Source organism: Oncorhynchus nerka, linkage group LG23, assembly GCF_034236695.1.
Source record: "Oncorhynchus nerka isolate Pitt River linkage group LG23, Oner_Uvic_2.0, whole genome shotgun sequence".
Taxonomy (NCBI): domain Eukaryota; kingdom Metazoa; phylum Chordata; class Actinopteri; order Salmoniformes; family Salmonidae; genus Oncorhynchus; species Oncorhynchus nerka.
In genome coordinates, this window is record NC_088418.1 from 22,818,875 (window position 1) to 23,104,050 (window position 285,176).

At 43.0% G+C, this 285,176-nt stretch overlaps 10 protein-coding genes, 1 non-coding gene and 3 pseudogenes across 17 annotated transcripts; 10 read left to right on the forward strand and 4 right to left on the reverse strand.

Moving 5' to 3' along the window:
- Positions 1-23,730: 23,730 nt before the first annotated feature.
- LOC115106502 (very long chain fatty acid elongase 6-like) lies at positions 23,731-40,439 on the forward strand. Its single transcript, XM_029629300.2, has 4 exons — positions 23,731-24,068; positions 29,779-29,910; positions 36,421-36,572; positions 37,389-40,439. Exons 1-4 carry the CDS (start codon positions 23,977-23,979, stop codon positions 37,823-37,825), a joined length of 813 nt encoding a protein of 270 aa, XP_029485160.1. The 5' UTR covers positions 23,731-23,976; the 3' UTR covers positions 37,826-40,439.
- Positions 40,440-45,431: 4,992 nt separating this feature from the next.
- On the forward strand, positions 45,432-79,320 carry LOC115106505 (transmembrane protein 150A-like). Its single transcript, XM_029629303.2, has 8 exons — positions 45,432-45,640; positions 45,761-45,990; positions 50,364-50,411; positions 61,250-61,336; positions 66,384-66,451; positions 69,241-69,368; positions 77,046-77,223; positions 77,505-79,320. Exons 2-8 carry the CDS (start codon positions 45,926-45,928, stop codon positions 77,750-77,752), a joined length of 822 nt encoding a protein of 273 aa, XP_029485163.1. The 5' UTR covers positions 45,432-45,640; positions 45,761-45,925; the 3' UTR covers positions 77,753-79,320.
- On the reverse strand, positions 79,074-96,562 carry LOC115106504 (S-adenosylmethionine synthase-like). Its single transcript, XM_029629302.2, has 9 exons — positions 96,288-96,562; positions 87,173-87,250; positions 85,839-85,961; positions 85,521-85,633; positions 85,288-85,431; positions 81,990-82,208; positions 81,253-81,435; positions 80,996-81,129; positions 79,074-80,520 (listed from the first exon to the last, which is right to left on the reverse strand). Exons 1-9 carry the CDS (start codon positions 96,373-96,375, stop codon positions 80,418-80,420), a joined length of 1,185 nt encoding a protein of 394 aa, XP_029485162.1. The 5' UTR covers positions 96,376-96,562; the 3' UTR covers positions 79,074-80,417.
- Positions 96,563-98,471: 1,909 nt separating this feature from the next.
- Positions 98,472-111,292, forward strand: dydc2 (DPY30 domain containing 2). 3 transcript variants are annotated; one of them, XM_029628735.2, is made up of 10 exons: positions 98,472-98,507; positions 98,672-98,717; positions 98,814-98,964; positions 99,297-99,428; positions 100,547-100,651; positions 101,002-101,169; positions 101,490-101,633; positions 102,101-102,244; positions 110,694-110,870; positions 111,032-111,292. In XM_029628735.2, exons 3-10 carry the CDS (start codon positions 98,818-98,820, stop codon positions 111,059-111,061), a joined length of 1,047 nt encoding a protein of 348 aa, XP_029484595.2. In that variant the 5' UTR covers positions 98,472-98,507; positions 98,672-98,717; positions 98,814-98,817; the 3' UTR covers positions 111,062-111,292. The 3 variants fall into 3 exon arrangements, with proteins under 3 accessions (XP_029484595.2, XP_029484596.2, XP_029484597.2); XM_029628736.2 differs by lacking the exon at positions 101,002-101,169; XM_029628737.2 differs by lacking the exons at positions 101,002-101,169; positions 101,490-101,633.
- Positions 111,293-111,663: 371 nt separating this feature from the next.
- LOC135563947 (peroxiredoxin-like 2A) lies at positions 111,664-114,532 on the forward strand (annotated as a pseudogene).
- A 5,155-nt stretch (positions 114,533-119,687) lies between these two features.
- LOC115106507 (peroxiredoxin-like 2A) lies at positions 119,688-122,564 on the forward strand (annotated as a pseudogene).
- Positions 122,565-122,901: 337 nt separating this feature from the next.
- LOC115106506 (peroxiredoxin-like 2A) lies at positions 122,902-130,179 on the forward strand (annotated as a pseudogene).
- An 84-nt stretch (positions 130,180-130,263) lies between these two features.
- LOC115106508 (PDZ domain-containing protein 7) lies at positions 130,264-143,316 on the forward strand. The gene is given in 17 exon segments (XM_029629306.2): positions 130,264-131,580; positions 131,730-131,967; positions 132,310-132,447; positions 137,011-137,185; positions 137,918-138,100; positions 138,284-138,431; positions 139,218-139,278; positions 139,450-139,863; positions 140,014-140,178; positions 140,381-140,502; positions 140,605-140,696; positions 140,878-140,969; positions 141,069-141,140; positions 141,330-141,938; positions 142,178-142,278; positions 142,814-142,865; positions 142,868-143,316. Coding segments are annotated over 16 exon segments (2,673 nt in total). The 5' UTR covers positions 130,264-131,580; positions 131,730-131,807; the 3' UTR covers positions 142,957-143,316.
- Positions 143,317-143,978: 662 nt separating this feature from the next.
- On the reverse strand, positions 143,979-189,411 carry LOC115106509 (leucine zipper putative tumor suppressor 2 homolog). Of its 3 annotated transcripts, XM_029629308.2 has the most exons (6): positions 189,051-189,410; positions 167,375-167,495; positions 153,707-154,297; positions 152,937-153,542; positions 152,348-152,617; positions 143,979-146,372 (listed from the first exon to the last, which is right to left on the reverse strand). In XM_029629308.2, the coding sequence occupies exons 3-6, from the start codon at positions 154,262-154,264 to the stop codon at positions 145,620-145,622; spliced, it is 2,187 nt and encodes a 728-aa protein (XP_029485168.2). In that variant the 5' UTR covers positions 154,265-154,297; positions 167,375-167,495; positions 189,051-189,410; the 3' UTR covers positions 143,979-145,619. The 3 variants fall into 3 exon arrangements, with proteins under 3 accessions (XP_029485168.2, XP_029485169.2, XP_029485170.2); XM_029629309.2 differs by lacking the exon at positions 167,375-167,495 and having other exon boundaries at positions 189,051-189,411; XM_029629310.2 differs by lacking the exons at positions 167,375-167,495; positions 189,051-189,410 and adding an exon at positions 161,379-161,579.
- Positions 189,412-213,302: 23,891 nt separating this feature from the next.
- twnk (twinkle mtDNA helicase) lies at positions 213,303-219,588 on the reverse strand. Its single transcript, XM_029629311.2, has 5 exons — positions 219,532-219,588; positions 215,938-217,328; positions 215,453-215,693; positions 215,110-215,359; positions 213,303-214,784 (listed from the first exon to the last, which is right to left on the reverse strand). The coding sequence occupies exons 2-5, from the start codon at positions 217,301-217,303 to the stop codon at positions 214,401-214,403; spliced, it is 2,241 nt and encodes a 746-aa protein (XP_029485171.1). The 5' UTR covers positions 217,304-217,328; positions 219,532-219,588; the 3' UTR covers positions 213,303-214,400.
- A 194-nt stretch (positions 219,589-219,782) lies between these two features.
- On the forward strand, positions 219,783-221,247 carry mrpl43 (mitochondrial ribosomal protein L43). Its single transcript, XM_029629312.2, has 3 exons — positions 219,783-220,053; positions 220,211-220,317; positions 220,680-221,247. Exons 1-3 carry the CDS (start codon positions 219,923-219,925, stop codon positions 220,895-220,897), a joined length of 456 nt encoding a protein of 151 aa, XP_029485172.1. The 5' UTR covers positions 219,783-219,922; the 3' UTR covers positions 220,898-221,247.
- A 159-nt stretch (positions 221,248-221,406) lies between these two features.
- On the reverse strand, positions 221,407-258,425 carry sema4gb (sema domain, immunoglobulin domain (Ig), transmembrane domain (TM) and short cytoplasmic domain, (semaphorin) 4Gb). Its single transcript, XM_029629313.2, is given in 17 exon segments — positions 221,407-224,948; positions 228,790-230,155; positions 230,158-230,889; positions 231,374-231,435; positions 231,877-232,031; positions 232,139-232,254; positions 232,410-232,632; positions 233,006-233,144; positions 234,519-234,694; positions 236,807-236,961; positions 238,429-238,542; positions 238,683-238,776; positions 238,941-239,039; positions 239,448-239,510; positions 239,966-240,114; positions 251,931-252,204; positions 258,258-258,425. Coding segments are annotated over 15 exon segments (2,697 nt in total). The 5' UTR covers positions 252,061-252,204; positions 258,258-258,425; the 3' UTR covers positions 221,407-224,948; positions 228,790-229,865.
- Positions 258,426-261,621: 3,196 nt separating this feature from the next.
- On the forward strand, positions 261,622-273,156 carry mfsd13a (major facilitator superfamily domain containing 13A). Of its 3 annotated transcripts, XM_029629318.2 has the most exons (10): positions 261,622-261,727; positions 261,815-261,889; positions 262,244-262,348; positions 267,590-267,844; positions 268,009-268,088; positions 268,331-268,780; positions 269,165-269,382; positions 270,624-270,795; positions 271,257-271,450; positions 271,635-273,156. In XM_029629318.2, exons 4-10 carry the CDS (start codon positions 267,686-267,688, stop codon positions 271,883-271,885), a joined length of 1,524 nt encoding a protein of 507 aa, XP_029485178.1. In that variant the 5' UTR covers positions 261,622-261,727; positions 261,815-261,889; positions 262,244-262,348; positions 267,590-267,685; the 3' UTR covers positions 271,886-273,156. The 3 variants fall into 3 exon arrangements, with proteins under 3 accessions (XP_029485178.1, XP_029485175.1, XP_029485180.1); XM_029629315.2 differs by lacking the exons at positions 261,622-261,727; positions 261,815-261,889; positions 262,244-262,348 and adding an exon at positions 265,265-265,635; XM_029629320.2 differs by lacking the exons at positions 261,622-261,727; positions 261,815-261,889; positions 262,244-262,348 and adding an exon at positions 265,646-265,956.
- A 2,759-nt stretch (positions 273,157-275,915) lies between these two features.
- LOC115107221 (U5 spliceosomal RNA) lies at positions 275,916-276,030 on the forward strand. The gene has a single exon (XR_003860161.2). It is a non-coding gene; the product is annotated as a U5 spliceosomal RNA (small nuclear RNA).
- The last annotated feature ends 9,146 nt before the right edge of the window (positions 276,031-285,176 follow it).

Below are 285,176 nucleotides of genomic sequence, written 5' to 3' on the forward strand. Positions count from 1 at the left end.
TGCAGGAACCTAACTGCTCAACTGAAACGTTTGGGTTTTCATTTGAAAGGACTGCAGGTGCAGGCCTGCTTAAATGAAACATGTAAAGATCTCCTCCATTTGAAGATAAGGTTTGTCTCTTGTACGATCGAAATGTATATTGTTGTATGATGACACCATCTCTCTTTGCGTATTTGTGCAAATCTTTCAAAAAAACGGAGAAATGACACAATTCAATGGATATCAATCAACAGGGGTAATAATATGTAGGCTATAAGACTATGTTGAAGGCTAGCTGTATTGGGTGCAGATGACTGAACTGCTCACTTTTTGTGTCTGTGTCTGCAGGTATACAGACGAGGAGGCACACAAAGGTATGTCAATTGGTAAGTATGTTATGCAGATCACATGCACCATCCTCCTCCCTTGCCTCTTCCACAGGCCTCAACATTATGGACATGGTATGTGTATGAAAACCATTATCCAAACAGGTTTTTCTACTCACATTTACCACAACAAAAAAACCCGAAGGTATGAATACAGCCGTGTGCATGTTCTGTTAATCATCTGTATGATACATTTTTGGGGGATTCACAGACTTCACCTCTGATGAATATAGCAGGAAACGTGTTCGATTACCATGCACTGCAAAATCATTCTGGCTATGGATACGGAGAACATTAACGTCAACACGCCAGAGGATCTACCCATTAGACTTGGGGCTCTGCTGTGAGTTTACCTCCTATTTAGATTTTTTAAATTTTTGCTTTGCCACTAAAATCAGAATAAACACTGACAACTAAAAATATTGTGTCATTGTTTTAATTGTTATGAGTATCATTATTATTAATAATAATAATAGGGGGGGTAGTTAAAAAAATTTACCCCCTAAAGGTTCTTCAAAGGGTTCTTCGAGGATCCACTAAAAGGGGTTCCCCCATAGTTTAAATTTGAAGAACCCCTACAGGATACTCCAGGAACCTTTTCTTTTTAGAGGGTGTCTTACTTTGCTTTAAAGTAGCCAAAAGTCCAAATCCCACCTTAGAAATGTGGATGCTAATATTTTATAAAGATTTCCTCATATGTGTTCTGCTTTTGTATTGATTTTCTTTCACCTTTATTTGATTGTTTAGCATCCAAAGGCATCCTAGTCATATTAGCACCCTTGATAGTTGTTGCATCTTTAGATCTCCCCTCTTCCAAACGTTTTAATGGGTATTTGCATCTCTGTTCTTCAAACCGCTCACATGTGCAGTGCACAGTTTAGAATTGTGTTTTCCCGCAAATGACATTTTGGAACATTCACAAGTAGGCCTGCCGCCGTGTACACATTGTTGTGACAAAAATGTAAAGAAATAATCGCTTATCAACATTTTTTAACTAAACATTCTGATCTGTTCCATCAGCCTTATTAATTGATACGACGTATACCGGCGTATACCCTCCACTACACCACTGCTGATGCTCCTGTCTGCTTGTATGCTGGAGTTCACAGTGTGGTCTGGTTAGAGATAAACAGATGGATGGACGGATGGATGGACGGGCAGGTAGGCACTCATTAGGCAGACAGGACTGGACAAACAGACAGACATAACAACAACAACAGACAGACAGACTCACAGACAGACAGACAGACAGACAGACAGACAGACAGACAGACAGACAGACAGACAGACAGACAGACAGACAGACAGACAGACTCACAGACAGACAGACAGACAGACAGACTCACAGACAGACAGACAGACAGACAGACAGACAGACAGACAGACAGACAGACAGACAGACAGACAGACTCACAGACAGACAGACAGACAGACAGACAGACAGACAGACAGACATAACAACAACAACAGACAGACAGACTCACAGACAGACAGACAGACAGACAGACAGACAGACAGACAGACTCACAGACAGACAGACAGACAGACAGACAGACAGACAGACAGACAGACAGACAGACAGACAGACAGACAGACAGACAGACAGACAGACAGACAGACAGACAGACAGACAGACAGACAGACAGACAGACAGACAGACAGACAGAAAGGACTGTCTAGGCAGGTTGTCTGTCTGACAGGACGAGCCGCCAGTAGCAAACGCTGTCGAGCTTGATAACACGAGACAGCCCTGATAAGCAATAGAGGGGCGAAGAGGAGAAGCCGTAACGTTCCTCTCCTCTAACAGCCTTGGACAACCCAAAAACATGTCCTTCCCTTCTGTCAACACAGCCACCCCCTCAGAACACACCTTTAGTGTGATGACATCGGGACTGCCAGGGAAAGCCTTTGCCCGCAGTCAAGTGGAAATGATTACCAGTCACAATAGGGCAGTGCTGCAGGGCAGCTGGCCACCTCTCTACCTATGACCTGCCAGCTCATTTACTCCAATGTACCCCGGGCCTGTCATCACATTGGTAGCTCTACTCCTGTGTCACTGTCTGCAGCCATGTGTTCCCCTGGACACTGTTGGTATTTGGCGGCAAAAAGTGTCTTGTCCTCTCAGAAGACAGGAAAAGGAACTTGAGAACATAAACCTAAGCTTTCTATTCATGAATAAGTAGCTTGCAGGATTTGAAGACATGCACCTCTGCCTGATTCATGACACTCTAAATGTCAGACGTTTGGCGTCCAGGATTCTCATCTTGGCAACAGATTGGTGTCGCCTGTCCTGGCAACAGACAACCGCAAAAGGATAAACATGATGACATTAGTTGCACAATCACACGGCGTCACTCAAAGCAGGGCGTCCTCATAACAGACATCAGAATTCATAGGGTCCTGTCAACTATCACAACAGCCCGAGCCATCTCTGCAGACTGCACCAAAACACACCACTGAAGCCAGCTTTTACCGTTGAGCAGTGTCAGCACTCCAGAAGGCAAATGCACACGGAGGGGGTTTAAATACACCGGAGCTTAAGCTGCCTTGCTATAGCCCACTGTAAAAAGAAAGTGTTTCAAACAAATAATGTTAAGGCCAATCAAACTGTAGGATTATCTTGATTGCTGTGGCATGGGGTTAGTTCCTCTCTATCAATCTTTCAAAAATGTTTTGGAGAAGTATACCATTTGGCTTATCTTGTGTAAGATCAAGAATCGATTGTGTTGATGATGATCAAAGCTGGACAGACTGTGGCTAAAAGGGATGCTTAAGAAGTCAAATACTTTTGGGCATCAATGCCTCAATTGGCATTAGAAGTATGAGCCAACTAGGTGACGAATCTGTTGATGTGCCTTTGAGCAAGGCACTTAGCCTTAATTGCTCCTGTAAGTTGCTCTGGATAAGAGTGTCTGCTAAATGACTAAAATGTAATGCACGCCGCCGACATGTCGGGTGACATACATTTGGCTGTCACACAGGACTCTCCAAAGGACAGTCCTGCGCGACTATCAAAGAACAGACTACAAAATCAATTCCTGGCAATGAAATAGCTCTTTAAAAAACATCTCACACATGCCAAGTATGCAAGCTAAAACCGTTTGACTCTCTCAGGCCAATACACAGCTCTAACAAAGCAGCAGAGGAAGCACTTCGGTTCTAACAACAACAGAGTGGCTCTTTAACAGGTTTAAGTTTCATTAATCACACAGGGAATACGGGCTACTGCAAAGCCCTCCATCTGCAGCAAAGCCAAGATGGCTCCACAGATTGTGCTAATTCAGTCCCTCATGATAGGTAAAAGCAGCAGGAATGTGAAATGCTAACGCTTGCCATAATCGCAGTCTCCAAATGGTAACCGCCCTCTTTAGTGCCAGCAGCACCACCCCCATACATTGTGCTATAGCTTGTTCAGTTTAACCATATTGTCCATGGTTTTGATTGTATTCTGATTGTATTTATATGCATTTTGTATGTATTCTGTAAATGTCAAGACTCTCTGAAGATTAGCCTGATGATAGGCTGAAAGCAATCAAAATAAACAGCAACAACAATATTGGCCTGCTCAATAACTCTTACATCCACCTGTTTAAAATTAGCAGCATGGTCTGGAGCCTCTTTGTGGAATGAATATGACTCCACAGTCTATGAGCTCCTTAGCCATTCGATTATTTCAAACGGAAAACACAATAACACAAAGTGATGGAAAAGACAAAGGGATAAGGGTTAGTGCGAATGAGTGAGAAACAGTGGGTGTTTCTCAATATGCATACTACCGTGCTGCACACTCTCATGCTCCAAGTACATTATCCGAGGACGGTCTCTTGAGTACATTCTTGTAAGGACTAGCGCTTGGAGAACGCATAAAATATTACATTTGAGAAGCACTCGCACTCCCCCTACTGTATTACCTCACGCTGTATCTCCCCATTCACTGAACCTTCTTCCAGCCAGGACAATGGCAACAATAGAGACGAAACAAGAAATAGACAAAGCAAACGTTTTACTTCATAATTATCAGCTAGATACATGAATCGTTGTAATCTATCTAGCAGAACAGCCAGCTAGCAGAACAGGCAAAAACTATCTAAGCAAGGTACAGTAGATGTCAATTCTTCATGGGTAGCTAGCTAACAATCATTTGTGGCTATCAGGCTAGCTAACAGTAGTAGCTAGCCAGTTAGCTCTATTTTGAATCGTTTTTTATATGTGGTTGCATCCTATTTCTTTGCATACTTTCCGTTGAAGCTTGCATCTATGCATGCTTCAAAATATGTACTAACGGAGTGCGCATTCGAGAAGTGCCCTCCGTGCTCCGTTTCGCATACTTTGATTTGGACTCATACGCCGACCCCTCCCGTGCTCCAAATTGTGTGCTCAGAGCACAGTAGTATGCATTTTGTGTGTGGGAAGAAAACAAATTGAAGACGTGGGAGGAAGACGAAATCATCTCTCAGGCTTGATCAGTCACCAATGGTCTGTTTTCTCAGCCTGTCTGACAACATGAGATAGAGAGGTCAGCAGACAATCACATCTGCTGTTACACCGAGAATCGATTGGGTTAGTGCTGCCATCCATTTCATCCCAGCTCTAGAACACATGTTATCAGGGCATGATGTTGGATACAATCTGTGGTGGATAATTCTTCACAGCTATTATGTTCCTGCATTGTTCGCAAATCAACCCCCCAGTACACAAATAGACAAATCATTTTAAGATAGACAGTGCAACCGCCCAATTTAGTTTTCAACCTGGGCCTTACCCTACAGAGATCTTTTTCAATTTGTGTTCAATATGTCATCAATAAACCACCAGATTGAAATTGATTTTATCCTGTCAGATACTAGTTTGTCTACATTTATCCTGTCAGACACTAGTTTTTCTACATAACAGTGTTAATGTATTCACCGCATTTAACCCTGGAAAGTTGAATACGGCAGAATACAAATAGTGTAGTTATTCCCTCCGCAAGGCAATCGAACAAGTGAAATGTCAGTATAGAGACAAAGTGGAGTCGCAATTCAACAGCTCAGACACGAGACGTATGTGGCAGTGTCTACAGACAATCACGGACTCCATAAAGAAAACCAGCCACGTCACGGACACCGACATCTTGCTTCCAGACAAACTAAACATCTTCTTTGCCCGCTTTAAGGATAATACAGTGCTACTGATGCGGCCCGCTACAAAGGACTGTGGGATCTCCTTCTCCATGGCCGACGTGAGTAAGACATTTAAATGAATTAACTCTCGCAAGGCTGCCGGCCCAGACGGCATCCCTAGCCGCATCCTCAGAGCATGCACAGACCAGCTGGCTGGTGTGTTTACGGACATATTCAATCTCTCCCTATCCCAGTCTGCTGTCCCCACATCCTTCAATATTGCCACCATTGTTCCTGTACCCAAGAAGTCAAAGGTAACTGAACTTAATGACTATCGCCCCGTATCTTCAACACTGGGGCCCCACAAAGGTGTGTACTCAGCCCCCTCCTGTACTCCCTGTTCACCCATGACTGCCCGCCTCCAACTCAATCATCAAGTTTGCAGATGACACAACAGTAGTTGGCTTGATTACCAACAATGACGAGACATTATATAGGCAGGAGGTGAGGGCACTCGGAGTGTGGTGTCAGGAAAACAACCTCTCACGCAACGTCAAAAAAACAAAGAAGATGATGGTGGACTTCAGGAAACAGCAGAGGGAACAACCCCCTATCCACATCGACGGGACAGCAGTGGAGAAGGTGGCAAGTTTTAAGTCCCTCGGCGTACACATCACGGACAAACTGAAATGGTCCACCCGAACAGACAGTGTGGTGAAGAAGGTGCAACAGCGCCCCTTCAACCTCAGGAGGCTGAAGAAATTTGGCTTGTCACCCAAAACCCTACAGATGCACAATTGAGAGCATCCTGTCGGGCTGCATCACCGCCTGGTACGGCAACTGCACCGCCCATAACCGCAGGGATCTCCAGAGGGTGGTGTGGTCTGCACAATGGATCACTGGGGGCAAACTACCTGCCCTCCAGTACACCAACAGCACCCGATGTCACAGAAAGGCTAAAAAGATAATCAAGGACAACAACCACCTGAGCCACTGCCTGTTCACTCTGCTACCATCCAGAAGGCAAGGTCAGTACAGGTGCATCAAAGCTGGGACCGAGAGACTGAAAAAAAGCTTCTATCTCAAGGCCACCAGACTGTTAAACAGCCATCACTAACACAGGGAGGCTGCTGCCTACATACAGACTTGAAATCATTGGCCACTTTAATAAATGAATCACTAGTCACTTTAATAATGTTTACATATTTTGCATTACTCATCTCATATGTATATACTGTATTTTATCCCATCTATTGCATCTTGCCTATGCCGCTAGGTCATTGCTCATCCATATATTTATATATTCTTATTCCCTTCCTTTACTTAGATTTGTGTGTATTAGGTAGTTGTTGTGGAATTATTAGATTACTTGTAAGATATTACTGCACTGTCGGAACTAGAAGCACAAGCATTTCGCTACCCTCGCAATAACATCTGCTGACCATGTGTATGTGACCAATAAAATTTGATTGGATTTGATTTGATTCAATGAGGTATAACCATTCAACTTAAGTTTTTGCCGCAGGTTTGCAGGGATAATATGAAAGGCTTCTTGTACATCTGAAATCTATGGATACTGGTTAACTGCTGAGCAATTTATTCTGTGGGGAAATGCAATGGCAAGCAGAACTGCAAAGTTAATGAAGAAGATGTGTGTGTGTGTGTGTGTGTGTGTGTGTGTGTGTGTGTGTGTGTGTGTGTGTGTGTGTGTGTGTTTGGGTGTACACGCTACTGTGTCTATAGGTGGGTCGCTCCACGAAATAAGTGCCTTTTTTCGGTGCTGTTTTTTAAGTAGAATTTGTGAACAAATATTGGATTGTAAAAGCCTGTATTATTAAATGAAGTGCCCATTAATATAGACCATATGGACATTTCAATACATCTGATCTGTAATATGAATAAGGACTTGCTAAAGTGCCAAAATTCATTTGACATGTCCTTCTGTTCATCCTCTGTGACTTCTAGGAATATTTAAACCCACTTAACCCTGCTTTCCCTCCAGTTTTCGCCATCATTGTAAAGCTGTAGCTATTTTTTGTTGCTATTGACAAAGCCATTTCTGAAGATTATTATTTATTTCATGTTATTAGTGCTTCATTTTATCGTCAAAAAAAACCCTATAGCTAATGTTTAGGTCGACCCTGTTCCGTGAACTGAACTCTCGTTTTAATATGGTGAAACTATTCCTTAATTAAAAACAAATGTAAAGAGACACTGAACAACTTATAGTCAAATCATAGTGTAAAAGCAGGTGAGCTGGTTCTACTCATTTTGGACATTTTATGGTGGAAAACTGAGTTGGTAGAACATAACATGTCAACTCGGTTAACCATATATGGACAGGCTAGAAATGTTTTAACAATTTCAATGTTTTAGTGGAGCTTGCATTCAATTGTCCCTCCCTGCTGACACAACAAGCGTCCATTCCCCCTGTCACAAGGGGATTTATAGGTGATGAAGTCGTCAACCCTGTTATGGTCAACCCTGTTACATTATTAGGCACTTAATAGGCACTTAGTAACCTCCTAAAATGGGAAAATGTGTTTTTTTAGTTGATTATGACAGAATGTTAAAATAAGCTGAAAGAAAATAAATGTTTCTACCAAGTTACACTACTCAAAAGGCACCTTATTGTTGGAACAACCAAGGTATGTAGGAGGTAAGGAGGACAATAACATTGGGAATACAGTGATACAGTTGCATTGTGACAGAGCAAGAGCAAGAGCAAGAGCAAGAGCAAGAGCAAGAGCAAGAGCAAGAGCAAGAGCAAGAGCAAGAGCAAGAGCAAGAGCAAGAGAGAGGAGCCTGGTGGAAGAACCCAGGGAAAGTTGCAACCTGGTCTCAGAGTATTTCGTATCATTCTGTATGTAAATCCAAGACACTCCATTCTGTATGATATGTTATGTTTCGTATGGTATGTAGTAATTTGTGGATGTCCATCATCCATTGCGTATGATATGTTATGAATACAATTTGAATGATATGTTACGAATTGCAATTCGTACAAATGTTGCAAATTGCAAATTCGTACAATATGTTATGAATTTGCTAAACTTATGATATGTTATGAATTCCAATTTCTTTTTGCTAACGTTAGCTAGGTGCATAACGCAGAAAGTAGGGGTGCTGAGGGCGCTGCAGCCTGAAAAATCTGAATTTAAAAAATATTGTAAAACAATATATATTAAATATATTTTGTTATTTTTTTCAGAAAACTAGTGCACTGGGCCTTTACTTGGATATCAAACCGGTATAGACATCTGTAGCATCTCAGCTTTGGCAAAAACATAGTTGTATAATTAATAACAGTATCTTGCAGGATTCAATAGTTGGAATTGTAAGAAAAGAACAAAACCCTGTCCTCAAACATTTACATCAAAATGTGCAACGTTATGGGCAAAGACACAAAACATCCACATCAAATAACATGGAAAACAGCCACAGTATTAATTTGACATCCTTACAAACCACTTAATGTAAATGTACATTACCGTATTGTACATAGGTTGTTCATCTAGGTTTGTACCTGTAGACTTTCCATCGCCATTAAAAAAAGCAACGCACAATACAGTAATTGAGCACATTGATACATCAAGTGGTACTTGCAATGGTACTTGCAATGCTAGGGTTGTGGGTTTGATTCCCACAGGAGGCCAGTACAAAAATGTATGCACACAATACTGTACGTTTCTCTAGATAAGTTGCATTTGCAAAATATTTAAAGAAACTGAAAAACATATATCAAGCAAGTATTTGTATATTCCACAGGTATTATCAGATTAACTATTTTGTACAGGTAATTATCAGACTCAAGTTACAAATGCTGGTAAACACTCAAATACATTTAGTTTAAATTCTTTCACAAAAGTAGTGCACTGGGCCTTTACTAGTCCTGTATTAGTGGACCAATATAGATGCTTTCAGCACAGGCAATTCTTTCTTCCGCAAAATCGCAGGACCCCCACCCCCAAACTACTTCCCAGTGCTATGGCTACGTGGCTAGGTGGCTAGCGTTAGCTAGGCTAGGGGTTAGGTTAGGGGTTAGGGTTAAGGTTAGAGTTAAGGTTACGAGTTAGGTTTAAAGGGTTAAGGCTAGTTGAAGGGTTAGCTAAAAGGGTTACGGTTAAGGGTTAGGGGAAGGGTTAGCTAACAGGCTGAGTAGTTATAAAGTTACTAAAGTTGTCTGTGACGTTCGCATTATACGCCCACCCATCCAGTCCTTTTGTTTTTGCCTAAAGTAACCTTCTGTCTTATGTAACCCTACCAAACATAACATATCATACTAATTTAAGTGTCCTGGATTGACATTTATTTATACACTATGTCATGTCTAGTCTATGAGATCAGGCTGGGCGAAAGCGCTTCATAAAGTGCAACAAATGAAGACAGATACTTTCAGCTGGCTGTAGTAGTAGGAGAGAGGCATTTGACAGTGGTCCTGGAATGGTCATGTAGCCTTCTCCCCTAAGGCAGCTGCAGTAGTGAGCAGTCTCTGCAGTATAATTCATCATCATCAGCATACATCATCATACATTATGTGAAATATTGTGTATCTACTAGGCCTCTCTACATGCTAAGTTATAGCAAGACCTCATCTGATGTAGAACTAACTCAACATTCCATGTAGACTAGTAATGTTATGTATGTTGACAATAGCAATTTGACAATCACAGAAACTCACGGCCATTCACTGTGGCAATTTCTGAAAATGCAGTCAAATGTTACAGAGGTATTTCTCACTAAATTAAACAATTATGTGTATCTACACAGATTTAATACAAAATATTTCATGTCAATATTTTCTGCTTCAAAATACTCTATTATATTGAGTAGATATTATAAACTCTCAATTAGCCTGGCCTGCCTGATACAGACATCCTGATGGTAAAAGTATTCATTTACATTCTCCTCACGTAGCTCACAATCAATATGCCACAGTCGTCAATCACACATAACTTTTCCACTTAAGACCAAAACTTAATACCAATGTGTATGACTAAAATATGCAATGCGATAAAAAAAAAAAAGAATGGTGAAAGATAGATACAGTTAAATTACAGCAACGTCGACGACACTTCACGACCTTTTTTAGAGGTTGCACATTTTACAGGTACACCACGAAAACATGGTTCAATGAATGTCCCGAGCGTCAAGTTATTCTTTTAATTGATATTAGTCATTGATATGTTTGAGTAGAAGGCTACTTTTCCCATTTGATATTTCACATATTATCTATAACAATGACTTGCACAGGAACGTGACGTCCTGTTGATTAATTACATGCGAAGGTGTAAAACGTGACACTTGCTGGACACTTACCGGGACATTTGGAAGGCTAAACGTTGCAGAAGGACAGCATATCGGTGAGTCCGTCTGACGGCATGTTACTATAGCATAGCCCACGGATGGGCGATGGGTAGCCTATTACACCGGCGTACTGCAGGCAACACGCTGTTATTGGCATGCAGACGCTGTTATCCGCATACAGACGAGCTCATCTTCGAACTGATCGTCGAGCTTCCCAAGTCGAGTCCCATCAGGTATGGGGTCGTCAGGTTGAAATAGACGTTACCTGAAATAGATACGCAAAGGCGATGGTATGTGGTTCTGAAATGGACAGCTCCTTCAGGGTTTTTTTAATGGGAAGGAAAGATGTTGGTAGAGCAGGATTCCCCAACTGGTGGCCCGCATGCCGAATTTGACCAGTGGGTAAAAAATTTGGGGGAAATAACCCAGCTAGCACATTTGGTTCCTTATACGTTTTTGTTGTCCCATTGGTTCTGGGAATGAAGCCATGAGTTTCCTGAAAGGTAAAATTCAATGTTTTTTAAACGTTCTGAAAATGAAAGTGAAAATTCCTGCCTCTTCTGGGAAAATTATTTTATAGGTTGCAGGGAGGTTCTATTGTTCTGTTTTACTATGGTTCCCAAAAAGTTTTCCAGGGAGGTTTTTATTAAAGATGCACTATGTTTGTTTGCAAAAAATTCTCATTGTTTGCCTAATTTCAGTTTGTGATAAAACAAGAAAGTATAGTGGAGAGAATCATTATACCATCTAAACCACTGTGAAAAATATTTTCCATAACCAAACACACCACCAGGATGGAGCTACCATGCCATGTTTTTTTAACTGATACAAAGCTGCTCATTTGAGTCTATTCCAACAGATTCCATTTCAAAGGAAACAAACACTGTTAAGATCAGGTGTGGCCAATTAGTACACACTTGAACACACTTAACAAGATAGAGGATAGAGAAAGTTTTGTTGATGCTAAGAATGGAATGTACAGTTGAAGTCGGAAGTTTACATACACCTTTGCTAAATACATTTAAACTCAGTTTTTCACAATCCCTGATATTTATTCAGAGTAAAAATTCCCTGTCTTAGGTCAGTTAGGATCACCACTTTATTTTAAGAATGTGAAATGTCAGAATAATAGTAGAGAGAATAATTGTTTTCAGCTTTTATTTCTTTCATCACATTCCCAGTGGGTCAGAAGTTTACATACACTCGATTAGTATTTGGTAGCAGTGCCTTGAAATTGTTTAACATGGGTCAAACGTTTTGGGTAGCCTTCCACAAGCTTCCCACAATAAGTTGGGTGAATTTTGTCCAATTCCTCGTGACAGAGCTGGTGTAACTGAGTCAGGTTTGTAGGCCTCCTTGCTTGCACATGTTTTTTCAGTTCTGCCCACAGATTGTCTATAGGATTGAGGTCAGGGCTTTGTGATGGCCACTCCAATACCTTGACTTTGTTGTCCTTAAGCCATTTTGCCACAACTTTGGAAGTATGCTTGGGGTCATTGTTCATTTGAAAGACCCATTTGCAACCAAGCTTTAATAAACTTCCTGACTGATGTCTTGAGATGTTGCTTCAATATATCCACATAATTTTCCTACCTCATGATGCCATCTATTTTGTGCACCAGTCCCTCCTGCAGCAAGGCACCCCCCACAACATGATGCTGTCACCCCCATGCTTCACGGTTGGGATGGTGTTCTTCAGCTTGCAAGCGTCCCCCTTTTTCCTCCAAACATAACAATGGTCATTATGGCCAAACAATTATATTTTTGTTTCATCAGACCAGAGGAAATTTCTCCAAAAAGTACGATCTTTGTCTCCATGTGCAAACCATGGTCTGGCTTTTTTTATAGCGGTTTTGGAGCATTGGCTTGTTCCTTGCTGAGCGGCCTTTCAGGTTATGTTGATATAGGACTCGTTTTACTGTGGATATAGATACTTTTGTACCTGTTTCCTCCAGCATCTTCACAACGTCCTTTGCTGTTCTTCTGGGATTGATTTGCACTTTTCGCACCAAAGTACGTTCATCTCTAGGAGATAGAACGCGTCTCCTTCCTGAGCGGTATGACGGCTGCGTGGTCCCATGGTATTTATACTTGCGTACTATTGTTTGTACAGATGAACGTGGTACCTTCAGGTGTTTGGAAATTTCTCCCATGGATGAACCAGACTCTTTGAGGTCCACAATTTTTTGTCTGAGGTCTTGGCTGATTTCTTTTGATTTTCCCATGATGTCAAGCAAAGGCACTGATTTTGAAGGTAGGCTTTGAAATACATCCACAGGTACACCTCCAATTGACTCAAATGGTGTCAATTAGCCTATCAGAAGCTTCAAAAGCCATGACATAATTTTTTGAATTTTCCAAGCTATTTAAAGGCACAGTCAACTTAGTGTATGTAAACTTCTGACCCACTGGAATTGTGATACAGTGAATTATAAGTGAAATAATCTGTCTGTAAACAATTGTTGGAAAAATTACTTGTGTCATGCACAAAGTAGATGTCCTAACTGACTTGCCAAAACTATAGTTTGTTAACAAGAAATTTGTGGAGTGGTTGAAAAACGAGTTTTAATGACTCCAACCTAAGTGTATGTAACCATGTTTGAACTTTTACGTAATGAAATACCAAGAATATAATGTTATTTTGTCAAGTTCCTTAAATGTGGTGAGAATGTTCCAAAGCCAAGCAACTATCCCGCACCATTCTCAGAACGTTGTGGGAAGGTTGTGTGCAAAATATATGTGTGATCGTATACAAATGTAAGCAAGGTTTGAAATGATGATGTTTTAGTCAAGTATTTTATCTGTTTGGGCTTCTTGCGGTCAATTTGCAGGCTATAATTAAGTTCCGTCCCCCTGACCAGCCCCTCAAGAAAAAATTGTCCCTCTGTTGAATCTAGTCGACGATCCCAGCAGTAGAGCGTCTACTGCAACATTCAGTAGGATCATCTATCCTTCCAGACTAGATCACGCTCACACCATATCACACCCTCCCTACCAGCTCGAGCCTATGCTCAGTCACTGCAGCCAAGACTGTTATTAGTTTGCAGGTATGAGAAATTATTCAGGTGATGTGCAGAGGGGATCAGTGAACAGTAGACTCGCTAGACTACAGAATGATGTCATTTGATGGCAATGCTGTTGGCAAAGATTTGTCTGACACTGAGAGACTGGGGATATTCTGGGACTCACAGGCTCTATCCAAACCACCGATAAGGGGATGTCACATAGATGTACAGATGTAGGATCTTAATTTGATTACTCTTTTATTGCTGATAATTGTTTTCCTGCACAGGTAATGCAAAATTGTAGTGTATTCGAGGTTTAACAAGGCTTCTATAGTTTGTAATTTCCACTTAAAAATGACAGACTTGATTTTCCCTAACAAAAAATGTATAAACCCCTACAATTTTCTTTACATTAAATATAATCCACACAATAATTCACATTTCATGTTGCTGCATTATTTTTTTCCCTGCTGTAGGAAACTGGTTCAAATTAAGATCCTACATATGTATGACATGATTTTGCTTATGGGTACAATAGGTGTAACTCATATTTCTATTGATTTACACAACATACTCCTGGATGAAAACCTGAGATAAGCAAAATATGTATTTGAATTTCATATTGACTTTCTATGGAAAGTTCCTGATGAGAGTGTGGCAGCAAAGGTCTGCTCCATGTAGAAGTCAAAAGAGCAACCCACTTTCAAAATGCACCTCCCTTTGGCCTCCACCACAACAACAATATCTGGTATATTTGGTATACAAGTAAACAAATCATCAATATCAAATCAGCCTCAGACAACTAAATGTTGGTGAATATGCACTGATGGTGGTACTGCCTGTCTCACCTCTCGCACACACACACACACACACACACACACACACACACACACACACACACAAACCTCGATATAGGTATTTTTTGAAATTATGGACGTGACAGGCAACTGCAAAGAAAGGAATGCTGCTTCACTGATTTCCCTGGTAATGAGTGACCGACCCATCTTTGCAAGGCGATGCAGGTAAGAAATTGGTTTAAAAAAAAACACAAAAAAACGCTGTACTTACAGTAATGCATTCTACTGAAAAATATAATAATTGACACCAAGTTGAAACTGGTGTGTTAGTGCTGGGATAGAAGAAAATGTGCACTGCGCTGGTGGATCATCATGTCCCCAGGTAACTGAGCAGTAACTCCCACGGTCTCGGTCAGTGTGTGGCACTGCTTACCGCCACCCGTTGGCTTCAGTGGATGATGTAATAAGTAAACCAAAGGGCAGGGAGGTTGGTTGAGAGCAGAGAGACTCATGCCAGCAGCCCTGGCGCCATGCCTGGTAAAAAGCACACCATGAGGCCTTGTTCTAACTTTCACATCCTGTTCTTCACTTTGTCCTCAAACGAACAATATTCGTTCTATTCCATAAGAACTCCTCTGTGGAATGTGCATCTAGGTTATTTCTAAAATAGTTTTGAATTAATTTGGGATGACATCTGTCTGCTGTTGTTGTTGTACTGTTAGTGTAAGTGATTTAACAAGGCTTTATCCCAAGTGCATTTATTATGCCTTGTTTTATGTGTTTAATTCTTGAGTTATAACATACTGTATCTGCAGACACATTATCCCACACTATGACACCCTAACACAGTGGTACCCAACCAGGGGTACTAGGACCCCTGGGGGTACTTGGCCTATCCACGTGGGGTACATGAGAAGAGTCATGAGACCATAGTCCTACTGGTAAAATGCACATGAGGGGGTACTTCAGGGGTACTCCGGGCAGAGATAAATTCAGTTGGTGGTACAATAACTGAAAAAGGTTGGGAACCACTGCCCTAGCACGTCTTAGTTTTGTCCAGTAGATGGCATCATTCTCCTACCAGTAGGTTATTAGCCAGTCTTGTGGGACACACATATCACAGTCATAGTAAGTACATTTTTCTTCAATAAAGTAGCTATCAGAATAGTCAGAGGGTGAACAAAGTCAAGTAACGAGTATTAGTTCACAAAAGAGGGGTAGCCATGGGGGAGGGGGGTGCTGTGGGATTATTTAAGATACTCTTTGAAGAGGTAGGGTCTCAGATGTTTTCGGGAGATGGGCTAGGACTCTGCTGTCCTAGCTTCAGGGGGAAGCTCGTTCCACAATTGGGGTGCCAAGACAGAGAAGAGCTTGGACTTGGCTGATTGGGAGCTGCCCTCCCATAGGTGTTGGGGTGTTGGGTTTGAGCATAGCCTGAAGGTAGGGAGGGGCAGTTCCTCTTGCTGTTCCGCTGTAGTGGATGCAAGCTTAGACTGGAAATAATTATTCAGTAATCCCTATCAGTGGTGGACTGGAACTGGGACTGGGGAGCAAGGCGCAGCCAATCAGAATGAGTTTTCCCCCCACAAAAGGCTTCATTTGAAACAGAAATACTCCTCAGTTTCATCATCTGTCTGGGTGGCTGGTCTCAGACGATCCCGCAGATGAAGAAGCCGGAAGTGGTGGTCCTGGGCTGGTGTGGTTACATGTGGTCTGGTTGGACATACTGCCAAATTCTCAAAAATTATGTTGGAGGCAGTTTATTGTAGAGAAATTAACATTACATTATCTGGCAACAGAGACATGGTCTACCTCATATTTTCTAACCAGCTGGAGATACAACTCACAACTCACCACTATAACTGGGCCTCTGCTCTAGCCATTATGTACACCTCCCTGTTATGCTGTCTATCTGTCTCAGCATCTTCTCTGCTGTCACTCTGTGCTTCTTGTTGTCTGTCTGTCTGTGTCTGTCTGTCTGTCTGTCTGTCTGTCTGTCTGTCTGCCTGCCTGCCTGCCTGCCTGCCTGCCTGCCTGTCTGTCTGTCTGTCTGTCTGTCTGTCTGTCTGTCTGTCTGTCTGCCTGCCTGCCTGCTTAAGCCTTATAAAAGTCAAGCTAACGACGTAAGGCCGGTTCATATTTGGTCTAAAGACATGTCTGTAGACAATTAGAATGTGACAAGTGTCGCTAGTCAAAACAACATTTAATTTATTCTCCGGTGGAATGTTTTTAGAATGTGGTTGCAACTGTCGGTTACCTTGTCGCACAGACATGAAAAAAGTTGAAAGTCTCTGCGACTGTTGCAAGGTTTGTTGTCATGGTTATCGGACTGCCACAGCAACCAGACCAAATCCTTCTGTGACAAGATGATGTCGGAGTTGTAAAATTCTCTGATAGAAGGATCTACTTTTATTTTGCCGCACTGTGGCGGTAAGCTATTTCCGGTAAGCTATTTCCGGTAAGCTATTTCCGGTAAGCTTGCATTACAGTTTTTCTCAGTCGCTTTGGTGCATTTTTCACATCATCCGTAACATGTGCAAAATAATAAGTGCATTTCTCAGAACTATTTGTACAAACTGCAATATACAATAGATATGTTTCTAAAGTTAGTCAGTCACTAAAAATCCTTAGTACATCTCTCAACAGTAAATATTCATGCCAATGATCATGTCAGTGTCATCAGAATGATAAGTCATTGAGTCATTGTTCACGAACAAGGTCGTCAAAATGTTTAGGCATGTTGTCAATGTAACTGTGTACTTTGACAGTATTACCTGATGTAAACTTAAGCTACAGTTTGGATGACAGTTACTGTATTGAAAATGCACAAGGCTGCACTTCTATGGCATATATCAATTTCAACAGTACTATTTACATATTACTGTATGTGGGTTATTGATTGAAAGAGACTGGACAACCCAAGGGGCACAAAGGAAAAAAAACTAAATTAGAAAGAAACACAGGAAACCACCCCTAAGGCATAACTTTGCCCGCAGCACTGTTGTGCTGTCTCTACACATCCAGACGTTCCTGTCTGTCGGCCCACATATTCTCATCCACATCACACCGGATATTCTCCCTTCCAATTCAACGTGGAAAGAATTTTTTGGAATGCCTTATCCCATCCTCTGCAGGCGTCTACTGTGATGTCCTCACATGCTGCATCCATTGCAGCCAGCAGGGTCATCTGTGTGTGTGGCTGACGATCGTATACCTTCCACCTCCATGTTGAAAATAACTACTCAATTGGATTAAGGAATGGTGAAGAAGGTGGGAGGAAATCTATGAGCATCCTCGGGTGGGTCACAAACCATTGCCTTATGATGTTTGATCGATGGAAACTCACATTATCACAAATGACCATATACTTTGGCAAATCCTCTCTAAGCAGACCCCTCTCATCATCGGGGATGAGAGCCCTGTAGAGAGTCTCTAAAAAGTTGAGTAGATGCTGGGTGTTGTATGGCCCTATAAGGTGGATATGGGTTAGGACACCATGCTCCGAAATAGCAGCACGCATGGTGATATTTCCTCCCCGTTGGCCTGGCAAATCCACAGTAGCTCTGTGACCGATGATATTCCGACCCCGCCTTCTGCATTTGGTCAGGTTGAAGCCAGCCTCATCCACGTATACAAAGTTGTGAGAGGGTTCACTTGATTCCAACTCCATTATACGCTATATCCCAGAACACACAGTTGAATTTGTTTTGGTAAGGAAGAGTGACATAAAATGTACATATATTGCATGTTCCTTCCACAGCAATGGAAATGTGTGCAGTTTATGCTTACTGTACTATGTATCACTATAAAATTTTGCTGTAAAGTAGTTACATAGATATATGTTTTACCTGTACATACTGGTACCGTAGCTCCTTAACTCTGTCCTCATTCCTTTGGAATGGTACACGGTACAGCTATTTCATACTCATCTGGTTTCTATGCAGCACCCTGTCGATGGTTGAGATGCTAACCGTATGGATGTTTTCAAAGACATCGTTGTCTTCTATAATGGTCCTTTGTATTTCCCTGAGTCTCATGGCATTGTTTGCTCGAACCATGGTCCAAATAGCCTCCTCCTGTTGAGGTGTGAAAAGACGTCCTCTGCCACCGGTTTGAGGTAATCTTGCAGTCCTATGTGGGGAAATGCAGTGATGCATCGCACACTTTCACATAGACAAAAACTATGCAAACACACATTCTAATGTAAAACATACAGGTGGGTGCATGTAAGGTGCAGTATTTATCTGTATAGAGTATATTTCTGTATGCTGTGAAATACAAGTGGACTACTGTAATATGAAGCATTGTAGGAAGTATACAGTATACTGCTTATATACAGTAACAGTGCACTGTACATTGGTGGACATACCTGTTCTCTCTTCGAAACGTTTGAACTATTGAGGACACGGTTGATCTCCCAATATTCGGCTGCACCCTTCGACCCGTCTCAGCCATTGTAAGGCCATGACTGACAACATGGTCTACAATAGTGGCCCTTATGTCATCAGATATGCGCCTATGTCCTCTTCTGCCTCTTCCTCTGTTTTGCCTTCCACCACGCATCCTTGCTCGTCTTCTTCCTCCTCTTGGGTGTTGACCCTGTTCGTTTCCTGGTCCATCCATTATTGGAAAATTGCAACTCTGTTTTGTGGTCTGTCTATATATGCTTGCCAATTGATTCTTCATGAGATGCAACTTTGAGCAATTTAGACAACTGGTTGATTGTTGGTTGAACTAACACTTTACATTCCTTCATGAGTGAGGGTCAATTTCACCTGCACGATTCATCAATTCATGTTTTTGTACAAAAGGTCTAATAGAAATGTGTAAAACTATGCTTGACAGTTTATGACAAATAGTTCAACAATTTTGCATGTAATGGCTTATGCAAGGAACTAATGCCTAGATGTTTTGAGGGGTAAGACTATTCAACAGAGAACCATCTACTATATTTTGATCAACATGACATGAGCAATTGATAATGTGGAAAAAAGCTGACACTTGTACATTATCAATTGCAATTTGTTCAAATGGAATAAGAAATTGCTTTAATGATGTGCACAAGGGACTAGATGATTTGGAATTTGTACAAGTAGTATCATGAATTGCACTTTTGATCTAAGAAATGCACCAAAGCGACTGAGAAAAACTGTAACTTGTAAATAATGTTGTTGTGGATTTATTTTCCTGTAATAATTCATAAAAAGTAACTAAAGTTAAGATGTTGTCAGCTATACTCATTATTTGAACTGGCTAGCCAGCTAGCTAGCTCGCTAACAAGGTAGCAACAAACCAAAAGATTGTTTCGAAAATTGCTTTTAGTTGCCTAGCTTGCTAGGTTGACATTTGCTAAATTCATTTTTAAACAGATCGGTTTATTGGTGTTAAAATAGAAAAGAAGGCTATTTGGAGCTGATGCCACGCAGAGGATGTCGTTTTGTGTACCTTTTCCTAACGACGACGACAAGTTTGATGTCAGGCGACAATAGAATGTTCATGATGTCTCTACGACAATCGACTGTAAAACCAGCCTTTATGCTATATTGCAAATAAGTGTGTGTCGTGTGTGTTTCCCTGAATCAACACCTACCCTAAGTGCTAATTACTACAGGATTACAGGATTCCAGACTAACATTTTTCCCTGGTGTCACTGGTGCCTCTAACTTTTACTGTTGGGGGCACTAGTCCATGATTTGGTGATTTGGTTGGACCCAATTCATGAGTAATCATCTTATAAAGTAATTCATAGTGATTTATTAAGAAGTGTAGTAATAACTCTGCTGAGGTATTAAAGAAATTGTCACGCCCTGGCCTTAGTTATCTTTGTTTTCTTTATTATTTTGGTTAGGCCAGGGTGTGATATGGGTGATTTATGTGTTTTGTCTGATCTAGGGGTTTTTGTAGATTTATGGGGTTGTGTTCAGTTTAGGTGTCTAGTTAAGTCTATGGTTGTCTAGATTGGTTCTCAATCAGAGGCAGGTGTTTATTGTTGTCTCTGATTGGGAACCATATTTAGGCAGCCATATTCTTTGGGTATTTTGTGGGTGATTGTTTCCTGTCTTTGTGTTTACTGCACCAGATAGGGCTGTTTTGGTTTTCACGTTGATTGTTTTGTAGTTTTGTAGTTTGTTCATAGTTGAGTTTTCTTATTAAAGAACCATGAACTATAAAATAAAAAAAACGTGACAGAAATAAGTTGTTTCATCTAACACGTCCAAGCAGGAATGCATGACTCAAGATATTTTGGATGTTCAACCTAATCCAGTGCTTGACATGAATTTTGGGTTGACAATTAAACTATAGTTGCTATATTATATAGTCTAAATAGGACTCCAGAATTTTCAATAGACATGAATTGCATACATCTTTATATGCACTAACTAATATCATAACCAAATTAATTTGGTGTTCAACACCGAAAAAAATGGAAACTCAAAACCCATTAACTAGATCGCTAACTCTAAATATAATACCCACTGCTAGTAGCCATGTATTCCACCTACAATAAATGTAATGTCCTAAAAAAAACTGCAGTTGTAGACTACTATCTATGAGACCTATAAACCTATGCCCTCGCAATGGCCGGTTCGCATATCGCTCATGTGCCGCTCCATATCCATATCAAATAGTTGGTTGTAAAATAATTGCTATTAAGCTGAATATGGAAGGTTGAGAAATAAACATTTTACCAACAGAAAGCTGAGATCCTCCTCTCTTCAACAAGGACAAGGGGACGAAGCTTCCAAAACTGTGTTTTTCTTCCAAAGCTGTGCAATTGCATTTTGAAATGTTATATGTTCAGAATGCATTTCTGCTCTCTCATCACAGCAGCAGCCCCTTCAAAATAGGATATTTTGAGTGAGGTGACAATGTAGAATGTGCTCTTTCTACTTTTATAGGCAACCTTTCAGTTTTTTACGATCTATGATCGTGGCTGTCTAACTGATGAAGGCAGCAAAGGCTGCTCAGAGGAGGACGGCTCATAATAATGGCTGGAACGGCGCGGATGGAATGGCATCAAGCACATAGAAACCATGTGTTTGATGTACTTGATACCATTCCACTCATTCTCTCCAGCTATTACCACGAGCCCGTTCTCCCCAAGTAACTTCGGGCTAGGCCCCTTTTTTCTCAATTTCCGCCTGAATGACGTGCCCAAAGTAAACTGCCTGTTGCTCAGGCCCTGAAGCCAGGATATGCATATAATTGGTACCATTGGAAAGAAAACACTTAGAGTTTTGTATAAATGTTAAAATAATGTAGGAGAATATAACACAATCGATATGGTAGGAGAAAATCCAAAGAAAAACCAACTGGAATAAAAAAGAAATTGAGAGACCATTAGAATGGCAAGTATAAGGTCATAATGAAAATTAGCCCTGGATGCAATTCCTATGGCTTCCACAGGGTGTCAGCAGTCTATGTTCAAGGTTTCAGGCTTGAAAAACGAATAAGAAAAATCAGTTTTAGTCCAGGGACACAGTCTTGGAAATTCGTGTTTGCACGCGCCATGAAGACAGGATGCACCTGCTAAAATCGATTTTCAGATTCCTTTCTCTGCATGTTGAACGAGTGGATTACTCAAATCGATGGCGCCAACTAAACCAACTTTTTGGGATATAAAGAAGGATTTTATCTAACAAATGACACTACATGTTACATCTGAGACGCTTTGGATGACAAATCAGAGGAAGATTTTCAAAAAGTAAGTGAATATTTAATCGCTATTTGAGAATTTATGAAACCTGTGCCGGTGTACAAATATTTTGATGTGGGGGCACCGTCAAACAATCGCATGTCATGTTTTTTTCTGTAATAGCTACTGTAAATCGGACAGAGCAGTTAGTTTAACAAGAATTTAAGCTTTCATCCGATATTAGACACTTATATGTACCTACATGTCTAATATCCATAATTGTTATGATTATTTATTTGAAATGCGCGCCCTCCAGCTTCCCCCGGAAGTTGTCCCGCTAGCAGGACGCCTAGCCCTAAAAGTTTTAAGGTGCCACAATCCTCCTGTGGAGTCGGAGCAGGTCTCTTTGCTAATGCCGCGTTTGACTTTGAATGTGAGTTTGAAAACCGGGATGGTCCATCTTTGTAGCAGGGACAGTCATTGCCCACTGATCAGCCAAAGGCTCTTTATACGTAGATTAGTATATTTTTTAAAAATGACCGGGCCAAAATATTTTTGGGTGTGTCAATTTCAACCAGCCCACTCCCCCCAAAAATATTTCCGGCCCATCTGGCATTTGCCAGAATTGCCAGATGGCCAATCTGCCCCTGATCCCTATGCTGATTTTATTTTTCTTACTCATATTTAAAAATGACTCAGCACCCTTTTACTCAAATCAGGGAGTACATACAGATTGGAATATGTGGGACATAGTTTGACTACACAAACCTTGCAGGTGCTGCTGATAAGACACCATTGTATTCAATGGTTTATTTGTCTTTGATTAGGTGTGAACAGAATTGTACATGCACTTTTGAAATGCAACAGAATTTCAACTTGGTGCATAGGTGCAAACTATCAACAGATGGCATGGCAAACGTCCCCACATTTGAATGTGTATTTCTGTTATATTATGCAGTGATAAAATGACAGGCCTGGGCATATTGATTTTGTAATAATTATTCAGTAATCCCTATGCACCATTTTACTCAAATCAAGGACTAAATGCAAATTGGGATATGCAGGACATAGTATGATTACACAAACCCTGCAGGTGCTGCTGATAAGTCACCATTGTAATTAATGCATTGGTCTCTGTGGGCAATTAGTAGGCAGTGTAATTTCTATACGACTACCTTTGACAGTAGTTGCCAAGTGTATGCAGTTCTTGACAGTTCATTCAATGTTTATTAATAGTGCATAACTGATAATATAACTATTCCCTGTCTGCCTGGCCAACGCATCCCTAGAGGGGACTCAATATGTTTGGCATAGGGTAGCCTACTTTCAGACAGGTATGTCGTTGTGTGTGAATCAGTCAAACTGAATGAAACATGTGAACAATTTGCCTATGTTTCAATCATGAGGCAAATCCTAGTTATTGATTGACCATCCAGTCGAGAGCACCATGAGAGCACGACTAGACGTCTGATTCAAGCTCCGCCTTCTCTCCTTCCATCACTTTCCGTTTCAGTCCGTGAGACAGAGGCGACGTGCCATACACATAGACATTATAACAAGGCCATACAGTCACTGGGACGTGCTCGCGCTCGGCCACCGTGCGTGAGTGACAGTCGGGAAGTACATCTGAAACTGAGAGAATTCAGTTGCAATCTGTTGGTTTGTTAAATTAATTGTGGGCTTTTTAAGCAGTTTGATAAATGTTAAAAGGGTGAAAACATAGACGAGTAGTTTTAACGGGAAGAAACTGACATTGTTACGAAAATGAACGAGACAGAGAACATCCCACTTGCAGAATACGATTTCGAAAGAAAATTCGATGAAAAGGGGGCTCTCGAATGGATGCAAGAAAACTGGTAAGTAGACTGACTACCAATTCAACCAAACACATCTGGATAAAGAGTAGCCTAGCCTACGTGGTCTAAAGCCGGCGAATTCTCCCCCCGTCGCCGCCAATGTTGTCTGAGCTCTCATCCACACACAATGTCATTATTTAGCCTACACGCCATGCAGGCACATTTTTCTATTGCCCACATTCGCCAATTTGATTCCTAACTGTCGCTTACTTTTTCCATTCATAGGCTACGGAAGAGTGCATACAATGTGTTGTGTGGGTTTTGATTATGCTACAAAGTAACGTTTAGTCAATAATGTATACATAAGGCTACTACAGATATAAGTATCTTTGAGGATACTGTACAGGGGGAGACTGGGACAAGAATTCGACCCTGGCATTTTACTAGACCACATCACTGGGTGTACCACCAACCATGCACACACAACCCATCAGGACAAATACACTCTACTACACTCTGACCCTACAAACCCTACTTAGACACATGTAGTAATGCTAACACATAACATTGGCGGTGCAGTACAGCGTTGAGTAATTTCCAGATTTGTTTGTGGTCAATAGAGATGAATTACATACATCTTTATGTGCACTAACTAATATCATTGGCTAATTCATTTGGGGTTCAACACCTGAGGAAATGGAAACTCAAAACACATGAACTAGATTAATATGATACCAACTGCTAATAGCCATGTATTCATCCATTAGAAATCACATTGATACCTACAGAAAGCTGAAGCCCTCCTCTCTTTGACAGGGACAAGGGGACGAAGCATCCGAAGCTGTGTTTTCCCCCACAATTGCGTTTTGAAATGTTATACGATCAGAACACATTTTTCTCTCTAGCGCACAGGAAAGAGGATAGTGGCTAGCTCATTACAGCAGCAGGCCCCAGTGAAACAGGCACAGGGGCAGGGCAGACACTTTCATTACAGGAATCATGAGGATAATTGTTTGACCAAATCATGGTTTTAGCCACCCCAAAAAAGGAAGCTGGAAATTGTAGAATGTGCTCTTTCTACTTTATAGGCACTGTTTCCATTTGTTGTTTTACAATCCATGAGCTTGGCTATCTAACTGATGCGTTGGAACAGTTCTCTTTGCTGGTGTCACATTTGACTTTGAATATGAGTTTGAGTGAACTCAGCTCAGCCTGTCAGAAAAACGGGCTGGCCCATCTGGTTATGGGTGCAGGCCGTTGCCCACTGATCAGCCAAAGGCTCATTATAGATGAATATAATAGAGAAATTGCTCAATCTTTTAAAAATAACATGGGCTGCAGGCCATGCCCCAAAAAAGTATAATATATGTACACTACCGTTCAAATGTTTGGGGTCACTTCAGAAGATAGTTCTTTGTTTCTGGCCATTTTGAGCCTGTAATTGAACCCACAAATGCTGATGCCGATACTCAAATGTTTGGGACGTCAAATGAGTGAAGAGGTGTGGAGTCAGAAGATAAAACAACACGTTCTTTGTTTCTGGCCATTTTGAGCCTGTAATTGAACCCACAAATGCTGATGCTCCAGATACTCAACTAGTCTAAAGAAGGCCAGTTTGATTACTTCTTTAATTAGAACAACAGTTTTCAGCTGTGCTAACATAATTGCAAAAGGCTTTTCTAATGATCAATTAGCCTTTTAAAATGATAAACTTGGATTAGCTAACACAATTCGCCATTGGAACACAGGAGTGATGGTTGCTGATAATGGGCCTATGTAGATTTCCATGACAAATCTGTCATTTCCAGCTACAATAGTCATTTACAACATTAACAATGTCTACACTGTATTTCTGATCAGTTATTTTAATGGACCAAAAATGTGCTTTTCTTTCAAAAACAAGGACATTTCTAAGTGACCTCAGACTTTTGAACGGTAGTGTATATATTTTTTGTGTGTGTGTGTCAATTTCGACCAGCCCACCCAACGAGAAAATGGTCCAGCCCACCTGGCATTTGCCAGAATTGCCAGATGGCCCTGCTACTGTAAATTGATATACTTATTATTGTTCTCCCGCCCATTTTCAGATGTCATTGAGGATGCGACCGTCTGAACTTACCTTCAGTTTTCATGTGTGGTTTGGGTGTGTTGATAACCGGCTATGTTTTATGAACGTTAAAACAACCTTCGATCCATCGCATGATGCGGAAGCCATCCCTTTCAACGCTTACAGTACATTGGACGCTTTCCTCTGCCCAGGTGTTGCTGATGCATGCCTAACCTAACGTAGCAGGCGGAAAATAAGCTAGACCCCCCCCCCCTACATACTGGTCTTGATGAGAAGAAGGTTCTCTTCTGCACTGTTCAACCAATCCAGTAAATGTGGAGGAGGAGTTAAGATGGGAGTGTCGCCTTGTTAACGTCCAAAAGCAGAAGTCTCTTTACTAGCTGTCTTTTCATTTCCCCTGAAAAACATAACAACCAGTTGTCGGGGACTCGGCATGGCTAACACATGCCAGATCTTACAACGCCTGGATAGGTATCAGATAACCACGTCATATGTTATCGCAATCTGGTGCCCGAAAGCACAGTCGATGACATGGCACGTAACCATTGGTTGATGAATGCAATGTCTGAGCAGGGGAACACGACCAATGGGCGAGTTCCACGGCGAAAGGCAAGGTGACGCAACAACCTATGGTTCTGGCCACGTCATCGACTGTGTCATCAACTGAGAAATTGCTATAACATATCATGTGGTCAGCTGGTACTTTCGAGTAACTATCTGGGCGTTGTTAGATCTGTCAGGCGTCAGCAAAGTCTAAGCATAGGAACGCGGCCATCGTTACTACAATATGACGGGAAACTCAATGTATAGCCTGTCATACTGCTGTTCACTTCAGTTTGTGTAACATGTACATGCAGTCACATGCAATGAATGATTACTAAATATCAAATGTGATGATTACTGTTAAATACATAGGTGTAAATACATTATAGGATATCAATAGGCCTACATTTTGTAACTGTTTTAATATCATATTTATGTTTAATATAACCCAAAGGCATGTCACTTCTCCCCATCAAATTAGTATAGGTCTCTTTGTGTCCAATGAAAATGTGTGTGGAAAAAGGGAGTCATTTTTGTCTGTGGTTAACATATCACTAAGGAAACTTAGAGACCTAGTAAGACCGCATTCTTGCACAGACTTACTCTGGCTCCTTGTTTGCATTTTCTGACTGAGAGACAGTGTTGTGTTTCAGTTTCAGTCGCAAGCAAGCTGTCAAATGTGTATTGTAAAAATCCAGGGGTGTATTCAAGAAACGTTTTGCTGCTGCAAAACTCTAAAACAGAACGAAATGAGGAAGTACCTATCTGAATTTGTCCAATAGGAACTCTTGTTTTGCTCTGTCTGCTTCCGTTTCATTCTTAAACGGTAAACCGTTTCCCGTAGTGAATACGCCCCTGTAAATGTGCAGTGCTGGCCAAGTAAATTCACCCTGTTTCACCCTGCCCATGCATTCCTCAGATCGAGCTGATGTGTGTAGGCTACAGCAAAGCATCAAATGGGGAGGAGCCGGAGAAGCTTAAAACCACAACTAGTGCAGCACAGGGAAACCAATGCTGTGATTGCATGTGACATCCAGGCCTACGACTGTAATTAATGGGCTAGACTTCTGCTTTCTGGGAACATTTGCTCCCACATGACCCCTCCCTTTCTCTCTTTCGAGGAGTAAAAGATGGTGGCCCACACACATTGTATTTGTCCTGAGTCCTTCACCTCAAAAGGATACAATGACTGCTTCTTGTCGCTTCATTATCTCTCTCTCCCTCGGTATTGGCCATCACACATTCCCTCGCTGTAATGCATAGACACAGTGGTGTTATTGCTCTTAATGCTTCCCTATAGAATCCTTCATCAGTCTAATGACAGTCTCATCCTCCCTTTGGGACAGACAGAGAATGACCACTGAAGCCCTACTGTATTTAGCGATGTATATAGCCCTACTAAACTGGGTGAAACAACAACATCTTCCCAGTCTAATATGCTCTGTCAATCTGGATTGGTCATCTGGTCTGTCCTCAAAGTAAACCCCCTCTGCAGTACACACATCATCGCTTTTTAGTATTCAGCCCTTTTCGACCTCAATTTAACTTTTTGGTAAAAACAATTGTCCAGTCAGTGATCTGTCTAGTATTACTGCAACCCACTCCCAGCTGTTTTCACATAGCCTCACAGTTGATTTTAGACCAGAGTGATGTTTACTCAATCTAATTGCCTCATTACCCACGGGCTTCAGTAGTAGAAGTTCTGGTCAGTATGTCAACATCTCAGCTCGGTTAGTCCTCGGCTCCATGACTACGAATGGGGATGGGGACTGTAAAATAGAGCCTTAGCATGGATGGACAGAAGTTGGAGTGGTCTACAGGCCATGTCACTGCCATGTGCCCAGTGGACCAGCCCAATCCTGATCTCTGTTGATCTCTGTAATCTTTTTGAATAGTATGAATTTAAATACAGTTGAAGTCGGAAGTTTACATACACTTAGGTTGGAGTCATTAAAAGTTGATTTTCAACCACTCCACACATTTCTTGAGGACATCTACTTTGTGCATGACACAAGTAATTTTTCCAACCATTGTTTGCAGAGAGATTATTTCACTTATAATTCACTGTATCACATGTCCAGTGGGTCAGAAGTTTACATACACTAAGTTGACTGGGCCTTTAAACAGCTTGGAAAATTCCAGAAAATGATGTCATGGCTATAGAAGCTTCTGATAGGCTAATTGACATAATTTGAGTCAATTGGAGGTGTACCTGTGGATGTTTTTCAAGGCCTACCTTCAAACTCAGTGTCTCTTTGCTTGACATCATAGGAAAATCAAAAGAAATCAGCCAAGACCTCAGAATTTGTTTTTGTTTATCATTGGGAGCAATTCCCAAACGCCTGAAGGTACCACGTTCATCTGTACAAACAAAAGTATGCAAGTATCAACACCATGGGACCACGCAGCTGTTCAGGAAGGAGACGCGTTCTGTCTCCTAGAGATTAACGTACTTTGATGCGAAAAGTGCAAATTAATCCCAGAACAACAGCAAAGGGCCTTGTGAAGATGCTGGAGGAAACAGGTAAAAATGTATCTATATCCACAGTAAAACGAGTCCCATATTGACATAACCTAACCCGGGAGGCAAAGTTAAACCATTTAAAGGCAATGCTACCAAATACTAATTGAGTGTATGTAAACTTCTGACCCACTGGGAATGTAATGAAAGAAATAAAAGCTGAAATAAATCATTCTCTCTACTATTATTCTGACATTTCACATTCTTAAAATAAAGTGGTGATCCCAACTGACCTAAAACAGGGAATTTTTACTCGGATTGAATGTCAGGAATTGTGAAACACCTTAGCCAAATACATTTAAACTCAGTTTATGTAAATTTCAGACTTCAACTGTCGATGATTGAGTTTAACTTAGCTCGCCTCGTGTCTTGCTGTGTACATTCAGCGTACTGCCACCAGGCAAAAGGAACTAGAAATGTCACCTGCAGTGCCAATCCCCAAAGTCTGCTAAAGACTGACTCATCCATTCACAATGATCATTGATCACATACATGCATTGTTGGCGTTTAAACTAGATTAATGCTTGTTTGCATTTCCACCCTGCTCTCATCTAAATCATGACCTAGGACACTGGTAGTTACAGTAATCACTTGTGAACTGGTTCGGTGACATGTTTTTAATATTTTCTCCTTAATAGGAGCAAGTCCTTTATGTTCTGTGGGCTGTATGCTGCGATCATCTTCGGGGGCCAACACTTCATGAGAGAGAGGCCCAAGCTAAACCTGCGTCGACCCCTCGTCCTCTGGTCACTCAGTCTGGCCATCTTCAGGTGAGTGACACACTGACCACTGTGTTTCAGTATATCACTTTATGTGTTTTTTTAGGCATCATCAAACCAATCAATCAACCAATCATTGTGATTAAAGCTCTTTCTGAACGTTGGTGGTGGTTAGCCTCGTTATCCTCCCTCATCCTTGCTAACCTCAGCAAGGGAAATGTTGTCCACAAAAATGTTTGTATATATACTCCATTTTTCAGGACCCTGTCTTTCAAAGATAATTAGTAAAAATCCAAATATCTTCACAGATCTTCATTGTAAAGGGTTTAAACACTGTTTCCCATGCTTGTTCAATGAACCATAAACAATTAAGGAACATGCACCTGTGGAACGGTCGTTAAAACACTAACAGATTACAGGCGGTAGGCAATTAAGGTCACAGTTATGAAAATTTAGGACACTAAAGAGGCCTTTCTACTGACTCTGAAAAACCCCAAAAGAAAGATTCCCAGGGTGCCTGCTCATCTGCGTGAACGTGCCTTAGGCATGCTGCAAGGAGGCATGAGGACTGCAGATGTGGCCAGGGCAATAAATTGCAATGTCCGTACTGTGAGACACCTAAGACAGCGCTACAGGGAGACAGGACGGACAGCGGATCATCCTCGCAATGGCAGACCACGAGTAACAACACCTGCACAGGATCGGTACATCCGAACATCACACCTGCGGGACAGGTACAGGATGGAAAACAACTGCCCGAGTTACACCAGGAACGCACAATCCCTCCATCAGTGCTCAGACTGTCCACAATAGGCTGAGAGAGGCAGGATTGAGGGCTTGTAGGCTTGTTGTAGGCAGGTCCTCACCAGACATCACAGGCAACAACGTCGCCTATGGGCACAAACCCACCGTCGCTGGACCAGACAGGACTGGCAAAAATACTTTTTTTCGTACAGCTTTGACAGTGCTACTGTATCTTTTTTGACACGCAAAGACCTAAACTACATTCCATAGTATCTATGTCGTGAAACTAATAGCAGTGACGCCCAACAGTGTAACTCCGGTAGGGCAAAATCTGAAAAATAGCGAACTTGGTAGTGTGTACCGGTGCTCGACCAGTCGGTGAAAGCCGCCATCGCCCACGACAGAGGACGGTTGATTGTCAAGGGCAATGAATTCCATTATGTTGGCTTTAATGGATTTCGCCTTTGAGTTGTCTTGCTGAAATTTCCTTACTCTTTCAAATGACTGCTCAACTTGTTGACTACTCGATCCACACAGCAGACATTGTGGGCTAGGTTAGGAATGCTGTGTTGCACGTGTAGTGCAACATTTAACGTGGCGTTACTGTAGCTTTGACATTGGTTTTTAACATCGGCGTTAAACTAAACATCGGGCCGATACCGATGTTGGCATTTTTAGCTAATATCGTCCGATTTCGATATGTTCACCGATATATTGTGCATCCCTACTTACAAGCCCTTAACCAACAATGCTTCAACAAGTTAAGTAAAAGTTAAGAAAAAAAATGAAAATAAAATAGTTAAACAGCAGCAGTAAAATAACAATAGCGAGGCTACATACAGGGGGTACCGAGTCAATGTGTTCAGAGTCAATGTGGAGGCTATATACATGGGGTATGAGTCAATGTGGAGGCTATATACAGGGGGCACCGGTGGAGCATATACAGGGGGTACCGGTTCAGAGTCAATGTGCGAGGGCACCGGTTAGTCAAGGTAATATAGGTAATATGTACATGTAGGTACAGTTAAAGTAACTATGCATAGTCACTTCACCCCTACCTACAAATGACATCAACTACCCTGTACCCCCGCACACTGACTTGGTACCGGTGCCCCCTGTATATAGCCTCGTTATTGTTATTCTTATTGTGTTACTTTTAATTATTACTTTTTATATTAGTCTACTTGGGAAATATTTTTTAAACTCTTCTTTTAACTGCACTGTTGGTTAACCTCCTGAAGCTAGGGGGCACTATTTTTACGTTTGGAAAAATAACGTTCCCAAAGTAAACGGCCTATTTCTCACGACCAGATGCTAGAATATGCATATAATTGACAGATTAGGATAGAAAACACTCTAAAGTTTCTAAAACTGTCAAAATGTTGTCTGTGAGTTAAGGAGTCAGGGCTGTTTTGGTGTGTCACCGTTTTGGTGTGCCACAGAGGTGCATCATCATCATCATCCGTGCCCTCTGCTGAGCCAGCTGTTAATCCTAATCACAGAGCCGTGGGTTTAACCTGCCCACTCAATCCCACTGCTGCTGGCTGGACAGGATAACGTGTCCTCGGCATATGAAACACTTCATATATTCATTACTGCACCACCACTGCAACGTTCTACCACATGGGGTTTTTAAAAGTAGGCCACTGGCCTGTAATAGATAGGTAGCTACCAATGATGATGTTGGTATTAGGTAGTTACCATTGATAATGTATTGATAGGTAGTTACCGATGATGTTGGTGGTAGTTACCATAGATAATGTATTGATAGGTAGTTACCAATGATGATGATGGTGTTAGGTAGTTACCATAGGTAATGTATAGATAGGTAGTTACCAATGATGATGTTGGTATTAGGTAGTTACCATTGATACTGTATTGATAGATAGTTACCGATGATGTTGGTGGTAGTTACCATAGATAATGTATTGATAGGTAGTTACCAATGATGATGATGGTGTTAGGTAGTTACCATAGATAATGTATAGATAGGTAGTTACCAATGATGATGTTGGTATTAGGTAGTTACCATTGATACTGTATTGATAGATAGTTACCAATGATGATGTTGGTGTTAGTTACCATAGATAATGTATAGATAGGTAGTTACCATAGATAAGATAGTTATAGGTAATTAATTACCACGTCTGACACCAACTGACACCGACAGGTACCAACACACTCTTGAACAGCTTCTATCCCCAAGCAATACCGAGTTTACCTTGTATCTTTATTGACCTTTTATTTCAGTATTTACACTGTCTCTATGCACACTCACAGGGCCCTACACCCTCACAGGGCCCTACACCCTCACAGGGCCCTACACACTCACAGGGCCCTACACACTCACAGGGCCCTACACCCTCACAGGGCCCCACTCACTCACAGGGCCCTACACCCTCACAGGGCCCCACTCACTCACAGGGCCCTACACCCTCACAGGGCCCTACACACTCACAGGGCCCTACACACTCACAGGGCCCTACACACTCACAGGGCCCTACACACTCACAGGGCCCTACACACTCACAGGGCCCTACACACTCACAGGGCCCTACACCCTCACAGGGCCCTACACACTCACAGGGCCCCACTCACTCACAGGGCCCTACACCCTCACAGGGCCCCACTCACCCCTACACCCTCACAGGGCCCTACACACTCACAGGGCCCTACACCCTCACAGGGCCCTACACCCTCACAGGGCCCTACACCCTCACAGGGCCCTACACCCTCACAGGGCCCTACACCCTCACAGGGCCCCACACACTCACAGGGCCCCACACACTCACAGGGCCCCACACACTCACAGGGCCCCACACACTCACAGGGCCCCACACACTCACACACACTGTCACTCCAACACACACACAAACACTCACGTCATCATTTTCTCACTCACACATAATATGCACATACATTTATACTGACTCTACACATCCGCACACACCCTCTCACACACCCTCTCACATGCAAGCTGCTGCTACTCTGTTTATCTTATATCCTGTTGCCTAGTCACCTTACCCCTATACATATCTACCTCCATCACTGCAGTATCCTTGCACAGTACTGTAAATATGGTATTGGAACTGACTTTTTAAATATTTCCTGTATATTGTCTGCTTACCTACTTACTTTATTGTGTATTTCTTATTCTGGGGACATCCAGCTGGAGATGTGACCCACTGATATGTCTTATCTCGTTTGTCTTGGTTTCAGATTTCGAGCGCCATGGCAACCGCAACAGTGACCGTTCGTATAGTTGAGAGCTATATCACTTTGCATCATGGCACCGCAAAGCTGACAGTATAAAATATAGTTGAGTGATGTATTTTTCATTACGTTATGACAACCACAAAGCTGACAGTTCAGGTGTATCGTATAGCAGCAAGATAGAAATATGAGCTGAATTCGTGTATAAAAATACTTACTTATAGTCAACTCTGATCGACCATGGGCATTATACTTGTGTTGAAGTTTTTTCCTATACCAATTACTTGAATACAACTGTGAATTCCCTATAGTTAGACTGAGCAAATCAAATACACTTTTATTTTATCCCATGCGCCGAATACAACAGGTATACAACGAATACAACCTTACCGTGAAATGCTAGCCCTTAACCAACAATGCAGTTCAAGAAATAGTGTTAAGAAAGTATTTACTAAATATACTAAAGTAAAAAATTTAACAAAAAGTAACACAATAAAGTAACAATACCGAGGCTATATACAGGGGGTATCGGTACCTAGTCAATGTGTGGGGGATACATGTTAGTTGAGGTAGTTTGTACATGTAAGTAAAGTGACTATGCACAGATAATAAATAGCGAGTAGCAGCAGTGTTAAATCTAAGGGGGGGAGGGGGGGAGTCCATGTAAATAGTCTGTGTAGCCATTTGATTCATTGTTCAGCAGTCTGATGGCTTGGGGGTAGAAGCTGTTAATAAGGAGCCTTTTGGACCTAGACTTGGCGCTCCGGTACCGCTTGCTGTGCGGTAGCAGAGAGAACAGTCTATGATTTGGGTGACTGGAGACTTTAACCATTTTTAAGGCCTTCATCTGACACCGCTTAGTAAATACAGTTGAAGTCGGACGTTTATATACACTTAGGTTGGAGTCATTAAAACTCGTTTTTCAACCACTCCACAAATTTCTTGTTATAGTTTTGGCAAGTCGGTTCGGACATCTACTTTGTGCAATGACACAAGTAATTTTTCCAACAATTGTTTACAGACAGATTATTTCACTTATGATTCACTGTATACAATTCCAGTGGGTCAGAAGTTTACATACACTAAATTGTCTGTGCCTTTAAACAGCTTGTAAAATTCCAGAAAATTAAGTCATGGCTTTAGAAGCTTCTGATAGGATAATTTACATCATTTGAGTCAACTGGAGGTGTACCTGTGGATGTATTTCAAGGCCTACCTTCAAACTCAGTGCCTCTTTGCTTGACATCATGGGAAAATCAAAAGAAAACAAAAGAAGTCTGGTTCATCATTGGGAGCAATTTCTAAATGCCTGAAGGTACCACGTTCATCTGTACAAACAATAGTACGCAAGTATAAACACCATGGGACCACGCATCCATCATACCGCTCAGGAAGGAGACGGGTTCTGTCTCCAAGAGATGAACGTACTTTGGTGCAAAAAGTGCAAATCAATCCCAGAAGAACAGCAAAGGACCTTGTGAAGATGCTGGAGGAAACAGGTACAAAAGTATCAATATCCACAGTAAAACGAGTCCTATATCGACATAACCTGAAAGGCCGCTCAGCAAGGAAGAAGCCACTGCTCCAAAACCGTCATAAAAAAAGCCAGACTACGGTTTGCAACTGCACATGGGGACAAAGATCGTACTTTTTGGAGAAATGTCCTCTGGTCTGATGAAACAAAAATAGAACTGTTTGGCCATAATGACCATTGTTATATTTGGAGGAAAAGGGGGAGGCTTGCAAGCTGAAGTACACCATCCCAACCGTGAAGCATGGTGGTGGCAGCATCATGTTGTGGGGGTGCTTTGCTGCAGGAGGGACTGGTGCACTTCACAAAATAGATGGCATCATGAGGAAGGGAAATTATGTGGATATATTGAAGCAACATCTCATGACATCAGTCAGGAAGTTAAACCTTGGTCGCAAATGGGTCTTCCAAATTGACAATGACCCCAAGCATACTTCCAAAGTTGTGGCAAAATGGCTTTAAGGACAACAAAGCCAAGGTATTGGAGTGGCCATCACAAAGCCCTGACCTCAATCCTATAGAAAATTTGTGGGCAGAACTGAAAAAGCGTGTGCGAGCAAGGAGGCCTACAAACCTGACTCAGTTACACCAGCTTTGTCAGGAGCAATGGGCCAAAATTCACCCAACTTATTGTGGGACGCTTGTGGAAGGCTCCCCGAAATGTTTGACCCAAGTTAAACAATTTAAAGACAATGCTACCGAATACTAATTTAGTGTATGTAAACTTCTGACCCACTGGGAATGTGATGAAAGAAATAAAAGCTGAAATAAATAATTCTCTCTACTGTTATTCTGACATTTCACATTCTTAAAATAAAGTGGTGATCCTAACTGACCTAAGACAGGGAATTGTTACTTGGGTTAAATGTTAGGAATTGTAAAAAAACTTGAGTTTAAATGTAATTGGCTAAGGTGTATGTAAACTTCCAACTTCAACTGTAGGTCCTGGATGGCAGGAAGCTTGGCCCCAGTGATGTACTGGGCCTTACGCACTACCCTCTGTAGTGCCATATAGTCAGTTGTGATGGACTTGACACTATCTCTTTAGTAAATCTATGTGCTTCATTCCACAGTATCATCGGAGCGGTCAGAACCGGTTGGTACATGTTCCATGTCCTCAACAAAAGTGGTTTTAAGCAGTCGGTGTGTGACACCAGCTTCTACAGCGCCCCTGTCAGCAAGTTCTGGGCCTACGCCTTCGTCCTGAGCAAGGCCCCTGAGCTGGGTAAGGAATGTCCCAAATAGGGTCCCGTTCTGAATGCTTCAGATAGATATATGTCATGTGGAACAGACATACTTTGTCATGCAGTGTAGAATAATCAGCTCGCCTCGAGCTGATCTATACAAGACAATTCTATATACTCATTGTGACCCTGGCCCACGAATGGGAGAGATGGAGGGGGTTGTAATTGGTCAATTATGTCAGAGGGCAAATCAGAGAGAAGGAGGCTGGTGCAGGACAAAAAAACTAACTTGAAACAATTTGTCTATTTATGTGATTCCGGAAGCACTTGGAAGTTTCTAGTGCACTTACATTGATCAGCGGCCTATTACCTCAAGGGCTATGTGGCTGCAAGGTGATGCCATTTCCCCTCCCAGAGCAGTAATCTAGTCACTTATGCCTATCTGTCAGTCAGACAGGGGATGCAAAAGCGCTGGTAAATGGACAGAGATGCTGACTGACAGGAAGGACAGGCTCGCGTTCTAGAATGGGACCGATGTTCAGTATATTAAGCCTGTATAGTTTGGACTGTACAGGGTGTGCGGTTTGAGTGTATTGGTGTGTGTCAGGATGTTGTTGTATGCTTCCTAATATTGTGTGTGTGTGTGTGTGTGTGCAGGTGCAGTGCTTTACTGTACTTTTTGAGGACCACAAACAGTCATCCCATCTTTCCAGGTCATTTTTGGAAGTGAGGTCCAAATATCCATTCCTCACAATGTTTGTCTTCTACTGTGTGTGGTCACTAGTGCTTGAGAGAGAGTGAAAGTGATCAAACATCAGAGTATAACTAAGTGATTCCTCCCTCCCTCCCTCCCTCAGGTGACACGGTGTTCATCGTGCTCCGTAAGCAGCGCCTCATCTTCCTCCATTGGTACCACCACATCACAGTGCTGGTCTACTCCTGGTACTCCTACAAGGACCAGGTGGCAGGCGGCGGCTGGTTCATGACCATGAACTACCTGGTCCACTCCCTCATGTACACCTACTACGCTGCCCGGGCTGCGGGCTACCGGGTGCCGCGACCCTGCGCCATGGTCATCACGGCCACCCAGATCATGCAGATGATGATGGGGCTTGCTGTCTTAGGCTTGGTCTACCACTGGATGCACGAAGTGCGCTGTCCCTCCTACATGCCCAACATCGCCTGGGGCTCGCTCATGTACCTCAGCTACCTGGTCCTGTTCGCCTCGTTCTTCTACAAGTCCTACCTCAAGGGCGCCACTTTCAAGGTTGGCAAGGGATCCAAGGCCGAGTAGGGGCCGGATTCGTCAGAGGCAAGTTGCACACTGGGCAAGTCATATTAGAGTGTGTGCCTAATTGAGAAGAATATCGACGTTGTGCCATGATGTGAGTCACAACTGGTTTTAATGGTTGCTGGGTCCACGGCAATTGTGACAAGCCATTTTTTTCCCCCCACCCACGACTTTGTATAGCTGTAGCTTATCTAACGAACTAGAACCATGGATTACATGACAATAGAACGGTCGTTGAGAGTGGACCGGGGAACCAGTGCATGGTCAACACAGTTTAATATACTATGATCGATGGATGAAAGAAAGGGAGTAGACAGATAGAGAGAGAGAGAGGTCAGTTTGTGTTTGACTAATGTACTACTCGCTTCATTTTGATTTCTTGGCTTCGTTAATCAATCTCTTTGACTAGCTGCTTCAGTCAGAGTCCAGTGAAAAACAACCATATGTGGCCTGAGGCGTCTCCAAGGGCAGTTTACAACCGCGTTTGCAGTCTGCACGGTCATTGAATTTGACAGTCACAGGTGTTCATTCATATAGAAAGAAAGAGTCCTTTTGAAATCTGGTGCTTTTTAGACCAGCACTGAGAATTCTCTCACTAACTTATAGGAAGTATATTGAAGTGATGATAAAAAGGCATGAATGAAGGATAATTTTTCTGTTTTAGTTGTAGGGAATTTTCTGGGAATGGGTGGGAGGAGATGAGCGCACTGAAGGGATTGACACTCAGAACAATGTGTCCATTGTAAATAATATATCTTAAGAATGTATTTATTTTCTTAAAATATCAAGTCTCTGGTGGTACTTAAAGTGTACCAGGAAATAGTGTGACTCACTAAGTTCTGCCTGTCTTAAATTGTGCAGTTTGAGTTTTGCACTTTTGTATTTTAAACAGTTTTCTTTACATCACAACAATGCACTATATTGATTTTTTTTAGTCTTTCTACAGCTGTTCATTAAAGAAAGGGAAGTCCCCTGGCACCACATTGCTTCTTAAAGGGAAAGGTCATGTAGGTTATCATAATGTCTGTGTGATAAGAGTTGCATTGTCATGTAAGAACTATTTGAGTCTAAGAGGTCAACTTTTTTGATTTTCACATTTGATAGATATTCCTTTACTACATGGTAGAAGAAAATATCCATATTCTTATATACCAGTATGAAAACCAAGGATAGCAGGATAGGTTATAACGTTACACAAAAAGACACATTCCTTTTTCTTTCCTCCTATTTTAAATATGACCACCGGTGTAGATTGGATAGGGGCTCAGGTCAAGACAGCGAAATAGTTTTAGTTGTTGTCTAGAAATCTAGTAGATGCAGAAAGTAGTGTCTTGTAAGCACACCTAACCACTCGTGAGTTTTTAACCCTTGGCAGCTTGTGTGTGTCTTCCTTTATGTTTATTATAGAGCTGTACTGTATTATCTCCCTCCTACCCATAATCCTAGAGCCATACTGGTGTGAGCACATGTTCTTTAATGTATGTTTGTATCACACTGAGAGTAGTTACCATGGCTTAATGTACAGGGACTCTTTTGAAGGGTAATGGTAACTACTAACACTTGCCTAACACTTGCCTTCACAAGCCCTGCTTATAACCCCCATAACCCAAGCTGTGACTTCAAGTGTCATAGATCTCATACTCTATCTGTGGGTTTATTAGCTTCCAACACAAAGTGAGACAGTCTAGCCTTTACACAACTGGTAGTCGCCAAATGTCTTAAAGGGGAATTTCAAAATTGTTCAACTTCATATCTATAATTCCCAGCACTACTCCAACATCATGCATCATCTGGTGTGCATCGTGTGATTTTTAACTAAGTAGTAGGCAATGCCTACTCATCATTGGTTGAAATCATACCAGATGATGCCATTGGAAAAACGTACCTACCTTCATCTTTTTGACTACAAAACATAGAAACATACCATTTTCACGTATGTTGATGTTGGGATAGTGCTGAATGTGAAGTTGACATTTTTTTTCAATCATTTCCTTGAAATAGTGCTTCTAATCCTATTATAATGTTGTGTTTATGAAGGAGTTACTTTGCCCTTATGTAATACGCATCATATGACTCTGCTGTAACACCTGATGCTGGAACAGGGACATACTGTACTACCATTATTATAGACTAGTCCAATGAGCTTAGCAGTGTTTAGAAGTGTGAGTATTTTTTTAAGGCCGTACTAAATCTGCAAAGTACATTTCTTTCACTTGGCTGTTGTTGTGTCAATAATGCTGATATTATGATCATGATGTGACATTATAAATGTTGTCCACCCTCCACCTTGAAGCCGACGGTTGCATTTTAGTTGTAAAATATCACAACGATAATACACAGGGTATAAACTCAGTTTCTAATACATTGATTCGTGTGCCAAATGATGCTTCTGCGGATTTCTACTCTGTTAGGTAAATGTGGGCAGGGTTATTGTTTGTGTATTGTCTTTGCTGATGCAGAGTGTAAGAAAACATGCTTATGCATCCCTGTGAGTATGCTGTCTAGTACGTAACTGATATGAAAGGGCAAAAAACAACTGTCTTAAGGGCTTTTAATGTTTAAATGTGCAGATTTTAAATGTCAAAACAATAAATTCATGTCTGTTTTGAAAGACTTATTACTTGTTTCATTCTTGCTGAAATCTGAAATACATCTGTGCGTCTTTGTTAGATGCATATGCACATGTACAGTCAGATCCAAAAGGATTGGCACCTTTGAGAAAGATGAGCAAAAAAAGACGGTATAAAATGAATTCTACAAATACTGAGCTACAGGTAAAAGGAAACGCTTGAGTAAATGAGGGATATAAAGTATATTGAAAGCAGGTGCTTCCACACAGGTGTGGTTCCTGAGTTAATTAAACAATTAACATCCCATCATGCTTAGGGTCATGTATAAAAATTCACAGTTGCCCATTATTTTGGCTACCATGGCTAGAAGAATAGATCTCAGTGACTTTGAAAGAGGGGTCACAAAGGAGCATAGGGGGTTTAAAGTGTGTGTGTTTGTGTGTCTCAGTCATCAGATTTCAACCCAATTGAACACTTATGGGAGATTCTGGGATGGCAACAGACTGCGTTTTCCACCACCATCAACAAAACACCAAATGATGGAATTTCTTGTGGAAGAATGGTGTCGCATCCATCCAATAGCGTTCCAGACACTTCTATGCCAAGGTGTATTGAAGTAGTTCTTGCTCATGGTGTTACACGCCCTGGCCATAGAGAGGTTTTTATTCTCTATTTTGGTTAGGCCAGGGTGTGACTAGGGTGGGCATTCTAGTTTCTTTATTTCTATGTTTTCTATTTCTTTGTTTTTGGCCGAGTGTGGTTCCCAATCAGAGGCATCTGTCTATCGTTGTCTCTGATTGGGAATCATACTTAGGCAGCCGTTTTCCTACCTGTGTTTTGTGGGTAGTTGTTTTCTGTTTCGTGTCATTATCTGACAGAACTGGTCTCTTTCGGGTTTTTTCACCTTGTTATTTTGTTCAAGTGGTTTTTTGGTAACTAAATAATCATGAACACTTTCCACGCTGTGCTTTTTTTTAACCTTTATTTTACTAGGCAAGTCAGTTAAGAACAAATTCTTATTTTCAATGACAGCCTAGGAACAGTGGGTTAACTGCCTGTTCAGGGGCAGAACGACAGATTTGTACCTTGTCAGCTCGGGGATTTGAACTTGTAACCTTCCGATTACTAGTCCAATGCTCTAACCACTAGGCTACCCTGCCGCCCCTTTGGTCCACTCCTTCCGACGACATGGTGACCTAACGTCCTATTAAGACACTACAGTATGTTGGATGTTTCCTTTATTTGACAGTTACCTGTATATTGTATTCTCAAAAACATTATTTTATACTAAAAAATAGATATTGTTTAACAGGTCATCTTTTTTTTCTCTCAAAAATATGTTAAATTGACTGCACCCCTGTTTTCAATACTTTTCAACACCTCACCTTGTGAGGATAACGGCACTGAGCCTTTTTCTCAAATGTTTTATGAGATTGGAGAACACATGGGGAGGGATCTTAGACCATTTTTCCAGATCCTTGATATCCTTTGTCTGCACTTCTGGACTGCCCTCTTCAATTCAAACCACAGGTTTTCAAGTCCGGATACAGATGGCCATTGCAAAATGTTGATTTGGTGGTCAATTAACCATTTCTTTGTGGATTTTAATAGGGTTATTGTCTTGTTGGAAGATACACTTGCGGCCAAGGTTTTGGGCTAACATGTAAAGGTACTGGGTAAAGTTCATGATGCAGTTGACCTTAACAAGGGCCCCAGGACCAGTGGAAGCAAAGTAGCCCCATAACATCAAAGATCCACCAGCATATTTTACAGTAGGTATGGGGTTATTTTCTCTAATGCTCATGATAGCCTATTGGGAGTGAACAAGATGGTAGCCAAGCTGGCAGAGCTGCTGATATCTGCTGCTACCAAAACAGAAAATGCAAATGAAGTTGTTCCAAATCCCTGACACAGAGGGAACATCACTCAGATACAATTCCTGAGCGAGACCGGTCCAGTGGTTTCTTACTGAGGAGTTCTCACAATGGCTTACCTAACAACATTTCGTGTGACACCCCAAAACGCTACACAAAGCACAAAACTGCAAAGGCTGCTCCTCTCAAAAAACGTCAGGGAAGCTTACTACTACCAGATCTTCTGTGTGCCTATGTTTACTGTGACATGTCCTACAGCACTTTGTCTGTTACTTTCTGGCTTCTTCCATGTAATCCAAAAGGTCTAATTCCTCATCACCCTTGGATTTGAGTTTCTTTACAGGAAGATGGGATTCATGATGTGATTAAAGTCCAGCTGAGTAGTTACTGCCCTCCTGTGGAAACAATGGGATTAGTCTTCCATTATAATAGTCTGGTCTATGCCATGGAGGGGGTCAAAAGGGGACTTTGGGATGAATCGGAGGATACTATATGAAAGGGAGGAGATACATTACGTGGATACATCATGCGATTATGAGATTCTGTATATGACTTTCAGTACAAACAATAGCAGCTTTCCATTCTAGTCATTACATTTCAGTCCACAGAAGCTTCTGGAGGATTTAAACTGTGTAGAATCCTTACCATACAATAAGTTTAGCAAGTAGGGTAATAGGCCTATAGCTGCACAGAGTCAGAGTGACATACTCTATTGTAGGCCTACACTCTAGATCAACATTCATCATGTATTTATTGAATTAATTAAGTTTATTTTCATAATCATTTAGGCCTACATTACCAAGCAGTGCACAAAAAAGTATTCAATCAAAATGAGTCTATATGAATTTAATTGGCATTGACTTCCTGTCTGTGGCAGCACTGCGCATACACCCTTTTTGTGGGTCTCCTTAGATAACAAAAGACAGGTGTCAACCACAGACAGGTGTGCGCGCAAAGTGAGAATGCAACATTGGTATCCCAATAATAATGTATATAATTATTCTATTTTTAAAATTTTACTATACTGAACAAAAATGTAAACACAACATGTAGTGGTCCCATGTTTCACGAGCTGAAATAAAAGATCCCAGAAATGTTCCATACACACAAAAAATGTATTACTCTCCAATTTTGTGCACAAATTTGTTTACATCCCAGTTAGTGAGCATTTCTCCTTTGCCAAGATAATCCATCCGCTTTACAGGTGTGGCATCTCAAGAAGGTGATTTAACAGCATGATCATTACACAGGTGCACCTTGTGCTGGGGACAATAAAATGCCACTAAAATGTGCAGTTTTGTCACATAACACAATGCCACAGATGTCTCAAGTTTTGAGGGAGCATGCAGTTGGCATGCTGACTGCAGGAACGTCCACCCGAGCTGTTGCCAGAGAATTTAATGTTCATTACTCTACCAAAAGCCACCTCCAACGTTGTTTTAGAGAATTTGGCAGCATGTCCAACCAGCCTCACAACCGCAGACCACGTGTAACCACACCAGCCCAGGACCTCCACATCCGGCTTCTTCACCTGCGGGATCGTCTGAGACCAGCCACTCAGACAGCTGATGAAACTGAGGAGTGTTTCTGTCTGTAATAAAGCCCTTTTGTGGGGAAAAACTCATTCTGGCTGCACCCCTGCCCAGTCTTTTGAAATTCATAGATTAGGGCACAATGAATTTATTCAATTGACTGATTTCCTTATATGAACTGTAGGTCAGTAAAAGTTTATACTGTTACATGTTGAGTTGATATTTTTGTTCAGTATGCATTGGCATCCATGTTTGATTTAGGTAGAGGGTAGCATCTGAAAACGGGATTTAGGCCTAATACATTCTTCTTGTGCACTGCTTGGAACTGTCCACCGATTATGGATAGCCCCCTAGGGCTTAGGGCCTTGGCTACCTTCTGACATGGGAACGTGTGCTAAAGAGGTAGGCCCAGCCAGTCATTTTAGCGTAATACGTCGACGAGATCTAATGTTTGGGTAAGGGATAGCTTCAGGACGGCATCTAAGGGATTCTGTTGGGACATTAATTTGGCCTGGTACAAATCATTCCAATGTCCCAACAGAATCCCGTAGTTGTGGTGGCCCTGAAGTTAGGCAATGGGCACATGGACTAAAAATGGCATAAAACATGTCTTAGGCCTACACACTTAGAAAAGAGGGTTCCAAATGGGTTCTTCAGTTGTCGTCCCCCCCCCCCCCCAAGAGTGTATACACAAAACTGTCTGTAAGATGTCTAACCTTCTTCTGACTCTTCAGTCATCTCTCTTTCATGGCTAGACTACTCTGAATTTTGTGTTCTGTTGTCTTCTGTTCTTTCATTTCTTTAATTAAAAAAGTGTTTAAATGCAGCGCGGTGCCCACGCGGCCATATTCAATCAAGCGTGTTAGTTAACCACCGTGCACGTGAGTTACCGCCGCTGCCGCGTGAGCCCCCACAGTCACACTGTATTTTATTTACCCGAGAAACACCACTGCACCAAACTCATTCAAGAAAAATGAATAGAAAAGAAAACAATATAAACCGCTATTCTCGGGTGGCAGGTCTGTTGTAGTGCTCTGCGGACTAAGTAAATGCCTTGAATGCAGTTGTGGCAACGATTCTCAGAACTAGTGGCGATCCAAGAACTTCACCTCATCTCACAACAGCAACGAGTCATCTGTAGATGTGCTTATAAACAAAGCCACATATCAGTGACTTATGAAGAGCATGTACAGAGCTTTTAATGAATGATGAACGGACATTTTGCATCTTTACGACAAGCAAGTAGGTAGAGTACCACTCTCTGACGTCCGAGAATGATGATTGTCTCACACACACCATACTCTTGTTTATTTATCTTATCGCACTTTTTTGATAGGTTTGAGTAACTGCATCTGTTTTTACAATGGCATATGTGGAGATTGCATGTGAGAGAGACACTTTATTGTAGTATTGTAGTGAGGCAGTATTTGGAAAAACAAGAGTACAGCACATTTAGAAATAGAGAAGAAAATAACAAAATATGTCGCAGATCACTGATAAGCTACTGGGATGTATTGTCTTGTCATTTTATTCTTTTTTTTTCCTTCAAAAAGCTCTCCTTCGTGGGAGGAGTTAGGTGCAACAGCTGGCTCTCTTTACATACTTTTTCGCAGCAGAGACAGACACATCTCCCGAAGCAAAAAAAAAAAGGCGGACGAATGAACAGCAGCATTAAATCTGATCTCGTCTCTCTTTAACACAGGAATTGTATATGATTTGCTTCGAAACACGTTAAGCAAACGACCCAGAGAAGAAATCTACACTTCTGGAAAATGTTCTGGGACATATCTTTTTCCGGATTTGGGAGAACTAGCTACAGATCTTGAACGATTTCCTAGAAAGGTGCAAAGCTATGATGGAAACTCCGTCTGCCCTTGCCCTCCTACTGTACGCTACCTTTATCCATACGTCTATGTTATTACGTTATAATGCAATAACCATAATACACGTGTTTCATTACAGATTCTTAATCAGTCCTGATGTTTGCTATGGAAGGCATGCCTGTTATGGACTGCCTGAAGGACTTCAATCACTGAAGTTGAAGAGGGAGAGAGAAGTGGATTTATCCCATTTTTTTCCTCGGGAGGTACAGGTACCTAGTGGACCACATAGACCAAAGTGATCAACATGTCTATCTGGGTGATCATACCCATCAGCCTTCCTGTCCTCACCATCACTGGGATATGGGTTGTGTAAGTATAACCTAACTAAGAAGTACAAGTAAAAGTCTTCTGTTTTTTTCTTCTTCGGATCTCAACAAGACAAGTATTGTATTGTGTATTCTTGAGGAACCCCAGTCAGATTTCCCTATTGTGTTGTGAGTATATAGAGAGGGTAGGGTATGCTGTCCCAAGGTCTTCCACAATGTGCATAACTGCAGATTGTACCAAATTGTCACCTCTGATACAGTTACAATTCTACAAGCCTGAAACCTTAGTGATCTTCGGTCAAGTTGTCTGTAAAGACAAAGAAAAAACATGGAACTACACCTGAGACTGTTTGAAAGACTGTGTCGAAAAAGTATGAACTTCGTTGAGTTCGAGAAGCCTTAAGTTAAATTAAGTTCAGCTGAAAAATAAGGTGATGGAAAGCCAACATTTCTCTCTATGGCCATGGATTACTTACTGACTGATATGAATCAAACATCTAAATTCAAGCAAATCCTGTTGGGCCTCCCCATCCCTCTATTCACCTAGTGTCTTAATTGCACTCCTGCCACAAAAGTGTTAATTACCCTTTACATTGAAACAACTGGCAATAAAGGCAGCCTGTATGGATGAAATGAGCTAGAAGACCTGTTATTATGGGTTGATGTACCCTTTGGCATCTGTCTGTGGGTTGGATTGAGGTGGTCAGATGGTATCTTGTTCCCTTGGCTGTAATTTTAGAGATGGTTATTGCGAAATATTCATTGGGGATTTATCAGGCCTCTTGAGAATCTATTCCCCCTGCATATTACAAATGTAGTTTGTGAGAAAAGGCAATGAAAAAGCCAAGAAGACGGCCAAAAAAGAGTGAGAGGGACAGCTGAGTTGGAGATTGAGTGGAAGAGTAAGTAAGGAAAGGGATAATAGGTTAAAGAAAGGGAGGGTAAATCAATAAAAAGGCTGTGTACCGTCCCACGTGTTAGCGCCAGCTGTGTGTGACTGGTGTTCAGGCGGAGGGGATGCCTGGGCTTGCTGTGATCACTGCTACAGTGGAATGCACCGCCAGAGGGCCAGAGCAGTAGAGACCCATACCTCTTATTTAACCTTTATTTTACCAGGTTAGTCTCATTGAGACTAGACATCTCTTTTACAAGAGAGACCTCCTGAACATAATATTAGTTCCAGGAAAGTCTCAGAATAGTCATGAGTCAAGCACACCAAGGGCGGACTGGCCATCTGGCATTTTGGGCAAATGCCAGATTGGCTGGTCCATTTTTATCCCAGTGGGCCTATGTAACTCTGATTTTTTGCGTGCAAAATGATCATTGTTTGGCTAATAATGGAGGCCTCAAGGGGAAAAAAATTGCCTGTGTGGGGGACTCAACAAAAAAAAATGGGCCAGTGTGTCAGAAATGCCACGACTGATTTCTGGTCCCAGTCCGCTCCTGAAGTCGAGAGAGGCTCTAATCTAGAGCCTCTCTCTCGAGGCCACATCTCACTTTATGTATCGCATTATTGAGCGGAGCTGAAAGGCTTGATGTTATACAATAGTTTGGTATCACAAAGATAGTAGAACTCTACCTGTAAGACACTTCACCAGACCCGCTCTTCAACTAAACTGGAACTGATCCACTGCAGGACTGAGCTTTTCCTCTGCTATGGTTGGCCTGCTGAACATTTGACGATGAACATGTATTTATGTTTGTATTGCCATTTTAATTTTTAATTTTATGTAAGTTGAACTCATAATTCAGCACGTTGCTGTCATTTGTACAATGTTCGGTTAAAAAAAAACAGCACACATAAAAACATTCTCTCTCTCAGAAGAGATTTGTGCTGTGTAGCCTCACACACAGGAGTTGTCGCACCTTAGTTGTCTGCTCAGAGAGCTTCTGAGATAGATAGGATACATTATGTTTGTCTGCTACCTTATCTGGCAAAGCCACCATGCTTGGGAAGATCATGTGTTTGGACATCTCCTCTCACCTGCCCGTCTTAAGATAAGAAGTTGTTATCCTCGAAAAGTGCTGAGTGACTGGTTACACTTGATGGAATCCCCCCCCCAAAACACACAGACACAAACATCTACACCACAGGCAATAGATACAATAGTTTTGAACAAATAAATATAACATCTTTACAGAATGTCCTAGTTATTTTTTCCCAGGGACCCAGTGGAGTATCAGGTTATACTTGTGAGGTGTGTGGCTTGGCCAGCACTCTCTAGTGCTCCTTGAAATGAAAGAGTGTTTTTGTTGAGGTCATTAAACTCTGGGAATTTCACAGAAGCGCTAGATAACACAACTCTCTAGCTAACTGTTGACTTCAGGTCCTTGCAAATGAGAGAGCGACTCTACAGTAAACCCCTGGACGAGGCCAAGGTCCACAGGCACACCAAATAGAATGGACATTGCAACCCAGCCAAGTCAAGAATGTCACTTCTCAGATCTAGGATCAGATAACCCAAGCCCAAATCGAGGACAAATAATATCTGACCCTGTACCAGCAGTTAGGTGCAACTTCTATCAACTCAGAATTGGGGACTGTGTTGGACACTCTTCAAAAAAAAAAAAGGTTCCGGTTATTCGTCTGTCACCATTAGATAACCCTTTTTGGTTCCAGGTAGTAACTTTTTGGGGATTCAGATTGAGTCCTTTTGGGTTCCATGGAGATCCCTCCGTGGAAAGGGTTCCTCATGGAACCCAAAAGGGTTATTCTACCTGGACCCAAAAGGGTTCTTTCTACCTGGAACTTTTTAGTTTCTAGATACTGTAGGACCTTTTTTTTCTTCTAAAATTACAGCATAAAGGCTTCCTTGTATTCCAAAGGGTGCAGAGAGATCTTAGGTATGCAGGCTGCAATGAGTTTCCATGAGAGATGAGGCACACCCCTTTTTTCATACACATTTTAGGTCGGTTACTGTTTATGTCCACCCTCAACCCTCTCTCTCTCTCTCTCTCTCTCTCTCTCCGGTGTGACAAAACATAGTACATTCTACTGTACCTTATGGAACCCCTCTATCGTGGGCGCTCAATTTTTCTTCACAACCACTTTCAAAAGTTTCCCTGTCTCTCCTGTCTGAGACTGCGATAGTAACCCTGCTTGGCAACCCCTGGCCAGGCTGTTTCTGGACCTGATGTTTCATAGACACTTAACACCTGCCTGCCTGTGGGTTTATGGGTCTACTATTGCCGTACGTAACCCAGAGACCTACACTATAGTATGTTTAGCTTGGGCACAGCATGAGTCCTTTGTCAAAAAGGGTCGTGTATTTACTGTAGGAGAGATGTCTTCAGAGAAGGTCTTATAAAGATTTCATCTGAGTAACTAAGTTAAGCACAACAGAAGTATGCTATTCAATGTGATGTGATGTGTGATCATTAGGGTCCCAAGTTTTCCTAACCAATTATATAGAGAGTTATTACTGGTTAGGCCACATGGCCTCAGCCAATGAGTTGCATTAATTTTAGGTGTGCCCCCTCACGTCTGACAGGATATATGTCAGGATTTCTGCTTTTCTCCAGAAGGTCAACCCCCCTATATTTGTTTGCTCACCTAAGTGAAGGAGGTATCGATAGGCATGACCTAAGCATTGCCGCATTATCATCCCCCGCAATCAATAGATATTGAATAGAGGTTCTCAAACGGTATGGTGAAACCTTTAAACGTCTCTTCATGCTGCTGTGTCGGCATGTTTTTCTTGGGGGGGGTGATCCTCTTTGTGATCTCATCAGAACCCAGTGCCCCATCAGTGTCAGCCTATTATGCAACTCTGTTTTGCGTACATTATGATAGTGAGTGTCCAAGAGAACACCGCGTGATCTGATCCTGATATGTAGTGGTTGAAACCCAATGTTCTCTCTTCAGTAGCCTATTGTCCACCGTCAGATAAGAGACTGCTGCCCCGAGGGATGAACTCTCTGGAGGCGTGGTCGTGTTGTGTTTGGAGCCGGTTAGCGGTTGACAGATAACCTTCAGAGAAAGAGGAATGCATAGTGCAGACCCAGTTTGCTACAGTCAAAGGATGTCCACAAGACATGTACAATTAGACCACTTGGCCATGGAGGTGGCTTGTGCACTAATTCATGCTGTACCCAGCAAACTGGGTCTGGAAACTCGAAACTATGACCCTAATTAATATGTTAATTCCTATGTTATTAAGTGACAAAGGCATCGGAACCACCAACTGATGAGTCTGCAGAACCGTTGTGGGGTTCATAGCATTGGGATGTAGCTATTGCAAGAAACGAAGATTAACATCTAGTTTTGTATTAAGGCTAGTGTAATACACTCCTACATTTTTTTTGTGTGTGTTTTTTTTATTCTATTTTACTAGTTCTGAGCACTCTAACTTGTACCTTGTCGTTCTATTGACTATGTAACACTTGGATAAAAACGTGTCTCTATTTTATTTTCAGATATGCCATGGCCCTCTACAACCAGCATGTCTGCCCCGTGGATAACTGGTACTGTACTTTATGATCAACTCTCTGATGATAATGTTGACTCACCCATAATCAGTGTCATTATCTATAGCAGAAAGGGGAAAGGGGGATACCTTGTAAGTTATACAACTGAATTCGTTCAACTAAAATGCATGAGCTCACCACATGTCATTATCCACAACAAAGAGAACTGATACTCTTCCAGTTGATGTCGTTTTTTTGGGGCTCGGAGATCGAGAAGGATCCCAGTAGGCACACCACGTCATTACAACATGGATAGTTAGGTAATATTTGGTTGAGACGTTGATCAATGAGATTAAAACCTATTCACCCACTCAAAGAAAAAAAGTCTGTGGAATTTCCATCCAACCATTTAAAAGCACAGCACAGTTCAAATGGGAATACATTGTCAGATATTGTGTTTATTTGGTTGAATTGGTTGAATTTGTGAACCCGTTAATAGGCTATTTATTGTATTTCAAAAGTTCTATTGAATTGTGTTTGGTTGTCAACGCAAACAAAGGTCAACATTTGAAGGAGGTGTATCTTCTGCTTGGATAGTTCCACTGTGCCACTGACTTAGTCTGGTTTTTATTCCAGTTTGTCTACAAATGAAAAATTGATATGTTGGATTCACGTCTCCATTTCAACCAAACATCTAAGTTAAAGAATAGTACTAAATCAAACTTTAAATGCACTTTCAATCAAGTTTGATTTGATTTAGTCCTATTCTTTAACTTGTATTATTTTTGGTTGAGATGGAGATGTGAATCCAACATATTGATTATTAATTTGTAGACAAACTGGAATTAAAACCAGACTCAGTGGCACAGATGGAATTATCCAAGCAGAAGATCCTGCTTCAAATGTCAAATCAAATGTTATTTGTCACATACACGGGGTTAGCAGATGTTAATGCGAGTGTAGCGAAATGCTTGTGCTTCTAGTTCCGACAATGCCGTAATAACGAATGAGTAATCTAACCTAACAATTCCACAACTACTACTTTATACACATACGTGTAAAGGGATAAAGAATATGTACATAAAGATATATGAATGAGTGATGGTACCGAACGGCATAGGCAAGATGTAGTAGATGGTATCGAGTACAGTATATACATATGAGATGAGTAATGTAGGGTATGTAAACAGTGGCATAGTTTAAAGTGGCTAGTGAAACATGTATTACATAAAGATGCAGTAGATGATATAGAGTACAGTATATACATATACATATGAGATGAGTAATGTAGGGTATGTAAACATTATATTAAGTAGCATTGTTTAAAGTGGCTAGTGATATATTTTTTACATCAATTTCCATCCATTCCATTATTAAAGTGGCTGGAGTTGAGTCAGTATGTTGGCAGCAGCCACTCAATGTTAGTGGTGGCTGTTTAACAGTCTGATGGCCTTGAGATAAAAGCTGTTTTTCAGTCTCTCTGTCTCTGCTTTGATGCACCTGTACTGACCTCGCCTTCTGGATGATAGCGGGGTGAACAGGCAGTGGCTCGGGTGGTTGATGTCCTTGATGATCTTTATGGCCTTCCTGTGACATCGGGTGGTGTAGGTGTCCTGGATGGCAGGTAGTTTGCCCCCGGTGATGCGTTGTGCAGACCTCACTACCCTCTGGAGAGCCTTACGGTTGTGGGCGGAGCAGTTGCCGTACCAGGCGGTGTTACAGCCCGACAGGATGCTCTCGATTGTGCATCTGTAGAAGTTTGTGAGTGTTTTTGGTGACAAGCCGAATTTCTTCAGCCTCCTGAGGTTGAAGAGGCGCTGCCGCGCCTTCTTCACAACGCTGTCTGTGTGGGTGGACCAATTCAGTTTGTCCGTGATGTGTACGCCGAGGAACTTAAAACTTACTACCCTCTCCACTACTGTCCCATCGATGTGGATAGGGGGGTGCTCCCTCTGCTGTTTCCTGAAGTCCACAATCATCTCCTTTGTTTTGTTGACGTTGGTTATTTTCCTGACACCACACTCCGAGGGCCCTCACCTCCTCCCTTTAGGCCGTCTCGTCGTTGTTGGTAATCAAGCCTACTACTGTGGTGTTGTCCGCAAACTTGATGATTGAGTTAGAGGCATGCATGGCCACGTAGTCGTGGGTGAACAGGGAGTACAGGAGAGGGCTCAGAACGCACCCTTGTGGGGCCCCAGTGTTGAGGATCAGTGGGGTGAAGATGTTGTTACCTACCCTCACCACCTGGGGGCGGCTCGTCAGGAAGTCCAGTACCCAGTTGCACAGGGCGGGGTCGAAACCCAGGGTCTCGAGCTTAATGACGAGTTTGGAGAGTACTATGGTGTTAAATGCTGAGCTGTAGTCGATGAACAGCATTCTCACATAGGTATTCATCTTGTCCAGATGGATTAGGGCAGTGTGGTTGCGATTGCGCCGTCTGTGGACTTATTGGGGCGGTAAGCAAATTGGTGTGGGTCTAGGGTGTCAGGTAGGGTGGAGGTGATATGGTCCTTGACTAGTCTCTCCAAAGCACTTCATGATGACGGAAGTGAGTGCTACGGGGCGGTAGTCATTTAGCTCAGTTACCTTTGCTTTCTTGGGAACAGGAACAATGGTGGCCCTCTTGAAGCATGTGGGAACAGCAGACTGGGATAAGGATTGATGTTTATCCACGTAGATATACGTTGATATTTGGTTGCATTGACAACCAAAAAGAATTCAATATCACTAAATATCATTACATTTAAAATCAACTAGAGCTTTAAACTCTAGGCCTACATGTTGTCTATTTCCTGGGTTGAATTGAAATGATAGTTGTTGTTGACTTTGTAAATGCTATATCGGCGTAAATAGCATAATTTATGATATGAGTGATAAAGTATGGTCACATTTAATTTGTTCTGTTTAACCTACCCTTTGAAATCAACAGTGAATCTATTTACTTTATAAGTGGAGACCTCTCAACAATCCTTCTCACAATAGCACCATGTTAATAGTAAGTGACAAATATCATACAGTAGCTAAGCAGGGCTGGGCTTGGCTTAAACATTGGATGGGAGACCTAAAGGTAGCTGTAGATAGATCCATTTTCCAAACGTTGAAGATCAGACGTTGTTTTAGGTTTGTCTATGTTGAAGTTTGGTTACCATTATGACATAATCCTGTGGTTGAAATGTCACCCTCAAAAGACTCGCATAATAACAGTTGATTACTTTTTTCAAATTCAATGTATTTTCCATATAGATTCCATGTTGCAATACGTTGACAATTTACATTGAAACAACGTTGATTCAATCAGTTTGTGCCTAGTAGGATAACGGTTGCCCAAACTTTAACTGTTGTGTCGTCACTGATTTGGTTTGTTATTGAAAATTGATTTATTTGTAAAGGTGATAACCCCAGAAAAGGTATTGCTGTTATCCTCGTAGGCTTGTAGGGTATGATGTTACGGCATAGTTTGTATCTACGTGGATAAACATCACACTAGGTACATGGTGTGTTTAGCAGGTCCTAAACACACCATGAATCAAATCAAAATCAAATTGTATTTGTCACATGCGCCGAATACAACGGGTGTAGACTTTACCATGAAATCCTTACGACCCCTTCCCAACAACGCAGAGTTAAAAAGGAATAATGAAATAAAACTAAAAATAGTAACATTAGAGGAATAAAATACACAAGAATGGCGTTATATACAGGAAGTACCAGTACAAGATCAATGAGCAGGGGGACGAGATATTTGAGGTAGATACAGTTGAAGTCGGAAGTTTACATTCACCTTAGACAAATACATTTAAACTCAGTTTTTCACAATTCCTGACATTTAATCCTAGTAAAAATTCCCTGTCTTAGGTCAGTTAGGATCACCACTTTCTTTTAAGAATGTGAAATGTCAGGATAATAGTAGAGAGAATGATTTATTTCAGCTTTTATTTCTTTCATCACATTCCCAGTGGGTCAGAAGTTTACATATACTCAATTATTATTTGGTAGCATTGCCTTCTTGCCTCCTTTTTTATGGCGGTTTTGGAGCAGTGGCTTCTTCCTCGCTGAGCGGCCTTTCAGGTTATGTTGATATATAACTCGTTTTACTGTGGATATAGATACTTTTGTACCTGTTTTCTCCAGCATCTTCACAAGGTCCTTTGCTGTTGTTCTGGGATTGATTTGCACTTTTCGCACCAAAGTACGTTCATCTCTAGGAGACAGAACGCATCTCCTTTCTGAGCGGTATGACAGCTGAGTGGTCCCATGGTGTTTATACTTGTACAGATGAACGTGGTACCTTCAGACATTTGGAAATTGCTCCCAAGGATGAATCACACCAGTGTAGGTCTACATTTTTTTTTCTGAGGTCTTGGCTGATTTCTTTTGATTTTCCCATGAAGTCAAGCAAAGAGGCAATGAGTTTGAAGGTAGGCCTTGAAATACATTCATGAGTACACCTCCTATTGGCTCAAATTATGTCAATCGCCTATCAGAAGCTTCAATGACATAATTTTCTGGAATTTTTCAAGCTGTTTAAAGGCACAGTCAACTTAGCTTATGTAAACTTCTGACCCACTAGCATTTTAATACAGTGAATTATAATTGAAATAATCTGTCTGTAAACAACTGTTGGAAAAATTACATGTGTCATGAACGTAGCAGATGTCCAAACCGACTTGCCAAAACTATAGTTTGTTAATAAGACATTTGAGGAGTGGTTCGAAAAACGAGTTTTAAGGACTCCAACATAAGTGTATGTAAACTTCTGACTTCAACTGTACGTGAAGGCAGGGTAAAGTGACTAGGCACCTAGATAGATAATAATAGGAGTAAAATAAAAACAGAGTAGGAGCAGCATATGATGAGTGTGTGTGTAGGTCTGTTTGTGTTTTGTCGGTATGCGTGTGTGTTTTACGTGTGCATATGTAGTGAATGTGTGTGGGTTTGTGTGGGAGTGTCAGTGTAATGTGTGTGAGTGAGTGTGTATGTAGTGTGTATATAATCTTGTGAGTGTGCATAGAATCACTGCAAGATAAGGTCAGTGCAGATAGTTTGGTTAACCTTTTAATGAACTATTTAGCAGTCTTATGGCTTGGGGGTAGAAGCTGTCTCGTCTTGGTCTGAAAACCGATGCGCCGGTATTGTTTTCTGGACAGTAGCAGAGTGAACAGTTTATGACTGGGGTGGCAGGAGTCTTTCGCAATTTTTCGGGCCTTCCTCTGACACCACCTGATCTAGAGTTCCTGGATTGCAGGGAGTGATTTACTGGGCTGTCCTCACCACCCTCTGTAGCGGTGATGCAATGCTGTATGTCAAGATGCTCTTGATGGTGCAGCTGTAGAACTTTTGAGGATCTGAGGGCCCATGACAAATCTTTTCAGCCTCTTAGGGGGGGAAGAAGCGCTGTCGTGTCCTCTTCACGACTGTGCATGTGTGTGGACAAGATATAATTGTACTGGAGGGGATGGCCGCCATTTTATGGGCTCCTGACCAATTGTGCTATTTTGTGTGTGTTTTTGTCCTGTTTTTAACTTTTTTTGTAGATAATGTTTCCGCCATCTTTTCCTATGATGAAAAAGAGCGTCTGGACATCAGAACAGCGATAACTCACCTCAAACTGGACGAGGATTTTTTATTTAATGCGTTGGACACGAAGGATATACTGCTCTTCCCGGACCAGGCCCAAATCCCCATCATTCGTATGAAGAGGAGACGCCATTACAGAGGTCGAAGAGCTGGATGCCTGGCGAGACTGCGTAGGCGAGTGGTTAATCTGCCTTTACCATCTGTTCTACAGGCGAACGCTGGAGAATAAACTGGATGAGCCCCGTTCAAGACTATCCTATCAAAGGGATATTCAAAATTGTAATATCCTATGTTTCACCGAGTCGTGGCTGAACAAGGACATGGACAATATACAGTTAGCTGGGTTTTCCGTGCCTTCGGCAAGACAGAACAGCAGCCTCTGGTAAGATCGTAGGCGGTGGTGTGCGTCTCTTTGTCAACAACAACTGGTGCACGATCTTTAATATTAAGGTTTTGCTCGCCTGAGTTAGTGTACCTCCTGATAAACTGTAGACCATACTATTTACCAAGAGAGTTTTCATCTATATTCTTTGTAGAGGTCTATTTACCACCACAAACCGATGCTGGCACTAAGGCCGCACTCAATGAGCTGTATACGGTCATAAGCAAACAAGAAGGTGCTAATCCAGAAACGATCACCTTTACTCCCCACAGAGACATGTACAAAGCTCTCTCTTGCCCTCCATTTGGCAAATCTGACAATACCTATCCTCTATTCTATTCTGTCCTCCTGATTCCTGTTTAGAAGCGAAAACTCAAACAGGAAGTACCAATGACGCCCTCAATACGGAAGTGGTCCGATGAAGCAGATGCTAAGCTACTGGACTCTTTCGCTAGCACAGACTATATGTTCCGGGATTCCTCCAATGACATTGAGGAGTACACCCCATCAGTCACTGGCTTCATAAATAAGTGCATCGACGACAACGCCCCCACAGTGAACGTAAGTACATATCCCAACCAGAAGCCATGGATTACAGGCAGCCTACCAAACAAGCAAAGCATCAATACAGGACTAAGATCAAATCCTACTACACCGGCTCAGACGCTCGTCGGATGTGGCAGGGCTTGCAAACTATCGAGCTACCCAGTGACGCAAGCCTACCATATGAGCTAAATGTCTTCTATGAACACTACAGCTCCATCAATGCGGATGGGGGTGTGCTCTACCCTCTTTCTCCTGTAGTCTATGATGAGCTCCTTAGTCTTACTGACATTGAGGGAGAGGTTGTTGTCCTGGCACCACACTGCTAAGTCTATGACCTCCTCCCTGTAGGCTGTCTCGTCGCCGTCGGTGATCAGGCCTACCCCCGTTGTGTCATCAGAAAACTTGATGGTGTTCAAGTCGTGCATGGCCAAGTAGTTGTGGAGAACAGGGAGTACAGGAGGGAACTAGGCACACACCCCCGAGGGGCCCCCTTATTGTGGGTCAGCGTGGCGGAGGTGTTGTTGCCTACCCTCATCACCTGGGCTCGGTCATCAGGAAGTCCAGGATTCACTTGCAGTGGGAGATGTTCTGTTCTAGGGTCCCCAGCTTGGTGATGAGCTTGGAGTGGACTATAGTGTTGAACGCTGAGCTGTAGTCTATGAACAGCATTCTCACATAGTTATTTATCCTCTTGTCCAGGTGGGAGAAGGCAGTGTGAAGTGCACTTGAGTTTTCATCAGCTGTGGATCTGTTGACGCGGTATAAAAATTGGAGTGGGTCCAAGGTGTCTGGGATGATGGTGTTTATATGTGGCATGACCAGCCTTTCAAAGCACTTCATAATTACAGGTGTGAGTGCTTCAGGGCAATAGTATTTTAGGCAGGTTAGCTTGGAGTTCTTGAGAACAGGGACAATGGTGGTGAACTTGAAACATGTTGGGATTACAGACTGGGACAAGGATATACATTTGAGTCTAGACACATGCCACTTGATCTGTGCCTGCTTTGAGAATGCACCCTGGTATTCCATCTTGCCCGGCGGCCTTGCGAGTGTGAACCTGTTTAAACATTTTACTCATATCGGCCATGGAGAAAGAGAACACACAGTCGTCTGGACCAGCATGGGCTTTCACGCAAGACCCCGTATTTTATTCCTCGACGCGAGCTTAAGAGGCATTTAGCTTGTTGAGGAGTTCTTCATCACTGGGAATCTCACGTCTGGGTTTCCCTTTGTAATCTGTTGACGTCTGCTAGCCCTGCCTCATACGATAACCGTTGAAGCAGGTTTAATAGGATTCCACCTTCCTCCTATATTGTCATTTTGCTTGTTTGATGTCTCGTTGGAGGTCATAGCGGGCTTTCTTGTATGCACCATATCCGTGTCTCGTTCCTTGTAAGCTGAGCATGGATATTGCCAAGCATGGATATTGCCTGTAATCCATGGTTTTTGATTTGTATATGTTCGATGAAGCCTGTGACTGATGTGGTAAACTCCTCAATGTTATTGGACGAATCCCGGAACATATTCCAGTCTGTACTAGCAAAACAATCTTGTAGCCTTGCGTCTGCTTCATCGGAAGCAGGAGTATAGAGTCGTGGTCAGATTAGCCGAAGGGAGAACGAGGGAGGGCCTGTGTTTCTGTGTGTAGAATTAAGTAAACTAGTGGCGCAGGAGATGTGATGATAAAGTGAGGTAGAATGTTTTTAAGTCTCCCCATGCGGACACAGGGGACCATTATGTTATTTCGGCCAAAAGTACCACACACAGTTGTACAGTTGTAGACTTCCACTCAAGACAATCAGAAGCAATTTCAGTAATTCTATCATCTTTATCAAAACCCCAAAATTCCTGCAAACTGATTTTGAACGGTTATGAACCAGCTCTTGCAAAAGGGCAAGAGAAACCGTACCTTCTCAACAAGTCTGCTTGTTCAACATTAATTCGGGAGAAATTTGATAATTTATGGCTGGCTCGTTTCACAAGAGGGAATAGTCCATCTTTTCTCAGCCTACATCAACAAGGCCCCTCTCTAGACTTCCTGAGCCCGACTGCCTTATTCAAACATAGTGAGGCATGAGAGAAACGGCGTGAGGGAGAAATGGAGAGAGGAGGGAGATGGAGACAAATTTGGAGAACATAGAGAGAAATAATATGGGAGAGGGGAGAAACGAGAGCATGTGGAGAGAGAGAGAGGAGTAATGGGTTAATTATGGGAAAGCAGGGATGGGAAGCAACGTTTTGGGGAAAGGCAATAGCATGCAAATTCTTTTAGGAGTGGGAGAATGACTTCTGTGGTATGTGTGAAGTAAACAGGGATTAAACATGCCAGGGTGCTACATTAATTCCAAGCTATTCCCACAAGCAGCAAGCAAAAACAAACAACTATTCCAAACCCATACCTGCACTATACCTGGACATACCACTATACCTGGACATTTGACTGTAAGGAGCATTCTACTGACACTCCTTAATCAGGGAATTCCAATCAAAGTTCATTGGTCGCGTACACAGTTTAGTGGATGTTATAGCGGGTGCGGTGAAATGCTTAAGTAGCGAGTTCTTAACAATCCAATAAGATGCCAAACAAGTACACAAATAATCACTTTAAAATGTTTTTGATGGGCCTCTCGGGTGGCGCAGTGGTTAAGGGCGCTGTACCGCAGCGCCAGCTGTGCCATCAGAGACTCTGGGTTCACGCCCAGACTCTGTCGTAACCGGCCGCAACCGGGAGGTCCGTGGGGCGACGCACAATTGGCCTAGCGTCGTCCGGGTTAGGGAGGGTTTGGCCGGTAGGGATATCCTTGTCTCATCGCGCACCACAACTCCTGTGGCGGGCCGGGTGCAGTGCGCGCTAACCAAGGTTTCCAGGTGCACGGTGTTTCCTCCGACACATTGGTGTGGCTGGCTTCCGGGTTGGATGCGCGCTGTGTTAAGAAGCCGTGCGGCTTGGTTGGGTTGTGTATCAGAGGACGCATGACTTTCAACCTTTGTCTCTCCCGAGCCCATACGGGAGTTGTAGCGAAGAGACAAGATAGTAGCTACTAAAACAATTGGATACCACGAAATTGGGGAGAAAAAGGGGTCAAATTTAAAATAATTTAAATTTGTATAAATATTCTAGAAATCATACAAGATAAAGTGTACTCTGATCAGTAGACAGACACATGTAATACAACAGTACCTGCGTCAATGTTCTTCAAAGCACCCATCAACAAATACAGTCATCCATCAAGTGGGAGGCTGCCAGGCAGGCTCCCATCCCATGTCATGCCTCAGCCGGGTTGTCAGGCTCCCATGCCTCAGCCGGCTCATCACGCTCACATCCCAAGTCATGCCTCAGACGGCTCATCAGGCTCCCACGCCTCAGCCGGCTCGTCAGGCTCCCACACCTCAGCGGGATCGTCAGGCTCCCATGCCTCAACCGACTCGTCAGACTCCCATGTCTCAGCTGGCCCGTCAGGCTTGCCCAGGTGGGACGGGGACGGGGGTACTGTCACACCTGCTCCCGCTCGCTCAAGGGCGCCAGACTCACCATCATTACGTGCACCAGCGCATCTTTGGATTCACCTGGACTCCATTACTTTATTGATTGCCCTTCCTATATCTGTCTGTTCCTTGGTTTGATCCCTGTGTCAGCATTATTGTCGTTATGTTTCCCCTGTTCAGACGCTGTCCTTGTTTGTTGCTTGTCAGTTATTTATTAAATGTTCACTCCCTGTACTTGCTTCTCGTCTCCCAGTGTCTGTCCTCACAATAGTGTTATGCGAGATGTGTTTACTTTAGTAGTGGTGGGTGTTCGGTGGGGACGCATTCTGATCCAGACTTTGCATGTGTCGAAGCATAACTAATGAGTGACTTTATGCTCTCATCTCACCTCACAAAGGTCACACAGTCCATTCAGGATAGCCACCTGTCTTAGGCGGATTATGCAATAGTTCCATCTGCAAATATGCCTTAATAAGGAATACAATTCCCTCAGAAAAGTTATCCACTGGGCACAGATGTCAGTTCAACGTCTAGTTTTGATTTACATTTGGTTGAGTTGTCAACTAACATGAATTTAACGTGAAATCAACAAAAAAAGTTGGGCGAAAAAAAGTCTAAATTCCCTTACGTTGATTACTTTTTGCAAATCCAATTAGTTTTCCTTGTTGATGCAACTTCATCAAATTGTATTATTTTGTTGAAATGACATGGAAACAACGTTGATTCACCTAGTTTTTGCCCAGTGGGTAAAGTATGTTCCATTTGATAGCAAAAGTGTAAAGTATTCCACTGGATGTCATAAGGTGAAAGCACCAATTTGTAAGTCGCTCTGGATAAGAGCGTCTGCTAAATGACTTAAATGTAAATGTAAATGTAAAGGTCTATGTTTTTTTCTTTCATCCAGGCTGTATAATCAGTCGTGTGAGGAGAAGCTGTCTCTACAGAGGGGTCCTGAGCTGTGCTGTACCCTGGACAATGTCCCACTCATCAGGTCAGTACCGTATTACACTGTCTGTACTAGAGGTCGACCGATTATGATTTTTCAATACCGATACCAATTATTGGAGGCCCAAAAGGGCCGATACCGATTAATCAGCCGATTATTATTATTATTATTTTTTAAAGTTTGTAATAATGACAATTACAACAATACTGAATTAACACTTATTTTAACTTAATATAAAACATCAATAAAATCAATTTAGCCTCAAATAAATAATGAAACATGTTAAATTTGGTTTAAATAATGCAAAAACAAAGTGTTGGAGAAGAAAGTAATATGTGCCATGTAAAAATGTGTGCCATGTAAAAAAGCTAACGTTTAAGTTCCTTGCTCAGAACATGAGAACATATGAAAGTTGGTGGTTCCTTTTAACATGAGACTTCAATATTCCAAGGTAAGAGGTTTTAGGTTCTAGTTAATATAGTATTTATAGGACTATTTCTCTCTATACCATTTGTATTTCATATATCTTTGACTATTGGATGTTCTTATAGGCACTATAGTATTGCCAGTGTAACAGTATAGCTACCGTCCCCCTCCTCGCCCCTACCTGAGCTCGAACCAGGAACACATCGACAACAGCCACACCCGAAGCATCGTTACCCATCGCTCCACAAAAGCCACGGCACTTGCAGCTCAAGGGGAATAACTACTCTAAATCTAAAAGCGAGTGACGTTTGAAACAGTATTAGCGCACCCAGCTAACTAGCTGGCCATTTCACATTGGTTACACCAGCCATTAGGCTGATAGGCTTGAAGTCATAAACAGCGCTGTGCTTGCGAAGAGCTCCTGGCAAAACGCACCAAAGTCCTGTTTGAATGAATGATTACGGGCCTGCTGCTGCTCAGTCAGACTGCTCTATCAAATCAGACTTAATTATAGCATAATAACACACAGAAATACGAGCCTTTGGTCATTAATATGATCGAATCCGGAAACTATCATTTTGAAAACAAAGCGTTTATTATTTCAGTGAAATACGGAACCGTTCGGTATTTTGTCTGGGTGGCATCCCTAAGTCTAAATATTCTTGTTACATTGCACAACCTTCAATGTATGTCATAATTATGTAAAATTCTGGCAAATTAGTTCGCAATGAGCCAGGCAGCCCAAACTGTTGCATATACCCTGACTCTGCGTGCAATGAACGCAAGAGAAATGACACAATTTCACCTGGTTAATATTGCCTGCTAAACTGGATTAGTAGTTATAACTAGTGATTATGATTGATTGTTTTTTATAAGATAAGTTTAATGCTAGCTAGCAATTTACCTTGGCTTCTACTGCATCCGCGTAACAGGCAGCCTACTCTTGGAGTGCAATGGTTAGACCGTTGGACTAGTTAACTGTGCGATTGCAAGACTGGAACCCTGAGCTGACAAGGTGAAAATCTGTCATTCTGCCCCTGAACAAGGCAGTTAACCCACAGTTCCTAGGCAGTCATTGAAAATAAGAATGTGTTCTTAACTGACTTGCCTAGTTAAATAAAAGGTATAAAAAAATATTTTAAAATAATCGGAAATCGGCGCACAAAAATACCGATTTCCGATTGTTATGAAAACTTGAAATCGGCCCTAATTAATCGGCCATTCCGATTAATCGGTTGACCTCTAGTCTGTACCATGCTGTACTGTTTCATTCCTATTTACCTCCGCACACTAACAGAAGCCTACACTGCATATGTACACAGTACCAGTAAACAACTATGCTACACTATATACAATTTGCCCTGTGAGTTGAGCTGCATGATGTTGTTTGGTTGAGGTCGAGGTCATCCATTGTGTTAAACGAATGATCAATGCATCTGCCATTTACCATTACAGAAAGCAAGCGCATGGTGTACATAAAGTGAATGTACATAACAGGCAGCAAGGAGAGCAAGGTCTTCATGGCCTGTTGCTGCTGTCATTAAATATCCCCTATTGTCTTTTTCATCTTTATGTTTTCCTTCTTATGTAGCCTGGGTTTCACTAGTCTGGCTAACACCTAACTCTCAAAGTCCTCCTGTTGTCAGAGTCTGGGATGGCTATTTGATGTTGTCGGCACAAAGTGTCAATGACGAAGGGGGCTGTGCTTTTACTGGTTTGCTCTCTGTGTCTTCCTCAATCAAACACGCACAGCAAAACACAGACCTCGAGCACCCGCCCCCCTTCCATCACAACTGTTAGATTTTAAAATTCAAACAACGAGAGGTCTAAAATATTTGAGGTCTAAAATATTTGAGAGAGCCAATCAAACCCGCCGCACAATTTCTGAGCGAATATCGCATTAAAAAACGGCCTCCTTTCCAGACTAGTGTGTTCACAGCTCTCCCTGCGCCGTGAGTCACGTGGGTCGCGTCTGCCAGGCTAAGTTTTCACCCCCGTCATCTACAGAATAACAGGAATATGTCTACACAACACACAGCTTGTCCTTGGCTGTGTGGTTTGTGCGTGCGTGTTTGTTAAATGTGTGTGTGCGTGCGTGCGTGAGAGAGATAGCGAGATATGCACACACTTACTGGCCTGGCACTGGCAGGAAGTGAAACATTTTGTTTAGTGGATCCTCTGTGAGCCTTTGAAACGTCACAATGGTGACAAGACAAATGTCAACAAGAAGTGTTATGCTTGATGTTTACTAGTCACTTTGTATGTGTGATCTTTTATGAAGGCTTTAGTCTGTGGGTGGGTGACTGGGTTTCTGTGCACTGGTCACGGGTTTTGTACTGTGAAATGTTTTGACCTGTGTGTGGGAAAGTGAGATATTGTTTTTCCCATGTTCGGATTCTCTCAATGATCTACACATGCTCCTTGATCCATGCATGTTTTCCTCAATAACCTCTCATCTGCACGGATCTGAAAACACAGGATAGGTGAATGCAATGCGGTGGACACCTACGGGGACTTTTACATATACAGTTGAAGTCTGACGTTTACATACACTTAGGTTGGAGTCAATAAAACTTGTTTTTCAACCACTCTACAAATGGATTTTTAACAAACTATAGTTTTGGCAAGTCGGTTAGGACATCTACTTTGTGCATGACACAAGTCATTTTTCCAACAATTGTTTACAGACAGATTATTTCACTTATAATTCACTGTATCACAATTCCAGTGGGTCAGAAGTTGACTGTGCCTTTAAACAGCTCGGAAAATTCCAGAAAATGATGTCATGACTTTAGAAGCTTCTGATAGGCTAATTGACATAATTTGAGTCAATTGGAGATGTACCTGTGGATGTATTTCAAGATCTACCTTCAAACTCAGTGCCTCTTTGCTTGACATCATGAGAAAATCAAAAGAAATCAGCCAAGGCCCCAGAAAAGAATTGTAGACCTCCATAAGTCTGGTTCATCCTTGGGAGCAATTTCCAAACTCCTGAAGGTACCACGTTCATCTGTACAAACAATAGTACGCAAGTATAAACACCATGAGACCATGCAGCCGTCATACTGCTCAGGAAGGAGACGCGTTCTGTCTCCTAGAGAAGAACGTACTTTGTTTGCGAAAAGTGCAACTCAATCCCAGAACAACAGCAAAGGACCTTGTGAAGATGCTGGAGGAAACAGATACAAAAGTATCTATATCCACAGTAAAACGAGTCCTATATCGACATAACCTGAAAGGCTGCTCAGCGAGGAAGAAACCACTGCTCCAAAACCGCCATAAAAAAGCCAGACTACGGTTTGAAACTGCACATGGGGACAAAGATCGTACTTTTTGGAGAAGTGTCCTCTGGTCTGGTGAAACAAAAATAGAACTGCTTGGCCATAATGACCATATGGAGGAAAAAGAGGGAGGCTTGCAAGCCGAAGAACACCATCCCAACCGTGAAGCACGGGGGTGGCAGCATCATGTTGTGGAGGTGCTTTGCTGCAGGAGGGACTGGTGCACTTCACAAAATAGATGGCATCATGAGGTAGGAAAATGATGTGGATATATTGAAGCAACATCTCAAGACATCAGTCAGGAAGTTAAAGCTTGGTCGCAAATGGGTCTTCCAAATGGACAATGACCCCAAGCATACTTCCAAAGTTGTGGCAAAATGGCTTTAAGGACAACAAAGTCAAGGTATTGGAGTGGCCATCACAAAGCCCTGACCTCAATCCTCGAGAAAATTTGTGGGCAGAACTGAAAAAGCGTGTTAGTTACACCAGCTCTGTCAGGAGCAATGGGCCAAAATTCACCCAATTTATTATGGGAAGCTTGTGGAAGGTTACCCGAAACGTTTGACCCAAGCTAAACAATTTAAAGGCAATGCTACCAAATACTAATTGAGTGTATGTAAACTTCTGACCCACTGGGAATGTGATGAAAGGAATAAAAGCTGGAATAAATCATTCTTTCTACTATTATTCTGACATTTCACATTTTTAAAATAAAGTGGTGATCCTAACTGGCCTAAGACAGGGAATTTTTACTCTGATTAAATGTCAGGAATTGTGAAACTGAGTTTAAATGTATTTGGCTAAGTTGTATGTAAACTTCCGACTTCAACTGTAAGTGCAGACTACGGAAAGAAGAGAAGGAACGAGTTTGAGAGTTTGATTTGATTCTTTAGGATCCTTATTAGCCGAAGCCAATGGAGACAGCTAGTCTTACAGGGGTCCAACACATAACGAAAAAGACATTACAGACTAAAGACTTTAAAATGTACATACATTTAAAAACATTAACATGTTTGTGTGTGTGTGTGTGTGTCTATCAGTTACACATACGTGTCAGTACATACACACCACAAGTAGGTCACATGTGGGAGAGGCGTTGTGTATGTTTTTTTGGAAACCAGATTTGCTGTTCACTTGCGGCTTTATTGCATGGAAGGGTGCCACAGAAGGAGGGAGGAATCAGTTGTAGTACTGAGGGTACTGAAATGCAGCCAATATTTCCAGCTGTGTGGTCGAGCTTGGCTTCCAAAGAATCTGCTCACCATGTTACCCATCTACATGAGGTTGGTCTGTTGCTTTTGCCAAGGGAAACATGGCCGGGTCTATTTCAGTACCGCAGAGTTCAGACACTAACTGATCCCTCCCTCCCTCTGTTTTCATTGCAGTAAGTGTGGCACCCTTCCCCCTGAGAGTTGCTTCTTCAGCCTCATCTGCAGTACCGGATCCTTCATGGGTATGTACCAGTGAAACTCATGTTTCTTTTGAATAGGAAGGGTGATGCATCATAGGTCCATTATCAGCATGCGGTGTCGTCATCTTAATGCAACTCTTGTGTCAGATTTCAAAAAATCTTTACAGCGGAAGCACACCATGGAATAATCTGAGTACAACGCTCAGCGACCTAAACAAACCATACGGATACACGCCATGTTGTGGAGTAAACAGAAGTCAGAAATAGCATTATAAATATTCACTTACCTTTGATGATCTTCATAGGAATGCACTCCCAGGAATCCCAGTTCCACAATAAATGTTTGTTTGTTCGCACGTTTAGTTCACAAATCCAAATTCACAAGGCGCAGGCACTTAGTTCAGACGACAGTTCCATTACAGTTCGTAGAAACATGTCAAACGATGTATAGAATCAATCTTTAGGATGTTTTTATCACAAATCTGCAATAATATTCCAACCGGACAATTCCTTTGTCTTTAGAAATGAAAAGGAACAGAGCTCATGCTCACGGCCGCGCGCGAGACTTAGCTCATGGCATTCTGCCAGACACCTGACTCAAACAGCTTTTATTCGCTCCCCCTTCACAGTAGAAGCCTGAAACAAGGTTCTAAAGACTGTTGACATCTAGTGGAAGCCTTAGGAAGTGCAATCGGACCAAATTTGACACTATATATTGGATAGGCAAAGGCTTGAAAACATACACACCTCAGATTTCCCACTTCCTGGTTGGATTTTTCAGGTTTTTGCCTGCCATATGAGTTCTGTTATACTCACAGACATCATTCAAATAGTTTTAGAAACATCAGAGTGTTTTCTATCCAAATCTACTAATGATATGCATATCTGAGCTTCTGGGCATGAGTAGCAGGCAGTTTACTCTGGGCACCTTATTCATCCAAGCTGCTCAATACTGCCCCCCAGGCATAAGAAGTTAATGCACTGACGGCACTGAGACCAGATAAAATGATTTGGTGGCAAAATGGCGGCAAATTGTTCGAGTTTGGATTACGATGCAGATCGATGACTACTCTGTTAGCTATCCACTCACTCATAGTCATACCCAGTACACTGTACATAACTGTCAGGGATGTCTGTAGTTCTGTCATCCTCTTTCACTGTAAAAGTAAAATAGTTTGTCTCACTGGGCATCCCTAAATGTAGTTGTTAAAGCTAGATAGTTTGTGTTTATGTATTGATATGTAGGCTACGTGTGCCTTTTTAAAATGTAGTTCTGATGTAGTTCTTGATGTAGTTCTGTCCTTGAGCTGTTCTTGTCTATTAATGTTCTGTATTCATGTTTTGTGTGGACTCCAGGAAGAGTAGCTGCTGCTTTTTCAACAGCTAATGGGGATCCTAATAGAATATCAAAAATACCAAAAGCTCCAGGTCGATGTTTTTCCAGCTGTGGCTGTGAATCTAACAAGGTCTCTGTTCCACAAACAGAAGTCTATGCCCCCCATGCCCCCCGCCCCTTTTACTCCACCCCCTGAAAGGAGAACTTTCTGTGTGTGTCCCCCACTCCGACACCACATGAACTAACCGCAGCAGCCCGATCATGGGCAATTACAGCAGTGCTGTTTCTCTGCCACAACCTCTTGAAACCAGCTATTTTGGTTGTTTTGTTTGTGCTTCAAAGCCAATCATGGACGCAGTGTATTGGCTTTTTTGGAATATTCATCCTTAGAAACCTTAACTGTCAAGGAATGTTCCCTATAAGGACTGCATTGGAGACCTAAAAAACTATGATTAGCTTATTATACCCTGTTCAAATGGTCTCTTTTCAGATTGATTTATGTGCCAAAATGTTTGCCAAAGGGCATACAGTATGAACATGGATATATCACATATCTGGATCCATTACAGTGCATGTACAGTATTTGCAATTGTATAATTTGTACTGTCCTTACCAGTTTGAAGTTAGAACAAAGTTAGAATGGACAGGTTTTGAAGTGATTATTACATAACAGTCTTATCAAACAGTGCATTTTAATACCCCCCACGGTTCAGTTTGTTTGAACAGGGCTCTCTTATGTCGGGGAGCGGTTAGAGGCACTGCTTGGGGGCTTGAATGCAGCACAAAGTGCTAGCGATCACGTACTCAAACACGTGAACAAAGCACACCACCAGAAGCCACAAAGGGATGGCGCGTTTTTGTTTGAGCACACACACTGCGAGAGCGTTTACTTAACTCTGGCGCTCGGTGTGGAATTGCGATGAGAAGAATGGTAACGTCTGAAACCCCGGCCACAAAGTAGATCCCTCACTGTGTCCTAACTAGTGAATTTGCCAAAGAATCACTAGCAAACAGGGATTTTTTATTGCATTATCTGCTGTATTATCACTGTATTGACAACACGCACGTCTAAACACTCGCTTGGTGGTGAGATGGACACCAGATGTGAACCCATTTCCATCCAATGGATTTTTGGGAGAACAGTTTGCTGCTCTTGGAAGTGCTGCACGGCTGCAGCGAAGCCTTCACTGGCCAGTTTGGTACAGAGCCATTAGGAATCTGCACACAACTTGGTTTCCAGTTCTTAACAACTCGGGCAGAGACGGCACTTCTTGGCATAGTGTTATGCACGTTCTATCTGCTTTTCCATCTTGCAACTCAATATCCAAGAGTGGACTACTCCCTACTCTGCAAGAGGTACATGTAGAGTGTTGTTTCTTGTTGATTCCATGCTCTGGCAGATTTGATAGTGAGCCGTCACCAGATGAGTGGTTCTGTCTGCTTGATAGATAGGTGAAAATAAAAATGTTTGTTTTGTTTCTCCTCCCTCCCTCAGTGATTTTGATAGGGCTGCTGCGGTATGCCCACGTCATAGAGAAGCACCAGAACTGTGTCCTTAACACTGCCGGCCTTTCCACTGGCTGGATCTGTGCTGCAGGACTCATTATGGTGGGCAACTTCCAGGTAAGAACAGAACTGACGTCACTCCCACAGTGGAGCATCTCTGTCACTAAATGGCTCTTGTGAAGTGTTTGATGAAGGTGGAATGTGCTCAACTCTTAGAGGCCTGTGTTCAGGTTTGACCACTATATAGGCTGTGTAGGCTACTGGTGTGGTCGATAGTAACAAGATGCAACTCCACATTTCTTAACTAAGGCAGCACGTCCATTGTTTGTATGATTGCATAAGATTTCACTACTGTATTACATAAATTTAAAATAACTGATCACTATCTTAGCCTGTGGGATTTTCACTACATCCGGGCATTGTAATTCACAATGACTTTATTGAAGCCGTGCTAGTTGTTTGATGTTCCCAGTAAGTCCTCAAAAACAGGGAAATTGTCCTCTGTGGGTGCTCTGTTGTCTGTAGAAAACATTCACTTTGACAGCTAGTTAATCGAACTGCAGGTTGATGAGCTGCAATTGAAAGACCACTGAGAGATCACTGTTTTGTAGGTGGGTGCCATGGCAAACCAAGGTCTCCTTGGCCTCTTTCTAACATAGGGAAACAACCTTCTCTTCAACATCACATGCTGATTCTGTCAAATATCCGTAGACGTCTGTTTTCTTTGAACCAAGGCCCATCTTTCTGGTGCGAAGCGCACCACTAAACCATTCCCCTTCAAGTTGTGATTTACTGGGAGGGTTTGGCCGGTAGGGAAATCCTTGTCTCATCGCGCACCAGCGACTCCTGTGGCGGGCCAGGCGCAGTGCGCGCTAACCAATGTTGCCAGGTGCACTGTGTTTCCTCCGACACATGGGTTGTGTTAAGAAGCAGTGCGGCTTGGTTGGGTTGTGTATCGGAGGACGCATGACTTTCAACCTTCGTCTCTCCCGAGCCCATACGGGAGTTGTAGCGATGAGACAAGATAGTAGCTACTAAAACAATTGGATACCACGAAATTGGGGAGAAAAAAGGGGTAAAATTCACACACACAAAAAATTTAAAAGTTGTGATTTACTGATTGTAGAATGACAGAAGGGAGGAGAAAATGAATGTTCCGCCTACCAAGTATCTTCCAAATATTTAAAGACAGTGCCTTCAGAAAGTATTCAGACCCCTTGATTTTTTCCACATTCTTTTTGCCCACTTAACCCAGAAGCCACCCGCACAAATGTGTCGGAGGAAACACCATACCCCTTGCGCCCGTGTCAGCGTGCACTGCACCCAGCCCGCCACAGGGGTCACTAGTACGCGATGGAACAAGGACATCCCTGCCAGCTAAACCCTCCCCTAACCCAGACGACGCTGGGCCAATTTTACGCCACCCCATGGGTCTCCCGGTCGCAGCTCGCAGCCCACAGAGCCTGGACTCAAACCCAGAAACTCTAGTGGCATAAAAAAAAAGAATAAGGCTGAAACATAACACACTGTGGAAAAAGTTGACCTCCCAAGTTGGGAACCACCAAGACTCTTCCTAGAGCTGGCCGCCCAGCCAAACTGAGCAATCGGGGGAGAAGGGCCTTGGTCAGGGAGGTGACCAAGAACCCGATGGTCTCTCCGACAGAGCTCTATAGAGTTCCTCTGTGGAGATGGGAGAACCTTCCAGAAGGACAGCCATCTCTGCAGCACTCCACCAATAAGGCTTTTATGGTAGAATGTCCAGACGGAAGCCACTCCTCAGTAAAGGGCACATGACAGCCCACTTGGAGTTTGCCAAAAGGCACACAAAGGACTCTCAGACCATGAGAAACAATATTCTCTGGTATGTTGAAACCAAGATTGGCCAAATGCCAAGGTTCAAGTCTGGAGGAAACCTGGCAACATCCCTACGTTGAAGCATGGTGGTGGCAGCATCATGCTGCGGGGATGTTTTTCAGCGGCAGGAACTGGGAGACTAGTCAGGATTGAGGGAAAGATGAACGGAGCAAAGTACAGAGAGATCCTTGATAAAACCTGCTCCAGAGCGCTCAAGACCTCAGACTGGGGTGAAGGTTACCCTTCCAACAGGACAACGACCCTAAGCACACAGCCAAGACAATGCAGGAGTTGTTTCGGGACAAGTCTCTGAATGTCCTTGAGTGGCCCAGCCAGAGCCTGGTCATGAACCCGATCAAACATCTCTAGAGAAACCTGAAAATAGCTATGCAGCGCCACTCCCCATCCAACCTGACAGAGCTTGAGAGGATCTGCAGAGAATAATGGGAGAAACTCCCCAATACAGGTGTGCCAAGCTTGTAGCGTCAAACCCAAGAAGACTCAATGCTATTATCGCTGCCTAAGGTGCTTCAACAAAGTACTGAGTAAAGGGTCTGAATACTTATGTAAATGTTCATATTTCTGTTTTTACATTTTTATAAATTAGCAAACTTTTCTAGAATCCCGGTTTTGCTTTGTTATTATGGGTTATTGTGTGTAGATTGAAGGAATATTTTTTTAATCAATTTTAGAATAAGGCTGTGACGTAACAAAATGTGGAAAAAGTCAAGGGGTCTCAATACTTTCCGAAGGCACTGTATGCACTAGATGACTGAGAGGGGCACGGTTTTGAAGCCACTGCACCTCATTCTTGGTACTCCACTATTGTAAAAAAATATGATATTCTATTACAGACACCATAATGCATACTTTTAATTTATATTATGTGAGCTAAGTTTTAATGTTACTGTCCCCGCTAAAACAAAAAAATACTTAAACTTATCATTTTGTTATTGAAATAATGTGGAATTCCATTCATTTCTATTCATGGTTTGCACCTCCATCACTCTGCCACTTCGTTGCCCTCCTAAGGACGCTGCAGCCGTATTGATGCTTTATTTTACTTTACTATTTATATTTTTGACAACTTTTACTTTTACTTCACTACATTCCTAAAGAAAATGATGTGCTTTTTACCCCATACATTTTCCCTGACACCCAAAAGTACTCGTTACATTTTGTATGCTTAGCAGGACAGAAAATGGTCAAATTCACACACTTATCAAGAGAGCATCCCTACTGCCTCTGATCTGGCAGACTCCCTAAACACAAATGCTATGTTTTTAAACGATGTCTGAGTGTTGAATTGTGACCCTGGCTATCCATAAATAAATAAAACCAGAACATTGTGTCGTCTGGTTTGCTTAATATAAGGAATTTTTAATTGTTCATACTTTTACTTTTACTTTTGATAGTTGTATATTTAAAACCAAATACGTTTAGACTTTTATTCAAGTAGTATTTTACTGGGTGACTCACTTTTACTTGAGTCATTTTCTACTAACGTATTTACTTTTACTCAAGTATGAGAATGTAGTACTTTTTCCACCACTGATCCCTAATGCCTGCAGCTCTAGCTCTGTGCACTCTGGGTACTCCACAGCCTGGGGCAGCTCTAGCTCTGTGCACTCTGGGTACTCCACAGCCTGGCTGTGGGTGCGGTCTCGTTCAGTAACACATTGTGTTCTTTCAACGCATCTGATCTCAATCTCCCCCACAGGCAATCATCTCTTTGTAGGCCTTCCAAACACATCCCTCCTGATCATTTCTAGGCAGGCCTCTAGAAAGGCCTTTCGTAAGGTCTTGCAAACAGGAGGTTTTGGCAAGCTGCTGTGTTCCTACACTCAGTAAGCTTCTGAAGGTCAATCTCAGGACTTGGGCTCTTGTGACGGGAGGGAGCTGTCCCTATTCTGCCTAGTGCCCTGAGGAAAAGGACCATCCCTTGGAAAAAGAGGCCCATCCCACGTGGCTAGGGCAACCGAACATGGGAGCATATATTGCAGTGAACATAGTCTTCTGGAGTGTTCTTGCTCCTCAAACTACTGGCCAATAGCCAGACAGTGTACACTACTGTACCTTCTTTTAAGCCACAATGTCTGCCTTTTGTGGCCATGAAGTAATAAAGACATTCTAAATGCAGATTTAGATAGGAGAGTTTATTTTCATCACAATCACACTCTGTTCCCAGAGTTCTGAGGTTTTGTACATGTGCTGAATGCGATGGATAGAAGAGTGACTGGTCGACAGTGTTCGGGATTTCCTTATTTGAGCTGTTCTTGCCATAATATGGACTTGGTCTTTTACCAAATAGGGCTATCTTCTGTATATCAACCCTACCTTGTCACAACAACTGATTGGCTCAAATGCATTAAGTAGGAAAGAAATTCCATGAAATAACTTTTAACAAGGCACACCTATTAGTTTAAATGCATTCCAGGTGACTACCTCATGAAGCTGGTTGAGAGAATGCCAAGTGTGCAAAACTGTCATCAAGGTAAAGGGTGGCTACTTTGAAGAATTGAAAATCAAAAATATTTTTAGATTGGTTTAACTTTTTGGGGGTTACTACATAATTCCATATGTGTTATTTCATAGTTGTGATGTCTTCACTATTATTCTACAATGTAGAAAAGTCTAAATAAATAATATTGAGATAAAAACAGCTACATTGGACCTTTAAGTGACAGTATTTTTGTGTGGGCATGTGCAGACAGGTCAGCAATGACAGCTCTCAAAAAAACTTGTTTGTGAAATCAACACCTTTTCACCACACTTGGGGTGTATTCAGCTGGTCAGTCTTTGTCATGAAAAGAGCGGGTGTTCTTAATATGTTGTATATTCAGTGTCATTTATATGCCACTACGACTCCAGTTTGGACAATTGCTGTCCCAATTGTTGCACAATTATCTCAGACACATGTGTCTGTGTGTGTGTGTGTATCGGGTATGTGATGGTGTAACAGGGAAATCCACGTGTGTTTACAAGCCATAGGGGGCCAGGTAGGGACGAGGGGTCATAGGCCAGCCTTCCGGCAGTGCCTAAAATGTGCTGTGTCTATATATTTGTCTTCACACTTCTGTGTCCCACCAGCCCTGGTTGTGTGTGTATTCCTCCTTTTCTTGCTGGGTCCTGATTGGCCTGTAGACTCTCCTCCCCGGCCATGAGGGAGGAGCCCTTCGCTTATATAATGAACAGTGTGTGCGTGTGTAAATTACAGTCCTCACCATATGCATTTGGATAGTAAAGCTAACATTTTTATTTTGTCTCTCTACTTCAGCATTTTGGATTTTAGATAACATGATTAATATGAGTCGAAAATAAAGAATGTCATCTTTTATTTGAGGGTATTTCATTACATATCTGTTTAACCATTTAGAAATGAAAGCACTTTATGTATCTAGTCCCCCCATTTGAAGAAATCATAAGTATTTTGACAAATTCACTTATAGCGTATTGAAGTAGTCAAACATTTAGTATTTGGTCTAGTATTTGGTGTCTTGCGACTCTTCAAACTTGTTTGCCTTTTGTTTTGGCTGTGTTTTGGGTATTGCTCAATAGTAACTGTATGGTGAAAGATGTTGGGTGTCATTTTGGAGTCACTTTGTAAGTGAGGATAGAAGGCATTCATTTGGATGCTGCCATGATTCGGGAAAAATCGTGAATGAATCATGAATAATGACGAGTGAGCAAGTTACAGAGGCACAAAGATGAGAGGATAATCTGTTGTTGTAGCCTCTGTCATTTTCATACTCATGATTATTCATAATCCGTTCAGGAATTTTCTTAATCGTGGCAGCGTCACAATGAATTTAGAAGTGTTCAGAAACATCATCTCTGCTCATTGAAAAAGAAAATCACTCCAGACACCATTCATTTACGTTTCAGGAAGACATACAGACAACAGATATATATGAAAATACCCTCAAATAAAATATGACATTCTGTACTATCATTTGATCTCAAATCCAAAATTCTAGAGTATAGAGACAACATTTTTATTTTAGCTCCGCTATCCCAATAAGTATGGTGAGGACTGTATGTACATGTACATGTGTACTATTTGGTGACAGTGTGTACCCATGAGGGTTAACGTTTTTGAACACCACTGTTTGTCACAGTGCCAACAGGGCTAAAGCCATAGTGGATGTGAGGAACTACTTCAGCACTTTTGACATATCGTCCGGTGTTTGTGGGTGGGATACACATACGCGGGGAGTTTATGTATATAGATGGCGCTGTTATAAGTAGTCTTACTTAAAAACCCTCATATCCGTTACCTTGTTTGACCTAGAGACTTGAACTTTTGCATGTAGGTGCTTTTCCTCAAGTTGAACAAATTTGCCTCAAGGACTCATAAGGTCCGTCAGGATAGATTTTCTTCCATCTTGTAGCCCATGGTACATCTCTTAACTTAGGTTGATAAAAGCTAAGGGATTGATTAAGAGATGGCTGAGTTATTGATAAATTAGGATTTCAGATTTTACGTGTCTTTCGTAAATCTTTCGTAAATCCACTCCACAAGGCCTAACAACATCAAACGTTTTAGGGTCATCAAAGCTATTGCCACGATGGACCATGTTAAGTTTGACATTGATATCTTAAAAATTAAGGAAACTATTAACAATTCACTTTTTGACTATGTAACGCTAATGCTTAAAATAATCATAAAAAATCTGTCATGGACTAAAAGTCAGATTCACTGCAAATTTGGTCTTTGGACTAATCACAATTGCCACTAAATATTTTGAGAAAATAACATTGACGCATTCAAAAACTGCCACATTATATCAGCAGATGCATATTAGCACATGGCAGAGTTATTGACAAATCAAAAAACAGATTTTTTTGTGTCCATTTAAATCACTGTAAATCCGCTCCATATTGACCTATCAACTTGAAACTTGTCATCGCAATCATGGACGTCACTACGATGAACCTGAATTGGGTATTGATATCTAAAAAACTGTTAACAACTCATCCTTTGTATATGTAACGCTAATGCTCAAAATCATCCGCAATCATCTTCCTTGTGAGGGACTATGCGAAAGGAGTCTGAAAACCTTTATTTGGTGTTGTGTGTTACACATTGAAACCAGTAGAGGGGCCCCTGATCAATGGTTTTATTGCAGTGTCATCCGATGCAGATAAAGTGTTACAGTGAGAAAGAAAGCATCTTCTCCTCATGAGGATTCACTCCATGTGTTCTATTTAGACACATTACAATTAGACTTGAATGCTTTTGAGATTGTTGCTCCATTCAATATATAGTAGCTCAATAGATGAAGTAATGACTTTAAGAATGATTACCCACTGCATCCAACTTACAGCATTTGTGTCATCCTTGTGGTATTGAGAGAGAAACATGGTTTCCCTAATGGCATATAAAGGAAGATAGTTCCGACATGATAGAGTGCTCGCTTTCCTATCCAACTGATCTGGTGTCCTTTCTGTCATCCTGTGAACCCCTGTTCATTGCTGCTCGCATGCTGTCTTTTTGTATGGTTATACTGAAGCTCCTCTGGTTTAGAGTGTCATTCTGATCCATCCCATTGTTCTCTTTTCCTGGAAACGAGTCCTTTTGTGTCAGATAGAGTAATACCCTGTTGACAGTGACTATACTCTCCGCATAGGAGAACCCTTTGAATAACCCTTTTTGGTTCCAGGTAGAACCCTTGGGATTCCAGGTAGAACCCTTTTGGGGTTTCATGTAGAATCCGTCCCACAGCCATAAGGATTCTCCCTGGAACCAAAAAGGGATTCTCCAATGGGGACAGTCGAAAGAACTGTTTTGGAACCCTCTTTTCTAAGAGTGTGGTGTTGTTGGGTCATGCTCACCCATGCGTGTGTGCGTGCATGCGCTTCTGTGTCCGTACGTGCGTTTGAAGTACACGTACGTCCGTCTCTGTGTGGTAAATAAACATTGATGTAATTGTGTTCCAGGTGGATTATGCCAAAGTGCTTCACTACGTGGGTGCAGGGGTGGCTTTTCCCACCAGTATCCTGTTTGTGTGTCTGCAGTCAGCCCTGACCTACCGGCTGGCGAACACCCAGAGAGAATATAACGTGGGCCACCTTCGACTGGGGATGAGCTTGCTAGCCTTCATCGCCCTGGTCTTCAGTATCCTTTACACTGGTCGTCACTGTAAGAGAGAGAGAGTCAGAGAGACATGAAGGAAGTACGTATGTGTTACATGGCCCCCTGCTGGATAAAGGCATATTTTGCATACATGCTGTTGATATAAGTATGTATGTGTGTGTGTGTGTGTGTGTGTGTGTGTGTGTGTGTGTGTGTGTGTGTGTGTGTGTGTGCACGCAAAGTGTGTTTCCACATGCTATCTCTCAGTAGTCCCTCTGTCTAGATAGGTGCTGTTGTTCTCCTTAACCCTCTGTCCCTTCCAGGCGGTGTCTTCTTTGTCCAGGAGAGCTTTGCCCTGCAACACGCCTCCGCCATCTTTGAGTGGCTCTTCTGCATCATCATCATGCTCTTCTTTGGGACCTTTGCCTTTGAGTTTGGGGACATGTCCGGCGATACCCTTATGGTGCTGGCCAGAGGGGGTGTCCAGGGCTTTTCCAGCAGTGACCACAAGGCCGAGGAGGCAGGAGGGCCCAACCACCACTACCAACCAGATGGCATAGCAATGCTGTAGGCCTATCAAAGGCAGGCTTCTGTGCCCACTGACCAATCACAAACAGGGTTGGAGTGGGAAGAGTGGATCACTGACCAATCATAGACCACCAAAGGGCATGAGGACGACGCACCCTCCAAATGGACTTGCTCGGTATTGCACATAGCTAAAGCACCCAAAGCTTTTCTAACCATTGACCAAAGACTAATATCATGTTATTGCCATATTTGCACTGCGTTGCAGTAGACAGTACAGGGTGGATTGCAAACATATGTTACAAGTGCCTTTTGGAAGGAACACAGGCAGGTGCACACACACACACACCTTCCCTGTCTTTTCCTTTCATCATTACGTAATCACTCTTGATTACGAGAACTTGTTCGCTTGCCGTGTATCAGATCCAATGTCTTGATTGAGTGCCTGAAAAATCTTTAATGACTAAGCAGAATATGGCTGGGTCAGTACCTGTGTTATTATGTTTGGCCATTCAGACACTGAACTCTGCATCGCATTGTTTCTACTCAGGAAAATCTGTTACATCACCAGCTGTTCAGTGCCTTTTAACAGGAACTTAAAGGGAAGTTAAAGTCAAACAAAAGAGGAATTGTTGTTTTCTGTGCTCAGAGATATTTGTTTTATATCAGAGGTTTGATTGTTCTATTGTCTGAAATATAAGCAAATAGGGTAAAGGGAGGTTCTGTTCGGGTGCAGTGACCCTTGTTGTTTCATTTTGTGAGGGACTATGTATGCGAAAGGAGTCTGAAAACCTTTATTTGGTGTTGTGTGTTACGCATTGAAACCAGTAGAGGGCCCCCCGATCCATGGTTTTGTTGCAGTGTCATCCGATGCAGAGAAAGTGTTACAGTGAGAAAGAAAGCAAACCAGAGAAGTGAATCACTTTGAACGTGTATCCTTGTACCAAATTGATGACAAGAAGAAGAAATGTTAATACAAACATGTTATTTTATGTATGCTGTTCAATTCTTCAGGTATTAATGCAAATATAGACACATTTTTTACTTGATCTAAATCTGTCTATTTATCGTCTAGAACCTGTCTTCCATCTAGTCATTGTTTCATGCCAATCGGATCAATTGCTGTTCAAGCAGGCAGAGATACAAAAAGTATCACACCGGCTATGACAATTAGCGTTTTGAAAGTTCCATATCTTGAAAACTTGATTTCTGACATGCAAGGCATTTTGGGACTGTGTCAACAGTGGACTAATGAAACAAATACCAAGAGATAGTTTGAGTGGATTATTACTTTAAGGTGAGCATTATTAATGCACCAGCAAAGAATAAAACCCTTTTCTGAGAATGAACTCTTATAGAGACTGATGAAAAGACGTATACATTTCATGTTTTATTGTTCAAAACCCTATTTACATTTTCCTGTTATCTATTGACAAACTGTATATGAAGGATTTGAGTCCATCTGGTTTCCGAGCAGTTACAGTAATGCAAGAGAGATGGTTATGTAGATGACGAGGCAAGCGGGACAAGGTAACAGCACTGGCACAACATTCTCAGTAGTTTTTTTCTACATTGAACCAAAATGTGGCGGCATACCATTTTACTCTAAAACCTTCACGCTCAGAAAAAGCTAGCCCTGCCTCTGGTAATATCTCTACAATAAAAGCGTTCTAACATAAAAGCATGTAGAAGTCGTGTATCTTTCAAAGAGATTTTGTGTATTTGTGCCTTGATTTGAACGAAGTTTCACAAAGCACTCAACTATACTCTTGAACCTCTAATTGATCAACTTTACTTGAAAACCCTTCCCTGAATTTTGTTAGAAAAAGTTTGGATAAAAGGAATTAAGAATGAACACCACTTCACATGTCAATCACAGCATGTCAAATAGAGTGTAGTTAACAGATGTTCTTTGATGGTATCAATTAGTATTAAAAGACCCAGTGCAGTCAAAATAGTTTTCTGTGTTTTGTATCATATTGTTGAAAATACAGTTGAAAATACAATACTCTCTGCCAATAACAGTAATTTTTCAGGATGCATATCCTTTCCCATTAGGCCCCTCCAATTAGGTCCCTCACTCAGACCACTGTTTTTTGCACACAAAAAAAGCTATTTGACCATTTTAATTTGAACTACTATAGTAAGGTGTTTAATTGTTACCCACATTCTTTTTGATATTGAGATAATAATAAAAAACAGCTGCATTGGGCCTTAAAGTAACTGCCACGTAAAGTATGGATATTCTACCTGTAGATTTGGTCATTTGCTTAATAACAACAGGCGGTTTTAGCGGTTACAACAGGACAAGTGGAGTTAACCCAATTTCTTTTTTATCCAGCTTAATGTTTTAGGCATTACTGAAAACAAACAAAAATGAAAACTGCACCAAAAAGGTGGTTGTGTTTGTGAGACAAGCCACATGTATGGGGGTGTGTAGTATATGTTAAAAACACTTTGAAAATGCCATACAGCCATCTCACATATCTGATGACCATTGAGGTCATAGCCACCGCCCCTTATCTTGTGACCGAGATGTTTGGGTTTTCAGTTTTCAGCCAAAGAGAGAGCGAGAGAGAGTACACTCCCCCTTACTCCAACCTTGCCCACCCTCCCCTGTACCCCTAACAGCTGCCAGCATGGCTGTCGCGTACTGGTCAACATAGACAGCTGCCCATGTCACCGTTGCCCGTTGCCTACCGCACCACACACTAGAAGTTGAGGTTCTTGGCCACCTCCCAGGGAAACTCCTTCCTGCCAAAGTGGCCGTAGCAGGCCGTCTTCTGATAGATGGGCCTTTTCAGGTCCAGGTCTCTGTGGACAAATATCCAGCAAGGCATTCCAGTCAAATCCTATTGCTGCCACTTAGTGTTGACGACAGGGAATATTTACATACACACGAGCACACAAGACTAGAACAATAAGATTTTCTTAGCATGTGACCTGATCAGGAAAAACTCTGGAACCTATTTGCTGCTTATAACTAAGGCCCAGAATTTCTCATGGCCTGGTTGCGTGATCAGGAAAAACTCTGGAACCTATTTGCTGCTTATAACTAAGGCCCAGAATTTCTCATGGCCTGGTTGCGTGATCAGGAAAAACTCTGGAACCTATTTGCTGCTTATAACTAAGGCCCAGAATTTCTCATGGCCTGGTTGCGTGATCAGGAAAAACTCTGGAACCTATTTGCTGCTTATAACTAAGGCCCAGAATTTCTCATGGCCTGGTTGCGTGATCAGGAAAAACTTTCTGTATGACTGAGGGGAAATTGACAAGAATATTGTCCCACCTGACAATGACCCCAGGCCGGAGGTCAAAGTTCTTGTTGACAATATGCAGCAGCTCCTTCTCACTCTTCTGGGAGGACCCATAGGTGAACAGGGAAATAGACAATGGTGCTGCCACTCCAATGGCATAGGACACCTGGATCACAAACACGCACAGGATATCAACTCCTCAGTTCCAATAGAAATAACTGGCATTGTTTACTTCGGTTCGGTTGACAGTGTCCAAAGGTTTAGAGAAGTATACGGTTGAATCTCTCACCTGCACCAGCACCCTCCTGCACAGATTGGACTTGACCAGGGACTTGGCGACCCAGCGTGCGGCGTAGGCGGCAGACCGGTCCACCTTGGTGTAGTCCTTACCAGAGAAGGCCCCGCCACCGTGGGCACCCCAGCCACCATATGTGTCCACAATGATCTTTCTACCGGTTACCCCAGCATCACCCTTTCATAAACAGAGATGTGTGAATGTTTGAAAGCGGACAAAGACTACAGGTTGTATCCTTCACGCATATGAAATGATGAACTTGTCATCAATAAAATAAAATGATTCATTCAGATACTTTGCGTGTTGACAGGCTGTGGATTCTACACGGATCACCACCCAGACACTACAAAGACCCAACCATCCTTTGTAACTGAGCTGCTGGAGAGGAAGGAACTCTTACTGATAACTTGAAGTGAACTGGAAGTAGATAAAGTAAGGTCAAGAAGATCTCCTCAGTGGAGGGAGGAACAGCCACCTTGGCTTAAAGAGGTGAGGGGGCGGCAGGTAGCCTAGTGGTTGAGAGCGTTGGGCCAGTAACCGGACGGTCGCTGGCTCGAATCCCCGAGCTGACTAGGTGAAAAATCTGCCGATATGCCCTTGAGCAAGGCATTTAACCCTAAATTGGATAAGAGCATCTGCTAAATAACTAAAATGTAAAAAAACCTATGTGGCCTCTAATAGCTCAACCGGGATTGTTAGAACCTAACAAATGGGACCATGATAATGGTTACCTGGGGCCCGCCAATCACAAAGCGTCCGCTGGGCTGCAGGTGATAGATGGTGTTGTCGTCCAGGTACCTGGCCGGCACAACGGCCTTGATGACCTTCTCCTTCAGTATCTCCTTCTGCTCTTCCAGGCTCACGTAGTCGTCGTGCTGCACTGAGATGACCACTGTGTGAACTCTACGAGGGATCACCGCCCCGTTCTCCTGGGTGTAGTGAACTGTCACCTAGAGAGAAGGGGCGTGAGGGGAGAGTTTTCCAGCACTAACACACCTTTAAAATAATATCTAATCAAATGACTAATCTTCATTCTGAGCCATACTTACTTATATCAGGTGTTACTGTTGGGCTGGAACAAAAGCCTGAGAACTGCGATAAAATCATTGTGTTGGGGGATTTTAATATTCATGTTGACAAAGAATCTGACTACAAGGCCATTGAATTTATTAATATTTTGAGCTCTATGGACTTTATCCAACTTGGTGCTGGGCCCACCCATAACCACCCCCATACTCTGGACCTGGTTATTACCAAGGGGCTTTCTACTGACATATCTTCTATTGTTGATGTTACTTTATCTGATAACCACTGTATTTTTTACAACCTTGTTGCCCATAGCACAGGGTATTACTGAATGCATTATTAAGAAACATTATTTTACCTCTGAAGTTGCCACAGATTTTATTGAGTGTATGAACAATACTCCTCCACCTATTCTGCCTTCCTCTTGTGATAACTTTAATAGCAAATTAAGGGCAACCATTGATGCCATAGTTCCAGTTAAGTTGAAAAAGGACACATCCAAACGCAGCCCCTCGGATGAGTGAGGAAACTAATCAATTAAAGAGAAATTACAGGAAGGCAGAGCGCAAGTGGAGAAATTCAAAGTTGCATGTCCATTATGATACTCTGAGAGAGCAACTTGGCACATACAGTACCAGTCAAAGGTTTGGACACACCTATTCATTCAAGGGTTTTTCTTTATTTTTACTATTTTCTACATCGTAGAATAATAGTGAAGACATCAAAACTATAAAATAACACATATGGAATCATTTAGCAATCAGAAAAGTGTTAAACAAATCTAAATCTATTTTATTTTTGAGATTCTTCAAAGTAGCCACCCTTTGCCTTGATGACAGTGTTGCACACTCTTGGCATTCTCTCAACCAGCTTCATGAGGTAGTCACCTGGAATGCATTTCAATTAACAGGTGTCCCTTGTTAAAAGTTAATTTGTGGAATTTATTTCCTTCTTAAAAGCATTTGAGCCAATCAATTGTGTTGTGATCAAGTAGGGGTGGTATACAGAAGATAGCCCTATTTGGTAAAATACCAAGTCCGTATTATGGCAAGAACAGCTCAAGTAAGCAAAGAGAAACAACAGACCATCATTACTTTAAGACATGAAGGTCAGTAAATACAGAAAATTTCAAGAACTTTGAAAACGCTTTGATGAAACTGCCTCTCACAAGGACCGCCACAGGAAAGGAAGACCCAGAGTTACCTCTGCTGCAGAGGATAACTTCATTAGAGTTACCAGCCTCAGAAATTGCAGCCCAAATAAATGCTTCACAGAGTTCAAGTAACAGACACATCTCAACATCAACTGTTCAGAGGAGACTGCGTGAATCAGGGCTTCATGGTCAAATTTACCAAGAAGGAGAGTGATGGAGTGCTGCATCAGATGACCTGGCCTCCACAATCACCCGACCTCAACCCAATTGAGATGGTTTGGGATGAGTTGGACCACAGAGTGAAGGAAAAGCATCCAACAAGTGCTCAGCATATGTGGGAACTCCTTCAAGACTGTTGGAAAAGCATTCCAGCTGAAGCTGGTTGAGAAAATGCCAAGAGTGTGCAACTGTTGTTCTACGAAGCAAGTGACAAATAAAATTAGATTTGATAGATCTCCTGCGCCAAGATGAAATGTGCCACATTCACTTTCGTCGCCACTGAACCCCTGGAACTCCAAATAGCACCTTGAGAGAGTTCTCAGATTTGAAAAAAAAAACACTTTAGTGCTGGAGCTTTTCCCAAGGGCCCCTGTGGGACAGATGGACAACGGTCTCCCCTAAAGACCAATGAGAGTTGTCCATGGGAAGATGGGGGAGGAGAGTAAAACAGACCACGGAAGAGTCCAGGCCTCGGAATCCATGTTCTCAATGTCATCATGGTCACGGTATAAACCAATATCTATGACTGGGTTCAGTGTAAACACAAGAATAGCTTCCAGTCCATTTGACAATCACCTTGACTTGTGAGGATGTGCACATGATTGTGTGTGTGTGTGTGTGTGTGTGTGTGTGTGTGTGTGTGTGTGTGTGTGTGTGTGTGTGTGTGTGTGTGTGTGTGTGTGTGTGTGTGTTTATTAAAGACTGGATATTGGAAAGCAAGGGACAGTGGGTCTCCAAAAAAGGTGAGCTCCTGTTGCTTTGAGAGGGTTCATGTTCAATGGCCATTTATGAAAACACCTAACTGATGTATAATGGAATGATAACAAGGATCGGCTCCAGGCTCGTCAGTCAGAACATAACCAGGGATGGTCAAAAATGACAAAATACCGGAAAGATCAATGTATCATAATAAACTACAAAATACTTGTATTTTGAAATGTATTTAATTAAAATACATGTATTTGTATGTTAAAATACACAAATACATTTGCAATTAAATGGCCAGAACAGCAACAACTTTCTCAGTAATGTCTACTGAAACCTTTGACTTGCTATGACTGTGAAATGTTGTTGTTTATCTGCCTTAGTTGAATGCACTCACCGTAAGTTACTTTGTACAGTATAATAGTGTCTGCTAAATAACCAAAATGTATATGTGAAAATGAACATATCAAAATGAACTGCAAAGCAATGTCATATCTGGGGGATACTATTTATCCTGGCCTTATAATGTCATTCTCCTTAAACCTGGGGGTTTTTCTGTATCCCTTTAGAGCAGAGCTCATTCAAGTAATACACAGCATGCTTTGCAATTGTCCATTTTTACACACACATTTATATTTAGTTAATTTTGCAGATGGTCTTATCACACCATAGTGCTATCAAACTTCTGATACCAATCATGGGTGAAAGGGGGGCCACAAAATGGTGAACCTCTGAAAAAACTGTATAGAAAAGTATTTTGTAAATACAAATTACAGCTCTCGAAAGTATCTTGTTACAAAATACATTGGAGTGTAGTTCAGCCCATGGTAATACATTTGGCAACATACTCAAAAGTTATTGAGATGCATATTTCAAATACATGGATCCGAAATACTGCCCATCTTTGAGCTTAACCATCATCATACCTGTGTCTTGGAGTCAGGGCGGAGCCAGGGGACAGTGCCGTTCCGCCTCAATTCAGCCATCTTGGCATTGAGTTTGTGGGCGAGGACGATGGTGAGAGGCATGCACTCCTCGGTCTCATCAGTGGCATAGCCAAACATCAGACCCTGCAAACCAAGCCCAGGCAGTTTAGAATGACATCACCTCACACACCTAACACCTCAGACCCCAATTGTTGAAGGATCTGTTTAATCACCTGGTCTCCTGCTCCAATGTCACTCTCCATCCGGTCAATGTGAACTCCCTGGGCGATGTCAGGGGACTGCTGCTCCAGAGCCACCAGCACGTTACAGGTCTTATAGTCAAAACCTGAGGGGAGTGAAACATGACATGCAATAACTGCCATGTGGGCCGGATTTAACTAACTTAATCTGGCCCTGCATGGGTGGTGGGGGGGGGGGTATGTTGTGCACACCTGGGCTATGACAACTCATGATGAAAAGAAAAGGGTAGTGGGAGAGCAATGTCATATATACTAGGGTAGAGGAAATTATTTATCCAAGTCCAATATTACCTTTATCTGAGTTGTCATAGCCGATTTGCCTGATGGTATCCCTCACAATCGTCTGGTAGTCCACGTTGGCCCGAGATGTAATCTCCCCGCAGAGTAGCACCATGCCGGTCTTACACACAGTCTCTGTTCACAACACACAATGGTTAGAATGTTGACCATATGCCTGATGATCATACAACGAGTGTACAAAACATTAGGACACCTTTTTGCACCCCCTTTTTGTCCTCAGAACAGCCTCAGCATGGACTCTACAAGGTGTAGACGTTGACTCCAATGCTTCCCACAGTTGTGTCAAGTTGGCTGGATGTCCTTTGGGTGGTGGACCATTCATGATACCACAGGAGGACTGGATTGTGGTAATGGCTGGAGCAGAATGAGTGGAAGGGTTTAAATACATCAAACACATGGTTTCCATGTGTTTGATGCCATTCCATTAGCTCTGTTCCAGCCATTATTAAGGGCCGTCCTCCCCTCAGCAGCCGCCACTGCTTGATGCACACGAGAAGCCGTTGAGCCTGAAAAGCCCAGCAGCGTTGCAATTCTTGACAGAAACCGGTACGCCTGACACCTACTACCATACCCATAAACCTTGTCTTGCCCATTCACCCTCTGAATGGCACACATACACAATCCATGTCTCTACTGTCTTAAGGCTTAAAAATCCTTCTTTAACCTGTCTCCTCCCCATCATCTACACGGATTGAAGTGGATTTAACAGGTGACATCAATAAGGGATTATAGCTTTCACTTGGATTCACCTGGTCAGTCTATGTCATGTTCATAATGTTTTGTACACTCAGTGTACATTTTACTGAAAAGAGTATAACATTTTGAGATAGACGGTCCGTCGTTTCAGTAAATAATCCATGCTCAGGCCAAAGACTGAAGAACTTCAACAGCATCTGGGTCTGTATGAATCAAGCGTCTCAAAATAGAAGCGCTCATATTCATTGTGAACTTTTAGCCAAAGGTGATCCTAGATCAGCACTCCTCCTACTCTGAGACGCTCAATATAGGTGTAGGATCGTAATTTGAGCAGGTTTGCTACAGCAGGAAAATAATCCTGCACCAACAGGAAATGTGATTTATTGTGTGGATTATAATGATAATTTTTGTAGAGGGTTGATACATTTTTTAATTCTGAAAAGTGGGAATTATAAACTTCAGAAGCCTTTTTAAACCTCAAATACACTGCATGTGTTAAATGTTCTGCATTGCAGGAAAGGTTCTCCTGCAAAAAGGTGATCAAGTTCTACATCGGTACGTCCCTGATCAAAGGCTGAGAAGTTTGACCTCTGCTGCTATATAGAGGTGAGATGTTCTCCTCAACTCACCACAGGCCACCTTGGCATCTGGATCCTGCTTCAGGTGAGCATCCAGCACAGCGTCACTGATCTGGTCACATATCTTATCTGGGAAAATAATGTTGTAACGTCATTAATTTGTCAATGTCAACAATGTAGCCTTGACTCTGCTTGCATAATTGTTTGGTAATGCAACGGGATGTAGATTATTAATAAATCCGGGAGTGTATTTGGGGGATTAGCCTGATAGGAAGTCAAACCTGGGTAACTGTGGCTGTCAGTCCAACACCTTAACCGCTACACCAAGAGGTCCAAAACTCTTGATCAGGTTGCTACTGTAGGTGTTGTACAGAAAGTATTCATACCCCTTGATTTACAGTGCATTCGGAAAGTATTCAGACCCATTCCCTTTATCCACATTTTGTTACGTTACAAACTTATTCTAAAATTGATTTTTTTTAAAGAACACACAATACCCCGTAATACACACAATACCCCGCAATGACAAAGCAAGAAAATGTTGTTGTTTTTTGTTGCAAATGTATTAAAAATTCAAAACAGAAATACCTTATTTACATAAGAACTCAGACCCTTTGCTATGAGAGTCAAAATTGAACTCAGGTGCATCCTGTTTCCATTGATCATCCTTGATGTTTCTACAACTTGATTGGAGTCCACCTGTGGTAAATTAAATTGATGGGACATGATTTGGAAAGGCAAACACCTGTCTATATAAGGTCCCACAGTTGACAGTGCATGTCAGAGCAAAAACCAATCCATGAGGTCGAAGGAATTGTCCATCTCTGCAACACTCCAATCAGGCCTTCGTGGTAGAGTGGCCAGACAGAAGCCACTCCTCAGTAAAAGGCACATGACAGCCCGTTTGGTTTGCCAGAAGGCACATAAAGGACTCTCAGACCATGAGAAACAAGATTCTCTGGTCTGATGAAACCAAGATTGAACTCTTTGGCCTGAATGCCAAGCATCACGTCTGGAGGAAACCTGGCACCATCCCTACGGTGAAGAATTGTGGTGGCAGCATCATGCTGTGGGGATGTTTTTCAGCGGCAGGGACTTGGAGACTAGTCAGGATCGAGGGAAAGATAAACAGGACCCCATTAACATCGACGGGGATGTAGTGGAGCGGGTCGAGAGTGTCAAGTTCCTTAGTGTCCACATCACCAACAAACTATTATAGTCCAAACACACAAAGACAGTCGTGAAGAGGGCACAACAAAACCTATTCCCCCTCAGGAGACTGAAAAGATTTGGCATGGGCACACAGATCCTCAAAATGTTCTACAGATGCACTATCGAGAGCATCCTGACCAGTTGCATCACCGCCTGGCATGGCAACTGCTCGGCAGCTGACCGTAAGGCGCTACAGAGGGTAGTGCGTACGGCCCAGTACATCACTGGGGCCAAGCTTCGTGCCATCCAGGATCTATATAAAAGTCGGTGTCAGAGGAAAGCCCATAAAATTGTCAAAGAGTCATAGACCCAAGTCATAGACTGTTTTCTCTGCTACCGCACGGCAAGCGGTACCAGAGCACCATGTCTAGGACCAAAAGGCTCCTTAACAGCTTCTACCCCCAAGCCATAAGACTGCTGAACAATTAATCTAATGGCCACTGGACTATTTACATTGACCCCCCTTTGTACACTGCTGCTACTCGCTGTTTATTATCTATGCATAGTAACTTCACCCCTACCTACATGTACAAATGACCTCAACTAACCTTTGCCCCCGCACACATGGATTAAACAAGCGCACAGTCAATAACACAATAGAAAAAAAGAAAGTCTATATACAGTGTGTGCAAATGGCGTGAGGAGGTAAGGCAATGAATAGGCCATAGTAGCGAAGTAATTACAATTCAGCAAATTAACACTGGAGTGATAGATGAGCAGATGGTGATGTGCAAGTAGAAATACTGGTGTGCAAAACAGCAGAAAAGTAAATAAAAAAATATGGGGATGAGGTAGGAAGATTGGGTGTGTAACGGCAGATTTCCTCTTCGTCTGAAGAGGAGTAAGGATCGGACCAAGATGCAGCGTAGTAAGTGTTCATGACGATTTATTAAAAACGAACTGAACACTGAAATACAAAACAATAAACGATGTGATGAAAAACGAAAACCGAAACAGTACCGTGTGGCGACAAACACTCTCACGGAAACAAACACCCACAAACCAACAGTGAAACCCAGGCTACCTAAGTATGATTCTCAATCAGAGACAACTAACGACACCTGCCTCTGATTGAGAACCATACTAAGCCGAAACAGAAACCAAACATAGAAAAACAAACATAGACTGCCCACCCCAACTCGTGCCCTGACCTTACTAAATAAAGACAAAACAAAGAAAATAAAGGTCAGAACGTGACAGGGTGGTTATTTAAAGATGTACAGCTGCAGCGATCGGTTAGCTGCTCAGATAGCTAATGTTTAAAGTTAGTGAGGAAAATATAAGTCTCCAGCTTCAGCAATATTTGCAATTCGTTACAGTCATTGGCAGCAGAGAACTGGAAGGAAAGGCGGCCAAAGGAGGTATTGGCTTTGGGGATGACCAGTGAGATATACCAGCTGGAGCGCGTACTACGGGCGGGTGTTGTTATCGTGACCAGTGAGCTGAGATAAGGCGGAGCTTTACCTAGCATAGACTTATAGATGACCTGGAGCCAGTGGGTCTGGCGACGAATATGTAGCGAGGACCAGCCGTTTAGAGCATACAGGTCGCAGTGGTGGGTGGTATAAGGGGCTTTGGTGACAAAACAGATGGCACTGTGATAGACTGCATCCAGTTTGTTGAGTAGAGTGTTGGAAGCTATTTTGTAAATGACATCGCTGAAGTCGAGGATCAGTAGGAGAGTCAGTTTTACGAAGGTATTTTTGGAGGCGTGAGTGAAGGAGGCTTTGTTGCGAAACAGGAAGCCAATTTTAGATTTAATTTTGGATTGGAGATGTTTAATATGAGTCTGGAAGGAGAGTCTAGCCAGACACCTAGGTATTTGTAGTTGTCCACATATTCTAATTCAGTACCATATAGAGTAGTGATGCTAGTCGGGTGGGCGGGTGCGAGCAGCGAATGGTTCAAAAGCATGCATTTAGTTTTACTAGCATTTAAGAGCAGTTGGAGGCCATGGAAGGAGTGTTGTATGGCATTGAAGCTTGTTTGGAGGTTAGTTAACACAGTGTCCAAAGAAGGTCCAGATGTATACAGAATTGTGACATCTGCATAGAGGTGGATCAGGGAATCACCCACAGCTAGAGCGACATCGTTGATATATACAAAGAAAAGAGTCGGCCCGAGAATTGAACCATGCGGTACCCCCATAGAGACTGCAGAGGTCCGGACAACAGGCCCTCCGATTTGACACACTGAACTCTGTCTGAGAAGTAGTTGGTGAACCAGGCGAGGCGGTCATTTGAGAAACCAAAGCTGCTGAGTCTGCCGATAAGAATACTGTGATTGACAGAGTCTAAAGCCTTGGCCAGGTCGATGAAGACAGCTGCACAGTACTGTCTTTTATCGATGGCGGTTATGATATCGTTTAGTACCTTGAGCGTGGCTGAGATGCACCCGTGACCAGCTCGAAAACCGGATTGCACAGCGGAGAAGGTATGGTAGGGTTCGAAATGGTCAGTGATCTGTTTATTAACTTGGCTTTCGAAGACTTTAGAAAGGCAGGGCAGGATGGATATAGGTCTATTACAGTTTGGGTCTAGAGTGTCACCCCCTTTGAAGACGGAGATGACCGCGGCAGCTTTCCAATCTTTAGGGATCTCGGACGATAGGAAAGAGAGGTTGAACAGACTGGTAATAGGGGTTGCAACAATGGCGGCGGATAATTTTAGAAAGAGAGGGTCCAGATTGTCTAGCCCAGCTGATTTGTACGGGTCCAGGTTTTGCAGCTCTTTCAGAACATCTGCTATCTGGATTTGGTTGAAGGCGAAGCTGGGGAGGCTTAGACAAGTAGCTGAGGGGGTTGCGGAGCTGTTGGCCAGTGTTGGGGTAGCCAGGAGGAAATTATGGCCAGCCGTAAAGAAATGCTTGTTGAAATTCTCGATTATCGTGGATTTATCAGTGGTTACAGTGTTACCTAGCCTCAGTGCAGTGGGCAGCTGGGAGGAGGTGATCTTATTCTTCATGGACTTTACAGTGTCCCAAAACGTTTTGGAGTTAGAGTTACAGGATGCTAATTTCTGTTTGAAAAGGCTAGCCTTTGCTTTCCTGACTGACTGTGTGTATTGGTTCCTGACTTCCTGAAAAGTTGCATATCGCGGGGATTATTCGATGCTAGTGCAGTCCGCCATATGATGTTTTTGTGCTGGTCGAGGGCAGTCAGGTCTGGAGTGAACCAAGGGCTATATCTGTTCTTAGATCCACATTTTTTGAAAGGGGCATGCTTATTTTAGATGGTGAGGAAAGCACTTTTAAAGAACGACCAGGCATCATCTACTGACGGGATGAGGTCAATATCCTTCCAGGATACCCGGGCCAGGTCGATTAGAAAAGCCTGCTCGCAGAAGTGTTTTAGGGAGCGTTTGACAGTGAGGAGGAGTGGTCGTTTGACAGCGGACCCATAGCGGATGCAGGCAATGAGGCAGTGATCGCTGAGATCCTGATTGAGGTGTATTTGGAGGGCAAGTTGGTCTGAATAATATCTATGAGGGTGCCCATGTTTACAGATTTAGGGTTGTACCTGGTGGGTTCCTTGATAATTTGTGTAAGATTGAGGGCATCTAGCTTAGATTGTAGGACTGCCGGGGTGTTAAGCATATCCCAGTTTAGGTCACCTAACAGAGCGAACTCTGAAGATAGATGGGGGCAATCAATTTACATATGGTGTCCAGGGCACAGCTGGGAGCTGAGGGGGGGTCTATAACAGGCGGCAACAGTGAGAGCCTTATTTCTGGAGAGATTCATTTTTAAAATTAGAAGCTCGAACTGTTTGGGCATAGACCTGGAAAGTATGACAGAACTTTGCAGGCTATCTCTGGAGTAGATTGCAACTCCTCCCCCTTTGGCAGTTCTATCTTGATGGAAAATGTTGTAGTTCGGTATGGAAATCTCAGAATTCTCAGGTTTCCTAAGCCAGGATTCAGACACGGCTAGGACATCAGGGTTGGAGGAGTGTGCTAAAGCTGTGAGTAAAACAAACTTAGTGAGGAGGCTTCTGATGTTAACATGCATGAAACCAAGGTTTTTCGGTTACAGAAGTCAAGAAATGAGAGTGCCTGGGGACACGCAGGGCCTGGGTTAACCTCCACATCATCCGAGGAACAGAGGAGGAGTAGGACGGTACGGCTAAAGGCTATCAAAACCGGTCGTCTTGTGCGTTGGGGACAGAGAATAAAAGGAGCAGATTTCTGGGCGTGGTAAAACAGATTCAGGGCATAATGTACAGACAGGGGCATGGTGGGGTGCGGGTACAGTGGAGGTAAACCCAGGCACCAAGTGATGATAAGAGAGGTTGCATCTCTGGACGGGCTAGTTATGCTGGGTGAGGTCACCGCATGTGTGGGAGGTGGGACAAAGAAGGTATCTAAGGCATGTTGAGTGGGACAAGTAGCTCCGCAGTAAACTAAAACAATGATAACTATCCTAAACAACAGTGTACAAGGAATATTGACATTTGAGAGAGACATAAAGCAAGGCATAAAGCAATCACAAGTGTTGATTGGCAGAGCTAGCTAAGACAACAACGGGTAAGACAACAACAGCTAATCAGCTAAGACAACAACAGGTAAAATGTCGATGAATGGGCAGAGAGGATCGGTTAACTACACACAGGGCCTGAGTTCAAGGCTGGGGCCGACAGATAAACAAAAATAAACTAAATGGTGTACCGTGATTAATGAACAGTCCAGCAGGCATCAGCTATGTAGCCAAGTGATCATAGGGTGCAGTAGATGAAACAGGGAAGCCGTGGGGTAGTCGTTACTACGCTAGCACGCAGGAGACACAGCGTTTAAAGTTAGCAGGCCGGGGTAAGTAGAAGCGTCTGCTCCGACGTCCGGGAAAGGCAGGTTGAGTTACGTTGGCGGACCAGACGTGGTGGTACGGCGGGGCGCCGTGTCGACAAAGGGTCTTGGCCAGATGGCGAAAGAGGTATTGTAGTTGTACTTCATGTAAAGTAGATATTTCTGAATTTCATTTTCAATACATTTGCAAAAATGTCTAAAAACATGAAAGACTTGAAGATTGCTGTTAACCGTCACTCCCCATCTAATTTAAGAGAGCTTGAGAATATCTGCTAGGAAGAATGGGAAAAAATCCCCAAATCCAGATGTGCAAAGCTGATACAGACATACCCAAGATTATTCAAAGCTGTAATCACCACCGAAGGTGCATCTACAAAGTATTGACTCAGGGGTGTGAATACTTATGCTACTTGACCAAGCAAAAAGGCAGTACCTGCTCATTGCATGGAACTGAGAAAAATGGCTTTTATTTACCTTGGTCTCACAGTAACTTTATGCAGTTACTTCTAACATGACCCCCATTTTCTCCAAAACACAATACAATAGAGGTAGGATACGTGTCTACATGATTAAGCATGTAGCAAAAATGACATTAACTCATTTTCGAACAAATGAGCAGTTAGTGTCTTTTTGCTTGGTTGGGAGTATGTAAATGTAATATTTCTCTATTCGATTTTCAATAGATTTGCAAAAAAAAAATCTAAAAACATATTTTCACTTTGTCATTATGGGGTGTAGATGGGTAAGAAAAAAATCTTTAATAAATGTTGAATTCAGGCTGTAACACAACAGAATGTGGAATAAGTCAATGGGCATGAATACTTTCTGAAGACACTGTAACTGACCATAATGAGCCTCCTGAAGTTGATGAGGTAGTTTCCTGGCTTGACCTTTTGCTGCACATGGCAGAAGCCAAGTCAAGACCTAGATTATATTTCACCCTTCCGTCAGAGTACTACTCTTGGTTGGCTCATATTAGGTGCTCCAACCCTCGGAATAGCTTTAGTTCTGTTAATGCATACCTCTGTAGCGTGCTTTCCTCCCCGCCGGCAGTCAATATACACCACCATATATGTGCATATATCAACTTATTGTGTAAACTTCACAAGGAGGTTGAGTATTCAAACTATTTCATATTCACAATCATTTGTGTTCTATTCTTTGATTGATGTTGATATGCATTCATTTAAAGAGATATGAGATATTCAGTCTTCACCCATTATGTTTCTGGTTTTCTCCCATTTACACTGAACAAAAATATAAACGCAACAAGTAGTGTTAGCCCCATGATTCCTGAGCTGAAATAAAAAAATCCCAGAAATCATCCATACGCACAAAAAGCTTATTTCTCTCAAATATTGTGCACAAATTTGCACCTTTGTCCTGGGGACAATAAAAGGCCTCTCTAAAATGTGCAGTTTTGTCACACAACAAAATGCCACAGATGTCTTAAGTTTTGAGGGAGAGTGCAATTGGCATGCTGACTGCAGGAATGTCCACCAGAGCTGTTGCCAAATAATTTAATGTTCATTTCTCTACCAAAAGCCGCCTCCAACATCATTTTAGAGAATCTGTTAGTGCCTCCAACCGGCCTCACAACCGCAGGCCACGTGTATAGCATCGTGTGAGCGAGCAGTTTGCTGACGTTGTGAACAGTGTCCCATGGTGGCGGTGAGGTTATGGAATGGGCAGGCATAAACTAGGGACAATGAACACAATTGCATTTTAATGATGGCAATCTTAATGCACAGAGATACCGTGACGAGATCCAGAGGGGCATTGTCGTGCCAATGCTCTGCCGCCATCACCTCATGTTTCAGCATGATAATGCACAGCCCCATGTTGAAAGGATCTGTACACAATGCCTGGAAGCTGAAAATATCCCAATGCTTCCATGGCCTGCACACTCACCACTTGAGCATGTTTGGGATGCTCTGGATTGACGTGAATGGTAGCGTGTTCCAGTTCCCGCCAATATCCAGCAACTTCGCACAGCCATTGAAAAGGAGTGGGATAACATTCCACAGGCCACATTCAACAGCCTGTTCAACTCTACTTGAATGCAATGTCGCCCTGCATGAGGCAAATGGTGGTCACAGCAGATAGTGACTTGTTTTCTGATCCACGCGCCTACCTTTTTTTTTGAAAGGTATCTGTGACCAACAGAAATATCAAAACATGCATATCAAAACATGTATTAACCATGTGATGAGTGGAGTGTTTTTAACGTGAGACAACATGAGAGCATACCATAATTAGTGAGGGAAAGTGTGATACAGTAATTGATATGTGAGCAGATCAAGTTGTCTCTGAACACATTGTGACATTAAATGCAGAGAAGGTACTTGGCTATCATGAGGCAGGTGTTAGGGAATATGTTGCCTAAGTTGCATGCCACTGCTCCGGGTGTATGTGTAATTATGTGTGGAGCACAGGAGGTTGGTGGTTTCTATGTGTTTGATGCCATTCCATTCCATCCGTTCTAGCCATTATTATGAGCCATCCTTCCCTCAGCAGCCTCCTCTAGTTTGGAGTATACATCATACTATATTGAAGGGAGCAAGAAAGAGAGAGAGGGTGCTTTGGCAAGTATGTATCAATATTTATATTCATAATTACACATTCAGAGTAGCGGTTAGTATTGTAAGTACTGTCAGGAATATAGTAGGCCTACTGTATGTCAACAGAAGTGAAAGTATAATATACCACCGTCCCCTTCCATTTGCTTGACCCGTCCTACTGGAGTAACTGGGGAGTAACAGCAACACATGCATCCATAAATTGTCAATGGTATGTCTCTACAGCACCTCTGTAGCATGCTCCCTGTTTGATTGAATTGTGCAGGCATCCAATTCTACTGACAACTTCTGTACTTTCTCAATATGTTTTCTCTCAGTTTACATGGGGCAAACTCTTAGTGAATCCGCTCCTTTGTGTCTCCTCCTTCCGCTTCTTCCTGCATGGCATAAGCAACCATTCAAATACAAGTACAACTAATTCATAAAACCCATTGGTGTCACCGGTGGGATCTCGAAGAAGAAAACAAACGTTCTATTGATGCAGTGCATGACATTCTATGGTTCTGTTTCTGTTTCATGGGGACCATGCAAAGGCATAGTGGTGTTAGGGTGTCCAGACTAGAGCTGTCTACTCACCTGGGTGTCCTTCTCCCACAGACTCAGAGGTAAACATGAATGACCCATAGTGCTCAGAGTCATACAATCCGTCCACTGGCCCGTTCATTGTGATCTGAGCAGCTCAACGATGCAGAGGAAGTTAGAGTAGGCTAAAAAGCCTAAATAGAGAGATAACTATAGTAAATGACGGGTTGAGCAGAGAGGCTGCTGTACCAGCTACTGCGTCCTTCTACGCAAGAGGCTAAGAGAGAAAGAGGGAGGAGAGGGGGAATGTGGGAGACTTTACTGGAGCCACAACTTTCCTCTATATAAGGCAAGGACAACATACACACTCATGCACACACACTCATACACTCTCCGTGAAAGGGGGTGGGGGTCATGTGAACCGGCGGGTTAGACCATTCAGAAGAGGGAAAGAGGGAGAGAGGGATTACAATTTCCAGGATAAACTTGTTTTTAACTCCTCGTGTGCTGAGCAGCGGACCCTTCCATTCAACCACTGTCTTACTTGAGGTTTATTCAATGAATGCCCTGTTCATAGAAAGTCACCACATGGAGTGGTGTATTATATTACTGTGAAAAATGTATATTAATTTTATGGAGTGGCTTCTCCTGTCTTTCCCCCCCTATTCTCTCTCTTTTTGTCACAAGGGGCCCCTCACTTTCCTGGCGGGATCACTGTGCCTGTGTACACAGAGTCAGACCCGGTAGAGTTATAAGCCCAGCCCTGGCAGTAGCTGCTGGAATCCATGCTTCTAATGAAGACATGCCTGATTGAAACTAGGCACTATACAGCATGATGCAATGCATTCAGTTGAGCATTAAATGATGAACCATCAAATTATTTACATTTATTTTTTTAGAATGGACAAGAAGTGTTAAGGATAAAGCATTGCTTGTTTCTTAAAAAATTAAACATATGTTTGAGTTTCATGTTTGAGTTGATTTTCTTGTCAACCCATCTGCTACAAGACACCCCTGACCCTGGCCCCATACTGTAATGACAACAGAGTGGGGTCAGAGTTCAGACAGAGGTCAAACCAAAGAATAAATACTCTCGCTCTAGGTGTACATAATTAGATTGTCTGACAAGTTATCCAACAGCCCAATTAAAGTGGGATTTGATTTTACACTACACCGTGGACCTAAATGCTATAGGCCAATATGAATATTTGCACCTCCAAGAGCTTCCAAAGTGTGAAAAGTAAGAAATACTTGAACATGAGCTTCTCAAATATGAACTGTCCCATGATATCCATCCTGTATGGAGTACACGAGAAATATAGTAATGGATGCAACAGTCTAAATGAAGTGGTATTGTAATATTAATAAAGTGTCCAATAGCCTACAATTTCCCATTACTAATGCTAACCTTTCCAATTCAAATGTCCTCATCCAGACGTGGTCTTTGGTATGTGGTGGTGCTTGGGGATCTGGGTCAGGTGTTAGTGAGATGATTGCTGGTGTGACCGCTAAGCAGCGGCAGCGTGCATAGGGCTGAGATCCCCTTTCCTCCTCAGCTATTATGGGGAATGTGGCAGCTGCCTGCAGGGTGTGTTGGTTGGATCCCGCTGTACCTCACCGATGTGTGTGACCCTGACTATCTCTGATTTCATGAACCCTAAACCCGAAAATATGTCACAACCAAAACGAGAGCATTGGATTACTGATAAACATCACAAACCGTATCTCTGCTGTGTGCAGTGAAAAAGAGTGTGTGTGTGTGTTTCAAACTTAATGCAGATGAGCAACTGAAACCTCGTAGCAACCCAAATCACTGACTCCCAGATCTTATTAAATTACTAATAATTATATGGATTCCCTGTCCTAACGTAATGTACAGCTGTATGGTCATAGATGAATAGGTAAATACTGTAGCATGCACCCTAACTACATATAGAACAAAAGGTATAAGATACCTAGCAAACCTTTTTCAATTAGTAATGGAATTATTTAGCTCACACAGGCCTATAAAACCATTACTGAAGTGTAAATGGGTTGAAATACAGGCTTAATATGTGGTATACCTTGTAATTGGTGACATTATGTCATTTCAATGAAATTATAGTCTTTATATTTTTTTTTATTAAATAAAATGCACGTGGTACATCTTTGCATGCTCTACTTCTTACTAAAAAGCGGAACCTTCTCAACAAACTTGGAGGAAATATGTATGAAGTAGCACCGTTACCATGGAAATAAAATACATATCCGGACGCTCTAAAACGAAAAAGACAGGTGGGTCTGGTTTCAAAACAATTCTATTTGGAGTCAGTTTATCCTATTATAAAATAGTAACATTAAAGTAACAATGCTCTTTTGTGTCGACACATTTTGTTTACAAAGTATTTACAGTCAAATAGGAACGTTTTACACTGAAAACCTTGTTTTATTGTTCATAGGTTCGATAGCTAGCGTAACGACGCAACAATAACGCCTGAGCTAAAGGTAAACAATTAAGTAGAACGTATTTTGTACCCCTGTTGTCTTAGCTGACATTTGTAGCTACTGTGTTCATACATTATGGCATTTTCTTGCATACAGGAAAATGGACTCAGAATACTTGAAAAGGGGTATGGGAAAATGTCTCATAGAAGGATTAGCCGAGGTGGCCGAGCTTCGCCCCATGGACCCGATCGAATTTCTTGCACAGTGGATTTACAAGTATAAAGAAAACATGGACAATGAGGAGAGAGTGAGTAATGATGTTCAGACTATTGCAGCCTATATCCAAATGTTGTCTAGTCAATCTCATTCAGACGTGCTCTTTGGTATGTGTTGGTGCATTAGTTTATTTAGTAAATATTTTTCTTAACTCTTATTTTTCTTGAAACTGCATTGTTGGTTACCTGTTGTATTCGGCACATGTGACAAATAAAGTTGGATTTTATTAACTATGTCAACGCATACTTTTCTGAGCCTACACTGTTATTCAATGTTGCTAGATAACAGGACTATAAAAACACTTGAGTATACAATCATTAAGCTAGCATTGTGATATTATTGGAATATCTCTGATCATTGCAGAAAAAGGCCCTCCAGCAGCAACTGGAGCAGGAGCTGCAGAAAGCCACAGATGAGGCAGTGCACATGAGGCAGATGAAGGAGGAAGAATATAAAATCACAGGGGAAGTCCCAGAAGATCCCAAAGAAACAAAAGTATGTGTGTGTGTGTGTGTGTGTGTGTGTGCACAGCCGGCCCGTTCATTAGGCAGGATTAGACGGCAGATTGACGAGGGCGGCATTTTCTGAGCTAAACTGACCAAGACGCACCTCCACATAAAACCATAAAACCTCACATAATTCTGCCCAAAGACAATGACAATTTCTCGAAACCAGTGGCATATGGGCTTTTTAGGTGAGTGCTGATGCTGCCCTGACAAGCAGCGCCCACAGGCTGGAGGTAAAATGTATGACAATGTAATGAGCATGACACTTTTTACATCATGCAGGTTTCTCCGATCAAATAGCCTAACCTAAATGACGATAAATCAAATAAAAAATGTGCTGTCATGTTAACAAACAACATATCCTAAAAACAGGACAGGTCAAAGTTAAATGGACAATATGTCATGGACAATCACAACTGTTGTCCAGGAGTTTCACCCCATTGTCATGATCAGTGGTTTCAAGTTTGTATCTGTACATTTTTGAAAAGCTGGTCATAGGGAAAAATAAATACTTCTGCATTTCCCACTGTGTAAACACATTGCAAATAGGCTCACGATAACTCCTGATAGAGTTGGATAGCTAATATTCAGAGATTAAATATCATTAGTCACAGGAACCAGGACTACTATTTGGTGCGGTCTGAACCAGCCTTGATTTGGCTCAAACATAGTTTATAAATGACTTATTTTCAACTCTCATTCAGAATTTTTTTTTTGCCTGATTTCAACATCTGGAAAATACATATTTTCAACGTCTGTAAAATAAGTATTTTCAACTTTCATTTAGAACCAAAAATGAACCAGATTTCAATGTCTGGAAAATACGTATTTTTCAACATTCAGAAAATATGCCTTTTCAACATCCTGGGAAATATGTATTTTAAACATACGGAAAATACATTTTCACCTGTTATTCAGAACCTATTCAGAACCTAAATTGAACCTATCTTCAACGTCTGGAAAATCCGTATTTTAGTCGTCTTTTCAATGTAATTTTGCTTACTGTCTCGTCTAGGGTGGCAGCACGGCGTGGACCAGCCCTGTGTGTGTGTTTGTGTGTATGATTTAAAGCCCATGAGGGTTGAAATTGTGTTGTTATCTTTTCAGGAAGTTGAGGAAATACCTGCGACGCCTCCGCCAGCTCCAGTTTCAGAAAGGCCCAAGAAATTAAACCCTCCAACGCTTGCTGCAGTGGAGGAGGGCGATGATGGGGTATGGTTTTTGTAGAATTTTAAGACTTCCTCAGTTCCTCAGATATAACGTTTTCATGTGTTGTTTTCAAAACCATTTTTGATAGATTGTATGTTTTTGTGTATGCTTAATATCAGGGAATCTGTGATGTCTTATAAATGTTGGTCGTCTTAAATTAGATTTAACGTAATAAGCCCAGTGTAATCTCAAAATGGTAAGAAAACAAACCAAATTAGTAATATCTGTTTAGAATGTCCATGTTTTGACTAGATGTTCACAAGAGAGCTTCAACTGCATTTTGAAATATAGATTAGGAACAGAGAGTTGAGAATTTTATCGTCCAGGGTTTAATCTCATCAACACATCATCAGATATTTCAAGAGGACCCTACAAGGTCTGGTCAGAGTCAGACCACCGGGGTCATATCACCAGGTGTCATGGAGAATGAGCCGTTGAAATCAGAAGTATCCACCACCTCCAACTCTGAAAATGAGCAGGTCACTGAAGAAGTTCAAGACAAAGATAACACCAAACAGGAGGTGACATCCGTCCCAGAGCTCAAGAATACTCTGCTAAAATCTGTGTGCCTTTGGTGGCTGCTATACTATCCTCTCTAGGTCACCATTTCTTTCGCACCTCTGTATCATCTGAGGGCTTTTCCGGTTCTGTCCATTGGCTGATGATGACTGCTTCAGCACATTCTTTGCATGGCTTGCCCTCTCCCTGAGGTAAAAAAAATTGATTCAGAAAGGCTAGACGTGCAGGCTAGAGCTGAGAGCAGGAGGACTAGAAATCTACAGATGTGGATGAATGGCTGCAATGATTCTAATATTGTTTTGTCTCACAAACTGGTCACCAGGTGACTGATCAACCTGAAAAAAGTGAACCTGATGAATGTACACAAATAGAGGTAGAGTCAACCTCAGCACCAGAGAATGATGAGGGGGGACAAACAGAGGATCCACAAGACAAACACAAACCTCTTCATCAAGACCAAAATAAGGTGATGGCTCATACCAAACACAGACTGAAACGAGGGACATGAGAAATAACAAACTAGAAAAAGAGATAGAAAAGAACATGGATAAATGTGTGTCAGACAAGAGAGGGAGGAATGTCTAGACAAGACAGAAGGAATACATTGGACAAGTGCACAGTAAAGATCATAGATTACTGAAAAGAAGACAAGTCATTGTGTCTTGGGAGACAGTCAATGTTGTTTTCAGGACTGAAAGAGACAGTCAATGTTGATTTCAGGACTGAATGAATGAAAAGATGGTAGGAGCAAGAATAAAAGAATCAGGAAAGCTGAATAATCAACCCGAAAAAATATCTTCCTTTTGAGATGCAGTGAGGACATTTTTAGCCAGACAGTCACACTATTATCGAACAACACCAGAAGACGAGAGATAATAAGTACATTCAGTGAACTGAACCCAGTCATTTTTCTTCCAAAAACATTCTCAACAGGTGACTGATGAACCTGATAAACCTGAAACTAGTGAACCTGCTGATTCTACACAAGTAGAGCCAACCTCAGGACCAGAGAATGATGATGTCAAACCAGATGAGACTATGTCTGAGGAGGGACAGGAACATAAGGACCAAGAGAAGGTGATGGCTTCATGTGACACACCCAAGACAGATTAAAATGGTTGATTATGTATTTGTGTTTTTAGAGATATGCTGAGGATGTCTACCATCTGTTTTTACCCAAAGACGTAGCAATTGACAAAATAATATTCATTCAGGGAAGGAAAGACAAAATAAAGGGATGACAAACCAGGAGAAGAGAGAGGAAAGATCACGGTGAAATGAGTGCCAGAGAAGAAAATAAAATACAGTACCAGTCAAAAGTTTGGACACACCTACTCATTCAAGGGCTTTTCTTTACTTTTACTATTTTTTACATTGTAGAATAGTAGTGAAGACATCAGAACTATGAAATAACACATATTGAATCATGTAGTAACCAAAAAAGTGTTTAACAAATCAAAATATATTTTATATTTGAGATTCTTCAAAGTAGCCACCCTTTGCCTTGATGACAGCTTGGCATTCTCCCAACCAGCTTCACCTGGAATACTTTTCCAACAGTCTTGAAGGAGTTCCAACATATGCTGAGCACTTGTCGGCTGCTTTTCCTTCACTCTGCGGCCTCAACTCCTCACAAACCATCTCAATTGGGTTGAGGTCGGTTGACTGTGGAGGCCAGGTGGAGGCCAGGTGGAGGCCAGCTCAACTGATGCAGGACTAGATCACGCTCCTTATTCGTCAAATAGCCCTTACACAGCCTGGAGGTGTGTTGGGTCATTATACTATTGAAAAAATAAATGATAGTCCAACTAAGTGCAAACCAGATGGGATGGCGTATTGCTGCAAAACGCTGTGATGGCATGCTGGTTAAGTGTGCTTTGAATTCTAAATAAATCACTGACAGTGTCACCAGCAAAGCAGCCCCACACATCACACTTCCCCCTCCATGCCTCACGGTTGGAACCACACATGATCAGAACATCCGTTCACCTACTCTGCGTCTCACAAAGACACGTCGGTTGGAACCAAAAATCTCAAATTTGGTACTCGTCAGACCAAAGGACAGATTTCCACCAGTCTAATGTCCATTGCTTGTGCTTCTTGGCCCAAGCCTCTTTTTATTGGTGTCCTTTAGTAGTGGTTTCTTTGCAGCATTTCGACCATGAAGGCCTGTTTCACTCAGTCTCCTCTGAACAGTTGATGTTGAGATGTGTCTGTTACTTGAACCCTGTGAAGCATTTATTTGGCCTGCAATTTCTGAGTCTGGAAACTCTAATGAACTTATCCTCTGCAGCAGAGAGGCTGCATTCCAAACACTTAAAAGACCCATCATATTCCCTTAGCCCTCAAATTATGTGGACACTTCTGATGACGTATCATGACGTGTGACGAGTATACACTTGCAGGGCGAGGGAGGAAGGAATGATTTTTAAATGGACCACCCTTGCCCGGAAATTTGTCAATCGCTCATCCCGCTTTGATTGTGCTTTCAGCCAGCTTGTGGTTGCTTTTATGCGATTCAGTCAATTATGATTGCATGTATACTTATATTAACTATATCATTATTAATATATACCTACTGTATGATAGCTAGCAAATTAATTTCCAAAAGCTAACCAGACGTGTTTGTGCATTAGTAGCACAATCATTTATTTATTTACTCGATACTGACGTTGAGGTTTTAAGTTTTGGCAGACTTTTCTTAGTGGATGTACAAACATCGCAAATTGAATTATGGGGCGTTTCAGGCACCGAAGTGAACATAATTGTACTCTCGCAAACTCCATTAAAAATGAGGGCTGAGGGGCTCACATAGCAAATTTCCCTTGCTTGGCTAATCATTTGGACCGACGACAAATATGTCTGCAGGGATTCCCCCAAGGGCATAAGGCGAGGGTAAGTGGACGAGGATGTGTCTTTTATGAGTTTGAAACGCAGCCTGGGTCTTTCTTTCCTGTGGTGGTCCTCATGAGAGCCAGTTTCATCATAGCGCTTGATGGTTTTTGCGACTGCACTTGAAGAAACATTCAAAGTTCTTGAAATGTTCCGTATTGACTGACCTTCATGTCTTCAAGTAATGATGGACTGTCGTTCCTCTTTGCTTATTTGAGCTGTTCTTGCTGTAATATCGACTTAGTCTTTTACCAGCAGCAGAAGGCAGACGTTTTACGTGCCCCCAATCGATTGTGTTTTTTTGTTTGTTTATCTGCGTTGTTTGTAACTTATTTCGTTACTATTTTTGTACATAATGTTGCCCCTACTGTCTCTTATGACCGAAAATAACTTCTAGACATCAGGACTGCGATTACTCACCATGGACTAGCAGAATCCTTTTTCTTCTTTCACGACACCGGTGAGCCCGAGGCGGAGGATATACGGCTCCCTCTGGAACAGGCTCCGACCCCAGTGATCTGCATGAAGAGGAGGTAGAGAAAGAGAGGCTGGAGAACGGGCTGTCAGAGGCGATCGAATAAACCCCCACTCCCCTAAATTCTGCTAGCAAACATGCAATCTTTGGACAATAAAATGGATGGGTTATTGGGAAGATTAAACTACCAACGGGACATTAAAAACTGTAACATTTTATGCTTCACCGAGTCGTGGCTGAGTGACGACAATATCAACATACAGCTGGCTGGTTATACGATGTACTAGATAGAACAGCGGCGTCTGGTAAGACAAGGGGCTGCGGTCTATCTATTTTTGTAAACAACAGCTGGTGCACGATATTTAAGGAAGTCTCGAGCTATTGCTCGCCTGCGCAACCAGGGCTGGAAAAACCTTGGATCACTGCTATTCTAACTTCCGCGACGCATATAAGGCCCTGCCCCGCCCTCCTTTCGGAAAAGCTGACCACGACTCCATTTTGTTGATCCCTGCCTACAGACAGAAACTAAAACAAGAAGCTCCCGCGCTGAGGTCTGTTCAACGCTGGTCCGACCAATCTGATTCCACACTCCAAGACTGCTTCCATCACGTGGACTGGGATATGTTTCGTATTGCGTCAGACAACAACATTGACGAATACGCTGATTCGGTGAGCGAGTTCATTAGAACGTGCGTTGAAGATGCCGTTCCCATAGCAACGATTAAAACATTCCCAAACCAGAAACCGTGGATTGATGGCAGCATTCGCGTGAAACTGAAAGCCCGAACCACTGCTTTTAATCAGGGCAAGGTGACCGGAAACATGACCAAATACAAGCAGTGTAACTATTCCGTCCGCAAGGCAATCAAACAAGCTAAGCGTCAGTATAGAGACAAAGTAGAATCTCAATTCAACAGCTCAGACACAAGAGGTATGTGGCAGGGTCTACAGTCAATCACGGATTACAAAAAGAAAACCAGCCCAGTCACGGACCAGGATGTCTTGCTCCCAGGCAGACTAAATAACTTTTTTGCCCGCTTTGAGGACAATACAGTGCCACTGACAACGGCCCGCAACTAAAACATGTGGACTCTCCTTCACTGCAGCCGACGTGAGGAAAACATTTAAACGTGTCAACCCTCGCAAGGCTGCAGGCCCAGACGGCATCCCCAGCCGTGCCCTCAGAGCATGTGCAGACCAGCTGGCTGGTGTGTTTACGGACATATTCAATCAATCCCTATCCCAGTCTGTTGTTCCCACATGCTTCAAGAGGGCCACCATTGTTCCTGTTCCCAAGAAAGCTAAGGTAACTGAGCTAAACGACTACCGCCCCGTAGCACTCACTTCCGTCATCATGAAGTGCTTTGAGAGACTAGTCAAGGACCATATCACCTCCACCCTACCTGACACCCTAGACCCACTCCAATTTGCTTACCGCCCAAACAGGTCCACAGACGATGCAATCTCAACCACACTGCACACTGCCCTAACCCATCTGGACAAGAGGAATACCTATGTGAGAATGCTGTTCATCGACTACAGCTCGGCATTTAACACCATTAGTGCCCTCCAAGCTCGTCATCAAGCTCGAGACCCTGGGCCTCGACCCCGCCCTGTGCAACTGGGTACTGGACTTCCTGACGGGCCGCCCCCAGGTGGTGAGGGTAGGCAACAACATTTCCACCCCGCTGATCCTCAACACTGGGGCCCCACAGAGGTGCGTTCTGAGCCCTCTCCTGTACTCCTTGTTCACCCACGACTGCGTGGCCACACACGCCTCCAACTCAATCATCAAGTTTGCGGACGACACAACAGTGGTAGGCTTGATTACCAACAACGATGAGACGGCCTACAGGGAGGAGGTGAGGGCCCTCGGAGTGTGGTGTCAGGAAAATAACCTCACACTCAACGTCAACAAAACTAAGGAGATGATTGTGGACTTCAGGAAACAGCAGAGGGAACACCCCCCTATCCACATTGATGGAACAGTAGTGGAGAGGGTAGTAAGTTTTAAGTTCCTCGGCGTACACATCACAGACAAACTGAATTGGTCCACCCACACAGACAGCATCGTGAAGAAGGCGCAGCAGCGCCTCTTCAACCTCAGGAGGCTGAAGAAATTCAGCTTGTCACCAAAAGCACTCACAAACTTCTACAGATGCACAATCGAGAGCATCCTGTCGGGCTGTATCACCGCCTGGTACGGCAACTGCTCCGCCCACAACCGTAAGGCTCTCCAGAGGGTAGTGAGGTCTGCACAACGCATCACCGGAGGCAAACTACCTGCCCTCCAGGACACCTACACCACCCGATGTCACAGGAAGGCCATAAAGATCATCAAGGACAACAACCACCCGAGCCACTGCCTGTTCACCCCGCTATCATCCAGAAGGCGAGGTCAGTACAGGTGCATCAAAGCTGGGACCGAGAGACTGAAAAACAGCTTCTATCTCAAGGCCATCAGACTGTTAAACAGCCACCACTAACATTGAGTGGCTGCTGCCAACACACTGACTCAACTCCAGCCACTTTAATAATGGGAATTGATGGGAAATTATATAAAATATATCACTAGCCACTTTAAACAATGCTACCTAATATAATGTTTACATACCCTACATTATTCATCTCATATGTATATATATGTATATACTGTACTCTATATCATCTATATCATCTACTGCATCTTTATGTAATACATGTATCACTAGCCACTTTAACTATGCCACTTTGTTTACATACTCATCTCATATGTATATACTGCACTCAATACCATCTACTGTATCTTGCCTGTATCTTGCCTATGCCGCTCTGTACCATCACTCACTCATGTATCTTTATGTACATATTCTTTATCCCCTTACACTTGTGTCTATAAGGTAGTAGTTTTGGAATTGTTAGCTAGATTACTTGTTGGTTATTACTGCATTGTCGGAACTAGAAGCACAAGCATTTCGCTACACTCGCATTAACATCTGCTAACCATGTGTATGTGACAAATAACATTTGATTTGATTTGATTTCTGAGGTAGAGTTTCTCATGATAAGCTGCAGACCTCACTACCTACCGAGAGAGTTTTCATCTATATTCTTTGTAGCTGTTTACATACCACCACAGTCAGAGGCTGGCACTAAGCATTGAATGAGCTGTATTCCGCCATAAGCAAACAAGAAAACGCTCACCCAGAGGCGGCGCTCCTAATAGCCGGGGATTTTAATGCAGGGAAACTTAAATCAGTTTTACCAAATTTCTATCAGCATGTTAAATGTGCAACCAGAGGGAAAAGAACTCTGGACCATCTATACTCCACACACAGAGATACATACAAAGCTCTCCCTTGCCCTCCATTTGGCAAGTCTGACCATAATTCCATCCTCCTGATTCCTGCTTTCAAGCAAAAATTAAAGCAGGAAGCACCAGTGACTAGATCAATAAAAAAGTGGTCAGATGACGCAGATGCTAAGCTACAGGACTGTTTTGCTAGCACAGACTGGAATATGTTCCGGCATACCTCTGATGGAATTGAGGAGTACACCAAGTGCATTGATGACGTCGTCCCCACAGTGACCGTACGTACATACCCCAACCAGAAGCCATGGATTACAGGCAGCATCCGCACTGAGCTAAAGGCTACAGCTGCCGCTTTCAAGGAGCGGGACTCTAACCCGGAGGCTTATAAGAAATCCTGCTATGCCCTCCGACGAACCATCAAACAGGCAAAACATCAATACAGGACTAAGATCGAGTCGTACTACACCGGCACTGACGCTTGGCGGATGTGGCAGGGCCCCCAAACCATTACAGACTACAAAGGGAAGCACAGCCTAGAGCTGCCCAGTGACACAAGCCTGCCGGATGAGCTAAACTACTTCTATGCTCGCTTCGAGACAAATCACACTGAAACATGCATGAGAGCCCCAGCTGTACCGGAAGACCGTGTGATCACGCTCTCCCCAGCCAATGTGAGTAAGACCTTTAGACAGGTCAACAGTCACAAGGCTGCAGGGCCAGACGGATTACCAGGACGTGTACTGCGAGCATGCGCTGACCAACTAGCAAGTGTCTTCACTGCCATTTTCAACCTCTCCCTGTCCGAGTCTGTAATACCAAGATGTTTTAAGCAGACCACCATAGTGCCTGTGCCCAAAAACACTAAGGTAACCTGCCTAAATGACTACCGACCTGTAGCACTCACGTCTGTAGCCATGAAGTGCTTTGAAAAGCTGGTTATGGCTCACATCAACACCATCATCCCAGGAACCCTAGACCCACTCCAATTTGCATTCCGCCCTAACAGATCCACAGATGATGCTGTCTCTATTGCACTCAACACTGCCCTTTCCCACCTGGACAAAAGGAACACCTATGCGAGAATGCTATTCATTGACTACAGCTCAGCGTTCAACACCATAGTGCCCTCAAAGCTCATCAATAAGCTAAGGACCCTGGGACTAAACACCTCCCTCTGCAACTGGATCCTGGACTTCCTGACAGGCCGCCCCAGGTAGTAAGGGTAGGTAACAACACATCCGCCACGCTGATCCTCAACACAGGGGGCCCCTCAGGAGTGCGTGCTCAGCCCCCTCCTGTACTCCCTGTTCACTCATGACTGCATGCCCAGGCACGACTCCAACACCATCATTACATTTGCAGATGACACCGCAGTTGGCCTGATCACCGACAACAACGAGACAGCCTATAGGGATGAGGTCAGAGACGTGGCTGTGTGGTGCCAGGACAACAACCTCTCCCTCAATATGATCAAGACAAAGGAGATGATTGTGGACTATAGGACAAACAGGACCGAGCACACCTCCATTCTCATCGACGGGGCTGCAGTGGAGCAGGTTGAGAGCTTCAAGTTCCTTGGTGTCCACATCACCAACAAACTAACATGGTCCAAGCACACCATGACAGTAGTGACGCGGGCACGACAAATCTATTCCCCCTCAGGAGACTGAAAAGATTTGGCATGGGTCCTCAGATCATCAAAAGGTTCTACAGCTGCACCATCGAGAGCATCTGGTTGCATCACTGCCTGGTATGGAAACTGCTCGGCCTCCGACCGCAAGGCACTACAGAGGGTAGTGTGAACGGCCCAGTACATCACTGGGGCCAAGCTTCCTGCCATCCAGGACCTCTATACCAGACGGTGTCAGAGGAAAGCCCTCTAAATTGTCAAAGACTCCAGCAACCCTAGTCATAGACTGTTCTCTCTGCTACCGCACGGCAAGTGGTACCGGAGCGCCAAGTCTAGGTTCAAGAGGCTTCTAAACAGCTTCTACCCCTAAGCCATAAGACTCCAGAACATCTAGTCAAATGGCTACCCAGACTATTTGCATTTCCCCCCCCTCTCCACACCACTGCCACTCTCTGTTGTCATCTATGCATAGTCACTTTAATTAACTACCTACATGTACATACTACCTCAACTAACCGGCACCCCTGTTTAATTCTTGCTTTTCTCTTATTCTTATCCGTATTTTTTGAAACGGCACTGTTAGTTAGTGGCTCGTAAGTAAGCATTTCACTGTAAGATCTACACCTGTTGTATTCGGCGCATGTGACTAATAAGATTTGATTTGATTTGAAATAGTGCTGTATTCTGTATACCACCCCTACCTTGTCACAACACAATTGATTGGCTCAAACTCATTAAGAAGGAAAGAAATTCCACAAATGAACTTTTAACAAGGCACACCTGTTAATTGAAATGCATTCTAGGTGACTACCTCATGAAGCTGGTTGAGAGAATGCCTATTGTGCAAGCTGTCATCAAGGCAAAGGGTGGCTACTTATTAAATATATTTTGATTTGTTAAACACTTTTCTGGTTACTACATGTTTCCATATGTGTTATTTCATAGTTTTGATGTCTTCACTATTATTCCACAAATGTAGAAAATACTAAAAAATAAAGAAAAACCCTTGAATGAGTAGGTGTGTCTAAACTTTTGACTGGTACTGTATGCCTAGACAAGACAGAATGAGGAGTCAAGTCTGAAGGAGGAAGGTGTTGTGAGGTGTTCAGTCAACCAAGAATTAACAGACAGGGATCAGAATATCGGAGGAGAAGGCGATATTGCATGTGATGTCAGAGGCAGGCTTAAAACATGTTTTTATTACTCAACCAGTTTCCCTCTGACAAACTCAACATAGGAGACCGATAACCCTGTCCCAAGTGACACTATTGATCGCACACAAGAAGGGGCAGCCTCAGAGAGTGATGATGTCAGACCCGATGTGACGCAATCTGAGGAGGGAGTGGAGGAGGGAGCGGAGATGTCACAGGGGGCACTTGAACATACAACTCCTGATGACCAAGCCAAGGAGAAGGTTAACATGGAGAAGGCTTTTGTTTCGAAAGACATTTACACTGTTCAACTACAATGATAGCATGCATAACATATAAGAAGACATTCTCAAGAGTGAATGACTAAGGAAAACAGGTATAAACAGTGTATCAGTTCCATCTAAACCCGGTTCTTTTTTTTCAGGAGGAAGATGAGGAAGAGGAGGACAACTAAGATGTGGAATGATCATTTTCCTACATTATCTGGACCAAGACGTTAGTTCAAATGCAATGATAGCCTAAAGATCTATATGTTATAACATTCTACATCTTATAAATCAGTAGAGAAGCTCGACTGACGCCTAATGAAATGCATGATGTCCCCAAGAGGGAGATAAATATGTCAATTTAACAAAATGTCTATTCAGTTTGCTTTTAATAAATTTGTGTAAAGTTGTGCTTCCAATTGTATTTATTATGAATGCCATTTAATGCCATTTAAGCAGTCAAATGTTTAATTGATGTGGTGATTCTTTTTCTGGTTCTTGTAGTTAGAAAAACTATGGCAGTAGGCAGGACACTAGATATGATCAGTTTATCATGTGCTCTTTGAACGCTACAGATGGATGTGCCACATGGTTGATGGTGATAGCGCCATTCTGAGGCTGCGTTTAAACAGGCAGCCCAATTCTGAAAATGTTCCATTGGTATTTTGACCAATCACATCAGATCTTTTCACGTCAGTTATTTTCAGAGCTGATCTGATTGGGCAAAAGACCAATAAGTGACAAAATATCAGAATTGGGCTGCCTGTCAAATCGCATCTTTAACGCAGTGTAATTGGCCATGCCTGTGCGGCATCAATCCAATCACTTTGCTGGCGAGACAGCGACTGAATAGCTCACATGACATTTATCTATGTACTTTCGAAATAACTTGTGAAATATCAAAACAACGATTGGGCTGGATTTAATTATTCGGGGATTTAAACCCAGCCTGCAACGTGTGAGTCAGAAGGGGCCAATCTATGCCAAGGGTTGACCGCGTGCCTCCATTGTTGAGCGTGTTTATGGGCCAAGAGTGGTTTCGTGTTGAATTTCCGTCCTTATTTCGATACAAAGACTGATTTTGCGATGGATGTTGTGGTCCAGTCATTGGGCGCAGTTGTTACCTTAATCGCTACTGGTTTGCGCTCTTTCAGCGACTTGTTTTTGACGCAGCCATCGAGAGCCACCCTCAAACATTTAGAGGAGACTGACCTCAAACCATTGACAGGAGGTATGTTTCTAAAATACTTTCTAAATGTATTGTGTTATCTGACGTATTGGTGTACAATGGATGGTCACAGAATGTATTGGTGACAATTGCAATTTTCCCCATAGGCCTATCTGAACTGAAATAGCCTTGCCTGAACCCGATTTTATTTTATCAAATCGGTCAGAAAATAGCATTTTGAATCATGCCAGTTTCCCCTCATGACCTCGACGAGCCACAATATTTAATAAACTTATTTTAACATATACTTTACGGATTGTCAGTGAATTTGGTCCTTTTGGCGGTTGATTTAACGTATCCACAGGAAATTATAATTGTCTCCCATTCCTACCGCCAAAAGGACTAACTGCACGGACAACCGGTAATGTATGTTCAAATATAATTTTATTCAACATTCGGTCTTGTAGAGTTCTAGAGGTAACTGTCCTGATCTAAATGTTAAGTTTTGCCCCACAACGTCGGGTTTCCATGCAACCCGTGACATGAATGTGCGTAATTGTTAACCTTGCAACTTCTTTCTCACTTAGCGCGTAAGCCATTGAAGGCCAAATGTTTATGGGAGAAGTCTGGAGCGGTTATCATGGCAGTAAGGCGGCCTGGATGATTTTTGTGCAGAGAGGTATAGTTTAAGTTACTGTTTACCTCTGCGTTTGTAAACACTTTATTACAGAATTTATTTGATTTTAACAGTAACACTGAGGTGTAAATCCTTATTTGCGTATTTTATTTCCCGGGGTGTGTTCTGAGTGAATTTGAGGTACAAGTACCATGTTTGCTAGTGACAGACATGATTGTTGCATTTGGCTTTCATCAAACCGATTTGATTAGTTTAGAATTGTTTAATATCTTAAGTATAAGATGGATCAGTCAATGTGTATGCAGACACACAGCTATAAAAAAACAATTGTAAAACATCTACTTGCAACAGAGCATGCTGGGATATGAGACACTCGTATTAACGTCAACAGTCCTAAGGACACAATGTGGTGATTCCACTGACTCAAATAATACTTAATTTGATTTGTCACATACACCAGATGGCTGCAGTGAAATGTGGTGGTTTACAGGGTTATCCATAGTAGTATGGTGGCCCCTAGAGAAAATTAGTGTTAAGTGCTTTGCTCAAGGACTCGTTGTCAGCTGGGTATCTGACCCAGCGACCTTTCGGTTACTGGCCCAAAGCTCTAACCACTGGCTACCTGTCGCCTGCAGGTATTCACCGCAGGTGGTGACAATTTAAATCACCCCACTAGAATCAACACTCTGCCATGACTCAAATCTTTTGACCTCAACACTGGGACTTTGACGTCATTAAATTTGCTGCATATTATCAATATAGGCTACTTCATGCTGATTTCTTCTGCCGGGCTGTGGTCTGATCTAGGCCCTGTGTCTGTCATTTGACAATTGGCTAATGTGGTGCAATCCTCCAGGAGGCCGCTGAGCTGTCCTTTCTGAAGCCCCAGCTGGACGAGCTTGGGGTCTCTCTGTATGCCGTAGTGAAGGAGAACATCGGCACAGAGATCCAGAACTTCAGACCCTACTTCAATGGGGAGATCTTCATTGATGAAAAGGTGCATAAGGCTGAATTTCACGGTCTAATTTACAGGAAATGAATCCTCTTGTCCAATCAGTGCCATTGTGGGTCATATCTCAACTAGTTATGTATGTACCACATCTAATCTGACATGATTATTGCACTATGAATAGAGCAATTTGTTGCAACTCCAAAGCCTTCTGTTTTTGTCACAGAGATGTTTCTATGGGCCCCGCGAGCGTAAGATGGGTCTGTTGGCGTTTCTCCGTCTGGGTGTGTGGATGAATGGTCTGCGAGCCTTCAAGAACGGCTTCTTAGGAAATGTGTTTGGAGAAGGCTTTGTGCTGGGTGGGGTGTTCGTCATTGGAGCAGGCCAGCAGGTAGGTCTTCTCAGGAAATATTCATTTCGCCATCTCACTGATGCATGGGTAGTAAAATAAGTGTTTTGAGGGAAATGCTGGCAAAATGGAGCCACGAAGTTAATATCCTTTTCATCTGCAGGGTGTACTGCTGGAGCACAGGGAGATGGAGTTCGGGGATAAGGTCAACATTCTGGATGTCCTGAAAGCTGCCAGAAAAGTACAAACTGAATTTGTCTTTGGAGAAGTAATGTGATAGAAACTGAAACAAATTCCACCCAATTTAGGAGGTAGATGCAGTCTTGTTTGTAGTTGCCGTGTTCTCTCTGGGATCTGCAGGGGCTTGTCCTGCTGATGTGTAGGTGCTGTGTTGGGCTGTCGGCGTGTGTTTATGATGGTATGTGTCTAAACTCTGTTGAGGGACCAGACTTGATGCTTTACACGCAAGTCTCCCCATTTGGTCGACACACAGCAGACGGGCTACCTGAGGACCTGAAAGAACTCTGTTTGACAATAAAGATCTTGTTATGCATCAGTACCTCTCTGATCTCTTTTCTCTGGCTAGGTTAATGATTGACTTGACACACGTTTTCACATGTCTGTTTCAGAAATGTCTCTAATTTAATCATATTGACTGCTCATGTAGTAAATCTTATTGTTAATGTGACACATGTTTTGGTTATATTGGCAACTACAATTAGTTAGGTTTCCAGTGTTTAATGATGTGCATTTGTCTTGACTGTTTTAATAAGACTTGGGCTAGCTCTAGGCACCTTAAAGTCAGTCACTGTATTTTTAGTGTGTGTAAGGGCTGACGGCCGCCCCAGGTAGTAAGGGTAGGTAACAACACATCCGCCACGCTGATCCTCAACACAGGGGGCCCCTCAGGGGTGCGTGCTCAGCCCCCTCCTGTACTCCCTGTTCACTCATGACTGCATGCCCAGGCACGACTCCAACACCATCATTACATTTGCAGATGACACCGCAGTTGGCCTGATCACCGACAACAACGATACAGCCTATAGGGATGAGGTCAGAGACGTGGCTGTGTGGTGCCAGGACAACAACCTCTCCCTCAATATGATCAAGACAAAGGAGATGATTGTGGACTATAGGACAAACAGGACCGAGCACACCTCCATTCTCATCGACGGGGCTGCAGTGGAGCAGGTTGAGAGCTTCAAGTTCCTTGGTGTCCACATCACCAACAAACTATCATGGTCCAAGCACACCATGACAGTGACGCGGGCACGACAAATCTATTCCTCCCTCAGGAGACTGAAAAGATTTGGCATGGGTCCTCAGATCATCATAAGGTTCTACAGCTGCACCATCGAGAGCATCTGGTTGCATCACTGCCTGGTATGGCAACTGCTCGGCCTCCGACCGCAAGCACTACAGAGGGTAGTGCGAACGGCCCAGTACATCACTGGGGCCAAGCTTCCTGCCATCCAGGACCTCTATACCAGACGGTGTCAGAGGAAAGCCCTCTAAATTGTCAAAGACTCCAGCAACCCTAGTCATAGACTTCCACGGCAAGCGGTACCGGAGCGCCAAGTCTAGGTTCAAGAGGCTTCTAAACAGCTTCTACCCCTAAGCCATAAGACTCCTGAACATCTAGTCCAGTGGTTCGATCGAACCCCAGGGGTTCGGCGGAGGTCAAGACACACATCCGACTCATGTGATTCGTGATGACACGCCCCGCTTGGCCATCATTGGCTGCAGGTGATCACGCTACATCGCTTGGCCTATCTGTGCTGCAGGGAATTTGGTGTGCTCAGTAGTCGACTTGTGACTGCCGTGATGGTACGTCTTGTGATTTCTTTCTTAATATTTTAATCCCTTCATGCTTACTATGTCGAGCAAAAAAAGAAAGTGGTCGGACGAATATGTACAATATGGATTCACATGTATAACGGAACGTGATGGGAGTCAGCGTCCTAACTGCGTGATTTGCAATGCCAAGTTGAGCAATTCTAGTCTACCACAGGCAAAACTAAGAGAACACTTCCTTAAGCTGCATGGAGATGGAAAATACAAGAACACAACGCTCGCTGAATTCAAGGTGAAGGGAGCCAGATTAGATGAAAAGGCTACTCTGCCTGTTCTCGGCTTTGTACCCATCAACAAACCGATCCTCACAGCATCGTACGAAGTTGCTTACCTGATCGCAAAGCAGGGCAAACCATTGGTGAAACACTCATAAAACCAGCTGTGTTGAAGATGGCGAATATCATGCTGGGAAAAGAGGCTGAAATTCCTCTTTCAAATGGACACCATCAGCGACAGAATAGGAGACATGAGCAAAGACATCTTGGCTCAAGTAGTTGCAGATCTGATTTCAAGCCCGGCAAAATTCAGCCTTCAACTCGACGAGACCACAGACGTTTCCAATCTAAGCCAGCTTGCTGTATTCGTGCGCTATGTGAAAGACGACGTGATAAAGGAAGATTTTTTTTATTTTGTAAGCCTCTTACAACAACAACTAAGGCAGCCGATGTGAAGAAACTTGTGGATGACTTCTTCAAAGACAACAATCTTTCGTGGGATATGGTTTCTGCAGTTTGTTCGGACAGCGCTCCAGTCATGCTGGGAAGAAAGTCTGGTTTTGGTGCGCTAGTGAAAGCCTATGCACCACACATCCTTGTTACTCATTGTACTCTGCACAGGCATGCGTTGGCAACAAAAACCTTGCCTCCAAACATGGCAGAAGTATTAAAAATTGTAGTGGAATGCGTGAACTATGTGCGAACTAGTGCTCTGAGGCACTTCAGTGAGCTGTGTAAAGAAATGGGCTCTGAATTCGAGATACTTCTGTACCATTCTAACGTTCTGTGGTTATCCCGGGGGACAGGTGCTGAATCGTGTTTTTGCCGTGCGTGTGGAATTAGCCCTGTTTTTGCAAGAGCACCAACATTGTCATGCAGATTGCTTCAACAATTCTGAGTTCATTCTCATTTTAGCGTACATGGCTGATATCTTCGCAGCTCTCAATCATCTCAATCAAAAGATTCAGGGCGGTGGAGTCAACATCATCGAAGCGGAGGAAAACCTGAAGGCTTTTCAAAAAAAGCTACCGTTATGGAAACGACGAACAGAGAACGATAACTTCGCAAACTTCCCCCTGCTGGACGACTGTATGTAAGATCGAAGATGTATCTGGAATCGGAGACATTTCTGTACCCGCGGAACTGAAGCAAGCAATTGCCACGCACTTAGATGAGCTTGCAAAGTCTCTCGACGGATACTTCCCTACAAGAGAGTCATATCCAGCATGGGTGAGACAGCCGTTCACATTTAGTGTTGAGACAACAGATGTCAATGATGAATACCTCGATGAAATCATTGAAATTCAGCAGAGCCAGGTTCAACAGGAACTCTTCAGAACAACAATGCGTTCAATGTTTTGGTGTCAACAAATGGTAACGTACCCTGTTATTGCTAAGAAAGCTCTGGAGATTTTCATATCGTTTGTTACAACATATCTTTGCGAGCAATCATTTTCGAGGATGCTGGACATAAAAACTAAGAAAAGGAACAGACTTTGTTGCGAAAATGACATGAGAGTGGCACTTGCCAAGGTGAAGCCGCGCATTTCTGAACTGGTCTCTGAAAGGCAACAGCAGAAGTCACAGTGATTTGCAGTAAATATTAATTATTTTTTTGTTTTTGTGTGAAAATCATGTTTTGATGATTTTGTTCTTTGAACACAGTGATGTTGATGCACGGTTCATTTTGTGCACCAGTAAAACATATACCTATGTTTTGAATTTGAAAAAAATCTTTATTTTATTTTTCCAATTAAGAAGGGTTCGGTGAATGCGCATATGAAACTGGTGGGGTTCAGTACCTCCAACAAGGTTAAGAACCACTGATCTAGTCAAATGGCTACCCAGACTATTTGCATTTCCCCCCCTCTCCACACCACTGCCACTCTCTGTTGTCATCTATGCATAGTCACTTTAATTAACTACCTACATGTACATACTACCTCAACTAACCGGCACCCCGGTTTAATTGTTGCTTTTCTCTTATTCTTATCCGTATTTTTTGAAACGGCACTGTTAGTTAGTGGCTCGTAAGTAAGCATTTCACTGTAAGATCTACACCTGTTGTGTTTGGCGCATGTGACTAATAAAATTTGATCTGATTTGAAATAGTGCTATCTTCTGTGTACCACCCCTACCTTGTCACAACACAATTGATTGGCTCAAACTCATTAAGAAGGAAAGAAATTCCACAAATGAACTTTTAACAAGGCACACCTGTTAATTGAAATGCATTCTAGGTGACTACCTCATGAAGCTGGTTGAGAGAATGCCTATTGTGCAAAGCTGTCATCAAGGCAAAGGGTGGCTACTTATAAAATATATTTTGATTTGTTAAACACTTTTCTGGTTACTACATGATTCCATATGTGTTATTTCATAGTTTTGATGTCTTCACTATTATTCCACAAATGTAGAAAATAGTAAAAAATAAAGAAAAACCCTTGAATGAGTAGGTGTGTCTAAACTTTTGACTGGTACTGTATGCCTAGACAAGACAGAATGAGGAGTCAAGTCTGAAGGAGGAAGGTGTTGTGAGGTGTTCAGTCAACCAAGAATTAACAGACAGGGATCAGAATATCGGAGGAGAAGGCGATATTGCATGTGATGTCAGAGGCAGTCTTAAAACATGTTTTATTACTCAACCAGTTTCCCTCTGACAAACTCAACATAGGAGACCGATAACCCTGTCCCAAGTGACACTATTGATCGCACACAAGAAGGGGCAGCCTCAGAGAGTGATGATGTCAGACCCGATGTGACGCAATCTGAGGAGGGAGTGGAGGAGGGAGCGGAGATGTCACAGGGGGCACTTGAACATACAACTCCTGATGACCAAGCCAAGGAGAAGGTTAACATGGAGAAGGCTTTTGTTTCGAAAGACATTTACACTGTTCAACTACAATGATAGCATGCATAACATATAAGAAGACATTCTCAAGAGTGAATGACTAAGGAAAACAGGTATAAACAGTGTATCAGTTCCATCTAAACCCGGTTCTTTTTTTTTCAGGAGGAAGATGAGGAAGAGGACAACTAAGATGTGGAATGATCATTTTCCTACATTATCTGGACCAAGACGTTAGTTCAAATGCAATGATAGCCTAAAGATCTATATGTTATAACATTCTACATCTTATAAATCAGTAGAGAAGCTCGACTGACGCCTAATGAAATGCATGATGTCCCCAAGAGGGAGATATATATGTAAATTTAACAAATGTCTATTCAGTTTGCTTTGAATAAATTTGTGTAAAGTTGTGCTTCCAATTGTATTTATTATGAATGCCATTGAATTTTTTTAAGCAGTCAAATGTTTAATTGATGTGGTGATTCTTTTTCTGCTTCTTGTCGTTAGAAACATGGCAGTAGGCAGGACACTAGATATGATCAGTTTATCATGTGCTCTTTGAACGCTACAGATGGATGTGCCACATGGTTGATGGTGATAGCGCCATTCTGAGGCTGCATTTAAACAGGCAGCCCAATTCTGAAAATGTTCCACTAATTGGTATTTTGACCAATCACATCAGATCTTTTCACGTCAGTTATTTTCAGAGCTGATCTGATTGGGCAAAAGACCAATAAGTGACAAAATATCAGAATAAGGCTGCCTGTCAAATCGCATCTTTAACGCAGTGTAATTGGTCATGCCTGTGCGGCATCAATCCAATCACTTTGCTGGCGAGACAGCGACTGAATAGCTCACATGACATTTATCTATGTACTTTCGAAATAACTTGTGAAATATCAAAACAACGATTGGGCTGGATTTAATTATTCGGGGATTTAAACCCAGCCTGCAACGTGTGAGTCAGAAGGGGCCAATCTATGCCAAGGGTTGACCGCGTGCCTCCATTGTTGAGCGTGTTTATGGGCCAAGAGTGGTTTCGTGTTGAATTTCCGTCCTTATTTCGATACAAAGACTGATTTTGCGATGGATGTTGTGGTCCAGTCATTGGGCGCAGTTGTTACCTTAATCGCTACTGGTTTGCGCTCTTTCAGCGACTTGTTTTTGACGCAGCCATCGAGAGCCACCCTCAAACATTTAGAGGAGACTGACCTCAAACCATTGACAGGAGGTATGTTTCTAAAATACTTTCTAAATGTATTGTGTTATCTGACGTATTGGTGTACAATGGATGGTCACAGAATGTATTGGTGACAATTGCAATTTTCCCCATAGGCCTATCTGAACTGAAATAGCCTTGCCTGAACCCGATTTTATTTTATCAAATCGGTCAGAAAATAGCATTTTGAATCATGCCAGTTTCCCCTCATGACCTCGACGAGCCACAATATTTAATAAACTTATTTTAACATATACTTTACGGATTGTCAGTGAATTTGGTCCTTTTGGCGGTTGATTTAACGTATCCACAGGAAATTATAATTGTCTCCCATTCCTACCGCCAAAAGGACTAACTGCACGGACAACCGGTAATGTATGTTCAAATATAATTTTATTCAACATTCGGTCTTGTAGAGTTCTAGAGGTAACTGTCCTGATCTAAATGTTAAGTTTTGCCCCACAACGTCGGGTTTCCATGCAACCCGTGACATGAATGTGCGTAATTGTTAACCTTGCAACTTCTTTCTCACTTAGCGCGTAAGCCATTGAAGGCCAAATGTTTATGGGAGAAGTCTGGAGCGGTTATCATGGCAGTAAGGCGGCCTGGATGATTTTTGTGCAGAGAGGTATAGTTTAAGTTACTGTTTACCTCTGCGTTTGTAAACACTTTATTACAGAATTTATTTGATTTTAACAGTAACACTGAGGTGTAAATCCTTATTTGCGTATTTTATTTCCCGGGGTGTGTTCTGAGTGAATTTGAGGTACAAGTACCATGTTTGCTAGTGACTGACATGATTGTTGCATTTGGCTTTCATCAAACCGATTTGATTAGTTTAGAATTGTTTAATATCTTAAGTATAAGATGGATCAGTCAATGTGTATGCAGACACACAGCTATAAAAAAACAATTGTAAAACATCTACCTGCAACAGAGCATGCTGGGATATGAGACACTCGTATTAACGTCAACAGTCCTAAGGACACAATGTGGTGATTCCACTGACTCAAATAATACTTAATTTGATTTGTCACATACACCAGATGGCTGCAGTGAAATGTGGTGGTTTACAGGGTTATCCATAGTAGTATGGTGGCCCCTAGAGAAAATTAGTGTTAAGTGCTTTGCTCAAGGGCTCTATCAGCTTGGGTATCTGACCCAGCGACCTTTCGGTTACTGGCCCAAAGCTCTAACCACTGGCTACCTGTCGCCTGCAGGTATTCACCGCAGGTGGTATCAATTTAAATCACCCCACTAGAATCAACACTCTGCCATAACTCAAATCTTTTGACCTCAACACTGGGACTTCAACGTCATTAAATTTGCTGCATATTATCAATATAGGCTACTTCATGCTGATTTCTTCTGCCGGGCTGTGGTCTGATCTAGGCCCTGTGTCTGTCATTTGACAATTGGCTTATGTGGTGTAATCCTCCAGGAGGCCGCTGAGCTGTCCTCTCTGAAGCCCCAGCTGGACGAGCTTGGGGTCTCTCTGTATGCCGTAGTGAAGGAGAACATCGGCACAGAGATCCAGAACTTCAGACCCTACTTCAATGGGGAGATCTTCATTGATGAAAAGGTGCATAAGGCTGAATTTCACGGTCTAATTTACAGGAAATGAATCCTCTTGTCCAATCAGTGCCATTGTGGGTCATATCTCAACTAGTTATGTATGTACCACATCTAATCTGACATGATTATTGCACTATGAATAGAGCAATTTGTTGCAACTCCAAAGCCTTCTGTTTTTGTCACAGAGATGTTTCTATGGGCCCCGCGAGCGTAAGATGGGTCTGTTGGCGTTTCTCCGTCTGGGCGTGTGGATGAATGGTCTGCGAGCCTTCAAGAACGGTTTCTTAGGAAATGTGTTTGGAGAAGGCTTTGTGCTGGGTGGGGTGTTCGTCATTGGAGCAGGCCAGCAGGTAGGTCTTCTCAGGAAATATACATTTTGCCATCTCACTGATGCATGGGTAGTAAAATAAGTGTTTTGAGGGAAATGCTGGCTAAATGAATCAAATGGCGCCACCGAAGGTAATATCTATTCCGTCTGCAGGGTGTACTGCTGGAGCACAGGGAGATGGAGTTCGGGGATAAGGTCAACATTCTGGATGTCCTGAAAGCTGCCAGAGAAGTACAAACTGAATTTGTCTTTGGAGAAGTAATGTGATAGAAACTGAAACAAATTCCACCCAATTTAGGAGGTAGATGCAGTCTTGTTTGTAGTTGCCGTGTTCTCTCTGGGATCTGCAGGGGCTTGTCCTGCTGATGTGTAGGTGCTGTGTTGGGCTGTCGGCGTGTGTTTATGATGGTCTGTGTCTAAACTCTGTTGAGGGACCAGACTTGATGCTTTACACGCAAGTCTCTCCATTTGGTCGACACACAGCAGACGGGCTACCTGAGGACCTGAAAGAACTCTGTTTGACAATAAAGATCGTGTTATGCATCAGTACCTCTCTGATCTCTTTTCTCTGGCTAGGTTAATGATTGACTTGACACTTTCACATGTCTGTTTCAGAAATGTCTCTAATTTAATCATATTGACTGCTCATGTAGTAATCTTATTGTTAATGTGACACATGTTTTGGTTATATTGGCAACTACAATTAGTTAGGTTTCCAGTGTTTAATGATGTGCATTTTCTTGACTGTTTTAATAAGACTTAGGCTAGCTCTAGGCACCTTAAAGTCAGTCACTGTATTTTTATAGTGTGTAAGGGCTGTGATTGGCTGAATTCGCAATCATTCAAATGACCTTCTGGCAGCCTCCTGTTTAAGTGGCGAGTATAGGGTGTGTGACATCCGGACTTCACTGTTGGACAGACTACAAACTGAAACAGAGGGAGCAACACTGCATGTCCTGTCTATTGTTCTATGTCCTGGGAAATCTACAGCAACAAGTTGGTATTCTTGTTTCTTAGGCCTTAAATATGATACTTATTAATGCATGTGTACTTATTTTCAGAACTAGAGGTAAACTCGTTGACTCAGTGACTCTCTACAGGGATTTTGTACAATGTAAATGTATGAAGAATGGTGGATTCACTCCTTGCGCTTCAGCTTTTAAGTCTGCCACTTGTACATCAGCTGCCACATTGTCTCAATGCTTAGTGACTGTAGGGTTAATTACTAGTGGTAAACGCAAGTATTTGTTTGTCCAACATTGACTGTCTTGGATACAGCAGTACAGCTACATTTTACGTCTTGGGTAATCGGCTCATTTTCTTTAACATACTGTGAACGCCCAATGTGTGCTTGTCAGTGATACTATGGCTGTCACCTCCCCCTTCCCAAAAGGACCTTGCTCTGTTTTGCAACTGCCCAAATAACTAAGCAGAAATGTTTCAGAATTGATTCATCAGGTTTTGATATATTGGATAATAGCCCTGTCCTGAATCAGGTGGTTTTCTGTGTATGCATGACATGTTGCAATGTCACAAGATGTGATCTACAGCTTTACAAAATGTAGCTGTGTCCAATCGAGGGGATTGTGATGCAGTGTAAATGTCTGAAGGCCTGTATCTGTGACCTTTTTTTCTGAGAGACTGCTTTCATGAGATAATACAAATGGCGCCTTATCAGAAGAACTGAGTCATGGTTGGGACACTGTGCCCTTGAATCAACCAGGGCAAAGGCAACACCATGGCTCCTCAGTTAGGAAATGTACTGTTACAGAAATGGGAGGGGGGTCATCTGGAATTCTACCAGAGCAAATCAGGTTCTCATTGGCTTCAAGTACACCAATACCTTTAACATGAAACAGCTTTTCACTTCCACACTTGCGCTGTTGAGAACTGTATCTACTGAAGATAGTGTTGGTCTGTTTTGAGACTAAACTGCCCCCCCCCGAAGTATGAACTTGTACACATCCATTCATAGATCTCAGGAATGGGCTGATAAATATCACCCCGCCCCAACCGATTCCTTTTAAATCCATGAGGATTTAGAAAGTGTATACTACTGACCATGCTTGTATGCACACCGATATCCTGTTATTTGGGATATTCAAGTATTCTGTTTTTGCATAAATCTCATTTACAATTACCCGAAAAGGGGATCACGGTTGACAAACCCTGATAAGATGCCTGGGATATGCTGCGCTTAGACGTCAAAGTGAGTAATTTCCAACTTTTGGTAGGCCATTTGTCTATTATAGTTAGATGCATGCAGCTTTTCTGTCATAGCCCAACTTGTTGCCCCAGAAGACCAAATACAGTAGTGCTCACCAGAATGTCTTTACATTGATAGAATGAATGCGTTAATCTCCCCTGAACAAAAATATAAACACTATGTGAAGTGGTGGTTTCATGAGCTGAAATACAAAAATCCCAAACATTTTCCATATGCACAAAAGCTTATTTTAAGAAAATGTTGCACACATTTGTTTATGTCCCTGTTAGTGAGTATTTTCTCCTTTGCCAACATATGCCACACCAGTCAAGTGGATGGAAGCTGATCAAGAAGCTGATTAAACAGCATGATCATTACACAGGTGCCCCTTGTGCTGGGGACAATAAAAGGCCACTCTAAAATGTGTGGTTTTGTCACAACACAATGCTACAGATGTCTCAAGTTTTGAGGGTGTGTGCAAATGGCATACTGACTGCAGGAATGTCCACCAGAGCTGTTGCCAAAGAATTTAATGTTAATTTCTCTACCATAATGTAATTTTAAAGAATTTGTCAGTATGGCGTCATGTGGGCGAGCAGTTTGCTGATGTGAACAGAGTGCCCCATGGTGGCAGTGGGGTTAAGGTATGGGCAGGCATAAAAACAGTGGAGATTGGTCCTGTGCCAAATGTCATCAGTGCTTTTATTGTGAAGTGAAAATGTCTAGGGGCAACAATGGATCAGCTGTGAAGTGGTAGGCCACACAAGCTCACAGAAGTTTCAAACTGCCTCTGGAAGCAACATCCGCACAAGAACTGTTTGGTGGGAGTGTCATGAAATGGCCGAGCAGCCGCACGCACACAAGCCTAAGATCACCATGCGCAATGCCAAGCGTCAGCTGGAGTGGTGTAAAGCTCTCTGCAGCCCAACGGACAAATCTAGGTTTGGTGGGTACCAGGAGAAAGTTATCTGCCCCAATGCATAGTGGCAACTGTACATTTAGGTGGAGGGGGAATAATGGTCTGAGGTTGTTGATGGTTTGGGCTAGGCCCCTTAGTTCCAGTGAAGGGAAATCTTAACTCATACAGCGACATTCTAGATTATTCTGTTTTTCCAACAGTTTCAGGAAGGCCCTTTCCTATTTCAGCATGACATTTCCCCTGTGTGGAAGAACTTGACTGGCCTGCCCTGACCTCAAACCCCTTGGGATAAATTGGAACACCGACTGTGAGCCAGGCCTAATCACCAAACATCTGTGCTCGACTTCACTAATGCTCTTGTGGCTGAATGGAAGCAAGTCCCAGCAGCAATGTTCCAACAGCGAGTGGAAAGCCTTCCCAAAAGAGTGGAGGCTGTTATAGCAGCAAAGGCGGGACCAACTCCATATTAATGCCCATGACTTTGGAATAAGCTGTTCGACGTGTCCACATTTTTTTTTTATACCTTTATTTAACTAGGGCAAGTCAGTTAAGAACAAATTCTTATTTTCAATGACGGCCTAGGAACAGTGGGTTAACTGCCTGTTCAGGGACAGAACGACAGATTTGTGTCTTGTCAGCTCAGTGGTTTGAACTTGCAACCTTCCGGTTACTAGTCCAACGCTCTAACCACTAGGCTACCCTGCTAGGCTACCACATACTTTTGATCATGTAGTGTAAGACTTAAGTTTGTATTGAGTGCATATTTTATGTGTATATAGTCTAAATCGCCTGTCTGCTTGCGTAAGTGTCAACGATAACACATTACACCCACATTTGCATTTTATCAAGAGACTCTGGAATAAATTAATATTTTTCCACTGCTGTTCCTTGAGCCAAATTAACAGCCGTATCATTTTACTGCGAGAAATGCATAATTCTGCAGGAGTTTATACTATAGCACACTATGTGTGAGTGGTTATAGGCCTACAGTCGAGGCGGCAGGGTAGCCTAGTGGTTAGAGCGTTGGACTATTAACCGGAAGGTTGCAAGTTCAAACCCCTGTGCTGACAAGGTACAAATCTGTCATTCTGCCCCTGAACAGGAAGTTCAGGCAGGGCTTTGGTGTGTTGAAGGCCCAGTGCAGTCAAAAACAATATTTTTCTCTGTTTTGGCTTTCCATTGTGACCTCACCGTGAAGTAAATAAGTTAATAGATCAATAAGAAAGAGTTAACCTCTCTGCCAACAACAGCAAATGTTCTGTTTTCCCCTCCTCACTTAAGACCACTTCCAGACAGTCCTAGTAAGATTCTTGCTTGAGAAATTTCTCTTTGCTAAGAATCTTTTTTTGTTTCTTTTTGACCATTTGAATTGAAAACAATCACAGTAAGCTACTTTAATTGTTACCCAGAAATGATTTTGATGTTAAGATAAAAACGTTTGCATTGGACCTTTTCAATCAGTTTTGTCTGTCCCTGCAGTGCTGTCTTTCCTCCTGGAGGGGGAGCCCCTGTCCCTCAGTGTTTGGTCTGTGGGCCTCGGCGTGCTGGTTGTCTGGCTGGCTGGCCTTATCTTGGCCAACACTGACCTGTTCCTGACCAAGTCAGCCCCGTCCACTCTGGAGCACTTGGAGAACATGGAGCTCAAATCAACACCCGCAGCCGGTGAGACCAAAACAAAAGCTTTACTGGTTAACTTTCATCAGCTGATTTAGCTTTCAAAGGAAAAGCACTTCTAGAATAATCTCCCAGCAGTGGAGTGGTCTTTGATTCAGTGCCAGTGTTAATTTAAATATGTAACGTATAGACCTGAAAGCTTCTTACTATTGTGTGCAATATTGTTGGTTGTGTCTCGGCAGATAAGACTGTTAAAGCCAGGAGTCTGTGGGAAAAGACTGGTGCGGTACTCATGGCTGTGAGGCGCCCCGGATGATCTTTATGCAGAGAGGTACAGTATATTTGTAGGGGTATGAGTGTGTATGCATGCTGTATATATGTGGCTGTGTATACTCATGGAATTGTGCACAAATATACTCATTCTCCAGGAGGCCGCTGAGCTGTCCTCTCTGAAGCCCCAGCTGGAGGAGCTTGGGGTCTCTCTGTATGCCGTAGTGAAGGAGGACATCGGCACAGAGATCCAGAACTTCAGACCCTACTTCAATGGGGAGATTTTTGTGGATGAGAAGGTCAGTTATATTTGCTGAACTTTTCTCCAATCAGGTAATGTGAGAAAGACTAATGATAGGAAGTTGTCTTTTACAGCAATGTTTCTATGGTCCCAAGCCGAGGAGGATGGGACTGGGTCTTGGTCTGGCTCGTCTGGGGGTGTGGCAGAACCTCCTTCGAGCCAGGAAGAAGGGTTACCAGGGTAACAAGAAGGGGGAGGGTTTCATCCTCGGTGGTGTTTATGTGATTGGAGCAGGGAAACAGGTAAGTTCCTCATTTCCCCTACTGGTTTCATCATATGAGTTTACATTTGTTTTTAGTGAATCATATATATTTTAAATGTTGTGTGTTATTCTGAAGGGTATTCTGCTGGAGCACCGGGAGAAGGAGTTTGGGGACAAAGCTGACCATCCCTCTGTCCTGCAGGCGGCAAAGAAGATCAAGAAGGGGAAATAGAAAAGATATTGAAAGATGGCCGTGAAGTCAAGGCCTCAGAAGTAGTGTACATGTACTGTATGTCACAAACTAATTTGACATATTATTGTATACTGAACAAAAATATAAATGCAACATTCAACAATTTCAAAGATTTAACTGAGTTACAGTTCATATGAGGAAAACAATCCATTTAAATATATTCATTAGGCAATATCACATGACTGGGAATACAGATATGCATATGTTGGTCACAGATACAGTACCAGTCAAAAGTTTGGACACCTACTTATTCAAGGGTTTTTCTTTATTTTTACTATGTTCTACATTGTAGAATAATAGTGAAGACATCAAAACTAGGAAATAACACATTGAATCATGTAGTAACCAAAAAAGTGTTAAACAAAAATATATTTTAAAATGTTTGATTCTTCAAAGTAGCCACCCTTTGCCTTGATGACAGCTTTGCACACTCTTGGCATTCTCTCAACCAGCTTCATGAGGTAGTCACCTGGAATGCATTTCAATGAACAGGTGTTCCTTCTTAAAAGTTCATTTGTGGAATGTATTTCCTTAATGTGTTTGAGCCAATCAATTGTGTTGTGACAAGGTAGGGTTGGTATACAGACAAAAAAGACTAAATCCATATTATGACAAGAACAGCTCAAATAAGAAAAGAGAAACAACAGCCCACATTACTTTAAAACATGAAGGTCAGTCAATCAAGAACGTTGAAAGTTTCTCCAAGTGCAGTTGCAAAAACCATCAAGCACTATGATGAAACTGGCTCTCATGAGGAATGCCACAGGAAAGGAAGACCCACAGAGTTACCTCTGCCGCAGAGGATAAGTTCATTAGAGTTACCAGCCTCAGAAATTACAGCCCAAATAAATGCTTAAGAGTTCAATTAACAGACACATTTTAACATCAACTGTACAGAGGAGCTGCATGAATCAGGCCTTCATGGTTGAATTGCTGCAAAGAAACCACTACTAAGGACACCAATAAGAAGAAGAGACTTGTTTGGGCTAAGAAACACGAGAAATGAACGTTAGACCGGTGGAAATCTGTCCTTTGGTCTGATGAGTCCAAATTTGAGATTTTTTGTTCCAACCTCTGTCTTTTTGAGTGGATGATCTCCACATGTGTGGTTCCCACTGTGAAGCATGGAGGAGGAGGTGTGATGGTTATTTGCTGGTGACACAGTCTGTGATTTATTTAGAATTCAAGGCACACTTAACCAGCATGGCTACCACAGCATTATGCAACGATTCACCATCCCATCTGGTTTGCGCTCAGTGGGACTATCATTTGTTTTTCAACAGGACAATGACACAACACCTCCAGGCTGTGTAAGAGCTATTTGACCAAGAAGGAAAGTGATGGAGTGCTGTATCAGATGACCTGGCCACCACAACCACCCGATCTCAGCCCAATTTAGATGGTTTGGGATGAGTTGGGCTGCAGAGTGAAGGAAAAGCAGCCAACAAGTACTCAGCATATATGGGAACTCCTTCATGACTGTTGGAAAAGCATTCCAGGTGAAGCTGGTTGAGAGAATGCCAACAGTGTGCAAAGCTGTCATCAAGGCAAAGGGTGGCTACTTTGAAGAATCTAATATATTTTATATTTTGATTGGTTTAACACTTTGTTGGTTACTACATGATTCAATATGTGCTATCTCATAGTTTTGATGTATTCACTATTATTCTACAATGTAGAAAATAGTCAAAGTAAAGAAAAAACGTTGAATGAGTAGGTGTGTCCAAACTTTTGACTGGTACTGTACCTTAAACAAAAATGGGCCTCATGATGGCATCAGGATCTTGTCAGGGTATTTTTCTGTGTTCAAATTGCCATCGATTAAAATGCAATTGTGTTCGTTGTTCATAGTTTATGCCTGCCCATACCATAACCCCACTGCCAAATGATACATGCTCACTAACAGGGACGTAAACAACGTTGTGCACAATATGAGAGAAATAAGCTTTTCGTGGATATGGAACATTTCTGGGATCTTTTATTTCAGCTCATGAAACATGGGACCAACACTTTACATGATGCGTAAAAAAGTTGTTCAGTGTATGTATGGTAGGCAAAGCAAAGACTTCAACAATATACAGAAGCTAAGAAAAATGTCTGATTCGTATACAAAGAAAACATAAAGGAAGTATATAGATCTATTTTGACCTCAGTGTTCAGTAAGGGTGTGTTGCACAAGTCACTTCGCTATGTTAGATATGTCTTCTAACAATGCTGAAGGTGTTGTAGTTCTGTGAGTGTGTTAATGATGGTCTGGGTCTAAACTGTTGAGGGACCAGAGCTGATGCATCACACTCAGTTCCACCACTCCAACCAGCTCATACCAGACAGGCTGATAAAAGTGTGTTTCATTGTACTGTATACCCTCACGGACAATAAACTGAGCCTTTTGTTTCCCCTGGAGTATCATTTTGACAATATAATAACAAAAACATGAACAAGGGGGATACAGATTTTTCCCTTGTCTGTTCGGGGATTCGATTCGACAACCTTTCGGTTACTGGCCCAACGCTCTAAATGAAGAATGCTTTCATGTCAGGACACAGTGGATTTGATCAAATACCTTTATTTGATATCGAAATGGATTATTATGGCTTTTATAAAAATATGTCTCGTAAAATTAGGATATAGTATGCCTATTTGCCATGAGTTGCCTACCTGTATTTCCTACGCAGAGGAACGATGAGCTGGGTCAGCAGCCAATCTGAAAGCAGTTTTGTGTCCCAGTCAAAATGAAGACATCCAATCACATTGATGGAGAGGGCGGGACTTCGATAGCTTTGTGCTTTTCCCAGGTGAGCTAGGTCATTCAACACAACATGGACACAGGTAATGTTCAAACTTAAACATCCGGTAAAACAATAGCCTGAGTTTATCCTAGGATACCTGTATGCTGTCGAGTGAATTACATGTAACGTTAACACCTTCAAGCAGCTTAGTAGTCAGTCATTGCTGGTGAAATGGTGCTGGTGAATATCTGCACAATATCAACGCTTTAGTTTTTATAAATGTATTTATTAGCCGTACCATTCATTTTTGTCGGAGTGCTTTATTTTATTTATTTATTTTAATTAGGCTATATAGAAATGGCAAGACATGCCACGGTAGGCTATTGTACAGCTCCCAGGCTGTTGCTGTTGACGAACTACGCAGATAACGCATCTCTAATAAAACATATGATAGTAAGGAAAGTGTACTTTAAGTCCGGCCTACTTTACATGTCAGTAGTTTGGATGCTTGAGTAACATAATGCTGCCAACAGCGCATTCTATTTACGCAGTTAGTTCAACGTCGCTGTCCAAGGTCCCAACAAGCCGTAGGCGCATGGGGGAAATCCACCTTCATGACGACACCGGGTTTATCACGCATTGGGTTTATCACGCATTGGGTTAAGTTTAGTTGAAGGTATCCATGGCATCGAAAGCATGTGACATCGTGTCTGTAATTGGGTCAGGCAGGTTGATGAAAGTAATCTTAAGAACCCGTTATCAAAAAAGAGCTCAGCCGTTCATCATTGCTCAACCTACAGTTGATATGATATAAGAAATTGAAGCATGTTTGGAAATAATTGAGCAACATGTATCCTTATCAGTTCGCACATAACATTTGGTTGGTCATTCAATTGGATGAGGTATCTGATCCTGCATATCTGACCTACTGCATACACTGGACAGGTCTGTGTTTCTCATGGTGTTAGGCGGGGGGAGTGAGATTCACCATGGCCAGGAATGGACCAGAGTGTGAGTCCAGGGAGGAGGAGGGTCTGCCAACATGTCACAAACCACCCATCTGCACTGGTAAGTTACCATGCTACTCAATCGTGCCAATATATTCTGCTAGTTAATGTTCTGGCTTCAGGTGCATGCATTTATGACCATTTCAAGCCATTGAATTGTACTATTATCTGGTTTCATCAACCCTGAGCCTCCATCTCCTTCTGTTCTAGGCTCCTTCATCCAGCGCTGAGCCCCTGGAGGAGTGTGTACTGGGTAGGCGTGTGTGAAAGAGGACCCAGCTCCTGGCCATGGCTCACTCGTCAGACCCCTCCCGCAGGGACGCAGCCCCCGGGACTCAGAGGTCAGGCACGGCTACGCACCACCTCCTCCGGAAGCAGCAGCAGCGCCGGGGAATCCCATCTTCCTCCCCCATGGGCCGGGTCATCCTCATCAACTCTCCTGTGGACGGTGAGGCTGCCGCTCTGATACACCACACCAGAGATTGGCTCAGATCAGATCATCGTGCCCTCTAAGGCATGACCAGTGTCTGGCATATAGGCTTCCCCTCATCACAATCCATATACTGCTACACAGACAAGTTAAGCACCATTTGTTTTCTTAATTCATGTGTTCAGCTCTTTGGAGACAGAATAAATTGTGGCATAAAATTAACTTCGTAAGACATACAGGCAAAAGGTGCCTTTTTGTGATCCCTTATATTATGAAAGTGTCACTCATATAACTTACAACAGAATTTCCTCTTGGAGTTCACCTGGTAGTATCTGTATTGATCTATCACGTGTTTGTCAGGTGGAGATGACAGTGAGGACATCCATACGGTCACAGTGGATAAGAGTGAGGACGGCAGGCTGGGCTTCAGCGTGCGTGGAGGCTCAGAGCACGGCCTCAGCATCTTTGTCAGCAAGGTAGAGGACAACAGCTCCGCAGGTAAGCAATACATCCAGACAACTATATATCTGTTACACATTTAGTCTACACATGACAGGTGTGACATAACATGAGTGACACAGTTCTACCTTGACTGTTTTTAAATTGAGAGACCGACTGTGTGTATATGTCTGTGTCCATGCATGTACTGTACAGTGACTTCTTCCACATTTTGTTACGTTACAACTTTATTCTAAAATGTATTAAATAATTTTTTCCCCTCATCAATCTACACACAATACCCCATAACGACAAAGCGAAAACAGGTTTTGAGAAATGTTTCAAATAAATAAATGCAAATATTTAAGTATTCAGACCCTTTGAAATGAGACTCGAAATTGAGCTCAGGTGCATCCTGTTTCCATTGATCATCCTTGAGATTTTTCTACAACTTGATTGGAGTCCACCTCTGGTAAATTCAATTGATTGAACATGATTTGGAAAGGCACACTCCTGTCTATATAAAAAGGTTCCACCGTTGACAGTCAGAGCAAAAAAACAAGCCATGAGGTCGAAGGAATTGTCTGTAGAGCTTCGAGACAGGATTGTGTAGAGGCACAGATCTGGGGAAGGGTACCAAAACAGTTCTGCAGCATTGAAGATCCCCAAGAACAAAGTGGCCTCCATCATTCTTAAATGGAAGATGTTTGGAACCACCAAGACTCTTCCTAGAGCTGCCCACCCTGTCAAACTGAGCAATCGGGGGAGAAGGGCCTTGGTCAGGGAGGTGACTACAAACCTGATGGTTACTCTGACAGTGCTCCAGAGTTCCTTTGCGTTGATGGAAGAACCTTCCAGAAGGACAACCATCTCTGCAGCACTCCACCAATCACGCCTTTATGGTAGAGTGGCCAGAAGGAAGCCACTCCTCAGTGAAGGGCACATGACAGCATGCTTGGAGTTTGCCAAAAGGCACAAAGGACTCTCAGACCATGAGATACAAGATTATCTGGTCTGATGAAACTCTTTGGCCTGAATGCCAAGCTTCACGTCTGGAGGAAACCTGGCACCATCCTTACGGTGAAGCATGGTGGTGGAAGCATCATGCGCATGCTCGCAGGTCTTACTCACATCGGCTGTGGAGAGCGTGATTACACAGTCTTCCAGTACAGCTGGTGGTCTCATGCATGTTTCAGTGTTATTTGCCTCAAAGCTAGCATAGAAGTAGTTTAGCTTGTCCAGTAGGCTCGTGTCACTGGGCAGCTCTCTCGGCTGTGCTTCCTTTTCTAGTCTGTAATGGTTTGCAGGCCCTGCCACATCCGACGAGCATCAGAGCCGGTGTAGTATGACTCGATCTTAGTCCTGTATTGAAGCATTGCCTGTTTGATGGCTCGGAGGGCATAGCGGGATTTCTTATAAGCTTCCGGGTTAGAGTCCCGCTCCTTGAAAGCAGCAGCTATAGCCTTTAGTTCAGTGCGGATGCTGCCTGTAATCCATGGTTTCTGGTTGGGGTATGTACAGTTGAAGTCGGAAGTTTGCATACACTTAGGTTGGAGTCATTAAAACTCGTTTTTCAACCACTCCACACATTCCTTGTTAACAAATGATAGTTTTGGCAAAGTCGGTTAGGACATCTACTTTGTGCATGACGCAAGTCATTTTTCCAACAATTGTTTAGACATATTATTTCACTTATAATTCACTGTATCACAATTCCAGTGGGTCAGAAGTTTACATACACTAAGTTGACTGTGCCTTTAAACAGCTCGGAAAATTCCAGAAAATCATGTCATGGCTTTAGAAGCTTCTGATAGGCTAATTGACATTATTTGAGTCAATTTGAGGTGTACCTGTGGATGTATTTCAAGGCCTACCTTCAAACTCCATGCCTCTTTGCTTGACATCTTGATTTTCTCATAATAAATCAGCCAAGACCTCAGAAAAATAATTGTAGACCTCCACAAGTCTGGTTCATCATTGGGAGCAATTTCCAAACGCTTGAAGGTACCACGTTCATCTTTACAAACAATAGTACGCAAGTATAAGCACCATGGGACCAAGCAGCCGTCATACCGCTCAGGAAGGAGACGTGTTCCGTCTCCTAGAGATGAACATACTTTGGTGAGAAAAGTGCAAATCAATTCCAGAACAACAGCAAAGGACATTGTGAAGATGCTGGAGGAAACAGGTATAAAAGTATCTATAGTCACAGTAAAACGAGTCCTATATCGACATAACCTGAAAGGCCGCTCAGCAAGGAAGAAGCCACTGCTCCAAAATCGCCATAAAAAAGCCAGACTACGGTTTGCAACTGCACATGAAGACAATGATCGTACTTTTTGGAGAAATGTCCTCTGGTCTGAAGACACAATAATATAACTGTTTGGCCATAATGACCATCATTATGTTTGGAGGAAAAAAGGGGAGTCTTGCAAGCCGAAGAACACCATCCCAACAGTGAAGCACAGGGGTGGCAGCATCATGTTGTGGGGGTGCTTTGCTGCAGGAGGGACTGGTGCACTTCACAAAATAAATGGCATCATGAGGAAGGGAAATTATGTGGATATATTGAAGCAACATCTCAAGACATCAGTCAGGAACTTAAAGTTTGGTCGCAAATGGGTCTTCCAAATGGACAATGACCCCCAAGCATATTTCCAAAGTTGTGGCAAAATGGCTTAAGGACAACAAAGTCAAGGTATTGGAGTGGCCATCACAAAGCCCTGACCTCAATCCTATAGAAAATTTGTGGGCAGAACTGAAAAAGTGTCCAAACAAGGAGGCCTACAAACCTGACTCTGTTACACCAGCTCTGTCAGGAGGCATGGGCCAAAATTCACCCAACTTATTGTGGGAAGCTTGTGGAAGGCTACCCGAAACGTTTGACCTAAGTGAAACAATTTAAAGGCAATGCTACCAAATACTAATTGAGCGTTTGTAAACTACTGTCCCCCTGGGAATGTGATGCAATCAATAAAAGCTGAAATAAATCATTCGCTCTACTATTAATTCGAACATCTCACACTTAAAATAAAGTGGTGATCCTAACTGACCAAGACCGAGTTTCAATGTATTTGGCTAAGGTGTATGTAAACTTCCGACTTCAATTGTACGTAGTCACTGTGGGGACGACGTCATCGATGCACTTATTGATGAAGTTAATGACGGATGTGGTGTACTCCTCAATGCCATTGGAGGAATCCCAGAACATATGCCAGTCTTTACTAGCAAAACAGTCCTGTAGCTTAGCATCTGCTTCATCAAACCACTTTTTTATTGATCCAGTCACTGGTGCTTCCTGCTTTAATTTCTGCTTATAAGCAGGAATCAGGAGGATATAATTGTGGTCAGATTTGCCAAATGGAGGGCAAGTGAGTGTTGTATGCATCTCTGTGTGTGGAGTATAGGTGGTCCAGAGTTCTTTTCCCTCTAGTTGCACATTTTAACATGTTGATAGAAATTTGTTCAAACTGATTTAAGTTTCCCTGCATTAAAATCCCCGGCTATTAGGAGCGCCGCCTCTGGGTGAGCGTTTTCTTGTTTGCTTATGGCGGAATACAGCTCATTCAATGCTTAGTGCCAGCCTCTGACTGTGGTGGTATGTAGACAGCTACAAAGAATATAGATGAAACTCTCTCGGTAGGTAGTGTGGTCTGCAGCTTATCATGTGAAACAAAAAATGGCTCGAGGCTTCCTTAAATATCATGCACCAGCTGTTGTTTACAAATATACATAGTCCGCCGCCCCTTGTTTTACCAGACGCTGCTGTTCTATCCTGCCGGTACATCGTATAACCAGCCAGCTGTATGTTGATATTGCCGTCGCTCAGCCACAACTCCGTGAAGCATAAGATGTTAACGTTTTTAATGTCCCGTTGGTAGTTTAATCTTCCCAATAACTCGTCCATGTTATTGTTCAAAGATTGCATGTTTGCGAGCAGAATTGAGGGGAGTGGGGGTTTATTCGATCACCTCCGACTCCTCAGAAGGCCTCCTCTTCACGCAGATCATCACTAGGGTCGGAGCCTGTTCCAGAGGGAGCTGTATATCCTCCGCCTCGGGCTCGTCGGAGTCGTGAAAGAAGAAAAATGATTCTGCTAGTCCGTGGTGAGTCATCGCAGTCCTGATGTCTAGAAGTTATTTTCGGTCATAAGAGATGGTAGCGGCACAAAATAAGTACAAAAAACAAGTTAAACGCACATAAACGAACAAATACACAGTTGGGGTTGGGGGCACGTAAAACGTCTGCCTTCTGCTCCGGCGCCAAATTTATCTCTGAATGTCCTTGAGTGGCCCAGCCAGAGTCCGGACTTGAACCCGATCGAGCATAGCTGTGCAGCGACGCTCCCCATCCAACCTGACAGAGCTTGAGAGGATCTGCAGAAAAGAAATGGGAGAAACTTCCCAAATACAGGTGTGCCAAGCTTGTAGCGTCATACCCAAGAAGACTTGAGGCTGTAATCGCTGCCATAGGGGCTTTAACAAAGTACTGAGTAAAGGGTCTGAATACTTATGGAGAATTTTTTTAAATATTTTTTTTAGAAGAATAAGGCTGCAACGTAACAAAATGTGGAAAAAGTCATGGGGTCTGAATACTTTACAAATGCACTGCATATGTCTACAGAGCAGGCAGGCCTGTGTGTGGGGGACAAGCTGGTGGAGGTGAATGGGGTGAGCTTGGAGAGCATCACTATGAGCAGTGCAGTTAAAGTCCTGACAGGGAACAACAGACTGAGGATGGTGGTGAGGCGTGTGGGCAAAGTACCCGGTATCCGCTACTCCAAAGAGAAGACAACCTGGTAAGCACAGACCTCCAATTATAAATTACACATTTTGTCTGTCAATTCAGAGCCACAGTTTGGAATTGTGAGTTCCTTTCACCCCTTGAATTGTCTTACTGATTCGATTGTGTCTAGTTAGAATCCTGTCAATAAAGCTTTATCTAATTAGCAACTTAAATTCCATAGTTCTGTCTTTAAGTACTTAAATAGGTCTGATCATGTCTTTACATGTATTTGATACATGTATATATCAATGGTTCGATTACTCCTAGCCTAAATGTTAGTGAGTATAACTATTGCAGTGTATATCTTTATGCACCAGTATACACTGAGTGTTGAGTGTAAAAAAAACACAGCAGCGTTGCAGTTCTTGACAGACTCAAACCCGTGTGCCTGGCACCTACTACCATACCCCGTCTAAAGGCACTTCAATATTTTGTCTTGCCCATTCACCCTCTGAATGGCACATACACAATCCATTTCTCAGTTGTCTCAAGGCTTAAAAATCCTTCTTTAACCGGTCACCTCCCCTTCATCTACACTGATTTGAAGTGCATTTAACAAGTGACATCAATAAGGGATCATAGATTTCACCTGGTCAGTCTGTCATGGAAAGAGCATAATGTTCATAATGTTTTGTACACTCAGTATATATCAATGGTTTGATTACTCATAATAAGGCAGTGTGTATCCATATGTGCCAGTATATGTCACGAAAACATTTGACCCCATAACATATCTCCATTGCAGGGTGGATCTGATCCACGGTAGGATGGTGGTGGAGGAGAGTGGGCGTACACCCTCCGCCTCAGTGGCCAGCTCAGATGGGGCCCTGCGGAGGATCATCCACATCTACACCACCTCAGATGACTACTGCCTGGGCTTCAACATCCGAGGGGGCAAGGAGTTCGGCCTGGGCATCTACGTCTCCAAGTAGGCTCATACTGCAACATCTCCGGCTTGAGAAACAAAGAAATCGTTAGAAATAAAGTTGAACCCGCTTTTTGAATTCATCATTTAAATCCTTGCTTAGTTTGCAGTGTCTGTATTTCCTGTGCTGTGCCGGACTCTTATGCCCTGCTCTGTTTAGTGATATTATGATGTGTGCGGTGTCAGATTGGATCCTGGCGGTCTGGGTGAACGGAACGGCATCAATATGGGCGACCAGATCCTTGCGGCCAACGGTGTAAGCTTTGAGGACATCAGCCACAGCAGTGCCGTGGAGGTGCTGAAGAGCCACACACACATCATGCTGACCATCAAGGTGAGTGAGGTTGACCTTTGACCTTGAACTTCGAAGACTTTGAAAACAGACAATTAGAGCCTGAGATTCAATATAGATCCAAATGAGACGGTTGTGGATCTCTTTTCCACCGCTGCGTTCATATTTACACGTGGAGATCCATGCTTCTTGGTGTATTGATGACCTGGTAATGAAGGTGTATCACCTTCCAGAATGAACCATGACTACTCTCCATTGAGAAAGTGTGTAGCCCAATTGTAATGGTCAGTGAAAATGGCCCACACAGTCACTCACTCACGGTCTCTCTCTCTCTCTCTCACACACACACACACACACACACCGTTACTACAGTACACACACCAAGAGAGCAGGTTGCGTGGCAGGGTAGACAGCTGGCGTACAGTCGTAATATTGCTCGTTCACTTTACCTGTGGCGGGTTGGGTTTCACCCTGTGAAAAATAGCCAGGCCGCATGCATTATTCACCAGGCAGCTCAGCCAGGATCAGGTGATGATCAAAAGCACACAGGCGCGTTTTGTACCTTAATGTTCTCCAATTCTTTACCTCGCCTTGGCCCCTCTTTAAAAGGGAAACACTATTACCAGTACGAAGCATGTCAAAGGTGGAATATGTGTTGGGAAGAAAGCGATTTCCATTGCTTGTTGTCGACGTGTGGACCTTTTTGCTGCTCTTTCTCTACGTTATATATGACTCTGTCTTTGTGGTTCTAGAGTTACTCTTGATCCTGTGAACGGGTCAAGAACTCTACTGTAACCTATTTGCATATCTCTGGCCGCATCTTTGCAGGAAGCGGGACGATACCCTGCCTACAAGGAGATGGTGGCAGAATACAGATGGCTTAACAAGTGTATGTAACCATCTTACCTCATGTAGCCTATATTATGTTTCAGGTGTGTTTTTGAATTATTTAAGAAAGCAATGTGCCACTGGTGACTTTTGCTAACTTTTATTTTTGAATATATATTTTCTGCACAAACAATCACTATCTGTACTGATGTGTGAGTCTCCTCCCTCTCAGTGGCCAGTGGCAATGGGACCCGGCAGCCTTCCTCCCAGGGCTCGGACTCAAACTCCTCTGCCTCATCCTTGTCCTCTGGGACTCCCATCTCCTCTCTGAGCGGACTGTCTCAGGTCATGTTCCCCCCCAGCCTGCCCTTCGGCATGGACATGGTGGACGTCTGTATCTCTACTGAGGACCAGACGTCTGGGTCTGGCCAGTGCACTGACACCGCCATCCAGACCGACCCCTCGCCTCACAGGATGGGTGCGGACACTAGCCACAGCCTGGGGGCCACCACCCTCCTGCAGGACTCGGCCATCCGGGGGGAGGGAGGCAGGGGGAGAGGAGAGTCCCCCAAAACGGCCGTCCTAATGGCCCTCAGTAGACCGAGTCAGCCCATCCATCGCTCCCAGAGCCAGGTCACTGTAGCAGGTGAGGCCAGAGTGGTAGAGTGGTGGACTGGTTTAGATAGAAAGGGAGTTTACTGCAACGATTGGACAACTCAGAAGAACCTGTTTTTGTAAAATGACTGAGTGTAGTCTGGTTTGGTTGAGGCCCTGTCTCCTTCCTGTCCTGCCATAGAGGTGAAGCAGACGAAGCAGAGGAAACAGCAGAAAGGAGGGAAGAATCCTGAGAGGAGCACCCTACAGCGCTCCAAGACCTTTGTCAACCTGCTGTTCAGGGGTCGCAGGAGAGACACCTCCAAGGGGCGCTCCAAGTCCCCCCCCAAATCTGGGGCAGGCGGAGGTTAGTAGTACCTTCAATGTTCCTGTAGACTATAAGAGAATAACGTTAGTCAATGGTGCAACTAGCTGTTATTTCAACCAGAGTTTTACTCTGTCATTGCAAGTCAATGTGTCTGAGTATAAGTATGGCTAAAACCAGGGTTAGTTTGTTATAGAGTTGAGTTGGTATTCTACAATCAGCTGGGTGTTGGTTATGTCCCTAGATGGGGAGCGCAGGCGCAGACCCAGCGGGCCGGACCCAGAGATGCTGGGGGTGGTGGAGGGCATGGCCCGCAGGCTGCTGAGTGAGGACGAGGTGGCCTCCGTCATGAAGACCTGCCGACGGGTATGGGGCCTGGGCAGGAGAGGCACCGAAAATATGAACTGTTATCATCCTTATTCCATGGATTTTTGCATGATGTGTGTTATAGTCACTATTTTCTTGCAGTACATAACAGAGCGTGTGGTGGAGAACCTGGTGCGCCACCTGCTGGCCGTGCTGGACCGGCCTGAGAAGCTGCTGCTGCTGAGAGAGATTAGGTACACAGAGAGGCAACAATAATAGTAACAACATTCACTTTAAGGATTTAGATAGGAAGGAGAGCGACCAGTTGACGGATTTAGCATTTCGGCTTAACTCACAAATCCAATTATTTGATGACTGGGCAATGAAAACAATCCTGTTCTTTTTATAAGCTAATAACTCTGTCTCCCGCTTTAGAATGCTGCTGCCTCCAGCTGACCTAGGGCTTTTCAACAACATGGTGGTCCCATTCGAAGTGGAGGCCTATGATATCTTGAAGTACCGTTCTGGTGAGAAAAGACATGCATATTCATAGAGTAATGTACACACTACCCATACATTTAAAAGGAAAGCGTTTCCATTCTTTAAATTACCCCTTTATCATGTAGTCAGATCCCCACTTCTGCGCTCCCCCCAGTCTGGACGAGCCCCCAGGCGACACCTCATCACCCCCATTCCAGGTCAGTACGGTCCCATCTACAGTATAGCAGTGTTTCTTTAATTCATTCTTGGGGGAGGAAGTGCGGGCTTTTGTAATTGTGGTTCAGGTTGAAGACCATGATTATTGGAAACCAGTTTTAAAGTCGTGTTGGAACACAAGTCTGCTCTCCAGGATCTTGGTTGTTACTGACTCCTGAATCCCCATGTAGACTTCCAGGGTGGCTTTGAGCTCCACAGTGCCCAGGAGGTGGAGAGGGAGAGCCAGCTGCTGGAGGAGCTAGAGCGGCTGCGTCTGTCTGCATCCCAGAGTCCCCGGCAGCAGCACACCCATACCTCCAGAGTATTCCCCCCCCTGCTGGACGTCCCAGTGGATGGCTACGCCTCCTCAGACTCCCTCCGTCCTCTCTCCGTCAGCCCCCTGCTCCCCAACTGGCTGCTGGCCCACAGCAATACCACCGACCCCCGCTCCCCGCTACGAGGACACAGTGGTACGGTCCGCTCCGTCCACTTTGATGTGTCAATGGACCAGGGAGATACCATCTCAGAGCGGGGGAGGTCTCCCTTCAGGAATGGGACTTCCAAGGGTAAAAAGGAGAAAGAAACTGTGTTCACTCTGCAGAGCGCTCCTCGACGCAGCAGGCCCCTGTTGTCCCAGGTGTTTGGCTCTGGCCTGGACGCTGACTTCACAGCAGAGGGGTTGGGAAGTGAGCGGATGAACGGTCATCCCAGCTCCTCTGAGAATGGCCTCAATGGCAGCGCTCCGGTCATAGAGTACGAGTTCAAAACCGTCAGCATCTCCAAGACTAAGCAGTCACTGGGTGAGTTTGTGTAAAATTCTTATGTCACTTTGTCACAGTTTGCCATCCTCATGGTTTACCAAACAGTTGCACCTCCAGTACTTCTATAATAATTCATTCATAAATGCATATTACAGAGAAAGGGGTCAGCAAAGTAGCTCTTACAACAGAGCCAATACAAATGTGATGTTTCACTCATACAATTCAACACATTTTTGATTGATTACGTGTGTAATAATGCCTTTGTTTTACTGGTCCAGGGATCAGTATCTCTGGTGGGATGGAGTCTAAGGTGCAGCCGGTGGTGAAGATAGAGAAGATCTTCCCAGGAGGAGCCGCCTCCACGTGTGAAGTCCTGAAGGTACACCTGTTCTATCCTGTGTTGTGACCTGTTCTAAGCTCTAAGGCTACAACCAGTCTCATTGCAACATGACCCATAAACCACCATTCAGATAAGCATTTCACCTTATGAACATCACACCACACATTCCATTCAAATCTTTTCCAACTTATTTGAATTGACCTGATTAATGGAAATATGAATGTAGCTAGTGATGAGATAGAGGCCCAAGGTCATCTCAAGAGATCCTTGTTATAATAAGCCTTATGGAGGAGCTCTTTTATTTGAGGGCAGAGTAGAGGGAGGGGGGGGGGGTTTAGATTATTTGCGTAACGCATGTTTTGAACCGATGCATTTAGACTCTGGCACCACATTATAGAAAGAGAACAGAGAGCAATGCAATCAGAATGATGTTTTTGAGCTCAAATAACAACGTAACGTGATGTTGAATTGAAAGACGGCAATGTGTGTGCGTGTTTGTGCACAAACTAGAGCAACAGAGCATGCACAAGACAAATGTATTCTCTAACCTTCCTTCCTCTGGTTGCATCCCCAGGCTGGATTTGAGCTGGTGTCAGTGGATGGAGTGTCCCTGCAGGGCGTGACTCACCCCACGCTGTGGAGATCATCCGCAGGGCTTTCAGCAACAAGGCCAAAGACCCCATGGTGTTTATAGTCAAAGTCCCCAAAAGCCCTTGACCCAAGACTGGGTCTTTGACCTGGAGGCCCAAGACCTAAAGAGACTAGAAACAACACAAACAGAACTACTGTGTGTTGGAAGAAGGGGAGAAGAGTGAGGAGTGAAAAGTGACGATCTGAAGGAATTCTGTGGGTTAATAGGAAACTCCTGTTTCCTCTATGATGAACAAGAAGGATCTGGTCAATCAAATGAAGGGACTAAGAGACCTGCTGCCATGGGAACCAGCAGCTAGTGATGTGTGTGCTGGCCTAAAGCACCAGTTCACACAATCTTTCACTTTTCATTATTTGTTATAATGTATTAATTATCACAGACTTTCAAATGATGTAAAATAAATATACACATATTTCTTAGGACAATACTTTACTTAAGTCATTTAAACACACTGGCTAATTTATGCAAACTGTAATCCGAGTGCCTTCCAGGACCCCTGTGAACTGAACGAATGGTGTCTGTCCGAGCCATAGAGATAGATCGACAAAGATGAGTCCTCTATGTGCCATTATAGTGCCTGTGACAGCATGGGCAGCGCCATTGAGGCAATCTCCATTTTGAAGTAGTCAATTTTCTTCTTCAAGATTGGCAGATCCCTCCTGATGACTCAGTTGAACATGACTCCAGTCTCACCAGGAGGGATCAGCTCATGCTAATTACAGCCTTTTGGCCACTAGAGGCCTCTATCATTGGCTATGGTCTGAGCCAGTGTGGAGCAGTGGCTAGCACACCTGCTTGTGACCAGAAGATGACAGGCTTGGATGCACCTGTCAGTTGATGGTAATGTTATTACCATGTATAGACACACCGAGCCATAAACTGATAGTGTTCCTCTTGATTGGAAAGTCACATGTTGATATCAGGTGTAAACATGACCTGAGTTTCTCCAATTCTTGGTGAAATGTCTACAGGCCACACAATCTGGGTACAGGAGAGTGACATGTTAGCACACTGTATAAACAGGACTTAACATAAAATAAAGAGCATCTAACAGATGTCAAATCAGTAAGCCATTTAAAAGCAGCTATGCGTTTTTATCAATGGTTTTATTAAAAACAGTCAGTTGGTACAATAAATTTACAGCATGAAAATATACATTTAATGTCTTCATACAAATACTGAGGATAAAAAAAAATGGAATATTGAACCATGGAAGGGGCATTCACTCAAACGTCAATATGCAGACATGGTACTGTAAGGACCCAACAGGACATGGGACATTGCTTTGGTCTATTCACAGTGGCTATGTTTATTTTGAAATAGATCATATCTATATTTCCCCATATGTGATTTGTCAGTACTAGGGATATCTACAATGAAGGGTTAACAGCGATATGGGGGACATTTACAGTAAGTGTCTTTTGTGAATGGGTGTACTTCTTTATACAGAATTTGAAAAGATAACAGTCATAGTTTGGCCAGTCTAATTTGACTTTATAAAAGACCAAGCTCCTCTCACCTGTACAAAAAGCACGTTCACAAAACGGCCAGAGCTGCATACTAATATTTTCAGAGAAACAACGATCCACAGAGATGAATCCATCCATGCTATTGTACTTCTGGGAGAGACAGATCACAAAAAGGGAAAGCAGATTATCTTCACAACAATAGAAAACATATCGGAGTGTGCTTTAATGACATGTTTCCTTTTGAATTTCAACGCTGTCCGTTTTGCTCGCTGAAGATACTGTGCAGATCCCGAATGAAATTACATCCTGTGTGTGTGTGTGTGTGTGTAATAGGGAAATTCGAGATCACTAATGTCCATATTTAGGTACTCAAATATGTCATGGAATGAGGAGACCTTTGGTAATCGTAACATTGAAGCGCTTCCCTTCTTTTTTTGTGCCAATGAACCTGTTGTATTTGAGAACACTCCGAAGAAAACAAGTGTTATCAGGCTCTACCTCCCAAGAACACACACAGTGAATAAGGAGGAAGTACACATTTCTAGGGAATAGGAGGAGTTACATGATGTTCAGTGAATACCACAGAAAGACAGGATTTATCTCCTCCACGCTGTACGAGACTCATCTGACTCCACCATCACTCTCCCGGTCAGCGTACTCTCCCACTGTCACATCAGATCACACTGCGTTTGTATGATTTAAAGCCAATAAGGGCTGAAATTGGGTTGCTCCAGTTCCAGGAAGGCCCAATAAATTCAACCCTCCAAAGCTGCTTGTCGCAGTGGTACGTTAGTGTGCTTAATATCAAGGTCTTAGAGATGTTGGTAGTCTTCTATTAGATTTAACACAATAAGCCCAGCTTAATCTTAAAAAGGTAAGGAAACAAACCAAATGAGTCATATCTGCTTAGAATGTCCATGCTCCAACTGCATTTTGAAATATAGACTAGAAACAGCCGCTGTGTGTGTGTGCGCATTCTTTTGTGGAAGTGTGTGTGCGCCGACATTAGCCAGAGGGAGTCAACCATAATAAGACATTTGTGAGACGAAGTGGAAGCGCAGGAACATAGGCAGAGTAGACCAACTATAAAAAGACTGCTACATACCATACTGACCCTGATGGAGACCTACTGAAGGATTCTGAAGTGACCTACTAAGCAATTATAGAGGCTCTCTTGGCTTCCTGTAGATGCTCCTAGTGGATCACATGCATATGGCGGATAGAGAGAGGGAGACACACAGAGAGAGAAGGTGGTGGTGTCAGATCTCAGTAGCGGTGATCTCGTCAAAGTTGATCTCATTGCCGCTGCCTTCGTCCTGCTCCTCCAGCTCGTCCCGGGTCTCCAGTTCTAGACTGAGCTCCCGCAGCATTCCCTCCAGCTCCCGGTTCTTCCGGTACATCCCCACGTAGTTCTGCTGCAGCTGTTTCTGGTACTGGATCACCTTGTCCTTTTCCTCCTGCCAGACCCTGTGCTCCTCCTCAAAGCTGCACGCCTGCTCCTCCCCCCGCTGGCGTTCTGTGGCTAACTCCACCCTCAGACTCTCCATCTGCACCCGGAGGCTTTGGAGGGCCTCGCTCTCATAGGCCCGCTTGGCCTTGGCCTCGTCGCTCTCATAGGTCAACAAATGTGGCTCCTCCCCCTCAGGGAAGGCCTGGCACTGCCTGCCTCCACTACCATTGTGGGCGGGGGCCTGGGGGCTTGTCTGATTGGCCGCGGCATCAGGGCGGAGGCGGGCCGTCTCCTCCTCCAGGCGGCCAACCTTCTGGCGGAGGAGCTGGGCCTCACTCTTGCGGCGCTGCAGCTCGTTCTGGCACACCTCCAGCTCCAGGGTACGCAGGCGGCCGGCAGAGGTGGCCTCTTGTAGCAGGGCCTGGCTTGTGGCGAGCTCGCCACGGGAGTCCCGAAGCTGGCCACGCAGAGAGACAATCTCCCCCACGCGCTGAGCCAGCTCCCCCTGGACATCCTTCAGCTGCTGCTTCAGCAAGGAGATCTCCCCAGACTTCTGACACACCTGTAGGAAACACAACTAGTGTCATATACACAGTGTACACAACATTAGGAACACCTTCCTAATATTGAGTTGCACCCCCTTTCGCCCTCAGAACAGCCTACATTTTTTATTTTATCTACCCTTTATTTAACTAGGCAAGTCGGTTAAGAACTCATTCTTATTTACAATAACGGCCTACCAAAAGGCCTCCTGCGGGGACAGGGGCCTGGGATTAAAATATATTACACACACACACACACAATAAATATAGGAATAAACACATCACAATAAGAGAGACCACACTACATAAAGAGAGACATAAGACAACATAGCAAGGCAGAAACACATGACAAAACAGCATGGTAGCAACACAACATGGTAGCAGCACAAAACATGGTAAACATTATTGGGCACAGACAACAGCACAATGGGCAAGAAGGTAGAGACAACAATACATTATGCAAAGCAGCCACAACTTTCAGTAAGAGTGTCCATGATTGAGTCTTTGAATGAAGAGATTGAGATAAAATTGTCCAGTTTGAGTGTTTGTTGCAGCTCGTTCCAGCCACTAGCTGCAGCGAACTGAAAAGAGGAGCGACCCAGGGATATGTATGCTTTGGGGACCTTTAACAGAATGTGACTGGCAGAACGGGTGTTGTATGTGGAGGATGAGAACTGCAGTAGATATCTCAGATAGGGGGGAGTGAGGCCTAAGAGGGTTTTATAAATAAGCATCAACCAGTGGGTCTTGCGATGGGCATACAGAGATGTCTGTCAGGGCATAGACAACAAGGTGTCGAAAGCGTTCCACAGGGATATGCTGGCCCATGCTGACTCCAATGCTGGTGTCAAGTTGGCTCGATGTCCTTTGGGTGATGGACCATTCTTGATACGCAGCGTCAAAAAACAGCAGCGTTGCAGTTCTTGACACACTCAAACCTGTGCGCCTGGCACCTACTACCGTACCCCGTTCAAAGGCACTTAAATCTTTTGATTTCCCCCCCCCCCATTCACCCTCTGAATGGCACACATACACAATCCATGTCGAGGCTTAAAAATCCTTCTTTCACCGATCTCCTCCCCTTCATCTACACTGATTGAAGTGGATCAATAAGGGCTCATAGCTTTCACCTGGTTAGTTTGTCAGGGGTGGGCACTCCAGTCCTCGAGGGCCTGATTGGTGTCACGCTTATTCCCCAGCTAACACACCTGACTTCAATTATCAACTAATCACAATCTTCAGTTTAGAATGCAATTACTTTAAATCAGCAGTGTTTGCTAGGGATGGAGAAAAGTGTGACACCACCCCGGCCCCCCCGAGGACTGGAGTTGCCCATCCCTGGTCTGCGTCATGGAAAGAGCAGGTGTTCCTAATGTTTTCTACACTCAGTGTATAGTAGTGATGGGCATTCCGAGTCTTTTTGGTGAGCCGAATCATTTGGCTCTGTTCAGCTAAAAGACCTGTCCATTTGGATCACAAACATCTCTTCGCTCATTAGTGCTTAGAAATGTACCATGCCATGACAAAACCATGACAAAAATAGCAAATATCTTATGTTAAACCTATAAAGTTGCCTGCCATGTCAGATAGTGACATCCGAGTTCAAATAAATTTTTACCTGACCAAATTATTAGACGGCCACACAAAATAATATGAAGAAATTTGAATACACTGAAAAAAATAATTTATCTGCAGATAAATCGTGAGCTTAAAAAGCAGTTGTAACAGTATGCTAATCAGGGAGTGAAATGAACGGCTCTTCCACAAATGCGATTCGGTTCCCGACATTCACCAAAAAGATCTGTTCAAAAAGAGACGTTCGTTCGTGAACGACCCATCATTAATATATAAAGGAATCACACCACAAACTAAGTCCTATGAATATATTAAGATATTAAGATATATGACAATATATAGTGCATTCGGAAAGTATTCAGACCCCTTGACTTTTTCCACATTTTTGTTACATTACAGTCTTATTTTAAAATGGATTAAAATTGCCCCCCCTCATCAATCTGCATACAATACCCCATAACGACAAAGCAAAAAACATGTTTAAACATTTTTGCAAATTTACTGAAATATCACGTTTACATACAGTACCAGTCAAAAGTTTGGACACCTATCCATTCAAGGGTTTTTCTTTATTTCTCCTATTTTCTACATTGTAGAATAATAGTGAAGACATTAAAACTATGAAATAACATATGGAATCATGTAGTAACCCAAAAAATTGCTAAACAAGTCAAAATAGATCATATATTTGAGATTCTTCAAAGTAGCCACCCTTTGCCTTGATGACAGCTTTGCACCCTCTTGGCATTCTCTCAACCAGCTTCATCTGGAATGATTTTCCAACAGTCTTGAAGGAGTTCCCACATTCGCTGAGCACTTGTTGGTTGCTTTTCCTTCACTCTGCGGTCCAACTAATCCCAAACAATCTCAATTGGGTTGAAGTCGGGTGATTGTGGAGCCCAGGTCATCTGATGCAGCACTCCATCACTCTCCTTTTTGGTCATCTAGCCCTTACAAGCCTGGAGGTGTGTTGGGTCAACGTCCTGCTGAAATACAAATGAATGTCATGCAAACCAGATGGGATGGCGTATCACTGCAGAATGCGGTGGTAGCCATGCTGGATAAGTGGGCCTTGAAACCTAAATAAATCACTGACAGTGTCACCAGCAAAGCACCCCCACACCATCACACCTCCTCCATGCCTCACAGTGGGAACCACACATGCGGAGATCATCCATTCACCTACTCTGCGTCTCAAGACACGGCGGTTAGAACCAAAAATCTCAAATTTGGACTCAAACCAAAAGGACAGATTTCCACCAATCTAATGTCCATTGCTTGTGTTTCTTGGCCCAAGCAAGTCTCTTCTTGTTGGTGTCCTTTAGTTGTGGTTTCTTTGCAGCAATTCAACCATGAAGTCCTGATTCACACAGTCTCCTCTGAACAGTTGATGTTGAGATGTGTTTGTTACTTGAACTCCAAAGCATTTATTTGGGCTGCAATTTCTGAGGCTGGTTTAACTCTAATGAACTTATCCTCTGCAGCAGAGGTAACTCTGGGTCTTCCATTCCTGTGGTGGTCCTCCTGAGAGACAGTTTCATCATAGCGCTTGATGGTTTTTGCAATTGCACTTGAAGAAACTTGAAGTTCTTGAAATGTTGCGTATTGACTGACCTTCATGTCTTAAAGTAATGGACTGTCATTTCTCTTTGCTTATTGACCAAATAGGGCCATCTTCTTTATATCACTCCTACCTTGTCACAACACAACTGATTGTCACAAACACATTGATGAAAGAAATTCCACAAATTCACTTTGAAAAAAATCACACCTGTTAATTCAAATGCATTCCAGGTGGCTACCTCATGAAGCTGGTTGAGAGATGCCAAAAGTGTGCAAAGCTGTCATCAAGGCAAGGAATCTGAAAAATATATATTTTTATTTGTTTAACACTTTTTTGGTTACTAAATGATTCCATAGATGTTATTTCATATTTTATTTCATGTCTTTATAATATTATGTCTTTAATATTAGTCTTCTTGGGTATGACGCTACAAGCTTGGCACACCTGTATTTGGGGAGTTTCTCCCATTCGTCTCTGCAGATCGCTCGGTCAGGTTGGACAGGGAGCGTCGCTGCACAGCTATTTTCAGGTCTCTCCAGAGATGTTCGATCGGGTTCAAGTCCGGAATCTGGCCGGGCCACTCAAGGACATTCAGAGACTTGTCCCAAAGCCACTCCTGCGTTGTTTCGGCTATGTGCTTAGGGTCGTTGTCCTGTTGGAAGGTGAACCTTCACCCAAGTCAGAGGTCCTGAGCAGGTTTTCATCAAGGATCTCTCTGTTCTCCCCCGATTGCTCAGGTTGGCGGGCAGCCAGCTCTAGGAAGTGTTGGTGGTTCCAAACGTCTTCCATTTAAGAATGATGAGGCCACTGTGCTTTTTTATTTTACCTTTATTTAAATAGGCAAGTCAGTTAAGAACATATTCTTATTTTCAATGACTGCCTAGGAACAGTGGGTTAACTGCCTGTTCAGGGGTAGAACGACAGATTTGTACCTTGTAAGCTCGGGGGTTTAAACTTGCAACCTTCCGGTTACTAGTCCAACGCTCTAACCACTAGGCTACCCTGCCGCCCCAGGGGACCTTCAATGCTGCAGAAATGTTTGGGTACCCTTCCCCAGATTTGTGCCTCGATACAGTCCTGTCTCGGAGCACACATGTCTGCCTTTCCAAATCATGTCCAATCAATTGAATTTACCACAGGTGGACTCCAATCAAGTTGTAGAAACATCAAGGATGATCAATGTAAACAGGATGCACCTGAGCTCAATTTCGAGTCTCATAGCAAAGGGTCTGAATACTTTTTAAAATAACCTGTTTTCACTTTGTCATTATGGGGTATAGTGTGTAGATTGATGAGGAAATTAAAATATTGAATCCATATTAGAGTAAGGCTATAATGTAACAAAAAGGAGGGGGTCGGAATACTTTCCAAATGCACTGTGTATATATACACACTAACCGTTCAAAAGTTTAGGGTCACTTAAAAATGGCCTTGTTTTTGAAAGAAAAGCATTTTTTGTCCATTAAAATATCAAATTGATCAGAAATACAGTGTAGACATTGTTAATATTGTAAATGACTGTTGTAGCTGGAAACGGCTGATTTTAATGGAATATCTACATAGGCGTACAGAGGCCCATTATCAGCAACCATCACTCCTGTGTTCCAATGGCACGTTGTGTTAACTAATCCAAGTTTATCATTTTAAAAGGCTAATTGATCATTAGAAACCCCTTTTGAAATTATGTTAGCACAGCTGAAAACTCTGGTGCTGATTAAAGAAGCAATAAAACGGGCCTTCTTCAGACTAGTTGAGTATCTGGAGCATCATCCTTTGTGGGTTCAATTACAGGCCCAAAATGGCCAGAAACAAATACCTATCTTATAAAACTCGTCAGTGTATTCTTGTTCTGAGAAATTAAGGCTATTCCATGTGAGAAGTTGCCAAGAAACTGAAGATCTCGTACAACGCTGACCCTTCACAGGACAGTGTAAACTAACTCTAACCAGAAAATAAAGAGGAGTGGGAGGCCCCGATGCACAACTGAGCAAGAGGACAAGTACATTAAGTGTCTAGTTTGAGAAACAGACGCCTCACAAGTCCTCAACTTCAGGTTCATTAAATAGTACCAGCAAAACACCAGTCTCAACATCAACAGTGAAGAGGAGTCACCAGGATGCTGACCTTCTAGGCAGAGTTGTAAAGAAAAAGCCATCTCTCAGACTGGCCAATAACAAGAAAAGATTAAGGGGGCAAAAGAACAGACACTGGACAGAGGAACTCAGCATTCCGGTGTCTTGCCTCTTCATTGTTGACGTTGAGACTGGTGTTTTGCTGGTACTATTTAATGAACCTGAGGACTTGTTAGGCGTCTGTTTCTCAAACTAGACACTTAATGTACTTGTCCTCTTGCTCAGTTGCGCACTGGGGCACCCCACTCTTTCCATTCTGGTTAGAGCCAGTTTGCGCTGATAATGTATGCCTATGTAGATATTCCATTTTTTATTTTTTATTCCCAGCTACAAGTCATTTACAACAATAACAATGTCTACACTGTTTTTCTGATCAATTTGATGTTATTTCAAATGGTTCTCTTTCAGAAACAAGGACATTTCTTTTGAACGGTAGTGTATATATAAAGGAGAGAGAGAGAGTCTTTGTTATGTGATTGATGAGGATGCGACACCGAGCTAGACTCTTGCCCGCCAGCATCTTACAGAGCAGACTGTTTGTACTAGACTACAACAATTACTCAAAAAGGGGTTACAGTGGTATTTATGGATTGTGTAAAATCCACTGTCTCTACCGCATCCGCTTTGTCTACAAGATATACTAAAGTGCCAAGGCCCAGGAGGTAGGGACTAGGAGTGAATTTGGAATGGGGCAGCCACAGACAGTATTAAAGGCCCACCTCACCTCCCACTTGGTCTCCTCCAGTCGGGGCCCTAGGTCGATCTTCTCATGCTCGTAAGAGGTGCAGCGCTCCTCCAGCTGCTCCCTCTCCTGCAGCAGCTGGCTGAAGTCCTCCTGGAGTTTCTTCTTCTCCTGCTGCAGCTGGAAGACCTGCAGCTGGAGCACCTGCTGGGCACGCTGGGCCTTCTGGGAGTGTGTCTGCATCCGTGTGGCGCAGGTCTGACGCAGCTCCTCCAGCTCCAGCTCACAGCGCTTCTGCTTCTCCTCATACACCTGGGGGGGGGGGGAGAGGAGGAGACAGCGGGAGAGGGAGACCGGGTAGAAGGGGTGGGTAGGTGAGGGTGGCATTGTGTGAGGGTTGCAGTGTGTGTGTGCGTGTGCATGCCTGCCTGCCTGCCTGTGTGTGTGTGTGTATAGTGATTGTAATGGTTTGAGTGTCCCAGTATGTCATGTCATTTTGTGTGTGATGGTTCATGGTCTGTGTGCCAGATGCGTGCATGTGTACGTGCGCTTGCATGCCTTCATGTGTTTTAGAATGTGAAGGAAGAGGATTGTGTCTAATGCTCTCTGGTCCATTTACGCCGCCATGTACCTGACAAATGGCCATCTCGTTCTCGTCCAGGTTATCTCGGAGCTGCTGCAGCTCCACGTCTCTCTCCCTCAGCTTATCCTCCAGGTCCCTCACCACCCCCTCGTACCCCCCCTCCACGGGGGCTGGCGACCGCCCGCTCGACCCACTGTCTGACAGAGGCTGGACGCGCCCGCTCAGCGACCCCGACCCTGTGCTCTTACTGGACGAGGAGCGCCCACTATCCGAGTTGGAGTGCCCGTGCACATTGCCGGGCGCCGTCTTCATGGGCTCTAGGTGGCCACTGCCAAGCGGGGTGTCTGCGGGCGGCAGATTGTAGGGGATGCTGCCATAGGGTGGCAGGCTCGACAGGGAGTTCCGGCCCGAGTCAGACATGGAGCAGGTCTGACTGCCCCCGCCCACGTGGCGCCCGCCGCTGTGGGAGGTGCGTTTCTCCGAGCAGGGCGACAGAATGTCCGTCTGGCTACCAGGTGACAACAGGTTGAGATTGTTCTGGCTGTCTGATAGGCTGGCCCGGTCGTGGCGAGGGGAGAGGTACTGCATGGAGTTGCGGCTCTTGGGGATGACTGGTTTGAAGGCGGTGGGCCGGATTACTGTTTTCTCCATGTTCTGAGAGGTGAGACAATTGTTGGGTAAGAGGTTGTAAATAATGTATATTCAGTGAATGTCTCATTTATTTTTTCTAATTGTGTTACTGTGAGAGTAGATTGATCTACTGTAAATATAGAGGAAACTGAATGACTGTACCATATAGCCTGGACAGGGTCACTCACCTTCTCCAGCTTCCCCGATACGAGGACCAGTTTGGGCGGGGCTCCTCCTACATTCCCATTGAGGCTCCCCAGCTGCCCCTCAGTGTCAATCCCGGTCCTTGGGCTTCCGTTAGCCACATGGTTGTCATTCCAGTCCCCCACATAGTGCTGGTTCAGATACGAGTAATTCCCATTGGTCCCACTGTCCTTACTGGAGCCAATCACCATCAAGGGCTTTCTGTTGCCAGGCGGAGTGAGGCTACTGAGCAGTGGATCCTGGGATGTGTCAGAGGAGCCCAGGCAAGAAGTGGCCCCCAATGTGCTTCTGTGGAGCCTGGAAGTTCCCGGCTCGGGACCAATATCAACGGGCCGGTATTGACACTCCAGGTAGGCCGGGCCGGGGCGGTGGGCGATGAGGCTGCTGACGGAGCCCATGGCCTCCTGGGAGTTGGAGGCGGGTGAGGTGGAGGGGCGGTTAGTGGGCGTGTGGGAGGCAGAGGGGTGGCGGCGGGGGGATCCGTTGAGGCCGGGGGTGTGGTGACGCTCAGCCGGCATGGGTGGAGCCTGAATCAGGGCCATGGTGGCTGCTGCTCAGTGGGACAGCCACACAATCTGGGGGACAGAGGTAGAAACAGAGGGACACAGTCAGTCAGATGAATGGGAACGATCAATGTAGCAAAACAAAAACAAAGTGATACAGTAGAAATATTAGGAATGGACAGCTTGTCTGGACTATGGAACCATCCAGGGTCGTGTTCAGGAGGGCTCAGAGTTCTGAACGTTGCAGATAGAAATGTCTTAGAGATGACCTGAAGAATGTTCACAGACATGCTTCTATGTCATGTAACATATTCTACATTACAGAGAAAGCGTGTCTGTGAACTTTCTGTGGCCCTGGTAAAACCATAAAGACTGCACGAATACAAACAAAATATGTTCTCCTCCTACAGTTAAACATCCAGTAGCCACACAGACAGAGCCAACTCATTTACATAGCCCTTTTAAGCAGCACAAACATGGGCTTCAGGCCTATGGCTTTCGATGCCTGAGACAGCAAAGGCACAGTCTCATCTCATGGCAAATAGCCCCTGACATGGTACTCGTGATGGGAAGCAAGGCGACTGTCTGTCTCCCTACATCCCTTCAACCTCCTTTCAAAACAATGTTAGGGGGAGTGAATGACAAAATCCTAGGGTATTCAATTGGTAATGACATCGTACACACACGCATGCGCACACCATGGCAACCATCTCCTCCCAAACGGTGATCTCATCCAAAACAGCAACACTGCACAGATTGACCGTGACATCATCAGTCTCAAGGCACACCGTCTGGTGGTGAGGGGAGAACAATGGTACACGGGAAATGGTGCATGATGGCGAGGTCACGCTTCGTGTTTTGCAGGCCACCAAGCTGTGTCAGGGTTCTCCCCAAAGAACGTAAGAGAGGCGCTGCGCCACCTTGTGGACTGGCTGCGCCGCTTTTCAATCATTTAAGGCTCTAGATTGCAGGAAATGGCCCCAACTTGTTAAAAAAAAAAAAATCTGGTGTGCATTTTAAATAAATCATCACTGCTGTAGGAGTCATCCAAAGCATAACGAGGTCCCAGGGACAGATGTGTCCTGTTGGAGACAGTTCAGTGTCAGAGCGCTGTGAAGTCAGGATCTAAATCCAGATACTGCACTAGCCCTAAACTATGTCAAGTCATTTTCCCCCCACACACACACACACACACACACACGTGTGTTAAGACCAGGACAGTGATTAAATGGGACTGTGGCGTGTCTATCAACCAGCCAGCTCCTCATTAATTACAGCCAGCCAGCCAGCTTGGCACCAGATGGGCACTGCTGGCGATGCTACCTTGCCAAGACAAACAGCCTACCACTAAGGTTTATCTGTGATTATGACAGTCTAATTAGCACAGAGTGGAGGGGTAATATGTGATCCCTATTTATTTGATCCGATCATAACTGAGAGTTAGGGCAGTTGTATGTCAAACAGAAATACTACATACAGTAAAGTATGCAGTATACTGTAGTCTCATTGCAAAAGGGTCTGAATATTTCTGTAAATAATGTATTTCTGTTTTCGCTTTGTCATTATGGGATGTTGTGTGTAGATTGATGAGGAAAAATGTGTATTTAATCAGTTTTAGAACAAGGTTGTAATGTAACAAAATGTGGGGGAAGTAAAAGGGGTCTGAATACTTTGTGGAAGACAGAATTCACCTGGGTGGAAATGGCTCCTGGATGTTGTCAAACATTAAGATGGTTCTTGGTCAACTAAATTGATGCGAGGACAATATTAGCATTACATGTAAGTCCGTTTTTACCATCCCCTCTTTGGTCTCTATGAGAGTTCCACATGTTGTATCTGAAAGTGGTAACATGCCAAATGGTGCTCACCGGAGAAATGTCATTGCTATTCCTACTTTGTTTCATTTTCCTAATAGGCATAATCCAATCTTTGAGTCTCCTGAAATCTCAAAGTAATCTGACTTGTATTGAAACTCTGTATGATTTTAAATACAGAAAAGGTTTGACATTTTTACATCTTAATATTCGTAGTTTATTACCTGTCAAGATATGGGGTCTCTCAGGCAGATCCTGATATTTATATTGTATCTGAGACCTGGTTAACTGATGAAACCCTGGACTCTGACGTTTCTATGGATGGTTACAATGTGTTCAGGGCTGATAGGAAAGGCAAAGGTGGTGGTGTTGCTATTTACACAAGGAATATTCTTTGTCTCTGTTAAAGGCTACCTCCAGTCCTAAACTATTTGAATTGTTGGCTTTAAGTCTTCAGTTGGGTTCACACCCAAAAATAACAGTTGTAGGAATCTATCGTCCACTCTCCGCCAAGAAGTGTGTACTAAACGAACTCACTGATTTAAATTGCAATTGTTATTAACCCAGAGGTGTTGATCTTAATCTTGCATGGGGAACGAAGGATGCGGACTGTTTAAAATATTTTTGTACTAATTTAAAATTTGACCCAGCTGATTACAAAGCCCACTGTCCAAACTTTAACCGGACCCTACGAAATCAACTTGGATTGACCTCATATTTACAAATACTCCAGAGGAATATGCTGGAAGTGGGCTATTTGCTTTAGATATTAGTGACCACTGTCCCATTGTATGCATCAGAGATATACAGATGCCTCGATCCAAACCTTGTTTTATCAACAAGAAGAATTCTTTCAATTTCAACGAACAGGCCTTTGTGACCTTTATTTTGGTGACTTTGATTGTTTTGCATCTATACCTGACCCAGAGTTGGCTTTGAACCACTTCACAAATGTTTTCAATGGTATTGTAGATAATTCTCCGTTTTTTTAAAGGGAGCATGTTTAAAAATTGGTCTTGCCCTTGGTTCAGTCCAGAGCTATCTGAAGTCATACACAACAGAGATGCTGCCTGGGCCAAAGCTAGATTCACAGACTCGGGCCCAGACTGGCAGTCTTTTAGGCAATTGAGAAATCTTTGTGTAAAACTAGTGTAAAAAAAGCCAAATCAGATTATTATGTTAACACACTATCTGAATGTACAGGGAACCCAACTAAATTCTGGAAAGCTGTTAAATCACTGAAGGGTTATGTCTCCTCGTCTCTCCCCCAAGAAATTAATTTAGGTTCTGGCCCTATTACTGACAAATTGATATCATTAATGCATTTAAGGACCATTTTATCTCCGCAGGCTTTATATTTGAATGCATTTCAAAGCCAGCTCTTGAAAAGAGTAGTTTGGATGTAGATGGTGAAAATCTATTGAAATTATACTGAAAATGCTGGTCAGGAGTTTTTTCGGAAATTCACTGATAAAGAAGTCCTGGATGCTTTGTTAACATTAGCCACACAAAAAAAATCAACAGGGGCTGATCATTTGTAGCCTGGTCTGCTTATGTGTGCAGCACCCCTTATTGCTGGCTCAGTAGCCAACATTTTTTATTTAACATTGTTATCAGGAAGTATTCCAAAGGCATGGAAATCTGCATATCTTGAAAATAGATTCTCATCTCAATGTGACTCCCTGTTTAAATAAAATAAATCTATACTTGTATTGTCAACAAACAAAAAAACATTCCCTCTCGCACACGAATTTGTGTTTGCAGTAGTGCACTAAACCTTCAACACACCATTTGTTAGGATATATGTTTGCAGGATGCCCTTTTCCATGCTCATTACACAGGTGCACCTTGTGCTGGAGACAAAAGGCCACTAAAATTTTACATTTTCTCCAACAACCCAATGCCACAGATTTCTCAAGTTGAGGGAGTGTGCAATTAACTACCTCATCCCCATATTGTTATTTATTTTTGCTCTTTTGCACCCCAGTATCTATACTTGCACATCATCATCTGCACATCTATCACTCCAGTGTCATTGCTAAATTGTAATTATTTTGCCACTATGGCCTATTTATTGCCTTACCTCCCTAATCTTTCTACATTTGCACACACTGTATATAGATTTTTCTATTGTGTTATTGACTGTACGTTTGTTTGTCCCATGTGTAACTTTGTTGTTTTTGTCGCAATATATAAAAAATAAATTGACAGGAATGTCCACTAAAGCTGTTGCCAGAGAACTTAGTTAATTTCTCTACCATGAGCCACCTCCTATGTTGTGTTAAAGAATTTGGCAGTACATTCAACCAGCCTCACAACCGCGGACCATGTGTATGGCGTTGTGTGGGACGAGCGGTTTGCTGATGTCATCATTGTCAACAGAGTGCCCCATGGTGGTGGTGGGGTTATAGCATGGGCAGTGCATACGCTACGGACAACGACCACAATTGCATTTTATCGATGGCAATTTGAATGCACAGAGATACTGTGACGAGATCCTAAGGCCCATTATCACGCCATTCATCCGCCGCCATCACGTCATGTTTCAGCATGAAAATGGCCCCATGTCGCAAGGATCTATATACAATTCCTGGAAGCTGAAAATGTTCCAGTTCTGCCACAGACTGCATACTCACCAGACATGTCACCCATTGAGCATGTTTGGGTGGCTCTGGATCGATGTGTACGACAGCGGGTTCCTGTTCCCACCGATATCCAGCACAGCCATTGAAGAGGAGTGGGACAACACTCCACAGGCCACAATAAACAGTCTGATCAACTCTATGAGAAGGAGATGTGTCACGCTGCATGAGGCAAATGGTGGCTCCGAATTTACAAACGGACAATCTGACAGCGCTCCGAATTTACGAACGGACAATCTGACAGCGCTCCGAATTTACGAACGGACAATCTGACAGCGCTCCGAATTTACGAACAGACAATCTGACAGCGCTCCGAATTTACGAACGGACAATCTGACAGCGCTCCGAATTTACGAACGGACAATCTGACAGCGCTCCGAATTTACGAACGGACAATCTGACAGCGCTCCGAATTTACGAACGGACAATCTGACAGCGCTCCGAATTTACGAACAGACAATCTGACAGCGCTCCGAATTTACAAATGGCCCAGAGTGCACTCTGACACTCCAGAGTGAATTTACGAACACACTGAAGGAGGCCAGATAGACCGATCACACCGACTCACGTACTGTAGGCCTAGTTCAACCAATAACCATGGGAGTCAGTGCTGCTTAGTCATGGAGGAAATTGGCACCAAAATACAGGTATAATTCTCATTCATACTCAGCTGCCTGCAGCTTCGAAGACGTTCTCTGAGCAAATTGGTTGTCGCTCTGGGAAATGCCTAGGATGTATTCAGACAGGCAGACAGACACTCCCGCAGAAATAGCCATTTGCAGGCACATCGGCTAAAACCATTTGTTTCCCTGAGAGAAACAAGTGGTCAGAGAAGGTGGTGGTCAGTGGGTTCAGTATCACCGGTAGGTGGAAGAGCTCCAGTCCACCGTGATTTAATAACCACTGCATGGCAACGCTCAGTCACATGACATGGCTATAGGGGTGCTCAGTCACATGACATGGCTATAGGGGTGCTCAGTCACATGACATGGCTATAGGGGTGCTCAGTCACATGACATGGCTATAGGGGTGCTCAGTCACATGACATGGCTATAGGGGTGCTCAGTCATGGGCAATAAAGTAATGGCAGCTTACCCCTCAGGTATTTTATACAGCATAACAAGTAATTAAATTAACATGCCCATTGGCAGATTTGGTCAAAAGTGAAAACTAACTTTTCCTTCTCCAGATGCAGTGGGTTATAGACTGCTGGACTGATAGGTGCAGACCACACCCCCAGAGCAGCAGCACTTTGCTTATTTGCTACTTTCGTAAGTCGTCTCTTTGAATGCTACAACTGACATGAAATTAACATGCATGGTGTACAACTAAGCACAAGGACCAGGCACAGAAGACCAAACATCAACGCATCTCATTTAATGGGTGTTACACACAGAATCGCCATGGACACACACATATGCAGTAGGCCCAGCGGACCCTGCTTGGCTTGTATGCAACATCACGCAAACATGCTTTGATACAAACCAAGAGGTTGCAGTAAATTCCTCAGAGTCAGTTGTACACATACACACACCAACACAGCCAGAGGGATCTGGGCCCAAAAATACAGTACACACGAGGGGATGTGTCAGGACCGTGAATAAGGACAGCTCTGTTTTACTGGCTGGTTTCGAGGCCGACTGGAAGAGGCACCAGGAGCAGCACTTCTAATTCGGGATGTATGAGTGAGAGAGCGTGAATGAGTGAACAATGGAGAAAAAAAAAATCACAGAAAGTGAGAAAAATAAGAGAAGAGAGCGTGTGCATGAGCAGTTGGGAACAAACTGTCTGGAAATCCCATCCTCCACTCTACATCTCCCTCCCAATCTAATCCACTCTCTCTTCTTCTCCATCTCCCTCCCCCTTTCCATCTTGATTCAGAGTGTCCAACACTGAAAGTAGACCACAGAGGAAAAAAAAGTGTGACATTGCTATTTTGGTCCAACAGACAACCTACCTATCCAAGAAAATGGACCCGTTTTCCTCAGCCCCGGTCTGTATGCTAAATCCCACATTGTGAGGCCATCGTCGTGATACGGACTGTCATAGTGCTTCTATGGATAATGAGGTGAGTCTTACACGTATACTTAATGCCATTCTCTCCCTCTGAGGGCTAACAAATTGAGGCAGCACGGACAATAATGAAACCTGAGGAAAAAAAAAAAGAGGCCTCTTTTCACATGCATGCGCACATACAACACACACACACACACACACACACACACACACACATTCCAGGATAACTTTTCTCTGCCGGTCACTGTCTTTGTTTCAGTGAGCAGAGAAAGCTCTCCCAAGCTAATAGCCATCTATAGTATAGATACGATGTTGTCTTACCGTAAACGTGCTACTATCCCATTTCAGATGACTCTGGTCATCGGAATGATCACTTACTTCACATTTTAGTCATGAAGCAGACTCTCTTATTCCAACTGACTTAAAATGCATTCAACTAATGTAGGTGAGACTAAACAAAAATCGAAGAAAGAGATAAAAAAAAACATTCACCTCTAGGAGAAGTTAATTACACCACCAGGCGTCAAGGCTAAGAGCCAACCCTCATGGCTCACACTGTCAACAAATGTTCTATGTCTACAGTTTTGGGAACCCCATCTCGCCTGTTTCTATTTTACATCAAACTACCTTTTTCCCAAAGCCCCCAACGTTCCCCGTCACAGAGTTACTACTCACACGTACCCCAAGATGACCCTTGCATAACTACTTCTGCACTGGGCCTCCTCTCGTTCACTTCAAAGTCTTTCAGCTCCCAGATAACTTGCATCCACTCTCAATGTGTTCCAATCCTCCCGCTGCTCTGTGTCGGTCTCTTGTCCTGAGGGAAACTTCTCTCAGAGTCCAAACGCGGCTTATTGCTCAGGCCAAATGCCACCAATGTGGATAGACGCTCCGGTCCCTCCTCTTCCTTTTTTCCTCTACCCCTCCTTCTCCCTCTCTCACACACACACACTCCCCCGCACCACCTCCCCTCTCTCAACTCTCTCGCTCGCCCTCTCTCCTCTTCTCTCTCCTGTGTGGCTTTGACCAAACAGGCTCCACTAGGCATAGTGTGCCTTGCTGCCTTTCTCAAGTAATAAAAAGGAGGAAGAGAGAGACCAGTCAAAGGGGAATTCTCCCCTCCTCCAGTCTGTCTAAATAGGGATGGGAAGAAAGAAAGAAAGAAACTGGGCCAGCATGCTGATATTGGATCATTTTCCAAGTTTTATGGCTCCTGTGATGTTGCTGCAGACATGCTTTCCTAACTAATCAGATAGCACATGTGTACAGCCAGTTATCTGAATTTGATCACTCTGTTCTTGCTGACTTATTCACGTATTCATGTTTTAAAAAGGCTTTTAAAAGTTTGTAATTTCACTTAAAAATGTCTGACTTGATTTCCCCTACCGAGAAATGTATCAACCCCTATAAAAATGTCAATTAATTATAATCCACATAATAATTCACATGTCCCATTGCTGCAGGATTATTTTCCTGCTGTGGGAAAATGGTCAAATTAAAAGGTCAATTGCTCTTCAAAACTCCTTTTGATAACAGCCTGTATCTCATCAATACGAGTCAGAAACATTTATTCTAGTGTCAATTTACTACATAGTGTATATAGAATAATGTTGGTCATAAAGTCAGTCTCGTCCAAAACGGAGTCATGACCAACTTCAGGGTTTGGTTTGGACTCCAATTATGTCAATTCATGCCCCCTTTTGCCTATTAACACATGGTCGCATCGTGTTTTCATGGAAAAGACTGGGTGAGTTCGCTTTGCATGGCCGGGTGCCCCGGGCGAGCGGCGACCTCTCCTTAGGAGGACCAATGGAATGGTTGAAAATGAGCAAACCCCACCTACCTGGCACACCAGGCCATGCAAACTGAATCCCCCAGACAACACGGTGTATCTTTGGCAGTAGCTTGATATGCAATGCACATATTGATCAGGAAATATCTAAGTCTAGTGAAAATGGGCTTCTGTAAAGTTGATCAAGAATCAGATGACCAGGATATGGATTAAATGCAACGCTAGCTACAAGTTATGCGGGCTGCCAACCGTCAAGCTGTGCCTGGTGGTGTTGATGACGGTGAGTTGGTTACACTAGCTGGCTACATTATTTGATAATGCTAGCGAATAGCAAGATAATGTGTCTCATGAAACACATTCCAGAAACTGGTTCTCGCTACCTTTGGCATAACTGTGATTTGACAGAGAAATATCAGCTAGCTAACATTAGATAGGCTAGCCAGATGCCGCTAGCTATCCCTCAAGCTATGCCAACTAGCTGCTGGCAGCTTGGCTAAACACAAGGGCAGCGCTGGCTTTACTTTCTATTTGCCTCTTCCTCTCTACTCTAGCCCACACATAGAACTGTATTAGTCCTTGTTTGTTGTGGTTGAATGGCAAAGACAAAAAAAAACACCCATATGAAACCACGCCCGGAAGACAACTCTTGTTTGCCTTCAGTCATGGCCGCTAGCATTTCTTAATGAGCACTGATGAAAAAGAGGCCAAATCAGGAAGTGCAGCTCCCCTTTAAGATAGTACATCTGTATCTACAGTATGTGCACCTATGAATGCACGTGTAAAAGACATAAGGTCTGTTCAACTCATAAGACAAATAAGTTTATAAAATTTTGACAGAGGCACCTTATCTACTTCCCCAGAGTCAGATGAACTGGTTGATACCATTTTTATGACCCTACGTGCAGTTTAAACAAAGTTGCTAACTAGTGCAATTGCTAACTACTGTTAGCATAATGACTGGAAGTCTATGGTGTCTGCTAGCACTCTAGCACATAGCACAATTACTGGATGTCTATGGGTAACACTAGTTAGCATTGGCTCATGAAACTACCTCTAACTTCCTTCATACTGGACACAGACACAACAGTTGTACCCACGAGTTCATCTGACTCCGGGGAAGAAGATAAAGGGCCTCATTTCCGGGGGAGGGGAATGTGCTACAGACAAGCAACATAACCCTTTACAGTTCATAGCAGGGTCCCACTTCAGTCAGTCACTGAGTGTGTTACAGTTTCTTAAAATGAAGCCTCGACAGACAGTGAGATCCAAACACCTACTGACAGTCCCTGTTTTCAGCCTGTCTGTTTCCAGAGAAGTTCTACTATACTCCTCCAGGCAGACAGCGTTCAGCCTCAGCCCTGACCTGCAAATCCTCCATCTGGCCACAATCAATGAAAAACTGTTTCAATCAATGTTAAGCTGTCTGACAGAGTAGACTAAAGTAGGGTAGCTAGAGAAGTAGGCTACAGCACATACTTCTCTCTCTCAAAAGTCCTACAAGTGGGTCACACACTGCTCAGTGTTCTGCTTGTGTCCTTCATACAGCGAGGTGTTGAATAGGTAGAGCTCTTCACTCACCTTGAGGGAAACCAAAGGGAGGCTGCGAGAGGGGTGTAAAGCAAGCTGAGCCCTGGTATTGGTCCAATCCAGTACTATAAGAGCTCTAAAGTTGTCTGCAGGAGACTGGACAACAAGAACCCCCCCCCCCCCCCAGTGTCCAAACCGGGTGACAATTAATCATGGGCCCAGTTGCTCACCAGCCTCTCTGGCACCATTCGACATTGTGTCTCACAGCGTTATTGAATGAGAACGTTTCTGCTGGAGCCAGACCCTACTGGAAAAATCTGACAACCCCATAGTAGAATAATTGTATCTATTTACCTAGTCAAATCCAAATCAAATCAAATTTTATTAGTCACATTCACATGGTAAGCAGATGTTATTGCGAGCGTAGCGAAATACTTGTGCATCTAGTGCTGACAGTGCATCAATATTTAACAATTCCACAACAGATACCTAAAACTCACAAATCTAAGTAAAGGAATGGAATAAGAATATATAAATAGATGGATGAGCAATGAGAGCGGCATAGGCAAGATGCAATAGATGGTATAAAATAGAGTATATACATATGAGTTGAGTAATGCAAGGTATGTAAACATTATTAAAGTGGCATTATTAAAGTGACTAGTGATCCATTTATTTCAGTGGCCAATGATTTCAAGTCTGTATGTAGGCAGCAGCCTCTCGGTGTTAGTGATGGCTGTTAAACAGTCTGATGGCCTAGAGATAGAAGCTGTTTTCCATTCTCTCGGTCCCAGCTTTAATGCACCTGTATGCATTCAAGTTATGAGTGCCATAAAGTATAGTTAACTAGCCAGCTAGCTTTGTAGCCATAGATAGCTAAACAATGGAAGGTGCACTAAGTAGCTAGCTGGTTGATGTTTTCCTTTGGTAACCAGGGCAGTTGAAAGCAACATTCACCTCCACAAATGCTATTTACATTGATATCTATACTGAATGAAGCAGTTTAGGGACCTCTTGGGCACCCTTAACTTTTACACTTCATTTAAAGGGGGAAATTCACCTTAAAATGTTTTGTGCAACTGACTTAAAGTTAAGGAAACTTCAAGGGAAAAGATGAGGGGGAAATTAAGTTAAGGTGTTTTATGTAACCTGGGTCCACACCCTCAATGTGCGCGTGGCTGGTAGGCTTAGGTCTGCCTGGCCGTAATGCAACACAACTAGCTCCTAGGTTTTTAAGTGTATTATAAGTGTATTATCTTGATTTAAAATGTTTCCCCATCTGCAATGTAATTACTCGGAACCGTGAACCGACCCACGGGTTGACAGAATGTTTTCAGTCTACCCGCCTCAACTGTGGGCATCCAAACCGATGGAGGACTGATTAGCTCAATAGGGTAAATGCTGATTGGCAACCCCTTGCGTAAAGCCTATTTATGTATAGCCATTATGCTGCGTCAGTTAGGCTAGAGGTGAGTATGCTTATTGTTGCTAATAGCATACCTGATATTATGGACATGCAAAAGCTATATGCATGGTCCAATATGTTATAATAATAAATAATTTTACCATTGTTACTTGGCTCATTTCTGGAGGTGGAAATTATACTTTAGAAGGTGTCAGCATAATTTCATCCAATGTGACATAGTTGGGAGGAGATTTTCAATGTACTGATTCCATGGCACATGGTTTATGAGCTGATACACAAAACGACACCGAATACAAAATTCTTGCAACCAATAGAATGTTACATATATGAGGGATACAACCATCACAGCTCTGCAGATTTTGATGCGAAGCGACAGAATCATTAGGTCACTTGTTTTGGTACTGCCCATATGTAGCTTGTTTTTGGTCGCAGGTTCAGGAATGGCTGAAAACCTTCAACATTTACTTGGAGCCAACTCTGCAGATGGCACTGCTGGGTGATTTGAAAAGTCATAGTCAATCCATCAATAATAGAATAATACTCTTAGCAAAAATGTTTCTTTAATTTACAATCTGTAGAAACTAAGAGAAGAGAAATGTTCAGAACTTTTGTGAAACAGTGGAAACATATAGCAGCTAGAAATCAAAACTGGAAGGTCTTCAGAAATAGATGGGAGCGGTTGATGGTAATGAAACGATGCAGACAACTACATTGATAGAAGTCACAATCTGCAATATTAAATCTGATCTACCCCTTTAAAAAAAAAGGAAAATTCAAACACCCCTACACACTCTGTACTTGGCACATTTAAGGTATTACCCAGGACAAATGCGACCTGCCAACCCGGTGTACCCGTCTGGCTGTTCCTCCATTATATTTTCATAACAAGGGCTCCTGTCTGTGGCCAACAGAAAGCTAGGTAATCCATCAGTGTCTGGTCTGCTATCGCTGCATGGGGACATCACTCCCAGGGGGAGCCAGAGCTAAACTTGCCTCAAAACTGCCTCAACCAACCCTCTCCCAAAAATCCCTCTGTCACCAATCACCTAGCCTCGAAATTCAAAACTAGTGAAAATAAACTTGATTCAGTTACAATTCAAAGGCTGGTACCATAGAAATAGAATTCTATGGCTTGTAAATGTACCAATCAGTCCAAATGCGCCAACAAATAAACCAAGCCAGATGTTGACCGCTTTGCACTTTTAAATCGCTTTACACTGAAGTTGACGAGAAAAAGCTATTGGCATTAGCCGGAGTTGCCCTTGTGGATATAAAAATGAGTAAATCACTATTGTAAGAGCTCTAATACATCTGTACAGTACTCACTTCGCAGATGCCTTAGTTACTCACACACACACACTCAGACTTACAGTATTGTGTGCCAAAGAGATTAGGGGTTACGCCTCAATCTTAAGAGTTACAGCAGTTACAAGGTGGTTAAGTGACTTAGTGCTTACTTCAAACAGCTGGAATTAGGTCCTGTGCGAGGATACAATTGCTCGACTTCAAAATTGACTTGGTAACACTTCACTGAAACCCCACAGGCATAATGCATTCTACAAAATATCCTAAGAACATATAACACCCTTACATTGCCTTCTACATAGGTCCGCAATAGCCCCAACGCTGCTGTACCTTCTATAACGCTCCTATCTGAGAGCACCCTTAGAAACAGAATGGTTCCAAACTGTTTCTGTTATGAAAGCATAAAGACAATTCAAAGCAGCTGTGAGCTCTAAAGTAACATTGCCACAGAGAGTCAATCTCAGTAGTAATTTGAGAATGTTTCCAGAGTCTAACTTCAAGGTAGAGGACAAAATGAAGATGCGTGAAAGCCAGAGAGCCATCGCTTTTCTAGGAGAACCAGCTGAGTAATGGAATGGTAAATTGTCAATATAATCAGAAGCACATTGGGTTCTTGAGCTCGCTCACCTCTCAATGGCAGCCGGTCTTCAGTTTCTGGAGGCCTGAGAGAATTAGGGGGAACGGGTCGGCTGTGCATCCCAGGGACTCACTGCCGCTGTTGGGGCTCTACTCCCTCTCTGCTCCTAGACTACAGAAGCAACCAGAAAGACAAATTGAAGTTAGCTACAACTGCTACAGTACCATCTCAGAGCTGGAAGATCTGAAAGGTCACAACTGAGTGTGTAACCTACGCCAGCATGTAAGGTGGAAGTAGCCTTTCCAAGGAAAATCAGAGTCATCATGTTAATACTTGAAGGGTAGGAAGCATGAGTTTCTCCTCACCAATGTAACAACACAGTGTGGTCAAAGACAACTATCTGGTTACCTAGAAGTATAAACACAGTAATATATTTTTGGGTTACAACATCTCATTTCCGGTTATCTTCTCAAAGTATTTGCTTGCAAGTTGGCTGAACATTTTATTGAAACCTGTCGTCATGAGTGCAAACAATTGGTTTCATTTGAAGTTAGTTTACATTATAGGGAATAGGCTGGTTTGCCAGGTCCTCCGTATTACATCACCCCCCTGAAAAACCTTTTCCGACACGACTACGGCATTCTGATCTGTCTTATGTAATGACTTGAAAGATGGCGAAATGAGGTGTAACTTTGCATTGGGACGTTTGATGTGTATACTAATGCAAATCCATATGTAACATGTGGTTACGTTTTGCTGCCTACCTTGATTCGGGAGGGGTTGGGTTAAATGCAGAAGACACATTTCTGAATGCATTCAGTTGTGCAACTGACTATGTATCCCCTTTCCCCTTCCCATAAAGGAGGAACGCAGAGGGGAATTCCATGCCAACTTAAGAGAACACTTATGTTTGCCCTCATTTACGACCGAGTAATACGTAAACTTTGACCTCTCCACTATGTTCATTAGTCATTTCTAAAGCACCTCTGTCCCCTATTCTTTTGTCTTCCTCTTGAGTGCCAGAGTATGGGTGAAACTCAAGACAGTCCGGCAAACAGAGAGCTTCCAATGGGAAATAAAGCCCTCTGGTTGCCATGGCAGCCTGCTCGTGAAGCGGATTCCTCCCAGCAGCCTCTTGGACTGGGGCCACATTCCAATACTTTGATAATACATCCTTCATTCCTTAATTTCTTTATGCGGCAAAGTGGGACAAATTTACGGTTAAACTTATGCTGGACACAGCATTCATATGTAAAAGCAGCCATTTGCGACCACACTGCTCTGGCCGACTATGTGCTAATCAGTGCCAGGTTAACTTTTTTCGGATATACCCCAAAGAATATTGTAAAAAATGCTTGACTAATCAAAATGATGCAAATGGCAGAGGTAAACAGAGGACATATTTTTCTCAGGTAATTTTGGCTTACAGCTACAGTGAAAGAAAAGTCAGATTTTCACCATGATGGAACGGATTCTGATACAAAAAGGTTTTCTGGTGAGTGTTTTCCATTGAACTATGTCAGGTATTGTGGAAACTCCATTAGGTGCGCGCCTGTAATTGCTATTTTAAGAGGGGAAAATAGCATACCGATGTCAGGACAGACTGGAGGGCTAAATGCCCAGCAGTAGCTCAACGCACAATTATAAAAACTACATTGAAAGGTTTGCGGTTTTATTCAATTAAGAATTTCAAACGTTATGGTATATCCTTGTAGGTAACTGTTGGATTCTAGCTTGAAATATACTTATTCATGTTCAACTTATTACTTTACATGTACAAGGAATGTGTATGTTAGGGGTCAAGGAAGGGTGAAGAGGAACTTGTGTGGAAAGTTACTGAGTGAAAGTTACTGAGTGAAAGTTACTGAGAGAGAAAAGGGGACAGAGTTTATGACCCAGGTCTGTTGAGTAAAGGTGAACAGGAGGTCACTGATAAACATCATGGAGAAGTCAGATAACCAGGACTGCTCTACTGAAGACAACGCAACATTTTAAATCAAACTTTATTAGTCACATGCGCCGAATTCAACAGGTATAGTAGACCTTACAGTGAAATGCTTACTTACGAGACCCTAACCAACAATGCAGTTAAAAAAATGTGGATAAGAAATAAAAGTAACAAGTAATTAAATAGCAGCAGTAAAATAACAATAGTGAGACTATATACAGGGGGGTACCGGTACAGAGTCAATGTGCGGGGGCACCAGTTAGTTGCCCCCTCTTTTACACCACTGCTACTCTCTGTGATCATCTATGCAGTCACTTTAATAACTGTACCTGCATGTACAGTGGGAAGAAAACGTATGTGAACCCTTTAGAATTACCTGGATTTCAGCATAAATTGGTCATAAATGGAATGCTATCGGATCTTCATCTAAGTCACAAAAATAGACAAACAATCTGCTTAACTTAATAACACAAACTATTATAATTTGTCATCTCTTTATTGATCACACCATGTAAACATTCACAGTGCAGGTTGGAAAAGTATGTGAACCCTTGAATTTAATAACAGGTTGACCCTCCTTTGGCAGCAATAATCTCAAACAAATGTTTCCTGTAGTAGCGGATCAGACCTGCACAACAGTCAGGAGTTTTGGACCACCTCTCTTTACAAAACTTTCAGTTCCACAATATTCTTGGGATGTCTGGTGTGAACCGCTCTTGAGGTCATGCCACAGCATCTCAATCAGGTTGAGGTCAGGACTGACTGGGCCACTCCAGAAGGCGTATTTTCTTCTGTTCAAGCCATTCTGTTGTTGATTTACATCTGTCTAATGGGTTGTTGTCCTGTTGCATCACCTAACTTCTGTTGAGCTTCAATTGGTGGACAGATAGCCTTACATTCTCCTGCAAAATGTCTTGATAAACTTGGGAATTCATTTTTTCGTCTATGATAGCAAGCTGTCCTGGCCCTGAGGCAGCAAAGCAGCCCCAAACCATGATGCTCCATCCACCATACTTTACAGTTGGGATGAGGTTGATGTTAGTGTGCATCTTCCAGAGATGTCTAAGTCTTTAGCTGACACCCTAGGATTCTTCTTACCCTCATTGAGCATTCTGCGCTGTGCTCTTGCAGTCATCTTTGCAGGACAGCCACTCACTCGCAACAGTGCTGAACTTTCTCCATTTATAGACAATTTGTCTTACCGTGGACTGATGAACATCAAGGCTGTTAAAGATACTTTTGTAAACCTTTCCAGCTTTATGCAAGTCAACAATTCTTAATCTTAGGTCTTCTGAGATCTCTTTTGTTCAAGGCATGGTTCACATCAGGCAATGCTTCTTGTGAATAGCAAAACCCAATTGTGAGAGTTTTTTTTACAGGGCAAGGCAGCTCTAACCATCTCCAATCTCCTCTTATTGATTGGACTCCAGGTTATCTGATTTCTGACTCCAAATAGCTTTTGGAGAAGGTATTAGACTAGAGGTTCACATACTTTTTCTAACCTATGTTAAAATGAAGTATTCAGTAAAAGACAAGAAAAATACAATGTGTGTGTTATTAGTTTAAACACACAGTGGTTGTCTATTGTTGTGACTTGAAGATCAGATCAAATTGTTTGTCAAATTTATGCAGAAATCCAGGTAATTCTAAAGGGTTCACATACTTTTTCTTGCCACTGTACATGCAGGTACAGTTATTAAAGTGACTGCATAGATGATCACAACCGAGAGTGGCAGTGGTGTTAAGGGGGGCAATGCAAATAGTCTGGGTAGCCCTTTGATTAGGAATTCAGGAGTCTAATGGCTTGGGCGTAGAAGCTGTTTAGAAGCCTCTTGGACCTAGATTTGGCGCTCCGGTACCGCTTGCCATGCGGTAGCAGAGAGAATAGTCTATGACTAGGGTGGCTGGAGTCTTTGCATCACTGCCTGGTATGGCAACTGCTCGGTTGAGGCAGTGATGCAACAAGTCAGGATGCTCTCGATGGTGCAGCTGTAGAGCCTTTTGATGATCTGAGAAACCATGCCAAATATTTTCAGTCTCCTGAGGGGGGGAATAGGTTTTGTCACACCCTCTTCACGACTGTCTTGGTGTGCTCGGCCCATGTTAGTTTGTTGGTAATGTGGACACCAAGGAACTTTAAGCTCTCAACCTGCTCCACTGCAGCCCTGTCGATGAGAATGGGTGTGTTCTCGGTCCTCTTTCTCCTGTAGTCCACAATCATCTCCTTTGTCTTGATCACGTTGAGAGAGAGGTTGTCCGTGCACCACACGGCCAGGTCTCTGACCTCCTACCTATAGGCTGTCTCGTCTTTGTAAGTGATCACTGTTGTGTCATCGCCAAACTTAATGATGGGGTTGGGAGTCGTGCCAGGCCGTGCAGTCATGAGTGAACAGGGAGTACAGGAGGGGACTGAGCACGCACCCCTGAGGGGCCCGTGTTGAGGATCAGTGTGGCCGATGTGTTGTCAGGCAGTATTGGGCAACAGATAGCAGTTCTGAGAAGTTATATCCCTAATCTCATCTTGACATAAATGCCTGTTTGATTGTGTGCAAAATGTGCTTGCAACTGAGGCACCCAGTGAGGAGAATAAACTGGGTTTAAGCTTTTTCTAGTTCGAGTTTTTACTCTGTTTCTTCGGAACCTAACGTAACAATGTCACAATGATAATTGAAATGTAATTTAGACAAAGCTTTTTGATTGTTAAAAATAGGTGTGAAAAATGTTCTCCAAAAATGAACACTCACTCAAGTAATCAAATACTGACGTCCGTTCGGATATTCTATTAATCAATTTACAGTATCCATCCCTAGTTCATAACGTTGAGGAATGTTAGGATATCAACATGCCCAGCCCTCCCGTTCACAGGCACATACATCTTTTGTCTTGCTCTCAATTGTCTCACGGCTTAAAAATCTTAAAAATGTCTCCTCTCCTTCATCTAAACCAATTAAAGTGGATTTCACAAGTGACATCAATAAGGGATCATAGCTGTGACCTGGATTCACCTGGTCAGTCTATGTCAGATGTTCGTAATGTTTTGTACACTCAGTGTACAGTGTATACCCTGGATATTTGCAGGATCAGAGATGTTCGCTAAGCCCTCGATTCTTATATTACAAGCGGAGGAATATTGCAATTTGTTCTTCGGCCTATTTATTGACTTTTTCATTAAGCCAGGCAGAGTAAATATGTTGGTAGCAGATGGAAGTGTTAAGAAGACTGTGGCTTCCCACACGTAATGCAGCTCAAGCCACATGACGATATACTGGCTTCAGAAATATCACACTGTGGCAATATAATGCCCGTGTTGGGTAACACCACATTGGGTACACAGTGTGTGGGAGAGAGGTGCTACAAGACATATTGGATGATTTGACAACATAATAGTAACTCCTGGAGGTTTATAGTTGGCCCACACGGACCATTAACAGGTGCTTAGCTGTGCCAGCCGTCTCTCAACTCCTACTCAATCGATTGGAAGCAGTAATCCACGTTATTGCCCTACCAGCTGCCAGATAGAGGGGGATTAAACTTCATGCAGAGAGCGAGAGAGCAAAAAGAGACTGTTTACCATTGCATTACATTATTCATCTGCTGAACAGGTACCCTCACAGACAGCCATCGATAACACTAACCTCTCAATGACCTGTTCAGTGAGCCATTACCACCGACAGGCCTTTATTGCAGGCTACCTTGGGGTGGCAGGTAGCTTTGAGGTTAAAGAGGTGGGCTAGTAAACAGAGGGTTACCAGTTCGAATCCCAGATCTGTCAGGAGTGTAGGATGGAGGATAGATCTCTCACCATCTCCAATCTGTTAAAATATATCTTATTGAAGGGAGAGGTTCACAGGTTCATATTCAAGGGTGCACTTGGATACGTAAGCTGTATTGATTGATTTAGTGAAACACTAAGGGTGTTTGCAAGGCCTTATAAACCTAAAAAGGGGAAGTATTTGGTTAATGCTCTGTTTTGCAAAGTCATGAATAATATGGTACCCAATTGCACCTTTAGTGTGAATAAGTAGCTTTGTTTCAACAAAATAATCTCTTTAGGTCATTGTCCTGTTGAAAAACAAATGATAGTCCCACTAAGAACAAAGCAGAAGGGATGGGGTATTGCTGCAGAATGCTGTGGGAGCCATGCTGATTAAGTGTGTGCATTGAATTCTAAAAAAAATTCAGACCGTGTCACCAGCAAAGCACCATCACACCACCTCCTCCATGCTTCACGGTGGGAACCACACATGCGGAGATCATCCGTTCACCTACTCTGCGATTCACAAAGACACAGCGGTTGGAACCAAAAATCTCAAATAGTAGTCATAGTGGTTGATGGTTTTTGCGACTGCACTTGAAGAAACTTTCAAAAGTTCTTGACATTTTCCGAATTGACTGACCTTCATGTCTTAAAATAATGGACTGATGTTTGTCTCTGCTTATTTGAGCTGTTATTGCCATAATATGGACTTTGTCTTTTATCAAATAGGGCTGTCTTCTGTATACCAATGCTACCTTGTCATAACACAACTGATTGGCAAAAAATGCATTAAGGAAAGAAATTCTACAAATTAACTTTTAACAAGGCACACCTGTTAACCTCTCTGCGCACGGAACCCAGTAGCGGGCTGAAATTCCACAACATACGGTGATCGCTACATAAATAGTCATATTAAACATTTATGAAAATACAAGTGTCTCACATGTATCGAAAGCCTAGAATCTTGCTAATCCAAATGCATTGTCAGATTTTAAAAAAGGATTTACTGCGAAAGAATACGATGCGATTATCTGAGGATAAAAAAAACTATTTCAACCAGCACAGGCTAACAAAATCACAAACTGCATTAAAATAAATTGTTTACCTTTGACGATCTTCGTCTGTTTGCAATCCCAATGCTCATTGTTACACAATGAATTATCTTTTGTTTGATAAAATCCGTCTTTATAGCGTAACACGAAACATTTTGAACTGCTTGTGTCATGAATTCAGTCTCATTCCATTTTCGACGACACATTCGAGGGTAAATACCCACACAAAACGTGACTTTTCCAGTCATGTTTGGTTTCATTGCAATCAACTGGTTTGTTTGCAACACAACCAAACCTGATGGGCCATTTCGCGGGACCGATTTGAAGACAACAAGTAATGACATCACTGTGCACCAATGATATGACCACTGTTTCGTTGATTGACTGTTTTTTAACCCAATGACCACTGATCGTCTTGAAATCTAGCTGGGTAGATAGCCAATGAGCGGAGGTAAACGGCAATACGCAATGGTTGTGTGTTGGAAGACCAACCCATGTAGTAAACTCCGGCGTAAAGAGAGTCATTCGCTATTGAAGTTTTATACCGGAAGGAGCTACGCATATTACGCACAGCATTGATTGGTAAATGTGCAGATTCAGCTGTTTATATATATCAAATCAGTATGGCGACTAAGTCAGGGAAAGCTAAATCGAAGTCTAGATATACAGGTGTACACACAATTTTAGATGAAATTGATCGGAAAAGTGAGACAGAGATTGGTTGTAGGACGATTAATTTAGCGATTTCCAAGTGGAGGAATATTTTTTGAACGGAGAGGACAAGTTCTTCTCATGCTAATGCCCTTGTTTGAAATTAATAATCTAAAATATGTGGGGGGGTTTTATTTTGGAAGCAATATATAAAGATGTAATGTAAATTAAATGTGAGGTGCGTGTGTCTGCCGCCCCAACCCAACCCACATGAAATAGCCTATTTGAGGCTGTTGAGGGGAGGGCAGGCCCACAACAATGGCCAAAGTGAAATGGAGACCGTAGATACAGCTGGTCTGTTGTAATATAATAGAGACAGTAGATCTAGCAGGTCTATAAAAACATATTCAACCTTATGTTCCCTGTACTCATATAATACCTGTTGATACTCACTTTACAGCAGAAAGAGACTGCTATGGCACCTGGCATCAGCAGCACAATATTGTGTAGAGCTTTGGCAAAAGTGGGTGGGGTTATATCCTTCCTGTTTGGCCCTGTCCGGGGGTCTCATCGGATGGGGCCACAGTCTCTCCTGACCCCTCCTGTCTCAGCCTCCAGTATTTATGCTGCAGTAGTTTATGTGTCGGGGGCAAGGGTCAGTTTGTTATATCTGGAGTACTTCTTCCGTCTTATCCGGTGTCCTATGTGAATTTAAGTATGCTCTCTCTAATTCTCTCTTTCGCTCTCTCGGAGGACCTGAGCCCTAGGACCATGCATCAGGACTACCTGGCATGATGACTCCTTGCTGTCCCCAGTCCACCTGGCCTTGCTGCTGTTCCAGTTTCAACTGTTCTGCCTGCGGCTATGGAACCCTAAACTGTTCATATTTACTCTAGAGGTGCTGTCCTGTTGCATCCTCGACAACTACTGTGATTATTATTATTTGACCCTGCTGGTCAGCTATGAACGTTTGAAAATCTCAGCCTTGTTCTGTTATAATCTCCACCCGGCACAGCCAGAAGAGGACTGGCCACCCCTCATAGCCTGGTTCCGCTCTAGGTTTCTTCCTAGCTTTTGGCCTTTCTAGGGAGTTTTTCCTTGCTGTTTGGGGTTTTAGGCTGGGTTTCTGTACAGCACTTTGAGATATCAGCTGATGTCGAAGGGCTATATAAATAAATTTGATTTGATAGAGGACTGAGAGTCTTCCAAATATTGAAAGTGTGTAAATAGTTACCCATGTTATTTTGTAAATGTATATTTTTCCCCCATATTTTTTTTTTGGGGGGGGGGGGGGGTGTTAGAATACCATTTTGGCATTTTGTATATAGTTATTTGTTTCAAAATGTATACCTTCACCAAGTTGGCCACATTTGGGCTACTTGTGTGGGACACCTGGGTGACTTCATGATAAATGTCATGTAGCACACTCATTTTGGAAGTTATCATTCTGAAACTTTGCACAAGTACTGTTGCCCTCTTATGTTTTCCACTGAAATTGTTCCCATCATCCTATCTGAATATTGGTTTTTCATTGTATTATCTAAACCAGATCTATTGTCTATATTCTCCTACATTCAATTCACACATACTTCAGAGTGTTTTCTTTCGAATGGTACCAAGAATATGCATATCCTTGCTTCTGGGCCGGAGCTACAGGCAGTTAGATTTGGGTATGTCTTCAGGCAGAAATTTAAAAAAGTAGGGGGGTAGCTCTAAGAGGTTAATTGAAATGCATTCCAGGTGACTACCTCATGAATTTGGTTGAGAGAATACCAAGAGGGTGCAAAGCTGTCAACAAGGTAAAGGGTGGCTACTTTGAAGAATCAGACATTTAAAATCTATTTTTATTTGTTTAACACTTTTTTGGTTACTACATCTTTCCATGTGTATTTCATAGTTTTGATGTCTTCACTATTATTCCACAATGTAGAAAATAGTAAAAATAAAGAAAAACCCTGGAATGAGTAGGTGTGTCCAAACTTTTCACTGGTACTGTAAGTATTCAGACTCTTTGATATGAGACTTGATGAAAACCTGCTCCACAGCACTCTGCCCCAGTCTGAGGTCCTAAGGTTCTCCTTCCAACAGAACCACAACCCTAAGCACACAGCCAAGACAACGCAGGAGTGGAATCGGGACAAGTCTCTGAATGTCCTTGAGTGGCCCTGCCAGAGCCCGGACATCTCTGGTGAGACCTGAAAACGCTGTGCAGCGACGCTCCCCATCCAACCTGACAGAGCTTGAGAGGATCTGCAGAAGAGAATGTGAGGAACTCCCCAAATGCAAGTGTGCCAAGCTTGTAGTGTCATACCCAAGAAGACTCAAGGCTGTAATCGCTGCCAAAGGTGCTTAATCAAAGTACTGAGTAAAGGGTCTGAATACTTGTGTAAAATGTGATATTTCCGTGTAGAGTTTTTTTATACACTTGCAAACATTTCTATAAAAAACATTTTTTGCTTTGTCATTATGGGGTATTGTGTGCAGATTTGATGAGGGGAAAAAAAAACAATTTAATCCATTTTAGAATAAGGCTGTAACGTTACAAAATGTGTAAAAAGTCAAGGGATCTGAATACTTTCCGAATGCACTTTATAGTATTTCCGACCCGTAACTAATAACATACTGAAGGTGTGATGTACAGCAAAGGGAGAATACCTTACAATTACTAGTTCATATCAGGCAGGGGCTTCAGATGGTCTTGCCACAAACAGCAGGTTCATGATGTCCTGATTCTTTTACATAGACCTTTTGTGTACGTGAGAGTTAGGGCTGTGACGGTAATTGACATCTAAATATGTAATAAAATACATGTGGACATCCCTTCATTTCTGGATTTCAGCCATACCCGTTGCTGACAGGTGTATAAAAATCCAGCACACAGCCATGAAATCTCCATAGACAAACATTAGCAGTAGAATGGCCTTACTGAAGAGCTCAGTGGCTTTCAACGTGGCACTGTCATAGGATGCCACCTTTCCAACAAGTCAGTTTCCTTAAATTCCTGCCCTGCTAGAGCTGCCCCGGTCACCTGCAAGTCATCTTATGGTGAAGTGAAAACGCCTAGGAGCAAGAACGGCAGCTGCGAAGTGGTAGGCCACACAAGCTCGTAGAACGAGACCACAGAGTGATGAAGCGTGTAAAAATTGTCTGTCCTCTGTGCAACACTCACTACCGCGTTTCAAATTGCCTCTGGAAGCAAAGTCAGCACAATAACCTTTCAATCAGAAGCTTCAAGCCTAAGATCACCATGCGCAATGCCAAGCGTCGGCTGGAGTGGTGCAAAGCTGGCCGCCAATGGACTCTGGAGCAGTGGAAATGCGTTCTCTGGAGTGATGAATCGCCCTTCACCATCGCAGTCTGATGGACGAATCTGGGTTTGGCAGATGCCAGGAGAAAGCACTATGCATTCAGGCAGGTAGCGAACTGTAAAGTTGGGTAGAGGAGGAATAATGGTCTGGGGTTGTTTTTCATGGTTTGTGCTAGGTCCTTTAGTTCCAGTGAAGGGAAATCTTAACGCTACAGCATACAATGACATTCTAGACGATTCTGTGCTTCCAACTTTGTGGCAACAGTTTGGGGGAAGGCCCTTTCCTGTTTCAGCATGACAAAAATCTTGTGCACAAAGTGAGGTCCATACATAAATGGTTTGTCGAGATCAGTATGGAAGAACTTGTCTGGCCTGCACAGAGCCTGACCTCAACCCCATCAAACACCTTTGGGATAAATTGGAACGCAGACTGTGAGCCAGGCCAACCTCAATAATGCTCATGGCTGAATGTAAGAAAGTCGTTGCAGCAATGTTCCAACATCTAGTGGAAAGCCTTCCCAGAAGAGTGGAGGCTGTTGTAACAGCAAAGGGGGGGACCAACTCCATATTAATGCCAATGATTTTGGAATGAGATGTTCGACAAGCAGGTTGCCACACACTTTTGGTCATGTAGTGTATGTAATCATTCCATTCTAGGTCAAAACTTTACACTGTTCAGTTAATAAAACATTGGATTGACATATTTTTGGCAAACCATCAATTACCTAGATTGTGTGTGTGTGTGTGTGTGTGTGTGTGTGTGTGAATGCGTGACAAGAGCCCTCCAAAAACCAGATGTCAAGATCTTCTAAAAACAGACTGCGTTGATTGACCGCTTGGGGTTTAGAGGAACGGAGAGAAAAAGTGAGGACAGATTAAGCCCTATAATCTGCAGGAAGGACAGCCAGCAATCTATCGTCCAAAATTCACCAAAAACAGAGCCTTCAGAGTCAGATTATACCTTGTATCTCAGTTCCCCGTGTACTGCGTTCCACACTATACATAGGCTACAAATCCCTTTTAGATCATGGCCATCATTCTAAAACACCCTTAAGTCTAGAGAGACAAAGTGGGCTAATAATTACCTGTTGAAAACATTTTATTTTTATTTTTTTTATACGTCTAATTCTGTCTATTTCACTGTTATGCATCTTCAGATGTTTAAATGCTATTTTCTTTCAATTAAGTTTGATGTAGCACAGGAAGAGAAGTAATTAGGGGGTGGGGGTCGTCTTGGCCAGGGTTCTCCACATAGTGGAGGTCTACATTCTACAACAGGATAAGAGGCGGTGGCCCACCACTTCCTCTGAGTCCAAACACTGCCGTCACACGCACCATAAGGGTTTGTTATTGTACAGCTGTGTGCCAAGGAGTTTTTTGGCTATACAGCACAAACAGATCTGGGATCAGGCTAATGGCTTCAGACAAGCAGTGATGGGACCACACCCTTACCACAGGCCACAAAGGGGGAATAAGGAAGTGATGAAACAACAGTTGGTACATGATTGTAATGTAAACACTCGTAGTAGAGGTTTTGCTAACCACCAATCTAGGATCAAGTTACTTCACCCAAAATTCTAACCTTAAACATTAGGAGGATTTTCCAAATCTGAGCCTGACAAGCAGTTAGGGGTCATTTCTACCAGCTCCAATACAAACAGTTCAAACTAGGTGCCCCTGTCAAGGTTGTGTGAGCAAGTCTGAACTGTAAGTATTTGTACAGATGTAGGATCTTAATTTGATTCATCTTTTGTTGCTGAAAATGGTTATGCAGATGAGCTTTGTGATTTACATCAATTCACTGAAAACCTACACTAACACAGTTCTATTATATTGACAGTATTCCACATTTCATGTAGCCTCATTTTGACCAGATAATAGCCTAACCACAGATCAAGCAACAGTATGGACTAAATGTTCCAATCCTGTTACTGCAGGAATATTTTGCTCAAATTAAAGATCCTACATCTGTACATTTGTCATGCTGTCCAATAGAGAGCATTTGTTTATGGAAGGAATGGCACACAGATTATTCTGTCCAGGAGAACACTGGCATGCTTATCCTATACGAGGGAAAAGAGGGATGTCTACATGAGAAGAAAAGCATTCTGCACCAAGATGTCCCAATCTCAGTTTATTTTTCTATGAGATCCTTCCTCATTGAGGATCGTTACAGCCAAAACCTCAGTAATTTCCCCTGTCCTGAGAACAAAGGATAGAGGAAAATTCCATTCAATTCCAATGTACATTAAAGTGGCTGGAGAGGAGGGAGGGAATATCATTAGACACAAGGACTGTGTTTCGAATTGCATAGATACTCCCGTAGTCGTAGCACATGCTCATTTTAATGTACTTGAATAACTAGGATGTCTGTTACATTGGCCATAAATGGGATATGAGAACACTACACATTCTGCATCAAGGATCATGTGGAGTGTAGGACTTCCTTCCTTGGTGATTTGAAAAGAACACAGAGATGAGAAGAATACAGGGCGGTCAACAACTCAAGCCGACTTGGTTTCCACCCCACCCTGGCACAGTGGGCTACTGAAACTGTGTGTGTGTGTGTGTGTGGCAGCAGTGTAGGCAGACCGCCTCTCCAAACTAATTACTTCAGACCCAGTTCCCCTCGGTATGACACGTCTGCGCCCCATGTAGCCCTCTGCTCCGACAGGCCCTGTGCATCACCCTCTGCCTACCACCTACAACACGATTTGCTTCAATTCACCCATCAAACCTAATCTCATAAACAGCTTCTTCCTATAGGACAACTGCTATTAAGTTCTGCTTTTCAAAGGGTCACTTACACCTGACCAGTGTCTGTTTTTCATTGTGTGTACACACGCGCGTGTGCATGTGTTTTTTTTTTGTGTTTAACTATCCTTGTGGGTACCAGACCTCACAAGGGTAATAAAACAAGGGAAATTCGGACCAGTGGGGACATTTTGCCGGTCCCCATGAGGAAAAATGCTATTTTAGGCTTAAGGGTTAGATTTTGGGATTTGTGTGTGTGTGTGTGCTCCTTTCTATTTCAGCAGGAGGCTAATCAGGCAAGATCAATGAGTAGTGCTGAGCGATTAATGCTTTTTGAGGTCAGTTCGGTTTACGTTTGATTATTAAAGAGTTTTTTTCCGGGTTTCTATTATTATTATTTTTTAAACAATGCATTATGCGAGAATAAAACAATTAATAAAAGTCCCAAGATGGTAGTGACTGCCCATTACTGCTTATCACTTATTATAAACTGGGTGGTTCGAGCCCTGAATGCTGAAAATCGTGATATCAGACCGTATACCACAGGTATGACAAAACATTCATTTTGACTGCTCTAATTACATTAGTAACCATTTAATACTGTATGGCCAATATACCACACCTCCTCAGGCCTTATTGCTTAATTAACCACCATTCACAAACCAAGCCATGAGGTCTAAGGAATCATCAGTAGAACTCCGAGACAGGATTGTGTCGAGGCACAGATCTGGGAAAGGATACCAAAAAAAGTTATGCAGCATTGAAGGTCCCCAAGAACACATTGGCCTCCATCATTCCTAAATGGACGAAGTTTGGAACCACCAAGACTCGTCCTAGAGCTGACCGCCTGGTCAAACTGAGCAATCGGAGGAGACGTGCTTTGGTCAGGGGGGTGACCAAGAACCCGATGGTCACTCTGACAGAGCTCCAGAGTTCTGGTCTGATGAATCCAAGATTGAACTCTTTGGCCTGAATGCCAAGCATCACGTCTGAAGGGAACCTGGCACCATCCCTACGGTGGAGCATGGTGGTGGCAGCATCATGCTGTTGGGATGTTTTTCAGCGGCAGGGACAGAGAGACTAGTCAGGATCGAGGGAAAGATGAACTGAGCAAAGTACAGAGAGATCCTTGATGAAAACCTGCTCCATTGCGCTCAGACTGGGTAAAAGGTTCACCTTCCAACAGGACAACAACCCTAAGCACACAGCCAAGACGACGCAGGAGGGACTTCGCGACAAGTCTCTGAATGTCCTTGAGTGGCCCAGTCAGAGTTCGGACTTGAACTGATCGAACATCTCTGGAGAGACCTGAAAATAGCTGTGCAGCGACGCTCCCCATCCAACCGGACAGAGCTTGAGAGGGTCTGCAGAGAAGAATGCGAGAAACTCCCTAAATACAGGTGTGCCAAGCTTATAGCATCATACCCAAAAAGACTTGAGGCTGTAATCACTGCCAAAGGTGGTTCAACAAAGTACTGAGCAAAGGGTTTGAATACATATGTTAATGTAATATGTTTATTTGAAATACATTTGCAAATAAATGTCAAACCTGTTTTTGCTTTGTCATTATGGGGTATTGTGTGTCGATTGATGAGGGGGAAAAAACTATTTAACCCTTTTTAGAATAACGCTGTAAAGTAACAAAATGCACTGTACGTCGCACAGTTTGGGCTTGATCTGATTTCTCTATAGAGAAACTACACAATGTGTGCGTTGAGCCACCCCCCACAAAGAAAGATGAACAAAATGGAATTTAAATAACTGAACCGAAGTCAAGTCGGCTGGTTAGTTGAATGAAAACCAAAATGTTGGTTAATTGCTCAGCACTAGCAATGAGAAAGTATATTTAAAAATAACCAAACAACCCCTGTTACGTAGGCCTAGGTAATACCTTCACAGCACCGCAGGAAACTTTAGCCAGGGGAAAAGGAGTGAGAGTAATACAGTACATGAGGGCCATCCCACACCAGCTGTGAATGTCATCACACAAACTACCACCGCCCAATCACAAAGCACTCAGGAAGAACATAACATTTACACCATGTCACACTTTAAACCAATGTTTTTTTGCCACTGAAACAATTTGTGATGTGTTGCTTTGTTGTTGTTTTTTATACATGTATGTTTATTTAATTTGATCCCTTAGGTCTCGAGTGGGGTGGGATTAGGATGTGGGACGGGGGGGGGGGGGGGTTGTAACTTCATCTTGTATTCATGTTTGCTGACAATTATTATTACTAAATAAAATACATTTGATCACCAAAAAATACTATTTTGTTTTTCAACCTCAACAGTTTGTATTCATCTGAATTTACAGTAACCAGAACATACATTTAAAAAATCCCCAGACAGGGTATTAAGTAGTGTAAAAACTCATTGACTGAAATCTGCAGAACTCATTCCTTTGATTTTGGAAATATAGAAGAAAGGCTTGGGCCCAAAGAAGAACTAAAAAAACCTGTCCACTACAAACAGCCCCTGGGTCCTAGCTTTTAGGTCTTTCTGTAATAATATCAGCAATATCAGCAAAACTGTACTGCACTGACCATCACTAAAATTGTATTTTACTATCCATTGAATCAAATTCAATCACTACAGATAAGACTGGTGACAAATCGACAGTCAGTGCAAAAATGCAATAAGGTAGAAAATTCCACTAGTCGCCTAGTCTGACGTCTTATCGGGAATGTTTACCAAACTGTAAATCTCATTTCCAGCTCCAGCCCAGCAGTTCCTGGGCCACTTGTCAAAGTGCTTACATGGATGCCGGGTTAAAGTCGAGCCTGAGAAGAGGGAGAGAAAGCATTGGAGGAAGATAGAGGGTTACAGTGGTGGTGGAGCACAGATTGTGTACGGTCAGGAGAAATTGGGGTTCGTATACTGGCTGTCTGTGACACGCAGGGAGATGACTTGGAGACAAAAGGTTGAGGGTGCGAGAGCTCCTTACAACATGGAGGCAGAGATGCACTGCGTCGGGGTACACTAGACAACACAGACATTTCAGATGGACTTTTTTTGTTCAAGCCCATTAGTTAATCCTAACCACATCGTGACCTGACCAGGAAAAACTCCTGCCTCCTGAAGATGATACATGACAGTCAGCCTTTAATGAAAAAAATCTTATCTGGATCTTATACCAACATTTGGTCTCAAAATACCATCATTAACCTTTCCCAGGGAGTGAGAACCCTCATTAACCGGCCCCCTTGACTGTCCCCTGTCACAGTGCCCTTCAGAAAGCTGTGTGGCCCAGCTGTTCACTTAGCTTAATGCTGAGAACATCACTAAAGCCTGAGGGTAAGACGGTGGCCCGCCTCGGTCTGTGTCATCAGGCATTGAAAAGGGATCCATTGTAAAGGAGGAAGTAGTACTGTTGACAGATCTTTTACAGACACATACAGATAAAAGTAGGTAGGCGGTAGGCACACACAGAACCTTTTATTAGCCTTTAGGTTAAGGGCCGAGCCTCCCTGAAGTGCTCGTCTTTTCAGTCTGATAAAGTCCTCAGAGCTCAGCTCAGACCTCCCTTTACTCGTAGACGATTGAGGAATTTCATAGACTTCTCCCAACCCAAATATACAAAGAACATGAAGTTTCCTCCATGGCATTGTTGTTGTTTCAAACTGTTTAACATATTGTGGTGAGGTGAGTGGGAGGGAAACTATGCAACATCACTAATTACAATGAGAAACAGGAGGTTGATGCGGCAGTGGGACAGAAACAAACTAGCCAACTCACAGATCCTGAAGAAAATTACTTGTGTAAGCACTTTACAAGATGCTCCCTTTGAAATTAACTACAGCAAACCTTGAAATAAAATGGCACTATATTCACCTTCCCTGTTATACAAACAGACAATGCTGACAAGTCTAGGGGGACTTGACCTTCACTTTCAATGTCTTTCGAGGGAAAAACCTAAGGATCCCTTACACAAGCAGGTCATCCACTGAACAGGAAACTGGACAAGGCCCAGGTTAAAATAAACAACACAAACCCTCTTCCTCATATTTCCCAAGCATCTTTCAGGCCCACAAGGGGAATTTCTCCATGACACAGCAAAATGCTCACAGACAAACACTGCTTTCAATTATTGACAATGCCCTCTACCTCACCCTTTGTTCTGGTCCCATTTCCAAGCAAGTGAAATGGTCAAACAAATTCTACATACAGTACAGTATTGCAGGTTACCCAAATGAACTTGATCACAGTACAAAAAAATTACAGTAGTTCTCTCAGATCCAGTCTCAAATTCCCTCGGGTCCTTGAGCCCAGATGAGTTATTATATTTTTAGCATCATTAATTACAAGACATGCAGCCTCTTTTGCGTGATGATTGCCTCAGTGAAGCACATCTAAAGCCTGCTCCCTGGTGTTTCATACATACAAAGCAGAACGGATACTGCTAAACCATAAAACAAAAGCACCAACAGAAGTCAATGATTTTGCTGAGAAATAAACACAGGGGGTGTAATGGAAGGACACATTTTCAAAGTATTAAAACACTGTCTCTCACTGTAGCGAGGAGAATGGGGAAAAGGGGAAAGATTTCAGATCAATCATTGCATTTCCCCAGAGGTTGTACATACAGTGCATTCGGAAAGTATTTAGACCCCTTCACATTTTGTTACGTTACAGCCTTATTCTAAAATGGATTCAATTATTTCCCCCCCCCCCCATCATTAATCTAGCAGAAAGCTCATAATGACAAAGCAAAAACTTTTTGCAAATGTATTGAAAATAAAAAACTGAAATATTACATTTACATAAATATACAGACCCTTTACTCAGTACTTTGTTGAAGCACCTTTAGCAGCATTTACAGCCTCGAGTCTTCTTGGGTATGACGCTACAAGCTTGGCACACCTGTATTTGGGAGGTTTCTCCCATTCCTCTCTGCAGATCCTCTCAAGCTGTCAGGTTGGATGGGCCGCACAGCTATTTTCAGGTCTCTCCAGAGATGTTCGATCGGGTTCAAGTCCGGGCTCAGGCTAAGCCACTCAAGGACATTCAGAGACTTGTCCGGAAGCCACTCCTGCTTTGTCTTGGCTGTGTGCTTAGGGTCGTTGTCCTGTTGAAAGGTGAACCTTCACCTCAGGTTGAGGTCTTGAGCGGGTTTTCATCAAGGATGTCTCTGTACTTTACTCTGTTTATCTTTCCCTCGATCCTGACTAGTCTCCCTGTCCCTGCAGCTGAAAAACATGCACACAGCATAATGCTGCCACCACGCTTCACCGTAGGGATGATGCCAGGTCTCCTCCAGACGTGACGCTTGGCATTCAGGCCAAAGAGTTCAATCTTGGTTTCATCAGGCCAGAGAATCTTGTTTCTCATGGTCTGAGAGTCCATTAGGTGCCTTGGTGGTTCCAAACTTCTTCCATTTAAAAATGATGGAGGCCACTACGTTTTTGGGGACCTTCAATGCTGCAGAAATTGTTTTGTACCCTTCCCCAGATCTCTGACATGCACTGTCAACTGTGGGACCTTAAATAGACAGTTATGTGCTTTTCCAAATCATGTCCAATCAAATTAATTTACCACAGGTGGAATCCAATCAAGTTGTAGAAATAGCTGAAGGATGATCAATGGAAACAGGATGCACCTGAGCTCAATTTTGAATCTCATAGCAAAGGGTCTGAATACTTATGTAAATATGGTGATTTTTAAAAATGTAATCAAAAAACCTGTTTTTGCTTTGTGTGTAGATTGATGAGGGGGAAAACATGTTTTTGTAATAGGGGTTGTGGTATCCACAATGATGATTGGTTGTAAGACATGTATAATAAGATTGTGAGAGCTGTACTATTAGATTTTAGTGCAGCCTTAGATATTATTGATCATAATGTTGTTTAGAAAACTTGTGTTATGGCTTTTCAACCTCTGATTCATTTGAATCCACAATATTGCAATGTAACCAAACTCAGTGTTTTCATTAATGGAATCTTAACTAATGTTAAACATATAAAGTGTGGTGTACTGCAGGGCAGCTCTCTAGGCCCTCTACTCTTTTCTAATTTTACCAATGACCTGCCACGGGCATTAAACAAAGCATGTGTGTCCATGTATGCTGATGATTTAACCATATACGCATCAGCAACCACTGCTAATGAAGTCACTGAAACCCTTAACAAAGGGTTGCTGTCTGTTTTGGAATGGGTGGCCAGTAATAAACTGTTCCTGAACATCTCTGAAAGTAAGAGCATTGCATTTGGTACAAATCATTCTCTATGTTCTAGAACTCAGCTGCATCTGGTAATGAACGGTGTGGCTGTTGAAGAAGTTGAGGATACTTTGACACCATACTCCACAAAGCAAGTCCTGCAGGCTCTAATTTGTATCTTATCTTTATTATTGTCCAGTCATTCGGTCAAGTTCTGCAAAGAAAGACCTAGTTAAGCTGCAGCTGGCCCAGAACAGAGCGGCACGTCTTGCTCTTCATTGTAATCATAGGGCTAATATTAACACTATGCATGCCAGTCTCTCTTGGCTAAACACTTCTTGTTTTTATAAGAAACATTAAATGGGTTGGAAATTCCAAATTGTTTGCATAGTCAACATACACACAGCAATGACACACACACACTTCCTCCACCAGGGTCTTTTCAGTGTCCCCAGGTCCAGAACAAATTCAAGGAAATGTACAGTATTATACAGAGCCATGAGTGCATGGAACTCCCTTCCACTTTATATAGGGCAAGTGAACAGCAAACCTGGTTTCAAAAAACAAATAAAGCAACACCTCACAGCACAACGCCTCTCCCCCATGTGACCTACTTGTTGTGTGTATGTACTGACATGTATGTGTAACTGATACATACATTTAAAAACATTAACGTGTGTGTATGTAAATGGTAATATTTTGCCTGTAATGTCTTTTCGTTATGTGTCAGACCCCAGTAAGACTAGCTGTTGCCATTGGCGGCATCTAATGGGGATCCTAATAAATCAAATAAAACAGTTTTGTTTAACGGAGAGCAAGGTCTGACACACGACAACAAAAGAGTACCCAAAACCCCTGTATGGATGAATTACAAAGGAACTGTACTCAGTTCAGATCCAAGACAAGATAAAGATGGTTAACTTTTTTTCCCACAAGTGGCTATACAGGCAACATGGGATCAGGATGTCGCATAGTCTAAAACTCACCCAACCAGTAAAGTCTGATAAACGCTAATATAAAAGTCTTAAATAGTGAAAAACAAAAAGGACCAAAATAAATAGGCTATTAATCTACCTTTAAGGTAGGTCTATCGCAGGTTCTATCCTACCTGTCAACACCACCCCTGTGCCACACAAGCATCCCAAACAACTTGTCTGACAACATTATGCATCCCTGTCCAGAGACAGTTATTGACTGTGAACTTTGCATTATTAACTTATCTGCATAAGGATATTATGTGACCCTGCTGGTTCTCTATGAACATCGAATAACAATCTGGCCTTAATGAGCATGTACTCTTATAATCTCCACTCCACCTGGCACAGCCAGATTAGGACTGGCCACCACATGCAGGAGTGGGCAACTCCAGTCCTCAAGGGCCTGATTAGTGTCACACTTTCACTTCATCCCTAGCAAACACAGCTGATTAATCAAATTGCATTCAAAACTGAAGATCATGATTAGGTGATTATTGGAGTCAGGTGTGTTAACTGGGGCAAATCTGTGACACCAATCAAGGCCCTCAAGGACTGGAATTACCAACCCCTGAATAGAGCCTGGTTCCTCTAGGTTTCTTCCTAGGGTCCTGCCTTTGTAGAGTTTTTCCTAGCCACCATGCTTCTACATCTGAATTTTTTTTGCTCTTTAGGGTTTGTAGGCCCGGTTTCTGTATAAGCACTTTGTGACAACTTCTGATGTAAAGGGCTTTATAAATACATTTGATTGATAAAGGCAAAAGGTCAGTCAAACCTGCCATGATGAAAATGACATGCATGAAAGTATATATAGGTATGTTTATCAGAGAAGCCAAGTATTTTTTTTTTTTTTAAAGAAGCAATGTATAAATTGACAGTCTACACCTGCGTCAAAATGAATAAAAATGAGTTAGACTGAGCCTACGCTGCTGCCTTTCAACGTTTCGACTAATCCCATATGGGACTGTCTTTTGTGAACAAAAACTACGATAAACGTACATTATTACACAACATATTTGGTGTGTTATAACCAAGTCACTCTTGATCGTTATTTTCACAAGCTCGAGAAAGAAGAGCAACGCTGGCTGCAGCATTGTACCAGTTATTAAAATAAATAAAAACTTACCATGAAAAGCCTCGATGCACAGCTCAGGAGGAGGTTGTCAGTAAAGTAAATTCTTTATAAACTGTTTGGCGCGGGTGTTCTAATTTTTAATCTATAATTTGTAGCCGAAAACGATTTTTCGAGCGTAGAATTTCCGTGTCTTCCTCCTTGCGTATAGCGATGGCGCGTGTTTTTGATGTGAGCGCTCCAGCACACTGTTCAGGTCAGATGCTTGTAGAAAAATTCCCGTTCCGTCTCGGTCTGACTCTGAGCCCAGCCCCCAATTGGCTGCCAACCATAGCTTCACCACCACTGGCTGAAGTAATGTGATGACCAGTGAACTGAAGAATGGGTCTCTTGTCTACGACTGCTGTTTTTTAGATGCTGAATGTGCAGTGAAACACAGACAAGTGGACATTTATATGATTTCCTGACAATAACAACAGTCTCTCAGAACCATCGACAGTGACCTTCAATATAAGATATTACACTTCTAGGCACGTCACTCTAACTTCCATTGGCTACTATAAAACACAAGTAAATTAACAGGTGACGTCATTATAAAATCCAAATGGTTTGTCCTGAAGAGAAGTGACCCATTTTCCCTACCTGTTCTAGCACAACCGGTTCCCGTCTATTCTAAATATGTCAAACCAAACGGGGTAAACTAAGCCTACACTGCAAAGCGGGTTCAACAAGTTAGCCAGCTAACTTTGATAAGCAACCAGAAAAAATTGAAATAATGGTAAAAAAGTTCAACTCTGATACCAGTATGTGTGTAAATCATCCTTAATCATGGTTTTAAAAAAAGTAGTGGCAATATTTCATTCAGTACTGAAATTTACCCCAAACCCGGGGTAAATTGTGCCGAGAGACCACTTTTTTTCAAAAGTGACAAGCTATTTTTCAAAACTGTAGACTTTACATGAATTCAGATTATTTCCAGGGATACACAACATCTTTAAATATATGTAGATATTGTTAGAAATAATGCTATATTCCAATTGATGGAGTGATGCTGAATGTAAAAAAGGTCTCAATTTACCCCACTCTCCCCTACAAATCAATGTAAAAAAGGTCTCAATTTACCCCACTCTCCCCTACAAATCAATGTAAAAAAGGTCTCAATTTACCCCACTCTCCCCTACAAATCAATGTAAAAAAGGTCTCAATTTACCCCACTCTCCCCTACAAATCAATGTAAAAAAAAAGGTCTCAATTTACCCCACTCTCTCCTACAAATCAATGTAAAAAAGGTCTCAATTTACCCCACTCTCCCCTACAAATCAATGTAAAAAAAAGGTCTCAATTTACCCCACTCTCCCCTACAAATCAATGTAAAAAAAAAGGTCTCAATTTACCCCACTCTCCCCTACAAATCAATGTAAAAAAAGGTCTCAATTTACCCCACTCTCCCCTACAAATCAATGTAAAAAAAATATAAATAAAAATCAGCCATACAATGAATGAGGGTCATTCAACCACAGGCCTACTTATTTGACCACAGGAGAATTTGAAGAGCCGTTTTGTTACAGTAATTGATAATTGTGTAGATTGTATGCACATGTATCTATTAACAATGAGGCCCTGCAAACCACTGGATCTTCTCTATCTCAGTTGCAGTATGAGCAATGAGACTTTTTGTGTTTTTGTCTTTCCACTGCTCTCACTTTACTTTAGACAGGGCTGCATGCTCAAGATGTGTATCATTGCAAGACAGCCTGCTAAGCTGTAATTTGAGTGATAATGGGTTCCACTGTATCCAGTGGGTTTCTTCCTCTCAAAAATTGCTAAATGGAAATAATCATCCTAAAGTAATCGGCCAATAACTAATTTAACTCAAAATGGCCGCTCTGTGGCTTCTGCAATATTAACTCACAAAGATTCACACAGCCAATTTTTACACATGGATATGATCAGTTGAATAGGGTAAACACACAATGCCAGCGGTGTTCTATAATGTTGATACAGGGTTTGACCATACACCCTCTTGCTGCTCTTGTTTATCACATAACATGACGTGTGTAGAACACTTAGGATGGCCACTTGCTTCACCCAATCTGGTCCCAGATCTGTTTGTGCTGTTTTGACAACTCCTATGGTTATTTTCATACCAAACATGCCATGACAACGACCATAGGAGTTAGCTATACAGCACAAACAGATCGGGGACCAGGTTACATCAGTGACCTTTCCCCTCAATGCATTCAACACTGTATCTCTACAGACGCCCTGAAACCTGAACCCACCTTTTTTACCTTGCTCGGCCACTCTGACACAATGCTAGGAACTCAGGACAGCATAAAATCACCTATCATGTGATCTACTCTCCTACCAGCTTAGCAGCCTGTTTTGTCTGGCCCTGCAAGTCCCAGCCCTAGTGATACATGCTAGTGTGTAATGCTCGTGTAGTGCGATCCCGTGTTAATTGGAGCATGTTATGTGGATTCCATTCCCACATCGACCAGATACAATTATGAATGTGGTAACTGTAAGTGGTTTTGGATGTAAGCTTATTACTATTATCATGCATATGATTAGGGAGACTATTTCCAACAGAATGCAAATTGTTTTTTTTACGTGGCTTTTCTTACCAGCCTGCTCTCTGAAATGGATAGGGAACATCTTAGTACATTGGAGATGATATTTTTTGTATTTTCAGCTCAGGTGGGGGCAGGTTAAATATGTAGTAACCTAAAGGTATTTACAAGCAGGCATGGTGAAAGACACAACTTTATAACCAAAACAGGACTGAAGCTCAAAGCTATTGCTCTGTTTACTCAAAATAAACAGAGCAAACAACATTACATAAACCCATGTCAAACCATTAGAATGTTATGACAGTGGGTTTCTTCAGCGCTCCTTAATTCATCCCTTACATACTTCCCTATTCAAAGTAAATAGAGCAAACAAGATTACATAAACCCATCTCAAACCATTAGAATGTTATGACAGGGGGGTTTCTTTAGCACTCCATAGTTCGTCCCTTACATACACTGAGTATACAAAACATGAATCACAAGACTTGTCTGAAGGTCCCCCTGTACCAGTTGAAAACATTTATGGAAGTAAAACAGTACCAGGCAAATGTTGGACACAGCTACTCATTCAAGGGTTTTTCTTTATTTTTACTATTTTATACATTGTAGAATAGTAGTGAAGACATTAAAACTATGAAAAAACACATGTGGAATCATGTAGTAAGCAAAAAGTGTTAAACAAATCAAAATATATTTGAGATTTGAGATTCTTCAAAGGAGCCATACTTTGCCTTGATGACATCTTGCACGCTCTTGGCATTCTATCAACAAGCTTCACAAGGTAGTCACCTGGAATGCATTTCAATTAACAGGTGTGCCTTGTTAAAAAAGTACATGTTATGCGTTTGAGCCAATCAGTTGTCTTGTGACAAGGTAGGGGTGGTATACAGCAGATAGCCCTATTTGGTAAAAGACTAAGTCCATATTACAGCAAGAACAGCTCAAATAAGCAAAGAGAAACGAAAGTTCGTCATTACTTTAAGACAAGAAGGTCAGTCAATACGGAAAATGTCAAAAACGTTGACATTTTCTTCAAGTGCAGTCACAAAAACCATCAAGCGCTATGATGAAACTGGCTCTCATGAGGACCACCACATGAAAGGAAGACGCAGAGTTACCTCTGCTGCAGAGGATAAGTTCAGTTAACTGCACCTCAGATTGCAGCCCAAATAAATGCTTCACAGAGTTAAAGTAACAGACACATATCAACATCAACTGTTCAGAGGAGACTGCATGAATCTGGCCTTCATGATCAAATTGCTGCAATGAAACCACTACTAAAGGACACCACTAAGAAGAAGAGACTTGCTTGGGCCAAGAAACACAAGCAATGGACATTTAACCGGTAGAAATCTGTCCTTTGGTCTGATGAGTTCAAATTTGAGATTTCTGATTTCTGGTTCCAACCACCGTATCTTTGTGAGATTCAGTGTAGGTGAACGAATGATCTCCGCATGTGTGGTTCCCACCGTGAAGCATGGAGGAGGATGTGTGATGGTGTGGGGGTGCTTTGCTGGTGACACTGTCAGTGATTTATTTAGAATTCAAGACACACTTAACCAGCACGGTTACCACAGCATTTTCCAGTGATACGCCATTCCATCTGGTTTGCGCTTAGTGGAACTATAATTTGTTTTTCAACAGCTCAATGACCCAACACATCTCCAGGCAGTGTAAGGGCTATTTGACCAAGAAGGAGAGTGATGGAGTGCTGCATCAGATGACCTGAACTCGACAATCACCCAACCTTATGTGTTGAGTTGGACCGCAGAGTGAAGAAAAAGCAGCCAACAAATGCTCAGCTTATGTGGGAACTCCTTCAAAACTGTTGTAAAAGTATTCCTCATGAAGATGGTTGAGAGAATGCCAAGAGTGTACAAAGCTGTCATCAAGACAAAGGGTGGCTACTTTGAAAAATCGAAAATATATTTCGATTTTCTGACACTATTACTAAATTATTCCATATGTGTTATTTCATAGTTTTTAAGTTTTCACTATTATTCTACAATGTAGAAAATAGTAAAAATAAAGAAAAACCCTTGAATGAGTAGGTGTGTCCAAACTTTTGACTGGTACTGTATATGGAGACTGTTAAATTCCCAAAATAAGGGGTTAAAACATCATTTGAGTCAATTGGAGGTTTACCTGTGGATGTATTTCAAGGCCTACCTTCAAACTCAGTGCCTCTTTGCTTGACATCATGGGACAACCAAAAGAAATCAACCAAGACCTCAGTATAATTGTAGACCTCCACAAGTCTGGTTCATCTATGGGAGCAATTTCCAAACACCTGAAGGTGCCACGTTCATCTGTACAAACAATAGTACGCAAGTATAAACACCACGGGACCACGCAGCCGTCATACCGCTCAGGAAGGAGACTCGTTCTGTCTCCTAGAGATGAACGTACTTTGGTGCAAAAAGTGCAAATCAATCCCAGAACAACAGCAAAGAACCTTGTGAAGATGCTGGAGGAAACAGGTACAAAAGTATCTATATCCACAGTAAAGCAAGTCCTATATCAACATAACCTGAAAGGCCGCTCAGCAAGGAAGAAGCCACTGCTCCAAAACCGCCATGAAAAAGCCAGACTACGGTTTGCAACTGCACATTCCCCACAAAGATCGTACTTTTGGGGGAAATGTCCTCTGGTCTGATGAAACAAAAATAGAAAAGTTTGACCATAATGACCATCGTTATGTTTGGAGGAAAAAGGGGGAGGCTTGAAAGCCAAAGAACACCATCCCAACCGTGAAGCACGGGGGTGGCAGCATCATGTTGTGGGGGTGCTTTGCTGCAGGAGGGACTGGTGCACTTCACAAAAGATGGCATCATGAGTTACAGCTTGGTCACAAATGGGTTTTCCAAATGGACAATGACCCCAAACATACTTTCAAAGTTGTTGCAAAATGGCTTAATGACAACAAAGTCAAGGTATTGGAGTGGCCATCACAAAGCCCTGACCTCAATCCCATAGAAAATGTGTGGGCAGAACTGAAAAAGTGTGTCGAGCAAGGAGGCCTACAAACCTGACTCGGTTACACCAACTCTGTCAGGAGGAATAGGCCAAAATTCACCCAACCTATTGTGGGAAAGCTTGTGGAAGGCTACCCGAAACGTTTGACCCAAGTTAAACAATTTTAAGGCAATGCTACCAAATACTAATTGAGTGTTTGTAAACTTCTGTGATGAAATACATAAAAGCTGAAATAAATCATTCTCTCTACTATTATTCTGACATTTCACATTCTTAGAATCACCACTTTATTTTAACTGACCTAAGACAGGGAATATTTACTAGGATTAAATGTTAGGAATTGTGAAAAACTGAGTTTAAATGTATTTGGCTAAGGTGTATGTAAACTTCAGACTTCAACTGGATGTAAAAATTATGTTCATTGACTATACCGTAGCTCAGCATTCAACACCATAGTACCCTCCAAGCTCATCATTAAGCTTGAGGTCCTGGTTCTCAACCCCGCCCTGTGCAATTGGGTCCTGGACTTCCTGACGGGCTGCCCCCAGGCCGCCCCCTCTCTACTTCACTGATCCTCAACACGGGGTCCTCACAAGTGTGCATACTCAGCCCTGTCCTGTACTCCCTGTTCACCCATGACTGCGTGGCCATGCACACCTCCAACTCAATCATCAAGTTTGCAGACGGCACAACAGTAGTAGGCTTGATTACCAACAACGACGAGACAGCCTACAGGGAGGAGGTGAGGGCACTCAGAGTGTGGTGTCAGGGAAAATAACCTCTCATGTCAACAAAATAAAGGAAATGATTGTGGACTTCAGGAAACAGCAGAGGGAGCATCCCCCTATCCACATTGATGGGACAGTAGTGGAGAATGTGGACACATCACTGACAAACTGAAATGGTCCACCCACACAGACAGTGTGTTAAAGAAGGCGCAACAGCGCCTCTTCAACCTCAGGAGTCTGAAGAAATTTGGCTTGGCACCTAAAACCCTCACAAACTTTTACAGACGCACTATTGAGAGCATCCTGTCAGATCTGCATCACCGCCTGGTACGGCAACTGCACCTTCCACAACCGCAGGGCTCTCCCAGGGTAAACTACCTGCCTTCCAGGTCACCTACAGCACCCGATGTCACAGGAAGGCCAAAAAGATCATCAAGGACAACAACCACCCGAGCCACTGACTGTTCACCCCGCTACCAGAAGGTGAGGTCAGTACAAATGCATCAAAGCGGAGATCGAGAGACTGAAAAAAAATAGCTTCTATCTCAAGGCTATCAGACAGTTAAACAGCCATCACTAGGACAGAGAGGCTGCTGCCTACATACAGACTTGAAATCATTGGCCATTTTAATCAATGGAACACTAGTCACTTTAATAATGCCACTTTAATACTATTTACATATCTTGCATTACTCATCTCATGTGTATATACTGTTTTCTATGCTATCTATTGCATCTTAGCCTATGCCTCTCTGTCATTGCTCACCCATATATTTATATATTCTTATTACATTCCATTCCTTATTCCATTCGGTATTTGTTGTGGAATTGTTATATATTACTTGTTAGATATTGTTGCACTGTCGGTACTAGAAGCACAAGCACTTCGCAACACTCGCAATAACATCTGCAAACCATGTGTATGTGACCAATACATTTATTTGATTTGTATGTGGCAGGGACTCCAGACAATCACGGATTACAAAGGGAAAACCAGCCACATCATGGACACCATCTTGCTTCCGAACAAGATTAACATCTTCTTCACCCGCTTTGAGGATAACACAGTGCCACCGACGTGGGCTGTTCCCAAGGACTGTGGGGTCTCATTCTCCATGGCCAACGTGAGTAAGACATTTAAGAGTGTCAACCCTTGCAAGGCTGCCGGCCAAGACGGCATCCCTAGCCGCGTCCTCATAGCATGCGCAGATCAGATGGCTGGAGTGTCTGCTGTCCCCACATGCTTCAAGATGTCCACCATTGTTCCTGTACCCAAGAAAGCAAAGGTAACTGGAAGAAAGCAAAGGTACAAACTATTATAGATGCGCTATTGAGCTCATCCTGTCGGGCTGCATCACCGCCTGGTACGGCAACTGCACCACCCACAACCGCAGGGCTCTCCAGAGGGTGGTGCAGTCTGCCCAAAGCATCATCCGTGGCAAACTGCCTGCCCTCCAGGACACCTAGAGCACCAGATGTCACAGGATGGCCAAAAATATCATCAAGGACATAAACCACCCGAGCCACAGCCTGTTCACCCGTTATCTTCCAGATGGTGAGGTCAGTACAGGTGGGACTGAGAGACTGAAAAACAGCTTCTATCTCAAGGCCATCAGACTGTTAAATAGCCATCACTAGCCGTCCTCCACCTAGTACCCTGCCCTGAACTTAGTTCCTGTCAATAGCCGGCTACCCCCCGGTTACTCAACCCTGCACCTTAGAGGTTGCTGCCCAATATACATAGACATGGAATCACTGGTCACTTTAATAATGTTTACTTACTGTTTTACTCATTTCATATGAATATACTGTATTCTAGTCAATGCCATCCTATTCAAGTATTGCTGTGTATATACTAGTCTATCCTACGTATTCTACAGATATACTAAATCATCTATCCACATACTGTCCATAATGTCTATACACCCATCATATATACATATATATATTTATACTCCGGACTCCGACATTGCTTGTCCTAATATTTATATATTTCTTAATTCCATTCTTTTACTTTTAGATTTATGTGTATAGTTGTGAAATAGATATTACTGCAGTGTTGGAGCTAGGAACACAAGCATTTACTTACAACCGCAATAACATCTGCTAAATATGTGTATGTGACCAATAGAATTTGATTTCACCCTTTGAAAGGCACACATACACAATCTCTAGGGTTTCAAAATCCTTCTTTAACCACTCTAAAGGCGGACTTAACTGATGTTCCCATTGTTCTGGTCCAATGTAATGTCTCACATGAGAGACTAGTCTATATAACACTGAACCATGAGGGAAATAACTACTCCAAGTTGCTTTGTCAACACTTCCAGGGAGCTTTAATGAAATGTTATTCTAATGTATTCATAGTTTGTCCTACATTTGAATTTGTAAACGCCCTGTGCCAAAATAAGACAAATGTTAATCAGCATGTGCCTGGGACGTTACAGACATAAGCATGCCTGTTTATTTTTGCCATCACGTTATGAAAAGAGAAATTAGAAGGAAAGCTGTTTCGTATACTGTGAATAACCATGGCAAAATTTCTGCTAAATTGTTGTTGTTATGGTGGTTATATTCTAGAATTCATTTTCGAGGTAAGGAGGGCATATGGCATGGATCATGTCCCTAATCAGAAAAAGTTGATTATAAATGAAATTTCCATCTGTTTTCCATGGAGTAAAAATAAGCTCAGTTGTGTCATTATCCATAATCCTGCATTTTAATCAATAAAGCATTGAATAACGGTGCTTTATTTGGTATTCACTAATGTGCTTGTATATTAACAATTGGGACAACAACTGGGAAATGGGGATAGTAAAGGGGTTATTTTCAAAGTCATTGCACGGTCAGAATGTGCCATTCGATATGATAATTGAAATTTTTTGTTAATCTGTGGTGATTCTACAGGCATCAGTTTTGGGATTACTGCCTGGAGCTGGAAACTTGACCGGCTTGGAGACAAAGGTGTTCTAACCGAGCCAATTTTCCCGCTTAGCCAATCAGAGGGCCAGTTAAATTGCTTTGTCATCCAGTGAATGGCGCACTTACTTTGAGGCCAGGTTTATTAGTCTTTAGGTAACTGAACTACAACACCATATGGATTTTTCTGTAACGTTTCATTTTATACTGTGTTTCAGATCAAATGAGCTGAGGATGTTGGTCATTTTATCCAATACTGAATGACACATTATTTAAAAACAGAAAGAAAAAATACCACCTTTGATGCATAGTAAAACTCCATGCATATCACAGTCTACAGTACTGCTCTCTACCTTACCAAGTCATTCTCCACAGTCCTCACTTTAGGAGACATAATGGACTGAAAGATTGCAAAATTACCCTCACTCATACATAATAGACAGGTTGGCATATTTCGTGGGTATATTTATGGGGACCATTGGGGTTGGACACTGCACTGTTAGGTAATCGGCTTCTGGGACATGGCATATGCCGATAATGCTGCAATTAACTGCTGTGCCGAGAGATCATTGGCTCTGTACATATGCTGCACACGGGCTTTCATGGTGGTGAGTAGCATATGTACAGAGCCAATGATCTCTCGGCATATGCAGCGCATGTGTTTAGGAATAGTGGATTAGGCTTACTAGGGCCCACTTTGAAGGTGCCTGTACAGATGCCTAATTTGAGAGTGAATTCTATTCACTTTTTTTGGGGGGGGGGGGGGCTGGAGTATTATCTACTCTTGTTTAGCTGAGTACAGCTCTCTTTCGCTCTCTCCGCCCTCAGTCTGTGAAGCCTTCTGGTGTGAGGTATAAGAGGCCTGGCGAGGTCCTCACTCATTCAACGTGCAGTAGTCATTTTCAATGCCCCCTTATTAGTAGTATGAGGCCCCCACTCCAGCCGAGAGTTTTTTTTTGTGTCCTCACAGAGTTAGGTGGCCCCTTCTACTACTTGTTAAAGCCCCACTCCACAGCTTCCAGACTCATTATCCCCTATACCCTCCCTTCCTCTTGCCATACCCCAACTCCTAAGCCTCCAATGGTCTGACCACAGCATTTAATTACCCACCTATTATTAGCCCAATGCCAGCCCCTCTACCCTGAAATCTCCTAAACACCCCCTTTTCCATCTCCGTGGAAAAGTGGTCGTGATAGTTTGCGGGGGCCACTCACACTCCCACAGGGCTCGGGATTATATTGCGTCCATGTCCACCCTGAAGGTGCACACATTAAGCCTAGCAGTCTCTCTGGGTCTCGAAACACATTATGTAAGACTGGTCCCAGCCCCGCTTGGCTTTCTCTCTCCAGAAGGCCTCCTGTTGTGTTCAAAGGCTAAATGCAGGCGGTCGAGTACCGTTTGTATGTGAGACAGCAGGAGTGCAGAGCACAGCGCTGTCAGTGGGAGTCCATGGCCAGGCGAACATGAAGCACTGACAACCTATGACAGCAAACCATGTGAGACTTCAGTAAACTGTGTGTACACTTCACAGAGTTGAAGTAACTGTAGGTCAAGATCTGTGATCTACACGGGCAATTGGTGCTAGGAAGGGAGGCTTTATGACCAGGATGTGTAGGGCAGGTAGAACGTGACCAAAGGAAATGTGTAGGGCAGGCAGAAGTAAGCATCATGCGTCAGATGACCTTTTTGTCTCCAATAACAGCTAGAGACAGACGGACAGACATACAGAGAGAACACACCAGGACAGGCATCCACAGAGGGATCCAGCTCATATCAAGCTGCTTTCACTCAGGTCCAGTCCTGTGTGACACATCAAGGTCTTTACAGCTCAGACCTCAAAGCTTACTTTATTTAACCCTAAAAGTGTTAACTAGGGTCATTTTTACCCAACATTGGTAATGATTGCAAAGCGACACTGTCTGTCAAGCTGTAACATTATTTTATTTACAGTATGCAAAATAAGTATACAATATATACAGTTCCTTCGGAAAGTATTCAGACCACTTGAATCTTTCTATAATTTGTTACGTTACAGCCTTATTCTAAACATTTTTCCCCCCTCAGCAATCTACACACAATACCCAATAATACCAAAGCAAAAACAGGTTATTAGACATTTTTGCCAATTTATTTGAAATGAAAAGCTGAAATACCTTATTTACATTACTTTTCAGACCCTTTGCTATGAGACTCGAAATTGAGCTCAGGTGCATCCTGTTCCATTGATCATCCTTGAGATGTTTCTACAACTTGATTGGAGTCCACCTGGGGTAAATTCGATTGATTGGACATGCTTTGGAAAGGGACACAACTGTCTATATAAGGTCCCACAGTGGACAGTGCATGTCAGAGCAGAAACCAAGCCATGAGGTCGAAGGAATTGTCTGTAGAGCTAAGAGACAGGATTGTGTAGAGGCACGGAAGGGTACCAAAACAGTTCTGCAGCGTTGAAGGTCCCCAAGATCACAGTGGCCTCCATCATTCTTAAATGGAAAATGTTTGGAACCATCAAGACTCTTCCTAGAGCTGGAGGCCCGGCCAAACTGCGCAATCGAGGGAGAAGGGCCTGGGAAGTGACCAAGAACCTGATGGTCACTCTGACAGAGCTCTAGAGTTCCTCTGAGGAGATGGGAGAACCTTCCAGAAGGACAACCATCTCTGTAGCACTCCATCAATCAGGCCTTTATGGTAGAGTGGCCAGACGGAAGCCCCTCCTCAGTAAAAGGCACATGACAGCCCGCTTGGAGTTTGTCAAAAGGCACCTAAAGGACTCTCAGAGATTCTCTAGTCTGATGAAACCAAGAATGAACTCTTTGGCTTGAATGCCTAGCGTCACGTCTGGAGGAAACCTGGCAAAGATGAACGGTGCAAAGTACAGAGAGATCCTTGATGAAAGCCTGCTCCAGAGTGCTCAGGAACTCTGACTGGGGTGAAGGTTCAACTTCCAACAGGACAACGACCCTAAGCACACAGCCAAGACAACGCAGGAGTGGCTTCGGGACAAGTCTCTGAATGTCTTTGAGTTGCCCAGCCAGAGCCTGGACTTAAACCTGATCGAACATCTCTGAAAAGACCTGAAAATAGCTGTGCAGCGATGCTCCCCATCCAGCATGACAGAGCTTGAGAGGATCTGCAGAGAAAAATGGGAAAAACTCCCCAAATACAGGTGTGCCAAGCTTGTAGCATCATACCCAAGAAGACTCAAGAAGATGCTGTAATCGCTGCCCTCAAAACTTTAAACATCTATGGCATTGTGTTGTGTGACAAAACGGCACATTTAAGAGTAGTCTTTTATTGTCACCAGTACAAGGTTCACCTGTGTAATGACCATGCTGTTTAATCAGCTTCTTCATATGCCACATCTTTCAGGTGGATGGATTATCTTGGCAAAAGATAAATGCTCAGTACAGGGATGAAAACTAATCTCTGCACAAAATGTGAGAAAAATAAGCATCTTTGTGCATATGGAACATTTCTGGGATCTTTTACTTCAGTTCATGAAACATGGGACCAACACTTTACATGTTGAGTTTATAATTTTGTTCAGTATGTAGTACTGTATGTATTGAGTATTTTTTTACTGCAACCGCCAACCACAGGAGGACTCAGGAGCCCGCTCTCAATGAGAGTAAACAGCCTGCTGCTGCCTGCCGCTGCTCTGCTAATCATCAGATGGGGGAGGAGAGGAGGTAAGAGGCCCACATGGGTAACTGGGGGGCCCTGCCTTGATTGGCTAACGGATACTTCAAAAAATAAACTGCATAATAAATACATGTCTGGTCAGTGATGGAAAAAGTACACAATTCTCATACTTGAGTAAAAGTAAAGATACCTTAATAGAAAAGGACTCAAGTAAAAGTGAAAGCCACCCAGTAAAATACTACTTGAGTAAAAGCCTAAAAGTATTTGGTTTTAAATATACTTAAGTATCAAAAGTAAATGTAGTTGCTAAAATATATGTAAGTATCAAAAGTAAAAGTATTAAAAATATTTTTTAGATCCTTATATTAAGCAAAACAGACCACAGTTTTGTTGTTTTTATTTATTTATGGATAGCCAGGGTCACACTACAACACTCAGACATAATTTAAAAACAAACCATTTGTGTTTCGTGAGTCTGCCAGATTAGTAGGGAATACCAGGGATATTCTCTTTATAAGAGTGCGAATTGGACCATTTTCTGTCCCACTAAGCATTCAAAATGTAACGAGTACTTTTGGGTTTCAGGGAAAATGTATGGAGTAAAAAGTATATAATATTCTTTAGGAATGTATTGAAGTAAAAGTAAAAGTTGTCAAAAATATAAATAGACAAGTACAGATACCACAAAAAATGACTTCCGTAAAAATACTTTAAAGTACTACTTAAGTACTTTACACCACTGTGTCTGGTCAATTGTGAATCAGGGGCTGGGCCCAAGCATGTAGGCAAAAAAAAAATATGGCATACTTTTACTTGTATGATATATATTTTTTAATCCAACCACATTCTTCAAAATACACCAGAGAGTATAATTTAGCAAGAGAGGTTTAATAGTTTAAAAAATAATAATACAGGTACCTGTCAAAATAAAGGAAACACCAACATAAAGCGTCTTAAAGGGATGTTTAGTCCACCACGAGCTGCCAGAATAGCTTAAATGCACCCTGGCATTGATTCTACAAGTGGCCCTAAACCATGCAATGACAATGCACCACACACCATAACATATACTTTGCCTACAGTCAGGAAAGCAGCAGTTTGGGCAGCATGCAGGGCCAAGTACACAGCTTGTTGTGTTGTGGTCATATAATCAATAGAAGGGTTTTGGAACCTCTTACCCTGGCAATTTGACTGTTAATAAACTCATGGGTACACTAGCAATGACGCAATGGCTGCCAGTCCTGACATGAAGGGGAACTGCAATCTACGGATTATATTACTATGGTTGGTTGCAGCTGTAGGTTTGCCATTTGCAGATTTCAAAATACAATCGGAAAAACATACAGTTTGGAAAGCAAATGTGTACTGCTGAAAAGAAAAGACTAATCTGTCTGTCGACCCAATATAATTTGTTTTACCTCAACTCTCAGTTTATTGGGAACTGCAGCACTGTTTTTCAAAGTAGCTCATCTTGAGATAGGCTATTGCCATGACGTGAGTAGTACCCTATGAGTAGTACCCTGACTCATCATTAGGTGAGTCAGTGTGCCACTGGAAATGTTATTTAGTAGCTTACTGTAGCCTACAGTGAATCTTCCTTTAAAAGTTGCGTCATACTGCAGCACAGCTTGCGGGCATGTTATTTAACTGTCAGCCATTGTTGCCATTAGGGCTAGTTTGCCCACCAGAAGGCATCTTTGACAAGCTAAGTTATTGAAATGACATGGAGCTGTAGTCCTAAGAGTCCTGTTTACTGTAGCTGTTTTAGCGTGAAATACTTATTGGCAAAGGATACAAGTCATTCATCTCTTTTAAATACATTCAAGCATTTTAGTTATAACATGAAATAACAAAGTGAGCCTTGAATAACGAAACAATGAATAAACTGCAACATGTCGGCGAAAGCGATTGAATTCAGGAGTGCATTTCACTGTTTTTAATTTTGACTGTACTAAAGACTTTAAAACCTTTTTTTGTTAGAACAGACTATATGGGATGGATTTTTAGAAATGTAGTTTAATTAATTAGATTCATATTTTGGTGTTTCTATTCCAATAAAAACTCAAATGCCTTTTACAGTAGCCTATGTAGCCCTCAGGGTTTCCGTTAGGAAAATATGGTGCTGTACACCGTGACCGGTCAGGAGTAGGCCTACTGTAGGTGACTGCGAGTGAAGAGTGAAGAGTAAGTGACTGCGAGTGAAGAGCAAAATAATCCTAACATTCCACACCCCAATTGTAGGCTAACCAATACCCAAAGAGAGATTCAGTGGGCGCTTGTCTCAAAGCAGCGCGAAACGGTGCTAAAAAAGTTGACCACACCCATGTAGGCTATTGAGAAAGGAACCTTGAATAATTAAACAATGTATAAACCGCAACATGTCGGCTAAAGCAATTGAATTCAGGAATTCATTCAAAATATGTGAAACATATGTAGCAGAGGCTTTATGGCTTCACCATTCCCAAAAACATAGCATCTACCGTGGTAGAAATATATTATTGAATTCGATAAAAAGACAAACTATTTCAAAATGCAAATATTTATTAGGCTACTGTGCAGTGTCTTTAAATCCAATTCCCCACCTGTCCTCCTTTCCTACCCTCCTCCTTGATGTCCTTCTTGGCAAGAGCCTATTGTCCTGCTAATAACCCATCATGGGTTGATGGCTTCTTTTGTATTCCAATATATTGAATGAATGTATCAATTACAGTCATTTAACATTCATTCTCAGAGTGGAAATGTTGTTCACAACCTGCTGCACTTGTGAAAAACAACTGTTTAAAAACATGTTTCAAAACATGTTTCAAAATGCCTCCAGCTGTCCATCATTACTGTAAACCGAGAACTATATTCTAAAAATAACTACACAGCATCCACAGTGGTACAAATATGATTGAATTTGATTTTTTTAAAATACTGTTTTAACTGTATATGTTTCATAGGCTACTGTGCAGTCTGGCAAAAACCAACAGGACAATGAGATGTTTACTGTAGCCTATATAGTAAAGTGCCTAATTCCTAATTCATTAATTCTGTCTTTAATGCTTTTTCAGGTTGCATCAGTCATGGACAGAAACTTCTGAGACACAGTATTAATACTCAGAGGTTCACTGGTAAGCCACATTTTCCTCGGGATCCATCCCAGTTGGTATTTTGTGTCCACGTGTGGTATTTCTCTTCAGTTACACGTTGTCGTGACTTGACTTTAACATCCATCTGATGACTGTTATTTATCTAATCAACTAACTATGTTTCATTGTTTACCCAATGAAATGAATAATGTAACAAATAACTAATTGGGATCTGGCGCACCACGGTACCATCTCCCGAATTAAACTCTAAAAGGTGACCTATCACGTCAATTAACAGTCAACTTATTAATCATAACCTAATCATAACCTATATCAACCTGTATCATGTCATCATTCTGAACAGTTGTAACCTTCTTGCATCTGCAAAAACCCGAGCCTTACTTATGATTCAGTACTACACAAATTGGTTTCTTTATTTATTTATTTATTTCAAACTTTGAAGACCGAGATCGAGTCATTGAAGGCAGACCTGCAGAAAGAGAAACATTCTCAGGTTCCTAGCGGACTGACAACAATATGGCTGTTCGTTACAAAAGAGATGGAGAGGGCGAGAGAGAGGGACAGAGACGCTAATGTCTTCTGTCATGTAAATGGGGTAGAATTGCATGAAATGTGTTCTTAAAAGGCAGATTCTTTCCAAACCCTAACAAAAAAGGCCCCTTGTGTGGAAATCCTAAAAATGCCTTTGCTCAACTGACTGTAGCCTATACCACATCACAAATGTTATTATGGCTTATTATAAATGGGCTTTTTCTTCAACAGTAAATTTACCATGCATAGAATTACATCTTGGTGCATGGATTTGTTTACAGAACATTACTGCCTATGATTTGTTAATTCGGCCCTGTAGAGGCGACATGGGCACTGGTGCCATCAGACTTTTAGCCCATATTGTTCCTAAATTAGAACAATCAACTCTGTTCCAATTGCATCTGAAAGATGAGACTCTGAACTTGGCATAGAGACATTGACTGGAAGCTAAGTATGTATTTAAATGTTTGAGTAATGTTTTAACATCTTTTTTTAATATGTTTTTTTGTCGGTAACTATGCTGCCTTAAATATTTAAGTTTTGTCAACTCAGTAGATCAAGTTGAGTTGACTAAACTTAAGTTTCAATAGATACAAGTTAGCACAACTTTTAAAAAAAAATAGTACTAGTATCAATAGAACTGTAATACAATCTCTGTGACAATTAATAAGACATCAGTATAATTTTTCTGCAACATTCAAATAACAGTTTAATCTACAGATGTAGGATCTTCATTTGAATGCCCTGTTGCATGAGAACTTTCTTGCAATGCAGGAAATGTAAAACTGGTCATTTTGAAAAGGCTTCTGAAGTCTGTAATTTCCACTTTGAAATGTCAGACTTGATTTTCCCTTATGAAAAATGTGTCAACCCCTACAAAAAAAGTCAATGAATTATAATCCACATAATAATTCACATTTCGTGTTGTTGCAGGATAATTTTCTTGCTGTAGCAAACTGCCTCAAATTAAGATCCTACATCTGTACATCTCACAGTCACACACACAGCCAGCAAACAGGAATGTCAAATTGACATAATGAGCAGAAACATGAGCCTTCCTGTGGTTGGGGACTGACCGGGAATACAGAGGGGAGGATCTCCATATGGTTATTATATACATAGAGAACACATACACTGCCGTTCAAAAGTTTGGAGTCACTCAGAAATGCCCTTGTTTTTAAAAGAAAAGCTATTTCTTTCTCAACTTCAACAGTGAAGCGGCGACTCCGGGATGATGGCCAGTGTCTGTGTTGTTTTGTCCATCTTAATCTTTTATTTTTATTGGCCAGTCTGAGATATGGCTTTTTCTTTGCAACTCTGCCTAGAAGGTCAGCATCTCGGAGTCGCCTTGTCACTGTTGACATAGAGACTGGTGTTTTGCGGGTACTAGTTAATGAAGCCACCAGTTGAGGTCTTGTGAGGCGTCTGTTTCTCAAACTAGACACTCTAATGTACTTGTCCTCTTGCTCAGTTGTGCACCGGGGCCTCCCATTCCACTTTCTATTCAGGTTAGAGCCAGTTTGCACTGTTATGTGAAGGGAGTAGTACACAGCGTTATATGAGATCTTCAGTTTCTTGGCAATTTCTTGCATGCAATAGACTTCATTTCTCAGAACAAGAATAGACTGATGAGTTTCAGAAGAAAGGTAATTGTTTCTGGCCATTTTGAGCCTGTAATTGAACCCACAAAGGATGATGCTCCAGATACTCAACTAGTCTAAAGAAGGCCAGTTTTATTGCTTCTTTAATCAGCACCACAGTTTTCAGCTGTGCTAACATAACTGCAAAAGGGTTTTCAAATGATCAATTAGCCTTTTAAAATGATAAACTTGGATTAGCTAACACAACGTGCCATTGGAACACAGGAGTGATGGTTGCTGATAATGAGCCTCTGTACACCTATGTAGATATTCCATTAAAAAAACAGTCATTTACAATATTAACAATGTCCACACTGTATTTCTGATCAATTTGATGTTATTTTAATGGACCAAAAATGTGCTTTTCTTTCAAAAGCAAGGAAATATTGAAGTGACCCCAAACTTTTGAACGGTTGTGTATCCTCTTCTAAAGCGCTTTCAGGATGGAGGATCACGTGGGTCAAACATGCCAAGCGCACAAGAGTTATTCAGACGGAAAGATATTATCCCCTGATGTCTTCGCAACCAAAGGAGAGAGGAGAGTAGAGGGGAGGAGAGAATTTCTTCATCCCCATCTAATCTGAGCCAGTAGTGGCCTGTAATGTGGCTATGAGGGAGTTTAGTCATAGACCTGTCCTGCATGCTACACTAAGCATCAAAGGCATCATGCCCATAAGGGGCACATATTTGTCCTGTTTAAAATATATTATTATCATTTTAAAATGTATAATTCTGTAATACTACTAGCCAATTTTATGAAGTTGGCTTTAGTTAGCCCAATCTCCCAACTTCATAATTAGGTACCAAGAAGCCATTTCAGGCTATCAATCAAGTTAGAGTAGCTAGCTTGTCTAACTATCTTAGCAGGCACGTCTTCTGGCAAGGTTGGTAGAAATACAAGAAATACGTGTACTGAATAAGATACAGTGCCTTGCGAAAGTATTCGGCCCCCTTGAACTTTGCGACCTTTTGCCACATTTCAGGCTTCAAACATAAAGATAAAAACCTCTATTTTTTTGTGAAGAATCAACAACAAGTGGGACACAATCATGAAGTGGAACGACATTTATTGGATATTTCAAACTTTTTTAACAAATCAAAAACTGAAAAATTGGGCGTGCAAAATTATTCAGCCCCCTTAAGTTAATACTTTGTAGCGCCACCTTTTGCTGCGATTACAGCTGTAAGTCGCTTGGGGTATGTCTCTATCAGTTTTGCACATCGAGAGACTGAAATTTTTCCCATTCCTCCTTGCAAAACAGCTCGAGCTCAGTGAGGTTGGATGGAGAGCATTTGTGAACAGCAGTTTTCAGTTCTTTCCACAGATTCTCGATTGGATTCAGGTCTGGACTTTGACTTGGCCATTCTAACACCTGGATATGTTTATTTTTGAACCATTCCATTGTAGATTTTGCTTTATGTTTTGGATCATTGTCTTGTTGGAAGACAAATCTCCGTCCCAGTCTCAGGTCTTTTGCAGACTCCATCAGGTTTTCTTCCAGAATGGTCCTGTATTTGGCTCCATCCATCTTCCCATCAATTTTAACCATCTTCCCTGTCCCTGCTGAAGAAAAGCAGGCCCAAACCATGATGCTGCCACCACCATGTTTGACAGTGGGGATGGTGTGTTCAGGGTGATGCGCTGTGGTGCTTTTACGCCAAACATAACGTTTTGCATTGTTGCCAAAAAGTTCAAATTTGGTTTCATCTGACCATAGCACCTTCGTCCACATGTTTGGTGTGTCTCCCAGGTGGCTTGTGGCAAACTTTAAACAACACTTTTTATGGATATCTTTAAGAAATGGCTTTCTTCTTGCCACTCTTCCATAAATGCCAGATTTGTGCAATATACGACTGATTGTTGTTCTATGGACAGAGTGTCCCACCTCAGCTGTAGATCTCTGCAGTTCATCCAGAGTGACCATGGGCCTCTTGGCTACATCTCTGATCAGTCTTCTCCTTGTATGAGCTGAAAGTTTAGAGGGACGGCCAGGTCTTGGTAGATTTGCAGTGGTCTGATACTCCTTCCATTTCAATATTATCGCTTGCACAGTGCTCCTTGGGATGTTTAAAGCTTGGGAAATATTTTTGTATCCAAATCCGGCTTTAAACTTCTTCACAACAGTATCTCGGACCTGCCTGGTGTGTACCTTGTTCTTCATGATGCTCTCTGCGCTTTTAACGGACCTCTGAGACTATCACAGTGCAGGTGCATTTATACGGAGACTTGATTACACACAGGTGGATTGTATTTATCCTCATTAGTCATTTAGGTCAACATTGGATCATTCAGAGATCCTCACTGAACTTCTGGAGAGAGTTTGCTGCACTGAAAGTAAAGGGGCTGAATAATTTTGCACGCCCAATTTTTCAGTTTTTGATTTGTTAAAGAAGTTTGAAATATCCAATAAATGTTGTTCCACTTGATGATTGTGTCCCACTTGTTGTTGATTCTTCACAAAAAAATACAGTTTTATATCTTTATGTTTGAAGCCTGAAATGTGGCAAAAGGTCGCAAAGTTCAAGGGGGCCGAATACTTTCGCAAGGCACTGTACATTCCTTTAAATCTTTTACCCAGATTTTAGCAGAGATGCAGAGAAGCATATTTTGTTTCTTTAATAAAACAATAACCACCAGTCAGGAGGATACAGACAGCTTGAGTGGTATGCTTAGATATGCAGAAAAATATACATGTTTTTTTTACATAGAATTAAGCATAATGATTGTGTCTCTAGATTGCAGGAAAAAAAGCTGTTTCAGGTGTTGAAAAGTGCAAAATTCTCCAACTTACGGATGAGGGGCATAGCCCCCTCCGGACCATCCCCCAGCCATCCTAACGTACCTTGTGCCCCATCAAATTTTTGGGGTGCATAACGCCCTTCCTAAGCATGAAGTACACAGAGAAATAGACTAATGTAATTATGCCAAAAAAAAACAAGTTTTATTCTATATATTATATAGATGGAAGCACACAGTATGAAACAAAAACAAAATTCCCTGAAGTGTAAAGCAGAAACCAGGTTGTTTAATTGAAATATTAATGTCATGATGAAGAAGGAAGGATCATGAAAGAGAGAGAAATAAAAGATCTAGATGTAATGAAGGAAGGAACTCAAAGAAAGAACAGAAATGTCTTATTTACATAAGTAATCACACCCCTGAGTCAATACATGTTAGAAGCACCTTTGGCAGCGATTACAGCTGTGAGTCTTTCTGGGTAAGTCTCTAAGAGCATTGCACACCTGGATTCTTGTATTAAATACTTGAAAGGTTGTGAAGTTGGTAGTTGATCATTGCTCGACAGCCATTTTCAAGTCTTTCCATAGATTTTCAAGGCAAAACTTTAACTAGGCTACTTAGGTACATTCAATGTCATTTTGATAAGCAGCTCCTGTGTATATTTGGCCTTGTTTTAGGTTATTGTCCTGCTGAAAGATGAATTTGTCTCCCAGTGTCTGTTGGATTGCAGACTGAAATAGGAATTTACCTTGGCTCAGCTCTATTCCATTTCTTTCTATCCACCCCAAAAAACTCCCTAGTCCTTGCCGATGACAAGCATACCCATAACATGATGCAGCCACCACCATGCTTGAAAATATGAAGAGTGGTACTCATTGATGTGTTGTGTTGTATTTGCTCCAAACATAACACTTTGTATTCAGGACAAAGTTCATTTCCTTGCCACATTTTTTCCACTTTTACTTTAGTGCCTTATTGCAAACAGGATGCATGTTTTGGAATATTTTTATTCCTTCCTTCTTTTTTCACTCTGTCATTTAGGTTAATATTATGGAGTACCTACAATGTTGTTGATCCATCTTCAGTTTTCTCCTATCAGAGCCATAAACTCTGTAACTGTTTTAAAGTAACCATTGGCATCATGGTGAAATCCCTGAGCGGTTTCCTTCCTCTCCGGTAACTGAGTTAGGAAGGACGCCTGTATCTTTGAAGTGACATTTTAAAAAAACCTATCTACCAATAAGTTCACTTTCCCGCGAGGCATTGGAAAATCTCCCTGGTCTTTGTGGTTGAATCTGTGTTTGAAATTCACTGCTCGACTGAGGGACCTTACAGATGTATGTGCGAGGTACAGCGATGAGATAGTCATTCAAAAATCATGTTAAACACTATTATTTCACACAGTGTGAGTCCATACAACTTATGTGACTTTTTAAGCAAATCCTGAACTTATTAAAGCTTGCCATAACAAAGAGGTTGAATACTTATTGATTCAATACTTTTCAGCTTTTCATTTTTTATTAATTTGTAAGAATTTCTAAAGACATAATTCCACTTTGACATTATGGGGTATTGTGTGTAGGCCAGTGACACAAAATCAAAATTTCCTCCATTTTAAATTTGGGCTGTAAGGCACTGTACCTCCAGCTTTGTCCACATAGTTGCCTTGATCTCAAAATGAGTTAATGGACCGAAGAACTCTGCATATCCATCCCCACCAACCTTGTATTAGAAAAGAGCAGTATAGAGGCTTCATGGGGTAAACGAGATTGTTGAGACTCCTGCTATATCTGCACGGCTCTATGCTTGTGTTAGATGAAGTGTACAGTACATGTACATAATGTATAAGCTCTCTGAAGATAAACCTTTACATTTGCGTGAGGAGATTATGAGCTATTGCCAATTTCCCTTATATTCTGAAACAGTCAAGACACTTGAGTTTGATAAGTGAAATTCCTGTGGTTACAAAGATCTCGTGCTTTGCCTCCTCCATAATTAAGTTGCTGCTCTGATGTGTTCCATCCTCCTCTCCTTCTCCAGATGTCAGTAAGTTGACTGAGCACAGAGCTCAGATCAGATTTAACAAATCAGAAATCAAAACAACAAAGTTTCAGGACTTTTGAGGAACTGGGGATATCAATACCTGATCATAGTTCCTCTTATTCACTGCTTATTGTTTCCTATGTACTCAGTCCATTCAACAGCAGGTTTCTATTCCATGTGATCTTGCGGAAATTGATAAACATGGTTGTTGAAATGCAATATATAACTGTTACACGAAGAAGAAGAAAACATATGTGAACCATTCAGGGTTTCATGGATGTATGATTATCACAAATGCTGACTACGGTAATGACTGTTTTTTTACCATGTGTGCGTAGAAACATGTGTATGTGACATATGCATTCAGTTGCGTTTGTGTACGTTTCCTACCCCTTGGAGCCGATGCTGGCAAGTGATGGAGCCGCCGTCCCCATCCAGGAACGCCCAGAGAGCACAAAGGGCCTCTTTCAACCACTCTTTTAACGCCAATGTCCCACACCCACACTGTCATCCAGACACCCAGAACCACACAGCCTGGAATCATTATGGAATGTTCTGTTCCTGTAGCCTACTTCGACAGCAGTAAAGCATTCACATGAAAACGGCACATTAAGAAAAACCTCAGAACCGAGGGGCGAAATCATGGAATGAAAAACCTAGCACCAAATCTGCCCAGAAACTGTCTCCCCTGCTGCTGTCTCAGCAAAGCTATGTGTCACACTAAAATTACTCCCATGTCCATCGCTTGTTTTTAGCAATGAGTGGATGATATCCTGTTGGTTTTCCCTACCTCTCAAGCCAAGTACAGCATGCGACTCTGTGGCTAGACTACAAGAACACAATACCATTTTTTGGGGGGGATATGATTCACTGTGCTAAGAACAATATTTTAGTTCCAGCAGCTGCCCAGAGAGCTCAGGTGGACTGCAGGCCATGTGTTTAAACAGTGTGTCTTGCCAGCCAGGAGCTTCCTAGGACTGCTATGTGTAGGGAAGACCACTAGTGGATCTGACAGACTCCACAGTCTTATCATTTCAATCCTGAGAGAAGAGGAACAATACTATGAACCCCGATATCCCTGTGCTGTACATCAATCTGAATATCATGAGAATCCCTGACATGGAATGCAAGTTAAGGAATAATTGAGTGTTCTTTAGTGAGTATCTAATGTAGGAACGCATGGTCTGCGTCGAGGTCGGTTTAAAAATGTAATGCTGTTATGACATTGGGACACAGTACATCAGGGGTGTCGGATAATGTTTCAGTAGGGGGCACAAACCTGATTATTTTCCTCTGGACGCTGGTATTACATAAACGTACTACGCTGTAGGTTAGCTACATAGGCCTACTGTAAATAAATCACTCATGAGTATGCATGGCAACTCACAGCGGACACTATTTGGATGAATCACAGACACCCTCTAGGGATCAGAATTGCACATGAGCGCTTGACGTTTTAATGAGGCAAACAAGCAGCAGCACTATATCTGTGTTCAGTAGAGGGTAACATTCACATTCTGCAACAATCCACATACAGTGATGGTGCTTATCCTTGTGGAATATTGTACCTCAGAAGTCCTAGCTCCTGTTATGACAGTATACTGTTACTATATAGCAATACATGTAATAACATGGACAGTCAAGGGTTTGGATTAACGGAGTTTAGCTTAACGGAATTTCACCACCTTTGAGTGGGGAAAAAGCAGACATAACAGTACAGTAGTAGTAGAAATATAAATACTGTCAGAACTTCATTTCGGTAAGTCAACTATCTTTCAACTATTATTTTAAAAGGAGCTGCCCAGTGAAAATATCACTTTTTTTTAAAGTTAATATTCTGTTAACTCATATGCAAATAATGTTGTTGACTTGTCCTATATTTGCATTTGTGGCCAATGCATAAATTGAAGAAAAAACAAAATAACACCATCTCAAACATCCAGTTTCAAAATGCTTGCTATTTCCTCATAGAATATGATGTCATCTCCCTGAGATGGATGAGCTGGCCAATCAGTGGTTTAGAGGAGGATGAGCTGGCCAATCAGTGGTCTACTTGAATGAATATCTTATGACCATTATATGCCTACACCATTCCAAAAAAAAAGAAGCTGCTTTTCAACCTACTTAATTACAATTTTTGTAAGGAAAACTATTTCCCTCATATTGTAAGTATTAATAATCATTTCATAGAAATCTGGAAACACTGGGTAGTTACTTCAAGTGCCAATACTGTACTCTTCAATGGTCATTCGTTGCCAACATCCAACATATCAACATATCATACCAATGTTATTTTACACAGCTCTTTTCTCCTTTAGATAACATCTTTCATTCCATCTTTCTGTGACATAAGTAAGCACATTTTCCAATCAGGTGACAAATCATCAATATTAAGCAATACATTTTCCTTCCTTTTATGATACTGTACCATAAATGAAGGCCCAATACCTTTCTGTCATTTCAAATCATTATACACTGAGACAATGTTCTTTGCTTAGATCAATGAGTGAAGTCTTCTCTCTATGGCTGTTTCTTCCCCTCGCCCTCTGGTGTGCCCTTCCCTGCTGCAGGACTCTTAACAGCTCTGGGAGTTTTGGTAGCTTTGGGTGGCCTCTCCAACTTCACTAGTTTCTCCTTTTTAACCGTTGTCTCCTCCTTCTTTAGAGTTTCTCCTAAAGACTCCTCATTATCTGACCCCTCCCCCTTGTCACCTTTGACCTTTCTCAGCTTGTGCTTGCCCTTGACTGGGCCGGAGAAAGTGAGCGAGACCTTGTTGAACTCCAGAGGGAAAATGCCCACGTCTCCGTCGAAGCGGTTCTTGGCCACCTGGAGTGACCTCCGGCCGGGGCATGTCACCAGCTTCTTCTCCTGCAGGATGAGCACGTTGTCTGCCTCCTGGCTGGCCTGGTAGACAGGAGATTCAAAGGTTACTAGTACCAACACATATAGGTTAAACATACATTGGTGACAATGTGTGTTGTGGTGAATCTCTTTGATTGAAAAAGAATGCGGGCCTGTGAAACTAATACATATACAGTACATGGAACTGTTTTTGATAACGTTGTCACAAGCACCACCTATCGATCAAACATAGCGATGCGCCCAACAGAATGACAGGTGTAATGAAAGCACTCAATGCTTTAAAGAGGCAAACAAGGAAGCCGCGTTATATTTATCTGTCTACATTTATATTGACATGATTCAGTATTAGATTTAACCCTGTACTCACCTTGGCTGTTCCAAAGATGGACGCTGTCTGTAGTTCTCTGTCGTCCTCCTCTTTCCTGGGGTGAATGATCAGAGTGACGTGACAGCTGCTGTTGGTGGCAAACTTCCTGAAAGCTCCGATAATGTGGTCCTGGACGGCAAACTTGTCTACAGAGAGGTTCTCCTGGCCCATCATGAACTGCAGGTTGTCAATGATCACGTGACTGATGTCGTAAAGGTAGACAGCGTGTTGCATGGTGTCCAGCACAGCTCTGCAGAGGGAGAGAGGAGGAAGTTATATACAACTCAAGCTGTACAGTACATCTACAGATTGACACATCACTCAACACTTTCAGAGGACTCACTTGATGTTCTGCTGCCCGTGAAAGGTCATGAAATAGAGGGGCAGGTCCTCGAACCTGTCGGCCCACGAGTCGTACTGGTCCAGGTTCTCCTCCAGCCTCTGCATGGCGAACTGGGTCAGCATGATCTTGGCCAGGCGCACGTTGTTGATCTCAAAGCTGCCCCACAGCGTGTTGACGCCCTGCATGCACAGGTCCAGGGCAAACTCACTGATGAAGGTGGTCTTGCCGCTGCCCGTGGGTCCTGGAAGGGAGAAGAAAAAAAAGGGAGGAGAGGTACATTAAAGTTAGAGCCACGATCAACATAGTCTGGTAGCAGATTGATCATTTGCTTTTGTTTTGACTTACACAGTAAAGCAATATTCTCAGTCTAGTGTCAGGTTAAAAATCAACCCCAATTTGAAGCATATTCTACCATAACTAGCTATATACGTCTGTGTAGAACAACATGATCAAATGACAATATGTCATCCTACTATACGCTATACCTGTGAAGACTGTCAGTTCCCCTTTGCGATGACCCTTCATGATCCTGTTGAGCTCTGGAAACCTGGTCCATTTCACCCCAGCCACCTGTTCCGTGTTGGCAAGCTCCCCGTAGACGTCCTCCCTGAGCTGCCTGAACGACACAATGGACTTGTGGGCGGCGGGGATGGAGGCTTTGACGATGCGGGCCAGGTTCCTGCCCTGGAACAGGGCCTCCAGAGGACAGGGCTGGAACTCCCCCGGGCGCACTAGGGAGCAGCGCTTAAGACCCAGCTTCCTGGAGAAGATCTTGGAGGCCTCCCAGGAGCGCATGTCCCCTCCCAGCCACAGGGTGACCCGCTTGAACTGCTCCAGGTAGGGCAGGAGAGCTGGGGGCAGGGTGTTAACACCCCGGGGCAGAGCCACACTGGGCAGGCCTGTGGCCTGGCTCACTGCCAGGGTATCCACCTCCTGGCCTGTCAGCACCACCTCAGAGTCCATGCGTCCCACCAGAGGCAGTCCAAACAGGTTGTGGTAGGAGCCAGCCTTGGGCACCGTGGCCTCGGTATAAGCCACCGTTCCGCCCTCCATGCTCTGGGCGGATAGCAGCTTGACGCCCCGCAGGCTGGAGTCCCTTCCACCAAACCAGGGGAACACCAGGCTCTTGGTGGGCTTGAATAACCTCACCGCAAACTTTTTGAGTGTGGCGTTGGAGATCTTGCTGATCTGGAACATGGTTTTGACTAGCTGTGCCTCCTCGTCAGGGAGGTCTGAGAAGGGCACGGCACTGGACCAGATCCTCTGCACCTCCCTGAGCTCCTGTTCCTTCTCCTCCCGCTCCTCCAGGCTTTCGGGGTAGCCCAGCAGCACGTGAGGGCTGAGGGAGGCCTGGCCCTCCTTCTGCATCACCTCCAGGCAGTCCTGCAGGTCCTCCCAGCTCCCCTCCACCAGCGTCTCCTTGCACAGAAATTGGCCTGTGGTTTTGTCAATGAACATTGTAAAGCTCTCCCTCCCTGTATCCGCAGGGACACCCATAGCCGAGTCCAGGAACATGCTGGGGGCGTGCAAGCAGCTGTAGCCATCATGGAATGGGATGTCTTTAGAGCGTAGATATTGTTTGATATCGGTCACTGTAATAGGGTCGACAGGAAAGTCTAGGATAGACTTGGTATCTTTTTTGTAGCTCCTGGTACAACTGATTGGCAATGACATCCCCCATAGTTGTCCCTGAGGATAGTATGAAGGAATAGCAAATCTTGGGGTGTGTGGCTTGGTTAGGACTCTGATAAGGGAGGAAGAGAGGCATCTTTGGGGAGGGAGCCTTGGGGTGCTGCGGGCTGCCACCTGCAAGAGACAGGTGGTCCCTTTCAGGAACCAGCTCATCCACATCTGTTACCTGTTCAAGACATTGGACCTGAAACATACCAAATAAGGATTACACAACCAGCAAGGAAAAACATAGCTACGCTAATCAGTTAGCTCGCAAGCTACTAGCTACATACTGTACATTAGGGATACCAACTACATTCAGCCGCGGGACATTTTTTTTAATTGAGTGTATAGTCAGGGCCGGAACCAGGGTTTACGTTAGCCGTTAATTGCCGGCCTTTGCCCCCCCCCCCCCCCCAAAGAAAAGCAGGTAAATAAAACTGTTGCTCAACAAAATGACCAGAAAAAAATCCATGGCAAAATAATGCTTTTTATTCATTGATGGAAATACCAGTTGATGTAAATACATTTGACCTTCATGCTTGTTGGTCTATAGGTTAATTTGCATTATTTAGTGGAATTGAATTGGTCTGTGTGTATTTTCGTAATTCATCATGTATCTTATTTATCCAACACAACTATCACACACACAAGCCTTCCACAACCATAAGACCCACTAAAAATGAATTTATTTCATCAAAATAGTTTAACCTGCTTTTTATTTGGCTTTCAAGTATCTATGAAAATTCCCTTTTTGTTACAAATTTAACTAGAACTATGCATAATGCACTAACTTCTTGTAGCAGGCATCTGGCTATAGAAAATTAACACTGGTCTCAACAAAAATCAAGTGATTAACCAGCTAATCTTTATATTTCAAGTTTAGCCAACTTGGATCTATTTGCTAGCTAGCAAAGTTGAACTTTTATGAACACACCGTTCTGTCTGTCTCCAACTGTTTGAAAAGCATGTTAGGCTGTCCACTTCAGCACTCAGCAGTCCCGTTCTGTGAGCTTGTGTTGCCTACCACTTCACGGCTGAGACGTTGTTGCTCCTAGATGTTTCCACTTCACAATAACAGCACTTACAGTTGACCGGGCAGCTCTAGCAGGACAGAAATTTGACAAACTGACGCGTTGGAAAGGTGGCATCCTATGACGGTGCCATGATGAAAGTCACTTAGCTGTTCAGTAAGGCCATTCTACTGGCAATGTTTGTCTATGGAGATCGCATGGCTGTGTGCTCAATTTTATACACCTGTCTGCAGTGGATGTTGCTCAATTCACTAAATGTACTTTTGTATATATAGTGTATCTCAAATGGCCGGTATATCTAAATTTTCCGGGTCACCCAGTCCGGCGCCACATTTTCCTAATGGAAACCATGGCTAGAAAATATAATTAATTTGTACAATGACCACAAGAAGCCCAAACAAATATAGTTAGCTAGTATTTGACAAAAATAAAATAATTTCTTGATAACATTTGTTTACAATTCCATAGTTATGTCTCTTTATTTATGCTGGAAATACTTGAGAACAGATTTCCTAAATAAAAATGGCTTTGAACTGATTTCCTGGGGATTTCTGTCTTTTGTGTTATTTACTTTGTTCAGAAAACTTGTGGCCAAATCAAATCTATTTCGGGCCGCCAATTGGGGAACCCTGCTGTACATTAACCACTAGATCAGGGGTAGGCAACTGTTCCTGGAGGGCCGCAGGTACTGCATGATTTTGTTCCAACTGGGCACCACACTTCTGACCAACTGAGACGATTGATCAGTTAAATTACTGCCTAAATGTATCCCACCTGGTCTTCCAGGTCGGTTAAATCAATAACACGTGGCACTCCAGAACCAGGGTCACCAACCCCTGCACTAGATGCTGGTTGTTGTTAATCAGCTAACTACCGGTTTCCACTGGCTATATTGTAAACATTCATGGGGGAGTAGCTTTCTGGTCTTAATTTAAGGTTAGTCATAAGGTTTGCTGTGTGGTTAAGTTAAAATCACATGTTAAGAAGATAAATGGTATAAATTGGTGTGGTTTAGGACTTAGTGGCTGTGGTAATTAGCTAACTGACGTGAGTAATTTGTGACCTAAGCTAGCTAGCAACATTTTTACAGGGGTGTCAAACTCAAGACCTAGACAACCAGGTGAGGGGAGTTCTTAACTAATCAGTGACCTTAATTCATCAATCATGTAACGTTACTTGATTGACGAAGGGAGGAGCGACATACCGCAAACACTCTGCTCTGCATGAATGCGTTTGACACGTGATTTAAGAGGCCAAAAAAAGGAAGACAGAAGTGGACAAAAGCGAGGTTGCGGTAGCTTTAACCTTTTCTATTGATATGCATCCCCGCATACATTCTTTCAAACTAAACTAAAATTATAATGCTGCACCAACCTTTTCTTACATTTCTTCTTCCATGCATGCTTTTGTTGCGTTATAAAAATACGTCCGTGTGAAACAAAGCCATCAAACCAGTATTCTAATCGCATACACAAATCATACAAAGAGAACGCTTTGATTGTAAGTTTGTGATTGGTAAATCTATTTTATATTCATATTTGATTTTTTTTTACATAGAATATCCAACTCAAATGTATAACATGTATAAATTAATTCAACATTTATTGATTCCTGTGTTTGTCTTTCCGCCCGGACTTTTCACTTGACGGACTGCATGTTCTTCTCATGCCCGTCAAATCGTCCTTTAGCTACTTAGTCCATGGAAGTTAAAAAACATACACATTTTACATTTATATAGAGGTCAAAGTATTTATCAATATTGAAAATGACATCTAGAGGCACCCCGAGTCGCTTCCTACAAAGTGTTCTGCAAAACGGGGTGGGTCGGTATGTTTGTCAAATGAAGCGCATTTCCCTCATCTTCTCCAAGAATGGACAGAGCTCTCTGGGAGCCAGGTTAGTGTCATAAAGCTATCTAGCATATTGTGATTAGTTACCATTTATTATCTAGTGTGCTTTCTATGCCTGTGATATGTGGTTGTCCCACCTGGATGGATAAGAGCATCTGCTAAATTAATTAAATGTAAATGATTATCAACAAATCCTTTCTTAGGGAATTCATCGAAGAAGGAGTGGTGGATTTTGCCCAAAAGAACCCTGGAACCGTTGTCTACGTATCTCCTCAGTCCTGCAGGATCCCTAAAATTGTTGCAGAATACTGTAAGTGTGAATTAAGTGATATTTTGTATGGAGAAATATGTTCACGTCGATGTATTAAATATTGTTCCGCCATATCAGAATTCACTGCTACAGTAATATGAACTCGTCACATTTTTGTGGCGGCATTACACAAACATTACGGTAGGTGGCACTAGAGCCAAACCGTTCATGATCTGTCATTGAGTGTGATCCAGGATCATTGTGCAGTGAAAACCAATGTCGTTGTATATACATTTTTTTAAATTCATTTTTACATTACATTGTGATTATTGCAGTTTGGATATTCATGTGATGCAGATCACATTTTATCAAAACATCCCACATCTCGAGGAATTGTGAATGTGCCTTGTGTTTTCCTGCAGTAAACGGCAATGTGAAGGAGGAAGCCATCACAAGCAAGACGTCTCAACAGATCGCAGAGTTAATAACCAAACTGACCAACCAGTCTGGCCTGGATATCATCCGTATCCGCAAGCCCATCCACACAGACAGCCCCAGCATCCAGGGCCAATGGCATCCCTTCACTAACCGACCCCTATCCATTGGACCAATCGGACCCCAGAAACAGCAGGCCAACTAAAGACTGTGAAACCTCATAATACTGGCAATATTTTTGTCTGTTATCGTCACCCTCATCAGTGGTAGAACGAATACAACGAATACAGGTCAGGTGTCCACTCTCCACAGAACTGTCCAGAGCAACTCCATGGCAGACAAGCCATTGTGTTTCTGAAACACCTGAATCACCAGATATGTTATAGCATATCTGCCCTTTTCGTTTGAATGAATTTTGCACAGTTATCAGAGGCTTGTCAACTGGTATCAGTGGCGTGCATACAGAACAGTTTGTGTCCAAACAAGTATTTCAAACTGCTCACTACAGCTGTGTTTTACGAATAGAATAAAGTGGTCAATGTTTTAGACTCAGAAGTGACTAAGTTGTGATCATTTGGGAGGGGCTAATTTAAGACCCTGCGAGGTATTTACGTGGATGATCATTTAAACTGTTCAAGCGTTTGAATCAGTCGACTGAGTTCTCTGAAAGACACATCAAAATAATTACAGATGACTACGACAGACAATCCTAGACACATTGTAGAGATGTTTATTTTCCATGGCATGTAGCATATGTACTCATTTATACTAACAGCAGTGTTTTCAAGTTGCCATTACACCACAGTTCAAACAGAATCTCAACTTAGAAAATGTCTGCCAATCTCCAAAACCATCTAAACATTGTGGAATGACCCAGAAACATATGGCTCTTGAACGTCTCTATCAGCTACCCAACAATAAGAGAACAGGGAATGTTCCCAACGACTTGACTAAGCATGTCTTGTATGAACGCCGTGTTGATTGTCTGCCGATGACAACATAGCTGTGGGTGGTGCTGTAAAAGAAGTGGTCAGATAGGATTTCTGGTTGAACTTGATGGATGAGTTCCAGACAGGTTGCGTGTGACTGGTCACAGGAAAGGAAATAGTATAATCCGAAGGTTGATTGTGTAAAATGCAAAGGGTGCGTGAGTCATGAGTGTGGAAGGGAAGAGGAAGTGCACCTGTGACTGCAAAGCAATTACAGTCATGTGTTCTCAATTTGTTTGGTGACCAAAGAGGATGGCATTACGTTTTTCCGGCTGTGAAGTCAGTGTTCTAGATTATAGTTTAAACAATTGATAAAAATGTAAAATTGTGCCTCTTCATTCGGGTATGTTTTTTGACGGTTACCTGTCAGAATGTAGGGTGGACTTAAAACAGGAGATGATGTTAACCTTAATAGAATCCACTTCATACTAGTTATTTAATTTGGGAAAAATGATAACAGTCTGTTATCCTAAGAACATCTACTGAACAGACTGCTGTTTTTTCTATTGATTGGAGTTGGGTTGCCACTAGTATTAACATAAATAATTATTTATCACACACCGATTACAGGCAGCAGAGACTGACCAGAGTAGAGTTCTCAAATCACATTTTCCCCCCGATGAGAACTGTCAGAGCTTGACTGACACTGGGTGTAAAAGCTCTAAATAAAGATTGCTGTTGCTTAGTTACGGCCCTAGACCGCCACTCAGACTTGCCTTTTTTCCCACCAGTCTTTCAGCCTGTGCTGTACCCCCATACCCTGTCACAATCATATGTGTGAATTACTCACAATGATATGTTGAGCAGTCTGTGGAGAAAACAGGGTCGTGTTCATTAGGTTCCAAAACAAATGAAAACAGACTAAAATAGGGAGGGACTACCTGTCTTTGCATTGTATAAAACATTTTCCATTGCGTGTCCTAATGAACATGACCAAGGCCTTGATTATCATCATCACCCAACAGCAATACTATTGGGTATCATGCTGTCGAGACAAAAGGACGCTGTTGGAACATGTTTTGCATAATGCTGTACTGTACTGACTTCGCCCTTGGGCATTGACACACAGGATTATTTCCAGTCAATCTGATGCAAAATAGTGTTTTTATCGGGTAGTTGCACAAAACAGTTACAACATACAGTACCATTCAAAAGTTTTGACATTCCTACTCATTCAAGGGTTTTTCTTTATTTGTACTATTTTCTACATTGTAGAATAATATTAAAGATACCAGAACTATGAAATAACACATGGAAGTAACTAAAAACACATGTAGTAACCAAAAATGTGTTAAACAAATTTAAAATAGATTTTAGATTCTTCAATGTAGCGACCAGCTTCACCTGGAATGTTTTTCCAACAGTCTTGAGGGAGTTCCCACATATGCTGAATGACAGCTTTGCACACTATTGGCATTCTCTTAACCAGCTTCACCTGGAATGTTTTTCCAACAGTCTTGAAGGAGTTCCCACATATGCTGAACACTTGTTGGCTGCTTTTCCTTCACTCTGTGGTTTTTAACCCTTTCTCCCCAATTTCATGGTATCCAATTGATTGTTACAGTCTTGTCTCATCGCTGCAACTCCTGTATGGAGGCGAAGGTCAAGAGCCGTGCTTCCTCCGAAACACAGCCCAACCAAGCCACACTGCACACAATGTCCACTTAACTCGGAAGCCAGCCGCACCCATGTGTCAGAGGAAACACCGTACACCTTGCGACCATGTCAGCGTGCACTGCGCCCGGCCCGCCACAGGAGTCACTAGTGCACGATGGTACAAGGACATCCCTCTCAGGCAAACTCTCCCCTAACCCGGATGACGCTGGGTCAATCGTGCGCTGCCCCATGGGTCTCCCGGTCGCGGCCGGTTGTGACAGAGCTAGCACTGCGATGCAGTGCCTTAGACCACTGCACCACTCGGGAGGCCTAAATTAACTTTTAACGTGGCACACCTGTTAATTGAAATGCATTCCAGGTGACTGCCTCATGAAGCTGGTTGAGAGAATGCCAAGCGTGTGCAAAGCTGTCATCAAGGCAAAGGGTGGCTACTTTGAAGAATCTCAAATATATTTTGATTTGTTTAACACTTTTTTTGGTTACCATGATTCTATATGTGTTATTTCATACTTTTGATGTCTTCACTACTATTTTACAATGTAGAAAATAGTCATAATAAATAAAAACCCTGGAATGAGTAGGTGTGTCCAAACTTTTGACTGGTACTTGTATGAGAATTGTATTTTCTCCTCAAGTTCAATGATGGCCAAAGAATTACACATGACACGGCCAATTACATGGCTGATAAAATACTAAGTAGATTGTGAAGTAGTAGTCATATCTACACCGAGCCAGAAAACCAGAAAACAACATATAACATGTATGTAACACATTGATGTAACACTTTACATGGGTATTATAAATCTCCTTATGTACAGAGCAAGAAAAGTCCTCGCAAGAGGTATAACGCAAATGAATAATTTAGTCATTGTTAACTCAAATGTATTCTGTAGGTGATGTGGAGTTAAAGGCCCAGTGCAGTCAAAAATGTGATTTTTCTGTTTTATTTATACTGTATTTCCACACTGAGGTTGGAATAATACTGTGACATTGATGATCCTTCCCTTTTAGTGTAAGAGCTGTTTGAAAAGCCTGCCTTGAGTTTTTAGCCTTTTTTGGTGGGATGGAGTTTTGGCCTGCCTGGTGACATCATAGTTACTAGACCAATAGGAAAGAGTTCCAAACCTCTGCCAATATCAGCTAGTTTTCAGCTAGTTTCCCCCTCCCCACTTAGACCACTCCCAGACAGTCATAGCAACATTCTTGCTTGAGAAATTGCCCTTTGCTAAGAAGCTATTTTTGTCACAGTAAGGTACTTCATTGTTACCTAGAAATGATTTGATATTGAGATAAAAACGGCTGCACTGGGCCTTTGTCTAAACCTCCATCTGAATGTTGTCATGTCTGTACAGTATGACGTGAGCGAGTATGTTTGTTGAAATAAGTGTTCCACAATGTTTATGGGGGCATACAGTATATACTGGAGGTGCGTATTTGACTGTAGTAGCCAGCATATTTTCCAAGTAAGTAGTAAGTACACTACAATAACCATATCCAAGTCCTCTGCCATTGGAGGTTTCACGTGCTGATTGTCCTTCTGTGTATGTTGAGCAGTCATTGGCTCAGATCATCAGGTTTCCTCACACACTCCTTCTTCCATCCATCTTCTCCATCTCTTCTGAGATCAATGTGATCTGGCTTCTTGCATATCTAAAGACAGATGCAATATAAAACAGCAGGCATAAAGACTTAATATGGCAGCAATACACTCTACATATACAGCATGTCTGTTTTTTTTTTGTTTTAAACTAACTTCTCTCTGTTAAAACTTTAAACGTAACGTGACAACATCAATGAATCACCTCTAATGACAAATGACATGCCCTGCAGTTTAAAGGCCCAGTTAGTCATAAATGTCCAGTTTGTTCTTTCAACTTTGAATGTTCTATTCATAGGCTGAGTGAACACGCTCAACTACCCTCATTTGTGTGATTGCACTTTCGATACGTCATTACTTATTTTACATGAAAAGATAATAAGATAAGCAAAACACATTCATCCGGCTCGCTTTTGAGCCCTGCTGTAGACTAGCTTTTGAGCCCTGCTGTAGACTAGCTTTTGAGCCCTGCTGTAGACTAGCTTTTGAGCCCTGCTGTAGACTAGCTTTTGAGCCCTGCTGTAGACTAGCTTTTGAGCCCTGCTGTAGACTAGCTTTGGAACAACATTCATATAACGCTCCTGTGCCATTGTGTTTTTTTACACTTCCACCGAGACACCTTGTGAAAACTGCATGTGTAATGACACACATATCATTCTGCATAAATATTCTAAACAACCAGGTTCTGCTCGGCTATTATAATGACCAATGGGAGATGGCACGTCTTTGTTATAGCCCAGCACTAAAACACCCGATTCAACATAAATCACTGCCAAGCCCTTGATTAGTTGAATAGGGTGTTTTCATTAGTGCTGGGCGAGAACAAAGAATGCACACCCGGTGGGTCCTTCCAGGCACAGGGAAGAGGATTTAGGAACACTCCAGTAACCCCTTTCCAAAGACAAGGTCACAGGCACTGTTTATAGGCCAGGCTTAATTGATTGGGGTGCTATCATGGAGGTTTCTAGAGCAGGGTCTGGTTTTTGCCCGAGCGCTACGCAGCTGATTAAGATAATCAAAGCTTGATGATGAGTTGGTTATTTGAATCAGCTGTGTAATGCTGGTCAAAAACGTGCACCCAAAGTGGGAACCCAGGACCAAGTGTGGGAAACCGTGCTCTATGGGAGAGGGGGGGATGAGAGAAAAGGAGGCCAGGAGGGGATGATGATACTCTAACGTGGAGAGGCCAGGGAATGGAAAAGGGAGGATATAACGACAGAGAGGGAGGGAATAAAGGTAGGGGGAGAGAGGGTTAGGAGGAGGAGCAGGAAACCTCTTAGGGTGCAAAGCAGTTCCTGACAGCCCCCCTCCCACACACAAATACAGACACGCACTTATGCACACACCCTCCCTCTCCTACTCTATCAGCTCACTTCATCAATGCCCAGGACACACAGGTCAAATGTTTTCCTGTGCCGTTCGGCCGCCTTCGATAGAATCCACACAAAAAAGGACAACAAGCCTTCACTTGGTGTCTCTATGGAGTCCAGTCCATGAGCGATGCCAAGCACCGCTGTTACTGTCAGCAATGCAGTAACAGATACACAAATCGGCGCGCTGTGCTGCGAGCCACCAGGGAGCAGCCGGGCAAGAGCTGATTGCACACTTCACTGTGATGAGGAAAGGCCTTTATTTGACACGGCAAGCCTTGACATGTTTAGAGAGTACCGACTGACTGGCTGTTTGTGATCTTGTTCCTATGCTGGATGCATATTCCACCATATGGCACCATATTCCCTATGTAGCGCACTACTTTTGGCCAGAGCCTTGTATATTCCCTATAGTGCACTAAACGTAGTGCACTTTATAGAGAAGGATGCCATTTCAGACACAACCACTACTTGCTTTGGTCAGAGTGGACTCTCCAGGAAATGGAGGTCGTCGCTAGCGGCATACGTTGTTTTTGCGTCGACACTGATGTCATGTAAACATTGAGAGAGCGTTGCAGGTTAAGTAACAATGACGCAGGTCTTTTTTTGTGCGAAGGTCCTATAGCTCATCTGGCATGTAGCCACCAGCTTGGGACAGCAAAGGACACAGCAGCAACATCAAACTGGGATGGAATCTGGACTGGACTGTTTCTGTTATACTGTTTTTCACACTGTGTATCCATATACTGTATTCTTCACGTAATTTATTTTAATACATCTACTACTGTATATATCATTCTTAGTAGATCTTTTTGGTGTACAGAGCCTTCAGAAAGTTTTCACACTCCTTGACTTTTTCCACATTTTGATGTGTTACAGCCTGAATTTAAATTGGATTACATTTAGATGTTGTGTCACTGGCCTACACACAATACCCCATAATGTCAAAGTGTAATTATGTTTTTAGACATTTTCACAAATTAATAAAAAATGAAAAGCTGAAATGTCTTGAGTCAATAAGTATTCAACCCCTTTGTTATGGCAAGCCTAAACAACTTCAGGAGTAAAAATGTGATTAACAAGTCACATAAGTTCCATGGACTCATTCGGTGTACAATAATAGTGTTTAACATGATTTTTTAATGACTACCTCATCGATGTACCCCACACATACAATTATCTGTAAGGTCCCTCAGTCGAGCAGTGAATTTCAATGGTTACTTTAAAACAGTTACAGAGTTGAATGGCTCTGATAGGAGAAAACTGAAAATGGATCAACTTTGTAGGTACTCCATAACATTAACCTAAATGACAGAGTGAAAAGAAGGAAGACTGTACAGAATAAAAATATTCCAAAAGATGAATCCTGTTTGCAACAAGGCACTAAAGTAAAACTGCAAAAAATGTGGCAAAGAAATGAACTTTATGTCCTGAATACAAAGTGTTATGTTTGGGGCAAATCCAACACAACACATCACTGAGTACCACTCTTCATATTTTCAAGCATGGTGGTGGCTGCATCATGTTATGGGTATGCTTGTCATCGGCAAGGACTATGGAGTTTTTTTGAATAAAAATAAATGGAATAAAGCTAACCGCAGGCAAAATCCTAGAGGAAAACCTGGTTCAGTCTGCTTTCCAACAGACACTGGGAAACAAATTCACCTTTCAGCAGGACAATAACCTAAAACACAAGGCCATACATACACAGGAGTTGCTTACCAAGATGAGATTGAATATTCCTGAGTGGCCTAGTTACAGTTTTGACTTAAATCGGCTTCATAATCTATGGCTGTCTATCAATGATCAACAACCAATTTGACAGAGCTTGAAGAATTGTAAAAAGAATAATGGACAAATATTGTACAATCCAGGTGTGCTAAGCTCTTAGATAATTGCCCAGAAAGACTCGGTTGTAATCACTGCAAACGGTGATTATAACATGTATTGACTCAGGGTGTGAATTCTTATGGAAATAAACTATTTCTGTATTTGATTTTCAATACATTTGTAAAAATTTGTAATAACATGTTTTCACTTTGTCATTATGGGGTATTGTGTGTAGATTGGTGAGAAAAAAAGTATATTTAATCCATTTTGAATTCAGGCAGTACCACAAATATGTGGAATAAGTCAAGGGGTATGAATAGTTTCTGAAAGCTCCGTACCTACGAATAGATTGCATTTGGATTACCGATACACTGTTATTTGGGATTGTTATCTGGATTCGTTCTGACATTCGTTTCTAATTTTTAATTGTTTGATATTTGTACTGCACCGTTAGGAGCTAGTAACACAAGCATGTCACTGCACCCGCTACAACATCTGCTAAACTGTGTACATCAATATGTCTGCCGCAATCGCCTTCCTCTTTCATGGAGAGGAACATGAAAGCTGATGTTTGGTGGTGGTGGACTTTGACTTTGAAAAAAAGGTTGAAATGACAGTGACAATGTGCATGTTCATAGTAATTTGAGAAGTATTTCAACAACATGTGCAGGGCACAGCTTTCTCTCAGTCTTACCTTTGCCTGCTGGTCTCCTGTTGGGCTCACACATCTCTGGCAATCAGATCCATCATCATTATCACCATTCAGTTTCTCTGATCAATCTGACCAGAGATCAGTCATTAACGATTGTCTTCATTCTTTAATGATAGTCTTCATCCCGCCAAGTTTAGATAAAACCTGCCGTCTATCCATACTGCTGTTTTCCCCCTTTGACACAATCCGACACGCTAACAACACAAAGATGCTAAAAAGTTCCATTTCAATTTGGTTTCGGCGCAACCATTTCAATTGGCATTGTTGCTACCGATGGCTGCCACAGCAATACTATTGCTATTTACATAAAGCACAAAAGAAAATGAAGATAAGTGTGTGGTATTAAGTTATAACTGCAATGTATTATTTGTCCAACCATATTTGCTCTCATATGAAGTTCTGTAGGCCTGGGTCAATAAGAGCCATCTTAGACGTGTATGGCACTAAACTACCGTATCCATTGTTCTCCGAACTCAATAGTTTAGACGATGGTCTATAATGTTCATACCGGATTTGGTAGTTCCTCACAGTCTTACGTGCATCACCATCTCACTCCATGGTCGTTGGTCATATGACCTGGGCTCTCATCGTCCCGTGTCCGACGATACACCACAGCACTCGCTGTCAGTTTGCCTGCTGACCAGACCATCACTGACCCTACTTCCCCAATAGGGTAAGGATCTGAGGTAGGATTGTAACTAACTTGTGTATGTATCATGTATGTGACCTTAAGTCCTTGAAAGTCAATCAAAGGGTCCATGTAATAGTACAATGTGTGTCCAAAATGGTTACCATGACTACATCAATGACCGCTCCAGTTTGGTCAAAGTCAGAAAGTCTTCTTTACTCCAGTGTTCAGGAGGGAACGTGGGCCACTTGTCTCGAGTCACAGGAAGCTGTACATTGAGTTTTAGGGATGGATACTCCCACAAGTTGCTTTGACACTGGGTAAAGAGCAGCACTATAATACAAAAGTTCGACCTTCCTGCCTCTTGGGGGCACTCTGGGGTAGTTGGGTTAAACCAATAAACAGATCAATGGGAAAGTGAGGGGGGGGGCTAGACAGAGCTCTCGTCTGGCAGCTGGGGGTCCATTTGTGTGTGCTTCCTCTTCTCTAGGATGCGGTTGAGCTCTTCGGTGAACGAGTGGTAGAGGGGAGACGTGCTCCCCTCGGGGTCCGCCGTCTGCCTCAGCAGCACGTAACTGTTGCCGTTCATCTTGCGAAGGACACTGGGTAACGTGGCCGACATCCCGTTGGCGTACTCTGACGATGCGTACGCCGAGGAAGGCAGGGGCGGCGGCATTGGGAGAGGCGGGGCGGGAGGGGGCGGCGACTTTCCCGGAGACCCTCCCCAGGCACAATCTGAAGGAAGCCGTCGCCCACGTCGTCCACGTTAGAAGCCGACAGGGAGCGGCGTCCGCGCTTGCTGTCCTGCCTGCCGTTGCAATGGATGGACATGGTCTTGAGCTCCAGATGAGAATGGGAGCTCTTCTTCCTCTCGGCTGCGGCCCCTGACTCGGGCAGCCCCACCTGGGAGTACTTGCGGCCCTGGTAGGGCCCTCGTTTGCAGAAGCTGACGTAGAGCAACACTATGGTCAGCACCAGGCACAGCCCGCCCAGCACAGCCACCAGGGAGATATACATGGCCTCCAAGTGCCTGTAGGTCTGGAACTCGGGTCCAAAGGGGAGGGGAGCAGGTGGGGAGGGCAGGGGCTGCTCGGTGGGGATGCTGGGGCTAAGAAAAGTGCTTGGTGGGGCGGTAGTGGCGGTGGTTGATAAAGTGTTCGTCGTGACTGTTGGCCCCACAGGGAAGGGCAGGTCAGGGTGCACCTTCACTGTGTACAGCCTCACTGGCACCCACACGTCGTTCTCCACGGCGTAGCAGTGGTAGTCTCCACTCTGGTCGACCCGGGCGCCTATGAGGAGCAGGCCATCGGTGCCCACGCGGTGGCCCGAGTCGAGGTCATAGCCCTGGAGCTCGTGCCCATCCAGGATCCAGTGGGGCGTGGCCAGGTTGGAGCGCAGCTCGCACTGGAGGAGGATGTCGTCCCCAGACATCACCGTACGCCTGCGGTGGACTACTGAGTGAGAGAGAGAGAGAGAGAGAGAGAGAGAGAGAGATAAAGAGATGGCAGGTCATATTATCAAAGCAGAGCTAGCAGGACATATTAACCTTTCAGCGTCACTTCCCATCTTTATTCGTAGTAAGCTTCTGAAAGCGGACAGAACCCCGCAATGCAGACAGCACGATCATCTGACCTCTAATTTAGTGTAAGAGGAACTGATTAAAGTGAGTGGAGCAGCCCAGGGGAGTAGTAAAAGCGCTGCACACCTCATGAAATCCCTTAATGGCCTTTCAATGGTTTGGGTTTGCGGGCAAAAGAGCCACATGTCGGAATATATTAATGCTGTGATATCCCTTAAAATAGAACTTGTGTGTGTGTGTGTGTGTGTGTGTGTGTGTGTGTGTGAATGTGTGTGTGTGAATGTATGATGCATGTGTTTGAGAGCAATTCGCACACGCGTGGTGTGTGAGTGTATGGTGTGTGTGTACTCAGTACATACCAGCTCCTGTGCTGTTGTCACAGCCTCTGTTGCCTTTCTGTATATCCTGGGTTAGATTGGAGCTGAATAGGAGCCAGAAGAATGTTAGTACTCATTTATGCTTCCAGGGTAGTGGGCACCCACACATACTGTACACGCAGACAAAGTAGGAACACAGAAACGGTAGGACAATTGAACAGGAGTCATTACATATTACTCATTGAAGTACACATAAAATAGGATGTTGGGTTGTGTATTTAAGTAATCAAACAGTCCGCCCATTTTATACAGGTACCTCACGGTGTGTTCAGTTAAAGTCAACAAAAGAAAGTAAACAACGACAAAAATTCTAAGCAGAGCCTATTAGAATATGATAGCAGTTGATCTGCCAGGGTTCTTTTAATTGGAATGAAACTAATTAGAATGAAACTCTCCAGACACAAAACAGTCCCCAGCCTCACTCACTGGTGTCCCACTAGTGTGTGTGTGTGTACGTACGCGTCCGTGCGTGTGCCTGCCCTCACCTGTTTGTGCGTGAGGATATTTCCACACACAGCGCCCCGTCCCAGCCACAGTACGGGTCCCGGGCAAACACACAGTCGAAACAGGACGTGTAGCGTTGGCAGGAGGACAAGGGGACCTGGAGCACTGCAGAGTTGGAGCCCACATAGACACTTCCCTGTTGGACGAGAGCTCATGTTACACTATTTGGTAACAATTGACTTATAAATGGCAGGCACAATGCTTTAAAACGTGTTATTAGCATGTATGAGCAACGTATAGTACCTGTGTCTGGGAGATGACCATGCTGTCTACAGGCTGAGGGTTCTCAAAAAGCTGCAGCTCCTCTATGATGTGCATTTGACCTCCGACCTCCACAGCCCTGTGCAGCCAGCCCTCGTCTGCAGGGAAAAACACAGACATATCATGTTCATCCAACGTTTATACAACGTTCAAATAACATTCATGTGATATGACATTGATATAACTCTCATATAACATTCATGTAACATTCATTCAAGAAAAAAATATGCATTACACATCTAGCCAGACTCACCAGTTCCCAAGAAGAGTACGGTGTAGACGTGTCTGTCCAGAGCTGCCACCCGGTGCACGGCCATCTTGACGTAATTGACACTTTTCTTGAATAGTAGGGGGCGCCCTCCTATGGGGTGGACCTGTGTAGACATCAGGGGGTGGCGCCTCGCAAAGGTCAACACGTTGTCTGGGAGGTCACGGGACGAGTTGATGCCCTGGGACCGGTGTATGTTTGTGATACACTGAAGGGAGGGAAGGCAGTGAGAGAGAGAGAGAGAGAGAGAGAGAGAGAGAGAGAGAGAGGCAGGAGAGGGAAAGAGAGAGCAGTCAATATAGATCAGAAGAGAGTGAGTGAGACAGAAATAGACAAGGGCTCACCTCAACAGCATTAAGTGGCTTCCTCTTCTACACCCGCATATTAAAGAACTAGTCAGGTGACAGCCAAGTCTAAGTACTGCTTTCACTTATTCAGTCTTTTCAGATGAAGGAAAGAAGACGAGGAAAGGAGGACACCGTGTAGAGAGTATTGAGATTGATCCAAGGTGGTAAGAAACGGGGGAAAGGGGAGGAAGAGAGGGAGGAAGAGGTTATTGAGGGTTATTCCTAGAGACTTACCGATCCAGGTCTTGGTACCGGAACCTTCCCTCTATATTCCCTCCATTTGGAATCCTGCACCTCCATGTAAGGCCCCTCGAAGGCCCTCTGAATATCTGTGAAGGAGTACTGGCACACCGCAGACACCTTGACATTTTTCCTGAGAGAAAAAAAAATGCCCCAAGACACAGAAGAAAAGTCAGAGAATAATAATTCAACCGTTATATAAAACATTGAAGCTTGTTCTTGGAAAGTAACTGCCACCGGCCACCCAAAGCGAATTTCAAACACATCAGTGATCCACTCACCGAGAGAGAAAATGTCAATAGACTTGGTCAGGTTTCAGTAGATAATTCACTGAAAGCTGTAGTGGGTGGGAAGCAGTGATGTAAAGTCACACTCAAGTTTGACAACGGAGTAGGGGAGGAGAGTGGGGGTTTGGTTTTGGGTAACAGTCATCTTTTCCTTGTTCTCTTCTTCCCTTTGTCTTCAACAGGAATATGGGGAGTTGGCACCACGTCATTGACGGGTAAAGCTCTCGTCTTACTGTATATCAGCACTAAGCTTGTGCTTTATTCGTATTCAATGTGCAGTTGAGTCATGTACTCTCAACTGCGTTGGCATAAGTCTTACTACCTGGGACTACGCGCTTCGGTGAAAGACTGACTGGATGATCGCATCTAAAACGATACCCGATTTCCTACAGTACCAAATAGTCTGGTCAAGGTAAGGTGTCATTTGGAACACACACTCTAAGCCACATGACATGGCTCTGTTGGGGAGTACCTAGGAGAGAAAGAGTAGTTCTGTCCTGTGTATGTGCTAGTAGATAGGAACCAGGTTAAATAACTGCCAAATGCTCATAGCTTGCAGGTAGGATTAGCCTGTGTGAGTCACTGTAAAGCCTATTGTGTGTCCTCCTTAGCCCGCACAGCCAACCCAGGACTTATTCTGGTGTCTGCCCAGAGTAATACAGTGTTGCCCAAGGGCTTACTCACGTTTACTCACTCAGGTCACACACATGGTGATGGGTGTAACTCACAAAGGTGCACTTTAGCGTGCCATAAATGGGGGAGGGAGAGGGAGAGGGAGAGAGGGAGAGAGAGAGAGAGAGAGAGAGAGAGAGAGAGAGAGAGAGAGAGACAATTCTCTATTTGTCTGTTTTTACACCATCTGATTCTCAGAACCGAGCGCACACTCACACACATACACACACACACACACACACACACACACACACACACACAAAACACTGCTGCCTGCAACCCTATCTTCGCCTGACAGGGTCATTGATATGCTCCTACTTCAGCCTGCAGCCCCAATGTCAGCCTCTCTCACTCCCCATCATTCACTATCAGCTTACAATCTCCCATCTGATAACCACAACAAACTACTATCTACTTACACTGTCAACAGATCACAAATCTCTGCATACAAAGTGATGAGTGCATGACTACACAACAGTATAAAGCCAGTTGACAATTATCCAGTAGCGGTATGGTAGACAACAAATACCATTGCTCCATTCTCTTACCATTCCAGGCCAAAGATCCCGTAGAAGACGGTGCTGTGTATGTCTGGGCCCTCCAGTACGAAGACACTACGCAGCACATTCAGGTGGAGCTCGTAGTCAGGAACGGAGCACACCAGTCTAGCCTTCAGGAAGGACGTCCACTTCCTTTGCAAGGTCCTCTGGCCACCCCAGTCACCCTGGAAGGGAGGGGGGGGGGGAGAAAGGGAGAGATGGACCGAACATCAGTCACACACACAGATACAACCTCATAAGGTAACACACACACACTCATACAGTAACACACACACACACACATACACAGATACACACTCATACAGTAACACACACACACACACACAGATACACACTCATACAGTAACACACACACACACACACACACAGATACACACTCATACAGTAACACACACACAGGTTTACTCATGATCATATGTACACATACCACAAACTCATCCATATACTGTATACACACACACTTACTCACAACCCCACTGCACACACTAGAAGCAGTACTGAGCACCATTGAATGAGAGTGTTCAGTTGAGGTTCACAGTGTGCCTACTTGAACACATTTACTCCAATTGAATTTCGGGCAGTAGCAGCCGAGGAGGTGCTGGGAGGAGAAGAAGCCTGAATAGAGTGATTTAGCACACCTCATTTAGAGCAGAGACTTCTCCCCTCTTTGTGTGGCGGGGTTTAATACACCCATCGCTCTTCTTTCATAGACCTCTATCATCTCTCTACCCAGCCTCAGTACTGTATCCGCCGCAAAACACTGCAGTCACAGTAAACAAAGTAACCAAAACAAACACAAAACAGCACACATTACTCATACATAAAAAGGGCTGATCCATCGAGAACAATGGCGTTAGTCTTGATGCAAAAAAAAGAGAAGATTAAGCAGAGAAATACACCCGCACTGAAGGTTAATCTTCTCCCTAGTGAATTAGACCCCTGGTGAGAGCTGGCAACCAGCTCTGGGCAGAGAGACAAGATGGCCGCCATCCAAAAGTAGACACAAGTAGCCGGTATAGAAGACTAAAGATGTTTTGGTTGTGATGATGTTGGTTGTGGTGATGTTAATGACAGCCTGTCAGGTGAATTGTAATGCACACGCTCTGTGGCTAATCATGTTGTCACTTCATAATCTCTGTTAACAGACACAAGGACCCCAGCACAGCACCCTGAGGATATGCCTGTGTAAAAATAAATTGGAGGAAGTGGACCAGTGCCAAGTGGTGCACATTTTCATTCTAGCCCAACAGTAGCACACCTGATCAACCTATTAACTAACCAAGCCCTTGGTTCAGGTGTGTTAGTGCTTGGCACTGGTCTAAAACAAGGGGTAGAAGCCATGCAGGGGCTATGGCTGAGAGCTATATAGGCTGATAGCCAAGTAGGCCCGCCTCAAGCATGGATGCCACATCTGGCATCTGGATGGCTGTGCAATAGATTGCACACCACATATGTGGGTTGCCGATGAAAAGAAGGTTGGGGATTGGTTGAGAAGCAGACCGACCAGTGGCACGCCTACAGTTGCAACTGTCATCATCATGGGTGACTGCCACTGTGCCGAGTCCCCCCCCCCCCCCAGTAACCCCATTCCCAGAAAGCTGCATTTTTGAAATAGGGAGACTGCAAGCATGAAGATTACAGTTACATCAGGCACAGCCAAAGAGAAAGGAGGAGGAGTGAAACAACCATTTTCTGTATCTCCAGGAGTGGTTTCTGGGCACAGTGTCTGACAGAGAGACGCTGATCTCCAGTAAAATTAGGTAGGAGGGAGAGAGTGGAGGGAGGGAGCGAGAGGGGAGAGGAGAGAGAGAGAAAGTGGGGAGAGAAAGAGAGTCTACCATTGCAGCGGGGGTTGGGTGGGCTTCTACCCTGCCTGGCAACTGTGAAGCCCTTCAGAAAGCAGCCAAGATGTGAGGAGAACAATAATCAACCTGAAGTTCACTCAGTGGGTGAGAGCACAACGTGAATGAAAAGCACAGGCAACTCCAAGAGCAAGCTCGCTACTCCTCTCCTCAGAACTGAAAACAAGAAGTACAGTCAATTAATCCAATATAAGGTTACAACCCTCCAGGTTTGGCCTGGAGTTTTGGTGAGAAGGGAAGCTGTTCCGGGAGAATGCTGGTAGAGGGCGAAATCGGAGGAAGGGCTCATAGTAATGGCTGGTTTCCTAGTGTTTGATCTATTCATTCCATTCCAGCCATTGAGCTCGTCCTCTAGGGCAACCCCAAATTAGGGCAACCCCAAATTACATAACACCTGTCCCCCTCCAGGCCTACCTTGCAGACGCGGGCAACCCGTGCCACCCTGGTCTGGCTGGGGTAGGCCATCTGCTCCTGGCTCCTCTCCGTGAAGAAGAAGTAGATCTTGTCGTCGTCGCCGAGCGAGCTGTTGACACTCTCCTTCAGCAGCGCCGAGCCCACAAAGTCCGCCTCTGCTCATACAATAGCAACACACCATTATTCTGTGTATATTCTGTCCAACTTTGGACAAAGCACATATGGAGAGATTCATGTTATTGACAACCTGCTAACATGCCACCAACTCCTATAGAGATAATGTAGGCTGAAAGCAAGGATGACCACAGTATATCAATTCAAGAATGCTAAAGTGAAGGAAGATCTTGTATTATGAAGGAGTGGATATTAAATGACCTATGTTATCGACCAGTACTTCACACCAGACCTGCTTTCAAATACTATTTACTGTATTTGAATTACTTTTAAATACATTTAGAAACAATTCCACTACATGACCAAAAGTATGTGGATCCCTGCTTGTCGAACCTCTCATTCCAAAATCATGGGCAGTAATATGGAGGTGGACCCCTTTAGCTGGTATAACAGCCTCCACTCTTCTGCGAAAGGCTTTCCACTAGATGTTGGAACATTGCTGAAGGGGATTTGCTTCCATTCAACCACAAGAGCATTGGTGATGTTGGGCGATTAGGCCTGGCTCACAGTCGGCTTTCCAATTCATCCCATAGGTGTTCAATGGAGTTGAGGCCAGTCAAGTTCTTCCACACCGATCTCGACAAACCCTTACTGTATGGACCTTGCTTCGTGCACCGGGGAAATGTCATGCGGAAACAGGAAAGGGCCTTCCCCAAACTGTTGCCACAAAGTTGGAAGCACAGAATCGTCTAGAATGTCATTGTGTCCTATATCATTAAGATTTCCCGTCACTGTAACTAAGAGGCCTAGCCTGAACTATGAAAAACAACACCAGACCATTAATTCCTCCACCACCAAACGTTACAGTTGGGATTATGCATATCGGCAGGTAGCGTACTCCTGGTATTTGCCTAACTCTGATTCGTCCGTCGGACTGCCAACCGAGGACAGACGATTTTTACGCGCTTTAACACTCTGCGGTCCCCTTCTGTATGCAGGGCAGCTCTAGCAGGGCAGAAATTTGACACACTGACTTGTTGGAAATGTGGCATCCTATGATGGTGCCATGTTGAAAGTCACTGAGCTCTTCAGTAAGGCCATTCTAGTGATATGTTTGTCTATGGAGATTGCATGGCTGTTTGCTTTATATTATACACCTGTCAGCAACGGGTGTGGCTGAAATAGCCAAATCCACTGATTTGAAGGGGTGTCCACATACTTTTGTATATATAGTGTATTTTGACAAAGTTTATTGAATTATTTTCACAAGTAGTTGAATATTGCCATAATGTATTTGGGAATTGGAAAGTACTTGCATGTATTTACAACCATGTCTATTTGAAGTAGTTGTTTTTTGGCTGTGTATTTGAAAATACCCTCAGGTCTGCCTCGTGCCGTATAGCTGTAGTATTATGAATCAAAATGACAGTTTTGGTATTCCAAAATTGCATAACCGTAGGGATCAAGCCACAAAATGTGACCAGGGATGGGCCATAATCTGTCCTTACCCAGCAGCCACCTGGTCGGGGCCTCCTCTGTCCTCAGAGTGGGGAAGGGGAAGTTCCGACGAACGTCCGGAGAGCTGCGGAACTCATACTGGGTCGCTGAGAACATCTCACCGTCTGACAGACCACAGAGAGAGATATGGAGGGGTCAGAGAGAGAGGCCACAGAACAGGAGATCGAAGAGTGTCTCTCAGTTTCTTCTTACTGCTTGGTTAAGACAAAATAGTGCACCCCAAGGAGTAGATTAAGGTTCTTACCCACAAGGAGGCTGGTGTAGCCCTTGGCTGGGTCGTAGGGACACCTGTCCCTGCCCTCCTCGAAGCCAGAGGAGAAACTGAAGCGCTCCACATCCTGATAGAGAGAAGAAGCAGAGAGAGGGTCAATAACTCCACTACGGGAATATAAATCACACCACCACCATAACAAAACAGATAACACAGCATGCTAATGGGCAGTACGTTGGAAGCCAGAATGTAAACAGGGAAGTTTCCAGCAACAGGAAGAACAGCTCTTACTATGTAAGCACAGAGGGGCCTGAAGGCGTGCGTGCCACAGACGTACAGGTGAGTCTCATTGTACCTCTGTAGGACGCGGATGTGATTGTAACACTCTGTCTGTAGGAGAGACAACACAGGATGGTTATACATCAACCTAGTCAAGAAGACACAGGCTAACACATTCACTTGACTCCTTCTGTATGAGGACTACATTATTACATTATAATAACAACAGCACATCATTGTTATACCATTTAATAAGGAGAGAAAGAGAGACAGACAGACAGACAGACAGACAGACAGACAGACAGACAGACAGACAGACAGACAGACAGAGAGAGAGAGAGAGAGAGAGAGACAGACAGACAGACAGACAGACAGACAGACAGACAGACAGACAGACAGACAGACAGACAGACAGACAGACAGACAGACAGACAGACAGACAGATAGATAGATAGATAGTGAGAGAGTGAGAGAGTGAGAGAGTGTTGAGCGGTGTGAGCTGCATACAATGGGTTGTACCTGATTGTCTTTTCCTTTGTTGAGACACTGCTTCATCTGCTCGGCTGAAGCTTCCCAGTCAATCTGTAAGGGGGAGAAGAATGACCTCTCATGTCACCCAAATAGGTAGTGGGAGGATGGACAGTGTAACATGCCAACATTTAAATACCAGTGAATGCTGCTCTTTAATAGTCCAGTGAATACTCCATTTTAATACTCCACTTACTCCCATCAACTACATTGTGTTTTAATCTATTCTGTTGGCCCGTGAGTAAACTTGCCCCATGCATTTAATCCAATGCCTACACTGAAGAAAATGAACGTACAAAATAGGATTTACTGAATCTCCTTAAGGCTATTATTAGCCTGTCCTGTTTAAAAGTTGTGAAAGAGAAAAAGATTTGTGAAAGAGGGTTAGTTTTGCAAATTGCAACATAACGGTCATGTGATATGATGTGCTGTACCAGCTAACCAGTTACAAATACAATACAACTTAATTGCCGATCTAAACCTTAGCAAGTTAGCATCCCGGCACTCACCGTGAGGTTGCCAGGAGTGGAGATGTTGGTGGTGTCCAGGGCATAGAGAGCCCCCCTGGCCCCCACGTATAGCACCCCATTGTCCTCCTCCAGTAGTAGTGTGCTGTAGTTTTGAGATGGGCTGCTGAAACGCTGGCAACCTAACAGGCCTGAAAACAAACACACAAACTTACTGAGTCTTTGGGGTCGATTTAACTGAACCTGCATTGTGGTATTTGCACAGTCACAGAATGGTGTTGTTACTGGAAAAAAACTATAATTATTATTACTACTGCCAAGTACTAGACCCACAAGTTGATGCTTCCACTTTCAGAATAAGAAAATATAGCGCAATGACAAAACATTCCCCAAATATTACTATGTTGGATCTGGTGGAATTCCAGTCTTAGGTATGCTGTAAGTCTTGCCTCATAGAATGAAACTGTCTGTTCTTAAAGTTGTACTTACAGTTATATAGTTGGAATATACAGCTATGCACATACTTCCTCTTTCCAATGGTCTCGGTGACATTATATCAGGCTGTGTTTTCTAACGATTCATAATTTTTTCCGGTAGCTTAGCTATCTATCAGAAGTAAATGGGAAGTGCAACAGATTGACTGTGACAAGCGTGCATCCGTCCCCAGTAAATCAATATGTGGGACGTCATGCATATAAGTTCTTATTACTGCAAGCAGCCTGGGACATACTCCCATCAATTCACCAAAATAAAGGGGGGAGGAAGAGGAGAGGAGAAACAGAGGGCAAGAAGGAGGAGGAAAGGAAAACGAGGGGGAGGAGGATCGAGGAAGGAGAAAGAGGAGGAGAGGAGAGGAGGTTAAAGAGGAGGGGAGGATGTGTGCTAAATTATTATACCCATCTTACACGATGCTGACTCATATTCCTCAGTGTATTTTCCATTATTCCTCCCTCCTTTTGTTCAACTCTCCCTCGCTCCATCTCACATTTATTCTGGTCATCTCTGTCCGCCTCTATCCCGTTCTTAATCTCTCTTTCTTTTTCCATCCCATATTCCTCACTTTTTTTAATCTTCAAACTCCATCAATGAACGTTCAGTGCTGCTACTCACAATTAAAATACGGTCTTATCTGCCTCACCACTAAATAAGATCACATCTTAAATATAGCAGCCTAGATGAAAACAATGACCTCTTTTTCACCACTTCGTAGAAACGGAGCAGCTTGCCCCCATTTCAGAGGTTCCAGACTACTGATAAAATATTTAGTTTGATCCGTTTCCATGAATTAAGGTCAAAACACAAAGGAATGAAAGAAATGTGTAACCTTGTGTTGCTTGCCTGCTGTATTTGTTCAAGGGATATGAAGCTCAGGCTCTGTATAATATGCAGTGATTGAGATAACCCTAATCAACCCTTCTTGTGCACCCCTTCCCCCAATGGCACACACACACACAGACACACGCACACTGCCCTAATTGTGGCATTTGTACGCTTATATGATTTGACAGTACTGGGGCACATCTCCTGCTGAATGGCCTTAAAATGCCCTCCCCCAATACCCCATGTCAAACACAACCATCACTTCTACTACCCCACGATATTAAGATTTACAACATAGAAACATGCAATGGTTGTGAGCAGGTGCTATAAATCAAATTGCATGTTCAGCTAAAAGAAGACTCATCGATCGATGCTCCCATGTGGTTAAAAAAGCATTCATGATATTACCCTGAAGAAGGCACTGTAATTCTGAAATATTGGTGGTTTACCCAATATTACTGGGAGCTTATATATGATGTCGACGACAGACATCGTCGCCCTGTTTCCAGCTCCTATCCAATTTTGCATATTTGATTTGTTTGTGTATGTTATTTCTTTCATTATTTGCTCAGAACGTTTCTCGCATTATTACCTAGAGCCGAAAATAACTTCTGGATATTAGATCGGCGATCACTCATCAGCATTTCAACCAGAAATTAGATTTCCCTAAATTGGATCCTTTCTTTCAACTCCCTGAGGCAATTCCAGTCATCCCGGGGGCTTCTCCAAGACGCCACCGCCGGAGAAGAGGTATAAGGAGTGGGCTCCTAGCATAGCCGCGGGAAGTAAGGGTGCTAGAGGTGCTGCGGCACCCCCTGATAAATCAAAAAAATAATAATAATTTGACAACAGCACCCCTAACCCAAAACATCTTCCCACAGCCATGGCTCCTAGTCAAACTCAGGAGGTGTGAATATCATCCACTGCTTCCAAGTATATTACTCGCTAATGTTCAGTCCCTGGACAATAAAATAGACGAGCTCAGGGCGAGCATCTCTTTCCAGAGAGACATCAGGGACTGTAACATACTCTGTTTTACGAAATCATGTCTCTCTCCAGATATACTGTCCCCGTCCATTCAGCCAGCCGGGTTCTCCGTCCTTCACACAGACAGGAAGAAAGAATTCTCCAGGAAAAAGAAAGGTGGAGGTGTTAAAGTATGTTTCATGATTAACTACTCGTGGTGTGATTGTGGTAACGTACAGGAACTGTCACGATCGTTTAGAGATGGATTGGACTAAGGTGCAGCGTGGTAGGCGTATATTTTACTTTTATTAAATGACACCGAAAAAACAACAAAATACAAAAACTAACGTAAAGCTACATGCAGTGCAGAAAGCAACTACACACAAACAAGATCCCACAACTAAAAGGTGGGAAAAGGGCTGCCTAAGTATGATCCCCAAACCGAGACAACAATAGACAGCGGCCTCTGATTAGGAACCATACCCGGCCAACAAAGAAATAGAAAAACTAGAATGCCCACCCAAATCACACCCCAACCTAACCAAATAGAGAAATAAAAAGACTCTAAGGTCAGGGTGTGACAGGAACTCAAGTTCTGCTGATCTGGAAAATCTCACCATCAAATGCCGACCGCATTACCTCCAGAGGTATATCTGCCCCAAGCTGATACAGCACTCAGGAACTAAACTTGACTCTGTGCAAACTGGAAAGCGCATATCCTGAGGCAACATTTATTGTAGCTGGGGATTTTAATAAAGGAAATCTGAGGAAAATGCAACCAAAGCTCCTCGCTCATCGAGCACTCTTGACCATTGCTATTCCCCCTTCCGGGACGGCTACAGGCAGAAGCTTAAACAGGAAGCACCCATGTAAAGACTGTTCAACGTTGGTCTGACCAATCAGAATCTATGCTTCAAGATCGTTTTGATCACGCACTGGGAAATGTTACGGGTTGCCTCTGAGAATAGTATTGACGTATACACTGGCTCAGTGGCTGAGTTCATCAGGAAGTGCGTAGAGGATGTTGTTACCACTGTGACGATTAGAATTTATCCAAACCAAAAAACATTGATGGATGGCAGCATATACGTGCAAAACTGAAATCGCAAACCACCACATTTAAACACGGCAAGGTAACTGGGAACATGGACGTGTACAAACAGACCATCTATGCCCTCCATAAGGCAATCAAATGACAGTACAGGGGCAAATTGACCGCAAGACTTGTGGCAGGTACTCCAGAGAATCACAGATTATAAAGGGAAAGCCAGCCACGTCGCGGACACCAACGCCTCGCTCACGGACAACCTAAACACCTTCTTTGATGAACAGAATGCTGTTCATTAATTACAGCTCAGCCTTCAACACCATAGTGCCCTCCAAGCTCATCACTAAGCTTGGGGCCCTGGGTCTTGACCCCGCTCTTTGCAACTGGGTCCTGGACTTCCTGACAGGCCGACCCCAGGTGGTGAAGGTAGACAACAACACTTCCGCCATGCTGATCCTCAACATGGGGGCCCCACAAGGGTGCGTGCTCAACACCCTCCTGTCATCAAGTTTGCTGACGACATAACAGTGTTAGGCCTGATTACCAACAACCACGAGACAGTCTACAGGGAGGAGGCGAGGGCCCTGGCAGAGTGCTGCCAGGTAAATAACCTCTCCCTCAACATCAACAAAATGAAGGAGCTGATCTTAGAGTTCAGGAGACAGCAGAGAACACGCCCGCATCCACATCAATCGGGCCGCAGTGGAGAGGGTTAAAAGCTTAAAGTTCCTCGGCGTGCACATCACTGACATCCTGAAATGGTCAATTCACACAGACAGTGTGGTGATGAAGGTGCAACAGCGCCTCTTCAACCTCAGGAGGCTGAAGAAATTCAGCTTGGCCTCTAAGACCATCACAAACTTCTACAGATGCACCATTGAGAGCATTCTATCGGGCTGTATCACTACCTGGTACGGCAATTGCACCATCCGCAACTGCAGGGCTCCCTAGAGCGTGGTCTGGTGTTATGTACACCTCTTGGAGGAGGGAACGCAACACCCTGCTACAACTCAACTCCCCGTGGAGTAAAGAAAAGGTATGTGATTGTAGGTGCGGGTAAGGATGACAGAGACTATTACCGTTTACAGGGAATTTATTCTTCCTTCACACGGAATGGTGGGGAAAGGGGCTGGACGGAACCAAAGCACAGAAAGTAAAAGTGAAAGTTCTGCCCAACTCATCACCGTGGGCACAATGCCTGCCCTCCAGGACATCTCCAGCACCCGGTGTCACAGGAAGGCTATGAAGATTATCAAGGACCTCAGTCACCCGAGCCACGGCCTGTTCACCCCGCTACCATCTAGAAAGGCGGAGACAGTACAGGTGCATCAAAGCTGGAACCGAGAGACTCAAAAACAGCTTTTATGTCCAGGTCATCAGACTGTTAAATAGTCACCACTAGCCGGGCCTCCACCCAGTACCCTGCCCTGAACCTTAATCACTGTTACGAGCCCACTATCACTCGGGACTCTACCCAGCACCTTAGAGACTGCTGCCCTATGTACATAGTCATTAAACACTGGTCACTTGAATAATGTTTACATACTGTTTCACTCACTTCATACAGTATGTATGATTAAAAATTGAAAATTGATTATATATTGTATTCTAGTCAAGGCTCACATACTGTCTATACACACCATTATATACATACAGTGCATTCGGAAAGTAATCAGACCCCTTGATTTTTTCCACATTTTGTAACATTATAGCCTTATCCTAAAATGTATTACATCATTTTTCCCCCTTATCAATCAACACACAGTACCCCATAATGACAAAGCAAAAACAGGTTTTTAGTAATTTTAGTAAATGTATAAAAAAATCACAAACTGAAATATGACATTCACATAGGTGTTCAGACCCTTTACTCAGTACGTTGTTGAAGCACCGTTGGCAACAACTACAGCTTCGAGTCTTCTTGTGTATGATGCTACAAGCTTGGCACACCTGTATTTGTGTGCCAAATTTGGGGACCACTCAAGGACATTCAGAGACTTGTCCTAAAGCCACTTCTGAGTTGTCCTGTTGGAAGGTGGACCTCCACCCAAGGCGTAGGTCCTGAGCACTCTGGAGCAGGTTTTCATCAAGGATCTCTCTGTACTTTGCTCCGTTCATCTCTCCCTCGATCTTGACTAGTCTCCCAGTCTCTGCTGCTGGAAAACATCCCCACAGCATGATGCTTCCATCACCATGCTTCCCCATAGGGATGGTGCCAGGTTTCCCCCAGAAGTGATGCTTGGCATTCAGGCCAAATAGTACAATCTTGATTTCATCAGACCAGAGAATCTTGTTTCTCAATGTCTGAGAGTCCTTTTAGGTGCCTTTTGGCAAACTCCAAGTGGGCTGTCATGTGCCTTTTACTGAGGAGTGGCTTCCGTCTGGTTCTCCCATCTCCACAGAGGAACTCTAGAGCTCTGTCAGAGTGATCATGGGGTTCTTGGGGACCTCCCTGACAAAGGCCCTTCTCCCTGCAGAAATGTTTTGGTACACTTCCTCAGATCTGTGCCTCGACACAATCCTGTCTCAGAGCTCTACAGAAAATTCCTTCGACCTCATGGCTTGTTTTTTGCTCTGACATGCACTGTCAACTGTGGAACCTTATATAGACAGGTGTGTGCCTTTCCAAATCATGTCCAATCAATTGAATTTACCACAGGTGGACTCCAATCAAGTTGTAGAAACATCTCAAGGATGATCAATGGAAACAAAATGCACCTGAGCTCAATTTCGAGACTCACAGCAAAGGTTCTGAATACTAATGTAAATAAGGTATTTCTGTTAAAAAAGTTATATAAATTTGCAAACATTTCTAAAAACCTGTTTCGGGGTATTGTGTGTAGATTGCTGATGTTTTTTCATCCATTTTAGAATAAGTTTGTAACGTAGCAAAATGTGACAAAAGTCAATGGGTCTGAATCATTTCCAAAGGCACTGTATTTATATATTTATATTCCGAACTTCGACATTGCTCGTTCTGATATTTCTTAATTTCTTTGTTTTGATCTGTGTGTATTGTTAGGTATTACTGCACTGTTGGAGCTAGAAACATTAGCATGTCGCTACAACTGTGATAACATGAGCAAAATATATGTATGCGATTAATCAAATTTGATTTGATTTATAGAATGTGCGACTCTTTATTTTTATAGCCCATGTGGTTCATTTAAATCTTGCTTTGACTCTTTGGTCTTCTATAATGGTTGAAAAATGGTTTCAATAAAACACACTAGGGAAAGACCACACTGTGCCAAGACTTATAATTACACACAATCGTGCCAGTCAGATTTATTGGGTTCTTCTGATAGGGTTAATAAATGTCATCAAATGCATTACTGTAGTTTCTGACAAAAAAAGTAGTGAATGTCCTTCAATACATCTCGTTGGACAGGTGCACAATTCGCATAATTCAACCACCCTCGCAAACGGCAATGGCTTAAATAACAAAAAAAAATGGGATTGCAGGTTACTACAACAAATACTACATGTTGTCACTTGTCACTGGTAAAGTCACTTCGTTATGCTGGCAAACCTGTTTGAAAACCTCCTCCCCACACAAACAGTCACTCAGGGATACAATGGTGATACTATGAGTAGCACCCATGACTAGCATGCAGGCAGGCAGGCAGGCAGGAAGGCAGGCAGGCAGGCAGGCAGGCAGGCAGGCAGGCAGGCAGGCAGGCAGAGAGATAGTCAGACAGGCAGTCAGAGAGACGGGCAGTCCGAGAGACAGGCAGAGACATGAGTGAGCCATGAGAATCTCTTCTCCACTGACCAACTCAAAGGTCAGGCCACATACTCGAGGTTATGCAGAAAGGGGGGGCAGTCACGACACAGCAGGGCACACACAAACAGAACAACACACACAGACAAGAAAATCCGCGCGCATACACACAAAGACGCGCACACACAGAGACATATTCACCCTCTCTATCACTCTCCCTTTCTCAAAACCCGACAAGGACATTATGTTTTGTCCCAGCTTATTTTATTTTGCGCAGTTATGCTAACATAATGACAACCCGTGGCAATGTAAAAACAAATCTCATTTTTCATTTGACTAATCCAAGTGTGTGCACAAGAATAGCCTTGGATTCTTCATTTAAAAAATAGTCCGACCATGATGACGATGAGGATGACGCAAAATGGCCGCCGCCCAAGGCAGTCGGGGGTGAAGTGTCCTTGATGTCTGTCAGAAGCCTGACCTATGAGCTGCTCCGAAGGCAACGTTCTAAGGCCAAACAAACACATAAGTAGGGATGTGACGATTATTGAATTTTGCTCGTGAAATTATTACCAACTTTACCCTCTTCATGTTAAAATGAAGAACTTCTATTGGGTGAATCTACTTGAAAATAAAGTTGAATCCTACAAGAACACAATAAAACGATTATGATGATTGAATGATTTTGTTCAGTTCTTACAGTAAGTGCATTCATCTTAAGATAGCTAGGGGAGACAACCACATATCATAGTCATAGAAGGTACATTTTTCTCAACACAGAAGAATAAGATTATATAGACATAAGTATTAGGACGGCCCCGGCTTCCTCCCAACTATGGAAAAACCAAGAATCTATTGGGCACAGATCCAGTCCTGCTGATTTCATATATACTTTTTTTTTACATCAACTAGAAACTGACTTACACACAGGCAGTCAACAACAATTACTCAGAAACTTGAGGGCCTGAGTTGTGCACTTCTGAGAGAGAGAGAGAGAGAGAGAAATAGTGAGTGAGTACAGGATAGACAGAGACCAAGAGAGAGAGACAGGGAGAGAGAGAGAGAGAAAAAGAGAGAGACATATACTGGCTTAAGGTTCCTGTTCTAAACCCACAGCACAAGCTGCACCTTGCGCTCGGTTAACAAATCGATGAGGAGAGTCAACAAGCGACGGAGAGTGCCAGCTGAGTCTGAGCCGACGGGGCGGTTTCTTCTATCTACCATTGTCGTGCAGCGATCTGAGGGAGGCTGTCGCTGTGAACTCTCACCCCTGTCCCTAGTGCCGCACGAGGAATGCACCCTGTGTGTAAACTGAACACACACACTTTGCACCTATGCCATTTCACCTGTCTCACAGAGCAAAAGGAAGGACGGCGCTCTCGGCATCAGAAGAGGTCTGAGGGTACATGTATGTTCATGTCTGTTCATGTATGTGAAGAGATTATATCCCTACAGGTGCTTTCATGGATAGAAGAACAAAGGATGTGTGCGTGTGTGTGTGTGTGTGTGTGTGTGTGTGTGTGTGTGTGTGTGTGTGTGTGTTGTCCTATCCTTAGGGTCGGTCCAAAAGCACAGTAAATCTAGTGTGTGTCTGTGTGGATTGAAGGAGTATAGAGCTGTACTGTGTGTGATTGCCCTTGTGACTCATTGCGCACGCCTGATCCTCTCTGACTAACTAAGACAGGCACATGACACACATACACACACATGGGTACATGGGCTGGGGGGACAACACATGACTTAACCACTGTTGACACTGGTGAGAACTGTCAGCTGTTGCTAAATTGATCAATGTTATTATGTTGCCTTGTCAGGTATTAGTCCACCAATACCTGACAAGGCAAACCGTAGAAGTTCTAGCCTTCTAGTCATAACTATCATAGATTTCTCTATAGAACATGATTGGAATAAATTTCACCCAAATGTACATCTCGAGAAGCAAGACTATAAAGTACTGACTTTTAAAATGAAGTTTGACAAAAATAAATGATCAAGAAGACAATACTTCCTGTTCCCTATTTTCAAAAACCTCTAAAATGTCTGAGCATATCGGAAAATCGATTATTTCGACCAAGGATCGGCATAGCTGCCTCACCCCTAGTGGCTTAATTTCCTTAAATCATCGGCTAGAACAGCCCACACACTGTCAACATAAACAAGTGTGTTCTCTCCATCACGAGTGGTCTTGTCATATTTACCATCATTCTTGTGATGTTTGGCAGTACTGTGGGTTTGGCCTTATGCAACTCCCATGGTTGCCTGTCACAATGTAACCCATTCTATTTATCTCCATCAGCCTGACTGTGGTTTTCCCAATATATTTTTGTTACCGTGAGTGTTCTGAAAGACAATATTACAATGAAAGCAGTGCACGCACAGCGATAACAAAAAGCAGAGATATTTCTCTTATGATGGTATCAAAAACACCTACAGTTAGTGCATACATCCTGGTGCCATTTCAGGTATCTAGGCAGAGTCTGTCTCTGCTAAGATCCTGTCAACCACCAAGCTCAGGGAACACCAGAGAAAGAGATCGATCAGAGCATCACTGGATAACTCACCAGGGCTAAGATGTCCAATTCTTCTCCATTGTCACCCGAGTGTCACATTAAAAGAAGCCGTTTTCTGCAAACACTGACTGGTGAGAACAAATTGTGAGATGCTGCATCCAACAAGAAGAACAAAAGGCTGAGAGATAGACTCTAGGGGCTGAGAGAGACAAAACACTTGTTGTCAGATTGAGCCTTGTCAACTCATTAGAGTTTTCTGTTCACCTAGACACAACAACTGACTTGACTAAATAGATACAAGCATTTCACGACACCCGCAATAACATCTGCTAAATATGTGTATGTGACCAATACAATTTGATTTGAAATGTGAATTACAGATCACTATTGCCAATTGTGAACCTTACTATCGCAAGCCCTGAACATAGCTACATGCCTCAGGAGAGTGGTATGCTAGTCTACATAAAATCTCCCCCTTTCAACTGAAGAAACTGTAATATTCTAAACCAATGAATACACAGAAATCCACTACTATCAAGACCTCCGCTGCACTCTCTCCTCATAGCAACAGTAGACAGATCTTACACATGCATCAATATTGCATGCATGTTTCCATTACTTCAGGTCTGGTTGGCACCAGCAGAGAGAGTGGGAGACAATCCCCTAGGTTCCTCCCTTGAGTTCAGACCAGAGACAGGCATTCATCTAACCATAGAGAGAGAGAGACACACACACACACACACACACACAAACACGCATGCATACACATTTTTTGAATTTCAGTATGTCAGATATGCCCGTTCTTAGTGAGTATTATTGTGAGTCAACGTACACCCACTCCTACAGACCAACTGTAAATCACAGAGCAAATGAATGATCGCCCTCTCACCCCACCCACCAGAGGTAAATATAGCTGAGATCTCAGACTACCAAAACGGTGGTCATACAGTACCACCACTAGCACCACCCACATAGAATAGCCCTCCTTTTCATACACATTATAGTCATTTGCCCGGCGGCCATTTTTCTCTACGAGGTGCTACTCTCTCCACTCTTCATTCTGCACTGGGGCATGTTTCTCCTAAGTGAAAGTGACTGGGGGTGCATGCAAGTGCAGATTTTAGATGTGAGTAGAGATCATACATGCATGCACACACACACGCACGTGCACACACACACAGCCCATGGGAGTCTGAATGTAGGTCACGGGTTTCCTTCTACAAGGACAAGGAGAAAAATAAGATTGACTGTGTTAGACCGACTTAGCAATAGAGGCTTTCTGAACAAAAAAAATGATTTCCATAGGGCACCCATCAAATAATCCGGAATCCATTTCCCTGATTGGGTAGAGGGAAGAAATATTCAACTAATACTTTTGGGTGGTTTATGTCACCTTTATCCCCCGCCTAAAAGTCCTGTCTATCTTATCTTTAACCATCTCTTTCCACTGTAATAGCCTGGTTTTGTGACGGCACCACTGTCCAGGAAGGCAATACACCAGGCTCTCTTTACTCCCCTCCTCTGTTAATAATATTCCTCCTCTCGAGACAGGAGTAGAGAGGAGTGGAGAGGAGAGAGTAGCCAGGTACAGTATAGTCATCTGAAGAACCTGCCAGGGCTGGGTAATCCCTTTGCTACAGTAGCTTTCTGGGTGATAGATATGCTGCAGTGGATAGACAAAGAGAGGCTGAGCTGATATGGGAGGGAACGAGATGCTGATGCGTGTAAATGATGTACCCTAACCCCTTTGTAAAATACTATTTCATTTTCTACACAGGCACTGGTCAGGGTTCCACCGTAAAGGGGTCCTCTTCTATTCTCTAGTGTTTCATTAGAGCTGCATGGTGAACTAAGTGAACTAGGACTTGACTTGAGAGAGACGATTAATAACTCCCTGGCTGGCTGTCTTCAGGGAAAATTTCTAAACTGTGTCACTTGCTAAAAGTCAGTTGTATTGAATCAGGACACTATGATACTAGTACACAGTAGATGTCCTATAAGTAGAGTCAGGAGTTTTCTCAGGCCATGTGATCTGAGCAGGAAAAACTCCTAGGCCTATAGCTAGGTCCCAGAGGTTTCTCTAGGTCAGGTGCAGTCATGTTGACAGGACAACCTTCTGGCTCAAACTAGTATACTCTTAGGAAAAAAATGCTATCTAGAACCTTAAAGGGTTATTCGGCTGTCCCCATGATAACATTTTGAAGAACCCTATTTTGTTCCTGGTAGAACCATTTTGGTTCCAGGTAGAACCCTTTTAGGTTCCATATAGAACCCTTTCCACACAGGGTTCAACATTGAACCCCAAAGTGTTTTTCCTGCAACCAAAATTGGTTCTAACTGGGGCCAAATAAGTTCTTCTTATGGGGACAGCCAAAGAACCCTTTTGGAACCCTTTTTCTAAGAGTGTACAGCAGAGCTGGAGCCTTGGTCTGATCTTACCTTGGGAGAACACCGTGGTCCTGGGGGTGACGTCCATGTCAAGGACAGGGCCGAAGGGGAACCCCCACACCCCTGACAGGCTACAGAGGAGCAGCAGCAGGGGGGGCAGCAGTGTGACGTGGCCCTCCATGTTTGACAGATTGACCCGGGTGCAGCTGGAGCCCTGTTTGCTGTCACACACCTTGTTGCTTACACACACAAGAATGATATCCTGCTCTGCTGGGCTCAGCAGTGGTGGCTTCTAGGTCATTCTCAGTCTGTAGAAAGGCTCACTCTACACAGAAGAAAAACAGATGTTATCCCTCATAGAGATCCATAAGGATATAGCGCAACTTGCAACTATAGATGCCATTGTTTAGATGAGAGAGAGAGAGAGTCTGTGTGTGTGTGTGTGTGTGTGTGTGTGTGTGCGCGTGTTGATTTCCTGGGCCTGGTTGAATTTGTGCATAATCACACTGCATCACCCCACATTAGCATAGGAATAATTAGTACAAGACGTGTTACATAAAACACCAATTTAAAAAGTCAATGATGAAGAAGTATTGTTGTTTTCTCTCATATTCTGGCACATGGCTCCACTTCTCCACTTCCTAATTAACAGTGTGCGTCAAGGGGCTAGGCTAGGCGGGCTAGGCTATCTGATGACTAATCTAGTGATTAGGCCCGATGCCATCAGCACAGTCTTCGCCTGGTCTCCTGCACTCACGCGCTCTGTCGCTGATCAAAGGCCTCTGCCATGAATCCTGTTCTCCTCTCCTCCGCACGGCGACACAGGAGAATTCCCATAGCCTTGATCTCCCCGGCTGCCTCTCTGACAATGTTTTCACAGTAGAAGACATGATGTGGCTAATGAACTCTGTAGTAGCAGCAAGGGCACTCTAACCTCTCTATAGGATCCCACACGGAGAGAGAAAAGAGAGAGGGAGGCAACTCTTTCTGGAAGGTTGAGTCTGTTGTATGTCTGTCTGTTTCTCAACTCCAGTCCTTGTGTAGGTAGGCTACCTCCAAGGTATAACTTATTCAAACGGGCTTGGTGATTAGTTGAGGAGTTTGAATGAGGTGTCCTGGTGCTAGGCTGGAACACAAACGAGCAACCTTGGGGGTATCTGAGGATCAGAGTTGAGAAACACTACTACACACGCACACAGCCTACTGTGTAAACACACCAGGGTCTCACCCATCTGCCACTATTGTGTGGATGGTGTCGCTTGTGGAAGGTGGCCAGGCGATGACGGCCTATCTGTTGTCACCGTGATGACAACACGGAAACTGCACATGGAAAGGTAAAGACATCTGCCTGAGCAGTATCACGCCTGGATCATAACACACTCATGAACGAAAGGGTCGAACAAAACAGCACGAGCAGGATTTCCCCTGAAACGCTTTGAAAAACATTTAAAATCTGGCCAAAACATTTATTTATTTTTACATCTAATTGGAGCTCAAATATATTGCATGTATTGTTGACATAGAATTAAACTATTTCTAAGGGTTTTATCTGGGACAGAAGAAGTACTGGGTTGAGTGTAACTTCTTCAGCACTACTGCTGGAGGCTACTTCCCCTGAGCGTTTTTAAACAGTTCTGACAAACTGACCTCAGTTGCCTCCCTGTTCAGAAAGCACAGTTATATTGATTGATGGCCTACAGAATGTGCTAAGATATAAAATGGAGTTATAGTCTCTCTGGATATGGCCATCTGTCAGGCAAGACATAATGATATGCAAAATATTATCCAGTCTGACATTTCTACAGATACGCTCCAATTGTCTCTTCTCTTCCTCGCTTTAATATACAAAACCAATCAAAAGTTTGGACACACCTAGTCATTCAAGTGTTTTCTTTATTTGTAATTTTTTCTACATTGTAGAATAATAATGAAGACATCAAAACTATGAAATAACACATATGGAATAATGTGGTAATTATTCAAAGTAGCCACCCTTTGTCTTGATGACAACTTTGCACACTCTTGGCATTCTCTCAACCAGCTTCACCTGGAATGCTTTTCCAACAGTCTTGAAGGAGTTCCCACATATGCTGAGCACTTGTTGGCTGCTCTTCCTTCACTCTGCGGTCCAACTCATCCCAAACCATCTCAATGTGTTATTTCATAGTTTTGATGTCTTCACTATTATTCTACAATGTAGAATATAGTAAAAAAATAAAGAAAAACCCTTGAATAAGTAGGTGTGTCTAAACTTTTGACTGGTACTGTAGCTATGAGAAGAACATTTTACCAAAATTCTCATTGAAAGCAAGTCTAAGAAGCGGTAAATCGGATCTATGTGCACTATTTCTATACTTCCCAATGTTAAGTTTTGTTTTTGCTTTTACTTTCGGTTTTGTACTTTCGGTAAAATACCATATTTTTGGTTATGGTCAATATATTTCATAGAGGTTTAGATGGTACAATGATTCTCTACACAATGACTGTTTGTTTTGTCACATAAACGGGAATTAGGCAAACTATTTGAATTTTAGTAACCAGGAAACCAAGTGATTGGGTTAAGACTTACTTTCTCTGTCCCACATAGAAGAGGGAAAAGAGCTCTGCCTTTGCTGCTGTCGGATACTTGTTTGGCAAGTATGAAATAAATAACCGCAACTGAAGAGATTAATCAAATGAATGAGGATGGATGAATGAAATCACCCTGTTCTAAGCAGAGACCATATCCACTCGGAGACAGCAAACATCAAATGTACCAAGGCAAAGTAGCATGAAATGGGGATTGTGTCTCAAATAATCTGTCATTATATTCTGGATAAGTCTAAAGAACTGTATACAGAATGATTGAGATGTCTATGTCAATCTTATTTGGGTATCAAGCACATCCTTTGAACCGGATGACAATTTAACATATGACATCATTGTTAATATGCCTGTATTACTATGTTGTGCCAATTTATTTAGCCTTATCTGACACATTGCAGCAATTGCACCCAACAACAAATACATTGGCACAACATTCTAACAACATTACCACAACGTAGTAATTAGAGGCATATTAACAATGCTTTGTAAAATACCAAACTGCATAAAAAGTGTATTTTTTAAAAACTAAAGCCAATCCAGATAAGGGCATTAAAAGGCTAGTGGATAGCCATGACGCAATGTAATTTCCTTCTGAGCGATGGACAAGTAGCTACGCACTTTCATTTTTAACACTTTTAATTGGTTGGTGATACACAAACATGAAGAGGATGGCACTGGATGCCCATGATGTTGATGTCATTTAAAGCTTTCGTATGATATGTATTAATTTGGGGATGTCCATCATCCATTTCGTCTGATATGTTACGAATTTGCAAAACGTACAATATTTTATGAATTTTCAAAACATATGATATATTACAAATTCCATTTTTTTTGTTGCTCATGTTAGCTAGGTTTCTAGGTGGCTAACGCTAACATTAGCTAGCTGGCTAACGTTAGCTAGGTTAGGGTTTGGGGTTAAGGTTAGAAGTTAGGTTAATGTGTTAGAAGTAAGGGGAAGGGTTAGCTAAAAAGATTAGGGTTAGCTAACATGCTAAGTAGTTGCAAAGTAGCTCAAAAGTAATAAGTACTTCAAAAGTAGCTAATTATCAAAAATGCTAAACGTGTTCGTGATGAGATTCGAACACGCAACCCTTGGATTGCTAGACGTTCACCCTGACCAACAACGCCACTTTTGCTTTTGCCGTAAACTGAAACCGAAAAGACGCCGTTAACAGCTTCATAATATGCGTGCGAGAGAAACGAGCGTAAATTCACGTACATTGCGTAGCGTATTCCAACCTAATTGTTATGAGAATCCATAATAAACAGTTGTATTTGTTATGTTCGCTATGAAGCCCTTGTGAATTTTTGTTGCGTGTTACTTTTGACTCACCTTATATATCATACGATATATGTTATGTTAGCTCATGAAGGTGAGGCAAGTTGTAGCTAATACACCCTAGCATTTTATAAAGAATTTAGCTAGTCTCATTCTTTCTACATAACAGTATTTTCTCTTGAACGGAGTTCCTCGAGTTTCACACTTTTTAACTATACATGTCACCATTCCAGACGTAACGCACAGTCTATTTTCTAGCAATTTATCCGCTCACTTTACCAGCATTACTTTGCGTAGACGCACGAAAAATAGTCTTGGTATTGGTATTTATTAGGATCCCCATTAGCAGCTGCAAAAGCATCAGCTACTCTTCTTGCGGTCCACATGAAACATTACATAATGCATAGTACAGTACATTATTAGTCAAGGACTGAAAAACATACATTTAAAACGTCACACATAGCCTACATATCAGTACATATACACAATATATTGGTCTAATACATAGTACAGTGGAAATTACAATACAAGATGTATAAAATGCCTGTGTCTCTTCACAGTACCCTTTGTGCAGTAAGGCGTTCTTTTATCTGTTTAAAAAAACGGCTTTATTGCTAGCTTGAGTTACTTGGGGAGGCAGAGAGTTCCATGTCGTCATGGCTCTATTTAATACAGAGCGTTTCCCAGACTCTGTTCTGGACCTGGGGAAGAGACCTCTGGTTGCATGTCTTGTTTTGTACCGATGAGTGTCCGAACTGTGTGTCACCTGCTTGAACAGACAGTTCGGTGCCTTCGACACATCAATACCTCGCACAAAGACCAATAGTGATGCAGTCAATCTCTCCTTAACTTTGAGCCAGGAGAGACTGACATGCATGCTACTGACACTTTCCCTCTGCGTACATCTAAGTGTGATACTGTACGTGCCTCTTTGTTCTGGACCAACTGCAATTGACCTATGTCCTTCTTTGCCGCACATATGACCACACAGCTGGGCAGTAGTCCAGGTGCGACAAAACTAGGGCCTGTAGGACCTGTCTGGTCGACTGGTCCTATCATGGACAGACCTCTTCCCATTTTAGCAACCATTGAGTCTATATGTTTTTACCATGACAACTTGCTATGTAGGGTTACACCCAGCAGTTCAGTCTCCTGAACTTGCTCAATAGCCACATGATTCAATTATTGAAAATCCTCTCTGTTCTACTAGATATGCAACTCTCAATCCATAATAAGGCAGAGAACAGCTATGTTTTTTTCAGCAATAGGTTATGATCAATTACATCAAAAGCTGCACTGAAGTCTAACAAAACCGCTCCCACAATCTTCTCACAAACAATTTCTTTCAGCCAATCAGTCATTTGTGTCAGTGCCGAGCATGTTGAGTGCCCTTCCCTATAAAAGCATGCTGACAGTCTGTTGTTAATTTGTTTCCTGTAAAATAGCTTTGTATTTGATCAAACACAATCTTTTCCAAAAGTTTGCTAAGCACTTGTAATAGGCCGATTGGTCGGCTGTTTGAACCATTAAAGGATGAGCTGCTATTCTTGGGAAGCGGAGAATGACCTTTGTCTCCCTCCATGTCGGAGGGCACACTACGTCTTCTAGGCTAAGATTTAAGATGTGGCATATAAGAGTCCATGTATTCCGCTACCAACCTCAGTAGTTTACCATCCAGTTTGTCGGTACCAGGTGGTTTGCCCTTATTTATAGATAGCAACCATTTTCCCACCTCTTCCACACCCACTTTGTGGAACCTACAGTGTCTTTCAGTATTTTGTTCATTATGCATGAATATAAAGGCTCAGTGTTTGTTGTTTGCATGCTTTCTAATTTGAAGTTGACACTCAGAGTCCGTCTTTTTTCTCTCATTCTCTACCATGCATTATAATTCCAGTGTGTACACTCTCATTAAAAAAATGATTTGGGCTTTAACCTTCTGTCTTGTGTAACCATACCAAACGTAACAAATCGTACTAATTTGAATGTCCCGGATTTACATGTGTTATGTTACGTATAGTCTATGAGACCAGGCTGGTTCTCAATATCGTAGCAATTTTGTAGACTAAATATTTTGTATTATTTCCAAGATCTGACAAAACCATAGCTATGCTTAATTTGCATTCCGATGCCCCAATGTACACATTCCAACATAACTTCTGACAATTCTGCCACGCGTGCAAATGTTGTTCCATGTTATTACACATTTACAGATATTGATAAAACCGTTCGATGTCTAATTTTTTTTACATAGCCGAGTACACTCCCGATGCAATACACATTTCCACAATGTAACCTGTTTGAGGAACACTGCAGCATTTTATTAAAGAACACCTAGCAGAGCGCATTCTCATTCACCTTCACCTGCCTGCAATTTGTCCCATACCTCTTACACCACATTCAAGGCTGAATAGGTAAACGGAACGAAATACAAAATAGAGCAGTAGGCTACGGTAGAGTAGCGTACAGTACAGTAAAGCCTACTGTAGTTACAATGTTGTTAATCTTACCTTGAAAATCTTCTACGAAACTAGAGAATTATCTTCCGAAGAAGAATTATTTGAGTCCCTCCGTGGTGAAGTGGTGCGCAGATGCCAGCCTCTGCTCTGTCAAAACCAGCGTATTTTTGCACATGTGTATTCTAGACGTACACCGGTGTCGCTCGCTCGCCCGCTCTCTCTCTCTCTCAAAACATGCGCAAATGGTTTCAAAACAGAATTGTAATCCCTTCTTTCCATTGTAAACAATTCTCTCTATGCTTATGTCATTGCTACTCCTGACATGATAACATGCAACTCATTGGTCAAATGTGTCACCACACATAGGTTAACGTGTTATTTTAATGGGTCTATAGTGTTACTTAATGTGTATGCCTGATGTCGAAAGCCTACAGCATATATTTATAATAGCCGCCTACGATTAAACTATATTCAAATCGATATAATAAATGTTATTATCCCTCATAGAAATGTGTGTGTGTGTGATTGATTTCTGACAGGTTAAATGATCTTACACAGGTTATACTGTATTATTGACTGTATGTTTGTTTTACTCCATGTGTAACTGTGTCGTTGTATGTGTCGAACTGCTTTGCTTTATCTTGGCCAGGTCGCAATTGTAAATGAGAACTTGTTCTCAACTTGCCTACCTATAAAGGTGAAAAAAATACAAATAAATACTTGAAACTGCTTCTGGCGCTCATATGTTTTTACGTGATTTCATGAATTTCTTTATGATGATAAAGATGCACCCATATCGACTGAGCGCCACCTGGTGGGGGACAATGGGAGTTGAAGTGAGAGGGACCATATGTTTCAGGGACACACTCTTTTCACGCCACTTCGATACAGCTATGACCGGAAGTGATTTTCGTAGTAAGTTAGGAGAGCAGGTTCTCCTAACCTGCTAGTGCTACGAAAAAGTAACTTCCGGTTGTAGCTGGATCGAACTGGTGATGCTCGTACAGTACCAGTCAAAAGTTTGGACACACCTACTCATTCAAGGGTTTTTCTTTATTTTTACTATTTTCTACATTGTAGAATAATAGTGAAGAAATCAAAACTATGAAATAACACATATGGTCTCATGTAGTAACCAAAAAAAGTGTTTAAAAAATCCTAATATATTTTATATTTGAGATTCTTCAAAGTACCTCCCTTTGCCTTGATGACAGCTTTGCACATGCTTGGCATTCTCTCAACCAGCTTCATGCGTTTCAATTAACAGGTGTCTTGTTAAAAGGACATTTGTATAATTTCTTTCCTTCTTAATGCGTTTGAGCCAATCACTTGTGTTGTGACAAGGTAGGGGGGGTATACAGAAGATAGCCCTATTTGGTAAAAGACCAAGTCCATATTATGGCAAGAACAGTGTAAATAAGGAAAAATAAACGACAGACCATCATTACTTTAAGACACGAAGGTCAGTCAATACAGAACATTTCAAGAACTTTGAACGTTTCTACAAGTGCAGTCGCAAAAACAATCAAGTGAGTGCACTGTGAGAGGTAGGCACACCTTTTCTGTCATCTTCAGAAAAGCTTGTTTCCGTTAAGCACAGAGTCATACACACAGTGTTTTGTTCATGAATAATGTTGTATATTTAGAGGTTACTCATAAGTGGATTATATTGTTAAAATGCAATTGTACTTTTTAGGATGATATTAACATTCTGAATTCAACATGTTGTTACTAGCTAGCTATTGTATGTGTGAACGATGGCTAGCTCCTCGAATGACTCCAGTCCCTTGTATTGTGCGTCTGTTGTAGAAAAAGGCGATGATTCGCAGAACATATTTGTGCTCTACAAATGTTTTGTCTTTTCTTTTGGATGAAGAGAGTGAATTCTGATTCATTAAAACAACCTGATCTCCGAAGTCCACGTCTATAGTCTCAACCAACCACACACAACGCAGAGCTACAGCGGTGCAGTACAGCACTGGTTAAATGTGGTTCTCACTGTGAAGCATGGAGGAGGAGGTGTGATGGCGTGGGGGTGCTTTGCTGGTGACACTGTCAGTGATGTATTTAGAATTCAAGGCACACTTAACCAGCATGGCTACCACAGCATTCTGCAGTGATATGCCATCCCATCTGGTTTGTGCTTAGTGGGACTATCATTTGTTTTTCAACAGGACAATGACCCAACACACCTCCAGACTGTGTAAGGGATATTTGACCAAGAAGGAGAGTGATGGAGTGCTGCATCAGATGACCTGGCCTCCACAATCACTCAACCTCAACCCAATTGAGATGGTTTGGGATGAGTTGGACCGCAGAGTGAAGGAAGAGCAGCCAACAAGTGCTCAGCATATGTGGGAACTCCTTCAAGACTGTTGAAATAGCATTCCAGGTGAAGCTGGTTGAGAGAATGCCAATAGTGTGCAAAGCTGTCATCAAGGCAAAGGGTGGCTACTTTGAAGAATCTCAAATATAAAATATATTTGGATTTGTTTAACACTATTTTGGTTATTACATGATTCCAAATGTGTTATTTCATAGTTTTGATGTCTTCACTACTATTTTACAATGTAGAAAATAGTACAAATAAAGAAAAACCTTTGAATGAGTAGGTGTGTCCAAACCTTTGACTGGTACTGTATGTATCAAGCATCTCAGATTAGGAGTGCTAGTTTAGGATCAGCTCCCCCCATCCATGACATTTTATTAATTCTGATCAAATGGAAAAACTGATCCTAAATCAGCTCTCCTACTCTGAGAAGCTTGATACATAAGATTCCAGAGGCAATTACTGTTTTTTGGAGGCTATACAATTAAAATAGATAGGTATTTACGAATTAAACAAATGTCCCACAAGACCTAAATAAAGAGACACAAAAGCCCAAATAGCTCCTTTTTCAAGGATTCACCTCATACTAAGACATACAGTATCATTGTATAGCCTACACCAATACAATATTACACCTCTAACAAAAAGAGCCCAATGATGGCCTGGGCCCTGGGGTGGTCTAGCAGTCTAAGCCGCTGCCTCTAGATTCAAATGTACTGTGTACAACTGCAAGCACGGCTCTCCCCCTTCCTTTCATCTCTACCTCGCTATCTCTATCCTACCCAATAAAACACACAAAAAATGCTTACGGAGTGGGGCTGCCCCATTCCTTTAAAAAAATGTTCTTAACACCACAAAGGTTACAGGGTGACATAATCTGAAAACATCTAATTTTATCACAAGTTTTTCTTCCTCCAGTCCATAGTCCATCTTCAGTTCTCGTCTCTCTGGACTATGTCACAGTTGAATCTCAACTGGGGGAATTCCTAGTTCCTCCTCCAAGCAGTTCCCTTTGTATTTTTATGGGAACCAAGGGCCGGGCAGCCAGTCAGCTGTTTCTCTAGTCTCAGAACTGCTTTGTATATTTGTATTGATTCAGAGGCACCCTCCCACCCCTTCCCTTCATACTTGGAAGTGATTGCTTGGCTCAACTTGAAGAAAGACAGACACAGAAACAGATATGTCACAGAGGGTATGTAGAGTTCGTCAAAAATCGAAGTCAAACTGAAGACAGAACATAGTTTTCTTTGGATGAAAGTAGGCTTTTTTCTTTCAACAGGGATCTATTGTACAACATGGTAACAGTGCTAATATCAACAGGGACCAGGGACCAGTGTAACTGAAATGTAAAGGGGTAAGTTAGTGATTCTCTCTATTGTATTATTATGGTAATGCTGCTCAAGATTGTTTTACTAGTCTCCCTAACAGTTGCTTGTGACTGATCTCTATCTAATTTTATTCAGTGAAATAAAATCTTAGTAAAGTGGATCGTTTTGATCATTTATTGTGATTTATCCCCATACTTGTACTTCTTGAGAGAGAGAGAGAGAGAGAGAGAGAGAGAGAGAGAGAGATTAAACAGTTGTGACTTAAATCAGACTCAACAAGACAAAGATCAATAATTCACTTTAGACTTGTCCTCTACATACATATTGTGACAGGCTATAGCTTACCTAAAGTATGTGTTGTCATGTCTTATTTCATGAAGGGTCCACGCACTCAAATGCCCAGCCTGGGCCTCATGTGACTCACACAAACTGTCTGATCGCACACGAGAGTGGCCTAGAGATAACCCTGACTCATTCATTCTCATGTGAGTTTGTTTTCTCTGCAAATATATTGTGAAATACCGTGGCCACTCTTTTTCCAGTTACTGGACATTTCACTGTAATTTCAGCTGGGGACTTTGGAGGGTTGTGAACCAGCCCTAGCACTGTACTTTCAATGGGCTCTCACAGAGAATAAGCACCTAGATGTGCTATCAAAGATTAGGTAGAGGTACAGTATGTATGGTTTTAAATGTCAATAGCCATGCTATTTCATTTCATATTAAGATGTCTACTAAATAAAACAACAATTAATTATGAAAACATTTGTTTCTGGCCTTTCTGGTGTGCTACTTTCTGGTCTACTAATACAAAGTAATTGTAGAAACCAACAAGTCTATCTGATGCTGCAAATGAGTGTTTGGCAATGAGAACTGAATTCCATAGATGGTAGTTGCTCAGATAGACATCTATGGATTCAGTTCTTCTTGCCTGGCAGCTACAATCAGCAACCCATCACCTATCAAGGACAACAGAGACAAGGAAAGAAACACTGTTTATTTGACATTGGTAAGATATTGCAAAAATGTCTGGCCCCCTTAGCAGATACATGTGAATTATAACAAAGTTGCTTCATTCTTATTGTCAGCACACTTGTCCCATTATTGTGCAGATATTTGAATCTGTAGAAAAGATAGAAAGAAGAAACCATAACAAGAACACAAACACAATTTCAAGCAAACTTTACTCTAGGTGGCACTACAACCCTTGTAATAGCCAGAGATGGGCAGTATTTCTGTTACATGTATTTGATATAAGCATTTGAATGATTTTGTCATTTGAATTACACTGGGCTGAACTACACTCCAATGTATTTATTGTTTTGCATTTTCAAAATACTGTGATTACATTTTTGAAAATATAAAATACTTTTCTATACCATTTTTATTTATAGCGGTTCAAATGTTGTGGCCCCCCTTTCACCCTGCATTGGTATCATAAGTCTGATAGCACTACGGTGTGATAAGAGCGTCTGCTAAATTAATTCATATAAATGTAGATGTAAACTTTTTGATAAATAATTTGTTGAGGGAAAATGTACTTGATACGATTGTGATATGCTGTTGTCTCACTTAGCTATCTTAATATGAATTCACATAACTGTAAATTGCTCTGGATTAGAGTGTCTGCTAAATGACTAAAATGTAAATGCAAATGTAAAAATGAACAATTACAAAGCATGTTGAGTGTTATTCTAATAATCTCCGCCCCTCCCCAAACAAGGCCAATAATAATACCCAGTGTGCTTTGCAGTTCATTTTGGTATTTTAATTTTCACATTACATTTACATTTTGGTTATTTAGCAGGCACTCTTCTGCAGAGTAACTTGCTCAACTAAAGTAGATATAAAAAAAACATATCACAGTCAGCAAGTAAAACATGCCTGTAACCATTACTGATAATATTTTGGCTGTTCAGGCTGGCTACTTGCCGCATATTTTTTTGTATTTAAAAATACATGTATTTTAATAAAAAGAAAATACAAATGTTAAGTATTTTCAAAAAGTACTTTGTAGTTTATTTTGATACATTGATCTTTATGGTGTTTCGTATTTGTATTTTTTAAATGTTTCCCATCCCTGGTCATAAATACTACAAACATCAACGCTGGTAGTCTCTGATCCACCTCTACGCAGACGACACCATTCTGTATACTTCTGGCCCTTCTTTGGACACTGTGTTAACAAACCTCCAGGCAAGCTTCAATGCCATACAACTCTCATTCCGTGGCCTCCAATTACCTTTAAATACAAGTAAAACGAAATGCATGCTCTTCAACCGATCGCTGCCTGCACCTACCCACCTGTCCAACATCACTACTCTGGACGGCTCTGACTTAGAATACATGGACAACTACAAATACCTAGGTGTCTAGTTAGACTGTAAACTCTCTTTCCAGACCCACATCAAACATCTCCAATCCAAAGTTAAATCTAGAATTGGCTTCCTATTTCGCAACAAAGCATCCTTCACTCATGCTGCCAAACATACCCTTGTAAAACTGACCATCCTACCAATCCTCGACTTCGGCGATGTCATTTACAAAATAGCCTCCAATGGATGCAGTCTATCACAGTGCAATCCGTTTTGTCACCAAAGCCCCATATACTACCCACCATTGCGACCTGTACGCTCTCGTTGGCTGGCCCTCGCTTCATACTCGTCGCCAAACCCACTGGCTCCATGTCATCTACAAGACCGTGCTAGGTAAAGTCCCCCCTTATCTCAGCTCGCTGGTCACCATAGCATCACCCACCTGTAGCACACACTCCAGCAGGTATATCTCTCTGGTCTCCCCCAAAACCAATTATTTCTTTGGCCGCCTCTCCTTCCAGTTCTCTGCTGCCAATGACTGGAACGAACTACAAAAATCTCTGAAACTGGAAACACTTATCTCCCTCACTAGCTTTAAGCACCAACTGTCAGAGCAGCTCACAGATTACTGCACCTGTACATGGCCCACCTATAATTTAGCCCAAACAACTACCTCTTTCCCAACTGTATTTATTTTATTTATTTATTTATTTTGCTCCTTTGCACCCCATTATTTTTATTTCTACTTTGCACATTCTTCCACTGCAAATCTACCATTCCAGTGTTTTACTTGCTATATTGTATTTACTTTGCCACCATGGCCTTTTTTTGCCTTTACCTGCCTTATCTCACCTCATTTGCTCACATCGTATATAGACTTGTTTATACTGTATTGTTGACTGTATGTTTGTTTTACTCCATGTGCAACTCTGTGTCGTTTTATGTGTCGAACTGCTTTGCTTTATCTTGGCCAGGTCACAATTGTAAATGAGAACTTGTTCTCAACTTGCCTACCTGGTTAAATAAAGGTGAAATAAATAAATAGGCAGAGCCATTGAGGGCTTCCACCATTTTAATGTAATCAACTGGGTGGGAATTTCAACTTCATTGGCTGAACCCTCCTGTTGACATGGAGTCATGTCAAAATTGGTCATCAGGAGGGATCGGCCAATCGTGAAGAAGAAAATGGACAACTTCAAAATGGAGATTGCCTCCATGGCGCTGCCCATGCTGTCAAAACACTATAATAACACAAATACAAAGATGAGTCCTCTATCTATCTCTATGGTGGGGAAACCCTTCTGAAATCCGATTCGTGATCAGCCCAGTGGGCGAGGCTGATATATGGTTGATGTGACGTGTACTAATGTAAACTGTCTTGCTAGCAGCCGCCTGTTGAAAATTGTATTGATTAGCAAGGTTTCCCACTCGTTTCAGAGGCTTCATTCAATGACGATGGTAAGTATATTGTCTTTGTGGTTAGGCGCCTGTCTAACCACAGCCAGGGCGAGCTACTTAACTCGTTGGTTACTGGTTAGCCTAGCTGTAACCAGCTAACTTAACGTTAACCTGTGGAAGGACTGGACAAATATCTAATACGAGGCAGAAATCGTATTGTGTAGCTAACTAGTTATATGTGTACAGCTAGCTATATGTGTACAGCTATCTCGCTAACTCAATTTAAATAGGTAACGTTACTAACTAGCTACCAAATGCCTTGACGGGTTGATAATCACGACCTACTCTTTCTGCCAAGAAGCGTCTCCAGTCTCTAGTCAGGTGAGAGCTGCCCTGATATCCATTACAACTTAGTTCTACCTTTTAATTAGAGGTGCACTGAACTATACTGTACACATACTACTCTCCTACCTGTTTCCAGAAGATTAGATCAATTAAGAGGACTGGGATGGGAATCGCATTTGGAGATGTGATACAGTACAATGCTCCGAAGTCGTTCCGCTCCACCGCATGGATCTGATGGGATCAGACACAGCTGGCACTTGCTGTACTTGTATTTGTTGAAATGTAGTCTAACCAGAACCCTGTGTGCAGTTTCTATAGTGAGAGCTGAAGCAAATGTAATTGTTTAGAAATAGTTTTTGCGAGTTGACTGATTTGACTGTTTTCTGTAACATGGCATCGTGGTAGAACGGGACCATGGCTTGTGAGGTGTAGCCAGAGCCTAGGCTGTGTATTTTTTTCATTGGATGCCACATGTGAGACTTGTGCTCTGAAGGGAGGATCGTGCTGGAATAATTGCGGGGAATAACTGCCTCTAGGCTTCACTTTACAGATGGCAAAACTGCAGCAGTAAACCACCAGGCCACAGGAGGAGGATACAAGGATACAAATAATTGTTAGGCTTTGCAGGCAATGCTCCACCCAGTTAACAAATAGCAGATGAGGTAATTGTTTGCTGAAGTGATTCAACAGATCAATATTGAATTAAGGCAACTTTTCTTTATTGACATTTGACAGAGGACAAAGCAAGGCTACACCTTCGTGTGCCTCAGGCAAAAAGAGGGCCTACCTACAAAACCAACCATAGAACAAATAAGGACCAAAAGCTAGAATATGAGCGTGAGAAGATTTGGTGTCTTTTTAAATTGTCTCCCTGTGTGATAGAGGCCAGCTAAGAGCTTTTATGAGAATGGTGTCATTAGTATCCTGAGACGGACCCCATAATCGCAGTGATCAGAGGATAGGATTACACCCTCCCCTGTCATCCAGCTGGGCCAGAGGAGACACAGGAGAAACTAATGCTGTCCTAAAGGGCTCCTTATTCTCTATACAGCACACTGCTTTTGACCAGGGCCCATAGCGTTTTGATCAAAAGTAGTGCACTGTGTAGAGAGTAGGGGGCCATTTGGGACATGGTGTAACTGCTCACAATAGCTTCACTCTCACCTGATGAATAGAGTAGGGGTCACCATGGAAATGGCCGGTTCTCCCTCACCTGCTTACACAGCCCTGCGATCCAGTTTATAATGCATTGAATGGCCCTCGGTGTGTGAAATTACCCTGATCTCTGTAATGGAGACTACCCTGTTCAGACATGGCCTATTGTCAGTTTTGTGTGTGTGTGTGTGTGTGTGTAAGTACGCTATGTGTTACTCTTGTTCCTTCATGTCTATTTGCTCAAGCTCGCTCTTCTCCCACTCTGTACGGTAACGTAACCCACCTCATACTTCACACCACAGGAGGTCGGTAGCACCTTAATTGGGGAGGACGGGCTCATGGTAATGGCTGGAGTGGAATGGTATTAAACAGGTGGTTTCCAGGTGTTAGATGCCATTCCATCATTCCAGACATTATTATGAGCCGTCCTCGTGTCAGCAGCCTCCACTGCTTCGCACATCCACATTTAGTCAGCCCTCCAAATGGTTATTCACATGTTTGTTTGCTCTGGCAGGAGTGGGTACGGTGGTGCCCCTAGCCCCGGCTGGTCTGTGGGATGAGCGGGGTGTAGCGGCGGCGAACGGAACAGCAGAGTGACTGAGTGACGAGAATGGGTAGGAGGGGCTGCAGGCTAGCTGTCTCCACTGCAGTCCTCTACGGCTCCCTGGCCCTGTTTGTCTCCATCCTGCACAACGTCTTCCTGCTGTACTACGTGGAGACCTTTGTCTCTGTTTACAAGATCGACAAGCTCTCCTTCTGGGTGGGAGAGGTGAGTGACACTTCCTGCTCTCCATGGGTTATTATAATAGCTGTATTTTGGAAGCTTTCTGCTTTAGACAGTGTGACAATGACCGATACCCTGGCTTTTTTCTGGGTTAGGGTGTTTAATGCTAGTCTGTTCTACTAACTCCCCCTCTCTCTCTGCCCACACAGGCAGTGTTTCTGATATGGAACAGCTTGAACGACCCTCTCTTCGGCTGGCTGAGTGACCGCTCCTTCCTCAGCTCCTCACAGTAAGACCTCGTTCTCTTTCCTCTCTTTCTCAAATCAATGGTGCCGCATTCTCGTTCCCCTGCTCTTTTTAAATATCTTTGTCTCGCTCTCTCTCCCGCTTTCTCGCTCCCTCCCTATTTTTTAACTTTCTCTCACTCTCTATCTTGAAAGCACGGTTGAACACCACAGTTGGTGAAAAGTGGGAGAAGTTTGTCTTTACCGTTGCACTGAACTTTTTTTTTCTCACTCCCCTCCATCGTAGGTCTGGCACCCAGATCTCTAGCCCAGAGGTGGTACTAAAGAGGTTGGCGGCCCTCTCCCGGAATGGCCCCCTGTTCGCCATCTCGTTCCTGGCCTTTTGGGTGTCATGGGCACGGCCGGGCATCCAGTTCCTAGTGTGCCTCTGCCTGTACGACGGATTCCTCACCGTGGTGGACCTCAACCACAATGCCTTGCTGGCCGACCTGGCCGTGTCGGCCAATGACCGCACGCGCCTCAACTTCCACTGCTCGCTGTTCAGTGCCCTGGGCTCGCTCTCCGTCTTCCTGTCCTACAGCGTCTGGGACAAGGGCGACTTCCACTCGTTCCGGCTCTTCTGCGTGACGCTGGCGGCCGTCTCGGCACTGGGCTTCGCCACCGTGTCGCGCCTGTTGACGAGGCGATTTGAGAAGGAGGCGCGTCTGAGGCAGGACGAGGCGCAGGCACTCAAGGAGTAGGTGACACGGTCATTCATGTATGCACTTGAGAAACACTCGGTTTACATTATTCACTGACAAGCAAGGGGCAACTGAACAACACCTGTTGTTTATGGGTTTGCTTCCAACAACTCACCTTATGGCTTCAAATCAAGCCTTTAATCTTTCTATCCCGTGGTGCCTATGCCAGCCTTGGCCATGGATATTGCTTGCTAATGGTATTTTTAAAGCGACTGTAATGGAATTGAATTGCGAGTTAATAACATTGCACAGTCTGCACACACTCATACAGTATATCTGGCAGGGAGATGACGCTAACACTTGCTCAGTTTACAGACTCAATCCCCTGGGTAGTGTGTGTGATTGTCCTTTCACTAATCCCCCTCCTCCTCCCCTCTCAGGTTGAGCATTGTCCAGAACCCTCTGACTCAGCAGGAGACGCCAGTCACTCTAGGAGAGTATCTAAGGCAGCTCTCCAAGCACAGAAACTTTATGTGGTTCGCCTCTATGAACCTGGTCCAGGTGTTTCACTGCCACTTCAACAGCAACTTCTTCCCTCTGTTCCTGGAGCACCTCCTCTCTGACAGCATCTCTGCCTCCACTGGCTCCATTCTGCTGGGTAAGAGACGAACGTACTACTGCTGGTTATGTTTCATGACCAGGGAAAGGCCTCATTCATAGAATGGGATTAGTTTCATAGCCTGGTCCCAGATCTATTTGTGCTGTCTTGTCTATTATACTGTACATTTGGTCTGACAATGACCATAGGAATAGGCAAAACTGCACAAACAGATCTGGGACCAGGCTTTTCGTTTTGGTCTTTTCTTTTTTGGGGAGGATTCGTTTTTAGAATGTGAGGAAACATTTATTATTATCGTCAGTAATTAATATTATTTGTCTACATATTTAATACTTAGCAAAAAAATAAATGTCCTCTCACTGTCAAATGCGTTTATTTTCAGCAAACATAACATGTGTAAATATTTATATGAACATAAGATTCAACAACTGATACATAAACTGAACAAGTTCCACAGACATGTGACTAACTGAAATGGAATAATGTGTCCCTGAACAAAGGGGGGGTCAAAATCAAAAGTAACAGTCAGTATCTGGTGTGGCCACCAGCTGCATTAAGTACTGCAGTGCATCTCCTCCTCGTGGACTGCACCAGATTTGCCAGTCCTTGCTGTGAGATGTCACCCCACTCTTCCACCAAGGCACCTGCATATTCCTGGACATTTTGGGGAGGGGGGGGAATGGCCCTAGCCCTCACCCTCCGATCCAACAGGTCCCAGACGTGCTCAATGGGATTGAGATCCGGGCTCCTCGCTGGCCATGGCAGAACACTGACATCCCTGTCTTGCAGAAAATCACACACAGAACAAGCAGTATGACGAACCCTCCACCTCCAAATCGATCCCGCTCCAGAGTACAGGCCTCGGTGTAACGCTCATTCCTTCGACGATTAAACGTGAATCCGACCACCCCTGGTGAGACAAAACCGCGACTCGTCAGTGAAGAGCACTTTTTGCCAGTACCGTCTGGTCCAGTGAGGTGGGTTTGTGCCCCTAGGCGACGTTGTTGCCGGTGATGTCTGAGGACTTGCCTTACAACAGGCCTACAAGCCCTCAGTCCAGCCTCTCTCAGCCTATTGCGGACATTCTGAGCACTGATGGAGGGATTGTACGTTCCTGGTGTAACTCGGGCAGTTGTTTTCCATCCTGTACCTGTCCCGCAGGTGTGATGTTCGGATGTACCGATCCTGTGCAGGTGTTGTTACACGTGGTCTGCCACTGCGAGGACAATTTTTTTGCTGAGTTTATTTACTGTCCACTAACAGTTGCTCTAACCTCACAGGGATCTCCTACATAGCGCCCCACCTGAACAACCTGTATTTCCTGACCCTGTGCCAGCGTTACGGGGTGTATACGGTCATCCGCTGGCTGTTCCTGGTCAAGCTAGCCCTCAGTGTGGCCATGCTGCTGGCCGGGGCCGACCAGGTCTACCTGCTGTGCATCTTCATTGCCAGGTACTGACACACACACACACACACACAGTTTAGATATCAAGGTCATGTACTCAAGTCATGGAAGTTATTTTCATATCAAGGACCCAGTGGGTTTTTCCAATACTTGTTTTGTGTGGCTCTGTTTGCATTGGATCTGGCTGAGTGTTGTCAGCCAAGACGACCAATCCCTTTATCAACATGGGGCTGGCAGTGGCTGGGCGCAGCCTACCACTTGTCCTCTTGGCACAGTTTCATTGTTTTCATAGCGTACACTGAGATAAAGTCAGAGTGGGGGAGAGGCTTTGCTCTATTGGTTTCGGACTTCGTATAAATGCCTTGACCCAGTATTATTATTATTACTGTTGTTATTTTTAAACTCCTGCTCAGGAAAATCTGATGCAGAATCCACCTCATTTGTATATTAGCAGTTGGAAACGGTGACAACACTTCAGTAACGGCTCTGAAATGTCCTTCTCCCTCAGTAACCGAGTGTTTACGGAGGGCACCTGCAAGCTGTTGAACCTGGTCATCACGGACCTGGTGGACGAGGACTTTGTGGTGAACCGGCGCCAGCAGGCGGCATCGGCGCTGCTCTTCGGCATGGTGGCCCTGGTGACCAAGCCTGGCCAGACCTTCGCCCCTCTCATCGGCACCTGGCTGCTGTGTGTCTACACAGGTATACTTTATATGGACAGTGGGGGGCAAAAGTCTGTTTTTAATGAAGGCTCCTTGATGATGGAAATGCAGATATCCGCCGCTGTGAATGAACTAGAATCAAACCAATTTCACCAACCTTACTCTAGGTGGATTCCCACGACTTCATGCCTGTTATTTATTCTAATCTGGCTATTTCTTTCCAGGCTACGATATCTTTGAGAGAAACTCCGTACAGGACTCAGCGGCAGCGCCCCCTGTCTCGGGTCAAGCGAGCTCCACTGTTCCATTGCGCCAGGGCTGTTTCTACTTGCTGGTGTTTGTGCCCATCTCCTGCGCCCTGCTGCAGCTAATGGCCTGGTCCCGCTTCACCCTCCACGGCCGCAGACTGCAGGGCGTCAAGGCCCAGAGGCAGGGAGCCCAGCACAGCCATCTCATGGACGTCAAGGCTATCTGATAGGAGGCCAGCTCGTCCGCACCTTCGCTCAACTGCGTAATGCCATACCACCCACTGCCATTGGGTCAGCAGAGAGCAATGTAGACTAGAGAACTGATGAAATCTCGCTTTCTAGCCAGGGACAAAAATATTTTTGGGGTGTGAAACATGCCTTATTTTGATATGAAGAGGACAAAGACTATATTTATGTATGAACTGATGACCAAATGATACCACAGAGCCAATCAAAGAATGAGAAGCTCATACCCCTCTCTGGGATAGGGCAAAGGTGTGACGTCTACTCGCTGGATAAACAGGAGGCATCATCCTAGGTTGAGGCGTAGCCTGGTATGCATTTCTATCCCCAAAGGAATACACATTGTCACTAACCTTGCTATTACAGTGTGGTTAACCAAAGCCAGAGTCTGCATAGCTAGGTAAATACCCATCTTTCTGATGTGTTTAGGGAAATATTAAGTACTGAAAACAGGTGTGTGTGCACATGAGCATAACATCTAAATCCTGATTTGCATAGACGTTGCTCTTGAAATTGCATTAAGGTTTGTGACCGTCACCATGCTATGTCTTCATGAAGTACTACTAGTACTAATCTGTATTTTCAAAAGTCTAACAAATGTTTTCTATTTTTTTACTGTGACCGGTACTAAAATAACTGCCATCTCCAATATTCAACTCTGTTGTCTCCTATGTTTTCTCACACATTATGTTTTAACCTGATGCGTGGAAGCATTTAGGTGACTATTACAAAACAAGGCCCTAAACAACCTCTGTTTACATTTGTACCCTAGATCAGGAAAGAAATGCATTTTTATAGACCATGAAGAGAATTGAGAAACCGATTTGACTGAGCATGAAACTATGACCTGATGACCTGATATATGATAATCATGGAGAATACATTCTGTACTTTTTGTTTCAAAGTTATTTTTATTACTGCTGCTACATGAGTTGTCTGAGTGTTAAGGAGTCTTAAATTCCATTATCAATTTATATTTCTAAACAAAAGTATTCTTGTAATTTGTCAAATACTGGAGACCCCTTCATGGAAGTGTTTGAGTGACTCAGGAATTACAGTTTCAGCACAATGTGATTTAAGTAACCAGAAGGAAAGCAGAGGTTATCTTACAAGACAGCCTTACAGCAGAGATGACTGTATTTGCCAGCTTTGTCACAAAATACTGTATAATGTTTGTCTGGTTGTACCACTGCTCAATGTAGCATCTGCCATTTTCTGACTATCATTGACTTATTAAAGTGATCTCACTACTTGAGAGCTTGTGGAATGTGTCTTGTTGCCCCCTTTTCACAGAAACGTTTTCTGCTCTGTCAGGACAAGTCTAGCAGCCTTGCACCAAACCCAGAAGCGCAGGTCTGTCTCTGGTCCCAGTTGAGGAAATTAAGGTAGACATGTGAAGTGTCTCACCTCAGGCCTCTTCTGGAACACTAATTACAAAATATAGAATGTTACCATGACGTTTTTTAACTAGGCTAAACATAGGTGCTCTCACTGCACAGCATACACAATGATAATGTGTAAGACGGATCCATGAACATGGTTTCTGCAGTTATTTTGTTGCCTAGTCGTGTGGATATTAATTGTGTATTTTGCTCAGATTAGTAGAGGGTTCAATGTAGCATTCTATGCTGACTGCAGGAATGTCCACGAGCTGTTTTGCCTGAGAATGTCATGTTAATTTCTCTACCATTGGCTGCCTCCTACATCATTTTAGAGAATATGGCAGTACATCCAACCAGCATCACAACAGCAGACCATGTGTTACCACGTCAGCCCAGGACCTCCGCATCTAGCTTCTTCACCTGCGGGAATGTCTGAGACCAGCCACCCGGACAGCTGATGAAACTGGGTTTTCACAACCGAATAATTTCTGCACAAACTGTCAGAAACCGTCTCGGGGAAGGTCATCTGCGGGATCGTCGTCCTCACCAGGGTCTTGACCTGACTGCAATTAGGCGGCGTAACCAACTTCAGTGGGCAAATGCACAATTGCATTTTGTCGATGGCAATTTGAATGCACAGAGATACTGTGACAAGAACCTGAGGCCCATTTTCGTGCCATTAATTTGCCATCACCTCATGTTTCAGCATGATAATGCACAGCCACATGTCGCAAGGATCTGTACACAATGTCAAATGTCCCCGTTTTTCCGTCAACTGCATACTCACCAGTTATATCACCCACGGAGCATGTTTGGGATGCTCTGGATCTACATGTACGACAGCATGTTCCAGTTCCCGCCAATATCCAGCAACTTCGCACAGCCATTGAAGAGGAGTGGGACAATATTCCACGATCAACAGCCTGATTTGGCTATTTCAGCACACCTGTTGCTGACAGGTGTATAAAATTGAGCACAGAGACATACAATCTCCATAAACAAACTTTGTCAGTAGAATGGCACATACTGAAGAGCTCAGTGACTTTCAACGTAGCACCGTTGGAACAGGATGACACTGTTCCAACAAGTCAGTTTGTCAAATTTCTGCCCTGCTAGAGCTGCCCCCGTCAACTGTAACTGCTGTTATGGTAGGCCACACAAGTGGTAGGCTACACAAGCTCACAGAACGATCCGCCGACTGCTGAAGCGCGTAGCGTGTACAAATCGTCTGTTCTCGGTTGCAACACTCACTACCGAGTTCCAAACTGCTTCTGGAAGCAACGTGGGCACAATAACTGTTCGTTGGAGCTTCATGAAATGCGTTTCCATGGCCGAGCAGCTGCACACAAGCCTAAGATCACCATGCGCAATGCCAAGCGTCTGCTAGAGTGGTGTAAAGCTCGCCGCCATTGGACTCTGGAGAAGTAGAAACGCGTTCTCTGGAGGAATTAATTGCTTTCACCATCTGGCAGTACTACGGAAGAATCTTGGTTTGGCAGATGCCAGGAGAATGCTACCTGCTAACTGTAAAGTTTGATGGAGGAGGAATAATGGTCTTGGGCTGTTTTTCATGATTCGGGCTAGGCCCATTAGTTCCATTGAAGGGAAATGTAAATGCTACAGCATACAATGACATTCTAGACGATTCTGTGCTTCCAATTTTGTGGCAATAGTTTGGGGAAGGCCCCTTTCCTCTTTCAGCATAACAATGTCCCTGTACACAAAGTGAGGTCCGTGCAGAAATGGTTTGTCGAGATCGGTGTGGAAGAACTTGACTTGCCTGCACAGAGCCCTGAACTCAACCCCATTGAACACCTTTGGGATGAATTGGAACACCAATTGCGAGCCATGCTTAATTGCCCAACAGTGCCGGACCTCACTAACGCTCTTGTGGCTAAATCGAAGCAAGTCGCCACAGCAATGTTCCAACATATAGTGGAAATCCTTCACAGAAGACTGGTGACTGTTAAAGCAGTTAAACTGTTAAAGGGGGGACCAACTCCATATTAATACCCATAATTTTGGAATGAGATGTTCGACGAGCAGGTGTCCACATACTTTTGGCCATGTAGTGTATCTGTGACCAACAGATGCATATGTGTATTCCCAATCATGTGAAATCCATTAATTACAACCTAAGGATTTTATTTCAATTGACTGATTTCCTTTTATGAATTGTAACTCAGTAAAATTTCTAAGATCTTGTGGGGACACTTCTACTTTACCTAAGATAAAATGACCCAGTTGTTAATTTCATTTTATATTATAATTTTTCTCTTTGGAACTGAAGCTGGGTTTCAATGATACGTGGTTGACTTCAGAATCTCTGACAGCCTCTAACCGCACGGCGAAATCAACACAAGAGTGCCACCTGCCGTTAAGCAAGTGCAAATTCAACTGCGCATTGCGTTTCTAGTTACCCATCATGCACTTCATGTGAAATAATTGTTGTTTTCTACTGTAATATATTAAAACAGGAATATGTTTTTACGATCATAATGTTATGCATTATATAGTTATGACACGTTGAACAGGGCACGAGATTTGTTTCTGGATCGCGAGATTAGTATTACCGCTATCGGAAAAGAGAAGTCCTTGAATCCCTTCCCAATGTCACGTAAGAATAGTCAGTAAACTCTGGTTTCTCTTCAGATCGCATAAATCTTTCGCCTTTTACTAAAGATTTCCGTGGAGAGGAACAATATGAGTATCAACGAATTTTTTGATACCCTGCTCAACTGCGGGGCTGCCTTTGGCTTGTGAATTATAATCTCAGACGTTTTCAGTTAGGTATTAAAATTTAGGACATGAGTATCTCAATGTAAACCCTACATCAGTAAGGCGAAACAGGGTGGACTCGAGGCTAGGTGGTGCATTTACAAGTTACTTATGTTTGATGATGAGCGTATTACTTTCTGCTTTGCTGCTCTATTACTACAATAATTATTTTCAGTCGCTATAACATTTATACATGTCATGTAGAGTTATTGTACGGTGCATTCGGAAAGTATTAAGACCCCATGACTGTTTCCACATTTTGTTACATCAAGTTCTTATTATAAAACGGATTATATATATTTTTTGCAAATGTATTACAAATACAAAATTTAAATAGCACATTTACATAAATGTTCAGACCCTCAAGCTCTGTCAGGTTGGATGGAGAGCGTCGCTGCACAGCTATTTTCAGGTCTCTCCAGATGTGTTCGATCGGGTTCAAGTCCGGGCTCTGGCTGGGCAACTCAAGGACATTCAGAGACTTGTTCTAAAGCCACTCCTGCTTTGTCTTGGCTGTGTGCTTAGGGTCGTTGTCCTGTTGGACAAGTCTGAGGTCCTGAGCGCTCTGGAGCAGGTTTTCTTCAAAGATTTCTCTGTACTTTGCTCCGTTCATCTGTCCCTCGATCCTGACTAGTTTCCCAGTCCCTGCCCCTGAAAAACATGCTGCCACCACCATGCTTCACGATAGGGATGGTGCCAGGGTTCCTCCAGGCGTGATGCTTGGCATTCCGGCTGAAGAGTTCAATATTGGTTTCATCAGACCAGAGAATCTTGTTTCTCATGGTCTGAAAGTTGTTCAAGTGCCTTTTGACAAACTCCAAGCGGGCTGTCATGTGCGTGGCTTCCATCTGGCTATTCTACCATTAAGGCCTGATTGGTGGAGTGCTGCAGAGATGGTTGTCCTTCTGGAAGGTTCTCCTATCTCCACAGAGGAACTATGGAGCTCTGTCAGAGTGACCATCAGGTTCTTGGTCACCTCAATGTACAAGGTCCTTCTCCCCTGATTGCTCAGTTTGGCCAGCAGGACTGCTCTAGGAAGAGTCTTGGTGATTCCAAACTTCTTCCATTTAAGAATGGGTGAAAGGGGGATACCTAGTTAGTTGTCCAACTGAATCTATTCAACTGAAATGTGTCTTCTGCATTTAACCCAACCCCTCTGAATCAGAGAGGTGCGGGGGCTGCCTTAATCAACATCCACGGCGCCCAGGGAACAGTGGGTTAACTGCCTTGCTCAGGGGCAGAATGATAGACTTTTACCTTGTCAGGTCAGGGATTCAATCCAGCAACCTCCCGGTTACTGGCCCAACGCTCTATCCCTTAAGCTACCTGCCGCCGGAGGCCACTGTGTTCTTGGGGACCGTCAATGCTGCAGAAATATTTTGGTACCCTTCCCCAGATCTGTGCTTCTATACAATCCTATCTCGGCGCTCTACGGACAGCTCCTTTGACCTCATGGCTTAGTTTTTGCTCTGACATGCACTGTCAACTGTGTGACCTTATATAGACAGGTGTGTGCCTTTCCAAATCATGTTCAATCTATTGAATTTACCACAGGTGGACTCCATTCAAGGAGGATAAATGGAAACAAGATGCACCTGAGCTCAATTCCGAGTCTTATAGCAAAGGTTCTGTATACTTATATATATAAGGTACTTCTGTTTTTTATTTGTAATAAATGTGCAAAAATGTCTAAAAACCTGTTTTCGCTTTGTTATTATTTGTTATTGTGTGTTAATGGATGGGGAAGAAAATACATGTAATCAATTTTAGAATAAAAAGCCAATGGGTCTGAATACTTTCTAAATGCACAGTATATTACAAGTGATGAACTTTGCTTCCTTCATATTACCATGCTTCTATTGTCAGTTAATTACAGAAATATATACATTAATGATTGACAGTAGGCTATTTGCTCCTCTTTGGTATAAGCCCTTTTGACAGCTTGTCTCGTAATTCAGTTTAGTGCCAATTGCCACACCCTGATCTGTTTCACCTGTCTTTGTGCTTGTCTCCACCCCCTAGGTGTCACCCATCTCCCTCATTTCCCCAGGCTATTTATACCTGTGTTCAGTTTTTTAAAGTTTTTAAACTTTTATTTAACTAGGCAAGTCTTAAGAACAAAATCTTATTTTCAATGACAACCAAGGAACAGTGGGTTAACTGCCTTGTTCAGGGGCAGAACGATAGATTTTTAGCTTGTCAGCTCTGGGATTCAATCTTGCAACCTTTCAGTTACTGGTCCAATGCTCTAACCACTAGGCTACCTAGTGGCTATCTACTGTCTGTTGCCAGTTCGTTCAACAGGACAAAAAGCCCACCAGCGTTTTCCCTTTGCTTCTGTCTTTCTCTAATACCTGTTTTCTAGCTTTCCCTGTTTTGACAATTCTGCCTGCCCTGAGCCTGCCTGCCTGCCATTCTGTATCTTTCTGACTCTGCTCTGGATTACTGACCTCTGCCTGCCCTGAGCCTGACCCTGAGCCTGCCTGCCGTTCTGTATCTTTCTGACTCTGCTCTGGATTACTGACCTCTGCCTGCCCTGACCCTGAGCCTGCCTGCCGTTCTGTATCTTTCTGACTCTGCTCTGGATTACTGACCTCTGCCTGCCCTGACCCTGAGCCTGCCTGCCGTTCTGTATCTTTCTGACTCTGCTCTGGATTACTGACCTCTGCCTGCCCTGACCCTGAGCCTGCCTGCCATTCTGTATCTTTCTGACTCTGCTCTGGATTACTGACCTCTGCCTGCCCTGACCCTGAGCCTGCCTGCCGTTCTGTATCTTTCTGACTCTGCTCTGGATTACTGACCTCTGCCTGCCCTGACCCTGAGCCTGCCTGCCATTCTGTACCTTGTCACACCACCCTGGATAACTGACCTCTGCCTGCCCTGACTCTGAGCCTGCCTGCCGTTCTGTATCTTTCTGACTCTGCTCTGGTTTACTGACCTCTGCCTGCCCTGACCCTGAGCCTGCCTGCCGTTCTGTATCTTTCTGACTCTGCTCTGGATTACTGACCTCTGCCTGCCATTGACCTGCCGTTTGCTTTGCCCCCAATTTTTGTAATAAACTTTTGTTACTTTGAAACTGTCTGCACCTGGGTCTTCTCCTGAGCCTTGATAGTACAAACTGGCCATGGCGGACTCAGCAGATAGGACCAGCTCTGCAAAGCCGTCTCCTCTCATGGAGACACCATTGGAAGGCACGAGGAGTTGCTTCATGGTCTTTTGGAAGGGTTCCAGTCCTTGGCCGAACGCCTTGACTGAGCGTTGAACACATTGCTGGAGCAATTCCGCGGGTTGTCTGTCAGGCACCCTACCAAGGCGAAAATCTCCCAGCCCCTCAGTAACCCGGCTGTTAGCAGCGTGGCCAATCAGTTTCCAGAGAACCCCGCTTACCTTCTCCGGAATGCTTCGCTGGAGAGTCGGGAACCTGTCAGCTGTTTCTCACTCAGTGTTCTCTCATCACAAGGCTATGTCTTCCTTGACTGTTTCTGGTGTCATCTTCTATCTAGTGCATTTTCTTTACTTGCACATGTTGGAGATACACAAACGTGTCTAAATTAGACTGTTTTTCTACATTACTTTTTGTACATCTCCTACCTGGAAGCAACCTGTCAGTGTTTTGCAGATCTGCTAATGTCAATGTTCCATTTGTTAAGATTTAGCCTGTGGTTAAAGTGCATTCTTTATTTCCACATGTATATTGTACATGTAATATGATTAGTATAGTAATACAATCAATTGAGAAAAAAGTTGGAACATCATTGAGATGACAAATGTGGTTGTTTACTGTCAGAGTGGTTGAACCCGGAGAGATTTCAACTGGTTTCCCACAGCAGGATGGAATGGAAAGGGGAGATATCAGACAGCAGTTCTTGAAGTTGCTTTTTGTCCTGACTTGTTGACTGACTGAGCTCTTGTTTCCCTCTAATCTGTGAGGGCTCTGGGTCTTTCTGGTCCAGGCACCTCTACTGGTGAACCACAAGCAGCGCAGGGCAAATATCCACTGCAGCAGACAGAGTGAGTAGCTAGGGGCCTAGACAGCTGGGAGTGAGTAGCTAGGGGCCTAGACAGATGGGAGTGAGTAGCTAGGGGCCTAGACAGATGGGAGTGAGTAGCTAGGGGCCTAGACAGATGGGAGTGAGTAGCTAGGGGCCTAGACAGATGGGAGTGAGTAGCTAGGGGCCTAGACAGATGGGAGTGAGTAGCTAGGGGCCTAGACAGATGGGAGTGAGTAGCTAGGGGCCTAGACAGATGGGAGTGAGTAGCTAGGGGCCTAGACAGATGGGAGTGAGTAGCTAGGGGCCTAGACAGATGGGAGTGAGTAGCTAGGGGCCTAGACAGATGGGAGTGAGTAGCTAGGGGCCTAGACAGATGGAAGGAGAAAGGATTAGACAAACAGATCGGCTAGGCCTATTGAAAACCTAAATGCGTGATGTATGCTATGTATTTTAGCAAGATATGTATCTGTATTACTATTAGCTAAGCGTTTGAACTGGTCTAGCTGGGTTCTTCACCTGCGGGATCGTCTAAGACCAGCCACCCAGACAGCTGATGAAACTGTGGGTTTTCACAGTGGGTTTTCACAGTTTCACAACTGGCAGAAACGTTCTCAGAGAAGCTCATCTGCGTGCTAGTCGTCTTCACCAGGGTCTTGACCTGACTGCAGTTAGGCGGTGTAACCGACTGACCCCCTTCGATGTTCACTGGAACGCTGGAGAAGTGTGCTCTTCTCGGATTAATCCAGGTTTCAACTGAACAGGGAGACGGCGTGTATGGCGTCGTGTGGATGAGAGATTTGCTGATGTCAACGTTGTGAACAAAGTGCCCCATGGTGGCGGTGGGGTTATGGTATGGGCAGGCATAAGCTACGAACAACAAACACAATTGCATTTTATCAATGGCAATTTTAAATGCACAGAGATACCGTGACGAGATCCTGAGGCCCATTGTCGTGCCATTCATTTTCCGCCATCACCTCATGTTTCAGCATGATAGTACATGGCCACATAACACAAGTATCTGTACACAATAACTGGAAGAAAAAGAAATGTCCCAGTTCTACCATGGCCTGCAGAGTCACCAGACATGTCATCAATTGAGCATGTTTGGGATGCTCTGGATTTACGTGTATGACAGCGTGTTCAAGTTCTTAACCCTGCCACAGTCAACTGTAAGTGCTGTTATTGTGACGTGGAAACGTCTCGGAGCAAGAACGGCTCAGCCGTGAAGTGGTAGGTCACACAAGCTCACAGAACGGGATCGCCGAGTGCTGAAGAGCATAGCATGTAAAAATCGTCTGGCAGTCCGACGGCCGAATCCGGGTTTGGCGGATGCCAGGAGAACGCTACCTGCCCCAATGCTTAGTGCCAACTGTAAAGTTTGAGAAATAATGATCTGGAGCTGTTTTTCATGTTTCAGTGAAGGGAAATCTTGACATTCTAGACAATACCTTGCTTCCAATTTTGTGGCAACAGTTTGGGGAAGGCCCCTTTCCTATTTCATCATGACAATGCCCGTGCACAAAATAAGGTCCATACAGAAATGGTTTGTTGACATCGGTTTGGAAGAACTTGACTGGCCTGCACAGAGCCCTGACCTCAACCCCATCGAACACCTTAGGGATGAATTGGAACTCCAACTGCGAGCAAGGCCAAATTGCCCAACATCAGTGCCTGACATCACTAACGCTCTTGTCGCTGAATGGAAGCAAATCCCGGCAGAAATGTTCCAACATATAGTGAAAAGCCTTCAGAAGAGTGGAGACTGTTATAGCAGCAAAGGGGGGACCAACTCCATATTAATGCCCATGATTTTGAAATTAGATTTTTGATGAGCAGATGTCCACATACTTTTGGCCATGTATTGTATCTGTGACCAACAGATGCATTTGTGTATTCCCAGTCATGTGAAATCCATAGATTAAGGCCTAATTAATTAATTTCAAGTGACTGATTGGTTTATATGAATTGTAACTCAGTAAAATCTTTGAAATTGTTGAATGTTGCATTTATATTTTTGTTCAGTGTAAATATGTACTGCACGGAATCATGATCAGACAGGTAGAGAAATACATTCCTCTTATTAAGTTATTATGGTAAACATTCTAAGATCTTGTGGGGACACTTCTACTTTACCTAAGATAAAATGACCCAGTTGTTTAATTTAATTTTACATTATAATTTTTCTCTTTGGAACTGAGGCTGGGTTTCAATGATACGTGGTTGATTTCAGAACCTCTGACAGCCTCTAACACACGGCGAAATCAGCACAAGCACGTGCAAATCCAACTGCGCATGCGTTTCTAGTTACCCATCATGCACGTCGCTTAAAATAATTTTGTTTTCTACTGTAATATATTAAAACAATAATATATGATTTACTATCCTAATGTTATGCATTACATAGTTATGACTGTACACGTTGAACAGGGCACGATATTTGTTTCTGGACAGCGAGATTAGTATTACCGCTGTCGGAAATGGGAACTCCTTGAAACCCTTCCCAATGTTAACGTGTATGCTCTGTTTTTCTTTTCGGATCGCCTAATTCTTTCGCCTTTTACTAAAGTTTTCCAACAACAAGACTCAGGCCCTCGCACGGTTCTGGCTGGGATCTTACCTCAGGACTCTGAGGCTGATCCCAGTCGACCTGCGAGTCCCAGACTCTTTCCTGCTACCCCCGCACTACGCCCAGCTCCAGAAGTTTTTAAGACATTTTAAACTGGAAAAAGAAACAGCCACGGTCTTAACAAAACACCGCTCTCTTCTCTCTCTTGTGCAGGAGCGGGAACCAGTATGTCCAGTGCGCGGGCTCGCTATAGGTGAGCCCACAACGGTTTGGCACAACGTGGCCCATCCTGCTCTCCTGAATCGGCATCGGGACCTGTCCTGGATGGTCGCCCACGAGATCCTCCCGGTCAGGGCCGTTATGCACTCACGGGGCATGGCGAGGACATCCGCGTGCCCCCGACCAGGCTGCGGCCAAGAAGAGTCGGTGAGGCACATGCACTGGGAGTGCAGAGCCGCCAGGGACCTGTGGAAGGAAGCAGGCCCCCTGATCACCTCGTGTCTGCCAGCAGGGGAGGACCTAACACCTCAGCTCGTGCTGTATGGGGTGGGCCGAAGGCCCATTCCATCGAAGACCTTCACCAAGCTCTGGCCCACCCTCACGTGCCTGAAGGAAGCACTGTGGTCCTCCCGTAACCTGCTGGTAGCGAAAAACGTAGAGACCACCCCCCAGGCAGTGGCCATGGTAGCCACGGAAGCCCTGGGGTGGTACAGAAGGAAGGGGGCCTCGACCCCAGGCGAAGGGTCCCCCACAACACCCTAGGTCCCGGCGGCCACGGCCTGACAGCGCTGCGGCGCCTAGGGCGATGCGCCTAGGGGAGGGATCTCCTCTGGGCCCCGAAGGACGGGACGATGATCTATTCAGAAGAGCAGGATGATGTGAGCTTGATAAAGACTCACCCCGCTCCTGTACAAGGGACTGAAGACAGCCTTTTAACAAAGTGGCTTTTTAACATGTTTTTCATGTCTTAAAAATGTTTTACCTTTGTTAGATCATTAGTACACATTTTAAATGGCTTTTACAGATTTGATGTTTTTACAAGGAAAGTACTTTTATTCATGGTTGTTTTCATTGGTTTTAACAACATGTACTTTTTAACTAATTTAAATGTAACGTTAAAATGCTGTGTTTTATGCTTTGTTGCCGTTTTTATGTGTATAAATGATGTAAAAATGTATGAGCTGTTTTTAAAGGAATTGTGCCAATAAAACTTTTCACAAAAAAAATAAAAAATAATAATAACTAAAGTTTTCCGTGGCGCCGGAACAATATAAGAATCAGAAAGTTTTCTTCCTTAGATTTTGAAACGAAATCGCAGTCGTATTCAGTTGGGTATATTGAATATCTTAATGTAAACCATACATTTTTTATTCAATTTGTAACTCTGTGTTGTTTGTGTCGTACTGCTTTGCTTTATCTTGGCCAGATCGCAGTTGTAAATGAGACTGGCCTACCTGGTTAAATAAAGGTGAAATAAAAAATATGCGAAACCTGCTGGACACGAGGTTAGGTGGTGCATTTACCAGTTAGTTTTTGGTTTAATATACGTTATTACCTTCTGCACTATTACTACAATATTTTTTTTCAGTTGCTATCACATTTCTAATCTACACCTCATCTAGAGTAGGCCTACTTATTGTGTATTACAAGTGATTGATTGATTTAATATCAACATGTTTACATGATCAATTAATTACACAAATATACACCGAGTATAACGAAAAAGAAAACCCGGAAATGACATTACACTTGCCTTGATGTTATTGGGGGTGCACGACTTTATCGCCACCTGTTGGACTGGAGTGCGACTCGGTCGGTTTAGAACTGTATGTTGATGAGGCATTGAATGCTTTTTTTTATGCAGTATACTTTGCTGGACACTACTTCAATCTGATGAAAGCAATGAAAATTCTAAAATAATACATTGATGGAAAAAGTACCCAATTGTTATACTTGAATAAATGCATAGTAACTTAATAGAAAGTTACTCAAATGAAAGTTAAAGTCACCCAGTAAAATACTAATTGAGTAAAAGTCTAAAAGTATTTGGTTCTAAATGTGCTTAAGTATCAAAAGTAAATGTAATTGCTAAAATATACTTAAGTATCAAAAGTAGAAGTAATTTCAAATTCCTTATATTAAGCAAAGCAGACGGCACCATTTTCTTGTTTTTAAAACTTACGGAGAGCATGGGGAACACACTCTAACACCCCAATATAATTTACAAACGATGCATGAGTTTAGTGAGTTTGCCAGATCAGAGGCAGTAGGGATGACCAGGTCTTCTCTTAATAAGTGCATGATTTGGACCGTTTTCCTGTCCTGCTAATCATTCATCATGTACAGTCGGAAGTTTACACACAATTAGGTTGGAGTCATTAAAACTAGTTTTTCTGTAGTTTTGGCAAGTCGGTTAGAACATCTACTTTGGCATGATACAAGTATTCTTTCCAACAATTGTTTACAGACAGATTATTTCACTTATAATTCACTGTATCACAATTCCAGTGGGTCAGAAGTTTACATACACTAAGTTGACTGTGCCTTTAAACAG

Bases quoted from the DNA above. Each gene is read 5' to 3' on its own strand.
- LOC115106509 (XM_029629309.2), bottom strand. From the start codon at position 154,264: ATGGCCCTGATTCAGGCTCCACCCATGCCGGCTGAGCGTCACCACACC. The intron at 153,543-153,706 runs GTGAGTGACCCT...CTCACCTCTCAG, and splicing joins TATCGGGGAAGCTGGAGAAG to AACATGGAGAAAACAGTAAT. The intron at 152,618-152,936 runs GTACATGGCGGC...CCCCCCCCCCAG, and splicing joins ACGAGATGGCCATTTGTCAG to GTGTATGAGGAGAAGCAGAA.
- twnk (XM_029629311.2), bottom strand. From the start codon at position 217,303: ATGTGGATGAGCTGGTTCCTGAAAGGGACCACCTGTCTCTTGCAGGTG. The intron at 215,694-215,937 runs GTATAGCGTATA...TCTCCCTTCCAG, and splicing joins GGAACTGACAGTCTTCACAG to GACCCACGGGCAGCGGCAAG. The intron at 214,785-215,109 runs GTGAGTACAGGG...CCTGTCTACCAG, and splicing joins CCATCTTTGGAACAGCCAAG to GCCAGCCAGGAGGCAGACAA.
- LOC115106505 (XM_029629303.2), top strand. From the start codon at position 45,926: ATGTCTATCTGGGTGATCATACCCATCAGCCTTCCTGTCCTCACCATC. The intron at 50,412-61,249 runs GTACTGTACTTT...TCTTTCATCCAG, and splicing joins GTCTGCCCCGTGGATAACTG to GCTGTATAATCAGTCGTGTG. The intron at 61,337-66,383 runs GTCAGTACCGTA...TTTTCATTGCAG, and splicing joins GACAATGTCCCACTCATCAG to TAAGTGTGGCACCCTTCCCC.
- mfsd13a (XM_029629318.2), top strand. From the start codon at position 267,686: ATGGGTAGGAGGGGCTGCAGGCTAGCTGTCTCCACTGCAGTCCTCTAC. The intron at 267,845-268,008 runs GTGAGTGACACT...CTGCCCACACAG, and splicing joins TCTCCTTCTGGGTGGGAGAG to GCAGTGTTTCTGATATGGAA. The intron at 269,383-270,623 runs GTAAGAGACGAA...CTAACCTCACAG, and splicing joins CACTGGCTCCATTCTGCTGG to GGATCTCCTACATAGCGCCC.
- LOC115106502 (XM_029629300.2), top strand. From the start codon at position 23,977: ATGAACGAGACAGAGAACATCCCACTTGCAGAATACGATTTCGAAAGA. The intron at 24,069-29,778 runs GTAAGTAGACTG...TCTCCTTAATAG, and splicing joins GAATGGATGCAAGAAAACTG to GAGCAAGTCCTTTATGTTCT. The intron at 36,573-37,388 runs GTAAGGAATGTC...TCCCTCCCTCAG, and splicing joins GAGCAAGGCCCCTGAGCTGG to GTGACACGGTGTTCATCGTG.
- mrpl43 (XM_029629312.2), top strand. From the start codon at position 219,923: ATGACATCTAGAGGCACCCCGAGTCGCTTCCTACAAAGTGTTCTGCAA. The intron at 220,054-220,210 runs GTTAGTGTCATA...ATCCTTTCTTAG, and splicing joins CAGAGCTCTCTGGGAGCCAG to GGAATTCATCGAAGAAGGAG. The intron at 220,318-220,679 runs GTAAGTGTGAAT...GTTTTCCTGCAG, and splicing joins TAAAATTGTTGCAGAATACT to TAAACGGCAATGTGAAGGAG.
- LOC115106504 (XM_029629302.2), bottom strand. From the start codon at position 96,375: ATGAACGGGCCAGTGGACGGATTGTATGACTCTGAGCACTATGGGTCA. The intron at 85,432-85,520 runs GTGATTAAACAG...CTTGGTTTGCAG, and splicing joins ACATTGGAGCAGGAGACCAG to GGTCTGATGTTTGGCTATGC. The intron at 82,209-85,287 runs GTATGATGATGG...CCTTCTCTCTAG, and splicing joins GCCCTGACTCCAAGACACAG to GTGACAGTTCACTACACCCA.
- dydc2 (XM_029628735.2), top strand. From the start codon at position 98,818: ATGGACTCAGAATACTTGAAAAGGGGTATGGGAAAATGTCTCATAGAA. The intron at 98,965-99,296 runs GTGAGTAATGAT...TGATCATTGCAG, and splicing joins ACATGGACAATGAGGAGAGA to AAAAAGGCCCTCCAGCAGCA. The intron at 100,652-101,001 runs GTATGGTTTTTG...ACACATCATCAG, and splicing joins TGGAGGAGGGCGATGATGGG to ATATTTCAAGAGGACCCTAC.